Source organism: Heteronotia binoei, chromosome 9 (assembly GCF_032191835.1).
Source record: "Heteronotia binoei isolate CCM8104 ecotype False Entrance Well chromosome 9, APGP_CSIRO_Hbin_v1, whole genome shotgun sequence".
NCBI lineage: Eukaryota > Metazoa > Chordata > Lepidosauria > Squamata > Gekkonidae > Heteronotia > Heteronotia binoei.
In genome coordinates, this window is record NC_083231.1 from 83,579,313 (window position 1) to 83,859,217 (window position 279,905).

General features: G+C 42.2%; 1 protein-coding gene across 3 annotated transcripts; it reads left to right on the top strand.

The window, feature by feature from the left end:
* The first annotated feature begins 2,679 nt into the window (after window positions 1-2,679).
* LOC132577249 (bifunctional heparan sulfate N-deacetylase/N-sulfotransferase 4) lies at window positions 2,680-220,116 on the top strand. 3 transcript variants are annotated; one of them, XR_009555816.1, is made up of 15 exons: window positions 2,680-3,265; window positions 44,448-45,689; window positions 90,970-91,057; window positions 104,519-104,673; window positions 116,636-116,821; window positions 118,566-118,694; window positions 167,938-168,120; window positions 193,789-193,885; window positions 195,997-196,120; window positions 197,079-197,253; window positions 199,111-199,281; window positions 203,220-203,329; window positions 211,171-211,273; window positions 212,031-212,539; window positions 219,984-220,116. XR_009555816.1 is itself a non-coding variant. In XM_060246867.1 (14 exons), exons 2-14 carry the CDS (start codon window positions 44,709-44,711, stop codon window positions 212,148-212,150), a joined length of 2,622 nt encoding a protein of 873 aa, XP_060102850.1. In that variant the 5' UTR covers window positions 40,763-40,878; window positions 44,448-44,708; the 3' UTR covers window positions 212,151-213,157. The 3 variants fall into 3 exon arrangements, 1 of the variants encoding a protein (XP_060102850.1); XR_009555815.1 differs by lacking the exon at window positions 2,680-3,265 and adding an exon at window positions 40,763-40,878; XM_060246867.1 differs by lacking the exons at window positions 2,680-3,265; window positions 219,984-220,116 and adding an exon at window positions 40,763-40,878 and having other exon boundaries at window positions 212,031-213,157.
* Window positions 220,117-279,905: the final 59,789 nt, after the last annotated feature.

Sequence of the window (279,905 nt, forward strand, 5' to 3'; positions counted from 1 at the left end):
AATGTTCACAGAGGTAGAGTTCCATGGTGGAAGAATATACCTAAGTAGTAGAAGTTTTTTGGGGAAATGAATACAACAATCCAGTTTCTATCACTGTGGTGCTAGAAAGTGGAATTTAAATTTAATAAGTAAATAACCAATTCAGTAACCAATTCATGTGTAGAGGAGTTATGATGCTTCTTTAGTTGCTGTTGTACAACCATAAAGCAATATCATATTTCTACAGCCTGGCAAGTACTGTTCCTAAGAGCCCCTATTTCAGTATTATCCTGCTATACAAAGGGTGGTTTCACACAGGAGATTTGGCCTGAGCTAGCCCTGCCTCCCATTCGGATTAAAAACGCAGGATCACATGAGCACATCTTCCCTCCGAGCTGCACCTGTACTCACCCCATCTCCAGACACCTCCTATCCGCATCAAAAAGCTACCTAGATTTTCCCGGTAGCATCCGCCGAATCGGATGTAGGTCGCATAATCGGCTGCTGTCTGAATGCCCTGGTGCGACTCATAAGCAAAAGAGCTGTGTGATCATGTCAAGCTGTATCAGGCAAGGTTGGGTGGTTTTTTCCCCCTAACCCCTCTCTGAGGTGTGCTTGCGTGCTTCTCCGGTTGAGCATACACACGGAAGCCTTTTTTAAAAAGACAACCCTTTCCGCAGCGGTCTGTGGTTTAGCTGAGCTAGCAGTGTGAATGGGCAACCACTGACTGCTGCCGGGATCCTGTCACTTCAGCAGCAGCTGTCTGATAGCCCAGAAACAGTTCAAACTGAAGCAGATTTTTTCACAATGGGGTAAAATCATGTCAATTTCACAGTGTGAAATCAGCCATAGAGACTCAGCTGCTTTGACAGAGAAAATAGTTTGTTGATTTTTATTTGGCCCTACCACATGAATGGGCTCAGGGTAGAGTACAACAAGAATAAACAAAATCAATAAAAATAACAGTAAAACAATTAAAACCACTCAGTTTCAGACTGGAAGATAGAATTACAGACAATTTCAAGCTGAGACCAATAGCTCAATGACATCAACCATCAGTAGACTGAAGAAGGAATATTGTGGCAAGGGCAGAATAAAAATCAACTAAATAAATAAGTGAATATCCTCAGTCAAAGCAGCTGGGCATATGATCATGTTGGGTACACAGTGCCTTGGATGACTACTGCTACCCCAGTAAAAGGCATTGGATCAGGTCCACCTTTGGCACTTTTGGTCATGGTAGTTGAGCATAAATTCATATTGCATATCACAACATAAGACAGGACAGTTAAGCAGATTGTTGGCAAATATTAACATACACCTACAGAGTCGTGTTCAGAAGGACATACAACTCATCCCATTGAAAAACACAAGATTCTAGGCTTTAAGATTGGGAAGGCAGATTCTAGGTTTAAAGACTGAAAATGTGTGGACAATACCTGGTGAAGTTTCACAAGCTAAGGGAAGTAACAGTGAGGGCTGAACTGGGTTTTCAGAACTCCAGATGAAGACTTTTAATGCCTCTGACTAGCAGCAGCAGAATATCTGCAGATATTCAAGAAGATGTGAAAATCTGATCTGCTTTCTAGGATTTTAAATTCATGAAACCCCTGAGGAATAATCAGCTACCCTGTTGTACTTGGCGGGGGAGGGGGAGGGGGGAGAATGAAGAGAAAAGTGGCTCTAGTCTAGAACATTTTCTTCTTAGGACATTGTCACCTGTTCTTAGAACAGCTGTCACCTAAACAATGTCTGTAGAGTATATCTTACCACATACAGTTTTCTATATGTAAATAAAACAAAGCACCTGGGGCAGAAAAACAACCCCAGGAAACTAGGCATTTTGCCACTGGGATACTTTTTAAAAACCCCAGCCTATGTAATGTTCTGGGTTAGGAAAACTACTTATTGACCTTTTTTCATAACACTGTGGCCAAAAGTCCATCTAAGGTGCTTTAGAGATAGTCCTTCATGGCAAACTCATGACCTCCCCTGATAAATATTTACTTCAACAAAGATATGCTCTTGGGTTTGAAATATCTCCTGAGGTACAAAAACGTAATTTTTAATTTTATACATTATATATGAATTCAATAAATTCATGAAATTTTATGTTAGTTTTTTTTAATTTATTGGGTATAATAGGGTTTAAAAAAAATAACCAAAGTTTGGCTAGGGGCAGAAATATACCCTAAATGTAACTGTGCAATTTCTTACAGGGCTGTTTGATGTTAATGTTTAAGTTTTCATTATTCAATTGCATCAGTGGATGTACTATTTGCAGTGATTTTTGCCCCCCTGGGTTAAAACAGTCCTGGCAATGTTCTGAATTATAAACTAGAAAACGGAGTTCTTGCCTGTCTTAAAACAAGTAGTTTCCCTGTCCTGTTTTCTTCCCCTGCTTGGTGTCTTATCTTCTGGATAAAAAGAAAACTGCTCTCCAAACTTTTCATGTCTTCATGTTTTTATTTTTACAGCCTCAGCGTTAGATGTCAAAAAGCTTGCAAGTGGCATTTCCACCCCTGGATTGAGTACAGCCAGGTTAGCATGGAGGTTGGTGGTCCAAACTATACAATGACAGATTATGCAAATCCTCCCAGGAACGGCTAATCAATCACTGGGGTGTGAGTGGAATGCAGCTGATCTCTGAATTAGCTTCTGCTGGAATGTGTTCGTGTGTAACCCCACACTGTCTGAATGACATCACAACAGCTCCTAGTCCTTGAAAACCTTGAGGATGATTAGCTGAAGGAATTGGCTGCTTCTGCCAATCATAATCCTCCCAAGCCGCCTTTATAGTTCTGGAGACATGAGGGGGAAAGGGAGGGAGAGGGAAAAGAGGAGGACAGCCAGGCAAGAGGCACAGCCAGCCACAGCAGCGGCAGCAGCAGGAGCAGCTGGTATTCGGGTGATTAAGTAGTTCTCATCGCCTTTTTGCTGTTCTGTGACTGCTCCCTGGTGTAATTCCTATGTCCGAAAAGGAAGCTGCATTTAAACAGCGGACAGAACAGAGGTTTGAATCATTCCAGCTGGCTGCTTGTTTTGAATAGGGACTGTGTGAATAAATAAAAAATGTGACTGTTCCAGAGGAGTTCGGTGGATGAGAGATGGAGCGAGAGAAGCCTCCCTGGGATACTGTTCAAGCAGCAGGCACGAGATTGGCAAAGGGGGAAAGGGAACAATTCCTTGCACACTCCCGGGAACTAAACGAAGACACCTCAGGAGCTGTCTTCCCTATACCCTCATGCTTAGGAGGAACCCTTACTTGAAAAGGATCTCTCTTTGGGTAAGTTGTGCTTTAGTTTGCAGGGAGAGTAGCTTGGCATGAGTTGTGATGCTGTTTTGTGGATATTTGTATGGAATATGTCTAGTTATGAATAATGAATATAATATGGGGAGATATTACACCTATGTCAGGAAATGGTTAGGAAATGAAGCCCATTTACAAAGTATATTTTGGAGAACTGGGGTGGGAGGATTGAAGAAATCTGGTGTTTCTTACTAAAGTTTCAGGGCGGTACTATTTTATGTAGCTACACTGAGGGTAAATTCAAGAAATATCTGTCCATTGAATGATGAAAATGTGCCTGAAAACTGGAAAGCTATAGTAAGTTACAGAAAATTAGAGAACAAGGAGAAACCGGAATAATTCAGTTGATGCTTTTCCTCTGGAGTTATACTTTCTACTCCTTGTTTCTCACTTTCTGTGAGAAGATCCTGTGAAAAACTGAGCACACCAAAAGGCTATGATTACCATGGAGGATACTTAAATGGAACCATTTAATGCTCTTCTCTTGGCAATTAATTTGGAAGGAAGGTAGAAATGGGCAAATTGGTTCTGTTCTGCTGGTTTTGTAGTTAAACAACATCTGTCTGGGACATTTAAGAGAGACTGATTGTTCCATGGCCTGTGAGTACCAATTGATAGTTTGAGTGTGTGGGGCTATGAGAGAGATCTGAGGTGAAAAGTGCTTACTACTCCAGAGTTAGAGCAAGAAGACTCCCGGGCAGCTTTGTCTTCCAGCTTACTCTGTGGCCCCAAGTCATCACTGTTGGGAATAAGCATTTGAAACACATCTGTTCCTAGAAGTGAATCATACTTTCCATGCAAACAGTAAGTTAGTGTAACCTAAGAGAAGCAGGACTGACTGTTTCTAAAGTATATCATACCACCCCCACTGCCCCCAATCTAGCTTGCTGCTCATTAAGATAAACCACTTTCCACATTTAGGCACCAAGCTATGTAAACCTGGCCTAGAATTTTGTTGAAAACCCAGAGTCCCATGAAGGTTATGGTGCTGAGAGCACTTACATATAGGAAACTTTGAAATCACTGTGACTTGTGTCTAAGGAATGTGTTCTGAACCCACCCCTCTAGATCAGTCTTATTGGCATTAATGGAACGACAGTCTCTGGGGAGATAAAGTAACTCATTGGTAATGCTTGGCAAGCAGAGGGTTCTGAGTTCTATTTCTGGCATCTCTTATTTTAAAAATCACATTTAAAGTTGCAGGGAAATAGGCTTTCTTTGCCTGAGATTCTGGGGAGCAGTTGTCAGAGTAGACAACACTAAGTTAGATGGGCCCCAAAGCTAACTCAATATAAGCCAGTTTGCTCAACTGACTCACACAAGCTCATATCCTGCCACATTTTTTTAAGCCTTGAAGGCGCTACTGAACTCTTGCTCAGGTCAAAAAAAGTGTCTTTCAAATGTCTCTGGACTGTTCACAAGAGCAATCTATGTCAGATGATGGGAGTCTTTAAATAGCTTAGCTAGGTGCCGAAACATTGAAGATTATGTTTTAACATGTTGTACCTCTTCTTAAGCTTACAGCCCATCTCTGATCCCTGTTTAATGGTCTACTGAAAGCCAGACATTAGCAGTACAGTGCCAGCCTGGCACAGGTTGAGCTCTTTCTGTAATGCTGCTCAACAGTTCTCCTCTGCCTCATCAATTTGATGGAATAAAACAAAGCCTGGGAATTAGTTTTAAATATAAATAGCAATGGCTGAGTCATAGACCACTTGCCTGTCATTAACTCCACTCTTTCTATTAAGCAGTGCTCTAAGGGAAACCCATAACTTCAGCAACACTTATTATGACTTTGTGACTATCACAATTATAACTTCTAGGTTGCTTAGCAATGTGATCCTGACCATTCTCTGGTTTTGTTTCAAGGCATGTAAGGAAACATAAAATGGGATCTGTGCAGGAATTCAGCTCTCTATTAAAGTGAAGTCCATTTAGACACATGCCATACATTACAGCGGATCACTGCCACCACATCTTGATGGTAATGTGCAGAGAAATAAGGTCTCATCTTCACTTGGAAACACATTTAAAAATAAATCTTTTTACTTGCAAGGAAAGCCAGCTACAAAACTCAGAAATATCTGTTTTGTGCTATGTTTTATTTCATGGGGCTGTTTGTTTGCTTTTTGTTTTCAACAAAATATTTTTAATCTAGATAGGTAAAATATTATCAAATCCCATTGTGCAGTCTGTGAAAGATGGCTAGAGAAATATTCTAGGAAACTGTATGTTTCTTCTAGCTCACTTCCTTTACCTAAAAATTACTTCCATTCCAAAAATTACTTCCATTTGCATTCCAAAATTGTGAAAAGTTTCCTGAAGGAAATCAGAAATTTGACTCCATTTTTGCAAATGTTTTCAACATTCAAAACATGTTAAAGCCAATAAATTACTTTAGAATATGTGTATTGCCATTGAGACATGGAGAAATTATGGACCATTTTTTCATTAGCCTAGTATAAATGTTTAGCGAACAGCAAGTATTTATGCTGTCTCATGAAAAAATTGTTGAGCAGTCATTGGTTAAAATCCCATTTTAATTTTTGATTCATCAGGTGGTTCTGGGTAATCTGCTTTCTGTTTTCTCAGTCCCTTATCCCATTCTAACAGGTGAATAATAACAGCTTTCATTCCTGAGTTCCATATTGTGATGAAGCTATAGGGATTTACACTAAAGTAGTTCCATTGAAATGAATGAGATTATAGCAGTGTGAAAGATAAAAGAACAGCATGCACAATATTCAATGGGTATGTGGGAGGGGGAATCTTTCATTTATGCAGTACTTGAATTCCTGGGGTCAATTTACACATCTCTGTTTTTCTGGGGAAGATAATTTCTGTCAGAAGGAAATAAGAATTGACTATAGTGTATGGAGTGTCACACACATTTTTGTTTGTTTTTTGTATTTCAGAAATAAGGATCAGGCAGTCATGCATACAGCCACCTCCAATATTTCTCTATAGCAAAGAAAGTTAAAGGGATGAAGTCTGTAGTTTGCTGTGATGTAATGGAACCCTTTGCTCCCACTGGTATCTGTGGCAGAGCAGACTGTGGGATTCATAAGCAGCTCCTTGATACTGATGCAATCATATCCCTGTGTACAAACTCTGTAGAATGTCAGCAGACAAAATAGGAATGTTATTGGCTGGCCTGTAGCCAGACCAGACAAGTCTTGCTGTTGGTTTTGTGCTAAATTTCATTAAAACATGGGAAAGTATGCCATTTTGTACCTGAACCTTGTCTCTGAAGAGTTTTCATTTCATATTGGCAATCCTACCTTTTCTGCTAATGAGAAGCTAACGTGGCTGTACTTAATAATAAGTCCTCATTTCATACAGCATGCTGTCAAAAATACTCTCAACAGGGTTGGCCACAAAAAAAAAAGAAGAAGAGCAAATGTCCTTAATATTAAATTTCATAGGAGAATTGATTTTCACCTATAAAAATTGGCTGGAGGAAGAAAATGAATACCATGCATACTAAGCTAAAATATTTATTACTAGTAAGAGTAGTAAGAAAAGATGAGTTAGGTTCTACAACTAAGCCATAACCACAACTATCGTATATGGATGGTTTTTCATGCAATCCTAAACAGAGTGCTACCTTTTAAATCCCATTAACTTCAATGTATTTAAAAGGGTACAATTCTATTTCGAATTTCACTGTAAATTGCCAGAATATTAATCTGGAACCTAAAGTGTACAGTTTGTCATCTATTTTTTTTTTAAGAACAAATGTTTATGTAGACATATCCTTACAGGAATTTCTTGCCATCTTGGTTCATTTTTTACAGCAATAGACTCTAGTGGTTACAAGCAATGGTCATACCTTGTGAAAGTCTCAATTCAGTGAATCTTCTCAGTGGCCTTGAACAAACTTTACCTTTTCCAGTTTCATTTAACTTATCTCCAATCTGTTGTATGCAGGCTTGCCTGTAACATGGAGTAAATCATACTGACCTATCTTTTCATAAATATTACTGATATTTTCTATGCAAAGCATATAGCTTTTACATATTTCTAAGACATAAAAATAGGTAAAGTATTAAGGAGTATTTGCATATTACAATGATCTATATTACATATATACAGCTGCAAGATTCATGTCCATTAAGTGATGGATCAACCAGGGTCACAGATGGAGATGGTCCTCATCCCAAAATTGTCCCCTAGCATTGTACTTTACTTTTACCCAAGTATGGCAAACTTTTACCGGCATGGAATTTTGGAAAGAAGTGCACTTTGATGCACCACTGGGATAGGAGTTCTCTGCCCTTGGTGATGTACTTAGGGATGTGTGTTCAGATATTTATGGCCCAAATATATATAAACGGTTTTTGGTAAATTTTGGATATATTCAGGTATCGGGATGGTATATGGCATTTTTTAGGATACCAGCAAATGTGCCTCCAAACATTCGAGAAATTTGGGAATTATATGGGAATTTGAGTATGGCATTTAAGGCTTCCAGGATTGTGTTTCTTTGATTTTACACTCGGCCTGTGTCAGTGTCTTCTTGCCATGTCTTAGTACTGGCTAGTCAAGTTGATTTGGTGTTGATTTTCTGATTTGACATTGATTCTGTTGGACTTGCAACAGTGTCCTTTGCTTAAGATGATTGTCTGGTTTAACACTGGTTGTGTTGGGCTTGCCACATACATCTGTGGTTCTCTTGAGATTCTCTAGTTTGACATTTGTTCTGTTGGGCTTATTGCTCTTGCTTGTATACAAGTGACCATTATCATGGAGGAATGACTTTTATTGCCTGCATCTGATTAGTGAATTCTGTCTTTGTTTGGCTTCTCCTATCCTAGCCACACTAATCCATGCTTTCCTAATTTCCAGACTGGTAATTATGTAGCGCCTCCTAGTGTGAATGCTTTGAAAAGCAGAAAAACATCTCCTTTTGTGACTGTTTTGTTGCCAGGAGGACTGGTTTTATATGTCACTGCTAAAAAAAAAAGCCCCTGTTTTCTCCCTATTTTTTATAATATTTGTTTCATCTGAATAGCCAGAGGAACATTCAAAATACTGAGATCAATTTACAAAACACGTTGGCTTGGATCCTGCAATCAGGCTGAACTGATGGAAGGGATTTCTGTCAGCAGAGCAGGACTTCCTTGCCTTTTCCCTCTTTGTGCAGCCCAAAATGCTGCTCTTGGAGTCAGGGACCACTAGTAGCACCACAAGGGTATCAAAGATCTGCAGCAATAGGGAGAATTAGGTGACAATTGTCCCCCTCTATTAGTGTAATTTTTTTTCCATAGGATCAAAGCCTTTGAGATAGAACTGTTTGGTGAAATACAGTAAAGAATTTTGCCAAATAAACACAATAAAATGGACCACAGAAAACTGTAGGGCACTTGATGTGAGATCACACTCTCTGACTTTCTACCTTCGTTGCCATTGTTTGCTGTTGCTGCACACCACTGGAAAAGTCCCAAATCTAGAAGGTAGTAGAGGGATTCTGACTGGCAGCATTTCTGTATTTTTTTAATGGTCATGGCAATTATTGCCAACAATACACCGGGCATTCACATATTATGCTTTCCACTTAAATATGCTCCCCTACCAGCACTATGCAGAAGATCCATCTGTGTGAGAAGTGATCATAAACATGCTGGCCCTCATGAGCTCTGAGCCATTTGCATGGTAAGAATGTGCAGAGGAAGTGCCCACATGCATGCCCCTTCACTTTGATCAGCACTATTTGGAAAGCAGCATTGCCAATCACAGAATGTGTGTATAAAAATGGGTTCCATTGCACATTCACATCTGGCAGATATCTCTGTGGTTGTGCTGGGCCAGGTTATTTGTTCCTGTTCTCCTTCTCAATGTAGTGAATCACGGTGCAGATGGGTCAACTACATAGTGGTATCATGCATCTAGGTAGCAGAAGGAAGATGTTTCTTGTTATATGTAGGACCACAGTCTTGTCCTTTTAAATATCAAAATAAAACCAGACAGTCGTGACTGATCTTGAGGAACCTGTAGAGGTCTACAGGGATTTCACAGCAATCTTCTGCTTTTGATTTCAGACGTGAATGTTGTTGCTCTACTCTTATGGACAATGGTCTCAGATTTTTTAAAATCTGATTCTGTCCAATTTATTTTAAGATGGTGTTGGAGAATCAACAATTGGATTGGATGCACAAACTCTTATATAAATAAAGTGGACTGCCCATTCTGATGTGCTTTCTAGTTCACATTCCATTCCAAAACAAATCACCATGCATTTGTGAGCCCACTGATATCAAACAGTTTTATGTAACTGCTTTTGTTGGGGAAAGAAACCTTGCACACACAGCATTTGTTCAGGAAAATAAAGATAATCTGAAATCTTCCAGTGTTCCAATGCACATCCTGAAGGATATTAATGCAATGCAGAAAGCACCACTAAAACAGATTTTACACATCCCTAAAAATAAGAATTAAACTGTAGAGCTAGAATCAGAGAGTCATGTTCTAAGTCTTAATGTGTGCAATAGTTACCAGGTTTCTTCCTTTTTGCACCAACCTGTCTGTTAGCCCTTGAAATTCAGGAGCTAATGCAACATGAGAAGATGGCATCAGGGGAAAATCAGTTCTTCCATGCAATAACACACCTCTCAATCCCAGTCTAAGTCTTGATCCCAGCTGCCAAATTTATATGCAACATCTGTCTTCCCAGCTAGATTTCTGCCTTCTGGAGTTGTAATTGTAGAAACATGGCTTCAGGCCTTGCTCTTGCCATTAAGCAGGACTATGCAGCTTCACATATTCAGCTCCACATAGCCTGCAAAACAGAAATGTTTTGCCAGGCATACAGCTGAAGCAGTAAAGTTCCATCTAGACTAGCATCCCCTATTCACCTCACTGCCACCCACTCTGTCACTATACCAGTCTCCTCCAACACACAGGCTGCACAACCTCACTTTGATAAATTTGTTATTCGTGCCTAAGTTGCCATCTGATCTAAATTTGTGACTTGTTGCTATGTTAACTTGTTTTTAATTTATAACTAATAACTTTTTTTAACTTGTTACCTGCCCTGAGCCTTGCTCACAGGGAAGGGTGAACTAAAAGTCTAATAAAATAAATAAATATGCCCCTAACTGGCAGTCTTTAAGCAGCAGCTGGATAAACACTTTTTAGGGATTCTCTAGGCTGATCCTGCATTGAGCAGGCAGTTGGACTAGATGACCTGGATGTTCGCTTTCAATCCTGTGATTTTATGAAAAGCAATAACTGAAAATTGTGGACTTTTAATAAACTAACTGGAGTAGGAACACCCTATAAATTACATTCTTGTTAAGGGATTTATTGGTGGGGTCTTCCTTAATAAAGTATAAATCAGGCTTTAACATAAGAAAATTTTCTGGGTCCTTTAAAATAAGCTATGAGACTTTGCTTTATCAGTCTTTGATATGAAAAAAGATGTTAAGAGCTATCAACCCTACCATTTTGGGGGGATATTATTGAGTGGTGGCAGAACAGCTAGTTTTTCGGGGTAACACATCTGCCTTCGACCCATTTCAATTGGCCTTCAGAAGAAGAAGAAGAGATTGGATTTATACACTGCCTTTCACTACTTGAAGGAGTCTCAGAGAGGCTCTCCTTTCCCACCCTTTCCCACCCCGCAACAGACACCCTGTGAGGTAGGCAGAGCTGAGAGAACTCTAACAGAAACTGCTCTTGAGAGAAACAACTCTGCAAGAACTTGTGACTGACTCAAGATCACATCAGCAGGTGCATGCAGAGGAGTGGGGAATCAAACCCAGTTCTCCAGATAAGAGTCCATGCACTTAACCACTACACCAGACAGGCTCCCCAAGACTAGGCTTGGGGACCTATGTAGCAGCAGTTTCCATAATTGATTGATCAAGGTAATTCTTTCCTACTATTTTATTGTATTGAATCTGATTGTTGCTTTTGATACTATCCATCATGACATTTTGTTACACTATCTGGCAAGGAGGATGAGGGCAGGAGGTGTGAAGTACATATGTACTTCTTATGGAGCTGTTGCTAAGAGTGCCTTCCAGTTGTTTCATCCAGTGCATAAACTGATTTCCCTGTTGAACCCAACTGCTTAATCCATGCTATCAGGACTTTTTTGAGCAGGAACGCACAGGAACGCAGTTCTGGCTGGCTTGGTGTCAGGGAGTATGGCCTAATATGCAAGTTAGTCTTTTCTGGGCTTTTTCTACAAAAAAAGCCCTATGTAAAACAATGGTGATATCAGGGGGTGTGGCCTAAATTGCAAATTAGTTCCTGCTGGGCTTGTTCTGCAAACAAAGTCCTGCATGCTACTATAACCACTTTTGTGGAGTGCTTCCCCACTGCCAGTGAGCAGGCCGGTGGGAAGGAAATTCTACCTCCAACTGGCCCAAAAGGTGATGTGATGACAACACAAACCCTAAAGTTTTGCCCAAAAACTAGAGTGTAACCCCTCGATGTTGGCAATGTGATGTCATCACTTCTGGGTCCAGAAGTTCCTAGAAACGACCCAGGATCCCCCTGCTGACTGCAAGGTAGAACCTAGCAACTCTACCTTTATGTGTAGATGCCTTTAAAACTAATTGAGAAGCCTCAACTGGTTCAGACCACAGCAGCTTCTCTAGGGTTGTCAACCTACAAGGGGCACCCGGCAATCTCTTGGTTAGCACTCTTTTTGTAAGAGCTGCTCAAGACAATAATTGCTTTGGAAGATGAACTCTGTGGCATTACATCCTGCTATGATCCCTCCTGCACAACCTCACTTTGATAAATCCCTCCTGCCCCTCAAACTGCACCTTCACCAGGCTCCATCCCCAGAATCTCTAGATATTCCTCTACTCAGAACTGGGAACCCTACTTATGAAGACATGTTATTTTGACATATTAAACCTTTCTTGGAGCAAATCCAGGCTCGTTTAAGGTTATGGTGTTAAGTATTAATACTTAAATTCATGATGCTATGCTGTACCTCACATACCTGAAGTATCGGCTGTGCCTGTATACCTCTGTGAGCCTTTGTCCATAAAGGCAATGCCTTTTCTTTTTCCCCTCTTCCAGCATTTTTTAAATGCCTCTGTTGATGCTTCAGAACAAGCCCCACAAGAACTTAGAGCCATCCCAGTCTTCTTTTTGTAAAGCTTCTAATGAGGTACTCTTTAAAGAGCATTTGGATTCGTCCTGTAGGGACTGAATTAGTAGTGCTGGCTGAAGAATCAAAATCTACATAAAATATTTTATTGGTATTTCAGAACTCTTTATCAAGCAGATATTACAAAAATTTAAAATGCAGGGGGAAAGCTGATTTTCTAGGTCCAAATCTTAAGATCCTGTCATGTCAGCTATTGATGGTAGGTGCTGATAACATCACAGATTCTAGTCACTGGAGAGCCAGTTTGGTGTAGTGGTTAAATGTGCGGACTCTTATCTGGGAGAACCGGGTTTGATTCCCTACTCCTCCACTTGCACCTGCTAGCATGGCCTTGGGTCAGCCATAGCTCTGGCAGAGGTTGTCCTTGAAAGGGCAGCTGCTGTGAGAGCCCTCTCCAGCCCCACCCACCTCACAGGGTGTCTGTTGTGGGGGAGGAAGGTAAAGGAGATTGTGAGCCGCTCTGAGACTCTTCGGAGTGGAGGGCAGGATATAAATCCAATATCTTCTTCTTCTTCAATTGCTGAAGGTGTTAGATTACAACATTTGCATTTTAGAAAAAAGGAACAAACAAGGGAGGGTCATCTTGTTTTTTTTAAAAAAAGAAGAGTCCAGCAAGGTCCAAATGTCATCTAAAATTCTACACAAGAAGCACAGTTCTCTTTGCAAGCTGACAACAGGTGGACTCACTTGGAAGCCTTTGTTTTAACAACAGTTGAGATAAATTTATGATGGTTACAAGGTATATCAAATGGAAGTTAAATTAAACAGTCTTTTCCCCCATGTGTTTTCCATCCTGTTGACACACTCATTAATAAGGTATGGCTTGCTGATACGTTATCATCACTGTTTTGTGTTTTATACTGTTTGCACGTGGGAGTTTTATTGATTACATTATTTGCTCTGAACCTGCAGTTTTGCAGAGAAGATATTTTAATAAATAAACAGTACCTGCTGACAGGGGGCTTCTGAGGATGTAGCATGTTGGTGTTTCAAGAAATTATTTACACTTTTGCACAACCCACATATATTTATTAGAATATAAATATATTTCTAGAATATAAATATATAGAATATAAATTTGTATTTATAGAATATAAATATTCTCACTTTTCTCACTTTCACAGTGGCTTAAAGCAGCTGCTACAAAAACAGTGCTAACCAAGCATAAAAACACAAAAAAGCATATAAAATGTACTTAATGTGTTAATCTGTATTTGCGACTGCACTAGTTCGCCACTACTGTTCAAATTAATAGTCACTTTCACTATACAAAACACTCTCTCCTCCTTAGGAAGTCACTCTGCATCTCTTAGCCAAAAGGCAAATGACTTCTCACAAACATTGTCTTGAGGTATTTCAGTCAGTACTGAACCCGCAAGGATGGGAAATGTTACTAATATAAATAAGAGGGAATCCCATTTTTGAAAGGTTTTCTGCGGCTTCTCTGTCTTCATTTTGGTTTCAGAGGGGTAGCCATATTAGCCTGTTTCAGCAAAAATTAACATTGTGAAGGTATGTGAAAGAATAACAAAACTGTATTCCCACATAAGCTTTTGAGCCTAGATCCTTTCTCCAGATGTGATATAGAGGTGTTAGTTAACTTACTAAAATACTGAATGGTCTCTGTACTTTTCTTCATTAGATTTGACTTCTGTAATTGCATTTCATCTTGTGGTTCCAGCATTTCTTGGACCATTGACCTTTCAGAGGTTTAATACCTCTTATGCAAAAGGTCTGCCTATGAGGATCCATGATACTGCATCTAAAGAACTAAATTCTAGTCCACGAAAAGTTTATGCTGGAATGAAATTTTGTTATTTATTAAAAATGCCACAAAGTTGCTGTTTCATTCAGCTCATAACTACAGCAACAGCAGTAGACAAGCCACCAAATTCTAGAGGTCAACATAATTCCATAAGATGCTCCAAGACACATTTTGAGTGTCTAACACTACTACCTGATTCCATTCATATCCACCTCCTTATCAGAGTACAGAGGGGAAAAGACCACTTCTAGCTTGCTTGATAGTTATTGTTATCTTAAGAAATTCCATCCCTGTTCCATATATTTATACTTATTTTAATTGCATATAAGCCCAATATAAGAGTTTTTGAAATGACTACATATAAATAAAATTGCCAGAACAATCATATACAGAAGAGAAAACAAGTGCTGGGTACACATTCTGCAGTTTTTTTAAAGTTATTAGTATTATTGTACCATTGACATTTTCAGTTTCTTACAGTGCAGTCCTAAACCGAGTGCAACCCTTCTATGTCCTTTGACTTCAATGAACTTGCATTCTAAACTTATTTCAGATAGAGTTCTTCTACACAAATTATAGCAGAACCTTGGTGTTCCCCAGGCTGCACATTGGACCGTATACAAATTGGTCAGCTCGAAGAATGGAGAAGCAATAGTCTTCGAATATAGCAAACTGAAAACAGAACCTGGATCCTTTTCCTTTTGGTGGATATATTTAGCATTAGACATTGCCCTGACCAGGATAGCCCAGGCTAGCTTGATCCTGTCAGGGTTGGCCCTGGCCATTATTTGGTCAGGAGACCTCCAAGTAATACTAGGACTGTGGCCTGGAGGCAGGCAATGACAAACCACCTACGGGGTTGCCAAAAGTCAGTTGTGATTTGCCAGCAATTTCTACCATCACACCATCAGACATTAAAAATCTGGCCTTGGATCAAAAGAACCACATGGAACAAAATTTATGAAACAGATCATTTGCCAGTTTCTTTTTCTAAGTGCAGCTACCTCCATTCCCTGAAAAGCTGTTTCTGATTGTGGGAAAGTCCTTTAAATGTCTTCAAAATCTGAGGTGGTTGCTGTAGGAAGGAAGAATCAATGAAAATACACCCCTCCTTGTCTGAAACTTACTTGTGCAAGAGTTCACAGAAGTAAAAAAAAAGGATATTTTTTTGCTTCCAGTTTTTGGAATCTAAGCTCCTTTCTCTTACTAAGTATGTAATCAAACATTCTAAGATGCAACACCTGAATTCATTGGAAATACTCCACAGCTAAATAGTATGCAGGAATTTGGAAAACTTTCAGTCATAAAGTGAGATCTCTTTCCCACTTTAAAGGGGTTAGTGGGATTATTCATTCTGCCTACATTATATTTTAGTGCATTATGACATTTTATATTTTATATTAACAGGGCCCCACCCATTTAACAGACAACAATAACAATGTATACAGGAAACATTCAGTGTGGTAATACTATGAGTCTCGCACCCCACAAAAAAAAAAAAGATAGTAGGATAATGCACTGATTGAAAAGTACACACAAATTGTGGCATAAATTCTGAATACCTAAAAAAGATTAGCAATCTTTTAATTTAATTAATCTGCTTATTTAAAATATTTGTATTCTGCCTTATCTCTTTAGATGCATGTAAAGGCTGATTTCCTATTTGAGTGGTCTACCACATCAATATATTCCTGTTGCTCTTGTCCTTCTGTTACAAGCTTGTCTAAACTCAGCCCACTATGGCTGAGTTAACATTCTGTGAACCAGTTAACATTCTGTGAACTGCAAATGGGGTGCATGGAATTCAGCAAGGTAGATAGCATTTCTCTTTAGCTTGGAGAAACGTCGACTGCGGGGTGACATGATAGAGGTTTACAAGATAATGCATGGGATGGAGAAAGTAGAGAAAGAAATACTTTTCTCCCTTTCTCACAATACAAGAACTCGTGGGCATTCAATGAAATTGCTGAGCAGAAAGGTTAAAACAGATAAAAGGAAGTACTTCTTCACCCAAAGGGTGATTAACATGTGGAATTCACTGCCACAGGAGGTGGTGGCGGCCACAAGCATAGCCACCTTCAAGAGGAGGTTAGATAAAAATATGGAGCAGAGGTCCATCAGTGGCTATTAGCCACAGTGTGTGTGTGTGCGCGTAATATATATATATATATATATAATTTGGCCGCTGTGTGATACAGAATGTTGGACTGGATGGGCCATTGGCCTGATCTAACATGGCTTCTCTTATGTTCTTATAGCAAATATTTATTCATATACCATCACTGTGCTATTGCTTGTTTAGAATACTCCACATGCAGTAGGATTTCCAGTTGTGGGCTGGGAAATACGTGGAGATCTTGGGAATGGACCCTGAGGAAGGTAGGGTTTAGGGATGGGAAAAACCTCAGCAAGGTATAATGCCAAAGAGTCCATGCTCCAAATCTAGGCTTCCCAATCCCCAGGTCCCAGCGGGGGATCCCCCGTTTTTACAGGCTTCTCCCTGCCCCCAGCCAGCGGGGGAAGCCCCACTCCCCCACAATCACCATGTAGTTTTAGAGCTCCTGCAGGTCCGTTTTTAAAATATGTGCCTTTAAGGCTGAGCAGGAAGCAGGAAACAGGAAGGGCTTTGGAGCACCCTTTGTTTTGCTTTCGTTTTCAGATCAAGAAAAGTTCTGCAGGAACAAGACCTAGTAAGTATTTGTGTGTAAGAGAGAGGGAGGGAGCAGGGGATTCCCTGGTTTGGAGGCCCTCCTCCCACTTTAGAAAGCAGGGGGGGAGGGAAATGTCTACTGGGCACTCTATTATTCCCTATGGAGAATGATTTCCATAGGGAATAATGGGGAATTGATCCACGGGTATTGGGGGCTCTGGGAGGGCTATGTTTTGAAGTAGAGGCACCATATTTTTAGTATAGCATCTAGTGCCTCTCCCCAAAATACTCCCCAAGTTTCAAAACGATTGGACCAGGGGGTCCAATTCTATGAGCCCCAAGAGATGGTACCCCATCCTTCATTATTTCCTGTGGAAGAAAGACATTTTAAAAGGTGTGCTGTCCCTTTAAATGTGATGGCCAGAACTCCCTTGGAGTTCAATTATGCTTGTCACACCCTTGTTCCTGGCTCCATCCCCCAATTTCTCTCCTGACTCTGCCCCCAAAGTCCCCAGATATTTCTTGAATTGGACTTGGCAACCCTATCCAAAGCAGCCATTTTCTCCAGATCATGGTCATCTGGAGATCAACTGTAATAGTGGGAAATCTTCAGGTGCCAAATGGAGGTTGGCAGCCCTGAATACAGCTCCAAAGTTATACAAATAACTCTTCAAATGGGGCAATTTTGGCTAGGAAAAGGTGGGAACCCCTCTCCCCACAACATGAGACAAATCAGGCTCATGCAGAATTGAAAAATGATGTTTTCCAAACAGCTGTGTGGCTATGGTGAAAGAGAATTGGTCCAGGGAACCCAACTTGTTAAGGGGGGGCGGGGTCATTGTGTAGTTTGGCCCTAAATAGAGGTAGTGGATGGGTATCCCCACATCTTAGGTCTAAAGTTCAGAATCTGATTCTCTTCTTACTGTTTTTAATTTTTCACAGTATAAATCAGCATATTGGGGAGTAGTAAAGACAAAAAATTGGAGAACTGCCGCACAATCTGGTAGTGCAAACGGTATAAACAGAGTCATCATTCACATTGATAGTGCGCTTCCTGTTTTGCTTTTAGTTTACCATGGTTGTTCACTTGCCAGCTGTGTGCCATAAAACCCACTAAGTATGTGTGCAAATTAATGTTGCTGTTTGAGCCTTCACATTTGCAATGCGTGGCCTTTTTATTTTTTAACAGAGCAACCTTAATGTTGCATTAATGCAGGTCTCTTGGCTGAAAGCGGAAAGCAAATCATACCTCAGAAACTTGATTGTGTTGTTGGCAGCGGTACAAAAACAGCAGTAAATGTAATATATATGGACTTCACCAAAGCATTTGATAGTGCCTCGCAAAAAGTTACTTGCAAAATTCAATTAAGTCAAATTGGCTCCGAGCAATGAGTTGACACATGCTCCAAAAGGTAGCCAAAAACTATTCTCAAAACTCTATGATAAATTTTAATGTATTGAATTGCAATTCCTCAGGGCTTGTCTAGGTGATAGCCCCAGGTTTGTTTAGTTATTCATTCGGTGTCTTTATTACTGCTGTGGTGTGGATCAGAGCAGAAACATTAGATTTGCAGATTTTAGAAGTATGAGCAAGGACATAAAAAAGCAATCATGAGACTGGTCATTTTTATAATGAAAGACTCTGAGATAAAAGCAGGTAACTCTATGCCAGATTCAGCCATTGATCTCTTGCACCAAACCTTTTACCACCTCACTAAAGGTTTTACCACAACCCTTTTACCATCTCACTACCACTACCCACCATGAAAGCACAATTTTTTAAAAAATAGCAGTGTAGCTAAACCCATATGTCTTACAGTCCTATGTCCTAAGCAGCACTACATCCTTCCAAACCCATTGACTTCAGTGGATTTAGAAGTTTGATTAGTCATTTTAAAGGCATACTGAATAAAGATGAACTTCTAGGTTATATAGTTGTGCCTTATTAATTTCAGTGTTATTCAGGTATGCTCATCTTTTAGCTTTTCATCTGTGGAACTGCAAAGGAAATTCAAAGTAGCTTTACAATGTATGTTGGTATATAAGCAAGCCTTTATTTTATGGTGACCACAACAGTTGACAATTTGTACTATGTTTTCCAACATGTGTGAAGAAGCAGGGAAATTATGCAAAACAAACATATCCAGATTTGTTCAGATCATCTGAATGGCTTGCTGAATGATCTGTTCCCTGCTCATGACCAGCTACTAGCAGGATATGAGCCACACCAGCAGGTACTTGAACATCATTAATATGCATCTGCTTTGCAGAACAATAATCTTTATCACTAAATCATGTTTAGAAAAATATGCATCAAAATATAGTGATGAAAGGAACAATAAGTGTTTGCATAACATTTTGTGCTAACTGAACACAAGATCTTTATAGAAATGGAAAACCAGTTGTTGCTTTGATGCTACTGCTAAGGGAAACTTAATACTTGCATGGCATTGCCTTCAGAGATTGGATGTGTTTCTGTAATCATCAATTATTTATCAAGTTGTATCAAGGGTGTGTTTACCAAGTTATCAGTGGTGGCCCATCAAGGAAGGAGCAATCTATGCAGCCTTGAATTTATATGATCAAAGTCTGATTTTGGTGCAAGAGTTTGACCAGCACCAATGGAATTCAAAAAGAAAGGATCTGTCACATCATATCCAAGTAATCTGTCACTTACAACTGAGCCACAAATGAATTTGGCTTCTCCTTATACATTAAAAACAACTCCCCACCCTCAACAGGAGCTGGCTAAACAGCTCTAGCTCTACCAGATGGGGATTTTGGTATATATTTCTCTAGATTTGATGGGATGATTAAAAAATCTCACTTTGATGACAGTTACTCCTGCCTTGAGCTGCCTGAGCTCTGTGAAGGGAAGGTTTTGCAGTCTTCTTACCATACTTTCTGTGTTCTAGTAGTGGCCCCCTGCTGATACATTAATTCCTAGCTCTGCCCTGGACTTTTGGTAGCTGCTGCTAGGTTTGATCCATATTTGCTCAATACTTGGTCTGCCACTACATGCAAAGCTGTCAAACATGCCGAGTGAGAACAGTACAGGACAATTTCTTGGATGTATGAAGGATATTTTCCCTGTCAGGGATTCTGTAATTCTTGAAGGCATATTGCTTAATCAGTTCTACCATCTGAAAATCCCCATTAAATTTGATAAATGAACAGTGGTTGCTTTGTGTTTGGCTCTTGAAATATCATCAAAGTTTTAAGAGGCACAGGAAGTTTATAAATAGATGCTAGATCATATAGTTTACTGAAAATGGCCAAAACAGTTTCTTCATCTTGCCAGTGAAATCAGCATCTGGAGGAGAAATCTTTTATTTATAGAGATGAATATCTATTGTACCAGGGCCTTTTAATTTCCTACTGGGGATGGGTGAGAATCCTATCATTTTCACTGCTGTTCTTTACAGCTCTTGCATGAAGTTATTCAAGCTTAAGTGGGGTCTTGCATATTGTTGAGTGTCCATAGCAATGCCTACATAGGAAAGTGAATTTTAAGCCTCTTGTAAATTTCACCCTCCACACCCACCCACCCTGAAAGGACTTTGCTTGCCCTCCTGCAGAGGTAGAAAACTTGTCTATTCCATCACTGCTATTTGCAGAATCCATGGAGTCTGAAGCTCTGTTCACATGCTACAGTGAATGTACATATATCCTGCTTGTAGGTGAGTACATCTGTTAGTAAGAAAGAGCCAGCATACATTCACTTGACCAGGGGTAGCCAAACTTGCTTAATGTAAGAGCCACATAGAATGAATGTCAGATGTCTGAGAGCCACAAGACATGAATGTCAGGTGTTTGAGAGCTGGGAGGGAGGGAGGGACGGAGATGGGGAGTGAAAGGTGGAAAGAAAGCAACTTTAAACGCATTCTCCAAGCTGCTGGCCAATGGGGCGGAAAGGGCTTTGAGAGCCACACAATATGTGTGAAAGAGTCACATGTGGCTCTAGAGCCACAGTATGGCCACCCTGCACTTGATAAATGAAACAAGGGATCAGTACCTGGATAAATAAGGGGTTTGTATCATGCATTCAGCTGTACATGTGTTGCCCGTAACATTAACAATTACCCAACACACATACAAAGGACAATCAAGTGTACACTGTACATGGATAATATATGCATTCATAGTAACGTGAACAGAATTTAAATAATGCTCACTGATCTTTCTGGAATCCAGGGTAGATTTGCAGTCCATTGTGTAAGAAAGCATAGACCTGGGGTGTGTGGAGCTTACTGTGATTTGTGAAATGGTGCAAATATTCAACACAGTGTGAAAGGTTGTCCCCTCTTCCATGGGTATTGCAGGATAGAATAGCAGAAATTTTGGAACAATACAGAGAAATTCTTTACATCTCTAATGGTAATAGTAATAGTTCATTATTATTATGATCTGAGATCAGAGGTTTACTTTAAGCCAGACGCATATAGCATGGAACCAGGCATGTACTCAGTGCTGGCCCAAGAGCAAATAGCGCCCTAAGCAGGCTTCCTGCCCACTGCCCTCCGCCACTTCTCAGCCCTTGCAGCACTGCAACGTGGTGCTGCACTCCATCGCCCCCCCATGTGATGAGGCTCAGCTCCTCCCCTCCATGGCCCCCTGCCATGGCCTGCCTTCCCTCCTTCCCCGGCACTGCAATGCAGCCATGCTCCATCGCCCCTCCTCAGAATGCTCCGTGCCACACTGAAGCTGGGCCCTACCAGCTTTGATGGGGCTGGCATGCCATCTAATGCTTTGAAGCCTGCACGAGAACCGGAAGTGAGGGCTTCAAAGCATCAGATGGCACGCCAGCTGCATCGAAGCTGGTAGGAGCCAGCCTCGGCACAGTGCACTCTGATGGGGGAAGCGACAGAGCATAGCTGCATTGCAGCGCCGGGGAGGGAGGGAAGACAGGCATGGGGTACAGAGGGGGGGAGGCAGGCAGGCAAACTAGGCAGGTTGTCGTGGGCACTGGGAGTGGGGGCCCAATGTGGAATCCCCTCCTTCCATCACCCTAGGCAACCACCTAGTTTGCCTAGTGGGCAAGCTGGCCCTGCATGTACTTCTAGTGGAACCAACCCTGCTTCTAGGCTAAGCAGAGCATTGGGCACACAACAAAGTCTAAGGAATTTGGACTGGATTACTTCTAGTTTACATTAGTCATTGTAGAGACATGTCTGTGAACCATACGTGAGCTGTGGAACCATTTTGTACTAAAATAAAATGCATATGTTATGTCAGCCACCTTGTGTAAAGAAGAATCTTAACATTTCTGTAGCCATTCTTTGAGCAGATTCAGTGACATGGGAAAGCCGAGCTGTCCGTGAGCCAGAGGGTTGGAACTCTACACCTAAATATTTAAACACTTTAACTTGTTCAACCTAGGCTTCCCAACCCTCCCGCCCTGGCGGGGGCCCCCAGGATTTCCACCCTCTTCCCCCGCTCCCCAAAAAAATGGAAGTGGGGGAGAGGGGGGAAATGGCGCCGGGGAACATGGTGAGCCACCCCATCCTGGAGCGAGCAAGGCCGCCACACTGCTGCCTCCCCCTCCCCACCCACCGCAGCTGCTCCTCCGAGATGGGCCCAGGCTGAGCCCATCTCGGAGGAGCAGCCAAGAGGCGGCAGCAGTGCAGGGGAGGGCGAGACAGGCCAGGAGCATGGCGAGCCGCGAATCCGGGCCCTTCTAGGACCCGGACTCGCGGCTTGCCACGCCCCTGGCCCGCCTCCACCCCCCCTCCGATTCCACCCCAGAGGCAGAGCGGGCGAGGCCGCCGCGCTGCTGCTGCCTCTTCTCCGCTTGCCGTGGCTGCTCCTTCGAGATGGGCTCAGGCTGAGCCCATCTCGGAGGAGCAGCCACGGCAAGTGGAGAAGAGGCGGCAGCTGCGCAGTGGCGTCACCCGCTCCAAGACGGGGCAGCTCGCCACGCTCCCCGGCGCCGTTTTCCCCCCTCCCCCCTAGCTCCACCCCCAATGTCTCCTGGCTCCACCCCCAAAGTCCCCAGATATTTCTGGGGTTGGACTTGGCAACCCTAGTTCAACCTCATGGCCATCAATCTACCACTTTGTTTGATAAACTATGCAGAGACAACAAGAATTTTAGTATTTGAAGGACTGATAGTTAAATGTTCCTCTTTGCAGTAAGCCGTAAGTGCTTCTGAGCCCTACTTAACCACATCATTGCACATAATAATGTGTCATATTGGGTGGATGGAAGTCAAGGTTGGATAAGGTCTGCACCATGGAGTTTATATAGAAATTAAATAATAAGGGAGCAAAGATGCAACTTTGCTTCACAGCTCTCCTGACCAGAACCATGTGGGACACATGACCTTGTGAGTTACATAGCACTGACAAATGAGTTGTTCTCATGTAGTGTGTGTATAAGGACAAACAGTTTATGGTCTATTGTGAAAGCTTCTAATTTTAGCCATAATCTGTCACATGAGATGCTATCAAATGCCATTTTGATAATCAACAAAGTGTGTAAAATGCCCCATGTGGCCTGGTGGTATATTTCTTCACCAGATGGTGTAGAATGAAGCAATGGCCCATTATGGAGTGGCTGCTTCTGAAATGCTTGTTCCTTGGCTATGATGTTCTTCCTATCAAGCCAGTCCCAAAACTTCCAGCATAGGTGTCTGACATAAAGCTTACCCACCACACTAAGGACACAACTAAAAGGGTCTGATTTCACCCCTCTTTTATATATTGGGATGATGATGGCCAGACTCCAATCTCAATGTATGTGGGAAAAATGGTATGGACCAGTCTCTACTATTCAGTGTCCATTTTGATCACCTCTGGGGGATAAGATCACTCCCTGGGGCCTTCCCCAATCTTAGCTGGGTTACAAGCTTCTTGACTTCTGCAGCTGAGACTGGAGGCCCAGGTGAGAGGTTTTATGCATTCACAGGTGGAGGAGACATCTATATGGGCTCAGCAGCATAGAGTGCAGAAAATTGAGTCTCTCAGGTTTCTGTGGGTATCTCACTGGAGGGATTTGGGCCATCTAATTGGAATCCATTTGAAACAATTTTCAAAAAGAGTGGACTTGGCAGCCTGTGTAAGGTGGTGTTTTTCTCTTCTTCTGGTGCTTTTTAGTACTTCTCTCTCTTTTTTAAAAAATTCGTTTGTTGTATTGTTTTAAAACATGTGAGTCCACTGGAGTTATACAGATGGTCTTTGATTTATATTGAGTAAACTTGGCTATTCACTTTTTTCTTTTTCTTTTTTTGCTAGCAAACATAAATGATCAAACCATGGTTGTGTGGAGTGTCTTAATCTTGGGGGCTCTAGGGTTTGTGGATTTGTTTTCAGTAAACCATTCTTGCCATTCATTAGATATTTACAGATAACACTCTAAGATGGCTTCAGAGAGTGTGCCATGGATCATTTTGCTGTGGAGCTGGTGGGTCTTGTTGGAACTGAGGAAGTCCTTGGTTTGCTTAACTACATTTTTGAACCATTTGATTCTTTGATAACCAGAAACATAAGTTAGCCATGCATCAAATTTCTCAGTAAAGTGAACTATTAGATTTTGATTCCTTAATGCTAAGACAATTGGCAACTGGTTGCTATCTTGGTGGATCCTGACTCTTAAATAATCTATATAATCTAACAGTGTGCATAAAGCTAGGACAAAATCAATAGTACTAGCTCCTCTACTTGACCAGAATTTGTACTCACTGAGAATATTACCCTTGACTGAGCCACTCACAATAAATAAATCTAATCTGCTAGCTAACTGTGCTAAGCAGAACTCTTTCCAATTTGATTTAGCATCCTTTGATTGTATGGGGGGGGGGGGGGGGGGAGGGAAATGCTAATTCATCAGAGGGGGGAAGCATTCTTGCTTATGTACAACAACTCATGAGAGGAGCTGGCCCTGGCATTAAAATCACCAGCTAATAAAAGAAAAGCATCAGGGAAATTCAATAGGAGACTAGTTAAGTACTTTTCAAGATTGCTCCAGAGTTCCTATAGCCTAAGCTTATTATCTTGAGGGGCTATGTATTCATTAATAAATAAAAGGCAAAATCTATAGAATTGTACAGCTATGACCTGTGCATTTTGGGCATTTGGCCGTTATTCTTCTACTGTGGCCTGACATCTCACATCTCTAATATTAACAGAGTTCTTGTAATGACAACAATAAAGGTTTCTTTGATAAGAAACTGGTTGATACTTAGACTTGTACTGAGAGATTCCCTTCAAACAAGTAACCCCCTGTCCTAATTCTGGTTTTTTGTATGATGTTGCAGACCCTTGTCTATGAGAGGTAGAAGTACTTCTGTTTTCTACTTTGCAAAACATATACAGCTTTTTTTACTTTCTTAACTATGTACTTGATGTCCCATCCTTGGAGAAGAAATAATTTTGAATAGATGAACAGATGCCCAGAAAAAAAATCTCAGAATAAATTGATCTAATAGTTCATATTAAATTAAACAAACATAAACTAACCATCATCAGGCCCCAAATTGTGCTGCTTTTCATCTGCTAACGAACAATTCCATGATTTTGCATACTGTGTTTAAACCAATTTTATTCCAGTAACATATGATAACAATCATTTCTTGCATTATTAATTACTACTTTTTATCTATCCCATATATTACTCTTCTGACTACCCCACCCCCTATTACTTGACCCCCGCTGGTGTTGTATACTTAAAATACTAATATTTAAAGGTACCCTTAACTAATAAAACAAAAATTCTATTTTTCTTTCTTTTAAGACTTAATCATTATCAAAAATTGTCCAATGTCCTTTTATTTTCCATTCTTTTTCTATATAACTTCTAAACTTCTTCCACTCCATTTTAAAAGTTTCTAAATCATAGTCTCTTAAAATTCTAGTCAATTTGTCCATTTCACTCCATGTTATAACTTTTATAATCCAATCCCATTTCTCTGGTATTCTTTCTTGCTTCCACAACTGCGCATACAATGTCCTAGCAGCTGAGAGCAAGTACCAAATTATAATTCTATCTTTTTTTGGAATTTTTTCCATATATAATCCCAACAGAAAAGTCTCTGCAACTTTCTTGATTTCATATCCCAAGATCCTAGATATTTCTTGTTGGATCATCTGCCAATACTTTTTTGCCCTTTCACAAGTCCACCACATATGGCATCTTATTGTTCATCGCTGCCAACTTATTGTTCATCGCTGCCAACTTTTTAGGAGTTATATACCATCTATACATCATTTTAAAACAGTTCTCTTTAATACTATGACATGTTGAAATCTTTATAGAATTCTTCCAAAGATATTCCCAAGTTTCCATCTGTATTTCTTTATTTACATAATTGCCCACTTAATCATTTGAGATTTCACTACTTCATCTTCTGTAGACCATTTCAAAAGCAGTTTATGTAATTTTGAAATTAATTTTTCATTATCTCCAAGCAGAACTATTTCCATTTCTGTTTGTTCTTTTCTTATTCCTTCAGTTTTAATGTCTTTTTCCACAAAACTCTTTATTTGTTGCATTTGAAACCAGTCATATTTATTATTCAACTCTTTCGCAGTTTTCAGCTCTATTTTACCGCCTTGTATTTTTAATAGCTGAATATATGACAACCACTTTTCTTCACCCACTTCAGCCGTTATTTTTATCACTTCTGCTGGCACTATCCATAACGGTTTTCTCTCATCACCATGTTTCTTATATTTCATCCACGTATTCAACAAATTATTTCTTATTTAATGGTAAGAGAAAAAACCATCCATCTTTTTTTTCCATAGTACATATAGGTGTGACAGCCAAATTTATTTCCATGACCTTCCAACGCAAAAAGTTTTCTGTTTAATAGCAACACCCATTCTTTTATCCACACTAAGCAGACTGCTTCATGATATAGTTTTAAATCTGGTAAATGGAATCCTCCTCTCTCTTTTGCATCTGTTAAAATTTTCATTTTGATCCTTGGTTTCTTCCCAGCCCACACAAATTCTGAGATCTTCCTCTGCCATCTGTTAAACTGTTTGCTGTCCTTCACAATCAGAATAGTTTGAAATAAATACATTATTCTTGGTAAAATATTCATTTTAATTGCAGCTATTCTTCCCAGCAATGACAAATATAGTTTATTCCATTTTATCATGGCTTCATCAATTTTACGCCATAGCTTCTCATAATTATTTTTAAACAAATCAATATTCATCATTGTTATCTCCACACCCAAATATTTTACCTTCGAGGTAACTTCACAACCCGTTAGCTTTTGTAACTCCTTTTGTTTACTTACTTGCATATTCTTACATAAAATTTTTGATTTTTCTTTATTTCTATAAAAGCCCACCAGTTCTCCATATTCTTGAATTTTGGCTAACAGCAAGGGTGTTACTTGAGTGGGATTTTCATTTATAAACATTATATCATCTGCAAATGCTCTATATTTAGAAGTAAATCATTTTATTTTTAATCCTTCTAATTCTTTGTCTTCTTCAATTTGCATCAGCAAGATTTCAAGTGTCATTAAACAACAGTGGAGAGAGCGGACACCCTTGTCTTGTACCTTTACTAATTATTATATCTTCTGTAAGGTCTGCATTTATACATAGCCTTACATGTTGTTCAGTATATATTGCTTTTATCATCCTTATAAAGTCTTCTCGCAACTCTATTTTCTCCATAACTGCAAACATAAAGTCCCAGTTTAGATTATCAAATGCTTTCTCTGCATCCGCAAAGCATAATGCTACTTCCTTTTCTGGATGTCTTTTGTAATATTCTACAATATTTACCACAGTCCTAATATAGTCTCTTATCTGTCTTTTGGAGAGAAACCCTGCTTGATCTTCCTTTATAAAGTTTATCAAATATTGCTTAAGTTGTTCTGCCAGTATTCTTGTGTATATTTTATAGTCATTATTCATGACATGATCTCTATCTTCCTTTGGAATTAACAAAATCACTGCTTCCTTCCATGTATTTGGTATTTTACCTTTTAATCTTATCATGTCCATCAATTTTAGGAGTTTCGGTATTAATTCCTCTTTAAATGTTTTAAAAAACTTAGCTGTACATCCATCTGGCCCAGGTGCCTTTCCAATTTTCATTGCATTGATCGCTGCTTCAATCTCTATTCTTTCAATTGGCGCATTCAAAACTTTTTTCATATTTTCTGTTAAGGGTGCTATTTTAATATTTTGTAAATACAGTTCCATCTTTTTTTCTTTATTTGAACACCCCTAAATAGTTTAGCATAATATTTAAAAAATTCTCTTTTTATTCCTTCTCTCTTCCATCAACCACAATCTTACTAATAATTTTACTTTCTCTCTTTTTTTTTCAATTGCCAGACCAGGTACTTTCCAGGTTTATTTGTTCCCTCAAAAGACTTTTGCTGTAATTTTTTAAAATTCCATTCCAGTTCTTTATTTAACAAATGTCTCATTTGTGTTTCTAATATTGTAATCTCCCTCATAATTTTCTTTTCCCCTGGCCTTTTCCTTAATTCACTTTCTTTTTTCTTTATTTCATTTTGAATGTCCAACATCTGTTTATCTTTTGCCCTCTTATCTTTATTGTCCAATGTTATCAATATTCCTCTCATTATTGCCTTATAGGCATCCCACAGCGTCTGGAATTCCATATCTTCTCAGTCGTTTATTTGGAAGAAAGCTTTGGTCTCGTTTTCTAGAGATGTCACTATTTTTTTTATTCTGTAGTAAATTTTCATTTAATCTCCATCTTCTTGCTTTTTCAACGAATTTGTAATCCACATTATTGGGTTATGATCAGTTCCTATTTTAGGCAGAATCTCAATTTTCTTTGTTATAAGGCCCAAATCTTTAGTGCCCCACAACATATCAATTCTAGAAAAAGAATTGTGTCTTGCTGTAAAAAAGGTATAGTCCCATACATAAGGATTGATTTTCCTCCATTTATGTTCCAGATTTTCTTGTTTAACCAATTCAAAAAAAGATTTTGGCAATTTTCCTTTATTTTTTTTGTCCAGATCTAGCCAATGCATTCTGAATTGTTCCATTAAAGTCCCCCATTATCAAAACTTGATCATATGTCAATTCATCAAGTTGTTGTGTCATATCCTTAAAAATTACATCTTTCACTCCATTTGGCGCATACAATCCCAATAACAATGTTTTTTTCCCCATTCAAATTTATTTCTACTGCTACAAATCTTCTGGGGTAGGAAAATGCCGAGCTGAGCTGCTTCTCATAAAGGCAGCAGGCTGGAATTTCTGTTCGGGGTAGTGGAAGGCAAATTAATGCCTACCTACTTTTCTCAGTCAGAGATTAGTCCAAGATATGCACAGAAAACTTTGAGGAGATTTACCTTGGCTAAAAGGGAGTCCCGGGGGGGGGGCGCTCCTTTGAGGCTTTGAGGGGTTTCCGGAGAAGAATTGCATTTTCATCATCTGCATTTTCATCATCTCCAGAGTCATTTATTTGACATAAGCTCGACAGAATCCTAACCTTCTTGGACATTACTAAACATCTAAAGCTACACAAGACCGGTGTGGATCTGGATAATTGGCAAAAAAGGTACAGATTACTATCTTTCATTCCAGGACTATTTAAAGTTAAATAGAATAAATTCAGAAGGTGGGAAATGGAAATCTAGAAAGCTTGGAAGAAGAAGGGATGAAGAGGTGAAATTTGGACTTTTTAAATTTAAAGGACAGTGCTAAAAAGTGAGAAGGAATTTATTGTTTGGTCTAATTGTGGTTTTGAAAAAAAAAGAACACCATCATCACAGACCTGCAGCATACACAGTCAACACAGGAAGTACGTCAAGTATCATGAGATCTCTACCAGCGAAAACAGGATTTGGTGGCAAGTAAAGTAGGAAGCATTAGATGAAAAGCCTACTCTAGGACTATAATACCATAGAAAAACATCAGTGGCCATTGCAAGGAGGTCAAAATTAAAATAATAATTTTAAGGTGTTCGGGACATTAATAATTGTTGGAAACAATTGAGGTGGTGATGAAAGGATAAATACTATTGGACATTATTGTTAATATTGGATTTTAGAAGCTTTTAAAGGGAAAAAAAATTAAAGGAAAGTAGAAAGTTGCGACCCCCATTTTGGAAGAAATAAAAACTTTGAAAATTAATATCTCACCCTAGGAGGCTCTGAGGACGGTGAAATTAGGCTTGTTGGGAAAAGCAAGCTCTAACCTTTTGAATCTGACAGTTAAATTTTAAATTGGTGAGAACACAATTTTTGGTATTTTTAAATGTTGGAGCATAAGCAAACCCATACAAGGGCTACTACTCTGGAGAAAATGCAGGAACAATTAGAGGCAATGGAGGCTAGAATGATGAAAGGTATGAAAGAGACGATAACTGCCTCTAAGAAAGAAATTATAGAAGAGATTTTAAAAGATACTGAAGATCTCAGAAATGAGACTGAGGAAATATCTAAGAGAGTGCAGGAGGTAGAAGGGAGAATGAAAGTACATGATTCCACCTTGTTGAAAATACAAGAAAAAGTGGCAATCCATGACTGCAAATTGATGGGGACACAGATACGTCTGAGAGGAGTACCTGAAAAGGAAGAGAGTGACTTGAAAAAATATATAATAAAAATAATTGCAGAATTTTTGGAGGAAGATCCTGAAGAGACTAAAAATATGTATGACTATATGTATAGAGTGAATTCATTCTATGCCAAAAAAAAAAAAATCTACCAAGAGATGTGGTCATAAGATATATGACAAAGGAAATGGTGGGAAAGATCATGAACAAAAATTTTGAAAAGACATTGATAGTGGCAGGTAGTAGAGTAAGAATCATGAAGGAATTACCAAGGCAAGTGATAAATGACAGAAGAACATACAAAAAACTGACAGAGAAATTACAGGACAATGAAATGAGGTATAGATGGATAATACCTGAAGGTTTGTGCTTTGAACTTCAGGATAAAAGAATTACAATTACAAATGAACAGGAACTGCCTCGATTTTATGAAGAACATAAAGAATTTGTACCATGATGAATTACAAATTATTATCTTGTAATGTAAATGGGCTAAATTCACCACAAAAAAGGAGGGCAACATTTCATTGGATTAAAAAGCAAAATTGTAATATAGTTTGTCTACAAGAAGTACATATAAAACAGGATTATAAATTTTTATGGAATAAACAATTGGGATTAGAATTTTATTCCCTGGCTGAGCAGAAGAAAAGGGGAGTGATTTTTTATGTTAAAGAGGAATTGGATCTGAAATTAGTAATTAAAGATAAACATGATTTTGCATACTAATCCACTCTCTATATTTAGGACTGTTTACCATTCCATCCTAATGTCTGATGAAGTATGCTTCTAGCACATGAAAGCTTACATTCTGAATAAAACATTGTTGGTCTTAAAGGTGAAACTTGACTCCTACTTTGTCCTATTGTTTCAGACCAACACGGCTGCCCACTTGAATCTACCTAATAGTTCACAGTTTTAATTATTATATTTCTATAGGAAATTTCTTCTAAGCTCAGAGAAGCTCTCACTTCATTCCATCAGAAGTGAAAAATTGGAAGCTTTTAATAATAACAATAATAAATTTTTATTTATACCCCGCCCTCCTCGCTGAGGCAGGCTCAGGGCGGCTTACAGGACATGGTACATACCATGATACAACAACAATAAAATCAAACAATAATAATATAAAACTGTTCACACATTAATTAAATTACGTAAATAGTCTAAAATCCAGTAAAAACTTAACGGTGCGGGGGACTTCCGGAGTTGAAGCTTAGTGAGCTGCCCTGTTTCCTTGTGTGGGACAGACCAGGTTCTTTGTTTTTGGACAGAAAAGGTTTTATAAAGTCTACTGTCTACTTTTTCCAGTAAAGGAATTTGTCTTTGGCATGCATGTTTATTTAGAGAGGAGTTCACTTTGGCTGACGAACGACCCCAGAAGAGGTTTTTTTTCGGCTTTGAAGACTCCCCGATGAAGAATTGCATTCCACCGCCTACAAAGAATTCTTGGAGTCATTAAATTGACATAAACTCACTAAAGCTTCAACTTCCTATGGACTACAACAACATCTGAGATAAAGGGGACGGTAATGGAAAATTAGACATTGCTAACGAGGTACAGATCTTTATCTTTTATTCCGGGAGTAATGCAAGCTTGTTAAAAGGGAAGATCTGGGACCCAGAACTATTTTTCAAAGTGGAAAATTAAGGAGAAGTGGAAGGGGGTAGAAGTTGTTTTTTTGGACTTAAAAGAAAGCAGAAATATGCAGAAAAATACCTTTTGTTATTGATTTCTGTGGCTTTGGAAAAAACCCCAGCCATAACAAGCTGCTGACTCTCTCCTTAAAGCAGGAAGTGACGTTTTCTGTAACCATTGAGACACTTCAATCCCAGAGAGTAAGGAAGTAAGGGTGGAGTGAATAAGCATCCAAGCATCCGAACATTTGCAAGAGTCAGTAATCATAGAGAAACACTGGAGGCTAATTACAGAAAGGCCAAAAGATTTTTATTAAATAACCTGAAAGTGGACTATAAAAGGATTTAAAACATATATAAACAATCCCCTATGGGCTAAATAATTTGGATTATGTGCTTGAAAAGGGAAAATAAGTCCTAGAGGGCAAAAGGAAAACTTTTTAAAAAGTGAGGCTTGGAACTTTAAAAATCAATATCTTGTGCTAGGAAGCTCTGAGGACGGCATTCTTAGGCTTGTTGAAAAGGGCATGCTCTGCTCTGTTAAATGCAAATATCAGATTGGAGATTGAAGATACCAATTAAAAATCCACTATTTGCAATGGGCAGTCAGTAATGTCTGAAAAGAAGTTGGAACCAAGAGTTACAAGGTTAAGAGCTGCCTCACTGGGAGAGAGTAAAATGTCTAAACAAGTTCATGAACAACTGGAAGCTATGGAAGCAAGAATTTTGAAAGTAATGAGAGATTTAATAACTGGAAGTGAGAAAAAATTAACTATGGAAATAAACTCCAGCGCTGAAGAGATAAAGAAAGAATTTAAGAAGGAAATTGAGGACTTAAGGAAAGAGTCTCAAGCAACAGCTAAAAAGACTGATGAGATAGAAGTGAAAATTAAAGACCAAGATGCCACTATTAAGAAAATGCAAGACAAAGCAATACTACAAGACTGTAAGTTGATGGAGAACATGATTCGGCTAAGGGGAGTGCCTGAGAATGAACGGGAGGATGTAAAGACTAATATTGTCACAATTATGGCTGAATTTTTGGAAGAAGATGTGGAGGAGATGGAGCATCTATGTGACTATGCATATAGAGTTAATTCTGAATTTGCCAGGAAGCGTAAACTACCCAGGGATGTAGTAGTGAAGTTTACTAGGAGAGACGTGGTGGGAAGGATCTTAAGCAAGCAATTTGAAACCCCAATGGTGAGGGATGAAAGCAGAATATGAATAATGAAGGAGCTGCCAAAAAAGGTTATAAGTGACAGAAAACAATTTAAGAAATTGACGGACAAGCTAAGGGAGAAGAACATAAGGTACAGATGGATACTACCAGAAGGTCTTAGCTTTGAATATAAAAGACTGCGAAAAACAATAGTTGATACCCAAGGAATGAATGAATTTTTGGTGGACAATAAAGAATTTGAAGGTACAGAATAACTGAGAAAACATTATGGATTACAAATTAATTTCTTGGAACGTAAATGGACTTAATTCACCACAAAAAAGAAGGGCAATTTTTCATTGGATTAACAAGCAGAAATGTAATATAATTTGTCTACAAGAAGTGCATATTAAACAATTGGATTATAAATTTTTATGGAATAAGGCTTTGGGAGAACAATTTGTTTCATTAGCTAAAGAAAAAAAAGGGGGAGTGGTTTTTTACATTAAAAAAGAACTAGAACCCAAACTGGTCTTTAAAGACAATGATGGCAGATACATTGCAGTGGAGGTGTTGATAAATGGAAAAAAAACATTGTTGTTGGGTTTATACGCCCCTAACGGGGCGAAGGATGTTTTTTTTTAAGACATTTTGCAACAACTTAACCAAGTGACTCATGAACAGATTATGTTAATGGGAGATTTCAATGGAACCATTAACAACTCTCTGGATAGATCTGGAAACAAAAAGAAGAAAGATGGGAAGCTACCAAACTCCTTCTTTGACTTAATAGAGCAAGAAAGTCTGGAAGACATTTGGAGAAAGTTTAATCCTAATGTACGTGATTATACCTTTTTCTCAGCAAGGCATAACTCCTTCTCAAGAATTGATATGTTATGGTCCACGAAGGACCTGGGACTTATTACAAATAAGATGGAAATTCTTCCGAAAATAGGTGCAGACCACAATCCATTAATGTGGTCAGCGAAGGTTACGAGAAAGAGCAGAAGATGGAGAATAAATGAGGATTTGTTGCATAAAGTGGAAGTAGTGAAGTCTCTGGAAAAAGAAAGTAAAGCTTTCTTCCAAGCAAATGAAGACCAAGAGGTTAAAACACAGACCGTTTGGGATGCGTATAAAGCAGTGATGAGAGGATTACTAATCACATTGAACAACAAAGACAAAAGAGCTAAAGAAAGCAACTGAAAGATTTACAAGCAGAAATAAGCAAAAAAGAAAAAGATCTAAAAAAACGACCGGGGAAAAAGAAAATAATGTGAGAAATCACAATTTTGCAGAATCAGCTGAAACATTTATTGAACAAGGAGGTGGAATGGATGTTAAAAAGGTCGCAGCAAAAATCATTTGAAGGTGCTAATAAACCAGGGAAATATCTGGCTTGGCAACTTAAGAAAAAAAGGGAGAAAAAGTTTGTGAATAAAATTTGTGTGGAAGGGAAAGAAATTGTAGATCAAGCTGGAATCAAAAGGGAGTTTTTTAAATTCTATGCCAAATTATATAAAGGTCAACAGATAAAAAAAGAAAAAAATGATGCCTATCTGCAAAGAGTAAAAGTAAAGCCCTTGAATGATAATATCGAAAAAATCTTGAATAAGCCAATTGAGAAGGTTGAAATTGAAGCAGCGATTGGTTCAATGAAATTAGGCAAGGCTCCAGGTCCAGACGGCTTCTCAGCAAAATTTTACAGTCTTGGCGGATGTACTAGTACCCAAAATGCAAAAGTTGATGAATTGTATTAGAGAAGATGGGAAGGTACCAGATTCTTGGAAAGAAGCGGTTATTTCATTAATACCGAAAGAAGAAAGAGACTCCACAAATGTTAAAAATTATAGACCGATTTCACTACTGAATAATGATTACAAAATATTTGCTAGAATTTTAGCGGAAAGACTCAAACAGCATTTAAACATTTCTATTCAGGAAGAACAAGCAGGTTTTCTCCCCAGGAGGTAAATAAGGGACAACATCAGAAATGTAATAGACATTGTTGAATATTATGAAAAACACCCAGAAAAGGAGGTGGCCTTATTCTTTGCGGATGCGGAAAAAGCTTTTGACAATCTTAATTGGGACTTTATGTTTGCAGTTATGGAGAAAATGAATCTAGGAGATGATTTTATAAGGATGATTAAAGCAATATATACAGAACAACAGGCAAAACTTTGTGTGAATGCCGACTTAACTGAACAACTGAAGATTAGCAAAGGCACTAGACAAGGTTGCCCTCTATCTCCATTGCTGTTTATAATGACCCTAGAGGTCTTGTTGACTCAAATCGATGAAGATAGTGAAATAGAGGGTTTGAAGTTGAAAGGTTTTTCCTATAAATACAGAGCCTTTGCAGACGATGTGATGTTCGTCAATGAGAACCCAGTACAAGTGATGCCTTTGTTGTTAAAGAAAATTAAAGAGTATGGTGAGTTAGCTGGTTTTTATATCAATAAAGAAAAATCAAAAATCCTTACTAAGAATCTGACACTAAACAAACAGAAAGAATTACAAAATGCCACTGGATGTGAAGTTGCCTCCAAGGTAAAATATTTAGGTGTGGAGATGACGATGAAAAACATTGACTTATATAAGAATAATTATGAAAAGCTCTGGCATAAAATAGAAGGTGATATGTTAAAATGGAATAAACTAAACATATCCATGCTGGGGAGGATATCTGCAATTAAAATGAATGTTCTACCAAGGATGATGTTTTTATTTCAAACTATCCCAATAGTGAAAGATAAGAAACAATTTAATCTGTGGCAAAGAAAAATTTCAGAGTTTATTTGGGCGGCCAAGAAACCAAGAATTAAAATGAAAATCTTAACAGATGCGAAAGAAAGAGGCGGCTTCCAACTACCTGATTTAATGCTATACCATGATGCAGTCTGTTTGGTATGGATTAAGGAATGGATGACTTTGATCAACAAAAAATTATTGGCGCTAGAAGGACATGGAAATGTATTTGGTTGGCATGCGTATATGTACAACGGGAAAGAGAAGATGGATGGGTTTTTTTCACATCACTATATAAGGAGGAGTTTGCTGAATACTTGGAAAAAATATAGTAAATATGGAGATGAGAGGAAACCACTTTGGATTGTGCCAACTGAAGTAATAAGTATGCCGCAAAGTGTAAAGGAAGGGAAATGGGCATCATACGAACAACTGCTAAAGTTCAAGGGGGGCAAAGTTGAAATGAAATCGGTTGAAGAATTGCAGGACAAATTTGATTGGTTTCAGCTGTTACAGATTAAAAGCTTGATAGAGAAAGACATTAAAAGTACAGGTATAAGACGAGAGAAAACAGAAATGGAGAAAATGCTGCTGGGCGAGAATGAAAAATTGATTTCAAGGATGTACAAACTGTTATTGAAATGGTCTACAGAAGAAGAGGTGGTGAAGCCTCAAATGATTAAATGGGCGATTAATTTTAATAAAGAAATACAAATGGAGACGTGGGAACACCTATGGAAGAATTCAATGAAAATATCAACGTGTTATAACATAAAAGAGAACTGTTTCAAAATGCTGTACAGATGGTACATGACACCTAAAAAGTTAACAAAAATGAGTAATCAAGCCTCAGATAGGTGTTGGAAATGTAAAAAACATGAAGGTTCTTTTTACCACATATGGTGGACTTGTGAAAAGGTGAAACAATTTTGGTCAATGATTCAACAGGAGATCTTGAAAATCTTGGGTTATAATATTAAGAGAGCACCAGATGTCTTTCTGGTGGGATTACAAATGGAAAGCTTTCCGAAGCAAGACAGAACATTGTTGTGGTATTTGCTTTCAGCTGCGAGAACATTGTATGCGCAAATGTGGAAGCAAGACAGAATACCTGAAAAATGGGACTGGGTCTTAAAGGTTCTTAACTGGAGTGAAATGGACAAACTTACTAGAATCTTAAAAGACAACAATTTGGAGAAGTTTAAAGAAGACTGGAGTAAATTCCAAAGTTACGTGGAAATACAATGGAGGGTGAAGAGCCACTTAGTGGTTTATGACAACATTAACTGAACTTGAAATGATAAAGAAGAATTGTGATTATTGAATTAGTAGAATATAGTTACATGGTAATTATGTATATATGAGTTAAGATAAAATCAAGACAGTTGGAATTCCGGAGTTGGTTTTATAACTTTGGGTTTTGTGTTTAATAAGCACTAAGGGAATTATAGAGAAAGGGCTAGGGAAAGATAACTCTTTGTGTAAAGATTTTATAATGGTGAAAAGATATTTAGTAGTGCATGACAACATTAATTGAACTTTTAATGATAAAGAGGTACTGTGCTATTGTGATAAAAGTATTAGTAGAACATAGCTACGTAGTAAATATATATATATGAGAGTTAAGATAAGACTAAGATAGAGGAAGCCCTGGAACTGAATTAATAATTATGTGCGATGTGTTTAATAAGTGCTAAGTGATTATTAGTGAAAAGGTTAGTGAATGATACATATATATATATATATATATATATATATATATATATATATATATATATATATATATATATATTTCTCTCTTATTTCTTCACTAAGATTCTATAATTGTGAATTTACCTCTAATATGCTTTTAATCTGTTTTAAGTACCGGCGGAGGTCATGAATAAGAGGGGGGGGGGAAGGAAATATGTAATGTATTGGAGAAGTATATTTGAATCTGAATAGGTGAATGTACTTCAATATATTGCAAAATAAAAGTTTGGTCACACAAAAAAACTTAACGGTGCTACAAACTCAGTATATATAAAGATGGCTTGATGTTACTGCTAAGTTCAACTTAAAAGGCTAGTTGAAAGAGGGCAGTTTTACAAGCCCTACGGAACTGGTTAAAATCCCGCAGGGCCCGCACCTCCTCTGGCAGCTGGTTCCACCATTGGGGTGCCATTATCGAGAAGGCCTGCTCTAGTTGTTTATAATGTAGCTTCCTTTGGCCCAGGGATTTTCAGAAGATTTTGTGAACTAAATCTCCGTGCCCTCTGGAGAACATATGGAGAGAGACGGTCCCTAAGGTAGACAGGTCCTCGGCCATATAGGGCTTTAAAGGTAATAACCAGCACCTTGTAATGGACTCAGTACGCAATTGGCAGCCAGTGCAGTCCCCGCAGCCTAGGCCGTACATGTTCCCACCGAGGTAGTCCCATTAACAGTCTGGCTGCTGCATTCTGCACTAGCTGCAGTTTCCGAGTTCGGTACAGGGGCAGCCCCATGTAGAGGGCATTATAGTAGTCTAACCTTGAGGTGACCGTTGCGTGGATCGCTGTTGCCAGGTCGCCGTGTTCCAGGAAGGGAGCCAACTGCCTCCCCCGCCTAAGATGAAAAAAGGCAGATTTAGCAGTGGCTGCTATCTGGGCCTCCATTGTCAGGGAAGACTCCAGTAGCACTCCCAAGCTCCTGACCCTGCGCACTGGGACCAGTGGCACACCATCAAAAGCTGGCAGGGAGATCCCCCAGCCTGCCACGGCCTAGGCAAAGGACCTCTGTCTTCGCTGGGTTCAATTTCAGCCCACTCAGCCTGAGCCAATCTGCCACGGCTTGCAACGCCCAGTCCAGATTCTTAGGGATTTGTCAGTTCCGCCATCCATCAATAGATAGAGCTGTGTTCATCAGCATACTGGTGACAACCCAGCCCATATCTCCGGGCAATCTGGGCAAGGGGACGCATGTAGATGTTAAACAACATCGGGGAGAGAACAGCCCCCTGAGGCACCCCACAATTAAGTAGGTGTCTCTGGGAAAGTTCTCCCCTGATCGCCACCCTCTGTCCCCGACCCTTAAGGAAAGAGGAAAGCCACTGCAAGGCTGACCCCTGAATCCCTGCGTCGGCGAGGCGGCGGGTCAGTAGCCGATGATCGACCATATCAAACACTGCCACTAGGTCTAACAATAGCAACACTGCCATACCACCTCGATCCAGATGTCGCCGGAGATCATCCATGAGGGCAACCAACACTGTCTCTGCCCCATGGCCCGGGCAGAAACCGGACTGGAATGGATCTAAAGTGGAAGCGTCATCCAGAAAACTCTGCATCTGCAATGCCACAGCTCTCTCTATCACTTTGCCCAATAAGGGCAAATTTGAAACCGGCCGATAATGCACCAATACGGTCGAATCCGATGAAGTCTTTTTCAAGAGAGGGCAGACCACAGCCTCTTTCAGGGATGTTGGAAAAGACCCTCTGAAAGATCTATTTTTGATGTCCCGTATAGGACATCTTAACTCCTCCCGGCAAGCTTTAATTAGCCAGCAGGGGCATGGGTCCAGATCACAAGTTGTTGGGTATGCAGCAGAAAGGATTCTGTCAACTTCCTCCAAGCTGAGTGGGTCGAAACAATCCAGGATCAAACCAGAAGACAGACATGGGGCCTCGAGTTCACATACTGTATCCAATATGGCAGGGCAGTAGTATGGTCATGTGGGTTTTACATAATTAGGGCTATACTACACCCAGGACAACCCTGAATCAGATGTAGGCTGTGTAAGACTATTTAATCTTTCTCAAGGTGCTTCGGTGAGAATCTCAGAAACTGTATTTTATCTTTTAATATTTAGATAGGGTAAGAGATGGCATGTTTGCAGTTCTGCTTTTGATCTCTTTTAAATATGCAAGAATTCTTTCATATTTACTCATTTCAAGAATGATTAGATTGATTTTAAATAAAAATTTAAAAAGATAAGCATGAGTGATCTGTGGCTTGGATACAAGGTTTTTACTTGACATCTGGAATAAATAGTTTTCTGTTCAGTCAGAGGGCTGTAACCTATAGAGATTGAGTATCAAAGAGAATAGCCATCTCAATATAGCCCTGTGAATTAGTGGCTGATGCATTGCTTTGGAACAGACAAAGAGACACTTCATGTCTAGGTGTCTGGGGTTTTTTTAATATTACCCTTAAGTGCAGGGGGGAGATGTCACCCACTGGAGTGGAGGAGAGGGGAAACAAGATATCTGTGGCTAGTAAGCTTTGATGCAAACTGGGTTTATTTAAAAAAATAGATTAGAATCTCATAATACCAAACAGTTTGTTTGTTTGTATCTAAAGGATCCCTAGCAGGTATTAATGTTCTTTCTGCTCATAAAAGGCAAAAGGCTGTTTTGGATTGACTCCTTCATCCAGCTGCCATTCCCATGATCCATAAGGATAAGTTTTTTGGAGCTTTTTGCTTGGAACCTGCAGTTGGCAGGAGGATGCAGGTTCCAAGCAATCATGTTTTCAGCATTTATATTAGTTCTAATAAATCATGGATTCAGTCTAATCAAAGTAAAACAGTCTTAAATCCCACCAATTTTAATGAGTGAGATTTAAGCTAGTTCTTAATATGCTCGGTCATATAGCACATTAATACAAATGAGACTTAATTGATGAGCCATATCTTTATGTTGTTTTCAAACAGAGCCATGAGCCCCCAAAGGAATCTTGTTCTCTTAGTTTCTGAATTGCTTCACAGAGGGGGGCAGTTAAATAAACCTGCAGCCAAAGTCTGTTCAGACATTTCCCACATCTTGGGGATGATGTTTGCTCTATTAATATCCATAATTCAATTAGAGAACAGTGTTACATTCTCACCAAATATTATTTTCATAGCTTAGAATTATCCTGCCTGAGTCATCCAAAGGGAGCTGTGATAAAGATACCAAGAGATAAAACATCAGTCTTCAAATATCACAGAATTCACCTGTGCAAAAGGTCCAGAATAGGAAATTTGGTAAGTATTAAAAATATCACAATATTTAATTTATTAGCACTTAAATGCTACTGTTTTACCACTAGAGTGTACAAGAAGTGTTTTACCTGTTACTGTAGATTGCTGTGACCTCCTGGCTGATTGCAGATCCATTTGATTTGTGTGGTGCCCTGCTGGATAGACAGCTAATACCAATTCTTGTGTAGACAAAAAACAAGAATATATTGCCCTCTAGTGTTGAAAAAATATATTTGGCATGTAAACCAAATAGGATTTTCTTTTAAAATTCAGATTTTTTTACATTAGCAAAAATGCAGAGGGGTTTTTTTGCTTATAAGGGCCAAATATTGATTTATTTAGCAAGCGTGCATAGTTCAAATGAGACTGTAAATCCCACAAGGTATTTGGGATTTGATAAACTCCCTAAGTTAAGTTGCTGTGATTTATCAGTGTCACTGGAGCCCCTAAACTAAAAATACAACCTTACAGAGAGCCTCACTTAATCTGTTTTTATCTTTTGATATATTTTTATTAGAGCCTTATCCATTTGAGATGATACAAAAGGCATCTGAAATATTAAAATTTGATGAATTGCCAAGAATTATTGCCTTAGTTACTAACAGTGGGAGATTCCTACAGTACTAACACTGCATAGGTCAGTTCAGTTCTGCTATGTTTTTATTACAGCCCATAGGCTGTTCAGAAGCAGAAAAACAACACTTCTATAAAATTAATCGCCTGTATAAAATCTCAGTATACATCATTCCTCTTAACTAATAGTTTAAGGGTAAAAATCCAAGTTGATTATACACAGGACAATAACTTGCCCCGTCTTTTCATTACAGAGAGCAGAAACTTAGCCGCAGATACAGTAGTTCTTTGGTCAACCCCTTGTGGCAGGAGTTTGAGGGTCTTCTGCTCAGAGAAAAGTTGCTTTGGGGTGTTTTTTTTTTTTAAATCAACCAATGCATTACGTCCAAGTACATAAAATGTGCAGTGGAAAAACATGTGTTCCAGTGTTTCAACCAGGATAGCAAAACAAGGACAGAATTTAGTACTTCATAGCTGTCATCACAATTTGAGGGATGATATTAGTCAATGCATATTCCAACTTTAAATTCTGGGCAATATTTATATAGATAAATATCTATGTTTGAAATTTAAAAAAAATCTCAATGTCATCCTTAGTTCACCATCTCTAACATGAAAATAAAACAGCTGCTTAATATCAGAATGAGAATGAAAAAAGTCATGAACATAACAAATGTTTCATATCATAAATTCTAAAAAAGGTAATTAAATTAACCGTGAGTGTTTTCTGCATTTGGTGTGTCTATAAAGCAAGGGAGGTCTGGAGGTCTGATTCCCAACCCTACAGGTGGTTGTCCCCAATGGCTTTCTGTCTTGCCTTCCGCATGGCCTCAGAAACAAAGAGAGAAGGGTATTTGTCCTCCCACACCTTCTGTCATGTTCTCAGGGTACAGGCAGGCAGGAGTCCAAAGGCAGTCCAAGGTCAAAGTCCAGGAAGTCAAGCAGGAGCCAAGTTACCAATGCAGAATCACAAACCAGAATCAGAAGTCAATGTCCAAATGCCAAAAGATCAGGGTGCCAAGGAAATCAAGCAGGTAAGGATCAGGAAGGAGTGTGGATGCAAGCCAGAGAATGGACTTGTTGCTTCCACAAGGTTACCAGGTCCTGGGTGGGAGCTATATGGGAGTCTCAATCAGTCTGCCCCCTGGGTGTCTCTCTCTGCTAGAACTCAGGGCTGAGCATTGGTGTGCCTCATGTCTTCACTCTGAAAGTTCTTTCCGGAGCCTGCTTCGAACTTTTGAGATGGGAGGAGGAGAGCTTGGAGGAGATTGATCATCAACAGCTGACACTGGTGCCTGGAGAGTGATTGATGGGTCAGCTGCTGTTTGTTCAGCTGAGGAACTGGCTGGCAACTCTTCCAGGTCTGTTAACCCTTCCAGCTCCTCCTCGTCAGGGCTCATGACACCTTCCTCTTACAACTACCAAAGCACTTGAATTGGCTTCCTCCTCAGCCCATAGTCTGGTCCCTGATGAGGTTGGCACATTAATCTGCATCAGTTCTATTGGTTCCCCTGACCATATGTGAGGTGAATGAGTCCCATGAGGGGCTTGGTCAAAGGCAGCCATTTTAAGAGACAGCCAAGCATTAAAGGCCTAAGCTGGCACCACCGGGCCTTGAAAGGCTCAAACTGAAGCAGAGGTGTTAGAAGAGAGACTCTAGAAAGCTGTCATCATGGGGTCTTCTCCTTGGTGTGTCTGACTTGCTCCTTTGCTAGTTGGAGCTGGGGTCTGTTCCTCCTCTCAGAAAGTTCCATAGCTCAGACATCATGCTTGACCACATCAGTTCCATAATGCACTTGGAGAAATCAAAATGCAAATTTGGGGTACTATGAAATGTATTGCAATTACACTGATCAAAATCCAAACTTTATGCATGTGGAAGATAGAAAGCAGGTCTTTTTTTGTAGCAGGAACTCCTTTGTATATTGGGTCACACACACCTGATGTAGCCAATCATCAAAGAGCTTACAGAGCTCTTAGTACAGGGCCTACTGTAAGCTCCAGGAGGATTGGCTACATCAGGGGTGTGAGGCCTAACATGCAAAGGAGTTCCTGCTATGAAAAAGGCATGATAGAAAGTATTGGTTTTGTACATAGAAGCCTGGAAACTGCTATTGATGAAGAAAGCTTAAACAGTGGTACAAGTAGTGATATTGCAAGCTAAGTGAAAAATGATCTTCATTAACAATCCACAAATTGCTGACTTTTAAATTAAACAGACAGGTCCACTGTATGTGGTTTAGAGACTATTGCACTTCAGCAGCTTGGACCACAGGTTGAAATAAGCTAGTGAAAGAGATTACTACAATATATGCAAGGGAAAAGTAAATTTCCTGCCTCCCATCCACCAATACTGAAGGTGAGACAGCAATTTTTGAGGACCAAGCTGGTAATGCTAGTCTCCTACAGTGCCATCCTAGCAGATCTACCAGAATCTTACTATTTATTTGGCTAAATCCAGGGAAGTGCTTAGTTCACCTGGGCTGTGATGCTGATATCAAGAAATGTAAACTCCCCACCCCACAGTTTTCAAATACTTGATATTGAACTAAAAAAACTGATGCTGCCTTCTAAAAATCTGATTTTTTAATCTCCAAATCCTGCTTTTATGGAAGATTCTTTCTAGAAATAATAATAAAAATCCTGTCTTCACCTAAAAGTTGTATTTTTAAAATGTTCTCTTAAAGATTTCCCTTAGCCTATATTTTGCCTTTATTCTGTAGTCCTTAATCATAGCAAGGAACCTTTACTAACATGTTGAAAGTGTGTGAATGTGTAGTATTTTGGGGAAAATATTTTGGGAAACAACTTTAAATTATCAGTATTTCCCCGCTCATATAAATTATAGCAGGAAGGCATCCCACTGTCATCCTCCACACTGAAATCAATAGAACTTTTGTGCTTAAGATTTTTATAGAAGTGACTGGCTTATTTAATTAACACATTTTAATTGCTATATGGATTTTCTTAACCTACTCTAATTTCTCACTTTGTTTCAGATAATGTCAAGTGTCTCCTCCATTGATTATTGGCAACTGGTGTGCTCAAAGAAGACTGCTTCCAAAATAGATTTCCAGCTCTGTGGAATTCCAGCTCTAAGAGTTTCATAGCCTTGCCCACCCCCCTTGTAAATGTATTGCAATGGTCACATGAATGTTCCAGGTGTGGTATGGATCCCGTCTCTTGGTCTGTTTATAATGACACTTTAGAAGGAAAAAGCCAACTGTTTTTTAAAAAATAAAACTGAAGTGCTGCAAAAAATGAATTTGATTCTGAAACTTCGTAGAAGTTTCCGAACACTAGTAATCCTCCTGGGCACCTTTTGTTTGGTGAGCATAGTCATTTCTGCCTATTACTTGTATGCAGGTCACAAGCAAGAAATTACCCTAATTGATACCACAGGAGGAGCAGAGTGTGAGGACCTTAAGCTTTTACCATACAGATCCATGGAACTTAAAACTGCTAAGCCAATTGATCCATCTAGAACTGACCCTACAGTGCTGCTGTTTGTTGAAAGCCAGTACTCTCAGCTTGGCCAGGACATCATAGCCATTCTGGAGTCTAGTCGATTTCAGTATCAGATGGTGATTGCATCCGGAAAAGGGGACATGCCTCCTCTGGCCGATAATGGCAAAGGGAAATATATACTTGTAATATATGAAAATATTTTGAAGTACACATCCATGGATTCATGGAATAGAGAACTTCTGGAAAAATACTGTGTGGAATACAGTGTTAGCATAATTGGTTTTCATAAAGCCAATGAAAACAGCTTGTCAAGCACTAGACTCAAAGGATTTCCATTGCATCTTTACAATAACGTAGCTCTTCAAAACTGCTTAGTAAATCCCCAGTCTCCTCTACTGCACATTACCAAAGCCCCACGAGTTGAGAAAGGCCCATTACCCGGTGAAGACTGGACCGTTTTCCAATACAATCACTCCACTTACCAACCAGTGCTTTTAACAGAACTTCAGGCTTCCAAATTATTTCCAACATCACTGTCTAAGGTTTCTTTCTATGCTACAGTGATTCAGGACCTGGGCCTTCATGATGGGATTCAGAGAGTCCTTTTTGGAAACAACTTGAACTTTTGGTTGCATAAACTTATTTTTATAGATGCCATCTCCTTCTTGTCAGGGAAGATGCTCACACTGTCCCTGGACAGGTACATTCTTGTTGACATTGATGACATCTTTGTTGGGAAGGAAGGGACAAGGATGAATGTAAAAGATGTGAAGGTAAGATGAGAATTAATGATGAGATCTTGTCTCTAATGTGTGTTTTGGCAATACAAAGTATCAGAGGCATGCATATCTCATTGCACTGTATCATCCTACATATCAAAAGTATCCACCACAGATAAAATTGTTTAAGGATGGGGGTTAGGCTTCTAGAATCATATATATATATGCTTAAAGACCCAGTGATTCTGCTACATCCTGATCTCAAGTGGTTTAGATGTGTCCAAACAAATTTGAAAGTGCCCTGTTTGCACATTTACAGTCACATGTTGGAAAATGTAATGCTGCTTGCTTGCCAACTTCTGTATGGACTGCTTACCAAAGTCACCAATTTTTAAAAAAATGAAATAGCCACTATACACCATTTGTCACTAGTACACCATTACACTATTTCTACCCTTAGGCAATAATATGGTATGGCAATAAAATGGTATAAGAGAACTAGCTGGCATACTTCACTGAAAATATACAGTACTTTTTGTCACAATTGCACTTCACCTTGCTGCTTCCAGTTTTGAAAATTGCATAGTTAAAAGGAAACCATTCTGTTTGAATTTAGACTTATCATGTAGATATCTCTGTGTGCTTCTAGTCTTTACTTCCTAGGGACTTCCTGAAGGCAGCTGAGCCACTGTATGAACAGAACTCTGGACTAGATGGGCCTTTGGTCTGATCCAGCATGGCTCTTCTTATGTTCTTATACTTGCCTCTCTGGTTAGTGATGTCATGGAAGTATAACTCTAAAGATCTCTAGCACCTCTCCTCCAAGTTGAGCCAATTAGTACTATTACACTATGCCACCAAGATTATTGCCTAATGGTAGAGACCATGTAATAATAGCAGTTCTGAGCATTTTAAAAAAATGACATCCACACTGGAACATAATAACTGAAGAGACAATAACGTGTCCATGGCAAATAAGTAACTATTTCACAATGTCTGTTTGACATTAAATCCAACAAATTTTGTCAAGGAGATCTAGTCTGTTTGATGAAGCCAAGTAAGGTAAGTTCACCTGGTGGTCATGTCAGTGTCAAATTTTGCCGTATCCCTAACTGTATTAACTCCTTCCAGGAGTTTATAAGGTCTCAAACTTCAGCAAGCAAGCTTCCCTGTCTGCCACTTTTAAAACTTTACTTTCAATCTTCTCTCTCAACATTCTGTGCCTCCTGAGGCACAATCAGTCCTCATCATGCTCACTCTTTGGAGGATTCTTTCTCCTGTACTGTTTAATTTAGAATGCCCTATTTTTCTGCATACCTGGGGAAGTCAACTGATTCAATTTTTACCTTGTCTGTGGGTGGCCTGGTTTTGCTATTTTCATGATTAGCATGAGCCACCCACTTCGGTACTGGATGTGAAAATTTCTTTGTCCCGTTCTTTCTTCAAGTTTCCCAGCAGGATATGACACTTCCCATATTTTATCTTTGCAGATATCTTACAAAGCAGGTTAAAGGAATTCGATGTGATCATACAAATAACTACATCAAGATAAAATGCTATACAACTGAGTAATTCTGTCCCCCACTCTTCTGTAGGCCTCATAGACAAGCATGATCCCACATTTCCCTTCCATTCACTTTACAGTACTTACTTCCAATCTTTGTGTTTCTACTCAGATATAGATATGTGATTAATTTCCAAGTGACAGGGGTTTTTTAAAACACATATATAGCAGGGTAGTTGAGTGAGATAGGAGGAGCTGATAAAGAAACTACTGTGTTTGCTAGTATTGTGTGACTTCAGTAATGGTCCAGCCATCAGATTGGTAGATGGATGGTTTTGTAGCTCAGCATAGCATCAGAAGAGTGACAGACCACACATACAGAAAATCCACAAATACAGAAAATGCCATCCAAGTAACCATATTTACATGGAAATACGTCCAATTATTTCAGTGGAATTTGCTTCTAAGTAAGTTTACAGTTACAATCTTAAAATCCATCCCCACAAGTTAATATTCTACAATGGAAAGTAGGAAATAGACTTTGGGATTCCTTTTGCTTGAAGCTGGATGTAATCATGGTGCTGCAGCTCTTTGTCTCTTGATAAGAGAACATGGGAAGTATAGAGAAAATAAAAGTGCTTCCAAAAATTTGTCTTATTCAAATGGAGATGCCAGGAATTAAACGTAGGACCTTCAGCATGTCAAGCAGATGCTCTGTCACTGAGCCATAGTTCCTCCCTGTCTTTTGCTGGTTTAGGAATCTTTCAGTGTTGTGTGTTTTACTTTCTGAACAATACATGAACAATTTTTTACATTGTTCAGTTCTTTGTACTTCCCCCGCCCCCACACACAATGGATGTGTATTCAAAAATCACTAACTCAGTACAACAAAGGAATTTGATGTGATCATACAAATAACTGCATCGAGATAACATGCTTTACAAGAAGAGTACTGGTGCAAGCATCCCATCCCATCAAGAACAAAGCTTCCCCCCTTCATTCACATCAATATGTATGAGTGTATCAGTTGCCAGTAAACTGAAAGACCTGAAAACTGTATATACCTTAATTCACAAATCATTGTAGGAATGTCTTTAGTCAAAACCAGGAATTCAAAAGGTGTAGATTGCCTGATAGAACAAACCCACAGAACAATAAAAGAATGGAACTAGTGAAACTCATTCATCCCTAGAGGGTAAAGCTGAGTCCCCAAGTGCCCAATTATATTGCAGCTGAATTTTTTTTTAATCCAGTGGTTCTAAAGAACCTAGAACTACTGCATACCTTAGATAATTACTGGGGCAAAAGAGAATTTTATTTGACAAGCAAGGCTGAGCTGGATGACTTTGCCCTACTTGCCTGGGATAATATGGTACTTTTGCTGCTCCTGTACAAGTTTATCTTGGGTGTATTAAAGAACAACAGTATATATATTTCAGACATCATAGCCAACAGAATCCAAAGATGCTTTTTTCCATATTGTGCTGTGTACATTTTTTGATCTTCCAGACTAATTTCATTCAAGAAAAATGTTAGATGCCGCACTGCCTTTGGTGAAGATTATCTTTAATCAATCATATTGTTCAGAAGCTCTTACTGTTAAACATGATATGCATGTTAGGCTGGTTGACTGTGTATTATATATTAGGGAAAGAGCAGGTGACATGTTTTCATTTTGTGCCTGAGATTCAGATAGTAAAACAGATGCCTCCAATGCTGACTCTCATTCTTGGCATCAGTTATTTTGCAAAGTTCTTGCTTATGAAGGTGCCATCAGTGACAGCATTTGGGAATGTAACTCAGGCCAGTTTGTGGGTTCAGTGGGACTAATAAACCCTGTTGATTATACTTAACTGAATAAATATGTACAGAATCAAGTTTTCCATGTGCACTTATCTGAGAAGATGGTGGAATGAGATGAGATCTGTTGTTCCATGTCTGAAGTATCTATTACTATCAAAAGTTCAAAATCACCTGTGTCCCTGCTTACTTGACTGATATCACTATTATAATGATAGGGACTGATAGTGAGAATTAAAGTGTTCTATGACGTGTGCTGGCTGGCTGCACTGAAGGCTTGTTCCCAATGGCATTTCCAGGCCAGCCTGCTATGTCATTACTTCAGAGGTCGGAGCTGTGCTGGGAACAACAGTGGCATGGGCATTTTGGCAGGCCTTTAAACCTACATGGCTTCAGGCCTCTTCCTGTTTTGTGAATTTTCAGCTCTCCCACCCACCCTCCCTCTTCTGGCCATGGAACATTTTGCATTATTGTTTGATTTGTCAGAGCTTTGGCAGTTTGGGCATCAGGATGGATCCATTTGGGGGTGGGGCCTGCATGCTCACATCTTCCAATTGGGAACTCCCTTGATGAGTCCTGGGGGTGGAACCATTAGCAGATTGCCCAGCTCGGGGGCTGTTGTCTGGCTTCACAACCAGGAAGTGAGGGAACCTCTCAGCAGTTGGTGCCCACTTGGTCCCCACAACATTGCCACTCCTTGGTTCCTCCCAACAGACAGGCTGGTGGGAGTTGAGTTTCACTGAACAACAGTTGGATTGTTCAATGCTGGATCCATCCTCATGCTGTGCCAGTGCTCCTTGGTTTGTTCCCAATAAAGTTGTTGTCATTTTTCTTCCGCGAAAAATGTCTTGTGTTTTCTTCAGCGCATTCTCTCCTCAATAGGACATGGGCCTGCAAGCATTTCTAGGGGAAAAACAGTCAAAGAACAGAAACCTAAAGCATTAGACATTTTGGATACTGAACAAAATCACACAATTCAGCTAAAGATCTATTTGATGCAATTATGCAGTTGGAAAATGTAACTACTACTGTTTTCACCATGCTGAAAGATACAATTATCACAGGCACAGATAACACATTTTGGTGACCAATATCTTGGGGAGGGGGGAGAGATATTGGCCACAACTAAGAATGATGTTTTAATAAAAAATATTAGGTGGCTGCAGGAATTTTTAGGGGGTAGTTATTTGGGGTTTTGTTGTACTTAGTATATTTTTAAATTTGTATGTATAAGTGACTTTGAGCCACAAGGAAAGGTGAATTATAAACATTTTATTTAAGACAATTTAAAAGTTGCATATGGAACAGTAATCAGTATTTTGCACTTTTAGCAAAAGTGTGGGTTTTAGTATTTGATATGATGACAAATTTGTTTTTTTAGGTTAAGATTGGTTTCTTGAATTACTGCTTAATGAGTCCTTATTTATAAGCCACAGTATCTTAGAATCCATTCGTATCCAAGCCAGGTTCTTTGGTAATGAAGATATTACAATGAACACTGATGAGGTTACAGGAAGGGAAAACTACTGAGATATAGGAAAAGATCCGTCAGCACTAGCAGAATTAAAAGTGAGTATGTGACTTTCTCCAGTGAGTTAAAAACACCTTTTAAGTAAGAGAATGAAAAGGTCAGAAGGAGATAAGGGGAACAGATTTTTCTAAAGGATATTGTGGGTTGCGGTTTATGTATTTCAAGATGGCTAATGATTTCTAGATAGGAGTTTTCTGTTTTGCTGACATGCTCAGATGCAAGTATAACTTCTTTCTCCAAGAGAAAGCACAATTTTTCCTTTGGATTGCAGCCTTTTCTCATTTTGAAGATCACTAGTCTTTTACAGCTGCATAGGGTCTTCATTTGGATCAGGATTTCTTCATTGCATGCTGTTTCTTTGTAAAAAAAATAGAGATGTCTTCTGCCCCTCTTGTTTCTTTAGAGAGTTATAACAATGTGGATTGCCCAGTTTCAGTTTCTAAAACTATTGGGTTGGTATGGAGAGGTAGATTTCCCCTTCATCCTCATCACAAATGAACCAGGGCCCAAGACATCTGTTGTAAGAAAATCTAATCATGAATCTCCCGTGTCCTCTCTGTTTTAAACTAGAGTTACAACACATGGTAACAAAGACATGTAGTTACAACAGCATCAGAATACATCAGTCTGGTGGTATCACAAGGGCCCCCACTGCTGAAAATGTTTTAACGCCATTGCAACAGAATTCTTCCATGAGCTAAATTTTAAGTGCACTATACTCCTTGTTCTGCCATGGAGCGTTGAGGCTTGAAAAATGGATAGAATTGTTAGATAACTTCTGTAGGGGGGGGGGGGGGACCCTTTATGATCACATCAAGTTGTATAATGCTGAATCAGATTGGTCTGTCAAGGTCAAAACCAGGACTTTTTTTGAGCTGGAATGCATAGGAACACAATTCTGGCTGGCTTGGCATCAGGGTGTGTGGCCTAACATGCAAATGAGTTTCTGCTGGGCTTTTTCTACAAAAAAAGCCTTGGTCAGGATGGACTGCTCTGACCAGCAGCAGCTCTCTAGGGTCTCAGGCACAGGCTTCTTACACTGCCTACTAATTGAGACTTTTAACAGGGATGCTGAGGTTTGAACCTGGGGCTTTCACTGCTCCTCAGGAACCTCTACCATTGATTCTTATGAATTATCTTTCATCAGGTAGTCACATTCCATCATCCCTCATGGTTCTTTTGCATATTCCAGGTATAAATAGGCTTACTTTGATATCAAACAATACAGCATTCAATCCAGTATACATAAGGTGCAATCACAAAAGAGATTAGATCTGCCCTAGCCACTCCTCTCCTCTGGATTTAATGTGCACAATTACACATGCACATCTCCCCCCCAAGTCCTGCTCATTCTTACCTCATCCTAGGATGGGCTGGGACCAGAGTAAATAGCTACTGGATGCTTCCCAGCAGCAAACCTCTGAAGTGCATGCTTGGTGCATTTCGCAGCCGGGGCACAACGTGCAGGCATCCTGCAATTGCAGGAGCATCTGAATGCTCCTCTAAGTGCATGCATGGTCCATGCCTATCACGGGCACTGTGTTATTGCCACAGCATGCCTTTTTCTAAAGTGGCTGTTCCAAAGCCAAGAGACTGCCATGGCAAATTCTCAATGTGATCGCTCCCATAGTATTGCAATATCCCCCCTCACACACACACACACACACACTATACAGCAAACTGAGGGAATCTTTCTCATACCTACAATTTCTGAACAAATATAACTACATCATAAATTTGGGGTAACTATAAACTTGTTCCTTCTAGAAGTGTTCTTGTCCTTTACCATACAAAGTACTAAACAGTGACAGAGTGTAGTTGGGATGCCATGGCCCAAACCATTTTGTTCACATGATCTAGGCTTTAAACTCCTTCCCTTGGTTCATAAATTATATAAAAATGGCATCAGTGTTCAACACCTCCTTAGGGGTTATTTAAAAGCCTTTTTCTTGTGCTTACCTGATCCTTGTGCTTTAAAAAGCACCTTTAACTCTAAAAGGGTCTCTTATTTCTGTAATATAAAGACATATATATACAAGAATCAAGCAGATCTTTTGATTATAATGAATGAAATAGAACCACAACATCAGAAGACTACATCCTACATGTTTTACAGTAAAAGCGTTAGGTTTGGTAAACCTAATTATAAAGCTGTGATCCTCTGAAAGAATCTTTGATTTTATTTACAAAGGGGGATAGAAGAGAAAATGTGCATTAGTTCTCCATCACTGACAAACTTTTAGAGTAAGGTTAATAAGTGTCTTTCAGAGGAACTGTACAATCTTTCCATGTACTATTCCTCCCTCAAAAATATGTACCCAATTGCTCTAAAGAGACAACATCAATTGCATGCAAAGGTATGTTATTAAGCTCATTTTGGTGCAAGGAGTTAGTCTTGCAGAACATTAAGAACTTACCAAATGTTGGGCAAAATAGCGGCTCTCGGAAAATCCAGATTGCAAAAACTTCCAGGGACTAAAAAACCAAAAGTAACTTTTAGGGAATCATATCATAACTACATCTATCTCATTATGGTTTACTTGGACTGGCAGAAGCTCTCTTGGATCTTAGGCACAATATATGCTGCACCTCTGAACTTTACCCCCAAACTAAAGGAACACCCCCTATTCGTGAGGGTTTATTCACAATAGCTCTTTAACCTCATTAGTCTCTTACTATTGTCCAATCAAGTTACTATTGTTCAATAGCAACCAGACTAAAGATGATGTCGAATCCCTTACCATGCTGGGAAGGCCAAAGGTGCTACCATAACCCACTAAATACTAAATGCTGGTTTTGTTCATTGTCTTAATTAATGCTGGTTAGATATTGGTTTTGAGTAAGAATGTTCATCCATGTGATCCTAGCAATATGCTTTGCCTGAACATCATCCATCTTGAAGGAGGTATTTGCTCTTTTTGAACACCTGAAGGTATTTTCTGTGGCACTAGAAGGAACCCATCAATAAAGGAACCCTGCTTTCTCGCTCTGCTTTGTATATAAGAAATCCCTTCCAACATACACCATAATTTAAAAATAATGAACAAATTGTAAATTGCATGTATACTTCCAGGAACTGCAATTAACTCAAAGTGCTTATTTAGTACAGAAAATTAAAACTGTCATCTGACAAAAGCTGCATAGGCACTCTATTTGGGTTTGTAAAACAAGATGAAGTTTTTAAAAGACCATGATAAAATTTAAGTAGTTCATTATTGTTTTTCTTACAGTTGCCAGTGAAACTGAAATTCTGAAATTTTAATGAAACTAGTGATTTCTGCTTGGACTTTTGAGAGAAGGTAGATGAAATTCTAAAATATTTACTAGGCTTGTTTCCAATTTATAAGACAAAACTTTTCACTTAAACCTTTCCAGACATATCAGAAATGCCATATAAAAATGAGAGTCCAAAATCAAAAGCAAAACATGTCAGGGGCAAATGATACTAAAAAGAAAGTCCTCTGATCAAGATCTATCCCATACAGGTATCCCAAACACATACACGTCACCCAAGCAAAACCTAACCATCTCATGAAAACAAATTATGCGACTTTGTATTGTGACAAATAGGTATTAGCAACCTCTATGGGTTTTTTTTTCTGTTTCATTTCTCACATTATGTCCCTTTTCCAGGGAGCTCAGGGCAGGATACAAATATTAGGAACATGTACATAGTCCCTTCCCTGTATCCTTACAACAACCCCTTTTGTGATAGGCTAGGCTAACTGACTCAAAGTCGCATTTCCTTTTCCCATCTCTTTTAGTAAAAAGGCTGCTAATTTTATAGCTGTACAGTAGCAGTAGGTTGCATGCAGGCCAACCAGCCGCATGGAATATTGCTTCCTTGTCCCCCCCCCCCCCCACTCCACTCTTATGCCACGGTTCTGTCCTGTGCCGTGCAAAATCTCAAGAGTTAGCAGCAGTTCATGCATTGATTTTAATTCTGTTCATTACTAAATGAGTAATCAAGATGCAAAGTAGTAAAAAAGGGATTCCCCCCCCTCCTTCCTGGTAGTTTAGGAAAGTATTTTTTTTCACATTCTTGTTATACCCTAATCAGTATTCTGAACTTAGATTTTAATAGATGTTGTCTGGGAACATAGCCTGTACCACCATGGCACCTATAATCATCTTTGTGTTAGAATTAGAGACCCAGTGTAGTGTTATGGTTACAGTGTCAGACTAGGATCTGGGAGGCCCAAGTCTGAATCCCCACTCTGCTCTGGAAACTTGCTGACTGAATTTGGGCCAGTCACATACCCTCAGCCTAATATATCTGACAGGGTTATTGAGAGGCTAAAATGGAGGATAATGTGATGTAAGCTGCTTAAGGTTCCCACTGGGGAGAAAGGTGAAGTAAACAAACAAGTAATAAATGAATGAATTGTTTCATCCCCTACATGCTAACTCAACAGCGTTAATTAAATCCATCACTGCTAGTATTTTTGTTTGTTGATGAGATTCTTGCACTGTCTTCTATGAATAGGCCAGTTTGCCATTCAGTATACACATTTTATGTGAATCGTCCCAGTGTTACCAGTCATTATGGTTTGTGCTGCTCTACATTAACCTGTGTTTAAACAACAATGTATGTCACTCAACTGGGGGTGGGGGGGACCCAGTTGTGTCCTGTATTGGAAAATAACATGTTAAACAGTGATGGAGTGCCATGGCAGAAAGGCTAGCTAAACTAAGCTGAAAGAGCAGTCATAATTATTGTCTTAAAAGCACTTGATGTAGCAATAAACACTTCACAAAGAATGTCAGATGTAATGCACTTCCATTAGCAACAATGTTACTTACGTTTCTTTAAATATGTCTTTGTCATCCAAATGCATGGGGAAGAAATAGCTTTCAGGCCAACAGTACCACTTAGGATCATTAACATTATACAAGAAATTTCCAAGCAACCCAATTCAGACAAGGGTATTATTTATTCATTGGATTGCATGCAGACAGATAGATAGATGGTGTGGGGGAGAGGTTTGTAGAGCTAAACTCTTTACCTTTTACAGTCTGGGAATATCTTGTACAGAATGTTCTCTTATACAGAAACTGCAGTATTTATTTTCATTGTTTTAATTTAAAAATGTATCTTTTGCCTTCTTACTCAAGGCAGCTAACACAAAATCACAGAAAGGAAATTCAGCAAAATATTCAGACTGCACTGATAAGTCCAAGCCCTACTTTCAATGAGCATTCTCCATAGTTGATTAGAACATTCTCAAGAAAAATATTCACGGTATCAAGAGTTTGCTCTTCAACACAGACCTTTTGAAAAAAAAATAGGAGTTTTTAGGACCTCTTCAGCTCCTCTTCATAAATAAGTTTCAATAGCCCAATTTAAGGTTGCTAGCATCCTGGTGGAGCCTGACAGGGCAGCTGCTGTGAGAGCCCTCTCCAGCCCCACCCCACCCTGCTGTGAGAGCCCTCTCCAGCCCCACCCACCTCACAGGGTGTCTGTTGTGGAGGAGGAAGGTAAAGGAGATTGTGAGCCACTCTGAGACTCTTCAGAGTGGAGGGCGGGATATAAATCCAGTATCTTCTTCTTCCTCCTCCTCTTCTTTTTCTTCCCTCTCCAGGCTCTGCCCCCAAATCTCCAGGAATTTCCTAGCCTGGAGTTGGCACCCTACTGATGTTATTCCTGTTTAGTCATAAGTAAAGTCCACATAACTCTATGGGACTTGCTCCCAATTAAACATGCATAAATTTCAGGTTTATTTAACCTTTCTCTTCAATTGGAAGAATGGAAAAATAAAGACCTTTGAAGGCAGCAGAGCATAGTGAAATTGGGAGATTTTGAATAAATTAAGTTGAAGAGAGGTCAGAGAGAGGAGTCTGAGAAGAGAAGAGGGAGAGCCAATGAATGCTCCTGATTAGGGACTGCAGAAATAAGGAAAGATGTATCTCTGATTAGGACTTTATTTACATAAAATTTATATAAGATCTGGAATAAGCAGCCTAGTCTTGGGCTGCAGGCTTTTAATGTAGTGGTACTTAAATTATCTTGATACTTTTCCCTAAATAAACCAGAGAAAATGAAGGACTACACTGGTGGTAGTGTCAAACATGTGGCCTGTAGGCCAGATCAAGCCCCTGGAAGGCTCATATGAGGTGTATGAGCAACTCACTGTTGTCTATTTCCTTCTCTTTCTCTTGCTTTCTTCTGCATCATAGCTTGCTTTGCCAGGCATGCTCAATCAAACTACAGAGCAAAGCCTCTATTTTCTCACTTGGCTGACCAGCACATGAAGCAATTTATGTACAAAAGCTCATAATGCCAGCCATTTCATACTTTCCTATGGCTCTGACCATGAGATTTCTGTAATGAATGTCAGTAAATCAAAAGTAGCTTTGCAATTTACAGATTCACACCTGAACAACACCTGAACAGCATACTCAAGATTGCTACAGCATAGACATTGTCTCCAGATTTTGATGCAATAATTCAGAGCAAGAGGTGTCAGTTATCAGAGAATGTCAAATAAACAAAATATTGCAAGAGTGCTAACCTTTTAAGCATGTTTTAAGCTTTTTAAAAAATCTTTGTGTTTCTCTTTATAAAGTTTGTATCTCTGCTACCTGGGATTTTATTTTATGACACACATGGCCCAGCCCAACGAAGTCTCATTTATGTCAGATCCAGCCTTCATAACAAATGAGTTCAACACCCCTGGACTACAGTGTCTGAGGAAAGTTTCTGAAGCAGCAAGCTGCTTGGCAGTGTAGATGTTTAAACCAGCTTTGCAGTTTAGCAGAGCAAATAAGTTCTATAGGGAGAGGCCGTGGATCAGTGGTGGAGCATCTGCTTGGCATGCAGAAGGTCTTAGATTCAATCCCTGGTTTATCAAATTAAAAAGGATAGGCAGTAGGTGAAAAGAAGAACCAGGAATAAAAAGTGGAGGAAACTGAATTCTAGAGCAGGAAGCCTTTAATCAATGTACCAGGAAGCTTGCAGAAAAGCCCCTTTCCCCTTTTATATTGAGGAAAAGAAATAAAGATGTATGTTGGTGAATGGAGTGATGAGCAGAGAGTGGTTGTGCCTTAAGTGGAGACCAGCCCATGGGAAAGGGGTGGGGAGAATGACAACACAGACACATGTGCTGAGAAGAATTAGACACAACTTTATTGATTACAGGTTCCTCAGGCCTAAGTGCAGCACAGACTGGGGACAGTGGAGGGAGCCAGTTGACAGCCCAACAGCAGTCCACACCTTCTCCAGCCCACATGTTAGGGTAACTGAGGGCAGAGGGCTGGTATTAGGCCTGGAAGCAAGGGAAACTGCTATTCCTTCCCATCACCATCCTCTTGCAGGCATGGTCAACATGTCAGCCCCCAGGTTGACTTTAGTGTGCCCTGCTCCCCCAGAGCCCCCTTTGCCATGAGAGAGCTGCTGAATGCCAATAGGGTTGCCAAGTCCAATTTAAAAAATATCTGGGGACTTTGGGGGTGGAGCCAGGAGACTTTGGGGGTGGAGCCAAGATCAAGGCTGTGACAAGCATAATTGAACTCCAATGGGAGTTCTGGCCATCACATTTAAAGGGACTGCACACCTTTTCAATGCCTTCCTTCCATAGGAAATAATAAAGGATAAGAGCACCTTCTTTTGGGACTCATAGAATTGGACCCCCTGGTCCAATCGTTTTGAAACTTGGGGGATATTTTGGAAAGAGGTACTAGATGCTGTGCTGAAAATTTGGTGCCTCTACCTTAAAAAACAGCCCCCCCCCCAGAGCCCCAGATACCAGCAGATCAATTCTCCATTATTTTCTATGGGAATAAATCTTCACAGGGAATAAGAGTTCCCATCAGACATTTGCCTCCCCTCCTCCCGCTTTCTGACGACCCTGAAGCGGGGGGAGGGCCTCCAAACCGGGGGATCCCCTGCCCCCACCTGGGGATTGGCAACCCTAAATGCCAAGCACTTCTTCAGCCTGCTCATTTCAGTCTAAACTGTGTACCAGGGAGAAGCAAGCAGCTTTTAGGTCTGTGAATTCCACCCACTGCATGATGGGCTGACCTCTGGGCTGAACTACAATAAGCTGTTTGAAACCTGTCTGGCTGACAGCCAGTACTGGGCCCAGTTGCTCAAAGGCATCTTAGCACAAATGATGGCCCAGCTCATGCCTAGAGGTATAATGCTGCAGTATGGGAAGTAATTCGCTTTCTCAGTCTTCCTCCTGCATGATGCCTGTGAGATAAAATTCACACTCATTTGCCTGCATAATAGGAAGGTATAAAACAGCATTTCCTTCTGAGAAAGGCAACTGGCAGCCATGAAACTGGTTGGCTAAACCAAATGTTTCGAATTCTGTAGGTTGTCTTTCTGCTCCTTTTTGGTTAGGATTCAAACAACTGTGCAGTCACTTCTATGTTTTAGCCTTGTGCACCTTGAGTAGCAACCATCCTCTGTGCTTCACAGCAGATGGCTTATGAAACTGAAATCTGTCAGTCAACTGATTCAAATAATTCCACTTGTAATGTGGCTCAAACATCTTTTGATCAAAGAATCAATGTCAAAATCCCTTACAGCTTGTGTCAGTCCTAATTCTCAGTGTCTACCTTCTCAACTGCATACAGTTTTCCTTCATATCAAATGCTAAAGTCTCATGAACCTATCCTAGAAGGGTTTGCTAGGGTATGCTTTCATTTGTTGAATCATGACATGTTTTTTGGCTTCATATAAACAGGAATATGATAGATAAATGATTGAAAGAAGAAGAAGGTGGTGATGGTGATGGTAGATAGATGGATGATAGATGATAGGATGTTAGATGATGGATGGATGATAGATGATGGAGGATGGAGGATGGATAGACACACATATATGTTATGCCCAACATATTAATTTGCTCTCAAGCACATGCTGCTATCAACAGATGCTGCCATCAGATCTTTGTTTACATTACAGCTGTGTTCTAGGGTCAGTACCATGACACCAATATCAGATGTAGTTTAGCTTTCACTTCCTGTTTCTATGCCTTATATTTTATTCATGTGTTTAATAGCTCTGTTATCTACACATTCTTTGTACATATGCAGTTCCAGTACCATCACAGTGCACTTTTGAATTACTGTGTCTTTTAAGAATGACAAGTTTTGGGGTAGCATGAGATCAGCTTGCACAAAGAAAACTACATCTTTTTGAGAAAGGAAAACATAATTATCATATAAATCTTAGCACATCCTCAGCCACAGAGAGACTGTAGATATAAATGCTTGTCCTCCTAAATGACACCTAACCTGAATCTAATCTGAATTGCTTAATAGTTTATCCTGGGATTCTTGCAGCTCAGAAGCTAACCGTATATTATATGCTACCAAGGATGTATTTCCAACCTCTGAAAGAAAAACCTCTCTATCCAGAGGCAGAGGAGATGGTGGATTTGGAAAGTGTTACCGCTCCTGTTTCACTTTTCTGATCTAAAGCAATCTCCATTCTTCCTGACACAGTTTTTAAAAAAAGGAATCAGTATATATTTGCACATTGCATAATGCTTCATTTGCTTCTTCAAAAAGGAAAAAATAGAGCAGTAAAACTCAACACAAGGAATAGTAAACTGTAGGAGAATCTAAAAGGCTGAGAATTTCTGAAAACAGACTTTTGCATCCCTTTATTGTGATGGATACTTTAATTTAGAATGCAAAGTGATAATTTTCCACATGATAGCATTGGTTACATCTAGTTCTCACTTTAATTTTTGTTTGCATCCTGATGTGGCTCTTTGATTTAATTTTCACTTAGCCTCCTTTTCTTCTGAAAGTGTACTGCTGTGGTGAAACTTGATATTTGCCATGTCAACAAAAAATTTAGTTCACAGAGCAATTTCATAACATGGTAAATCCCAGACCTCACCAACAATGCTGTCCTAAGCAGAGTTACATCTTATCAGGCCATTGAAGTAAATGGGGTTAGAAGGGCATAATATGCTTAGGATGGCATTGTGAGTTAAGGTTCTTTCAATATTTTTATTGCATTAAAATGAGGGGGAGAAATCACCTTGTAACGACATTATTCTGCCAAAAGTGAGCATGAGAATGAACTCTAAGAAAATTTATTAAAAACTTAATATGTAAAGTATCTCGGAATGTTTCATGTAACATTATAGTGATCGGCTAAATCAGGAACAGGGGGAACAACAATTAGATGATGAAAACCAAAACACACTGTGCAAAGCAAAACAAACCACTATAACAATATGACTATGTTGTAATTTTTTAGATTTTTATAATTTTGTATATAATAACTATAACATAGAAAAATTATTTATCCTTTAAAAATAGCCCGAGAGTATAAAATTGCCTTTTTCAAAACCACACTGCTATTATGGACTGATTAGTAGAAACCTTCATGGCTTGCATTTCATACTCCAATGACGTGAAGAAACAATGGCACCTACTATAAAGATATATGGGAAACTGTCCAGGAGTACATTGAAGACATATTAATGAGCCATGGATAATCTGTTGGACTATTTTTTTTTTTATTTACCGGATTTCTGAGCAATATATGGTCTTTGTGTACCAGGACTGGGACAGTATGTGTCTTTAGATTTGGTTGGAGTCATGGTTGTATATCTCTTTAATAGCAGTGTGGTTTTGAAAAGGCAATTTGTATACTGTTGGGCTATTTTTGTAAGATAAACAACTTTTCTATGGTATAGTTGGAGGAGCCCCATGGCACAGAGTGGTAACGTTGCAGTACTGCAGTCCAAGCTCTCTGCTCACAACCTGAGTTTGATCCCGGTGGAAGCTGGGTTCAAGAAGCCTGCTCAAGGTTGACTCAGACTTCCATCCTTCCAAGGTTGGTAAAACGAGTACCCAGCTTGCTGGGGGAGAAGTGTAGATGACTGGGGAAGGCAATGGCAAACCACCCCATAAAAAGTCTGCCATGAAAATGTGATGCGATGCCATCCCAGAGTCAGAAATGACTGGTGCTTGCACAGGGGACTACCTTTACCTTTTTATGGTATAATTATATACAAAATTATAAAAATCTAAAAAATCACAACGTAGCCATATTGGTATAGTGGTTTGTTTTGCTTTGCATGGTGTGTTTTGGTTTTCTTCATCTCATGTAACATTATGTCAGTAATGCTTACAACTAGTGATGTCAGCAAATTTAAAAATATGGAATTTTGGAAATCCTAGACTATTATGGATCAGCTGGGTTCAAGCCTTCTCTAAAAGTTGAGCTAACTTTCAATGCATTAGCATATATCCTGGTGAGCATAAACTTCCTTTGGGTTTAGATCAGGTACAGCAGGCACCATTTTAGAAGAGGTATTATCTCCTGTGCATCAAAATTTATGAATGTTTGTGGTGGCTCTTCAGTCTGTGAACATTATTTCATGAAACACAGTATCAAGAACCACAGCTATTATTGTCTTGTTAAAACACACAGCTGTTGCTATGTCAAATACAGACATCCAGGTCAGGTTTGTGCCACACCCTTTCAGACCTGCCAGAAGGAGGGGAGAAAAGTAACTAAAAATAACTTTGGAAAACTATAAAACAATATTCTCATGGGTTCTTGTGGTCTAGTGGAATCCCTGGTCACATGTCTACAAATACAAAGTCAAATTATGGAAAAATATATACAAAGTTTATTTACAAAAAGGGAAGCATAAAAAGGGAGTTAAAAACCAAACAAAGATCTTACAGTATGCACAGAGGAACACAGAAATAAAAACCTATGGCAACCAGCCAACTTGCCTCCACACTACATTGTGCAGCATTCCTTGGCTACTTGCCTAAGCCTACTTACATGATGCTCTCACAGTCAGGCATACAACACAGGCAGATGTCTTGATGTCTCATCTTATCTTCAAAGTAACCTGTGTCCTTCATGAGTTGATCATGATTCTTCCTTGCTCATGCTTTAGTGTGGCTCTTAGCCAGCATATCCTGACTGACTGATTATCTAGCCAATTCTGACCATGATCTAATTAAGAGCTGTCATCTAACTCTGGTTTCTGATGGTAAACTGTCAGAGCTGGATCTAAAAGATCTATCTGTCAAATGGATCTGATTATGCAGGTGTGACCAATTACCTTAAAGTCTAAGTAGATAATTGCCTGCTAATACAGGCCATTTACTAGTACAAATCCTGACATTACTTTCATACAATGACATTGAGTAACACAAACACGTATACGCATAGTAAATTACAGGTCAGCTTCTTGACACACTGACCAGCCAAAATCCATGATAAATCTTAGTTCATCTGCTGATTAATGTCCATCCCTAGTTGTCAGGGATGGCAATGTCCAGGAACACTGGGAAGGGAAGAAACAATAGAAATCAGAGATGTTGTGAAGCTCTTCCCAGTGGTTTTTACAACAAAAATTTGAGAAATTCCTAAGAACCACAGAAATGTGGGAAATTCCTAGAACATTACATGGTGCTGTGATGTCACATCTAGGTATGCAACAGGAAATGATGTCATGGCATAGCATGGTGATCCCCCCTCCCGTAAGTTTTGTTCCTGCTGCTCGATTCAATGGACAGTGAGAGCATGAGAGTGGGCAACCTGGCATCATTACAAGGAGATGAGATGAGATTAGTTGGGATTCACCCAGTGTCTCAGAAGGTGTGGCTAAGGCTGCTGTAAATAGGTGTTGTGACACAAGAAACTAACTCACTCTCTAGGCAGCCAAAATGAAACTTAGAATCCAAACAAATAAAATTCCATCAAATCATCTGAATAAAACTCTTTCACAAGATGGAGCTGTTAGTTGGAATATCTGGAATCTGTTTAGCAAGATAATTTTTATTTATGGCTGTTCAACTGTAAACATCAGTGACTTTGCATTCTTTATTACAACTCTTTTATCCAGAAAGATATGAAAGACTCCTTTGGTTCCATAGTGTTACCACAACTGGCAGCCATACAGCATTGTTAACTTTAAATGTTGATTTTCCTTAGGACAACATGAGACTTCAAAAATGTTATAACGAGTAGTATCAATCACAGAATGCCTTTGAAAGTACTATGAATGTTTCAGTACACACCTGGGGGAGGAAATAATTCAAGAAAAATATTTTATACTTTAAAATGTTACTTTCAACATTTCCAAAAATCAAAAGCTTAATTTGTGTATAATGTATCCAAGTACAAGCTTAACATCCATATCATCCACCAGAACATTCTGGAATTTCTGTAGTAAGAAACTTTCTCTTTTTAGTTTGTTCTTGCTGGCATGCTGTAGAGATACCAATTCTTGCACTTTTATATTTGTTGCTTAGCAGTTTGGCATAACATTAAAAAAAATCTTCAGCATTTGCATCTGGGAGAAGCACACAAAAAAATTAGGCCATGTGTCTACTTCAACATCATTTACTCTGCAACTCATGTTTTTTGTTGTTGTTGTTATTGTTAAGATCTTTCAGTAAGAACATAAGAGAAGCCATGTTGGATCAGGCCAGTGGCCCATCCAGTCCAACACTCTGTGTCACACAGTCGCCAAAAAAATCCAAGTGCCATCAGGAGGTCCACCAGTGGGGTCAGAACTCCAGAAGCCCTCCCACTGTGCCCCCCTCCAGTCACCAAGAATACAGAGCATCACTGCCCCAGACAGAGAGTTCCCTGTGACTAAGAGCCACTGATGGACCTCTGCCCCATATGCTTATCCATTCCCCTCTTATAGCTGGGGAGGGATAGTGGCTCAGTGGTAGAGCATCTTCTTGGTATGCAGAAGGTCCCAGGTTCAATCCCTGGCATCTCCAACTAAAAAGGGTCCAGACAAATAGGCATGAAAAACTTCAGCTTGAGACCCTGGAGAGCCGCTGCCAGTCTGAGTAGACAATACTGACTTGGATGGACTGAGGGTCTGATTCATTATAAAGCAGCTTCATATGTTCATATGCTTGTATTCTCTATAAAAACTGCACTCCGAGGCATTGGATTCAAATCTTCTAATAACTCCTCGCCCAGTTGTTATATATATATATATATCAGTGCTTCATGGTATTTGGCTTTATGGATGATTTGAGTCTGTCCAGATTGCTGGCCAATACTTGTTAAAAACTTCTAAACACCAACTGGTCTGCAGGCTGCATATATCTCTTAAGTAGGGTTACCACCTTAATAGCTCTAAGGTACGTAAATAATATTTTGGATCTTAACTAGTTTGGAAGAAAGAGTTTGGGTAGGAGAGGGAGCTCAGTAGGGATGCAATGCCATACAGTCTGCCCTCTGAAGCTGCCATTTTCTTCAGGGGAACTAGCTCTGCAGTGTTGTGAATCCTCCTAATCACTACAGCTTGATCTCATGTGGACAAATGCCCAGTAATTGTGTTTAGAATTAATGTTAGTATTTGTGTACTGCTTTTTCAAAGTGCTTAGAGCACTTCATTAAGGGTACAATCCAGCCAAAGTTAAGCACTGTTAAGCATCATTGATTGGACTAAAAGAGATTTAAGCGCCTGCTTAACCCTTCCAATGCAATTGATGGAACATAAAATGATAATGTGTTTAACTTTGGCTGGACAGTGCCTTTAATATATACAAAGTGCTTTGAGCACTTAGAAAAAGCACTAAACATGTACCCTGGCCTGTGTTAATAATCCTTACTATAACTGTATAAGGTGCAGCAGTTTCATTATCTCCATTTTATAGAACAGTGATTTGCATAACGCAATATAATGAACTGGGCCCTTTTAATTTCTAACTTAGTATTGTACTATTCAAATCTGACCTTTTATCAGATTTGAATAGTACAATACTGAGAACATTTTTTCTGGGAGTAAACCACATTGAATAGATTAGAATAGGACTCTTTGTAGTCCTGCTTAGAATGGCCCTGGAAATCCAGCAATTTGTCTCATGTCAAAATTCAGGAATTTGCTGCAATGTGTGCTAAGGCAGTTTTGCAACAGTTTTCACCGCAGTTCAGCAAGATAAAGTAGTTGTAAGCAGATGTTAAATTTTGCACACTATATGAGCATAAGGAAGAATCATGTAGACTGGCTTAGACTCCTCCACATGTTCCACTCAACATCCATAATAAGTGTAAGCATCTTCCAAGTCTTTAATGAGATCCATTTTTGCAGCATTCCTGATTTATTCACATATATACACCATTGTGCAAATAGTCCAAAACATCATAAGTCCAGAAAAGCAGTGTAAAGCCCATTTCTGACTGCCAGGTCCTCCAGGAAACATCTTGCAAAACTTGCGGTATATGTGTAGAAAATATTCACAATGCTCAGTTCTTTCACAAATTCATACATAATCAGAATGCTGCTGCCTGCATCTGGTCAGGAAGTTAATTGCATCCAACGCAGCAGACTGAGCAATCAGTCAAAGAATCCTTAGACCTCCCCCTACTTCACTTCCTTTGTAAGCTCACCAACACACCAAAATGCATAGGTGGAGTGTCCCAGCAAGCAGAATTGGGTAACCCTTCTTTGGAGCGTAAAATTTGACAACTGGCCTTCAATTTGTACTTTAAAGTGCTCCATAGTAATTCTGGATACATATCTTTATTAAAATCAGATTTCCATAAATTCTTTGGTCCAAGATTTTTGACATAAAACTGTATCTTATCGAACTAAACCCTGATATCATTCAGGGCTCTGAAACTGCAGCTGTTAAGTCCTATATCAAGAGAAATATCCAAGAAAGTGATTACTTGAGTACATGGTCTCATGCCTGCAGGGTTTACTCTTCTGCATTTGTTGGTGTTCTTCCACCAAAATTGCTACCTTCCTATGCTTTTTATCTAACTATCCCAAATTACTCCAGAGCTTACTTATTTACTCAATTGAATGTGCAGCCCACTCCTGTAAGGAATGGAAGATTTAAGAATACTGCTTTTGTCCTCAGGGGAAAATTGGTACTTTAATTCATATTTTGTTGGACTGCCCTTTTTATATTAGTCTTAGCAATAGGCTTCCCAAACCACCCGCTCTGGCGGGAGACTTCTGGGTTCGCAGCCTCATCTCCCGCTCCTCAAAACTCTGGAAGCGGGGGTGGGGGTGGAGGGGGGGAGAACATACCTTTAGGCTTCATGTTGTAGAGCTCCTGAGCTGTTTGCAAAATGTCTGCCCCTTTAAGGATGGGCAGGAAGCAGAAAGGGCTTCTGAGAACGGCCCCTCCCTTTCTTTGCTTTCGTTTTCACAGGAAGTAGAGTTGTCCGGAGGAAGATCTGGTAAGTGTGTGTGTGTGAGAGAGGGAGGGGGCAGGGGATTCCCTAGTTTGGAGGCCCTCCCCCCCCCTTTAGAAAGCGTGGGGGGGAGGGAAATGTCTACTAGGCACTCTATTATTCCCTATGGAGAACGATTCCCATAGGGAATAATAGGAAATTGATCTGTGGGTATTGAGGGCTCGGAGGGGGCTATTTTTTGAGGTAGAGGCACCAAATTTTTAGTATAGCATCTAGTGCCTCTCCCCAAAATACCCCCCAAGTTTCAAAACGATTGGACCAGAGGGTCTAATTCTATGAGCCCCAAAATATGGTGCCCCTATCCTTAATTATTTCCTATGGAAGAAAGGCATTTTAAAAGGTGTGCTGTCTCTTTAAATGTGATGGCAAGAACTCCCTTGGAGTTCAATTATGCTTGTCACATCCTTGTTCTTGGCTCCACCCCCAATGTCTCCTGGCTCCACCCCCAAAGTCCCCAGATTTTTCTTTAATTGGACTTGGCAACCCTACTTAGCAATAGTTTTTTTAACATAGCACCTAGATAATTTTTCATCTTTGTCACATCACAAGCTAGTTTTACTCTTTTTATCTGATTGATTTCCAAACCTTACCCTAGCTATTGCAAGATTTTTCTATTGGCTTTGCAGGGGTGGAATTCTAGCAGGAGCTCCTTTGCATATTAGGCCACACCCTCTGATGTAGCCAATCCTCCAAGAGCTTACAAAAAAGAGCCTTGTAAGCTCTTGGAGGATTGGCTACATCAGGGGTATGTGGCCTAATATGCAAAGGAGTTCCTGCTAGTATTCCACCCCTAGTTTAGTGTTATATCCGGATGATGTTACTTAACAGATGGGTTTTTGACTGCTCAAGACTTTTGGTTAAGGAGCTTTAATCAGATAAAAGGAAAAGAAACATTGTGCCTGGCAACCCTATATGTTCCCTACCCAGTACTTTCAGGATATTAATCTGCTGACAACTGAAATAAAAATATAATATTTTTGCTGGTATATTTTATGGTGTTAAATAACTTTATTATAAACCATTATCTGCTTGTAGGTTGTTATTGTTTTTACTAATACACATAATTTATAATATTCTAAGCCTTAGCTCAAATCCTGGTGTCTGTTTTTTGCATTTTCAATTTTGGAGTGCAATGGAAATTAATATCACTATTACAAAACAGTTACAGTTGTAGCAGAAATATCCAAATGAGGATGACATGGCTATAACACATTATCTTTGATGTTAAGGTTGTATGTGTTTTTAAAGACATCTACTGATTTTGCTCTTTTCCAGTGAGTTTTTCTTAATATCATTGCAAATCTGAATGCACTGAATAAGATTACTAATAAATTTAAAATAGTGTGTTTTTCTTTTTAAAATAGTCATCCAACCATAGTGTGTGAGTTCATTAATATTATGGAGGCTCTGTGTATGTTTGCCTTGCAATTCATCCTGAGATTCAAGAGCACTATAAACACATGTCTATAGTATTATAAAGTGTAATTTCACTGTATTTGTTATTAGGAAAGGGAATAAGGTTTCCCATATGTTTTCATCATTATTTTTGCTGTAACTGGAAACTTGCTGCTAGTACATTATCTAGAAATAAAAGTAACCCAGAGGTACTGTAAGTAATTCTGGGAGGCCACTGTAGATTGGATATCCATTAACAGTTGGCAGAGGTTTCTTCTGAATGCTGCAAAGAAGCTTGAGAAAAAAAGTGGGGAAAAGCATGTAAATCCTGTGATTAATGAAATCCACCATGATATCTTTATGAGGTGTAGAAGATCATTTCCAATTCATGGTCTAAAAATTGGTTTCAAAGGTAAATGTTGATGCCCATGGAAAGTGTCCATGTTGCAAAGCTTATAGATAAGTTGCAGAAGGACTGTTTGGGGAGAATTACAAAATGGGGAGCAAAAGGAAAGAGAGTATCCTCTGGGTTCTGAATTTTGTGTATATATAAGGAAAATTATCCCATGCATTAAAGATAAAGTAAGAGAGGGATGGAAATGATCTGCTGACTGAAGATTTTAAATTGCAGTTCTGTTTTCAGAGGGTTTTTTTCTACCAGAGGAAAGAATGGGGAGATTTCCATCAGCTCTCTTCCCACCCAACCCTGCTGTTGTTTCTCTGCAGCAGGCAGGGGGAATGGGAACTGTTCCATTCATCTGCAGAAAACAACCTTTAGATCCATTCCAAAGTATTTTGGATGATGGTGCAAAAGAGTTGCCAGCTCTGGATGGGGAAATCCCTGGAGATTTTGGAGGTACGGCCTAAGGAGGGAGGATTGGGGAGGGCAGGGACTTCAATGGGGTATAAATGTCATAGGGCATTTTCGCACTGACCTTAATCGGCAGCGACGCCCCTCTTCACCGCGCAGGATCTGCGCGGATTTCGCACCAATTGCCACGGAACACCCGGAAGAGCCGCAAAGTCCCGTGGCTTTTGCGGCACAAATGGAAACTGGTTTCTGGCAGTTTCCATTTGCGCCGCAAAAGCTGCGGGACTTTGCGGCTCTTCCGGGTGCTCCGCGGCAATTGGTGCGACATCCGCGCAGATCCTGCACGGTGAAGAGGGGCGTCGCTGCCAATTAAGGTCAGTGCGAAAACGCCCATAGAGTTCATCTTCCCAAGTGGCTATTTTCTCCAGATTATTTGATCTCTGTTGACTGGAGCTGGGTGCAGAACTTTCAAGAGTCTACTTTGATCCATGCATAAGAAGGTGTTATCTGGGTTCCATTAGAAATTGTTTGTATGAGAGACAGAGCAGAAGAAGAGCTCCGAAACTGCCTTAAATCCTGGAAGAGGCAAGTTCTCTTTCTCTCTTCATGTGGACTGGTGTTGAAATTCCTCAAGGTGCACAACTCTGGATCAACATTGATTAAGACATTATTTTGGATACTGAAATTTACAAAGGAGTGTTAGAGCATGAGGTCTTAAGTAGATGTTGCCTGTACGAACCTTGGAGTGTGACTATTGTAATTGTTATGCAGTTATATGTGTTGATACATTGTAAAAGGACTTGACAAATACAGATTATACATTTTCAGTGCTTCAAGATAGCAAACTTGCATTCTCACTATATTTTTTCGGTGCATAGTCTGTTTCTGTATTAGTGCCTGAAGGTTGGCAACCCTATCTCAGAGATCACTCTGTGTTCTGAAGTTGCATTATTCAGCAGCTGAAACTAAATAGGTTAAGTCTGGTCAGTGTCTAAATGGGTGAAGTTCTGAGAACCCTAAACACACTTTTGAATTCTTTGGAAGAAACATGGGTATCAATATTATAGTAGTAGTAGTAGTAGCAGCAGCAGCCGTAGTATGTTTAGCTTATGTGAATTTTCTATGTAAAATACTTGGGGGGAGGGGAGCACAAACACTACCTGAGGAAGAGACTGTGTCTATGCCCTTATCTTAAGCTAGTATGTGTCTCTGTTATCTAAGTTTTTTGCATCTTTACTCAGTTATAAGACCTATAGGTTTTAATGAGGCTACCTCTTAAGTAAATGTACAGAGATGTTATGTTAATTTATCAGTTTAGCTCTGTAACACTGGCATTGTGTTGAATAATATGAGTCAGGTGAATTCACTTTTTATTCTGTAAACGGTCTCAGGTGATCAAAATAAAATTAAATGAGAGTGGAATTTGAAGTGCATAGAAAGACTGATAATACCACAGATTGTACAAGGGTCTTAGCTTTTCTGAGGCCCGGGGCAAAAGTCAAGGTAGGGACCCTCCACAACTCCTATATTGCCAAACAGTCCTTTCAGCAGAATGGATTGGCACAGCAACTCCATCTCAGAATCAAGACTCATAAAACACAGAGCAGTTTATAGTCTCATTTCCCTTCCTCTCCCCACAACAGACACCCTGTAAGGTAGGTGATGCTGAGAGTGGTTTCAGAGAACTGCCCTTGTGAGTACAGCTCTGTTTAGAACTTGTGGCTAACCCAAGGTCACATCAGCAGGTGCATGTGTAGAAGTGGGGAATCAAACTTGGTTCTCCCAGATTAGAGTCCATGCATTTGACCACTACATCACACTGGCTGTCAGTGTGAGGGGAGGAGAGATAGCCAGATAAATCTGAAAATGAGCAGTAGTTCACATTTGCTGCCTAGGAAACAGGGCACCAGTTAACCCATGCAGGAGAATGAGATGTAGAATGCTAAAAGGGCAGAATGAACTGCACCAGCAGACTACGGTGAGGTTTCAATGTGGAATGCTTTTTCATTGAAAAAAAATCAGGCAAACATAAAAGCACCACAGCAAGTTTCTATTCTCCTTTGCTGTGCCAGTTGTCTATTGCAAAGAGCTATTCAAGTGATGGAGCACTCACAACTGCAATCACAATAGCTGCTTTCACACATTGTTGGATAATGCAAGCTTTGTTGGATAATGCACTTTTACACACTGTTGAATAATGCACTCAATTGCTATAGTGCATTGAGAGTGCATTATCCAACAGCAAGTGAAAAAAAGTCTTAGTCAGTCCTGCACACTGATGAACTTAAGAGTAGCCATACTGGATCAGATCAATGGTCCATCGGCATCCTGTTTCCAAAAGCCATCTGAAACAAGGACGCCCACAAGCAGGAAAGCCCACAGACAACAGCCCTTACCAGAAGAAGACGACTGCAGATTTATACCCCGCCCTTCTCTCTGAATCAGAGACTCAGAGTGGCTTACAATCTCCTATATCTTCTCCCCCCCCCACAACAGACACCCTGTGAGGTGGGTGGGGCTGAGAGGGCTCTCACAGCAGCTGCCCTTTCAAGGACAACTCCTACAATAGCTATGGCTAACCCAAGGCCATTCCAGCAGCTGTAAGTGGAGGAGTAGGGAATCGAATCTGGTTCTCCCAGATAAGAGTCCACACACTTAACCACTACACCAAACTGGCACTGCTGACTGTCCTCTAGATCCAAACCTAGGGTTGCCAGTCTTTAGGTGGCGCCTGGAGATCTCACACTTTTACAACTTATCTCCAGCTGCAGAGATTAGCTCCCCTGGAGAAGATGGCTGATTTGAAGGGTAAACTCTGTGGCACTGTACCATGCTGAGGCCCGTCCCCTTCCCAAACCCTGTCCTCTCTTGGACCCACCCCCAAAGTCTCCAGGTATTTTCCAACACAGACCTGGCAACCCTACCAGACACTTAGAAAGTTTCTTGCTCTCAGCCTGAAAGCTCCATACAGTTTCATAGCTAGTAGCTAATGGTATTGTCATGTTGGGACTATGATTGCCAATCTCCAGGTGGAACTTGGAGATCTTCCAGAATTACAACTGATCTCTGGACCACAGGGATCAATTCATCTGGAGAAAATGGTTTCTCTGGGTGGACGCTATGAATTAGTCCCTCCCCTCCTCAAACTCTGCTCTTTCCGGGTTCTACTCCCAAATGTCAAGGAATTTCTCAACCAAAAGTTGGGAACCCTAATTGGGGTGGATTCTTAAGCTGACAAGGAGTCTGTCTCAGGCCCTGAGATCTCCAAGATGCAGGGCACTGAGCACTACCGCAGAAACAATTTTGGATCACCCCCCCCCTTGTGAGTCAACAGACCACACCAGTAACCACCTGGAAAGGCTTGCACCATGTTGGCATAATCTGATGATATGGAGCCACTGCAGGAGCCCTGCCAAGGCCCTGAACCCACAAGATTTCCCCCAGAACCTCAGGGTTAGGAATGAGAGAGCAAAAACACACATTGAGCAGTGCAGGTTCTTCAGGGGAAGGACAGTGGCCCAGTGGTAGAGCATCTGCTTGGTAAGCAGAAGGTCCCAGGTTCAATCCCCGGCATCTCCAACTAAAAAAAGTCCAGGCAAATAGGTGTGAAAAACCTCAGCTTGAGACCCTGGAGAGCCGCTGCCAGTCTGAGTAGACAATACTGACTTTGATGGACCGAAGGTCTGATTCAGTATAAGGCAGCTTCATATGTTCATCTCTCCAGTCTCTCTCAGGAAGGAGATGACAAGAGCTTGACAAGAACTGGGACTTTAACAAGGTCATTGGAAAGGACAGGGATCCCTAGTTTCCCACATAAGCCTGCAGAAGCTTGGACGTTTTGCTGGTTCAACAGTCTTGGCATCTGCTTGCTTGATCTCTGTTTAGCTTCATACCCTGCCTGTATTGTATTGTTCCTGCCTGCCTTGTTCCTGTCCTAACTCTTGGCAGCTTTCCTTGTCACCTACATTCTTCCAGCCTGCATGCTCACCTTGACTCCTGCTACCTGTCTGCCTGCCTTGACTCCTGTCTGCCTGCCAGCCTCAGGAGGACTGCTACCTGTCAGCTGCAAAACATGGAAGGTAGATCCATTCTCCATAAACATGTCCAACCCCTTTTAAATCCATCTAAACTAGTGGCCATCACATCATATTGTGGTTGTGGGTAGCACAAGTAAACTCCCTGTTGTGTGAATTGCTAATTCTCTTTGTCTTTCTTGAGTCTATTGACAATCACTTTCATAGGGTGATCAAAGTATTATAGGAGAAACAGCCCCCCAAACACAATTGATCATTTTGATTCCATGGTGATCTTTCTGGTTGCTCTTTTCTGTAGTTTTACAATATCCTTTTTTGAAATGCAGGAACCAGAACTCTACAGTATACTCCAAATGAGACTACATTATAAAATTATACAAGGGCATTACAATATTGGCCTCTTTATTCTCAGCCTTTCCTAATGATCTCTCGAAAGGACCACCACTGCTGCCATCACTGCTGCACATAAAGTTGATGTTATTTTTTCTTGGGTTAATCAGGCCTGGCAATTGTTGTGACAGAAGTTTTCATCACATGTTGGAAGAGATCAGTTGTTGTGACAGAATTTGAAAATGGAGCAGGGTTGATCATATGAACATATGAACATATGAAGCTGCCTTATACTGAATCAGACCCTCGGTCCATCAAAGTCAGTATTGTCTACTCAGACTGGCAGCAGCTCTCCAGGTTCTCAAGCTGAGGATTTTCACACCTATTTGCCTGGCCCCTTTTTTGGAGATGCTGAGGATTGAACCTGGGACCTTCTGCTTCCCAAGCAGATGCTCTACCACTGAGCCACCGTCCCTCCCCTAATAATAATCCATCTCCTTAAATTCCCAACAGAAACAACTTCTGTTTTACTCCGGAGAACAGATTTAATCTCATTCACACAAACAGCCCCCTACCTCTCCTAGACACACCTCATGTCTCCCTCCTGCCTCTACACAAACTACCCTCAGAAAACCCCCAGCCTTTTTTCCCCCAACCTTTGTGTGGGTTCTAAGGCAGCTGCCCCATAGCTAAGTCCACCCTTGAACTGTATATGATAGTGTCAAAACATAAAACCAGATCTGTTTGAGTTGAACTGCCTCCATTTTGTCCTTTTAGAAAGTTTCTGCTCTTGTGTATGTATTTAGAAACTGCTGAATACAATTGCTTAAAAATGTTTAACTCAAAGATTTGGTAGCTATGGGAGAATATTTGGCTGATTCAGGTGTTTTTGAGATGCTACTTTCAGCATTTGCTAGACAGAAATCATGTATTATGCCAGAGCAAGGAAATAAGTCTAGAAATGCACAGTTCACTGGGGGAAAAACATTTGTAAGGGATGAAAGGTACTTAGCCTGTGTATAAGGAAGAATATTCTGTGGTTTAGAAACTCCTCAGAGACAGATTGAAATTTCTGACATCAATCTATGTACAAATAATATTTCTACCCTGCATTTAACACCCCCCCCCCCAAAAAAAACCAACAACAACAGGGATTCTTGATGTCACTGATGGCTCACATGAAAAAAAACAGATAAGGTTCAGTATAATGTGAATGGTACTAACAGTGAACTATGGTACTGAAAGGGTTAAAATGCAGCCTTTGAAAACAAAAATCAATATAATCTTATAATCAAACCACACCAGTTCTCCACTTATGATATTAGTTGTGGGTATATTTGCTTGAAAAGCACCATTTTGCAAAGATGAAAAAATTAAAAAGAATCTGTCAAACGGTGCACAAACTTCAGTACTTTATCTAGGAATCGGATCAAAATGATATCCAATATTGCTTTGTCTGTCTTCTCTATTTCTCTTCTCCTATATATCTGAAGTTTATCTGTTACATAGTTACTTCCACCTGTGTAACTAAAAACAGGCACAAGAAAACCAACCATCTCTTTCTTGATTGTTTAAGATCAGTGCATTAACCACTAAACCACTAGGCTGTATGAAGAATGACCAGTCTCTCCAATGACCATTCAGTACAGGTATCAGTTTTCTGAACAGAAAGAGGTCAGGAGTTCATTTATTCCAGGTCTTGTTGAAAACCTCACATCCCATCCAATGATTATGGGATATTGTACTTAAGAATTTTATTTAAAATCACTCTAGTTGTGTGTAAAGTGCTGTCAAGTGCCTTCTGAATTTTGGTGACCCTATGAATGAATGACTCCCTAAACATCCTATCATTAACTATCTTACTCAGATCTTGAAAATTGAGGGCTATGGCTTCCTTGATTTAATCAGTCCATCTCATGTTGAGTCTTTCTGTTTCCCTGCTGCCTTCAGTTTTTCCTAACATTATTGTCTTTTTCAGTGACTCCTGTCTTCTCATAATGTAGCCTCAATTTAATCACTTGAGCTTCTAGGGAAATGTCAGGTTTTATTTGATTTAGAACCCACTTATTTGTTTCTTTTGGCAGTCCATGATATCTGTAAAACTATCTTCAAACACTTTAGTTACTCTGGAACAAATTAAACAAACTAGAATTACAATTATTCACAAAATATTATCATATGTAAATGAGATTATAAATAAACATTATCATATGTAAATGAGATTATAAATAAACATAAATAAAAATCATACATATCATCCCTTCTCCTACTTGGCCTGCCTTTAAAAATAAAATGCAGTTTCTAAAACTGTGGCCCTACGAGTATGGGGAGGTAACCAAGAGGGGAAAGGGGGACACAGAAGCACACTGACAGCCAGATGGTATAAAACACTACAGCTTTATTTATTGTAGCCAGTGGAGCACTGGCATAACATAGGACATATATCTGGGCATTGATAGAACTCTGCCCCAACCTGGAATGACAAGCTCATGAACCTACATGGGCACAAGGCTCTGTGTGGTTCCTATGCCATCTGGGAGTGAAACAGACAATAGCCCCTGAGCTGGGCATGCCAACTCCCAAGACCTCTTAAGGGAATCCCCGCCAAAAGGAGGTGAAAACACAGGCCTAAACTCCCCCCAAATAGATCTGGCCATACCTAAAACCACCATTAAAGCTGCACTCAGTTTACACCAAAATTTCTACAGCTGCAAGCAAGATAGAAGGGTGTTATGAATCCTGTGGAGCCACAGGTCCTATCCTCAGCATGACAGGTGTTCACTGCCCTGTACAGCGCATCCAGCCTGAAAGAAAAGTCCAAGTGGTGGGTGATGAAGCCATGAACCATCCCACTGTTCTGGTTGCTTTCTTCCTGGTTCTGAATACTGAAGAAGTAGGTTCCCACCAATCAGGGCCCTAAAGCAGTTTGGGCCAAAAAAAAAAAGCAAGCATGCATGAAAGGTGTGAATGAAGAGCCCACAGATCTGCTTCCATGGCTAAAGTGAAGTCAACCCCTTTTCATCCAGGCAGGTAATTTCCCCTAGCTGTATTATGATAGTATCAGGATGATCCAGCCAGGTGATAGCATGCTAGATAACCAGCTGAAAAGAGTCCCACAACATTCTTCCTTGCCTCATCCAGAAAATGCAGAGTTAGCCTTCCAGTTCAAAGTTTCTCAGCTGGATTCTGATATGTAACATCCATGACAGTGCATGATGTTGTAGCTGACAATCCAGACAGTGGCACCCTATATAGATTTTAAAAGAGGGAGTGTAAGTGAAGGAGCCTTCCTTGGGGCAGATGTAGGACTTGTAGGCAGTGCATTTTGGCATGATATATGAGAGAGGGATAGACCTATCTTAGAGGCCAATGTGGTGGCCCAAATCCTAAATTTCCCCAGAATGGAGGCTGAGGGCCACAACACCTACCCCATGACCCTGGCAAATTGGAATCTAGTAAGATAGGTGCAGTCTGCATGAATGAAGAGGAAGCAAGATTCATAGTTCATATGGACAGATATTCTTTGGAGCTGAGGCTGCCCAGAGGCATGTGGGCCCTGTGCCTCCTCTGATCTGTTTTGGGTCTCCTCAAGATGAGCTGCAGTATGGGCCTCTGGATGGTGACATCCTGCACACCCCAAGGGCCCAACCAGAGAGGTCATCCAAAGGTGGAGACCAGCTCACTGCACTTGAAAGCCCCCCAAAAGGCCAATGTTAAGTCAGCCCATAATAGGACAGTCTGTAAGTCAGACCAGCAGACCACGGGAACCTGTTGAAAAAGCACAGTCAGCACAGAGAAGCTGACTGGTGTTCAGGCATCAGGTATAGGGGGAGATATACTTTTCCAGTCCTTTATGGCCAATGGGCAGCAAAAGGGTAGCCCTAGGCCTTGTATAAAATGAGATTACTGCTAAGTGAATGGCCATGGTCTTTGATGTCAGGCCATGTTCCCTCATACAGGGAAGGTACTGGAGGCCCACGGCTTTGGATGCTGACCAAGCACCATGTTCCACAATGGTTGGGGAGAAAGCCAAGAAGAAAATAAAAGGGTTGCACTAATCGCAGAAGAATAAGGCCAAGGCCAATGGTGCAAAATCAGACAAATTAGGTAAAATTATAATATATAAAATATGTATAAAATCAAGTAAATTTATATTTTATTAGTTAGTCAAAATTCTGCCCAAATTCCTTACACGTTTCACCAATGGGCTTCATCAGAGGAATCTGTAATATATAATACAATCAGGGCTTTTTTTGAACAGGAATGCACAGGAATGCAGTTCCAGCTGTCTTGGTGTCAGGGGTGTGTGGCCTAATATGCAAATGAGTTCTTGCTGAGCTTTTTCTACAAATAAAATCCTGCATACAAGAACACCACTAAGTTTACATATTATTTATTGATATAATTTTAACTATGCAACTATTTATGTAAATTCAGTTGTGCAATTATATATATTATATATTACAGATTCTCCTGATGAAGCCTGTTGGCAAAACACATAGGGAATTTGGGGGGGATTTTGTACCATCAGCCTTGGACTTATTTTTTATTGCCTGTATAGAAAGCCAGGAAGGCAGCCACTGCCTGCAAATAAGAGCACTGTGTGGAGGGAGCAGTGGAATTAAATATTCCCTGCTTGATCAGCTACCGCAAAGGGCTCACAGGTCCTCCAGGAAGGGGTCCTCTAGACCGAGGACTCGGAGCTGCTGCCTTAGCTTCCATCTCTCCTCTCTTCTGCCCCTCACTGATAAAAGGGAACAACTGATAACTTCATCTATAGAGGCTGTCCCTGAAGTCTTGAACCCTATTCAAAGGAAATATTTGGCAATTACTTATTATTTCAATATTACTGAAGTTAAGTTGCTGGGGGGGGGGTTAAAATTCTGTTTCAAAAGGAAAAATCAAGGAAGAAAAAAAGCATCTCTTCTCATTGTTATGTTTATTATTTAGCACCAGGGCCAGAGCAGGCACTGACACATCCATATATTTTGCTACTTCCTTGTGGTCTTTCCCAGCTTAATGGCTTGAGAATCTCTTGATTTAAAAGGGAGGAAACACCTCTGGCGAGCTGTTAGCTAAATCTAGCCCAGAACAAACACACCCCTCATGAAAACTAAAGGACAGCTGGAGATTCAAAGAGGTCGTCTTTGCTCCAATCTCTTTTTCTTCTCTCTCTTTTTTAAAAGTAATAACTAAGAGTATGACATCAGGGAGGTGCTAAAAGTATTTAATGTTGCTACAGGACACACATCTCCTGCAGTGTCTGGTTCTTAAGCAGTAAATTTTAAGCACATATTTAAAATTTTTGAGTTCAGAAGTATTGGGATAAATAAAACAGTGAATGGGATGATTTTAAAGATGTTAAAAAAATCCAAATTTATTGGGATAATAAAAAATCCAGAGGAAAGCTCTGATTATATTTTACTGGATCTAAGAACAAGAATTCTGTTGGGTCCAGTAAACAACTGCCATGTTTTGTTTTGTTTTTTAAATTTATATGTAGAAACGGTAACTCACTGCCCTCTTTGCAATTTTCTTTAAAAACCAGAGGTTCAAGCATATGACAAACTAATAAAAACAAATGGCTCACAGATTGTTGCAAGGAATTTTTCCCACACTATGATCATTTACACATAATCCACAACCAATTCAGATTTGTAAATATAATAATGCTTTTAAAGTATAAAGAATATTTCACAATGATTTACATTAGCTTTTTTCCAACTTCTAACACTCAGAGTACAGTTGTGTTTACCTTAATAAAACTGGAGAGCCATTTATATTTTTATACTCCAAAAATACAAGGAAAAAGAATTCTGCATCAGCTGACAGAATGATCAACAAGCATTCTCTATGTTACTGTGGAGTTCTCTGGATAACATTACCTCTTGATGTTCCCTTTAGCCAGTCAAGTCAGGCTCAGGGATGGGACAGTTTCCTGGGCAATGTTGATGCTTCTGAATCCTCATGTACCTCTCAGTGGGCTGCATTAGGGAATAACTATCCTGCCTCTTGGAATACTGTTTCTGCTTTTATATTAGTGCAGAAAATGTGAATCAAGGCTGCACAGGGCTTCCTACCCCCAATGGACATAGAATGGTGAATACATTAGAGATGATCTGCTTTACTAAAAACACCCAAGCTAGTGACCTTTAAATTACTGAGTTGAGTATTAGGGATGGGCATGAACCACAAAAATGTGGTTCATGGATCATGGGCGAACCACCAACCAAATCATGAACCCAATTGGCTTACATACAAACCAAACTGTGTTTGTGTGGTATGTGCCTGAAACAGCTGAGCCTTAAGGCAGCCTGGTCCTATGGTTTAGTTGTTTGGAGTTCTAAACAGGTAAGCTATGGAAGCAAGGTGCCCCTCAGCTTAGCTGTTTCTGATCTGCTGAGCCCCAGAGGGCCCGCAGCTCAGCTGTTTAGATTGGAAACAGCAGAGCTGCAAGGACAGCCTGCTCTCACAGCTCAGCTATTTAAAGGGACTTTCTTGGGCATCCAGCACTGCCCAAGAAAGCCCCTTTAAACAGCTGAGCTGAGGGAGTAGGCTTAGCTGTTTTGAGCCTGAAAGAGCTGAGCTGCAGGAGCAGGCCTGCCCCTGCAGCTCAGCTATTTCCAGTCTTTGGCAGCTTTCATTGGGCTTTTTGCTCCCCATGAACCTCCACAATCTGCCTTAAAATGTCATGGAGGTTTATGGCCAAGCTTCAGTTTGTGAAAAACAGCCAAAATTCATCATGAATAAAGGTTCGTGGGCCAATTTGTACCCATCCCTATTGAATACTATTTTGATCTTGATCTTACAGTGCAATGCTAAGCAGAGCTACCCCCTTCTAAGCCAATGGAAGTCAGTGGGTTTTGAAAGGTGTAACTGCTCAGATGTCACTATTGGCCCTGTGATGGCTTCAAAAGATTTTGTTAGAGTATGGTGACCAGTCTTACCACTCAAAATTCTAGACTTCATCATAGACCTTTTTTTTCCTAATGTCCACAAAAGTAGGATGTGTGCACTGGAATTTTAAACACAGTTACTGTTAGAAGAGAAGGACTTGATGCTCCTAAGTCCACTGAAGGGCTTAAAAGAGTATTACTCTGTTTAGGATTGTACTGATAAACAGTTACCATGTCAGGAAGGGCATTCATCAAAAAGATGGCTCATAGTTATAACCATTCCCTTTTTGGGTGCTTTTCTTTCTCTCCTAGATGTTATGTCTAGTTTATAAAAAAAAATGGCAGAATTTGCTTGTAGCATTAACATTTTACTCCATTTATTGAAGAGAGTAAATCCTTTCAAGGTTGTCCTTGATTGGAATGGTGAAGCCTCAATTAAGATAAGCTTAGTGAACTACATAGTTATTGATGTAACTAGCTATTAAAGACCTAATTCCTTTCTTTTTTCAGATTAGAAAGCTTATTTTCATTTAATTTCAGTTTGGCATGAATTTCTGCTGGAATCTTTCCAAACTTGGGTTACATAAGCCTCTGCAGAAGAGAACTGATAATGGATGTGCTGCAAATCCTTTAACTGTACGATTGAGAGCAGAGTAGACCACTCCATCACTTTTGCTTGAGGACAATCCAATGCCAGTGACACTATCTGGCAGAAAGATTTGTGATCTAGGAGTATATCCTTCCAGATACATGATTGCAGCTCCTGTTACTGCCAATAACAGTAACCAATCTCAGGTAGGAAGAAAATATGGTGGACTGGATTTTCATCTCTGCTTCTGTGTCCTTCCATTTCTGTTCACTTCTGCTATGATAAATGGATGGCAATATATTCCGTCATGATTCAGCAGATTATGAAATAACAAGGAGTTAGCTCCTTTGTGTATATTGCCAACTGCCCCGTTTCTACAGTGCGCAGTGTAATGAACTTTGATCAAGAGTTACTAGATTCAGGCTTGGTTCTGTGCCTGTAAAATCATGTATTCAGCATAAAGCAGAACTGAAACAGCTAGACTATTAATCTTAACTGGAAACAAATTATTCCCCTTTAATGAAATAACCAAAACACTAATATATCTAAGCAATAAATTTGCCAAAATACAGCTGTTTCATTCCCCTTGTGGCATGGATTTCATTTGTTAAAGGGTTGTTCAAAGACATATGTATCTAAGTTTGAATATCTTGATAGAAAGCTTTCATCCGAATAAAAGACATTTGCAATATTAGGTTTCCCTCCCTAGTTTTTGTGGTAGTCACTTTCAATAAAATGGAGGAGACAAGAACAACAGAAGAAGAGAGTAACCCCCTTTCCTCATCAAGCTGCAATCAAAAAGTGACAGGTGCCACGCCCCCCCCCCCCAAATGAATACCAGATGTTTTCCTATGGGCACTGAGGCAGCTGTCCTGACGAGTGTCCTGTCCTCCTGATCCACCTGCAAATGAATGCGAGATGTTTCCTAATGTAGGGGTATTTGTGCATGTACAAAAGTTGTGCTGGGGGGGGGGGAATACTATGTTTTACAGGGAAAATATACATTTACTGTGGTCTCCTAATCCAGTCTACGTTTTACAGGGGTGGGGGGAAAGAGTTGTTCAACTTCAAGAAAGACTGCTTCTGCCCCCCATTCTAATATTTCTGCCCCATTAATTGTAAGCATCCAGCATTTCTTATGGCCTTTTCCACATTAAATCCTGACATTTTTCTAGCATCTTCAGTGTCTGTTCTCAGAGGATTAAGAAAGCATCCTTTTGTTCTTTGACAGTACTCACAGCAAGGTTGCCAATCTCCAGACAGGATTCTAAGGGCGTTTTCGCACTGACCTTAATCGGCAGCGACGTCCCTCTTCACCGCGCAGGATCTGCGCGGATTTCGCACCAATTGCTGCGGAGCACCCGGAAGAGCCGCAAAGTCCTGCGGCTTTTGCGGCGCAAATGGAAACCGCCAAAAAAACAGTTTCCATTTGCGCCGCAAAAGCCGCGGGACTTTGCGGCTCTACCGGGTGCTCCGCAGCAATTGGTGCAAAATCCGCGCAGATCCTGCGCGGTGAAGAGGGACTTCACTGCCGATTAAGGTCAGTGCGAAAACGCCCTAAGTTTCAAATTTACTATAAACAAACAAGCTAGAGGTTTTTAGCTTCCTTGTACATTTCAACGCAAAGAACATTTTTAAAATTTCCTGTTCTTTTGGTCTGTGATTTTTCAATGCATAGCTTTTCCTATTTAAAAGCAAACAGTTCTCTTCCCCTCTGACCTGCATTTTTCCCAGCCGAATTTCAGAAGCTTCTATGCAGAGCTGTATATGTTTTATCCATCCATGCTTTTTTTTTTTTTACTCTGCAGGTAAAATGGTTCTTTGGTGCAGAAATCTCAGTTTACATTTGTTCTAAAGCATTTTTCTAGCCCTTGTAATCACTGAGAAAAGCTGTTGGTTGTGTGCAGTACTTATTGAAGTCTTGGGGACCCAAGAGTGGTCAGGCAGGGCTTCTCAAAGACCTGGGGCAGGGGTAGATAGGAATACCCAACAGGCCTGTGAGAAGTCTTGAGACCTCTTGTTTTGACAGGCAGAGCTAAACAACCATAATTTTTGTTGATGAGAGTCTAACACATGGAGTGCCCCGGCAACATTTTGAAATATATTGTACAACAATATTTACAACTTCTCACCGTAAAAATCAATGACCTAGAGCCCCCTGACCTTTTTAGGATTGTTTGCAGGTCAAATGCTGCTTGTCTCACAAATAGCAATATATAAGATAGATCGATTTAGAAGGGAGTTATCAAAACAGCTTGAAATTGAAAACCTCTAGCTTGTTTGTTTTTAAATGGTGGGTGGGAGTAAGGCCTTGCAGAAATCTTTTTTCCCAGACATGGGCCTGGGAGAACTGTTTTTTTGCATCAAGATATTTGTTTTTAAATAGGAAAAGCTATGCATTGAAAAATCACAGACCAAAAGAACAGGAAATTTTTTAAATGTTCTTTGCGTTGAAATGTACAAGGAAGCTAAAAACCTCTAGCTTGTTTGTTTATAGTAAATTTGAAACTTAGAATCCTGTCTGAAGATTGGCAACCTTGCTGTGAGTACTGTCAAAGAACAAAAGGATGCTTTCTTAATCCTCTGAGAACAGACACTGAAGATGCTAGAAAAATGTCAGGATTTAATGTGGAAAAGGCCATAAGAAATGCTGGATGCTTACAATTAATGGGGCAGAAATATTAGAATGGGGGGTAGAAGCAGTCTTTCTTGAAGTTGAACAACTCTTTCCCCCCACCCCTGTAAAACGTAGACTGGATTAGGAGACCACAGTAAATGTATATTTTCCCTGTAAAACATAGTATTCCCCCCCCCCCAAGCACAACTTTTGTACATGCACAAATACCCCTACATTAGGAAACATCTCGCATTCATTTGCGAGATGTATATATGGTGGATCAGGAGGACAGGACACTCGTCAGAACAGCTGCCTCAGTGCCCATAGGAAAACATCTGGTATTCATTTGGGGGATGGGGCGTGGCTCCTGTCACTTTTTCATTGCAGCTTGATGAAGAAAGGGGGTCACTCTCTTCTTCTAACAACATAAGTGTCTTTGGTTTCTGATTGGGAACAAAAGGAGGATATAAATGTGAAGTAAATTAATTAATGAGCAAAAGCAGGAAAAATAGGCTCAGCAGTGGAGAGCTATCAGGTACGCTGATCATTAAAATATTATAGTTAATCAATGAACATTAATACTATGCCTTATTGTGTTTGTGGTGGGGTAGCACAGAGGGCATATGGTATTTATGTGTTACTTTACACTAATGTGGCTTTCTATAAGCCTCAAAGTGAGTACAACTGAGTTAGACTTCTCTGGGTGTAAAGGGATCTTACACTGCATGGGGAGCATGCATTACAAAATTCCCAAGATGAACATATACATGAAAATTGCTGTTTGGGTCATTAACATGATTTTGCAGAATGGTAACACAAATTCAGGATCCTTTGGCCATACAGAAAACACATCTTGTAAAATCTGAGCGCCCTTCTTCAACCTTGTTGCCCTTCAACAGTAAAATCAGTAAAATCAGCTTCTGTGACTTTTAAACAATGTTCTTTGAGCTGATATGTGACTGATCAAAGTGGTTAACTAGGCCTACCAGCTCTGAAGATTTTGGGGTGGAGCTTGAGGAGGGAGAGACTTAATAGTTTGATGAGGGGAGGGACTTAAATGGAGTACAATGCCATAGAATTCATGTTCCAGAGCAGCCATTTTCTCTAGGTGAACTGATATCTGTCTCCAAAGGACGTTTAGAGTACTAGTAAGGGGCCAAAAGTCAAAAACAGCAATAGTTAAAAACAAAAGTACGTGTTTATTACAAAAACATATACAAACCTCGTAAGGGTCCAAATTAAGCCTCATAAAATCATCGAAGTGACAAATGCACAAAATGTAACTATATATGACCTGACATGTTTCAGCCACAGTCAACAAATAAACAAACATATCATGCAGCCTAGCCTTTGAACTCCCTCATACCCCAGCACCCTGCCACCGTCTCCATCTCCTCTACTCTTCCAGTAACATAATTAATAATATAACAACAAAAAAACTAATTAAATCACCTCTCCTCTGGACACCCAGCATGAAGACATATCAATATATCAACAATGGCATGATTGATTAATCACATGAGATCACATAGACATGCATGCTCTATTTGTTTTAATGAATGAACTCTTTTCAAAGATTGGACAGATAGGGCAGGGAGAAAAGGTTTTCTTAAGCCTTCTTTACTTTACAAAAAGAAAAAATGGACCACAAGAAGGAAGGATGGCAAATATAGAGTTTTTGGCTGAAAGGTTAAAAATGTCAGTCACTGTAAGAATACCAAAACAAAACAAAAGACACAGAGGCTGATAACAGATGGGAAGTTTGGGGCAGATGGGAGGCATCCCAAATTGGACCAGTACAGAAAGAACCGTCCCGAAGCATCCACACGCTCCAATGCGAGGCACCCTTATCCCACCCATGCCCTGACTTGGCACAGTCAGATGGCTGTAGTGCATCATTCCCTTGAAATGGTTTGGTTTTCTTTTTACCTGCACATTTTAGTGGTCATGTGCATATGCACTCTGGACAGTTTCTTTTTCAAAAACTGAAAGTGGCTTGGGCAACTTGGCAGGTTCACATTGCCAAGGCGCCTCACTTGCACGCTCTCGTGTCCAGACAGTGAAGAGATGACTGGCGTGTGGCTCAAAAATTTGCTACCACTTTGAAAGTGATAGCTTTTTGAGCTGCTCTTTTTTTGAGCAGCAGATGTTACCGTTTGGAAGGATTTTTCATGTTGGTTTCTCAGTCAGCCCAAACTGCCTGCCTGTCTGTTATCAGCCAGAAAGGATTTTGTTTTTAATGGTGCCAATTTCCTCCTATAGGAATCAGTAGAAAAAAGCGCATCCGGGGTGAAAGTACCTGCTTTGGAGGTGTATAAAATCAACCCTCCCTATCCATTCTGTTTGAATCGAAGGGGTCTTTAGATTAGAGGGAGAACTATGTTATGTGTAAATCATTCTCTTTAAAAACAGCTGCCTTGGACCCTCAAACTGGTTTCCCATTGAAGATAATATTCTTGGGACACTGGGACATTGGGAAAAAACGTACACAGATTTGAATCTCAAACTGATATGTCTTAGCTGAACACCAGCAATCAGGATGAAGGTTTTTCCCCTGAATCTGAAATTATAATAAATTTTTCTTGCTGCATACCCCTGCATTGTCAAATATTACAGGAAACAGTTGAACAGTAACTCTTATATCAAGTTTCCAGTGCAGTGCTGAGCACAGTTACACCTTTCAAAGCCCATTATCTCCAATGAAGTTATAAGGATTACCTCTACTTAGGACTGTATTGTTCATCACTCACAGTTAACACCATATGACAGTTCTCAGATTCCTGCCTCTTAAATAACTAACTGTGTTCCTGGAATATTTCTGGCATATTGTCATCAAAACCATAACACACACAGCTTAACCAAATGAAGTGTTGTAGTACTAACAGTACTGATGGTCAATAACTCAAGAGTAATTGGTATATTTCTTGCTCTACTACACCATTCATCTCACTCAACTGAAATTGGTTACCAATAGAAGAATGGCTGCAGTTTTGTACACTGAATTATGGGTAATTTGATTCCAGACACTTTTCTGATTCTTCCAAGTTAGAAAAGAGCAGCATAAGAGGTTTTGCTGTTACTTCTCCTACTACTATTGATATGAAGCTCTTGGAAGAATGGTTGCCCTTTCCTACTATTTATTTCTTCACAATGCTTCCTTATTTTAAGTAGGTACATACTGATCTCTATCAAATCTTGACTGTATTAGAAATTAGTTTACATTTTAAAACACAGTTATACAGTAATACCATCTTGTTTCAGCCAGTACTAGTTTTGAGTTTTCCAATGAAGATCCAAGGAAAATTCCAACGTGGATATATACACAGTAAAGTTTGTGTTTTTAAAATATATTAAAGGTATTATAGTAATGTTATGATTTGTAGAATTTATACCAAGGGTGACTGAATTTTCCCATTCCATTATTTTATGGGTCCTGGGGTCCTTACATTCTGTAACTTGGGAATTTCAGTCAAACCAGGAGAAGTTCTGAAATTCATTCTGTAATTGGAAGCAAGTACAGGTTTCAGTTCATTTACATCACGTGCACCTCTCAACTGAATTATATCTATATCAGGGACCCAGCCAGATGCCAAACCCAGCTACAGTGTATTTTAACTTATTTGATTAGTCTTTTATCCATCACTCCCACATGTACTCATGCCTTATTCTATTTTTACAAGAGCTTTATGAGGAAAATTATGAGGAAAATTAAGCTTTATGAGGAAAATTAAATGACTAGTTTAAGAATACTCAGTTCATTTCACAACACAATGGGGATATGAATGTAGGCCTCACCATCTTGTTACACATGTACATACAGAGATCCTAGCCATCTCAGTCATTATGTAACACAAATACACTACACATGATTCTCCCAGTTCACTTGTTTCTTTTCCTGAAGCAAGGTATGCATTTTCTTCCTCAATTCATGTGTACCCAACACCATAAAAAAAATCCATGTTTTGCCCCTTTCAAAAGAAATGACAAACAAATGTATAAAGAAATGTCATTTACTTCTAGGCTACACTTTTAATACTTTGAGGTTTGGAGCTTGCAAAAACTCTACACTTGGTTTTAAAAGTGCCCCCCCCCCATTAGCAGAATACAGGTGAGAATTGAGAAGCTGATTGTTCCCAAGTATTGCCCATCCTGTCAACTGCTCCGACAAACACCCAGCAAGCAAAACTTCATAAATGCTAATGGCTCTCCCAGCAAAAGACAATTAAATGGCCCACTCATATTACAGCTAGAATCTGATACTTAGAAGGTGACAGACTCTTGGGATTCAGGAGACTAGACTTTATTTTCCTGGAGACTTCAGGAAGGAGTGGGCAGACAGAGGGGGGAACTTTCCTTGGCTCAGAGGGAACAGGGACTGTTTTGAATGTTTCCAACTGGGGATAGCTTGCAGGGAGGACCTATCATATCGGGATCCATCTTGTCATGTGGAGTAGATAAAGGGCTGGCAGCCTGGACAAAGCTTTTACAACACTATTACTTTTAAATTTAAAGAGCTTGTCTTAGAACAAGACCAGCTAGGACATGCATAGGCTGAGGAAGAAAGGACTGTGTGGTTGCACTTTTCTTTGCATTTCCTGCTCAAGCTATTCTTATGAAGAGTATATGCACTGACTTTCCTTTTTCCATAAATCCTTTTCTGTTTTAAATGCTTTACCACATAAACTTCCACAATTTAAGCATGCTATCTAAAATGGATGGCACAAGAAAGGAGGTGGTTGGTTGCTAAATTGCTATGTCCCCAGGAGTGTACAAGTGCAGCTAGTTGTCCTTGTGGTAAACAGTCACTGGGTAACAGGAGAGGCCTTTAAGCAAGACACAACAGAGGCTAGAGATGCTGGCCCTCTTGGTTGGAAATTCCATAGCTCACCAGCTGATGGCAGTATACCAAAATATAAACATGAGAAAACACTGGAGAGTTGTGAGGACTCAGAAGAGTGGTGCATCACTGCACAGAGACTCACTGTGCAGAGATTCACTGTACAGAGACTGTACAGTGCCTAGATACCTCAAAGAGCTAAAACGGGAGCTGTGATCAACAGGGCCATTTTGCAACAGTGTGTATCAGGAAGATCATATGTAGTGTGTTTTGTGTAGTGCGTAGTGCGACACAAAGGTCAAATGCACTAACTTTACAAGCCCATACTTATCTGCAAATGGCTGGCAATTCCATAGCTATGTGCATGGAACCCTGGAAAAAAAACAAATATTAATTTCATCATGTCCATGCATGATTCACTAAAACTGCTCTAGTTATTGATTATATTAGTCTCTCTTTTATCTCATAAGAAATATGAGATTAGTTTTTGTTGGCTCTATTAATCTGGCATCTGTCCTCTGCACTTTTATAAATGAGTCTTCATGCAAACAAGGGATCCAGCTCCCTCAAAGGTATTGATCCAAACAGACCTTTGGGTCTGGAATAAAACATCTTTAATTACTTTGGCTGACTTTCGTTTTTCACAATGTCTTGGGAACTCTAGCTACCACATTTTGGTGTTCTTATCGTTTAGCTTATATTTAGCACTTTCCCCCTCCAGAGTAATACTCCTTGCCTAGTCTGGTCTGTATCTTCTTGGCATAGAAATAAGGAAGAGAGAAAAAGCTATTCCTTCAGGTTCCCAAAGGATTTGATAACCTCTCCACTCTCCTTAGCTAGAGGTGTTTTGACCTTTAATTAAAAGGCAAATTTGTTGTCTTCCATTCAGAAGACAGCAAATAATGATCTCATTAAAATGAGGTTAGTGTTCAGGCCTTAGAGCAATAAGAACGGAAGTCTCATTAGTAGCTAACAATCCAGAACACAGCACATAAATAAAGCTAATATGGCACAGCAAAATGCCTTGGTGCATTAAATTTGAGTAGAATCAAATGTTTACAGTCAATGATGTCTGGGGCATGAAGTTTTAATGTACTTAATAAAGGAAAGCAAATTGCTTCCTATTAGCCATGAAATGTTCCGGGAAAAATAGCCCCCCAAAAAGTTTATTATGCAAATGAAGGAGATAGTTGTAATTAACAAGGACATTGTGGGAAAATATCAGCCCTCCTTAATAGATGCAGCAATTATGAAGAATAAAGACAAGTCAACTCAAACCTACACAGCATAATTGCATGGATGAAGCTGAAGTCCTGCTGAGCAGAAGCAAAGCATACATAAATAAAAAGACTTATCCCATACATGTTGAAGAGAAATTCATGTTCCTACCAACAAAGCAGGGAATCCATTAATATAATGAAACCAACAATTCTACAAAGATCCTAGATAATAGAAGTGCTTCCTCTGATTGCCTTTTGAATGCAAATAGATGAGCTCTGCATTCCGATAAGAGCCTTCCTGTTTACAAAGATGCCTGACAAGTCTTTCTTTCTGTAACTAGTATCTATTTCACCAGATCTGAAAGGTGCTACTCTTTTTTTTTAATGTAATAGTGTTGAGTTAATTGCTAAATGACATTCATTGCCTTTAGGGTTGTTGTTTTTTTAAAGCTACTAGTAAAGTATGAGTACCCAGCTTGCTGAGGGGAAAGTGTAGATGACTGGGGAAGGCAATGGCAAACCACCCTGTAAAAAGTCTGTCGTGAAAACATTGTGAAAGCAACGTCACCCCAGAGTCGGAAACAACTGATGCTTGCAGAGGGGACTACTTTTTTTTTTTTTTTTAGTAAGGTATATTTTTAAATATATATATATAGGTCACCACCTGTTGTCCTCTGGTGAAGGCACTGAATGCCTTTCTTCCTTCAGTGGCATTTACTATTGATAACTAGAGGTATCTCAAAGAACCATCATACAACCTGTGCCTGTTGCTCATCTGTGAACTGTGTGAAGCACATTGGTGTTTATCTCTCCAACTCCAGCTGAAAGAGAGTTGTCCTTGATACATGCTATCCATACATATATTTTCTTCTAAACATGGATTAAGTATGGAATAGAGGGTTAGGAGAGTAGTAAGAACATTGTGAAAGAACTGGTCTAACCCCTAGGATGTGTTTTGAAGGTAACTGTAATGGTATTGATGCAGTTGGACGGAGCAAGGTCTATTTGGATGGCAGATCACCTGGGAATCCTATGCAAACCATCCAGAGTTCCATGAGGAAAAACTATTAAATATGAATATAATAAAGTAAAATGGCTTTAGAGAAGAGGCTACAACCGATCATATTGTGAGAAGCTCAGAAAGAAGGAAAATAAATCCATATGGCAAGGGATTTTACATTTTGTGCACCAACCTGAGTTTGAAGGCAGTACTACTTTTGATATCGTTGGAGTTTTTGCTTATGATACAAAATTGCACTTATATAATAAAACTAATAACAAAATGTAGTTAATTATATGTTCTTTCTTTAACTCTGCAAATATTTATGATATAGATCAGGGGTGGCCAATGGTAGCTCTCCAGATGTTTTTGCCTACAACTCCCATCAGCCCCAGCCATTGGTCATGCTGGCTGGGGCTGATGGGAGTTGTAGGCAAAAAACATCTGGAGAGCTACCATTGGCCACCCCTGATATAGATTAAAATGATGGGAGGGGCTCATACATCTAAATGTGCTATGATTCTTAACTTTGAAGCTCAACCTCCATTTTGAAATGAGGCAATTTTTTTCCCTAAATGCACACTATCTCTTATTTGTTTCAGGCCTTACTAGAGACTCAAACTTTACTACGTACTCAGGTTGCAAATTTTACCTTCAACCTTGGATTTTCAGGAAAATTTTACCACACAGGTAAGAAGGAATCATGGAGTTTCAGGTAGCAGTTAAGTAGGTGGGAGAATTTTAAAGCAAATTCATCTCAGATGGTAGTGCTGAAGTTTATGCACATTGAAATGTGGGGAGGGGTTGCCCAAATTTCACTTTAGTGCAAGCTAGTTTATTAGCGTTCCCAGCAAATGATACTTTAAAATATCCAGTGATATTCCTGTCTCTCTTCAGAAACAAAGGTTTTTGCCATTTTTTACCCTTAAGACTGCCTTTTATATTTTTGTAATAGTATGCATTTATATACAAGTATATATTGCAAAAATATTTTGAAAACAGAGTGCATAACTTGTAAAATACCTATAAACACACACGATGTACATAACCAAATGCATTCTGCATGCACATCCACATGAATGAAGTTTACAAAATTTTACAATGGAGCATTGGCAGAATATTGACCAGAACACTTGATGCAGCAGTACTGCAAAACAAGTACATCATTAAATTAATGTCATTTATTCACTCTCACATAATGAGTGACACTTGGAGGAAACCTTCAAATGTTTCCTACAATTACAAAAAACAGAATTAAACAAAAAAACCTGGCTCATCAAAACTGAAATCTATCATTTTAATAAATAAAAAATATATATAGAAACCTTCAGATTTTAGCTATATATTTAATATTATTTAATAGTTCAGAATTTGATTCAAAATTTCCACATACATATTTGAGATGTGGGATTCCAGTCTTTCAAACTGTTTCACTTGAAAGGGCAATATGAATCTGAGGTATTGATTTTAAATGCATATAGTAAATGTGAAGGAGATATGTGAAAGAAGAGCTCCAGCACTTCCCCACATGCTGAAGAATGCACTTTCAACCCACATTCAGAGCACTTTAGCAATAACTGGCAAGTGGATCTTGCCATTTCACACTGTGAAATCCAGACTGAAAGTGTATTATTCAGTTTGTGTCGAAGTTGGTCATTTCCCTAAACAGATTATGTTAGGTTGGAGATTGTAAAAGAAACAGACATAAATGCCAGGTATTAGAAAGAGCAAAACTAGCACCATTTTTGGCTTTTCTTGTCCTATCAAGTTAAATAAAAGATAAAAATGTCAAAAACTGAGGTACATCTACTTATCCAACCCCACTAAACTGTAGTATTTCTGTATGAGGCATACCCTGCAGTGACTTCACTGGATTATAAATTGGGTTTTCAAAAATACTGTTGTCATATGAGAGAATGCATTGTAGAATGGTTTGATTTTAAAGCGTACTGTTATGCCCAGGGGAGAAAATATGTGGATTAAAAGGAATTAAATTAAATGAAAAGAGGATTACTTCACCGTTCCAGTTCTAAGTAATTAATTGATTCTGCCCACCCACCCACTGATTCTGCAGATTAGCATTCCTTGCTTCCTGTCACATTTTTTGCATTTCAAATCTGCCTGTGTTCTTCTTTTAAGCCTTGTTCTATGTTTGCTGTCCCTTCCCAGAGATGTTCCTTCTTTATTAAGAACCAGTTCTAAGTGAAGGCAGACATTTGCTGCTAGCCCTTATCAGTGGCAGCAAAATACTTCCTGCTGCATCCCTTCAGGCTGGTCCCATGCCACCCTTTCATGCTCCAACAGCTTCTAGTCCTGACTGATCAGCTAATACTGTAGAATTGCCGAAGGGAAAGTACAAATGATTCAGTTGAGTTTGCAGTCATTACACACAAGCACATAGGTGTGCTGACTCTTTGAAACTCTTAAATCAACCGGAGTAGAGAGCAGCTTTTCCATCAGCATAGTGTAATGTTTTGCCATCAGCAGTAGGAAAAAATGGGCATAAACTGGAAAGATACAGTTTATATCAGTTTGTGGTCCAGTTTGTGGTCCAGTTTATATCAGTTTGTGGTCCACTGCAGTCCCTTTAAATAGAGTTTGCAGAAAGCTTGAAAAACAGTTGAGCTGTGGAGAGAAAGCACTCTCACTGCTCAGCTAAGGGTTTGCACAAGCAAGTCCAAAACAGCTGAGTTGATGGGTTGCAAGCTGCTCCCTGCCTCTCAGCTGTTTTTCAGCTTTTGAGAGGTCTTGTTTTTTAGAGATCCAGAAGCTGCGAGGGAAATTGGAGGGAGCTGCAGGTCAAAATGCACCTGTGCAGCAACTGGTGGGAAATAGATTGCTTGAACCGGGGAAAGCAGAAGCCTGGGGACAGAGCAACTGCTAGCAAGGAATCGGCTCCAGTGTAGTCATTGAGACTAGATCCTGGAAGCTGTAATAATTCTGTTAAACAAACATGTACAAATGCTATTGTTTGTTTTGATGAATGTATTAATTACTGTATCCAAGAGTTTCATGAATATAGGCTTTGCATTTTTAGCATGCCTCCATTTTGCATTTCATTCCTTGGCGCCTTGAATCTAAAGAGAGAACAAGATCTTTGCCCAATCCATTAAACAATCAACAGCCAGAGTTGCTAATGTTAAGACTGTATATCCAGTGCTAAAGATCTCTAGAGGAATGAGCTTAGCTATTTAACTCTACTGCTATCAGCGTCTAAGCTAAGGCATCTTTTTATTGGAAAAAAATGTAAAGTTTGAGTAACACTTGGTGTTGATTTACCTTTGCCTGAATAAGCTGCTGGAAAAAGCCAGCTCATGTTGACTTTCTGCCAGTACTTTCCTGAACCAGTTATGTGTGCATGTGATGCTATGGTCTACAATCACCCCAGATTTGGCCTCTGGGCATAAAATTGCTAACCAATATTTATGGACATACGAAGTTGAGTTACACTGAATCAGATCATTGGTTCATCACAGTCAGTACTGTCTGCTCAAACTGGCAGTGGCTTTCCAGGGTCTTGGGTCTTTCACATCACCTACTGCCAGTCCCTTAACTGGAGATGCCAGGGACTGACACCAAGCAGATGTTCTACCACTGAACCATGACCATCTCCAGCAGGATTGATTGTATGTTTAAATGCAATGAGTTAAATGGGGCAGATTTCAACACAATGCTGGAAATATGCAAAAATGTGGCATTCTATGGACCTCTGCTGCAGAATATGCAGCATGAGCACTAATGCTGCACACAAAGGCAAGGGATCCCCATTTAAATTAACCTGCAGGCATATGAAATAGTTTTCATACATCCCCAGGGTCATGTTTAAATTAGAACTTACTCACAAGGATTGCAGACCTAAGGGTGGTTAGCTTTAGTATGATGAAAGGATAGCCTGACTCTCTCTCTCTCACACACACACACACACACACACACACACACACACACACACACTCTACCACAATTTGGATCATTGTAGTGAATAGCAGTCTATTTGTCCGTGGAAGACAAGGCTCCTAAGCAACTAGAAAGCACAAATGAAAGCAGCCAGTGCAGATAATTAAAAACAAAGATTATTCTCTTGGAAGCAGTGGCAGTATGGTATCTCCAGGGATGTATAGATGCTACAGGTGTCCGTTAAACTCAGACTTTACAAGGACAGCTAATAGTTGCTTCAGTGATGCCAACTCCAGGGCCCGGGAGAAATCCATGGAGATTGCTGTTAATCTTGCATGAAGGAACACTACAGGAATTAAGCTGATGGATAAAGCAAGGTTCCTGGGGAGTCATTTTTACAGACAAGATTCATTTAATAGTAGTTGGATTAGATTTGAGTTTATTTGTATAGGTCATTTCACCCAGATATAGCCTGGAAATATTTTCTCTCCTACATAGTTATGTGAACTAATAAGAAAATTGAGGGGAGAGTGCCCTACTGAGCTATATTACAGATGAGGAAATGGCATCATTAAAGATTGTGTCAATATTAAGCAGGTTTGTACCTTGGAACCTAAACAGAAGTCATTAATAGTGCTCCTTTTTAAACCTGAGTTCAGCTCCTTATAAGTATGGCAATGAGAGTAACTGTCCCAAGGCATTTGGTGCTGATTAATTGATTTTATGGAGCAGTAAGGACCACACATTACTTTTGCTGAAAGAAAATGTAGAAAATGTGCCACAGTTGTTTGCATTTATAAAGTGGGAGGCTCAGTATGTCTCAGCTCATACTGCCCAGCCCTCCAGTTAAGATCTGTTCTCTCTGTGCCCCTGATTTCTGAGGTGAGGCTGGTAGAGACACATTTTGGTGGGCAACTCACCTTTGGAATGCTCCCCCATTGTGGATTACCTTGTTGCTAGTCTATCCAGTATAGAGGGAGATTCTCCGTCACTACATTCTGGCCCCCACCACTGACTGAATGAGAGGCAGGAGGAAAACGAGAGGTAGGAGGTTTTACAATAGAGTTTGGTGAAATTCTTAGAGTGTTGTGATGTTGATCAACACATTCCCCCGCCTCTCATGCTCCAAGAGTTCCCGGCTGATGAGTATAGATGCCTACCAGACTGGCTTTTGGGTTACTCAAGCTTTTAACTGAAGAGGTATGTCTTTTTACCTGATTTATGGTTTGCTTCCGGTTTGTAGTCTGTTTTAAGGTGCCCCGTGGTTGTTTTATGTTATTTTATGCCCCTGGCTCGTTTAGTTTTTATACTTATCATGCATCATAATCCTCCACAAGCAGGATCCAAGAGAAGCGGTATATAATTTCCTTAAATAAGTAAACAATCAGTAAATAAATATGAAAATTCACATATGTGTTGGTACATGGATGGTATAAAAATCTCCAGGAGAAATGGCAGAAGCAAATCTCTATGTTTTGTGATTACATACTTTGGGATGTTTTCCTTATATACATTTTCATAACGAAAGCAAGAAAAAAGTAATGCTTAAAATAGCCCTAAAAGCTGTAGTACAGAGAGTAGATTTTACTCTTCAATTTATGTGGGCATGTACAGATATAGCTACCTCCTGAATTCATACTGAAGAGGCTTGTGAATGTTAAGGACAATCAACTACGTAAAGGCTCAACCTCATAGACCCCCTGTGTAAAACTGTATGTGACCCATACCACATTGATATTATTTCTTTATAATTATGAGGATGACTTTTTGCCACAAAAATAAGTTTCTGGAGCTAAGGCCTAGCTCAAAACATGATCATTGTCCTCACTTTTGTTGAAGAAATGTAATAATATGGAAATCATACTTCCAATGGATTGATGACTAGGTGGAACCTTCCATGTTCAAAGGCAGTGTACCGATTATCAAGCCAGTAGCATGGAATACTTTGGACTTGATACCCTGCCAAGAACATTTGCTCAGCCTCTGAAGAAAAAATAATGTTGGTCTTAGGCTCTGGATCAGATCATTATATGTTACAAGTTGGTGCCCATAATATTTGTGGGGTGATCTCTTCCCCCTCTTAACTTTAATCCCCCCATCGGTGCCAGTGAAGAGAGGGAAGGTATCCCTCCATGAATATTGTGGCTCATGCCCTCCACTGTTGCAGTCACTGCTGCTGGGCGATCGTGCTTCCTCCCAACTCACCCTCATCTACCAACATAAATACTGGTGCAGTTAATTAATTAAAGCCTAGTACAACTCCAGGCCTCCACTACCAGGCTTGCTGTACCTTCCAAAGCCCTCCAGCCCTAAGGCTTCCGCTACCAGATAGTCATGCTCCCCCCCTCCATGACATCTATGCCAGTGCCCCAGTGTGGCTCCAGGCCTCTACCTCTGAGCCCACTGTGGCTTCTGAAGTCCTCCAAAACTTCTGCTGCCAGGCCAGTGTGTCCCCACAATGTACTGCACCATGCATACATCAATGCCAGCAAACACAGCACAGCTCCAGGTCTCTGCTGCTGGCCCCCTGTGGTTCCCAATGCCGGCCCTCCAGCATTAAAACTTCTGCTGCTGGAATGCCATGCTCCCCCCGCCCCCCAACATCAATGTTGGCAAGTTCAGATCAGCTCCAGGCTTCACCAAGCATTGCTCCCTCACCCATCAACACTGCTGAGACTCTGGAAGATGAAGGTGCATTGTCTGCATATACACAGACAATACATTTATTTTTAGGGGATTTACACAGCCAGACAGAGTAATTTTTTCCCTCACTCAGTTTTTTCTGCAATCCTGGATATCCCCCCCCCAAAAAAACCAAAAAAAATGTAGAAAAACTTCCTTCATCTCAATATCATCCCAGTCTCTGGAGTTAGATCAGCATTAGGGCTGGTACTATTTAATTTATTCATAAATGATCTGGGACTAGGAGTGAGTGATGTAGTGGCCAAGTTTGCAGATAACACTAAATTATTCAGGCTGGTAAAAACCAAATCTGACTGTGAAGACCTTCAAGAGGACCTCCACAAACTGGGCGACTGGGTGACAATGTGGTAAATTAAGTTCAGTATTGGTAAATGTAAAATGATAAACATTACCCTCCTGCTTTGGTCCCCACTGTGGAGAAAGATTGTACTTTTCCTAGGTAGAAGCTGCAGAGCGGGGGAAGGATATGGAAAGCTGATGTCAGATCACTTCTCCTACAGAAAATGGCTGCCTTGAAGCATGTACTTTATGGTATACCATAACACAATCACGCCAGGTCAAAAAAGACAGATCACACAACAAGCACACGCTGGTGCTAAAAGCTGTAAGGCCAAATACGACAGGAAAAGGCAAGAACAATGCACTGGAGATGAACGGAATACTGAGCATCAGTGTCTGCATGATTGTCATCATGATATGATGCCACAGCAAAGTGATGCTGAGTGCCCAAGGCTAGGCACTCACTCAGAGCCTCTTTCTAGAGCCAGTTGTATTTATTCCCACAATAGGCCTTATTCCTAGTTGAGAATAAAACAGTTGATACTGTAATGACCTTCTATGGTGTGGCCTAATTTGGAATACTGGTAACAGTTCTTGTCACCATATCTTAAAAGGACATTGAAGAGCCAGGAAAAGTACAGAGCAGGGCAAATAAGTTGATTAGAGGGCTGGAGTACCTTTCTTCCTTATGAGAAAAGCCTGAAGAGTCTGGGACCTTTAAGCTTAGAAAAGGGCATGACAGAGATTTATAAAATTATGCATGGGATGGAGAGAGTTGACAAAGAGAAATTTTTCTTCCTCTCCTAAAATACTAAAACTTGACAGCATTCAGTTAAACTGATCAGAAGTAGGTTCAGGTTGGAGAAAAGGAAATGCCACTTTATACAAAGAGTGATTACAATGTGAAATTCATGCCAGAGGATGTAGTGATGGCCACAGTAATTAACAACTTTAAAACTGAATTAGATAGATTCATAGAGGATAAGTCTATCAATGGCTACCAGCCATGGTGATTGAGGGGAACATCCACATGCAGAGGCACTGAGCCTCTGAATCACAGAGCCAAGAGGCAACATCAGTCTGTTGTTGGCCATTCAGAGGACCTGGTTGGCCACTGTGTGAGAGAGACAGGATGCTGGACTAGATGGTCCATTGGTCTGATCCAGAAGGGCTCTTCTTGTGTTCCTATGTAAAGATTAAAAGAGATTTATTTGAGAAAGGGGTCTCAAAGGCTTAATTTGTTTTAAGTGCCTGGATCCAGGCTTAGAATAGGGGCAGTAATAACAGACAAAAACCTTTAACACAGTATTTCTCACCACAAGAGGAGAAGTGATCCCTCCCAACACACACATCCCTATATGTTGTTGGTCATGGTAATGGTTATCAGTATGTCTCATTTTAGATGCTAAGACATATCAGATGGAAGACACATAAAATCATAGATGAAGAAAAAAATCATTGACCTCCCTCGAGAAAAAAATAGCTACCTCAGAAATGAGTGCATTACGGGTAAAGCTTTACAAGATCATTCTTGAGATAAAATTGAATCCTTACTACAAGGTCAAACTCCGAGTACTCAGAAAATGGAAACATTTTGTGGCAATTTAAATGATGGGAGAAATATAATTTTAAATAATATAGAATGTTCTAATGATAAGGGCTTTGTCTACACTAAATAAATTCTTGTTTGTCTGTTTGATCACTCCTTTTCTTATTTCTCACTTTCTCCCCAAGTCCTGAGGGAATTCAGTGATAAAATTTGTATAACATACCAACTGTTCAAATTTTCTGTTTCCCAGCCAACTTCAATATTATCAATATTGAATTTGTGATTAGTGCCAGGATGGAAAATGTTAGCATGTGTGTGTGAATATGTATTCCCTGGTGAATTTTCTAAAAAGGCTGACTAAAATAGCACAAAACTACTTAATGAGTTGAGGCATGTGAGTGACTTCCATTAAGGGACCTGCTGCTCAGCCAGGCATCCAACTTTCAAAGTGAGCCCTACTTTTAAAGGTAGAATTGTTGTTTTGTCACTTCTGCTTAGAGGCAACATGTCAAAGTATTCTCCATGCAAACATACACTTTATTGACTCTCTATAAATAAAACATGGAGAGGTATTCTTTAATTACCGTAAATGTGACTTGTTTACCCACAGAGGCTTTTAATGTAAGATGCTCAACATGTTTTATTAGCACATTGAAGCTGCTGTGCATTACTGACGTTCTTCCTCAATGCACAAAGCTCTGTTTCATTCCTGAACTTAAGTTGAATCCAGGAAGCCAAAACAAAGAACTCTACCTGGCTTTCCAGCCATTAAGATCATTGCAATTAAATTGTTGAAATAAATGACAATGATAATATGTTCAATTTCATGGGGCATTTGGGCTTGCTTTGATTTATTTGTTTCTAGTTAATGCATGTTTTCTTGAATGATTTATACATAATTCTGTTTTTTCCCTTGTTTATTTATTTATTTTAGATTTTGTATGATACAATTTTATTCAGTTTTAATCCACTCTGAGGATTCATTACGTTAATCCTCCAGATAATTGACATCTATGAAGGCAAGCAAAATGGGCTTACATTTGTGGACAAATCAGGAGGAATTATGCAAGAACATGAAAGTTTATCCCAGGAGTTTTCATCTATCCGACTCTAGCATGATCAAGAAAAAGTGCTGACCTATGCAGTTTGCAATGGGATCACTTGTCAGTGGCTTCCATTTTGTTGCATGCAGCAACATAAATGGGCTGCAATACAGAGAACACTGAGTATAATATCCCCTTGAGTTTACACTCTCTAGAACTATGAAATCTCAGTTTCAAAGTAAAGTACATTGATAATACAGTGAAACCTAGAGGCCATCATAAGGAAAGTGAGATGTCTACATTTTCAAGAAATTCTTTTCAAATTATACACCAGTAGGATCTAGCCATGAGCTACTAGGACATACACTCAGCAATTGCCCCTGCAAGATTTCTGAAAGGAAATGGTGCTCTTTTCAAAAGGGGCTGACTAGGTTTTCCTGTTTTATTTTGTTATTGTTCCATAGGTTGTTTCCACCCTGAGTTCTCTTCCATCATCCATCCAAATTAACATCGAGAATTTCTAACATTAATTTCTAAAAGTAATGCATGAGAAGTAAGTTAATAAACCATAGAAGTAAGTTAATAAACTCACTTTTGAACAAGGATGAAAAGCCATCTAAAAAGGAAGCTTGATATAATTGTGTGTAACATCAAGATTCCTTTCTCTCTGTATTTCATCAATGTGTGCATCAGCAACCTATATTAAAGAAAGGTATGAATGAGCAGAACAAACTGACAGTTTTGGAGACCCATCTATGCATAGTATTTTGTACAAAATTTTACACAAAAAGTGGGCAATTAAATTCTGTAGAACAGTGAATTCCTGTTGCAAGTGTCAAACAAGACTACTTATGTTCACTATGGAATAGTGCCACACTAGGACTCGAGAGGCCTAGGTTCAAATCCCCACTCAGCCATAAATCACCATGATGCTTTTAGTCCAGCTGCTCTGGCTGCAGTTCTAAAGATGTTTTCTTGGGAGTAAACCCCACTGAATAACATGGGATTTAAATGCTTAGGGGACTGTTCTCTCCATCTCATAGCCTGGCCTACTTCCCAGTGTTATTGCAAGAATGAAATCGGATGGGAAGAAGAACCATGTATGGTACCCTGAGATCCTTGGAGGAAAAGTAGGATAAAATAATATAGTTAAAAGAGAAGACAATAGGAACCTTCAGGATCCTGGGAGAAACTGGACAGGGTGAATTTTGCAAACATCCCTACATGATTGTGAAGAAAAAAGGGTAGTGTTACAGCAATGGAGAACAAATACTTGCAGCCAGCACTGTGTAACTACGGTACATCTGTATCTGTACAGAGATAACATGAGGAACATATATATTGCCACTGAACTAGATAATGGCCAATAGGCTCAGGAAGAACATTGCTTTAACAGTTTTTTTTTAAAAAATTGACTGCTTTATTCAAGAAATTCAGTTCAGAAGTTACAAAGTATAACATATGCATATAATGTACTAATAACATATCATACTATTAAACAGTCTAAAGACAGACATGAAAAAAATAATAAATGATCATATTGTTTAATACTACTTTTTACTACTATAAAGCTTTAACAGGGTTTAATGGCTTCCTCACTACCGCATATCCTTGCAATGGTTATCTAGTAATGGAAATGAACTCCAAGGATACAATTTACACCTTAGCTGAAATTTAGGGACAGTTTAAAGAGGGTTGCCAATTTCAAGTAGGGAAATTTCTGGCATTTGGGGAGTGGCCCCTTGGGGGAATAGGCTTTGGGAAGTGGAGGGACTTTGGGGGGATATAATGCCATACAGTCCATCTTCCAAACCAATCATTTTCTCAAAGGGAACTGATCTCTTTAGTCTGGATATCAACTGTAATTCTGAGATATCTCCAGGCACCTGTAGGCTGGCAACTCTAAATGTTATACTGAATGAGTTGAGATCCAGGAGGATTGGCTACTTCAGGAGGGTGTAACCGAATATGCAAAGGAGTTCCTGCTACAAAAAAAGCCCTGCTCTGATACATGTAATACACAAACCCCATTTTTCCTGTAGTCCCATTAGGGCTACAGACCAGCTCTGGAGAAGTGCTGTATTTCAGAGATAACAATCGCTGGGCTAGAGCACTTCCATCTGGATGGCAGACTGTCAATATTCAGGGATGTAGACATCAGGAACATCTTGGTTTCATTTGTGATAGTGACACTCTGGAACAACATCATCCCTGTTTAGCCCCCCAGAAAAACATCCCCCATCAGTGTACATATGATGTTACATCAGACCAACAATCATCTCTTATTTATATTGGGAAATCTTGTCTATGTCTTCGCACGATGTGTCTAGCTATTACTATTAATAAAAACATAATTCAGCCTATGCTCCCTATGGTTAACAGGTGCTTCTGCAACGTGTCCACAATATCCGACTGTGACTTTAATTTCACTGTCCCAATCTGGACACGTCAAGAAATTGACCTATCCCCTTCCCTATACCGATCAGTGTCTCCCATTTTCCTAGGAATTGGACTGGAATTAATTCATAGCCTCCTCACACACCCTGAATTACAGCAGACTCTCCAAAAAAATAAAAGATTGTGGAGACACAGCTTCCCTTACAATTATGCACAATGGAGAGAGAATTGCCAGCCTTGCTGCAGAAATAAAAACTGCTGGAACCCACTCTTTTTGGGACTCCCTTTTTGGATTCTCCCCCAGTGCAATAGGATTTTTAAATATTATAATACATCTCATAGTAATAATCTTAGCCATACAAGCTGGCATGGTAGTCTTTTTTAATAATAATAATAACTTTTTATTTACAGTATTTTTTGCACCATAAGACTCACTTTCCCCCCCCAAAAAAGTGGAGGGAAAAGTGTGTGCGTCTTAAGGAGCGAATACTGCAAAAAATTCACACAAATGCCTCTAAATTCACACAAACAGCTCTAAAACCTAGGTGCGTCTTATGCTCAGGTGCGTCTTATGGAGCGAAAAATACGGTATATCCCACCCTCCCTGCCAAGGCAGGCTTAGGGCGGCTCACAACACATAAATACAATACACAGTAAAACCATACTACACAATAATTACACTTAGATAAAACCATCATTTAAATCAACTTATATTAAATTAACATCATGGTGCTATAACTCAGATCTTCTATAAAATTCAGTGGCTAAAAACATCTTCAGCGAATCTTAATTTATCTGGTAAGTTGGCTAAGGCATCAATTTAATAGATTGGAAGCCTTGGCAAACTCAATCAAATATAGTCACTCAGAAGAACAATGAATGCATTACAATTTCCACAGAAATATCTATATATGCATATATTTGTTTATATTTGTTTATTTGTTTATTTATATTTCAATTTATATCCTGCCCTTCCCACCAAAGTGGCTCAGGGCGGCTTACAACATATAAAATCTAACATAGGTTTAGCTTTAAAACATAATTTACAACAATTTAAAACAGTAAGATAATAAAACATATAAACCAGCGGTCTGTCGAAATGTACACTATAATGTACACTACAATATATGTAGGCATGTGTATATATATATATCTACATCTACCTTTCTATATGTATAAGAACAAACAGGTTTTTTTAAAAAAAATGCTGACCTCCAGGGCAAAACTAGAGACCTCCAGGGGATACCTGGAGACATGCAGATGAAGGCTGGATTTTATTTTTAATGATAGCAGCCAATGAAAGTATTCAAAATTCAAAAGAGGGAACCAAAAACAATTTGTCAAAAGAAAAACCAAACTTCTAGGAAAAAACTCAGCCTCCAGCCACTTACTGGCTGAGCATTTCCTTTAGCAGAGGATTGGCTATATGTGGAACTTTGGGTTGCTAGCTCCAGCCTGGAGGTTCCAGATATTTGGAGACTGCATTTGAAACCCATAACACATGGTGCCTTATCTTTCTTAGGTCTTTTTCCCCCAAAGAGGCACGATACTTAAGCTCCAGGCTTAATTTTGGGGGTAATCTCCATGTTCCAACTGGAGGCTGGCAACCTTACAAGGGTGGCCATGGTTATTCCCTTTTCAGAAATCCCACATGTTCCCCCCCTTCTCTACCACCTCTCCCTTGAATGCTTAGTAGTAACTAAAAGAGCCCTGTAAGCTCTTGCAGGACCGGCTACATCAGGGGGGGCATAGCCTAATATGCTCCTTTGAGTTCCTGCTACAAAAAGAGCCCTGCAGAGCACTATTTATTACATGTGCTCCATTTATTACACACAGTGTTACATTGAAGTTGCTTTGTTACCATTGTGGTACAACTGTTCATTTAATAGTCATAAAATAAACAAATAAGGATCTGTTGTTTTAAATTAGGAACAGGTGGTCACCCTAGCTAGGTTCTATGCAGTGGGATTCACATATTAATTGAGTAGTTGGTACATCAGCATAGGGGCCACAGATTTGTGACATAGTAAATTTATAGTTTTACGTGATAGCTGGGCAGTCTGTGTGTGATGGAATCTTGCATGTGCAGGTATAATTTAAATATAGATATAATTAAAATATTTTTCTTTTATTTGCCTTTTAGCATTATGTGATCTGTCATTAAAAATGTAGTTCAATGAGCATAATTCAAGCATAATTTTTATGTAGCAGTCACTCATATGCCAAAAATGTACAAAGTATTTCAGAATATTATTTGCAGCATAATATTCTTCCTTAACTTTGCAGGAACCATTGAAGAGGATGAAGGTGATGACCTATTGCTAAATTCTGTGGAAGAGTTTTGGTGGTTTCCACATATGTGGAGTCACATGCAACCTCATCTCTTCCATAATGAGTCATCACTGGTGGAGCAGATGATTCTTAACAAGGAGTTTGCACTAGTGAGTAATCTTGGAATATGCTTAGGAGCAAATCCACATTAAGGTGTTGGATTGTTGTTTTTAAAAAAATCATTCTTTGGGTAACAGAAAAGTGCTAAATGGATCAAAATCAGAATGCATAAACTAGATAGAAATGTAAATACCATCCCTAACAAGGCAACTGAACAAAGTTTGAAGCTAGTGGCCAATTTGAAGTCAGTTTGGTGTAGTGATTAAGTGTGCGGACTCTTATCTGGAAGAACCGGGTTTGATTCCCCACTCCTCCACTTGCACCTGCTGGAATGGCCTTGGGTCAGCCAGAGCTCTTGTAGGAGTTGACCTTGAAAGGGCAGCTGCTGCAAGAGCTCTCTCAGCCTCACCCACTTCATAGGGTGTCTGTTGTGGTGGGGAGGTAAAGGAGATTGTGACCACTCTGATACTCTGAGATTCAGAGTATAGGGTGAGATATAAATCCAGTATCATAATCGTCGTCGCTTTTAAGAGCAACAAAGTTTTATTTAAGGTATAAGCTTTTGTGTACATGTACACTTCTTCAGATATAATGAAACAGAAGTTATAATTCATACATAAAGGTAGAAGGCAGGCAGCAAATTAGCATAAAGCATAATGAAGATATTTAACAGATGCAAGGACCAAACACGAACAACATGCTTAGGTTACTGTTTATTTGGGTTTAATTCTGGAGGGTAACTTCCATTACAATGTATCTGAAGAAGTGTGCATGCACAGAAAAGCTCATACCTTGAATAAAACTTAGAGGTGCCAATGGACTCAAATATTGTTCTGCTGCTTCATATCCACACAGTTACCCATCTGAATGGATAATAAAATGTTATCTGTAATCACTTTTATTGGGTGTTGAGGACTCTTAAGAATCCTTCTGGATGAGAAGTCAGTTGATAAATGAGGATACAAACTATGACTTTATTTCTTGATAATACTTCAGTTTCTTAATACTAAACTCTGTAGTTGCATTGTTCCTTTATGAGCACTTTTTAAAAATAAAAAATGCTTCCTTATAAGAAATTTATCTTCATAACATACCAGCCTCCCTGATGTCTAATACTGAGCTGGCATCCATTAACTCAGAGTGATCTTGCATCTTCTCATGGTTTTCAGTTCCTAAAGCCCAGGTTGTGTTGCATTTTTACCCACTGTCTGCTAATTTGCTATCCTTCTGCATGCTTGTTTTAACAAAAGCAAAACTCTGATTTTCCAAACAGTATTGCCCTGCCTTTTCATAATATGAATCTAGCTTACCATTATAATTAAAAGAAGGTTGGATTCAGGCAGCCTTTTTGCTCAGTCTCACCTAACTGTCCTCCTTGCTACTGACACATCCCACATAAGTGTTGTCTATGTAGGAGCGGCAAGCTGCTGGGCAGTGGAGCGGAGGGGAGGATCGAACGGGCTGGTTCCAGCAAGAGAAGCTCAGTGCCATGGCTGTCCTGTGCCTGGAGGCTGGGGAATATGGCAGCTGAAGCTAAATGGATCTGATCCGATATATTAGAAAACTGCTTCCTACCCAGTATCCTACTACAGTTTCTAAGACTGACCAAATATACAATCTCACAATTCATATTTTCTTCATCCCTCGATATCGAAATAGCTTATGACCCTCATCCAGGGCACTAGGATTCTTGCGAAGGCTAAGAGCCAGGAATATTTAAGGAACTTGGTTAGAGGAAAAGGAACATGGATACCTGAGCTGGGCATATCAATGACAGGAGAAAATCTGCACTCTAATATTTTCACCTCCTCCTTCAATCTAACCTATTCTTTTCCTTTCATATAGTCATTTCTTGAGAGGTACCAAAGCTCAAGCCTGCATAGAAATTACAGTATCTGACTTGGGAATCTTTTATACAGTTGTGATCAATCTGTAGTGAAAATGTTCTATAAAGGGCTTTGTTGGGGGGGGGGGTTTAAAAAGCCCAGCAGGAACTCATTTGCATATTAGGTCACACCCCCTGACATCACCATTGTTTCACATAAAGCTTTTTTCGTAGAAAAGCCTCAGCAGAAACTCATTTGCACCAAGCCAGCCAGAACTGCATTCCTGTGCGATCCTGCTAAAAAAAAGGCCTTGTTTCCAGACATTCTGAGCCATGGGATTTTTAGTCATAAGACCATATCCTAGCAGCTTCTGGAAACTTATATTTTGTTTTCCAGCCCATACTATCCTTTCCTGCAGCATATTTTTGCTTGAGCCATGTATATTTGTGGGGTTCAACTTTTATTGTCCTAAAGCTACTCAAACCTTGGCTACTTTTATTGGATGTGACCCAACTCCATTAAAATCAACAAGCAGCTCCCTCCTCACTGACCTGGGAATTAGAATTCCAAGTATGAACCGGAATATGTTCATCGCTTTTCTGTTAGCCCATGTTATTCTAACAGGGTAACAGGAATATTTTGCTAAAGAGAATCTTGCCTCAGTGTAGAGATTAAAATATGTGACCTTCAACTTTTGCAGACAACTCAACAATTGGTCTTTGATACCTGAGGCACAACACAACAAGCAGAAGACAAAACTCCATAGCAGGAAAGAGATTTAATATCTTGCCCAAGACTAGAATCTGAAATTTTGTCTGTCTTTTTCAGGGTATGGAGGCTATTTGTGGACAGTATATATCTATTAGCCCATCAAGAAGACTGTGGTAAAATTATGATAATTGGCCTTACTCGTCCTAAATATTGAAATGGGCTTCAAATGGCTGCCAAATAAGTTGAATGGCAGGCTTCTAAAAAGCCTTCTATAAAAACACCATTTTTGAAAACAGTTGTCTAGTTCTGACACTAATGTGTCTACAAAAATGACTGTTAATGTTAGATGTAGAAAAGTTTTCCGATATGTACAGAATAATTGTAAAGCACCCACCCTGTTGAGGGGAAGGAAAAATAATAATTCACACTTGCATCACTGTCAGGAGCTTCTTTGACCTCAGCTATGGTTTCTCTTTCCTGTCAGGAGGTTGTCTTCTCAGTAACCTCTGCCTCTAAGGGATATATTGCCTGTTCCATAAGAAAACAGAACATTCAAAACCAATAACCCAGTTATATATATCAAACAAAAAAATATCCACAGATATCTGATAGCGCCCTTTTGAGCAAAGTCACAGCCTTCTAAAACCACTGATTTCAATAGATTTAGAAGGGTGTAAGTCTGCTGAGGATTGTGCTACAAGACAGTATCCACACAGAGAGCAATGTGAAGCCCTTGAGCATTGTACTCTAAGTCTTCGCACCTTGAATTAACAAACTGACCATGCCACACAAAGAAAGAATTGTAGTTTTACTGCACTGGATGAAATGAGAGCAGCCTTTCCAGACATTCCCGAATTCCATATTTTTCATTCAACACTACATTTTTTGCAGATGGTATAGAGAAAGTAGCCCATCCTCTTATAACTGGAAAAGGGGTGGAGTAAGAGGAAGTAACTTTGCTATGAAGAAATATATTCACTGGTTTTTTTATTTTGGTGTGGGAAGGGGAAAGAGTCCTGTCGGTGAGCATCAAGGATATATTATTTTAAATGCTGTCCCTTTAGTTCAAAGATCCTGGACATCTGTCAAAACCTCTTGTTATATATATTTATAGGCATTGTAGTATATGCTTATCGATTGGCTGTTTTAACCTCTCGTTTGTTTAGCTGTTGCTTTGTTTGCAACTTTTTCTCATGGCCAGTGGCTGAAAAAAAATTGAACTGAACTGAAAATCCTTTGGCACTTTTCCCAATCAATACACTGCACAATGCATCCTACTCACCCACCCCTGTTTTCTTCACTTTGGCTCTGTTTCCTTGACTTTGCGTAATGGGGCTGCTCTGGTCATACAATATTCCAACTTCTTCAAGGCAACTGCAATTAGTTAGTAACTGTTGCTAAACTGAAAGGTCCATTAGAACTGATAGCTGACTTTGGTAAATATTGAATGTGCTCACAGGTAATCTGAAATAGGCTGAATTAAGTTTAAAAGTACCAAAGCTTTTCTGAAACCAAATGTCAAAAAGAAAAAAAATATCATTTCAATTTTTTAAAAAATACTAGTTCTGCAGTACCCATGTTTCACTTTGAACTCTTCTTATAATTCTGAAAACTACAAAACAACTTCTCCTTTTTTTCTTTCCAAGGTATAAAGCTGCCTGAGGCCATACTTCTCTTTTAGTGTATTTATTTATTTAGATAACTATATCCTATTTTTTCCCCAATAAGGACCTAAAGCAGTTTACAACATTGTTCCTCCATTTTATCCTCAAACCAGTAAAGTTGATTAAGATGAGAGAGAGAGAGGCCCCAGCAATCCTTCCATGGCACAATTTTGACACAAGTTAGAACTCTGTTCTTGACAACACCACACCAGTCCACCCCAGAATTTTATAGAGTTTCTCGCAGTCTTGGAGCTTCTTCTTTTTAACTGAACCAAAATTTAAGGGATGAAGACACAAAGTTTCCCTCCAGGCCTCTTCTTGACCAATCACTTGAAAAGTCTTGTCCTCCATTCTTTAGGAACATTTCAGGGAGATTAATAATTCTGTCCCATTGACAAAAGTGCCTTCCATGAGTGGAAAAATTTAATCTAGCCTCAGTTCACAGTTTCACAAAGCAAAATCGAAACTGGGATATTTAAGTCAAACCAGCAAGCCTAAAAATTCAATAGGATCCTTCCCACATTCATAGTATCTCCCTAATGAGCTGCGCTCTTCTACTATGCAAACTAGGTGCTTGCCTAGGATGCCAGCCCTGGAGGCTCACCAAATTGGGCACCCCCACCTTTTGTTTTTAAAAAATCCTTTTCCTTCCTCCCCAAATCACTGCTGTCTTCTCCCTTGCCTTGTCACCACTTCTCCCTGTCTCCTTCCCCTCCCTCCCCACCCCAATCTCTGCTGTCTTTCCCCCTTTACCACCGCTTCTTCGCGCCTCTTTCCCCTCCCTCCCAGCCCCAATTGTTGCTTCTTCATCCCCCATTGCTGCCACTTCTCCTCAGCTCCCTCCCTGCCCCAATTGCTGCTTCTTTCCACAGTTGCCACCGCTTCTCCCCGCTTCCCTCCCTGCCCCAATCGCTGCTGTCTTCCCCCTGTTGCCACCGCTTCTCCCTGCCTCTCTCCCTCCCTGTCCCAATTGCCTTCCTCCCTGCCCCTATTGCTGCTTCTTCCTCCCATTGTCACCGCCTCTACCCACCTTCTTCCCTGCCCTGATTACGGCTTCTTCCCCCTATTGCTGCCACTTCTCCCTGCCTCCTTCCCTGCCCTGATTGCTGCTTCTCCCCACCTTCTTTCCCACTCTGATCACTGCTTCTTCCCTTTGTTGCCATCGCTTCTCACCACCTCCTTCCTCTCCCTAATCACTGCTGTCTTTGCCCCATTGCCTTGCTGCCACTTCTCCTCACCTCCTTTCCCACCTCCTTCCCCACCCCAATTGCTGCTGTCTTCCCCTTTGCCACTGCTTCTCCCCACCACTGGGCTGTGAAAGGATGGCAGGGAGAGTGGGGACAGGAGGGCAGTGGCGGGGGGGCAGCAGGCAGCAAGGCTGCCGGGGGCACTGCAGGTCCTAGGGCCAGCCTTGCCTAGGGGTGCCAATCGCCAATCCCCCCCCCCCTGCTTCAGGGTTATCAGAAAATGGGGGGGAGGGAAATTTCTACTGGGCACTCCATTATACCCTATGGAGACCAGTTCTCATATGATACAATGAAGAATCAATTTATGGGTATCTGAGGCTCTGGAGTGGCTTTTTTTTAGGTAGAGGCATCAGATTTTCAGCATAGCATCTGGTGCCTTTCCTCAAAACACCCCCCCCCCAAAGCACACACACACATTAAAAAAAATTGGACCAGGGGGTTCAATTCTATAAGCCCCCAAAGAAGGTGCCACTATTTCCAACAGAGAGAAGGCATTTAAAAAGTATGTGATCCCTTTAAATGTGACAGTCAGAACTCCCTTTGGAGTTCAATTGTGCTTGTCATAACCTTGCTCCTGGCTCCACCCCCAAAATCTCCTGGCTCCACCCACCCTAAAGTCCCCAGATATTTCTTGAATTGGACAAGAATGCCAAGGATAGAACTGGCAACTTGTACATGCAAATCATTCTTTATCAACAAATCATGACTCACACAACAGTTGTCCTTGGACTCCTGCTTTTAAAGTTATCCTGCTATTTTAAAAACAATTATTTGTCCTGCCCCAATATAGAACTGTGAACTGATATTGGTAGGAATAAAAAAAAAATCTCATTATATGTATTGACTTCTGCTGTATGATTCTAGGGCTCAAAGCCTAACCTTCCCTCTCTTTTTCAAAAGAGCCAGGCAAAATGCAATCAGCTCCATTAAAATTGGTTGAATTTTTTCTATTCCATCTAGTTGGAAATGGATTGGGCCCAGAATTCTGTTTTGCAATGCAAACATTAATTTATAAACATTAACAGTTATAGGGTAAAGCTGGAGTTTTAAGGCAGGATACATGTAATTCTTTAGAATGTTCAGAATTAACAACTAGAAAGATTGTAGGTACATTTACCAAAAAAAGAAAGTTTGTTTTAGAAAAAAAAAATAATGCAATAAGCTGATACAGTGAGAAATAATCTCCTAGGGGAAGTCTCAGTTTACCCGAACAATAATACTCGAAAAGCCATCCCAGCACTAAAAGTAGATAAGAGTTTATGTAAATCTTTTAATTCAGCAAGGTGACAGCTTAGAAAGTGCTGAGAGCCTCATATCACCTCTCTCCTTTTGACAACTCTGAAAGCAATTCAGCAGGGATCACTTCTTCACATTGCGGCCTTGTTGCACCAACAGAGGACGAAACCCATTTTATTTTTCACCCAGCTGAAAACAGGATTTGTCATGCTGAAGCAGGCAGTTGCTCCACTGACAGTTTGTCTTAAAACTTGTTCATATGCATGCTTGGAAGAAGGCCTGAATTAACAGAGTTGCCTTTTACTCTGATGTGGTGAACACATGCAGCTGCTTTATGTGGAGTCAGGCCATTGGTCTATCAAGGCTAGTATGGTCTATTCTAACTGAAAGCAGCTCTCCAGGCTTCCAGGTATTGGTCTTTCACATAGCATACTGCCTTTTAATTGGAGATGTTGTAGATTATAGCTGGCACTATCTGTAAGCAAAGCAGAAGCTGTACTACTGAGCCACAACCCCACTCCAAAATTAGGGGTGAAGATTTTATTACCTTTTTAATCTGTCCAGGACACAGGAGCTCAAAAAACTCACTTGTAGTGTGTTTCGTAGAAGATGCTCATTGCACTTTTAATGGATGCTCTCCTTCATTTATGTTTACCGGTGTTTTTTATTTTGCTAATCTGGCTAATAACATTTCTTTAAGCAAAGTAATGTGGGAGGGGCTTAAGGCTGCTACCTGTTTGAAGGGTACTTTCTTTTTAGATTTACTTGTAGGCATGCGAGGTAAGAATATTTACTGTGATTCAATAGATTCATCCATTGTTAAATCTAACAGAGGTCAAGTTGTTGTTATTGTTTCCTAGTCAGTTAGCAATCTTGTGAGCGAGGGAGCCATTTTAGGATTTTTGAAAATCTTTGTCTGTACCACAGATCAGCTGACAGATTCTGACAATTCCACTCATAACACACTGACTTTTAATCTAACTTTACATTGAACCACCATATTTTGCTCCTATCCTGGCCTAGCTCTATCTAAAACAAAATGGGTTAATATTTCTTTATCCAATCCTGAAGTGAGAGGGCTAATTGGAAATACTTGATGGTGATGGAACTGAAGGAACTCCATCTGCAGCAAGCTGCATATGCTTCAATTTTGGAACTGAAATGTAGTAGAAAGCAAATTATGTTACAATAATGAAGCCAAAAGGAGAATTTTCCATTCGTTTCTACTGCAAATGTACTGATGTTCAAACGATTCTACGCAACTACTACAAAGACTCAGTTTTTTTTCAGAGAAATTGTAGAGATCAGGTCTCACATATCAAATGATAGAGGCACAGTGCATCAGTTGCAGATTACACTTCCTATACAGTCTTGTATCTTTAAAAAAATGTCTTCCTGTTTATTACATATTGAATTTCATCTCCAGCGACAATAAAAAGAAGGATATTTAATTTCCTTTCAATAATATGATACCTTCTGACCACCCTTTTCGATCTTATCCATCTCGCTTATAAATCTAATGTATAAATGGAAGTGTTTTTGTTTGTTCAGTCAGTTATGGATGTTCTCCTATAAAATCTTGGTATCTGGCGAAGGGATACCTTTGACCCTTAAAATCTTCTTTCTCTTTAAGGTGCTACTGGACTTCCATCTAGCTGTTCTACTGCAGGCTCAACAAGCTGCCCTCTAAAATTACAAAATCTTGGTGGAGGTCACTAAAAACACTTGTGAATTTTACCCACTGAAAGAATCTGATGGCTAATTTAATTGTAACCTCCAGGGTTCTAATAATTAACAGCTGCAGTACCAGACATCTCTTTCCCTGCTTTTTGTCATAAGCATTTCTTCTTTGCATTTCCAGTAGGTAAAGAACACCCTAGTAAAGCATGTCCTTCTCTACTGTCAAATGATAGAAGCATAGTGCATCAGTCACAGATATGGAGTAGTTATGAGTTTTTCCTCTGGCACAGACTAGGTTTCTTGAACCCACAGGGTCCAAGTATCATATATACACTTTAACAGAGCCAAGAAACTCCAGTAATGCAAGTCCATTACTATGACAGGACACATTTAAGGTAGATCAAGATGGGTAGCCATGCCAGTCTGTCTGTAGTACTAGAAAAAAGCAAGAATTCAGTAGCAGTGATTCACAAAAGCTCATACCATACCTATCATAATTTTTTGTTATTTTTGTATTTTTATGTGTGCGTGTGCGCACGTGCACCTAGAAGTCATGGCAAATGTTGTAGGCAGCTGGATCAATGCTGTTGTTGTTGCTTGACCTCACAGCAACATTCAACATGGTCAGTGACTATCTTTTGGCCCACCGCCTCACTGATGTAGGAGTTTGAGGGACTGTCCTGAAGTGGCTCTCCTCGTTTCTCCAAAGTCAGGGACAGAGTTGGTGCTGGGAGAGAGGGTGTCCCCCAGTCACCCCCTGATATGTGATGTGCCTCAGGGAGCCATCCTCTCTCTGATGTTATTACCCAGCTAGTACAGAGCTTCAGGCTGGGTTGTCATCAATATGCTGATGACACCCAACTTTATCTGTTGGTTTGGCCAGATACTGTCCTAGAAAATTTGGCTGAGGGACTGGAGGTCATGGTGGGATGGCTACAGTAGAGCCTGTTGAGACTGAATCCTTCTAAGATGGAGTTTCTGTATCTGGGCCAGGGAGATGCTGGTGTGCAACCCCAACTCCCATCTCTGGACAGTGTGTCCTTGAAACAGACACCTACTGTCTGGAGTGCAGGGGTGATCCTGTATGCCTCACTGACTAGGGAGGCCCAGGTTTCCAACCATGCCAGGCTGGTGTTCTACCAAGTTCACCAAGTCAGGCAGATGCCCCCCTATTTGTCTCACTCTAACCAAACCACTGTAATCCATGCAGCACACATCTCTAGAATGGATTACTGTAACTCGCTCTACATGGGCCTACCCTTGAGGCATACCCAGAAACTCTAGCTGGTGCAGAATGCAGTGGCCTGGATCCATATAGGTACCCCACACACAGCTCACATCTCTCCTGTGCTATGGAAGTTGTATTTGCTTCAAGTGGAGTACCAGTTCAGGATCAAAGTCCTGGTGCTAACCTTTAATGGCCAGGGACCTTCATACCTTTGAGATAGCCTCTCCTTGTATACCCCCAAGAGAGCCTTGTGCTTCTTCTTTTTGTAATTAACTTTTTATTGAGAAATGATGTGTTTAATACAGAACCAAACTAAAATTGGTAGTAATGCATACAGTATTATATTTAGTACATAATAAACTGTGATTGAGAAAACTTCAAAATATACTGTGTATCTAGATGAGGCATAATATAACTAACAATATACAGAGATTGGTAATATTATAAAGAACCATACATTCAGAGTGTATGAGGGTAATAAGAAGGGCAAAGCTCAGCTGTGAATGGCAAGTGTAGTAAAATTCAGACCTTGACTAGCACATGTGGGATAGAGTAAGAGTAAAGGTAACAGAGAGAAAGAATTAAAGATATAGGAGTTTAAGATATTCCAGGTGTAAGGCTGTAGAACATGTGTGGAAACATAGTCAATGAATGGAAACCATTTCTCTGAAAATCTAGATTGCCTTGGATTAAATTCAGATTGCTGAATATGAGCAATCCCCATATGAGCACCCCCCTCCCCCCCCCTTGGTTCTGAGGTCAGCTGCACAACATCTTTGTGATCCCTGGTCCTAAGGATGCCTGACTGGCTTCAACAAGGACCAGGGCCTTTTCAGTCCGGGCCTCCACCTGGTGGAATGAGCTCCTGTTGGAGATCCAGGCCCTGGATATACTCCTGCTGCTTGTCCATATCCCTAGCAACTGCCATCAGCCACTAAAGGTGCCCAGTAGCCATCCCTGAGCTGCCATGACACTGTCTAAGCACTGCAGACCCAGAGCCATAGCATCCCTCCACTAGCACTTGGTTTTCAGTCACTCCATCTCATTGGTGATAGTGGAGATGTGGCCAGGGACCAATGGGTGCTGATTGTAGCATTCATCAGCACCTGTCATCCTTGGGAGTACCAGAGCATAGCAGTTGTGTGTAGGGACGGGGGTTGATTTTCTCAGACTCCATGAATGCAATTAATGTTGTGGGTGTAACTAGGAGTGGTGTTAGGATGTTTTGCAAGTTATAGTACAGCCCCCTCCCCCAAATCTATCTGAGAGAGAAAAAGAGTCCCTCAAGGCTTTTCACTAACAAAGCAGATGGTTTTATTAAGAACTAGGAATAAGGCTCGTTGAAGAGAAAATACAATGGGCTCTAAAAAGAGATTCTGGGCAAGTGTCCCTCTATCCTTGCTGTCTTCCCACCCACACAAATGAAGGCATTCATTTCCACACATCTCAAGGGGAGCTGATCTCTGCCATCTGGAGAGCAGTTGTAATTCTGAGTGATCTCCAGCCATCACCTGTAGATTGGCAACAGTGGTTTCCAAGGAGAAAATGGTTGGTTTGGAGGGTGGAGTGTATGGCATTGTATCTGAAGTTCCACCCCTCCCCAAACTTCACCATCTCCAGGCTCCACTCCTTAAATCTCCATTTCCTAATTTGGAGTTGGCAACCCTATCTCCTTCCCTTTATCTGCCCCTCTAACTTTACATTGCCTGCCCCTCTCCCTGCAGCCTCCACCTAGGGAAGAAACAGTCTCTCTCCACAGTGGTAGGGACCAAAGCAGTTTACATCATTCCTATTGAATAACATTGGACTTACTTCTAAGTAGATCTGTTTAGGATTGCCCCTTCAGTAACTCTTTCCCTGCTACTTTCAGACCATGTTGTTATTCCAGCATACCTTTGATTTGAATAGTCATTAATGATGATTAATTAATAATGAACTCGGAGCTGACATGACATCATGGGCAGAAATTTTTAGTATTTAACACTCTTAGGATACAGAAGATGTGTTAAAGGCCAATTCTGTCTGTAACTTCTTCTGTTACAGAATGCCATTTTAGTACAAAATGAATTTCTTCTTATTTACAGCTGTTTAAAATGATTGAGATGAGGGACAAAAATAACTAAGGCTGGAGATGGATTAATGATATTTTTTCAGAGAGATGAAAGGCACTTGTGAAAGAGGGATTGCTGCTCTTAGCATGCACACAGATTTCCTGCTCTGGTAAAGATGTTTGGTATGCATTTATAATACCTCTACAGCTAAAATATTTGTCTGTAGGTCAGCAATATGCACACACACACTACCGACAATCAACAGATAATCAATTCCAGCCAATTGCTCTCAGTATAGCTAAAGTTGTTGGTGTTCTCCGTTTTTTAATCTTATACAATACGTTGATTTCTTTGTTTCGTTTTCCCCAGGAGCATGGTATTCCAACTGACATGGGCTATGCAGTTGCTCCACACCATTCTGGTGTTTATCCAGTACATATCCAGCTTTATGAAGCCTGGAAGAAAGTGTGGGGTATTAAAGTTACCAGCACTGAAGAGTACCCTCATCTGAAACCTGCACGGTACAGACGGGGCTTCATCCACAATGGCATCATGGTACACTGCATTTCCATTACTTCATAATCGTATCTCTGTAGAAATGTCTAAAGGCAATGCTGTTTTCCATATTGCTTGGAGTTGTCAGAGTGGAATTTAAAATCTATTGATGGTAGAAAAAAATTAAGAAACTCTGCTTGAATAGGAGATTCAACCAGTCGAGGATCCAGTTCTCATCCAAAGTATAAACTGGAAGATGATTAGGCAATTGACATGAACGGGCTTGAAGTGTTTTATGCAAACATTTTCCATTATTTTGAATTGCTTTATGTAGGCCAAATAACAGGCAAAATGATGCATTCCTTTTGCAAATTTCATTCATATAGTCAGAAAATGCCTTATAAAGAACATGATCATTTAGACAATAACTGTAAGGGAACATAGCCTGCAGTCACTCCTATGGCTCCAGTGTCAGATTTCAGCATGCCTTATCCATGTTCCCAACAAACTCAGATGGGCACACATATTTCTCCTGCCAATGTGTTGTGACATGGTAAAAGAAGTAATCATCACAGTGAAGGAAGTGAAATTATTTCTAGCCAGTACAAAGAGAGGGCAGCTGTTCATATTTTCCACTAAATGTCATGGCACAAGGTCAAGGATGTTCATCCAAGGTCATCTCTCTGTAGAATTAACTTGGCCCATTGCTGATATAAAAAGCTGTAGCTGGTTGGCAGCTGTAACAGCCAAAGCAGCAACAGCAAACAGATTGGAGCAAAAAAAGCACAGATGTCTATTATGTCCAAGGGAAATGTCAAAGAAATTCTAGGCTGATGGGAATCAGAAACATTTACTAGAGGTCATCAATACTGTATACTGGTTCAAATTTTTTGAAAATATTTCTAAGTGTAGATTTTATTGGATCTGTATATAAAATAGATTCCATGTTCATACGCATTTATTTTGGGCCCATGAAATGAAGAAAGTTGAGGTTAAAAGATGTTTCCTTTAATATGTTGTTTAAGATAACGATATTTAGGTTCAAAGATGTGGTGTTGAGCTTTTCTGCAGATGTTTGGGGGGATTCTTTTCACATTATGTTGTATTGTGGATGCCTATGGAAGAGGTAAAGGCCAATTATAATAATTACAAATTTAATTCAAAAATAACTACAATCTGGAAATACAAAGAGCCACTTAGTAGGAAATTCAAAGCATCCATTCTAGAACATACCTAATTCTGTAGATTCAGCCCAAAGAACACCTGCTTGGTAATTCTTGCATCTACCTAGTTATCTGACATCTGTAGCAGCTGAGATGAAGCCAGCTTTACTACATACTTGTTACTATATAGCAGGGGTGGCCAACAGTAGCTCTCCAGATGTTTTTTACCTACAACTCCCATCAGCCCCAGCCAGCATGGCCAATGGCTGGGGCTGATGGAAGTTGTAGGCAAAAAATATCTGGAGAGCTACTGTTGGCCACCCCTGCTATATAGAAACAGAGTAGCAGTGATGTGGTCAAGCCACTGACACCAACCAAGTGGACATGTGGTGAAACCATAACTGCATACATATGCTGTGCAGTCTGAATCCAACAGAGGTGGGATAGGGAAAGAATTGGCCACACTTTTGTTTTTCCCCTCTGCAGCCATTTTTCTATGGTGAGTTCCCATATCTCTAATAGAAAGGGAGACAAGATTCTGAGCTGGCATTTGAATGTTGGGAGGGGAGCAGCAATTCACCTAAAAACTGAGACCACTTTAAAAAAAACCCTGTAGAACTTTACTTCTGCTTTATTCTCAGGTTCTCCCTCGGCAGACATGTGGACTTTTCACCCATACAATCTTTTACAAAGAATATCCTGGGGGCTCTCAAGAATTAGACAAAAGCATCCGAGGAGGTGAACTGTTTCTAACCATCCTTCTCAACCCTGTATGTACCTCCTTTTCTTATTTTACAACAGTAAAATTTTACATGATGCTGAAGGAGGAGGGTGACTTTCATTTTTGTCCAAATCACAAATAACATCTATTTGGTCAGAGATTAATATTGACTACCTTATAAGAAATAGTTGCATCCAGAAAATATTAGACATATAAACATGGTTTAATGGAGCTACATTTTTAAAGAAAAGGTGCCACCTGAGTCACTGAATGTACCTGAATATCATTGCTCCTTCTAAACATAAACTTGGTGGTTGTGTTCCTGTTGGTAGGCAGTGGAGAATTGTCCAAGTATGCAGAAAAAAATATTATTTTAAAGTTTTCTGTTTAAAAAATCCCCCCCAAACACAGATGATTACTAATCATGCTCAAGGAGGCATGACATATCCCCCCCCCCTCTGAAAGAGGCAGTGGTCCGCCCCCTCCTGAAAAAAGCTACATCAGACCAAATTGGCTCATTACTGGCCGGTCTCAAACTTGCCCTTTTTGGGCAAAGTCATAGAGAGGGCTATGATGTTGCAGCTACAGAGTTTCCTGGATGACACTTCCATCTTAGATCCATTCCAGTCCGGCTTCCGCCCTGGCCATGGGACAGAGACAGTATTGGTCGCCCTCATGGATGATCTCCGGTGACATCTGGACCGAGGTGGTGCGGCGGTATTGCTGTTGTTAGACCTTTCGACTGCGTTCGATATGGTCGACCACCCGCCACCTCGCCGACGCAGGGATTCAGGGGTTAGCCTTGCAGTGGCTTTCCTCTTTCCTGGAGGGCCGGGGACAAAGGGTGGCGATTGGGGGAGAGCTGTCCCGGAGACACCTACTTAATTGTGGGGTGCCTCAGGGAGCAGTTCTCTCCCCGATGTTATTTAACATCAACATGCGCCCCCTTGCCCAGATTGCCCAGAGATATGGGCTGGGTTGTCACCAGTATGCGGATGACACCCAGCTCTATCTACTGATGGGCGGCCAGGCTGCCGATGTCCCTATAAATTTGGACTGGGCGTTGCAAGCTGTGGCAGATTGGATTAGGTCGAGTGGGCTGAAATTGAATCCAGCGAAGACAGAGGTCCTTTGCCTAGGCCGCAGTGGTCCAGAGGGAAGGATCTCCCTTCCAGCTTTTGACGGTGCATCACTGGTACCAGTGTGCAGGGTCAGGAGCTTGGGAGTGCTACTGGAGTCTTCCTTGACAATGGAGGCCCAGATAGCAGCCACTGCCAAATCCGCCTTCTTTCATCTTAGGCAGGCGAGGCAGTTGGCTCCCTTCCTGGAACGCAATGACCTGGCAACAGTGATCCATGCAACGGTCACCTCGAGGCTAGACTACTGTAATGCCCTCCACATGGGGCTGCCCCTGTGCCGAACTCGGAAACTGCAGCTAGTGCAGAATGCGGCAGCCAGACTGCTATTGGGCCTACCCCAGTGGGAACATGTGCAGCCTAGGCTGCGGGAGCTGCATTGGCTGCCAATTGTATACCAAGTTCGTTACAAGGTGCTGGTTATTACCTTTAAAGCCCTATATGGCCGAGGACCTGCCTACCTTAGGGACCGCCTCTCTCCATATGTTCCCCAGAGAGCACTACGATCCAGTTCACAAAACCTTCTGGAAGTACCTGGGCCAAAGGAGGCCAAATTAAAAACAACTAGAGAACAGGCCTTCTCTATAAAGGCACCCCAATGGTGGAACCAGCTGCCGGAAGAGGTGCGGGCCCTACGGGATATTAGCCAATTCCGTAGGGCATGCAAAACCGCCCTCTTCCGGCTAGCCTTCTAAGATGGAACTTGGAATAAACATCACGCCATCATTATTATAACTGAGATAGTAGCACTATAAGATTATATTTTTAGATTGTTTTTAGATTATTTAAATATTTAATTGTTAATTGTATCGAATTGTATTATCTTGTTTTATTGTTTTAACATGGCTTTTGCCATGTCCTGTAAGCCGCCCTGAGCCTGTCTCGGCGGGGAGGGAGGGGAATAAATAAAAATTATTATTATTATTATTATTATTATTATTATTATTATTATACTGAGTGCAGTTGAGCATTACTTTAAGAGGGGAACAAAGATTCAAAGGAACTTGTTAATCACACCCCTCATTGCTTGAAATTTTGATTTATTTATTTAGAGAATTTTTGTATATGCATGTGTGTGTGTGTGCACATGCACACATGTGCATGTCTGCACCTGGAATTTATGTTGACCTCTGGTGACTGACCTCTGCTTGGGGTCTGGAGGATAGTCAGAGAGGTGACTGAATAGAGCCTGCTTCCTTCCTCCCGACTGCTGGTATTTCAAGGAGGTCTCTCATCAGAGTTCTTGCTGGAGTTGACTCTGCTTACTTCTGAGATCTGACAAGATCGGGCTTGCCTAGACTATTCAGGTCAGGACTACCACTACAGATTTAGAAACAATGAATCGGCTTTGTCTTGGATGAGTATTTTTTTCTAGATCAATCCTGTTTTATCCTTGTTAAAAGAATTTCTGTCCTGTATAGAGCGGTGAAGATAAATGAGCTCCATATAGTATTTATCTTCAGTTTTCTTCTTTATGCCATATTCTTTTTTTTAATGTTTTGTGTACACTTGCAGATTGTATTGTGCATCCCACAAGACAGCCCAGTTTCCACCACCCCAAACAGCATCCAGTAACTGTAAAATAGAGTACAAGAAACACCTATGGGATAGATTTTTTTTTTAATTATCTCCTCAGAAAAAGTGGATGGCTTTTATTTCCTAAATATGGATTAGGGAGTTGGTTTAGACACCCAGATATTAAAATGATGGCTTTTGGAACTCAGGAGTAAAGTACAATGACTTCAATATACCTTTAAATACATGGAGCCCTTTTATTAAAGATTTTTTAACTAAACTAAAATATGTCCTAAATTTCAGTGTAAAAAGGAACCAGACTTTGTTACTCAAGCTTTTATTATTTAGAAGATGTTTCTTGCTTTTTGCTATCTTTGTATTATAAGTAGAAAAAGTGTTTTATTTGAATCTATGGAGGCATAGGTCACCACCACTGCAAGGGCTGCCTTTTTCCATCTGAGGTGGACCTGGCAGTTGGTCCCCTACCTTACCTCCCATGATCTAGTCACAGTGATTCATGCAACGATCACCTCCAGATTAGACTATTGTAACTCTCTCTATGTGGAGCTTCCTTTGACCCTGCTCTGGATACTCCAGTGGGTACAGAACACAGCAGCCCTGTTGTTGGCATCGAGGCCCACATGGGTGTGGATGCATCTGGTGCTGCGTGAACTGCACTGGGTACCTCCCAAGTACTGGATCCGGTTCAAGGTGTTGGTCCTTACCTTTAAGGCCCTTTACAGCCAGGGGCCTGCATATCTTCAGGACCGACTCTCCCCATATGAAACCCCCCCCCCCCCCCCCCGAACTCTGAGGTCTTCTCATAGTCTCTGGTCCTAAGGATGCCCAGCTGGCTTCAACGAGGGCCAGGGCCTTTTCAGTCCAGGCCCCTACCTGGTGGAATGAGCTCTCGCTGGAGATCTGGGCCCTGTAGGACTTATCTAAGTTTCTCAGGGCCTGTAAAACAGAGCTCTTCTGCCAGCATTTTAATTAATCCAGCAGCGTCCTTTGAAAGTCATCACTTCCCCCAGCATTTCAGCATTATGGAATCACCTGATCAGGCTTCATAAGTCAATGAACATTAAAAAAAAAATAAAGCAAATTTTTAAATATAACAATTCAGTTTAAAACACATGAACACGGACTTAAATATGGTTCTTCCCTCCTTAATTAATCTTCATCATAACAGGGAACTAGATTGGGCTGGGATGCTCCAAGGTTTGTTTTGTGGATGGGTTTTTTAGGTCTCTGTTGTGTCCGGCGTTCATCTCAGAAAGTACAGAACAGCGCGCCTGTGGGCAGTGCATGGAAGGGACAAACGCAGCCCACCTATAGCAATCAGTGGTGGGAAGTTTAGCTGGCCAGGATTGGACCTGACCAGGAAGAAGGTTATTCTGGGAAATGTATATAACAGGGGACCCGGCCCCACTATGTTGTCTTTGTGATGTACTCACTAATAAAGCATGTTGCCATCTGAATGTCTCCAACCTCAATACATTACACTGGTAATGAGGATGGGATACCGATGAGCAGAGAGCAGCCGCCAGCCACCCGTAAGTCCTGTGCCCTGAGCTCTAGTGCTTCCGTGGCCAAGGCCATGGCTACTGCTCCCGGAGAAACCCTACCGGCATTTGACATCACCTGGCCCGACTTATGGGAATCATGGGTGGACCAGATCAACTACTACATAGAGCTGCACAAAATGGAAGCAGCAGCAGAGAGGAAGGCACTTCGCCTGAGTTCATGCAGGGTGGAGACCATCCAGTTGATGAAGCGACTCATCGTGCTGACCACCCTCATGAGGACCACTTACGACCAGCTGGCCAGGGCAATGATGAACCACATGGCGCCCCAGCCGTCCCGTCTCACACGCAGGCACACATTCTACATGAAACAGCAGGGACAAGCTGAGTCCGCCACTGAGTATCTTGTGGAGCTCCATGAATTAGCCCTGAGATGCGATTTCACGTGGGACCTAGAAAAGATCCTGCTGGACCGCTTCATGGTTGGCGTCAGGGAGGAGAAAATGCACCGAAAGTTGCTAGCATAAGAGGACAAAGACATCAACCTCATGAAAGCACTTCAACAGGCAACTGCCTTCAAACAGACTCGAATGGCTTTGACTGCCTCGATCTCGGATGGCTTTGACAAGGAAGGAGCACACCAGCTTTGCTGCCAGCCATGCAGCAAGCTGAAAACACCAAACAGACCATGGGCAAGCACCAAGTGCACCAGCTATGGGGATCCACACGAGTGCCAAGACTTCCCCTACTGCAATGCAGAATGCAGAAGCTGCAGGAAAGTGGGCCATGTCATCCGAGCTTGCATAGCCAGAACCAACAAGAGGCCTCAGTCCTCACATCACGACTCGACAGACACACACATGATGACCTCAAACAACATCCAGGTAATGACATTGCCCCTGGACACCCCTGGCAAGATCAACGTGCAAGTCTTGATTGAGGGGGGTTCCTGCCTGATGGAATTGGACACAGGATCCTCCATCTCCATAATTTCGGAGGAGACTGTCAGTAAACTCTGCCCCCACAACTGGCCGGCCCTGTGGCCTGCAGAGTTCATATTGCAGGACTTTCAAAAGAATCCAGTGCAGATCATGGGGTGGGCCAGAGTTAGGGTGGAGTTAAAAAAATTTAAAGGGGTCCTGGACATACTTGTGGTGAAGCACCAGTTCACCACCCTTTTGGGATTGGCTTGGTTTAAGCCCCTGGGCATCAAAATTGTTGGGGAGGACCACATGCAGGCCCACAATTTCGACCAAGTGTGCCGGGAGTTTCCGGAAATATTCGATGGGCCTCTGGGAACCTACAAGGGGCCACCTATCGCGCTGCAGCTGGACCCCACGGTTAGGCCCTTAAGGCTGAAGGCTTGGCGGGTTCCGTTTGCATTTAAGCTGAAAATCGAAGCTGAACTGGACCGCCTTATGGCCCAGGGGGTGCTACAGCCCGTCTCCCACGCCACTTTGGAGACCTCCATAGTTACCCCAGTCAAGCCGAATGCGGATGAGCGCATCTTTGCAGACTACAAATGCACAATAAATAAAGCACTACAGGACCATTCATACCCCGTCCCGGTGGTCAGCCATGTCCTCGCCTCTCTGGCTGGCTCTAAGATTTTCGGAAAGCTGGATTTGGCCCAAGCATACCAACAACTTCTGGTGAATGAGCAAACAGCTGAGGCACAGATCATAGTTATGCACCGGGGTGCTTTCAAGGTGCGGCGGCTACAATTTGGGGTCAGCATGACTCTGGGAATTTTCCAAAGCTTAATGGACTCTCTCCTGAAAGGTATTCTCGGAGTACAACCCTTTTTCGATGATGTTCTGATAGCGGCACCTGACGCCGACAAGTTCTGCTGCCGCCTTCGAGAGGTGCTCTGCCGTTTCCAGAATGCGGGTCTCAAGGTGAAGCGGGAGAAGTGCTCACTTGAGGTGCCAAGGGTGGAGTTCCTGGGGTTTGCGGTGGACGCTGCGAGAATTCACCCAACGGCCAATAAGACCAGGGCGATAGTCCAGGCCCCGGCCCCCACTTGCAAGGCAGACTGCAAAGATTTTTGTGGCTCCTGAACTTTTACCACTCATTCTTGCCCCACAAAGCAGCCCTGGCAAAACCCCAACACAGACTCCTAGACAAGGGTGGCCCATGGGTCTGGGAAAGAAAGCAGGCCATGGCCTTCCAGGTGATAAAGGACATCTTGCTTTCAAATGAGATACTCCACCATTTTGACGAGTCCCTCCCTATGATTTTAGCCTGTGATGCTTCCCCTTATGGAGTGGGCGCCGTCCTGGGCCACCAACTCCCGGAATGGCTTATTACTCTCGGACCTTGAACCAGGCTGAGCGCAACTATGCCCAAATAGATAAGGAGGCATTGGCAATCATGGCGGGAATATACAAATTCAACGACTACCTGTATGGTAGGCGCTTCACAATTGCTACAGACCACAAGCCATTGCTCGGCCTACTTGCCCCAGACTGCCAGACGCTGCAGATCCTGTCGCAGCAGGACCTGCGGTGGAACGAGTTCCTCAACTCATACACCTACAAGCTTGTGTACCGCCCTGGCAAGGCAATGGACTACGTAGACGTCCTCAGATGCCTTCCACTGTCAGAGATGGACCCTGATCCGGCCCGGGTCCACCACGTGATATTTCTGGAGTCTCTACCAGAGCGGCCCCTCCATGCAGCTGAGGTAGCCAGGTCCACGGGTAGAGACCACATACTTGCACGCGTTTCAGACTGGGTGGGAAGGGGTTGGCCCAAGGTCAAATTGGATGCTAAATTCAGACCATTTGTTTCCCGCCGGGAGGAACTCTCCTTGCAAAAAGGGTGTATTCTTTGGGGCAGCAGAGTGGTGGTCCCTCCCCCACTCCGGAAGCAAGTGCTCAAAGCCTTGCACAAGACATACCCAGGGATAGTGCATATGAAAGCTCTGGCGCGGAGCTATGTATGGTGGTCGGGTATGGATGAAGAGATAGAGGGGTGGGTTAGGAGGTGCCCGCCCTGCCATGAGTCCCGGCCAAATCTGCCCGGCACCCCCGTTCACCGCTGGGAATCCAATCGGGTGCTGTGGCCCTGGCTACACTTAGACTTTGCGGGGCCATACCAGGGGCAAATATTCTTTCTTTTGATGGATGCTTACAAGAAGTGGCTGGAGGTCATCCCAGTTGCTTCCACCTCCACCACAGCCACAGTCAGAGCCTTACGGAGGGTTTTTTGCACCCACGGAATCCCTGATAGACAACGGCACCGCTTTTACCTCCTGGGAGTTCCAGGAATTCCTGAATAGGTACCTCATCCATCACATTCGGTCTGCTCCTTTTCACCCTGCCACTAACGGCCAAGTGGAGTGCATGGTTCACACAACCAAGGAGGCCCTGGATCGCATAGTCCAAGGGGATTGGGACCACCGACTGGCCGCCTTCCTATTTAAGAACAGAATCAACCCTAATCCAGCTATGGGTGTAAGCCCTGCCAAGTTACTCATGGGCAGGAGATAAACCACGCTGCTCAATAGGCTACATCCCGACTGGGCTCCGGACCTCCGCGGTTCCCCAGAGACCAGGGAGGCCACTAGGGGGTTCTTTCTGGGGGATCGAGTCTATGCTAAGAACTTTGCGAGTTGGCCAGAGTGGATACCAGCTCGGGTGCTGCAGCTCACCTGTTCCCGCTTGTACGAGGTTGTCGGAAGGGGGGCAGCTCCTCCTCAGACACATAGACCAGCTTTGCCGCCGCACCCTGCCAGAGGAACCGGCAGGGCCAGGGGGAGTGGAGAACGGAGAGAGCTTGGGGCTACTGCAAGAAGCAACTCTGCTGGGCTCACCGGTTCACTGGTGGAGGAGCCTTACAGGGCGGGGGACATACCTTCACTGGCTCGAGACAATGCTCTGCCGACCGCAACCCAAAGCCCTCGCGGTTACAGAACCCCTGGCAGCGGTTTTAGTTAATAAATGGGTGTGGAGTGCAAAGGTTACAGAACCCCTGGCAGCAGCCCCAACTCCCCAGATCGAACCTCGGCAGTCACACAGAGAGTGGCAGCCGCCTGCTCATTTGAAAGACTATTTATCTTGAACTGGGGGGGGGGGGAGGCGTGTTGTGTCTGGCGTTCATCTCAGAAAGTACAGCACAGCACACCTGTGGGCGGTGCCTGGAAGGGACGAATGCAACCTGGCTATGGCAATCAGTGGCGGGAAGTTTAACTTGCCAGGATTGGAAGAAGGTTGTTCCGGGAAATGTATATAACAGGGGACCCGGCCCTAACATGTTGTCTTTGTGATGTACTTGCTAATAAAGCATGTTGCCATCTGAGCATCTCTGATCTCAGTACATTACAGTCTCATTACACAAGACATCTTGTGTAATGTGGATCAGGCTGGAAAACTTCAACTTGACTCGAGGCAGAAATGTGACCAAGAACTCACCTTTAAAAGTACTTTGTGCCCTAATTCTGCTCTGCAATCCAGCACAGCAGAAGGAATGGCTTTGGCCTTCTTTCCTTTCCACTCCACACCCATTTGTTAACTAAAAAATCTTTGGGGATACACCTGAGGGTCCCAATGAAGGTAAATAAATAAATTTCCTCGAGATCCATCAAGTGGGCTACTTGATAGAGCTAAGGCTCCATAACGTCCAAGCTAGAAGACCTGTGGATCCAAATCATGATTTTAGTTCCAGAGCTACCTGATCCGATGGATCATTGATCCTACAGAGAAAGTACCATAGGAAACTGGGTGGTATGAGGGATAGCAGATTAGGAAATATGATTGTTCTAGTCTTCTTCTACATGTGTAGTGCCTGCCATATATTTCTCTACCAAGGTTAATTTTAGAGGAAGGACACAGCAGGGTACTGTTCTTGAGAGGAGGTAACCCCTCCTTCCCTGCGCTGTTGTCCCAATCCAAATTTTCATCCCATGACTATTTTTTCTGCATCAATTACACATCAGTGATTCTGATCACAGAAACCTGCTGTCACATGTGATTTGGCTGTTACTTCATTTTTGCAGTGTGTACCTTTGCAGATGTTATTTTCACTATGCACTGTTGAAACTGTTGAAATCATAATGCAGATCTGTCCTGCATCCTTCAAGTAGCACAAGAAACCCTAGGCTACATTCTGTGACTCTTCTCTATACTGATACCATCTCTTCTGGAACTGGAAAATGCCTTTGTGGAACCATATATGTCTCCTACAATCCATGGCTTTTCACATTACCTTTGCGTATCAACCTAAATATACATGCCCAGACATAGAGATCCATGAATAGTGACTTTCTGCATAAATCATCCTTATCTGAGATGAAGCTTGGGTGGGCTTTTCTAACCACCATTTGGAATTTTCACCCCCAGAAGATAAGGCAGGCACCATTCCTATAGGCTTCAGTTGGGGTGGAGATATTTCTTTTTCAGAGGGCCTGTGGAGTAGAGTGATCTTGTGGATTATACAATTGTTGTTTCAAGCCAACGGTATTCAGCTACTTATTCCACGACTTGCAGATAGCCATATCAAGCAAAACAGTCACATTTACTTCCATCCCTGGCATGAGGCCTGCACCACAGGGAGGCTCACAGTTTTTCTGCTCTTCTGGTAGCACTGTTTCAAGATCAAGTTCACCAACCAACCACAAGCCCTACAGGGTAAGGACCTTTGTTTTAGAACCCAGCTTGTGGAACAGTGCTCAGAAGAGCCACATGTGGCTCCTGAGACAATGAGTAAGTATCATTGTTTTAAGCTTTTTTTTTTTGTTTCAGGCATGAAGAGATGCAGTTGCCTCTCTCCTTTTTTAATGTCAAACAACCATAGGTCCATCCTAAATTCCAGAGTTAGTGCAAAACTGGTCACTAATCTTTTTTGCTTATAGAAGCAGAACCACATGCACATCACCCCTTCCTCCTTGCAGGCAGAGCAGTGAAAGGAAGCCTTACAATGGCTCCCCACCTCTTAAAGCAAGCAGCTGACAGGTGGACCCACTCTGCTGGTGGCTGTAAGAGGCAGGGAGCCATTGCAAGCCTCCCTTTTGGTCCGTCCCACTTGCAGGCAGTGGGGAAGCAAAAGGAATTCCATTCCATCCTATTGGCCCACTGGATGCAATGGAGTCCATTCTGTCCAATGGGCTCATAGTATAGAATGGACTCCAATCTGTCCTATGGGCTGATAGGATAGAACTGAGTCCATTGTGTCCTATGGACCCATGGGACAGATTGAGTCCATTCTGAGCCCACCGTAGCCTAATTTGAATAGAAAGAGTGAAGAGTAATTGCAGGTGGAAAGGGGGCTTAATACATTCTATAGTATCAGTCTGTTTATCTGCTGCTGTTGAACTGGCTCCTCCCTGCTGTGAATGAACATTCCTCTTGTGTAAGTTGAAGAGAAGTAACTGCAACTGTTTGTCTCATGAACATCTCTCACAGTTTACTATTCACTTCACTGTTCGCTTTGTGGCAGTATTGTTTGTGGAGGGGGGGAGATGGACTGTCTCGGATTTCCTACAGTGAGCCCTGAGGAGAGGCAATAGTGATCAGTGAGCACCCAGGAGAACCTGTCAGCAGAGAACTGTCTCCCTCAGAGGTCAGTGGCTGTCTGGTGGGGTTTTCACCTGACAGGGCCAGTGGTTGGTGGGGGAGAGCAGAATCAGCTAATGGCATGCCAGAGACAGAGTGCGAGCCAATCCTGGATGGCCCACATCAAAACAATGAAAATCCTTAGATTTGCCACCACAGTAGGGCTTTTATTAACTAAAGGATGTTTTAAGTTGGAGAAATGTAAACACTTCAGGGATTCTGAAATATTTAGTTATGTGTAGCAAAATAATCTGAATGTGCTGAAGGATATAGAAAGCTATTTTTTGTACATGGAAATGCTGATTTATCCATATCTGCTTCTCTCTGGCCGTTTTCCCACTTACCTCTTCACCGACGTCCCTCTTCACCGTGCTGCATCTGCGCGGATTTCGCACAAACTGCTGCGCAGCTCCAGGAAGAGCCGTGTAGTCCCGGGGCTTTTGCGTCGCAAATGTAAACCGCCAAAAAGCAGGTTTACATTTGCGACGCAAAAGCCCCGGGACTACGCGGCTCTTCCTGGTGCTGCGCAGCAGTTTGTGCGAAATACGCGCAGACACAGCGCGGTGAAGAGGGACGTCGCTCCGGGGTAAGGTAAGTGGGAAAACGGCCTCTGTTTCTTGAATGAAGGAAGGTAGATAAGGTTCATTTGAGCTCAGTTAGACCTGTGTTACCTATAAAGGTATCTGATCTGTACTTGGAAGTGGGACATGCTTTAAGGTCTCTGTATATAATGCTGCAGGTTTTTCCTCTAATCATTGTGGTTCAGTTTATCTTACACGACAAAAGGGTAATGCATCTTAACAATTGTAGATGTTCCCTCAATGGACCTTTAAAGTGTCAGAACTTAGAGGAGCTAACCCCCTCCATTTTAAGAGGAGAGAATAAGTTAAGGCTCTCTTAGGAGGGAACATGCTTCCAAGTATACAAGCAAGCCACAATGAGGGGGTACTCTCCTCAATGTATGTTGCAGAGGGCTCTGTGGCAATGCCTAATGACATAATTAGCCTGCGTCTACAACTACAGCACCTTTTATAGGTGTAGGTTGGACCAACCCATCTTATTTTCAGGCTTGTGCTTTTGAAACATATAATTTGACAAATAATACTAAATACAGATTTCCCTCCATATTTCCTATATAGCCACTCAGAATGTCCTATGACATTGGTTGTTCTCCCGAAACAGGATCTTTCTAGTTGCTATGAAAGTATGAAATTATTGTAGCCTGTGAGTGTCTATTTTGTGTCAGTTAAAGAAAGCCACCAACAGAATCAATCACATTGGTACAAGGTTGTCGTTACCTCCAGGTTGTAGTTCTTCTAGGTTTCTATTGCCTGTTGGTAGAAGGATTTCTTCTCCTTCCTGTGTAGCACAGCAGATATTCCTTTTACTTGGGTTATTGGGGAGCTATGATTTTTAAGGAAGAATTAAGCTATTAATATAGGAAGTAGGCAAGAGCCAGCGAGGCTGGCTAATATATAAGTGGGATTCACATCAGTCTTTCATATGAGGTATGTATGCTTATCTCTCACCTAAAGTCCAGATATCAACCCCTGAGAGGCTCACCCACTGATATGCCTATTTCCAGTATTTCTGTTTCCTGCAGCAAAAATGAAAAGTCCTTTTGGCTGAGGAAAAATGTTATTGTGTTGGACTAAGGCAGATTAGAGATAAAGGAAGTTGAAGGAAGAGTGGGATGAAGGGCCAAAGAAGCCCAGGAGGTTCCATCCAGTGCTGTTTAAAACAACCTGGCCAAATATTTGTTACTGATTTGTAGTTGCATATTGAAATGTACTGTCCACATCAGCCATTCATTAATATACTTACATTATAAACACATAGATCTAGAGGCATATGCTGGTAGCTTTCAGCAGCAATTTAAAAATCATTTGACCTAGTGGATAGTAATATAATAAGTACAAAATGGGCATTTTGTTGACATCAAATAGCACCATAGTTATCCAGAGAAATAACAATGCAAAATGTATTAACTAAATAATAGTACATTGGGAGTGAAGGAGAAGGGGGAAAGCAGAATTACTATGCTCTGATAATGCCATACATTATTCCTAAGGGGCAGCATGCATGTAGATAATTTAACTGACTGAATTACCCTTGGCATGAATAGAGATCCTGAATTCCATTATCTGTCACTGGAGAATAGCATGTTCCACTGTTACAAAAGTATTGATCCAATAGATTTCCTTTCAAAGCACACATAATGCAACAGGTCACTGGGCAATTATGCTTAAGTAAGTTCATTGACTGAACCTGGGATAGCACCCAGTGGAGTTTTAAAAGTTGTGGTTCTGTTCAGTGAATAGACATACCTTTTGCATTCAATGCAGACTGGAAAATTACTGGGTTGAATGATTTAGAATATAGGTTTTCAAAGTAATGTTGTGATTTATAGTTGTGTCTGAAGGAAATTTTGAAGATTCAGCGGTGTGAAACAAAAGGAAAGGACCAAGTGAACTATCTTTTTTCTTCCCAAAACTACTATTACAGCCAGTTAAACTCTGCATGACATCTCCCAAATGGAGTGTAAATAAAAATGCTGTCTGTGTGAAAATCACTGCTTCTTTCAAATTTCCTCTCCATTATCCATTAGGAACACTGTAGTTAGATAACTTCACTATGTCTATCCTCTCAGTTTTCCCAGTTCTATGGATACTTGTATCTAAGCCACTTTTGCCCCCTCACCTGGCTTGCAGGTGATTTGGCCTTCATAGTTTTAAATATAAATAAAGATGACCAGTTATCCAAGGATAACTTTATTACTGTATGGATACAATTTGTGGGATTTGAACATTAATCCTAGCCCAAATGCCTGGCACTGTTTTAAGTAACTACTGATGTTATAAGTAAGACAAATGGAACAATTAATAATAGTTGGAAATATAACAAATCTTAGTATTCTCTGGGACCTGGTTTTCTGGTATAGGATTCATTAAGGTCAGGGGAACAGGAGGATGACTCAGCAGGTATGTAAATGACAAAGAACTTTACCAGTCGGCAGAGTTGCATGAAGATCTTGCCAGCAAAGTGAGTTGTGATGATAGGTCTCTTTCCAATGTGGTGTTTACACCAATTGCTTTGATGGCTCATTGATTTGGTTTAATTTGATAGAAGCAGCTGTCACTGCTGTGGTTCCCAATTACTTGCTTGCAGTTATTTTTGAGGCTGTGGAATAAGGGCAAACATTTTACTTTGCATAGGTAGATTACTGGTTACTTGTTCTCTAACATTTTGCAGAATTTAAGGTTAAAATTAATTGTGCCAATATCCCTCCCTTTGATTTTGAAGAAGCCTGCTATTGATTAGTTCATTCAGGTGCATCATTGTGGTTTCTTTCTTCTCTTTCCCTCATTTTTATCACTTCTTTCTTCTACTTATTTTAGCAGTATATATGTTTGGCTCTGATGAAGGGTTTTTTTTTCCTTTTTAACCCACTAAGCCATCAGAAAAAACAATCCCAGTTATTACAAGAGACAGGTTGCCAGTATGAACTATAAACAGAGAGTACAGCAGTCAATACTTTTTTTCTATTCTACTGCCAGAGTACAAGACAATTATGTTAAGAAACCATAGACGTGCAGGTGCAGACAGACACAACTTTGGAGTCTCCAGTCAGAAGTGATTATCACCTTCATTTTGCTGTATTGATTCTCTCTCAGTTTCTGTGAACTCTAGTCCCCATACATTTAGATTTTGCTCAATGCTAACATTGTAATTTCTTGCCATTTTAGTTTCAGCTGTAATGTTCCTCATATATTTTTTTACCTTGTGTTTCTTCCTTGTCTCTTCCCTGAAAACTTGAACATGAATATGGTTCATACCTTTCAGAGCAAGAGAACTGATTTATCATTCAACATATGAAGCTGCCTTATGCTCAGTCAGACCACTGGTCAGTCTAGCTCAATTCTTCCTGCTCTGACTGACAGTGGCTCTCCAGGTCCTAATGGGAGACACCTCATTTTAGAGAGCTTCTCTTCACCGCAGACCAGCTGCCAGTAGGGAAACCTCTTCCCTAAATAGAGATGTTGCTGTACATTGCCCCCTACACAATGATATCACCCAGAAGTGATGTCATTGTGTAGGGGACATCACACAGGGGGATGCTTTGGTTTTGGGGCAACCTCTATGGTTCAAGCCTGATTTAACCATAGAGTTTGCCCAGAAACCAGAGCATCTCCCACGTGATACCCTTGCTCACCCAGGAACACCCTCTAAATCCCCCCACCAGACTGGTGAGGGGACCTGGCAATCAGGCTGCATGGAGGAGGGATAGGGTTGCCAATCCCCAGGTGGGGGCAGGGATCCCCCGGTTTGGAGGCCCTCCCCCCACTTCAGGGTCATTAGAAAGCAGGGGGGGATGTCCGCTGGGCACTCCATTATTACCTGTGGAAACCAATTCCCATAGGGTATAATGGATAATTGATCTGCTGGTATCTGGAACTCAGGAGGGTGGGGTGCTGTTTTTGAGGTAGCAGCACCAAATTTTCAGCATAGTATCCAAAATACCTGTCAAGTTTCAAAAGGATTAGACCATGGGGTCCCATTCTGTGAGCCCCAAAAGAAAGTGTCCCTATCCTTTATTATTTCCAATGGAGGGAAGACATTTAAAAGGAGTGCAGTCCCTCTCAATGCGATGGCCAGAACACCCTTTGGAGTTCAATTATGCTTGTCACAACCTTGCTTCTGGCTCCACCCCCAATGTATCCTGGCTGTACAGCCAAAGTCTCCTGGCTCCACACCCAAAGTCCCCAGATATTTCTTGAATTGGACTTGGCAACCCTAAGGAGGGAAATCAACAAATTTACCTTCCTCCTTTTTGTGAGTGAAAAGTGCCTATGGCAAATGGAAAGGGAAATGGGATTGCAAGCCATTAAACCCTACAAACTCTGAGCACAAGGTGTTAACTGAAGCAATTTTTTCTTCCTCCAGTAGATCTCTAAGTTCTTCCCCAGAAAAGCCAATGCTGAGAGTGGGGAGACTACTAGAAAAACCACTACAGAGCAGCAAGGAGTGGGAAGAAAAGTATCCCAATAGAGACAGCTACAGGTGATCTGGAGCAGCTGTCCCAGGTCCCATGCTGGGGGAATGCACCGAGAGTTCTGACTGCTATAGCACTAACTGCCCCAGCCTCTGCCCCAAATCCCCCACAACCACCAGTGCAGAATTTTTGCTTATCCCCCATGCTGCCTGAGACTCAGATGGAGGATAATTAACTATTGGGTGGTCAGGTGCAGCTACTGTCCTAAGTCATGCTGCAGGTCTCCAGTGCTGAGTTTCAGAATCTGCAACCAACCAGCAGGGCAAAGCCAGGGAGGGCAAAGCACAGAACTCAGTATCAGATTACAGTCCAGAAATCAGAATGACCAGGAGACAGAGTCTGAATGAACAAAGCCAGATACAGGGAGTTCAGAAAGCAAGTTGTCAAGAAGCAGTCCAGGAGTCAAATTTACCAAGGAATCATCCAGTCAGTAGCAGTATTTCAGTGTTTAGGAAGACACTGAGTCCAAATCCAGGAGTTCCCCATATGAGTCTTTGTAGCCGCCAACATTGTGACTGTGATCACATGCACTAAATATTGCACTTTCAATCCACTATCAATGCACTTTCCAATTGGATTTTACTGTGTGAACTGTCAAAATCCAGTGGAAAGTGCTTTGAAAGTGGATTGAAAGTGTATTCTTTAGTGTGTGTGATCATAGCCTGCATGAAGCCACTTCCTGCAATGACTCATTGTCAGTGTCACCTGGCAGTTGGCATTAGGCTACAAGGTGTGCACTCTTATGCCTAGTCAGTAAACCCATCCCCCACAGCCTATGCTGTATTTTATCCTGATATGTTTGTTTGATTGTTGGGTTTTTAACCGCTTTATTGTGTTTGTAATCTGCCCTGAGCCGGTCATGGGAAAGCGCGGAATATAAATCTACTAAAATAAAATAAATAATATTCCTGTGATGCTCCAAGGGCTCTGATGACCCTGGAGAAGTGAGAGCAGCTGCTGGCCTTCTGCCGGATTAGAGCTGGAGGACTGAGACAGCTCTGTATCCACTCTAGGTTGCAGATCAGGGAACACATGCATCTTATCCCCCTGTTGGTCTACTACTGTTTGCTGTGAGCAAGCAAGCAACACTGGGAGTCTCCTGCTCCTCTCCCTTTGCTTTCACTAATCTCTGGCTGGTCCATGACAGCCACCATCCTACAGGTAACTGTCTTTCCCCCACCGGAGTGAATCTGTGGCCTCAAGTTTGACCTGGATCCCCAGAATGTCTAAGACTAACATAGCATCTCACTTACTTCTGCTGGTGGAGGCAAAGCAAGCTTTTCATTGGTATACAACACAAGAGTAGTGATTTTACCTCTCCCTGAAGTCTTCTATTATTTTGTCTGCAAACCTCCCCTACTCCCTTAGGTGGATCGAGGGCTAAGGAGATTGTCAGGTGAAGGGGAGAAAATGAGCCACCCACATTCATAGGATCTAGCTTCATGTTGATAGCAAATAATCATAAATTACAGAATTTGCTTTCCATTTTATAGTGATAATTGCAGAGATTTATGTATCTTTCTTAGCAATGGATTGGGTTGCTTTGCTGGTAGTATCTTGTATGATAATTCATAACTAACTGCAGAAACTGAAGGATTTATTATAATAAAAATACAAAATTCTATCCAAATGTATTTAAATATAATACAAAACCCTCTTTCTGTCAAATTGTAAGGAAGTTTCCAAGACTTCTACCCAAAGTATTGTAACCTTCATACTGTTCTACTAAAGGTTTTTGAGGTTTTTTTAAACCCTCCTGGTATTAATATACAAGGGAAATTGAATGAGAGATTGCAGCTGAATAGTTTGACCAAGAATATTCAAGGGCAATTTTCTATACTTCTTCAAATGCTAGGTTGAAAAGTGAGGGGAATTGCCCCATGCTCCTTGACCAGTGCTGTTCAACCAGTCAAGCAGAGAAGTGCTCTGGCATATTTAAAGCATCCTCAGAGACAGTGCTATATATCACATGTGCTCAGTGTCCACAAGGTCTTACAGTATCTGTTTTCCAGTTCATCTCCTTTACTCCCTTGCTCCACGGACTATAAAGAACAGACTCATAAATGTTTAACAGAGAAGATAAGCTAATAAATACACCTCTAAATATTATCCCCTTGCAACTAAGAGCAGGTGAGTTATTTGTCCTGAAATCATCCTTTAAGCCCATCAAGGCTAGCTTCTTAATAATCTAGAAAGATTAATCAGAGGCAATATTGTAAGGCCATATAACTGCCAAGCAACAAAGTGACTGCATTCACTTGGAGAAACGAATGACAAAACTATTATTTTAAAAAAATTAAAAATGTTGGTAGCCATCTAATCTTTGATCTATGACTAATTTGGGAGTGTCTCCCCACTCCATGTAAAACTTTATTAACCAAACCTTCATGGCCCTTCATGATGCTTCCACTACACCTATGTCCATAGCAAGCCTTTTTATTTTAATTAATATTTTCCTATTAATATTTTCACTCCAATAAACCAAGCAGCCTATGTAGAAGAAGATATTGCTTTCAGGAATTTAAATCATAAATGGCATTAGGTGTCCAAAATACAAATAGTTCCAGAAAGTGATTCCATATATTTGACCACTTCTCAGATTAGAATGAGTGTCATTTTACACGGGCCCAGGAGGAAAATGTGATGAGTAAATATTTTGATCAGGACTTTTTTTGTAACAGGAGCTCCTTTGCATATTAGGCCACACACCCCTGATGTGACCAGTCCTCCAAGAGCTTATAGCAGGCCTTGTAAGAAGAGCCCTGTAAACTCCGGGAGGATTGGCTACATCAGAGGTGGTTGGCCTAATATGCAAAAGAGTTCCTGCTACATAAAAAGTCCTGATTTTGATAGATAACATTTAATCAATAAAAATGCAGGGTCGGGGGGGAAGAATTCATATTAGGGTGAGAAGAGGCATTCGTGGCCATCAGAGCTTTCTGCATTTAAGTGGGATGGAATATGGACGTATTCAGGCTGCCTCCCTATCATCCTGCTGGGAAATATCTTCCAGCTAAATGGAGGCTTGTTGGAACCTTGTATCTTAATTTTACTGAAATAAAGAGGGTCTCTTATAGATGTCTATAGGCTCTGACATCAACATCATGGCCCCCATGTCCCTCCCCCAAATTCTTCACCGGTTTCCAGGCATTTCCTGGCAACACTTGTATTATCCGTGGTACTTTGTGGTATGTTAGTATGTCATAGAATATAGAGTTGGAAGGGACCTCTAGGGGCATCTAGTTCAACCCCCTGCGCAATGCAGGAAATTCACAAATACCTCCCCCTAAATTCACAGGATCTTCGTTGCTGTCAGATGGCCATCTAGCCTCTGTTTAAAAACCTCTAAGGAAGGAGAGCCCACCACCTCCCGAGGAAGCCTGTTCCACTGAGGAATCGCTCTAACGGTCAGGAAGTTCTTCCTAATGTTGAGCCAGAAACTGTTTTGATTTAATTTCAACCCATTGGTTCTGGTCCTACCTTCTGGGGCCACAGAAAAACAATTCCACACCATCCTCTATATGACAGCCCTTCAAGTACTTGAAGATGGTGATCATATCACCTCTCAGCCGCCTCCTCTCCAGGCTAAACGTGCCCAGCTTCTTCAACCTTTCTTCATAGGACTTGGTCTCCAGACCTCTCACCATCTTCGTCACCCTCATCTGGACCCGTTCCAGCTTGTCTATATCCTTCTTAAAATGTGGTCCCCAAAACTGAATGCAATACTCCAGGTGAGCTGTTACCAGAGCAGAGTGAAGCGATACCATCACTTCACGTAATCTGGACGCTATACTTCTGTTGATACAGCCCAAAATTGCATTTGCATTTGCATTTTTAGTCACCACATCACACTGTTGACTCATGTTCAGCGTATGATCCAATAAGACCCCTAGATCCTTTTTGCACATACTACTGCTAAGACAAGTCTTCCCCATCCTATCACCATGCATTGGATTTTTCCTACCTAAATGCAGAACTTTACATTTATCCCTGTTAAAATTCGTTTTGGCCCAGTTTTCCATTCGGTCAAGGTAATCCTGTATCCTGTTTCTGTCTTCTACTGTATTTGCAGAGACACATCTGTGATCATTTTTTAAAATGGATCACAGCACCATGCTAAAGCAGAGTTACACCCTTCTGAATCCATTGACTTCCATGGATTTAGTGATTTGCCCCAGTCCAGCTTCAAAAGAAGCTCGAGGCTGGGTTGGCTGGCTAGGAGCCATCCAATGGGAAGGAAGGCAGGTGATGTCTCAATGATTAGCTATGATAACATACCCTTAATACATGGAAGGATCTAGTTGACAGTCACTCCTATCTTAAATTTATTGTTTCCCCAGAATATTACCATCTGTTCACACTTGTTTCTTTGTTCACCCTAAAGACCAGCCAGTGACCAGCTAATTCCAGTCCCTTTAAGTCTTCAGTGTGTCACTTTTGCATCTAAAATTTTCCCGCCTGGCAGTTAGAATCAAATTGACCAATAACTTTTTGGCTCCAAGGCAATTCTGTCTTTGAAGTCTACTTGCTGCTCACATACAACATTTTTGCAGTATAAATATAGCCCCACAAATTCCAGAACTTTCAGTGGTCATTCCCCTGAACTGCCTTTCTACTGCCTCTTTGTTAAAAGGTAAATTAGGTGGATGGGAAAAACCTCTGAGAAAGAAATGTCCTCATTTTGGCCCAGGCTTGCTAGCAATAGAGTAATTAACAGATTCTGACATGTTACTGTTTTATTGGTTTCCCACACAAATGCTATCCAGACCAAATGTTCTTTCAATTGTTAATTTTACTATTTTGCCATTGGATTCTAACTTTGCATTCTAAATCACTGCCTACCAGCTATAAGCAGTTCTGTTCACTGTACCCCATTCCTTTGTCTGATGAAGTATGTATGCATATGAAAGCTTACATTCTGAATAAAACTTTGTTGGTCTTAAAGGCGCTACTGGACCCCTACTTTGTTCTATTACTTCAGACCAACATGGCTGCCCACCTGGATCTATCTACAATAGTTGACTATGTAAAATGTAATCATTTGGATGTGACATATACAGAGATGACATGGAAGGCATGCCCTGTATAGGTCAATGGTTGCTTTGGCATTTAAATTTTAAAGTATCACAGGAAGAATGGGAAGCTCTAGGGATGGTCAGAACTTCCCAGTTCTATTTGCAGAGTTTTAGTGGCAACTGGAATTATTGCCATCTGGTGTCTGCTCCATTGTTGTTGTTCAGTCGCACAGTTGAGTCCGACTCCTTGCGACCCCATGGACAAACTCACCCCAGGCCCTCCTGTCTTCCACCATCCTCCGAAGTCTGCTCAAATTTGTGTTTGTTACATCAGTAACTCTGTCTAGCCATCTCATCTTTTGCCACCCCTTCTTCTTTTGCCTTCTGTCTTTCCCAGCATCAGGATCTTCTCCAGTGAGTGCTCCCTTCTCATTTGGTGGCCAAAGTATTTGAGCTTCAGCTTCAGCATCTGACCTTCCAGGGAACAGTCAGGGCTGATTTGATCTTCTTGCAGTCCAAGGGACTCTCAAGATTCTTCTCCAGCACCACAGCTCGAAAGCATCTATTCTTCTGCGCTCGGCCTTCCTTATGGTCCAACTCTCACAGTCATACATTACTACTGGGAATACCATCGCTTTAACTGTACGGACTTTTGTTGGCAGGGTGATGTCTCTACTTTTTATTATATTTCCTAGGTTTGCCATAGCTGCTCTTCCAAGGAGCAAATGTCTTTTAATTTCATGGCTACAGTCACCATCTGCAGTGATCTTGGATCCAGAAATGTGAAGTCTGTCACTACTTCCATGTCTTCCCCTATTTACCAAGGTGTGATGGGACCGGATGCCATGATCTTAGGTTTTTTGATGTTGAGTTTCAAGCCTACGTTTGTGCTCTCCTCTTTCACCCTCAACAAGAGGTTCTTTAGATCCTCCTCACTTTCTGCCATTAGAGTGGTGTCATCTGCATATCTGAGGTTGTTGGTGTTTTTCCTGGCAATCTTAATTCTGGCTTCTGCTTCATCCAGGCCAGCATTCCTCATGATGTACTCTGCATATAAATTAAATAAGCAGGGTGACAATATACATCCTTGCTAAACCCCCTTTGCTATTCTGAACCAATCAGTTGCTCCATATCCCGTTCTGACAGTTGCTTCTTGACCCTTATATAGGTTTCTCAGGAGACATGTGAGGTGGGCTGGTACTCCCATCTCTTTAAGGACTTGCCACAGTTTGTTGTGATCCACACAATCAAAGGCTTTAGAATAGTCAATAAATCAGAAATAGACATTTATCTGATACTCCGGTGCTTTCTCCTTAATCCAGCGATGTTGGCAATTTGATCTCTAGTTTCTCTACCTCTCCAAAACCCAGCTTGAACTTCTGGTAGTTCCCGATCTACATACTGCTGAAGCCTAGCTTGTAAGATCTTTAACATGACCTTGCTGGCATGTGAAATGAGTGCAATGGTGCGATAGTTTGAACATTCCTTGGCATTGCCCTTCTTTGGGATTGGAATATAAACTGACCTTTTCCAATCCTGTGACCACTGTTGCATTTTCCAAATTTGCTGACATAATGTGTGCATCACTTTAACAGCATTGTCTTTTAGGACTTTGAATAGCTCAACTGGATACCGTCATCCCTGCTAGCTTTGATGTTAGTAATGCTTTCTAAGGCCCATTTGACTTCACACTCCAGAATGTCTGGCTCGAGGTTAGCAATTTCATTGTCATGGTTGTCAAGGACATTGAGATCCTTCTTCTGTGTATTCTTGCCACCTCTTCCTAATCTCTTCTGCTGCTCTTAGGTCCCCACCGTTTTTGTCCTTTATCATGGCCATCTTTGCACAAAACGTTCCCTTGATTTCTTCAATTTTCTTGAAGAGATCTCTTGTCTTTCCCATTCTATTATTTTCTTCTATTGCTTTGCATTGTTCCTTCTGCTCCATACCCCTTGACAAAAGATCTCCAGTCTAAGAAGAGATTTAAAATGCCCATCTCTGGACACATTTACCATGCCAGGTATGGAACTAATATAGTTTGAGGTCTCTATATCCAGCATGTGCCTAGAACCAGAAGTGTTCCCTAAACACATAATGGAAATGATTCCTCTAGAATCCTCTAGAATCCATAGTCCCATTCTAGATGTCCTAGTTGGGTCATATATCTGATACCTTAAAGAGCTGATTCCAGTCTTAGTACACACTACTGGACTAGATGGATTCAGTATGATCCAGCTTCATATGGTCAAACAACAAACAGAAATCACATATTTTTGGACAGAGGCTCTTGACTATGTGAAGACATTATCTAGGAAAGCAGAAATACCTGAAATTAGAGGTTCTGTAGATCCAGCCAGGTACTTCACTTTCAAAACATGGTATATAATAGTAAGTTGTTCATTAAACAACAATTATAAGAAAGAAAACATAAGCAACCAAATAAGTACACTGGTAGATATGCAACATAGAAGTAACCAAATAAGTACAGTGGTGGATATACCGCCCTGAGCCTGCTTTGGCAGGGAGGGTGGGATATAAATCTAATAAAATAAAATAAAAAATAAAATAAAATAAATTTTTGTGCTAGATACAAATTGAGCACTCACCAGCAACTGGTATAGCAACACAAAGATTAGGCTAGGCATAGAATTCAAGGACTTTCCATTCTCAGGGTTTATGGTTAACAAATAGTGTAACAATAATAATTTATTTATTTATTTTTATAATTTCTATCCCGCCCTTCCCAACAAGTGGCTCAGGGCGGCTCACAGCACAAAGTTCCACATAAATACAGTTTAAGCATAAAACAGTTAAAATAATTAATACATTTAAAATTTTAAAACATTTAAACCATTTACATATTTAAGACATTAGGGACAGTAACCTCTGTTATAGCTACACCTGATTTCTTGTTTCTTGAATCAGCTAGTTATAGGCCAGCCGGAAGAGGGTTGTCTTACAGGCCCTGCGGAACTGGGCAAGGTCCCGCAGGGCCCTCACCTCTTCCGGCAGCTGGTTCCACCAGGAGGGGGCCATGACAGAAAAGGCCCGGTCCCTGGTGGATTTTAAGCAGGCTTCTTTTGGCCCGGGGATAACTAGGAGATTTCGAGTTCCCGATCTCAGTACTCTCTGGGGAACGTGTGGGGAGAGACGGTCCTTCAGGTAGGCAGGTCCTAGGCCATATAGGGCTTTAAAGGTAATAACCAGAACCTTGTACCGGACTCGGTAAGCTATTGGCAGCCAGTGCAGATCCCGGAGCCCTGGCCGGATATGCTCCCGTCTTGGGAGTCTTAACAGCAGCCGGGCCACAGCATTCTGCACCAGCTGTAGCCTTCGGGTTTGGCACAAAGGCAGCCCCATGTAGAGAGCATTGCAGTAGTCCAACCTCGAGGTGACCGTAGCATGATCACTTACAATATTTTCAAGACACATCTGGTGGTAATTCCTGTACTAGCTCTGCCAAATATTATTATCCCCTAACTGCAAATGAGAAACTGAGGTACAGCAGCCTGCCTGAGGCCATGTGGTGGGAACATGATAGCTTTGAAGCTAAAGCTTAAGACAATCATAACTCCCAGATCATAACTTACAGTGCACCTTTCTTAGTCCATTGAAGTCAGCAGGCTTAGGAAGATGTCACTTTGCTGAGGATTACACTGTGATTCTCTGAACCACAATGCTTCAATAGCTTTATATTCATCCCCAGTACTCTGTCCTGTGAATCACCTGACAGTAAGGGCTGTAGTCACACACTGTGCTTGATCTTTATCATGCAATTTGTTTTTTTTCACTGCTCCCTGTCTAGCAGACTAAATGCATCTTCTCTTCAACAGAGGCAATTTAAAAAAAAAGGAGTTTCTAGGCCAAGCCACTGGTGACTATTAAGACACAGAACCAATTAGAAAACTTCTGAAGTGTGATTTAATTTTCAGTGCACCCCAGGGATCATCTTAGCTTATTTAAGTTAATGGAACTTTGGTTTCAATGAAATGGCTTTCCCCCTTTTACTTCATTGCAAAAACTGACTTTACCTCTAATGTTTGACCCAAATTTGCTGGACCTTTAAGATATTTTGAGACAAATGGTGGTCAATTATGTAACAGAATCATCGGTTTATATTTCAAAAACATAGCTGAAAATAAGGAAAGCGTAAAGTTGTTCAATTAAAAACTACATAGTACAGACAGACTAGATAGAGATCCATACAAAGATATTATTATTATTATTATTATTATTATTATTATTATTATTATTATTATTATTATTACTTGGAGAGGAATCTGATCTCTCATAGCCAATAGAGGCTAAGCTCTTTGTAGCTGCTGTGGGACATTTTTAATTTTCAAGGCCTCTTTAATATGTTTATACACTAAATGCCTCCATGTAACAAAAAGGTTATTGTTCATTTGGATTATTACTTTTGGATTACATAGTTCCCACATGTACTACATTCAGCTTGTCTTGTTTCCTAAGTCCTTCTCATCATTCAGGTAGAAGAGAATATGGCCACAGAATATTGAAAACAGATGCAGAGAGGGGCTGAGATGCTTTCCACAGAAGACAGGACTGTTGTTGTTTTTTGTTTTGTTTTTTTTTAAAAAAACCACCCTGAATGTTAATAAAAATGTTTCTTTTCTTTTCCTTATTTGCCTAGCTTATCTGAAGGTAGCTGTAGGAAAAATGCAGAAAAATAACCTTGAGCACAGTTGTTGTTGGGGTTTTTTTTGTTTTTTTAAAGAGTAAGCTCTAAAAGGAATTTATAATTCTGTTCTAACAAAAATTCAGTGAATAGAATAGTGTTCAGATGAAAAGGAAATGTGTTAGAAAAATGCTTTTTAAGGGTTCAGAAAGTTGAATTCTTCACATTGTTGGAAGACTTATGTCTGCATGAAGACATATGTCTCAAAAGTAGGAAGCTATCTGCTGTATTCACAGTTGCTAGAGAATATGTTGACATTCTCTTGACTACTCTGTGTTTTTCTCTCACTTTTCACCAGACCTGAAGATGAAGTAGCATCCCATATTCTTCCTGTGTCCCATATTCATCTATTTGGGCTGTGTCTGACGCATTGTTTGAAGATGAATGCTCTTAAATTCTTTATTCCTGTAGCTGTCTATTGGGCATGACAGAAATTTATCTAGATAGAGAGCTGATGTGGTGTAGTGTTAAAATGTCAAACTAATTCCAACAGACTTTGGTTCAAATTTCTACTCTTCTGTGGAAGCTCTCTTTGTGACCTGAGCCAGTCACTTGTTTTCAACCTAAACAATTACAGAAGGTGTTGTTGTGGGTATAAAATGAAAGAGGAGAGAATGAAGTTGTAAGTCATTTTGGGTCTCCATTGGGAGGGAGCAGAGTATAAATATCTATTTTTTACTTATTTTATATGGATGTAAATAAATAGGTTATAAAATAATGCTTGGTATGGAGATAATGGTTTCTCTAGTCCATAATATATACAGGGTTACCCAATAAAACTGATTCACGACAAACAAAAGAAAGTATTTTATTGCATAATCCATAAATAATTTCTGCTATATGCTAATTAAAGAAATGTTGATGACTTTTGTTGTTCAGTCACACAGTCGAGTCTGACTCTTTGAGACCCCATGGACAAAGTCACCCCAGGCCCTCCTGTCTTCTACCATCCCCAAATTCTGCTCAGATTTGTATTAGTTACATCAGTAACACTGTCCAGCCATCTCATCTTTTGCCGTCCCCTTCTTCTTTTGCCTTCTGTCTTTCCCAGCATCAGGTTTTCTCTAGTTAGTGCTCCCTTCTCATTTGGTGTCCAAAGTATTTGAGCTTCAGCTTCAGCATCTGACCTTCCAGGGAACAGTCAGGGTTGATTTAGGACTGACTGATTTGATCTTCTTGCAGTCCAAAGGACTCTCAAGATTCTTCTCCAGCACCACATCTCAAAAGCATCTATTCTTCTGCGCTCGACCTTCCTTATGATCCAGCTCTCATAGCCATACATTACTACTGGGAATACCATAGCTTTGACTATTCGGACTTTTGTTGACAGGGTGATGTCTCTACTTTTTATTATACTGCCTAGGTTTGCCATAGATGCCCTCCCAAGGAGCAAATGTATTTTAATTTAATGTTGATGACACAGATAGCTTTAAGAAGGGGCAAGAAAAAATATCATGGAAGATAGATCTATCAGTGACTATTAACCATGAAGACTAAGTGAAACCTCACATCCAGAGACAGTATATTATATGGATGAGCACAAACCACATTTTTGTGGCTTAGTTCGGTTCATGGTTCATGACTGAACCACAAAACAAACCACAAACCAAATTTGAACAGATATGCTGGTCCCAAACCAAATTGTTCATATAGGTTCATGGGTCATTTAAAGTTTAAAACCCTGTTTTCTGCTCCCTGTGAAAGTCAGGGGAGCACAAGGCAAGAATTTAAATGGCTCCAAGCCATTGAAATCCTCCAGTTCTGCTCCCTGCCACTTGAAAGCAGGGGAGAGCAAAACCAGAGGGTTAAATATTGGATAAAGTCCCTCCTGGGGGCATTTCTCCATACTCTTCTCCATGCCAGCCCAGCTGTCTGGGGCCCACTGGGGCCCATTTAAAGAGGCTGTGCCAGGCAGTCTCTCTGTGCCACTTCAGCTGCCTCAGGGAGCTTGGCACAGCCCCTTTAAATGAGCTGCACAAGTGGGCCTGAGACAGCTGGGCCAGCAAAGACAAGTCTCTCTGCACCAGCTCAGTTATCACTTTAGGGCTCCCTCATACATCCCATTTAAAGGGGCTGTGCCAGGAGCCCAAAGTGGCTCTGGCTTTCATCAGCAAGTTCATGCCCATCCCTAGTATGGTACTGTATAGCAGTTGCTAGGGTCTATTGTCATTTTGGGCTTCCAAGAGTATCTGTCCTGCCACAGTTGAAAACAGGATACTGGACAAGTTGGATCATTGAGTCCAATCTTCATGTTCTTAATTTTCAAATCTCCACTGAAGAAGCAACTTAGATGCACCTGGCAAAGCTTTCATTACTCTTTTCCTAATTTGCCTTTCAACAAAATGTCAATAGTGGTACATTTATACTGAAAGATAGAATGTTAACAGAGAACACTTGTCTTCTGTGCAATCATCCCCCTAAAATAAAGAGGTCTGTTAATGTTGATAACAAACTAGAAAAATTATGGCCAAACTAAAACTTGAGCCCACTTTTTATCATTCTGCTGATTAAATCAGCTCCTTCCCTTCTCATGGTTTTGGAACAATTTTTCTTTCTAAAACTCTTTCTTGTTCCCTGCTTTTCACACATCTCTGTTCAAGTGTCTTCATTCTTCTTCTTTCTACCTGGGGACATGTCACATAGTACAGTAGCTTAAACTGTTAGCACGATTTTTTGAAAAAAAAATTAAATAAAACCATGCTCAGAACAGATAGAACATTTTTAAAATTAATCAGTCATCTTTCCTTTATTCATTTAACCTACCCTGTCTTTCTTGCAAATTTATTTTCATAACATTTTCCTCTGAGGAAACCTAGTTCTGAGTTCTGCTTGATGGCACTTCATCAGAATTAGTCCTGAGTAACTTAGGCAGGGACAGATATCATAATAAATGGCCATTTGTCAGCTATAGGGTTGGAAAGGAAGGAAGGGGAAAAATCGTTTACCTCCAGCACTTTCCATGCAATCGTTTATTAAAGTGTCAAAAGCAAACTTAAAAGGTTAGAAAAAAGAAAGAGCTGATTCAAAATTTCCTGATTAACAAAAACGAAGGCTTAATGGAGAAGAAAAAAATTTGCTTCTTCTCCCCATTCAGTATTAATTGACAAACGGATCATTGGAGTAGTTTTGCTTGGAAAAAGGCACCAAACTGGATCAATTAATCATAATTCATAGACTCTATCTAACCGAAAGTAGGCAACTTTACATAAAACTGCAAGACTTGCAACCTGACAGTAAAATAATTATGAAAAAGGATGATGTGTCTTCTTTATCTCCAGTTTCCATCAGCTTAAGAACATAAGAGAAGCCATGTTGGATCAGGCCAATGACCCATCCAGTACAACACTCTGTGTCAAACAGTGGCCAATATATGTGTGTGTGTGTATATATATATACACACACACACACAAACTCATATACATACATACATATACACACAGAATGAGTAGGCACATTGATGAACACGAGTTATTGAGGAAGACTCAGCATGGGTTCTGTAAAAGAAGATCTTGCCTCACTAACCTGTTACATTTCTTTGAGGGGTTGAACAAACATGTAGACAAAGGAGACCCAATAGATATTGTTTACCTTGACTTCCAGAAAGCTTTTGATAAAGTTCCTCATCAAAGGCTCCTTAGTAAGCTTGAGAGTCATGGAGTAAAAGGACAGGTCCTCTTGTGGATCAAAAACTGGCTAATTAATAGGAAGCAGAGAGTGAGTATAAATGGGCAGTCTTTGCAGTGGAGGACGGTAAGCAGTGGAGTGCCGCAGGGCTCAGTACTGGGTTTCATTAGGGTTGCCAAGTCCAATTTAAAAAATATCTGGGGACTTTGGGGGTGGAGCCAGGAGACATTGGGGGTGGAGCCAGGGGCAAGGGTGTGACAAGAATAATTGAACTCCAAAGGGAGTTCTGGCCATCACATTTAAAGGGACGGCACACCTTTTCAATTCCTTCCTTCTATAGGAAATAATGAAGGATAGGGGCACCTTCTTTTGGAACTCATAGAATTGGACCCCCTGGTCCAATATTTTTGAAACTTGGGGGGTATTTTGGGGAGAGGCACTAGATGCTATACTGAAAATTTGGTGCCTCTACCCCAAAAAACAGCCCCCCTCCATACCCATGGATCAATTCTCCATGATTTTCTATGGGAATAAATCTCCATAGGGAATAACAGAGTTCCCAGAAAACATTTCCCTCCCCCCCACCCCCCGCTTTCTGATGACCCTGAAGTGGGGGGAGGGCCTCCAAACCGGGGGATCCCCTGCCCCCACCTGGGGATTGGCAACCCTACTCTGGCAATGCGATAGGGTTGCCAGCCCCTAGGTCCCAGCAGGGGATCCCCCAGTTTTGGGGGGTCCTCTCCACCATGGACCAGCTGGCCGGTACAGGAAACCCCTCCCCCAAATAGGGACATCCCTGTGCAACATCCCTGATGCAGTGACATCACATGGAAGTGATGCCATTGCATCAGGAAACTCTGGTATTTGAACAAACTATGGTTTTGAGGGCAAAAAACCCACAGAGCTTTGCACAAATACCAGAGTGTCCCCATATGACGTCCCCGTCCACCCCTGGAATGCCCCCCAGATTCCCCCACCAGATGGGTGAGGGGACCTGGCAATCCTACAACATGGCAACCATTTTCAGCAGGTGCCAGAAGTGACATCATCATGACATCGCAGCGACCCTCTGGTGATAGGGCAAAAAACCTCTATGATGAAAAATGGCTTCTACCATAGAATTTTTGCTGAGATAACAGACTGTCACTGTGGCTTCGCCAATATGATGACCTTACTTCTGGTACACACCCAAAGTGACATCACCATGTCACCCACACCTAGGGTTGCCAAGTCCAATTAAAGAAAAATCTGGGGACTTTGGGGGTGGAGCCAGGAGACTTTGGGGGTGGAGCCAGGAGACATTGGGGGTGGAGCCAAGAACAAGGATGTGACAAGCATAATTGAACTCCAAGGGAGTTCTGGCCATCACATTTAAAGGGACAGCACACCTTTTAAAATTCCTTTCTTCCATAGGAAATAATGAAGTATAGGGGCACCATCTTTTGGGGCTCATAGAATTGGACCCTCTGGTCCAATCGTTTTGAAACTTGGGGGGTATTTTGGGGAGAGGCACTAGATGTTATACTAAAAAGTTGGTGCCTCTACCTCAAAAAATACCCCCCAGAGCCCCCAATACCAACGGATGAATTCCCTATTATTCCCTATGGGAATCGTTCTCCATAGGGAATAATAGAATGCCCAGTAGACATTTCCCTCCCCCCCCACGCTTTCTAAAAGGGGGGAGGGCCTCCAAACCAGGGAATCCCCTGCCCCCTCCCTCACACACACACACACACACACTTACCAGATCTTCTTCCGGAGAACTCTTGCTGTGAAAGTGAAAGCAAAAGAAAGGGCGGGGCTGTTCTCCCAAGCCCTTCCTGCTCCCTGCCCAGCCTTAAAGCGGCAGACATTTTACAAACAGCTCAGGAGCTCTATAATGAAGCCTACAGGTATGTTCTCCACCCCCCACCCCCCGCTTCCCACTTCTTGAAGACCAGGAGATGAGGCTGCAAACCCAGGGGACTCCCGCCAGAGCGGGAGGGTTGGGAAGCCTAGGTTTCATGCTCTTTAACTTGTTCATAAATGATTTGGAGTTGAGAGTAAGCAGTGAAGTGGCCAAGTTTGCGGATGACACTAAATTGTTAAGGGTGGTAAGAACCAGAGAGGATTGTGAGGAACTCCAAAGGGATCTGTTGAGGCTGGGTGAGTGGGCGTCAACGTGGCAGATGAGGTTCAATGTGGCCAAGTGCAAAGTAATGCACATTGGGGCCAAGAATCCCAGCTGCAAATAAAAGTTGATGGGGTGTGAACTGGCAGAGACTGACCAAGAGAGAGATCTTGGGGTCGTGGTAGATAACTCACTGAAAATGTCAAGACAGTGTGCGATTGCAATAAAAAGGTCAACGCCATGCTGGGAATTATTAGGAAGGGAATTGAAAACAAATCAGCCAGTATCATAATGCCTCTGTATAAATCGATGGTGCGGTCTCATTTGGAATACTGTGTGCAATTCTGGTCACCGCACCTCAAAAAGGATATTATAGCCCTGGAAAAAGTGCAGAAAAGGGCAACAAGAATGATTATAGGTTTGGAACACTTTCCCTATGAGGAAAGGTTAAAACACTTGGGGCTCTTTAGCTTAGAGAAATGTCGACTGCGGGGTGACATGATAGAGGTTTACAAGATTATGCATGGGATGGAGAAGGTAGAGAAAGTAGTACTTTTCTCCCTTTTTCACAATACAAGAACTTGTAGGCATTCAATGAAATTGCTGAGCAGTCGGTTTAGAACGGATAAAAGGAAGTACTTCTTCACCCAAAGGGTGATTAACATGTGGAATTCACTTCCACAGGAGGTGGTGGTGGCTACAAGCATAGCCAGCTTCAAGAGGGGGTTAGATAAAAATATGGAGCAGAGGTCCATCAATGGCTATTAGCCACAGTGTTTATATATATACATGTGACACTCAGTGAAAAACACTGGAAAGCCCCCCACCCCCCTGCTGGCTTTCTACCTTCATGGTAGTTTTTAAAATATACAGTCTCCTTTTAAATCCTGTTTGTTTATGTGGCTCTCCTTCTGGAGAGTCTACTTACCTTACTGGGAACACAAGGAAAATAGGGATCTGCGTTCCTGGTCCTTACACAGCCCCCAGGCTAAGAGCCACAGGCCAAGAGCCCTTTAGGCAAGGTGCAGCTTAATAATGCAAAGAGGGTGGGGCCTCAGTCTGCCCCAGAACACAGTCACTCCTAATCAATCAACAACAATCACCTTCAGCCCACTCAAACCAAACAAACAGCAGTTCCCCAGCAACCACAAACTCAGAATTTTCAGCAATTAACACAGTCACACAAACTCGGAAATTCTCAGCAACCCCCCCAGCTGTTTAGAAAGCCAAACCTCACCCTTATGGCACTTCTTATCTGCTCTCTCTCAGAACTCTCTGAAATGTGCTCAGCCTCTGGCAAGGCGCAGCTTAATAACGCAGCTTACTTCTTGTTTCTTGTCCTTATGGCTTAAAAAACCCAACTTCAGTTAGAAGAGCTTAGTCCTATTTATAAAGCAATAGTCGATTAAAAGGTTTGCTTTGTTGCTCTCTAGATAGATAGATAAGTTTGCCAAGGCACACAAAACATATATGTTTAAATGAAGAATACAAAACTTCAAGCTGTGGGATACCTCTAGAATTGCCAAACTTTAAGTGGAATAATAGTACAGAGTACCAAAGAAAAAGATGAAATCACAACAAACAATAACTGTGGAAAAATAATGAACACACTAAGGAAATTATTTTCAACATCTTATGCTGTCTCTTAACATACTGAAGTTCAATTACCAAATCACATCAATAAATTCATAAAGAACTAAATGCAACACTATCAAATATTCAGTATTAATAGTGCTACATCGATTTGCATTCTAGGAAAGAGCCAGTTTGGTGTAGTGGCTAAGTGCGCAGACTCTTATCTTGAAGGACTGGGTTGGATTCTCCTCTCCTCCACTTGCAGCTGCTGGAATAGCCTTGGGTCAGTCATAGCTCTCATAGGAGTTGTCCTTGAAAGGACAGCTGCTGTAAGAGCTCTCTCAGCCCCACCTACCTCACAAGGTGTCTGTTGTGGCGGGGAAGGTAAAAGAAGATTGTGACTGCTCAGAGACTCTGAGATTCAGAGTACAGCATGGGATATAAATCCAATATCATCTTCTTCAAAGTCCATTCAGTACTTCTTCAAAGTTCATTCACAAAAAGTCCATATAAAATTTATGAAATTCCAGAAAGTGCTGATGTCATATCATCACTCAGAAGAACAGATTTAAAGTTCTTGTGCTAGGAGGAGGAAATGAAGACTGTCAGGGAAACTGTACCACTGTATTTTCTTTATTTATTTTAAGGAATGGGAACATCTCCAGGCTCCAAAGTCCCCAGATATTTTCTGAGTCAGACCTGACAGCCCTAGTATTCATTCCAGGAAAGTGTTGTTAGGGTCAGATGCTTTGCAAACCACATTCAGCCAACAGACTACCGGTAGTCAGTGTTCCCTCTAAGCTGAGTTAGTGTGAGCTAGCTCACCATTTTTTAGCCTCCAGTTCACACATTTTTGTCTTCGTTCCGGAAGGATGGCCCCAGAGCAAACTAATTTATGCAGTAGCTCACAACTTTAATGCCAGTAGCTCACAAAGTAGAATTTTTGCTCACAAGACTCCACAGCTTAGAGGAGGCATTGGTGGTAGTTATCTCTGCTCTAGGAATTTTGAGGCAAGACACATTTCCCCCATCATATCAAGAAGTCATTGAGGAGACTAGAAGCCCTGTGTTCAGATCAGTATGGCCATTCCATATGTTCGGTCACAGTTTATTGACCAGTTTTGCCCTCACTGGATAATTCTCTTCCTGTAGTAGCCATGAGTCAATCCGGAGCCAGTTTTTCTGTCCTGTTGCATCTAATAAACCAAATGGGTAGACAGCATTTCCCTGTCAGCAGGTACATTCACACACTTTGCAACTGGATTCGTACTGTATAAGAATGGCAAAATCCATTTGCAAACAGTCGCCGTGTGAAAGCACCCAACATTGTCCTTGCTAGCCATTTTATTTTCTATTTGGTTCATTCTTAAATGAAGCACAGTTCCATTGTCTCCATACATCTTTGATTGGCATCCACACTCATTCTTATGTAAAAATTATACGCAAAAAGCTACTCCTTGGCTTTAGCAAATATGCAGGAGTAGTTATTTACCATCATTTCCTTTGGGGTTTATACAACTTTAAGATTTAATATTGCTTGACACATAGATGTCATGTTTGGATTTCCTCAAAGTAATGAAAGACCAGGCTGTTGCCAGCAAAGTAAAACAAATGCTGGCTGGAGGAGTTCAACAACTATTTAAAAAATCAAATAAAAATGTTCCTCCAGCCTTAAGTCATTTGGGAAATTACTTTCATTTTCATGCTTGTGATATTTAATCAGCAGTTAAAACTGATCCTTGTTGGATGGTATTTCATATTTTCCATGCAGCTTAGATGTCTTAATTGCTTATCGGAATTCTGGTAGAGATTGTATAAAAATACAGACACTATATTTCAATGGTGTTGAAATGACATCTAAAATTTCAACTGTTTCGTGGTTGTGAATTTTTTTTTCTCTATGGTGCTACTCCAACAAGAGAGACTGCTTCCACCTGGGGATTAGTCCCTGCATGACTTTCATAGTTTACTATGACTCAGAGCCCCTAGTTGTCTTATTGTGGAGAAGTGTCCAATGTTATGTGACCACATAGAAAGATGGCAGCAGCAATATGTGAAAGTGGAAACTGTAATCAGTGCCCTGCTGAGATGTCATTTCAGGTTTCAGCAGAAAAGGATGAGATTTGCAGCAAGTTTCAGGGGTCTGCTCAAAGATATATTCCAGAGTTCAACAGTGATTTCAACAGTATAACCCTCCAATTAGGAACATCAGTCATCCCTAGAGCTTCTATGGAATAATCTGCATATTGTCTGAAACATTAAAAATCCTACTTCCCCACTTATTCTTTGCATCAGCTCCTGCCCCACATGGTTTTGTATGTGCAGGTCCCATGATCCCCAGTACAGTGGTCAAAGGAGATTCCCCTCCTTCTTTTCTTTACTTTTCTTCTTTTGGCCATCAAGTCCCAGCTGAATAGTGACCCTGTATTTTTCAAGGCAAGAGACAATCAGAGGTAATTTGCCATTGCCTGGTTCCATATTACAACCCTGGTATTCCTTGGTGATCTCCCATCCAAATTCTGACCAGAGCTAACCCTGTTTAGCTTCTGAGATCTGATGAGATCGGGCTAGCCTGGACTATCAAGCTGAGGGTTCCTTTTTTACTAGGGAAAAAACCTGGTTGAATGCAGCTTATTGCCATCTGCAGGATATTATAGAAGGAACAATAAATATCAATTCTAATGTATTTCCCAGACTAGAAGTAAATTCCATCATCCACTCTGAAACTCATATTTCTGTATCCTTTTATTATAAACTCTGATAGGTCATGCTTTATATATTTTGTGTTCTATTTGTGTCTGTTTTCAGTGCTGTTACTCCTCATGGGTCCCAGTAATAAAGCATATTATAAGTATAAACCCCTCAAACAAGACTGATAAGTTCTACTGAAGTTCTACCCAAGGCTAGAATAGTGTGAAGTTTACAGGGCTGAGACATATTGACAAAGCTACATTGGGAAATTAAAATGCCACCTCCTCGATCACAACCGTAGTCAGTGCAATAATTCTTTTTTTCTCCCATAGTCTGCTTCTGAAGCTGGTAATTTGGCTACAAAAGAAATGAATGCTCAGGGAACTTTGTTTGAAAGGTGTTGTGAATTTCACTGTGCAAACCTGAATTTATGTTTTCTTTCACAACAACAAATAATTGCATTATGTTCACAAATTTGAAAATCACAATGCATTTTTCATCTGCTTCCAGAGGAATTTACAGCATAATCCACAGAAATGTTCTGCAGTGCAGCTGAGATTTTTGTCATTGATGCACACCTAGAGGGAAGGTAATTTCTGCACCTAAGCCACAGACTGGCTTGGGTTCAGGAAAAAAAATTCCATCTGGTATGGCCAAGTGACCCTTGTAGAAAATACTGTGATTTACACAAGATAGAGAATGAACACCTAGTGCCAAAACTAAGCAAGAAGGAGACTTTGAAAATAATTCTTTTCACAAACCCTGGCCTTCTCTTTCCTTCATTTTCCTCTCTGCCTTTCACATCTTCTCTCTCCATCAGCATTTTGAGCATTCTGATTCATTATTTAAGTATTAAAAGGGTATATGCTCCCGTTATTTCCTCGAAGCCATCTATAATACATAAAGGGAAAGGAAAGGTCCCCTGTGCAAGCACCAGTCATTTCCGACTCTGGGGTGACATTGCTTTCACAACGTTTTCATGGCAGACTTTTTACGGGGTGGTTTTCCATTGCCTTCCCAAGTCATCTACACTTTCCCCCCAGCAAGTTGGGTACTAATTTTACTGACCTCAGAAGGATGGAAGGCTGAGTCAACCTTGAGCCAGCTACCTGAAAACCCAGCTTCTGCTGGGGATTGAACTCAGGTCATGAGTAGAGCTTAGGACTGCAGTACTGCAGCTTTAACACTCTGCGCCACGGGGTTCCTGACAACATAAAGACAGCAATATAAAACCATGCTGAATAGCAGCAGCATTAAAACAGCAACAATAAAAACTAAGCTCATAAAAACAGGGCTAAAATAGACAGAACTATAAATATCTAGTCCTGAGAAACAAAGACAGAACTTCTAAACAAAAACGAAGGGACAAATTGCAATTATTAGAACATAACATCAAGAATAAACAGAAGCATGAAAACTGGACTGCTTTCTCTGATAAACCATCCTTGAGCACTGATGGAGAAATACATGTGAATAGTTACTTCAGTAACAAACTGACTTTTAAGATTTTGATGCTATTTAAGTCAGTTGCTGACCCTGAGAAAGGAGCCAAAATGAGGAAGGCAAAGGACTACAGACCTATCTGTACAAAGAAATAGTAATGATTGTGTGTGTTGTGTGTGTTTCAAAGAGACTAAACAGGGGCGTAGCTAGTGCTTTGGGGGCCTGGGGCCCAAGATTTATGTGGGCCCCCCTATGTGTGTGCACGCCGCCAGAAACAGGATATGATGTCACTTCCGGTGATGTCACTTCCGCAGGATGGCCGCCACTTGCGAGGGCTCATAGAATTTGACCTCCTGGTCCAATCTTTTTGAAACTTGGAGCCTGTTTTGGGGAGAGGTATCAGATGCTATGCTGCTGCAAATTTGGTAACTCTACCTCAAAAAACAGAGCCCCCACCCCAGAGCCCCGCAGATCAATTCTCAATACACCCTATGGGAATCGGTCTCCATAGGGAATAATGGAGTGCCCAGCAGACATTTAACCCCCCCCCCAGGCTTTCTGGTGACCCTGAAGTGGTGGGAGAGCCTCCAAACCAGGGGATCCTCTACTTCCACCCGGGAGGGGAGTTCTAAATCCGGGAGCCCTCCAGGCCCCGCCTTGAGGTTGGCAGGCCTCTCGATCACAGCAGCTCCCTGGTCCTCCCAGCTCTCCAGAGCCCTTCCCAGGCGCCAGGCAGCCCAGCAGCCCGACGTGGTGACACCTGCGCACAAAGCAGTTCCTCCGGCGCTGCGGCGGCGAGGTGCAGTCTGGCCAGGCGCGGCGTGTGTGTCTGTCGCGCGATCAGGTGTGCCAGGCAGGCGTGCCCGCGCGAGCCAGCAGCACGGGGAAGACGACTCCGACGGACGGCCGCCGCGGGCTCGCCCAGCGCGGGGACTACAAGTCCCATGGTGCCCCGCCGCCACAGCCCCGCCGCCAGCCGCCGGGCGGGGGATCCCCCCTGTCCTGCCCTCGGTGCGCTCCGGGAGCAGGGCACGCCGCCTCCGCCTCGTCCCCCGCGCCGCCAGCTGCGGCGGCTCGGCAGGCCCGCGGCGCCCATGCTGCCCCTGGCCGCGGCGCCCTGACGACGGCCTCCCCGCCGCCTGCCTCCCTCCTCCGCGGCGCCGGGACCGGGAGGATGCTGGCCGTCTCCCCCGCCGCCAAGACCAGCAGCAGCACCGAGAGCTGCTTCCCGCTGCACGCCCTCGTCTGGCACGACTAGCCCGCCGTGCTGGAGCAGGCGCTCGCCTCCGCGCAGATGGGCTTCGGCGCTGGGGGAAGGAGAGGGGGCCCCCCTTGGCAATGCAGGGGCCCCCCAGACCCCCCAGACCTGGGGCGACCCGCCCTCCCCGCCCCCCCCCCCTCCCTACACCGCTGAGACTAAACTATATAGGATTTTTATTTTAAGAGTCCTGGCACTTTCACCAGTTGGGAGGAGTCCTTTGTATGTAGGGTTGACAACTCTCACTTGGGAAATTCCTGGAGATATGGGACAGTGCCTGGGGGGAATGGAGTCTAGGGAAAGGGGGGAAGCTTAGCAGAATATGATATCACAGAATCATACACCCTATGGAGCTGCTATTCCCCCCAAGGGAATTCATCTCTGTAATCTGAAGTTCCATTGTAATTCTGGGTGAACTCTAAGCCCCCACCTAGAGACTGGCAACACTATTTATATGGCTAAGAGGCATCTTATATGAATCCTCTTATTTTAACATAGTAAGACCATGCTCAAACCATGGTTTTCTATGTGTACCTATTGTCAACATGACTGAGATATCCATGCATCACTTCCTGAACCATTCCTGGAATGGGATGAGTGGTAGGCATCAGATCATGTGGTGTAATTGTTAGCTCTTTAAAAAGGTAAAGGTAGTCCCCTATGCAAACACCAGTCATTTCCAACTCTGGGGTGACATCGCATCACAATATTTTCACATCAGACTTTTACAAGGTGGATTGCCATTGCCTTCGCCAGTCATCTACACTTTACCACCAGCAAGTTGGGTACTCATTTTACCAACCTTGGAAGGATGGAAGGCTAAGTCAATCTTGAGCTGGCTACCTGAACTCAGCTTCCACCAGGATTGAACTCAAGTCATCAGCAGAGCTTGGACTGCAGTACTGCAGCTTACCACTCTGCGCAATGGGGCTCCTTTACCTAATATGTTACCTAGATGAGTATGGGATTTTGCTCTTTATGCCCAAACCTTCTAAAGATAAAATGTCTTGTTGATGGGAATGAAGACTGGAGACAAAACGAATACACAAAATGAAAAATATTCACAGACAGCTGATATGAAGACACTAATCACAATGTAAGGTAGCCAAGTACAATGCATTTTCCATGGTCACCACAAGTTGTAAGATCATTTCCAAAGTAGCGTGTTGGGTAACAGCTACTATCTCTTAGATATCCAAGCATAGTTTCTCATAACTCTAAATTTATAGGCAGGAAAGATGCTTTTTTGAAAAACAAAGAAAATTAGATCAGTGGTTATAAAATGCACTTAGCTGATAAATAATTTTTCTAAGACTCTGTGAGATAATAACCTAAATGGCCATATAGTACAGTGCATCTTAGTTCTGGTAATGGAATGTCTACAAAGAGGACCAAGTTGTGCATAATTGGCTGCGATCACACACTGTGTGAACTGGCAAAATTTAGTTGGAAAGTGCATTGAAAGTACATTATTTAGTGTATGTGATCATAGCCATTGTGTTTCTGTCCAGGGAATAATTTACATGTAGCATCTTTCTCCATGGTAGTCACCTCCCTATTTTTACTGAGAAGATGCTTCATTTTTAAATAGAGCTCCGGGAAGGCTTACCCTTCTGCCCATTCTCTTATCACTTCATCAGTGCAGTTTATGGCAAGTAATTCTAAAGCAAACCCAGTGAGCATCAAGCTGCTCACTGAAAAATATTGCAAAATATGGTAGGTGAACTTCAGAAGACAATAGTTACTGCGGAAAAAAATACTTCTGGTACCAGAAAATTAGGCCAGATGTGACAGAAAACAACTCTTGATCTTTCAGCAACATCTGGAATTCATACATCCAGACCTTTTTTTTGTTTTCATGCTTGATGCATCAAAGAATAGAGTACTAAAATGCATATAAGAAAATGACACAAAATATTACAGCATGAAAAACTTTTTATTTTGCTACAGTTTATTTAACAGGTGCAGGAAAAGAACAAAGGGTGTGGATAAGGAACAATCATTCTGAGAGAAATTGCAGATTACTTTTGTTAAATAGGCAAAGCCCACCAGGAAATTATAGCATGCCTCTGTGCGTGTCAGAAAGTTAATATAATTGGAGAAAACAAAGAGAAAAAGAGCAGTCATTACCAATTTAAAATTAGCAACATATCTTTCAGTCCATAAAACACTCTTCTTTACTGCTTTATTTCTTAAAGGAAACTGTCAGGAGAAAGAAGCCCAGACCAAGGTACCCCTCATAACCTCCACAGTCCACATTTCCATAGCTTCATTTTGGTTCCATGTCTTGGTCACCCTTGAGCATGACCATAATATGGAACCCAGAAATGGTCAACCAGCATAGCCCTGGTTTTCATCTGCATAGTTCCAATACCGATATGTCTTTGATTTATATATCCATGGGATGTGGAAAATCAGAGTCAAGATACTTTTTTAAAATAGATGCTCTCTGGTTGGCTCCCATCTCTAATAAGATATGCTTCCAGCCGTGTTTGACTACTGGAAGTCTGCATGCAGAAGTTAACTACTGGGATTAGATGTTCATTAGATCTTACTGGGAGAACTTCTCCTTCCAAATTATCAGTGCTTTAAGACTGCCATAAGGTTCAAAGTGCAACCAAGTACTGTCTCAATGTATTTGGCCTAGAATTAATTGCATTGTGTTTAACATCTATTGCTTTTTTAACAAATCAGGCCAGTGCTGGGGGAGGGGGGGGGGAGAGAAAAATGGTTTGTCAAGTGATAGCTGGTTGAAATATAGCAAGAACCTTCTGTTCTTTGTTCAAACAGCTGCCCTCATAGAGCTGCCTTAATGAAGTCACTGCCTGGGCTTTTTCCTTGGGAAGATCAGTGTTTACAAGCTCATCTATCTTAAGTCAAAACAGTTCCTATTTGTTAATAATTCACTAGCCAAATATTATGAATGAGACTCTGGGAAGAGGGTAAATAACCAGATGCAGGATGTAGTTTCTGGCACATTTAGTCAGCTAAAGGAAATGTTAACAAAGAAGTGGAAAGAATAATTTGCAGACCAAAAATACCACATTAAACGTTCAAGTGCCCTGAGAGCTCCAGACTGTGTGTGCCTGTGTGTATGATGCAAAAAAAAAAAAAAAAGTGAAGGCATCCAGATTGCTCTTGAATTCTTTGGGTTTTACTTCTAAGTAAAGATTGTATAATGCAGCTAGTAACCAGTAGCATGGTTCTAGTGCAGTGAGCTTTCTATTTTCAGAGGGCTTTTTCTGAGTCAATCTGAGCTGAGGAACCTTTGCACAGTGGCTAGGGAACCCCTGCGCAGTGCAGCAAGTCCTGGTGGATTCAGTTCATGGAGGGTGCTGACCAAGTGCGTTGGGCTCATGAGTGAACCAGAATGGCACCATAAATTATATCCAAAATTAGCCTAGTGCAGTCACATGAACATAACACAAGGAATCCCCATTACATGCAAAAATTATGAATCAAATCTCCTCCAACGAATTTCAAACCATGCAGCAAGCAGCAAGCTCACCAAGTTTTGCTCATAGGAGGCTCCGAGCAAGATGAAAACAGTCCGAATGACCTTTTGTGAAATAAAGAGGATACAGCACTAACACAGCTGTAGATGGGTCATGAGGGACACGGCCTCCTAAGCTCTATCCATCTTCACCGTATAGATGTACTAAAAGCTTTATAAATAATTTAGCGAACTAATGGACATGTTTTTAAACACTGTGAACCCACTGTTAAAGAAATGGCAGATCGGCAGAGCTGCAGGGGTGAAAATGGAAAGCAAATGGCTTCCATCTTGTGGTTATTCTAAAATGCAGAAGAGTAGTGTATGAGTGGTCTTGGCAGACTTTCAGGACTCTAGTTCAGCTACATACCAGACTGACATTTAGAATGGAGGTAAACATTCTATGAAGCAAACTGGGGTGCTGCTGAAAATAGCAGTCCCATCTCAGGTTCCTGCACCCTTCACTGCAACAGGCAGAAAAACAAGATCCAACATTGGGCACTGACTTCGGTAGCTTTAAAGGAGGAATAGGTACATTATGATGAAAAGATCTATTAGCACCTATTTGCTCAGAGGAGGAAGATCCCTTCACAGCCCATTCCACATCTGAGAATCCAAGTACCTGAGGCTCCCCAGAGGGAATCCTTGAGCTCACAATTCAATAGCAAGACACATCCAGGGAACTAGTAGACGTGGAGAACCTAGAACCCCCCACCCCCAGTTATGCCAACCCATGTCCAAAACCCCCAGAGTCATGAGTGAAGAAAGCAGAAGTCCCATATAACAGCCCAGACCAGGACCAAGATTAAAGGATTTGCATTTGGTTTAAAATGTGAATTCCAGAGTGAGAGTTGTTTCTTTCTGAAAACATTAACCAATGGGACACTCCTTCTGTTTGGAAAGCAGTGAATCATTATGAGCCAGTCCCAAATTTCATAAAGTTTGGGCTCAACTCATAATGGCTCATATTGTCACTCATATCAAATGCTAGTAGCACTCTTACTGCCTCCAGTCCCACATTTCCCCAGAATTTATCCTGGCGAACAGGGAGTGGCAGCATGAAGAGCTGGAGCAGATGGCTTCTCTAGCATAAGTATTTTCATCTTTAAGAACTGTATGCTCCTGCATTCTTCTGAGTGTGCTCAGAAGTATCAATGGCTTTCATAAAGTTTTGGAAATGTCTCTAATGTCTCCTTAGTTAATTAATTAAGCAGAAGCCCTGGAGCTCTGTTACTTGGACTCCGTATTGGACACTGATACTTCTGGGTATAACAAAAGAATCCTGGAATACCCAGGCCTCAAAACAACAGCTCTTGCTAACGCCTACCACCTCTCCCTACCACTGCTCTTCCTCTGTGTTAGTTTAGGGAAAGTTTATGTGTGTGGTTATGTCAGGGCAGGGCTGGTCTTGGTCTTTCTAAGTTCTTTTGGGAAAAGTTTAGAAAGATACTGAGCATTTTCCAGGAATTCTTTGAGAAAGATTGTACGCACTGACCTTATTACAAGGTGAGCCAGCAGGTCATCACTAGTTGTACTCTCACAGATGAAAAAGGGGGGGGGGCAGGTTAAGAAGAGCCACAGTCCTGTGATTTCCCTCCACCCCAGTTACTGCCTCTTGTGAGTTGTTACCTGTGGCAAAAACATTGTTGAGAGCCAGTTTGGTGTAGTGGTTAAGTGCGCAGATTCCTATCTGAGAGAACCAGGTTTGATTCCCTGCTCCTCCACATGCAACTGTTGATGTAACCTTGCGTAAGTCACAAGTTCTCTCAGAGGTGTTCTTTCAAAGGCAGTTTCTGTCAGAGCTCTCTCAGCCCCAACTACCTTACGGGGTATCTGTTGTAGGGAGGGGAAGGAGATTCTAAGGAAATGCTCTGAGAATCCAAGTGAAGAACAGGGTATAAATCCAATTTCTCCTCTTCTTCTTTGTCTCCTGAAATAATGTCTTCATTGGCTTCAAGACAAAGGGAATTTGTCATTGATTTCAAATGTCTAGTAAATATGGAGAAGTCTGGCTTTGTTCTTTTTTGTTTTCCACATTAAAATACTATTAGCAAGCTATAGCAGAATGCCACTCCAGGGAATCTATTAGTAAGGGATCTTTGTAAGACTTGAATATTGGGGAAAACAAATTTCTGCCAGTTTTTCTTCCTCATAGAATGATTCAAAGCACGCCTTAATTACTACAAAATACACTGCTTAGCATGTCTTGTCCTAATTGTAACTGTGGCATTAGTTGATTTGCATTTTCTCTGACAAAATGCATAGTTCTTGTTCACTTGAGACTGACTCTACTGGAAACAAAAGCAAAGTAATCAGTTAACACTCTTGTTATCTCTTGCTAAATGTGTAATTAACTCATTTTCCTTGTACATCCTATTTTTGGTTAATCCAGTTGGCAAGTAAGAAATCCTGAAATAGCTGAATATGCATAAAGCTCAGTGACATAAAACAATGACTTCATAGTAATGAAAGTTAATTTCCTATCTCAGTGTGAATTATATTTTACACTGTTCAGACTTAAAAGAGATGTCACTGTTTGAAGAACCATAATTGTGCCAAAGAGAAATCAAACGAGGAGGTTGAAAAGATAGGAAGAAAAATTATATTTCCTCCAAATAAAAAGTCCAACCTCTCAGTGCCCCTTTATATGAGCTGAACTTCATAATGTGCTGAAAGATGAAGATTCCAAGAGCAACGTGTGCGTATATGAATTCTTGTAAATCATTTTTTTAAAAAAAAAAATAGCTCAAACTTTATTAAACCAAGATTTCTGCCATTTTGGGAAACTGGCTTTTAATATTCAAAATCAATATACCACAAAAATCAGAAGTACCCATATTTGGTCTATGTGTCTGTCCAATCCTAAACTGGTTCTTACCTTTATCTATTACATTCAATTCATTCATTCATATATACATACATACATAGTCCCCCCCCCCCAATAATGAAACAAAAAATGGCTTACAACATCACTCTCCCCTTCCTTTTTTACCCTCATGACAATAGCCTGGTGAGGTACATTAGGCAGAGAGTGACTGGCTCAGGGTCACTTGGTGAATTTCCATGGTAAAGTCAATAATTACACCTAGTCTCCCAGATCCTAGTCTGAAACTCTAAGCACTACAGCACTCTGGCTTTCTTGGGGTGGCTACTGTTGAACAGTAGCTAGTCCCAAATGAGTCATGCAAATTTGTTTGTTTAAAGACATCTTTATTCTGCCTTTCTACCCTATCAGGGTTACCAAAGTGAAATACAAAAACATTAAAACCAACATTAAAATGATAAAATAATTCAATAAAAACACATCAAAACTGCACTAGAATCACAGGATGGCTGATAATAACCATTATTGTGGGGCATGCCAAATGAAACAAAAAGTTGTGTGATATCAACTCACCTGGTGGTTGCAGGTGTGGCCCTGATGAGTCATCCACCAAAGGTCAAAACATCTCTGGAAACATTCCCCACCTTTTCCTGACAAAAACCAAAAGCTGAAAGATGGCGATACTATTGAGGCTGCCTAACAACCCCACAAATGCCAATGAGATAGCATTTGTTTCTTAAAGCTATAGGCACAGCTTCTGTTGTTTCAGGGGAAGGGGTTAAACACCCATTTTTTTGGATTTCAGAATTTTTTGCAAACCTGGGGCTTTTCTTAGGTTTCTAGAAAGAGTTGTTTCTTTATGGCTCCACTCTCTGGATTTTAGTATCTACAGATTTGGCCATGTTGAGAATTCAACTAGAATACTTCCTTACTTACAACAGCTTCTTTTGTCCCATAAAAAGCGATTCTTAGGGAATGGGGTACCCTCCAGATAGATGGGAAATTGTACAGTATAGCCTATCTCATCAGATCTCAGAAGCTAAACAGGGGCCGTGGTCAGACGTGCATTTATATCCGACATAGCCATGGATGCCTGTTGGATTTAAAGTGCATATCCAGACAACAGCATCTGGGAATGGTCTGTGAGTCATGGGCACACTGTCCTCCTGCCCCAACTTAGTTCCAGACTTAAAGTGCATAAAGTCTGGTCCTAAACGCTTGCTGGTGAGCCATGAACAGATGTTTCCCTGTCCAATCACTCAAGCATCATCAAACCATTGCAATTTCCATCCCCATCCATCCTGATCTGGCACCATTTTAAAAAAAATCTTAGCAATATGCGCATAACCACATAATCGGCAAAAGGCAGCAGGAGCCCGGAAGTGCCTTAAGCATCGCAAGAGATGCATTCTGAGCAACTGCAAACACCTTTTCAAGTTGCTTTTTTTTAGATTGAGCTTGGTGAGCAACACAATCATTGTTTAGTCCACACTCCTAGAAAATAATCCCTACGTGAGTGAGCTAATCAGCAGCATTGTTTATGCATGTGTGCAAAGGCTGGGTTGTCTGATCAGTCAGTGATGGGACAGACACTCGGTGAGGTGGATTAAGGTCAGGATGTCTGATCAGGCAACTGCATTTCAAGTAAGGGCAGACAAAAATAGGAGCACCTTGTTGATGGGTTAAATGGTGCATCTGACCACAGTCAAAGTCAGCATATGGATGTGGGACAACCAAAGAAGATTACAGAGAAAGACAATGACAAACCATCTTTGCTTCTTACTTGCCTTGAAAGCTTCCAGATCAACATTAAATGCAACATGCAAGACTGGAGAACAAAGCTAGCCTGTGTGCACAGAAACACTTGAGGTGACTACATGGGGTTGTTTGGAAGGCAGACATATATGCGCTGCAGCATAGAAGAAACATGCATTCTAATTTACATGTAACTTTACGGCTGTGGTTTTTTTTTAACATGCTGGCATTACATTTATAATACTTTTTTTTTTTTTGCCAAAAAGTCACAACTGATTTATGATGACCCCATAAGGTTTTCAAGGCAAGAGATTTTCAGAGGTGGTTTGCTATTGCCTGCCTCTGAGTAACAACCCTGGGATTCCTTGGAGATTTCCCTGTCAAATACTAGCAGGGGTGATCCTGCTTAGCCTCCAAATATCTGATGAGACTGGCCCCCAAAAAACTCATTTCAAAATTATACAATCCACAGATTAAGTGCATCTCACTGAACTAAATTGAACATGAATATTTCCTCGAGTTCTCGGAATTGCACCCAAAGTCTATTAAAACACTATAAAAACCAATCTTACAAGGTGAGCTATTTTTTGTATATGCAAGCCACAGGTCCACAAGGAGTGCCAGTGTGGTGGTGGTGGTGGAGTGCAGGACTAGGATATGAGCAACTCCGGTTTAAACCCCCCTCTACCGTGGTGCAGAGTGTTAAAGCTGCAGTACTGCAGTCCTAAACTATGGTCACGACCTGAGTTCAATCCCCAGTAGAAGCTGAGTTTTCAGGTAGCCGGCTTGAGGTTTACTCAGCCTTCCATCCTTCCAAGGTCAGTAAAATGAGTACCCAGCTTGCTGGGCGGGGGTGGGGGGGAGTGTAGATGACTGGGGAAGGCAATGGCAATCAACTCCATAAAAAGTCTGCCATGAAAACGTTGTGAAAGCAATGTCACCCCAGAGTCGGAAACCACTGGTGCTTGCACAGGGGACCTTTCCTTTCCCTACCATGGAAGCTGAGTGATCTTTGATCATAAGAACGTAAGAGAAGCCATGTTGGATCAGGCCAATGGCCCATCCAGTCCAACACTCTGTGACACACAGTGGCCATAACAACCAGGTACTATTAAGAGGTCCATCAGTGGGGCCAGGACAATAGAAGCCCTTCCATTGTGCCCCCCAAGCACCAAGAATACAGAGCACCACTGCCCCAGACAGAGAGTTCCAACAATATGCTGTGGCTAATAGCCACTGATAGACCTCTGTTCCATATGTTTATCCAATCCCCTCTTGAAGCTGTCTATGCTTGCAGCCACTGCCACCTCCTGTGGCAGTGAATTCCATGTGTTAATCACCCTTTGGGTTAAGAAGTACTTCCTTTTATCTGTTCTAACCCGACTCCTCAGCAATTTCATTGAATGTCCATGAGTTCTCATATTGTCAGAAAGGAAGAAAATCCTCTGTTAAGTGAGGGGGAGAGTTACTTTTACCCAGCTGCCACTTTCCTGCTGCTGCCACCAGGACCTTACCACACACTGCTAGGAAGAGGCCTTGCTTTTCTTCCTTGGCCTTTTATTAGCCCATGTTTAAAAAATCTTCCCCAGAGAGGAGCATCCCTAAACTCCTTCTTTCCCCTTGCTCTGAAGGCTGAGCTTACCTGGCTGGCAGGACCTTGGGCCAATGGGGTTCCTGCCTGGTACTCTCCCTCCAGAGTCCCACTTCCCCCAGGGACCTTCAAGAGCCTGTACTTCAGGCCTGGCCAAGCCTAAAAGGGACAACTCTTCCCCTGCCTTCCCTTGTCTTTCCTCCCAGCATACCATGAGCTAGGAGGCTGGCTCACCAGCCACAGAGTCAGCACCCATTTTCCATTCCCTTCTGCTTTTCCTTATTCCTTGTTGGCCACCACTATCCCAGGCATGTCAGGCAGCCAAATCCTAGGCCGTGCCACTTTCAGCTGTCTTCCTGGCTGCTTCATTGCTTCCTGATGTCCTCCAGTCCTGGCTGCTATTCTGACAGTCCTGGTCAATTCTCCCCCAGTTCCTTGCTCTGCCATCATCCACTCATGACATGGTGAGTTGGGCAGGGGGAGCTGTCCTGGTTGAGTACTTAAATAAAGAGATCATCAAAGGTGGAAATATATGAAAAATCAAATTCCAAAGACAATGCGGAAAATGCTAAGAATGATTATCCTTGATAGTTTTACCCTGAAAAGGATGTATAAATGTAAATTCTCAGTTCCGTTCATCCTGAGGCAATAATGTATAGAGAGGGCTGTAGTAAATAAAATAGGGGTTGTAGATTGCTTAAAGTGTAGTGGAATGCTGACTTCTATTGGTTCAGAGAGAACAACTATCTGCAGGAAGAATTTTTTTTTTTTTGTCCAAATGTAGTGCACAGCATTCATTGTTGACACCTGAGCAATTAGAAATGAAATGCTTCTGTAGCCTGGTTTCATTTCCCAAAAGAACCATGCATGCCAATATAAAATTAATCCATATTGGCAAAGGGTACTACGTTGTACTTTTTAGGGTTGTAAATAAATTACAGGCATCTCTAATGCATTCTTCTAATGCTCTTTTCACACTACGGGGGAAAATCCTGTAGAAGATTAATGCATTATATCTGGCTCAGATACTGCTATTCCAGTTGCTCACTGTTCCATTAGCCAAGCAGTCTGCAGAGTAAAGTTCATTTGGTGGCAGATTCTGACAACTAGAGCCTGCATGTATGATATGGTAGACCAAACAAATTGAGAGCTATGAAATTCTGGCCCTTGTGCAAGCCAATAAATCCAAGAGGATGCCACATGTGAAAACTGTAAGCACTGTACAACATCTTGCTTTGGAAAGCAGGAATTATCTTTTCTCTTTTTTCAAGATTCTGACTACTCAGTCTATAAATTTACAGAAAATAATCCTGGTGTAGCAATAGAGGAGGATGAAGAGTGGTAGAATTAGGGTTAGAAATACAGTTGCTGCCATCTGCTGAGAGCCTCCTGCTACTACAACTAACAGAGCCTTTTATGCATTTTGCCTTCCAGATCAGTATCTTCATGACTCACTTGTCCAACTACGGGAATGACCGTTTGGGTTTGTACACCTTTGTCAATCTTGCCAGCTTTGTTCAAAGCTGGACCAACCTGAAACTCCAGACTCTGCGTCCAGTTCAGCTGGCTCACAAGTACTTTGATCTTTTCCCCGAGCAAAAAGACCCACTATGGCAGGTAACACCCAGCCGATAACAGCATGAGCCTAACATTTATTTGCGATATTGCTATGAGGAAGACTGCTGGGAAGAAATTAGGAAAGCAGTGTTACCAATTAAGATGTTTTAGCCTGTTTTTAAACGGCATGCTAGGTTTGTTCAGTTTGCATTTTAAAGTCAGCAATTTGGGGCCAGGAATACATTAACTTGCCAGATAAGGAACTGGCTGTCACATTACCTTCATTAACACCTGCCAAGAGCCAGGCTGTAAAATATCAGCTATTAGCTTGGCTGGTATTTATCTAAGAAGGAGTATGGCAGGGAGAGAGCCTTATCTCCTTCTTTTCCTGATGCATTGCCCTGCATTAACTTGTTGCAAGGCACAACTAATAAGATGGCATCAGTCAGATGAAGCAGCCAATCCATATTATAATATAGAATCACTGGAACCAAATAACCTCAAATTACCAAGAGGGCAGTGACCCTGGGATGGTAGCCTTTGCCAGTGGATGTTTGTAAGTAGGAAGAAAAGGTTTATCTATGGCTCTTTGACTCATAGGAATATTTTGCCTGTAACAGATTTTTTTTATCCAAAACTGGTCTTCAATCCTGGGGGCTGTAGCATCAATTATAGTAGGCAGCCAGAATTCATGATGTGATATTGTGCAAAGTAAAGAGCCAATGAAAACTCAAACATAGTTGCAGGCAGAGGGTTTCTTTCTTTCTTTCTTTCTTTCTTTCTTTCTTTCTTTCTTTCTTTCTTTCTTTCTTTCTTTCTTTCTTTCTTTCTTTCCTCCCTCCCCCCTCCCTCCCTTGGAAAGTCTCCCCTCAAATCCAATTAATTGTTTTCAACTGTTCATTTTACTTTTGTGTGTCTTCTGACTTTTCATTCAGAGGATGTTGCAGATTTCACAGTATGATACATTTAACATAATTTAGCCCACTTTGCTAAAACCACTTAGGGTGATTCACATCACAACATAGAGTCCCCAGCTTTGGGTTATAAAATACTTGGAGATTTTGGAAGTGGATTCTAGGGACATCAGAGGTTAGTGAGGGGGGATCTCAATAGGGTATAATGCCATAGAGTCCACAAGGGAAACTGATCTGGGTTATCTGGAGAATCACTGTAATAATGGGAGATCTCCAGGTGCCACCAGGAGGTTGGCAAGCCTATTACAACATGTTTCTATGCGCTTTCCCTAATCATGGTTCCTGGGAACTTCGTTACTGTGGATTGTTAAACATGCAACTATCTTTCACGTATCAAAGGGGAAAAAATGTTGGCAATGCAGGAATCTGTGCTTTTCTGTCATTTATCTGCTTTTAACAATGTATATCTCACCCTTCTTACATAAGATTCTACAAGCACATTTAAATCACAGTTAGTCATCCATTAGAGAACTTTGACAACCTACACTTAAATGGCCAAGCTTCCAGCTGTAGCCATATGATCAGACAGTCACCTGAATCAGGTGATACAAGATGCTGTAGCCACTGAGACACAGGTGTGTAGACATGTGTGAGTGTGTCTGGCAATCCTTCATGTCCATTTTGTCAAAACTTTATAATATTTAACTTCTCTTATAAAACAAAGCAATTAACCTATTCTGTACATATCATGTAATTATAGCTTCAATGTTGCGATTCCACCCCCCCCACACACACACACACTGTATGCTTTTTAAAACATTTTTTTTTGTTTGGAATCATGCAATTAAAGTGAGCAGGAAGGGAAAGAGAAGGGGCAACCAAAAAACAGCCATGCAGAAGAAAGATTCTAGCATTCCTTGCAGCTGAAGGATTCTAGAGCAGCACTATGCATGCACCATTTTCTTTATTTTAGAGGGGGAGTACAGAATCCTGACAGCATGACAAGAGCACCAGAGAGTGCAAAAGAGAAAATGTATAACAATGGGAGGAAGCCTTATTATCCTGTGCCTTGTGAAATCTTTCTTGTAAGCACTATATCAGTCCCAGCCAGGAGCCCTTTCTGGTACCCTTGGCACTTTGAAATAAAGAACACACCTGATTATCAGGTGCGCAGGATAGGAGGATTTTACTCAGCCAATCAGGGGGTCTCATGGAGATGGCTATTTAAAGCCAATGTGCTGATGCCTCTTTGCTGTAAGAGCTGCAGGACAGGAGGGAGCTTGTCTTGCAAAGTGTTTGTGTGTATGTGTTATGGCATGTGTGAAGAAGAGCATTTAGCTTCTTGGAAGCTCAGCTGCTTAGTGGTAAGGGGTTTCCCTTCCACAGCTGTCCTGCAGAAGCTGATTTGGTGTAAAGGAGGAAGCTGGAACATCTGCAGCCTTCTGTCTGTGAGGAAAAAGACAGGTTGCTTACCTGTAACTGTAGATCTTCGAGTGGTCATCTGTGCATTCACACTTATGGGATAGAGCGCCTGCGCCGATCCCCGATTGGTATCTAAAAATCCCGGGATTTTTCCACGCTCGGCGCCAATGGGCATGCACAGGCGCCCCAGTACGCATGCTCACCGGCGCCAGCGTGGGGATCCCACCAGTTCCTTCCTGACTGCTGGAAGCCCCTACTGCAGGGAGACCGTCAGCAGTGGGGAAGGAGGGCGGGTAGTGTGAATGCACAGATGACCACTCGAAGATCTACAGTTACAGGTAAGCAACCTGTCTATCTTCTTCGTGGTCTCTGTGCTTCACACTCATGGGAGATTAGCAAGCAAGACATACCTGGAGGCGGGAAGATGGTCAACCGGAAGAAACAGCTTGCAACACCGCAGTTCCCAACCGAGTCCTCTGCTGAGCATGCATGTCCAGCGCGTAGTGCTTCATGAAGGCATGCGGAGAAGACCAGGTGGCAGTCTTGCAGACATCAGTCAGGGACACGCCTCTCAAAAACGCCACTGACGTAGCCATTGCTCTTGTGGAGTGTCCATAAACAGGCCCAGGTAATGGCTTCTTTGCCAACAAATAACAGAGTTTAATAGTCTCAGTGAGCCATTTTGAGACGAAATCCTGGAGCCTAACTTAGGGGCAGCATATGAAACAAAAAGCTGCTTGTCCTTATGAGAACTCTGAACGGTTCAAATAAAACAACAAAGCACGCTTTACTTCCAAAGCATGCAACCTACGTTCCTCCTCCGAGGAAGGGGTAGGGTAAAAAGTGGGCAACCAAACTTCTAAGTTGAGGTGGAACTGAGAGACCACCTTTGGAAGAAAAGTAATGTCAGGAGCCAAAGAAACTCCAGCCTCCCGAAAAACAAGATAGGGAAAATCACAACGTATCGCCGTGAGCTCCCCTACACGACGTGCTGATGTGATAGCAACCAAAAATGCAGTTTTCCATGATAGCAGCTGCAAAGAGCACGTGGCCAATGGCTCAAAAGGGCGACGAGTTAGTTTGTCCAGCACTAAAGTCAAGTCCCACAACTGCGGAGGCGATCTTGATGGTGGATGCAGCCTAAACAAGCCCCTCAAAAACTTCTTGGAATGTGGGTGCGCAAAAACAGAATATCCCTCCACAGGATCATGAAAAGCAGATATTGCTGCCAAATACACCTTAATGGAGGAGAAAACAAGGCCAGCATCCACTAGGGACAACAAAAAGTCAAAAATTACCGACAACCCCACCCTGCTAGGTGAGACTGAAGGGTCGACTAAGAACTGAGTGAATTTCTGCCACTTCCTGTCATAGGAAGCGCGGGTAGATGGTTTCCTACTGTTCATGAGGACTTGCTGGACTCTGTCAGAGAACCCTACGGGTCGATGAGCCACGCTGTCAGCTTCAGGTGGAGCACGTTGTGATGGAATACGTGACCGTCCTGAGCTGACAGAAGGTCCGGTTCTGCCTGAAACTGGTAGAAGACCCCCCTCGACAGTTGGAGCAGGATCGAAAACCAGTTCTGGCGAGGCCACCAGGGAGTCACCAGGATGCAGCATGGTCTCTCTCTTGCTATCTTGTTGACCACCTTTGTCAACAACGGCAGAGGCAGAAACATGTAGAGGAACCGCCCCTCCCAAGGAAGCAGGAGACCGTCTCCCAGGGACGCTGGATCCGCTCCCCCTCTGGAACAGAACATGGGACATTTCTTGTTCTCAGCCGTGGCGAAGACATCCAGCTGCGGGTACCCCCAAAGCTGGAATACAGGCTTCAGAAAATGCCACTGCAGTTTCCACTTATGTGGGGAAGCCCCACCCCTGCTGAGGGAGTCTGCCTGCATGTTGAGGACCCCGGGAAGATGTGCAGCCTTCACAAAGATGTCGTATTGTAGACACTCCAACCAGAGATCCATCGCCAGTGCGCATAGCCAGCGAGAAACTGTCCCTCCCTGCCTGTTGATGTAGCACAGGGCAGTGGTATTGTCCGTAAGTAACATTACAATCTTCCCTGCCACCAAGGGGCGGAAAGAGCATAGGGCAAAATTAACCGCCAGCAGTTCTAGGTAATTTATGTGGCATTAAGTCAGTTTTGGCGGCCACGGGCCCCCCACACACAGACCTTCCATGTGGGCCCCCCAACCCCACAAGGAAGCATCTGTTGTGATAGTCACAGTGGGAGTCGGGAGATGAAAGGGAGCTCCCTGACAGATGTTGTTCTCTGACTCCCACCACTGTAGCGTCTGAAGAGTCACAGATGGGATGATGAACCTCTTTCGAGGTGAGTCTCTGAGCGAGCGAAACTGGCGCAGAAGCCACAACTGTAGGCCTCTCATCCTCAGTTTCGCAAAAAGTAGCACACTTGTCATCGCCGCCATCAGCCCCAGCATCCTCTGCAGCTGCTGCGCTGTGCCCCACTTTCGCCTCTGTAGAAGTCGTACCAGACAATGTCCCTCGCTCTCTGCGGAGGCAGGTATGCGCGATGCAGGTTCGTATCCAGCAATGGCCCTATGAACTGCACTGTCCTTGATGGAGTAAGGTGAGATTTCTCCAAATTGACCTGCAACCCCAAGGTGTCGAGAAGACGTAGAGTGATGGCAATGTACGTTGACAAACTTTCCCTCGACTTCGCCACAAGGAGCCAGTCGTCGATGTATGGAAAAACGACAACTCCCTGGAGACGGAGATGGGCAGCCACAACGCTCATCATCTTCGTAAACACCCGAGGTGCAGTAGACGGGCCGAACGGAAGAGCTTTGAACTGGAAGTGTTGAGAACCCACTGCAAACCGAAGGAAACGCCTGAATGCCAGATGGATGCTGACGTGGAAGTAGGCATCCTTGAGGTCCAGGGTCGCCATCCAGTCCCCTTGATTGATGAGGGGCAGGATTGTTTGCAGAGTGGACATTCTGAACTTCTGGTACAGAATAAATTTGTTCAGATTCCGAAGATCCATAATTGGTCTTAAACCCCCGTCCTGCTTGGGGACCAGAAAGTAACGAGAGTAAAAACCTCCCGTCCTGGCCTCCATCGGAACTCTCTCTATGGCTTGTTTCTGTAGGAGGTTGTTCACCTCTGCCAGCAGAGGTGGGGAAGGGGGAGTGGTGATTACCATGGATTGGTTCGGAATCTGAACAAACTCTATTTTGTAGCCCTCTTTTATGATGGACAGCGCCCACCTGTCTGTAGAGATCAACTCCCAGGCAGGTAGGAAAGGGCGGAGGTGGATAGATGTAAAACCAGTGGGGATGATGACGCGTGCCATGAGAAAGTCAAAGGCCCTGCTTTTGAGGGCGAGTGCCCTTGGATTTGCCAGTGGCCTGGGAGCCATAACAGTTCCTGTTGTTGCCTGAATATGGTGGCCTGCTGTCAGGTTGGGTCAAACGAGGTCGCCATTGTTGTTCGGGCAAGAACTTTTGATATGTCTTCTTGGCCCAGGGTTTGTGCCACTGCTTCGCCTTGGGAGCTCTGGAGGTGGCCTGCACATCCAAGTTCCTGGAGGTCTTCAGGCTCTTGTCTATTTCCTGCAGCGCACTGTCCGTGGTGGTGCTGAAAAGGCCATCCCCTTCAAAGGGTAAGTCCTCAACAAAGGCCTTAGTGTCTTGCTGCAGGGCTGTTGAGCTTAGCCATAAGTGTCGACGAAGGCACACAGCAGACGTAATGGTCTTCGCAGACACATCCACCATGTGCTTTGCTGCAGCCAACTGTTGCTTGGCCACAGCAAAGCCTTCTTTCTGCAACTTCCTGGCAGCAGCCTTTTTGTGTTCACTCAGGGAAGAGAGGAGAGGGGTAAGTTCTTCCCATACGGAGTATTGGTATCTAGCCATGCAAGCAGCATAGTTAGATACTTTTACTCCTAGGGCCCCTGCGGAGTAGACCTTTTTCCCATATTGTCCAGCTTCTTCCCTTCCTTGTCAGGTGGGGATGAGTGGACCTTACGCACCTTGGAGGAGGAAGAGACGACCACTGAGTTCGATTTCGGGTGGGCAAAAAGGAACTCGGCACCCGCCTCCTGGACCCTATACATGTGGTCCAGCCTTCTAGATGACACTGGCGTAGAAGATGGTTTCTTCCAGGGCTCCTTGACTGCCTGCAGAATCACTCTGGTGACCAGCAAAGCGATTGCTGTGGATGTGTCCCTTTGCATAATGTCAAAGACATTATCATCTACGACGGGTTGTGGTTGCATCACAGGCAGGGAGAGAGAGGTTGCCATCCTCTTCACCAGTTCGCCATATGACTTCAGATCTTCCGATGGTGAGATAGGAAGATCCTCGGCTGTATGGGACACTGGCGAAGGTTCCAAGGCTCTTTCCTAGTTGTCGGTACCGCTCTCAGAGTCCGACAAGGAAGACTCCCTCTGCATGGAGTGCTTGGAGAAGATCGGTGTCGATTCCCGAATGGGTGAACGGGTCGATGCCGATGCAAGCCGATGAGTCTCAGCTGTTGGGGCGGTACGCCTCTCCGGAAGGATCGATGCTGATGCCGAGGGCCTTCTGGAATGGTGTGAAAGCCTCGACATGTAGGATGCCTCCAATTGCTGATCCCACTCCGCAAACTCCTTCGGTGGAAACCATTGATACGGTGGATAAGTGTACGGATAGGTGGGCGGCCACTGTCGCTGCTCCCACGGTGGTAGCAGTGGGAAATGGCGTGGTGCCATGGAAGGTTCCAGATCTCATCTGCCTTTAGGTTCCATCGGTGTCGATGAGACCATCGGCACCAATGCCTCTACTTCAGAGATCAAACCACTTCTACGTCGCCTCGACCCAGAAGAAGAGGATCGCTGAGTGAGGTCGATCTCATGTTCGGACAGCGAGAGACGGGATTGATGAGCGCTGCCTCTCGATGCTGATGGGCTGTGGCACGGGGACGCCAGGATCTTCCTCAGTGGAGCAGAAGTCATCAGTGTTGAAACGTCATGAGAAGGCGATGGAGTGCGGGACCTCTTCCGCTTCTCTTTAGACTTCGCCTTCTTCCATATGGATGCTCGGGTCCCTGAGTCATCCCGATGCTTCTTGGCGGGCGTATCCACTGATCCTTCGTGGGATCGTTTTGTGGAGGGGCCTCGCTCGATTGGCATTTCGGTCAAGGCTGGAGCCACATCGGCCGATGTGACCATCAGGGCCGCAGTTTCTGCCATTGTCGATGCCGACGGGCCCGATGCCGATTTCTGAGGGCAAAGTGCCGACTCAGTTAAAGCAGCCGAAAGCTGTGCCGCCTGGTTCTTCCTTGTTTGCTTGGAGAAGCGGAGGCAGTGCGGGCAGGACTCCACGCGGTGCGCTTCACCCAAGCAGAGAAGACACAGGGAATGGCCATCTTCTTCCCACAAGAGTGGCAGCGTTTGAAAAAACCCCAACATCTTTCCATAGACGCCAATCACAAAAATACTCACTCAGAGTCCTCCGAGGAGAAAAAATGTTGGGGAAACAAACAGGGGAAAAGGCCCCGAGGGGCAAGTCCAACAATCAGAAACTTTTTTTTTTTTTTTACTAACTAACTATCTAATAACTATCTATCTACACTAAGAAAAACAACAAACGGGCTATATACAACGATAAGGGCAAAAACCAACTATCTCACTGACCAGGGACACGAAAGGTAGATCCTCTCCGCGCAGCGGTCAGAAAGGAACTGACGGGATCCCCGCACTGGCGCTGGTGAGCATGCGTACTGGGGTGCCTGCGTATGCCCATTGGCGCCGAGCGCAGAAAAACCCGGGCTTTTCAGATACCGATTCAGGGATCGGCGCAGGCGCTCTATCCCATGAGTGTGAAGCACAGAGACCACGAAGAAGATCATCTATACACAGTGATTTAATCCTTGTGGTTGATTGGCTTTAGTGCCTTGAGACGACCTCACAGAAAGTTGCTTCTGGGCAACTTCACCCAAACATTATTTAACAATATCTCCTCCATGCAGCTTCTTGTGCTCGCCCTGCCCTTTTATTAATAATGTAAGGGCATACATTTTTCCCTTCCTTTTTATCATGCCCCTCTTCCTGTGAGATTCAGTCACTTCAATTATAAGCTTTACAGGAATAGGTTTTTCCCTAGCAGGTTTTGCAGCCTCAAGGCTGTGAAACAGGGAGAAAAGACAGTTGTTTGCCTTGAAGGTAGATAAAATGGTTTCACTGCCTGCACATGTCCTCTTCCCAAGGTTTTCTTCTTTCTTGAAAATGGGCTGAGGGGAAGTGCCTTACTTTCTGGTTCATAAAGAGGCTGAAGCTGAGTTTGCCTTTCTGCCCCTTTTTGTCCTACACATTTTTCTGTTTATGCTGTTGTGTACTTTGTGTGTGTGGAGGGGTGGAGTTTACAGAGGATGGGGCTTGGATGGAGAAGGGTTGGGTAATAAACCATCCCCCCCCCCATTCTCTGTTATGAAGGTCTGTTTTTATTTGCAGTAAATTGGTCAACAATCATACCAGCATCATGATCTCCATGTAAGAGCACCCATTTTCTTGGGTGCTGCTTGTAAAGTGCCAAGTTACTTGGCCAACTGTAGCAGGTGGAAATTAACAAAAATGGATACGGCATAGTGGTGTGCACTAGATATATACAGAGCCAAATAAACACCCAAAAAATACCTTCTGAATTCATTCACTGAGTTGTGCCGCCATTGTGCTGTAACTCAGCAAGTAAACTCAGAAGGCAAACTTTAAACTCATGGAGAGACTCAGTAAGTGAACTCAGGAGACATTTAAAGTTTAAATGCCTTCTGAACTCTCCTAAGAGTCGTGCTGTTGCTGTGGCATCACACAGCAAGTGAAATAAATCCAGGTTTTCTAAATATGTACCCAAATCCTAAAACAATACCAATATTAGGATTCAGGGATATTTGGGCATACTGATATTTTTTGAGTCCAATAGACCCAAATTGGAAAAATACTGATTTTTTTTTTTGTATACTTCTAAGCTGGTTCAGGTAGCCAGCTCCAGGTTAACTCAGCCTTCTGTCCTTCTGAGATTGGTAAAATGAGTACCCAGCTTGCTGGGGGGAAAGTGTAGATGACTGGGGAAGGCAATGGCAAACACCCCATAAAAAGTCTGCCGTGAAAATGTTGTGAAAGCAACTCTTAAGAAAAGATCCCAGGTCCAGTCCCCTAGCATCTCCAGCAAGGTTTCTAAGTAGGGCTGGCCTGTGACCTGGAGAGCCACCACCATTCAGAATAAGTAGCTCTGGGCTAGATAGAAGAGTGGCTTGATTTTATATTGCTGTAAGAATGAGCCCCGTGGCACAGAGTGTTAGAGCTGCAGTACTGCAGTCGGAGTCCTCTGCTCACGACTTGAGTTTGATCCCCGGTGGAAGCTGGGTTTTCAGGTAGCCAGCTCGAGGTTGACTAAGCCTTCCAACCTTCCAAGGTCAGTAAAATGAGTACCCAGCTTGCTGGGGGGAAAGTGCCGATGACTGGGGAAGGCAATGGCAAACCACCCCGTAAAAAGTCTGCTGTGAAAACATGAAAGCAACGTCACCCCAGAGTCAGAAATGACTGGTGCTTGCACAGGGGACCTTTCCTTTCCAAGAATGCATAAACCCACATTCTTAAAGCCCCAATGCCTGTAATCTATAATAAAGCTGTTTAGATCAATATCATGTGGATATCTGGCAGGTTGTGTTTAGCATATCAAGATCCCATAAAATGTAACTCCAACATGATAATTCTTTTGAAGAGCCTCCCTTCATTTTCTTCTCACATTTTATTTCTCATTAACACATAGTTGAGAGATAAGGTGCTAAATAACCCACAGCAATGATATGTTCCTTTTTTGCATCTTCATGCCAATGTTAAACATTGTCAGACACTTTAATACTGGGATCTTATTTGCCACCACTCTTTGGAGTAGATAAATTTATTCCTCCATGACAACTCCATCAAGAACTTATTCTATAAATTCTCCTTTATCATCTTCTTAAGAAGAAATAAAATCAGGAAAATTCAAAATTTCTAAATATTAAATATCAGGACCAGTGACCTATAGTTTTAAGCACAAAAATTGCGTGCTTCATGTACGCAAAACAGCCATGTAAAACAGGAGACTAAAGACTGCCATCCTAAGAATGCTTTCCCGGGATTAAGCCTTATTAATTAAAATTTGATTTACTTTGAGTAAACCTTTTTAGGATTATTCATTAACAGTACCATCTTAAGTGGATGGACACAGAAAGGTATAACTTTGTTTAGGATAGCACTGCAATATCTTCACTAGTCAGAGGCTAATTGAAGATGGCTATTTTGCAGGGTTCCTTTTACATATTATGACAATGCTGTGGTATCAAAATCTTTTATTGGTTAATTGTCAGACTTTAGTTTCTGCAGTCTTGAGATGAGCTGGAGATTGACATTCCTAGGTACACCAGCCACAGTTCAGTTAAAGCACTCTACACCAAAGGATAGAGGGAGGGTGAACTGAGGCTATATTTATAGGACGAAATCTAATAGTACCTCAAATTCCGAATTTGGCCATTCAAAGGGAATACAGATTCATCCAGAATAGTCTGATTCTTCACTCTCTTGACTGCATGGCACAAGAGGAAAAGTTAAATATCTCCTCTCCATTGCTGTCAGGTCTACAACTATCTTCAATAATAACAACTCTCCATTTCATCAGGATTAGTATTTATTGTAAGACAGGATAGTTCCACTGGCAAAGCCAGTGAGGAAATTAAGGCAGGTTGCAAATATTATAATAATAATAATAAATTTTATTTGTATCCCGCCCTCCCCACCTCGGCAGGCTCAGGGCGGCTAACAACATTTCATAAAAACATACAATAATAGATAAAACCGTTAAATTTAACAATATAAAACATTAAACTTAACAACATTAAATCCAATATATACAATTAAATAACTTCGTCTGACAGTACTGATGGTGTTTGACGCTAGTTCTGCCAGTATATACACAGCGGTATAGGTCTTTAAACCGCATTGGCGGATCCTTAATTAACGGTCTTCTTTAGCAGTCCGAATGTGCAAGTTTAAAGAGGGTGGTCTTGCAGGCCCTGCGGAACTGATCAAGGTTCCGCAGGGCCCGCAACTCCTCGGGGAGTTGGTTCCATAGGGCAAGGGCCGCGATTGAAAAGGCCCGTGCTCTGGTATTCTGATATTTAATCTTTCAGCCCAGGGATAGTCATTAGATTTTTCCCGGCTGACCTCAGTGCTCTCTGGGGTTCATATGGGGAAAGACGGTCCCACAGGTAGGCGGGTCCTTGGCCATATAAGGCTTTAAAGGTAATGACCAACACTTTGTACTGGACCCGGTATATAATCGGCAGCCAGTGCAGTTCACGTAGCCCCGGCCGTATATGTTCCCATTTCGGGAGTCCCAACAACAGCCTGGCCACTGCGTTCTGCACTAGCTGCAGTTTCCAAGTCCGGCACAGAGGTAGCCCCAAGTAGAGGGTGTTACAGTAGTCCAATCTTGAGGTGACCATTGCGTGGATCACTGTTGCGAGGTCCCGGCGCTCAAGGAAAGGGGCCAACTGCCTTGCCCGCTTCAGATGGAAGAATGCTGACTTGGCAGTGGCTGCTATCTGGGCTTCCATCGATAATGAAGGCTCCAGTAAAACACCCAGGCTCTTTACCTGGCGCGCTGCTTTCAAAGGCGCGCCGTCGAAGGCCGGGAGAGCTATTTCCCTTCCCAGAGCGCCGCGACCCACACAAAGGACCTCTGTCTTCACTGGATTCAACTTCAGCTCACTCAGCCTAAGCCATGTTGCAACAGCCTGTAAAGCCCGGTCGAGATTCCCTGGGGCGGAGTCAGGCCGGCCGTCCATTAGTAGATAGAGCTGGGTATCATCTGCATATTGATGGCAACCCAGCCCAAACCACCAGGCAATCTGGGCAAGGGGGCACATATAGATTTTGAACAACATCGGGGAGAGAACTGCTCCCTGAGGCACCCCACAGTCCAGTGTGCGCCTCCGGGACCACTCACTCCCAATAGCCACCCTCTGTCCCCGACCCAGGAGAAAGGAGGAAAGCCATTGCAAGGCCGACCCCTCAACCCCAATGTCGGCGAGGTGGCGCGTCAGTAGCCGATGGTCGACTGTATCAAATGCAGCCGACAGATCTAACAGCATCAGCACCGCAACACCGCCTCAATCCAGTTGCCGCTGGAGGTCATCCACCAAGGCGACCAACACCGTCTCCGTCCCATGGCCCGGCCGGAAGCCAGACTGGCATGGGTCTAGGACAGAAGCGTCATCCAGAAACCTCTGTAGCTGCAACGCCACAGCCCTCTCAATAATTTTACCTAAAAACGGTAAATTGGACACCGGACGATAGTTCGCCAATTCGGCCGGGTCTGCTGTAGCTTTTTTCAAGAGAGGGAGGACCAAGGCCTCTTTCAGAGGTGTTGGAAAAAGCCCCTCTAAAAGGGATCTGTTTATGATGTCCCGTAAAGGACATCTAAGCTCCCTTTGGCAAGATTTAATCAGCCAAGAGGGGCAAGGGTCCAGATCACATGTTGTCGGGCGAGCAGTAGAGAGGATTCTGTCGACTTCCTCCAGGCTGAGTGGGTCGAAGTGGTCCAGCACTAAGCCCGAAGACAGGCACGGAGCCTCAATTTCACTCACTGTATCCAATGTGGTAGGCAGGTCTTGGCGGAGCAACGAGATTTTATCTGCAAAATATCTCGCAAATGCCTCACAGCCTATTTCTAATTCTCTAACATTTGGTTTGCCTTGTGGCAGTGTTATAAGATCCCCAATTATTCTAAATAATTGTGCTGGGCGCGAGTTTGCAGATGCAATCTTGGTTGCAAAGTAATCTTTCTTTGCGGCCTTGACTGCCATCTCATAAGACTTCATAAACGTTCTATAGGATGTTCTCATTGCTTCGTCCCGAGTATGCCTCCACTACCTCTCTAGTCGTCTGAGCCCTTGTTTCAGCTGGCGCAGCTCCAAGGTATACCATGGAGCCAGCTTCATACGAGGGCGCAGAGGGCGCCGGGGTGCAATTTCGTCGATAGCCCTGGACAGCTGGCCTTGCCAGATTTCCACCAGGTCATCGAGGGAATTGCCAGTGGGCCAGGGATCCCTCAGGGCCATTTGGAACCGTTCCGGGTCCATCAGGCCCCGAGGGCGAGCCAAAATAGGCTCTCCGCCCATACAGGGTTGGGGCGGCGCCCCCATACGGGCCTTAAGGGCTAGGTGATCCGACCATGGAACCGCTTCTACGGCGATATCGTTCACCAAAATCCCAGAAGCAAAGATCAGGTCTAATGTGTGCCCGGCCTGATGCGTGGGAGTCGTGACAAATTGAGAGAGTCCCAGTATCGCCATGGATGACACTAGGTCCATCGCCTGAGTGGAGGCCGTGTCGTCGGCATGGACGTTGAAGTCACCCAGGACCATAAGCCTCGGGTACTCCAATGCCCAGCCCGCCACTGCCTCCAATAGTGATGGTAAGGCGTTAGCTGGTGCGTTAGGCGGACGGTACACCAGCCAAACTGCCAACCCCTCTCCAACATCCCACGTCAGACCGGCGCATTCAATCCCATCAATCTTTGGGTCTGGGAGAGCCCGAAAGGAGTAATCCTCCCGTATGAGTAGCGCTACCCCTCCCCCCATCCGCTAATCCGTGATTGGTGAAAGACCGAGTATCCCGGGGGGGGACATCTGGGAGAGAGCTACTGTCTCCCCGTCCCTCACCCAGGTCTTGGTCACGCAAGCCAGGTCCGCGTTCTGCTGTAGCAGAAACTCCCTAAGGGTCGCGGTCTTGTTATTTATGGACCTGGCATTACATAACACCAATGACAGAGGCGAGCATTTCCTCTTGGTCCCACTACCTGCCACCATTGGGATGGGAAGTAGACTGGAAGGTGGCCGAGCACCATTTTGTCTCTGTCTCCTTCCATTGTATTTCTGTCTATTCCCACCGTCACTATATAAAGTGACTATATAAAGAAGCGGTTAGCCGTTACATGCTTGCCTAGCTTTCTGGCGCAAGATAAATTCAAAACATGAAATTGTTACAAAACAGATATTCTCACACTATGAAATTCATTAGCAAAACACTCCTAACAGATAGTCACGACCTTGGGAAGCAGACACTGTTAGGGACCCAAATACTTTGTTTTCCCAGCAACCTAGTAGATGTTTCAAAACAGAGCAGTGATAGAACAAAGTATTAACATGGCAAGGGATCGTGACAATTGCCACCATTCTAATCTAACATGGGCTGCAGTCAGATTGGCAGTTTGTATCGGCAACCTCTTGGTATAGGAAAAAACCAGCACAGTTTGAGGCACCCACGGGCTCCCAAACAGCACATGCCCAGCTACTGGAAGAGGGACCGGCTGTGCATGACTGGAGGAGTGGTCACAGTGCTTGTGTGGGCTTCCGTGGTGCTCCCCAGCCATTCAGACGGCCAGAAAAGATGACAGGAAAGCACTTCAGAGATTTGCCACCAGGTGGTGCCCAGTGGCTTTTTGAAGCAGCAATGAGGTGGCCAAAGATGGGGTGGGTAATTGCAGTTTGGGGCCCAGATGTGCACATGTAAATATGCCATTTTAATCTGGGTTTGGGGATGGCTGTATTTTCCCAAATCACCCATCTAAATTCAGCCATGATGTCTCAGCAGCAGCTTTTAATTATGAATAAAATTTTTCAGAAACTGGTTTGTTGATTCCCCATACCTATATGTTTTTTGTTCCTATGTATAGTTAACTTTCTCTGGCTTGCAGCTTTTTAAGTGCACACCTAAAAATGTAATCTGTGCATAACTACAAGCAAGTGTATCATAGACACACACAATCAGAGATCCAATTTATGGGCTACAGCAACCCAGTGGTAAACTCTGGTTTTATGCCATGTGTGACGGAAAGCTAGGGGTTAACTAGAAACTGAAGACGCACAGGGCCTGCGTCAGGTGACCTGAGGGTGGGGGCTAAAGTGCTGAAAGCTCTCAGGAAGAAAAAAAAAGTCTGTGAGAGACAGAAGCTGCTGAGGCAGTGATTCAGTCAGTTGGTGTCTGACAGAGTTGGTGCCTGTCAGAGAAGTCTGTCAGAGTTGGGGCCTGACAGAGACTGAGAGGGTCAGTTCGTGCCGGACAGAGGCTGAGGGGACAGCTGATCCTGTGAAGGAGCTTGAGACAGTGGCGGGAAAGACTTCCAGAGGCTGCAAGCTCGACAAAACCAGCCAAGAGGGCTGTGTGTGTGAGTCAGTCAAGACCTGAACGGTCACAGACACCTATAGACAACTCTGAAGATCTAGAGAGGTGGTTGAGGGAGTGGATGTGGGTCTGAGACACCAGAAGGGCTGAGAGAGGGACTCCAGTCGAGGGGTGAGACTTGGCACATCATTCCCAAGAGACCAGACCTTTGCTAGAGGTGGAGAGAACAAGTTATAGGGAAACTGTGAACTGTGTAACTGAGAAACTCAAAGGAAGAAAAACTTAATGTGAAGCCTGAAACAACTGAGCAACGTGTTAGCCTGTGTAAATATCTCCCATATCCCCAGTTTAAAGACTTTATGTTATAATAAATCTGTGGTTTGAGTTAAAGTTCTTGAGAGCCTATATTTTTGGGAAAACAAACAAAGCTGCTGTGGTCCCCTATTTCCATCAAATAACAAAGTAAAATACCCCGAAGAGACTGAGTTAAAGAGATCCAGTGAGGCCGTGAGGCGGGCGCTGCTATAATTTGGTTCCCATACCGGGAGTCGAACCCGGGCCGCCTGGGTGAAAACCAGGAATCCTAACCGCTAGACAGTTCACAGTTTCCCTATAACTTGCTCTCTCCACCTCTAGCCAAGGTCTGGCCTCTTGGGAATGATGTGCCAAGTCTCACCCCACGACTGGAGCCACTACTACCAGTCCTCCTGGTGTCTCAGACCCACATCCGCTCCCTCAACCACCTCCCTAGATCTTCAGAGTTGTCTATAGGTGTCTGTGACCGTTCAGGTCTTGACTGACTCACACACACAGCCCTCTTGGCTGGTTTTGTCGAGCTTGCAGCCTCTGGAAGTCTTTCCCGCCACTGTCTCAAGCTCCTTCACAGGATCAGCTGTCCCCTCAGCCTCTGTCAGGCACGAACTGACCCTCTCAGTCTCTGTCAGGCTCCAACACTGACCAACTGACTGAATCACTGCCTCAGCAGCTTCTGTCTCTCACAGACTTTTTTTTTCTTCCTGAGAGCTCTCAGCACTTTAGCCCCCACCCTCAGGTCACCTGACGCAGGCCCTGTGCGTCTTCAGTTTCTGGTTAACCCCTAGCTTTCCGTCATACCATGTAATGTGTGGTGTGACCCGGATAGCCCAGACAGATTTTGTCAGATCTTGGCAACTAGGCAAAGCTACCAAGGAATACCAGGATTACTATGCAGAGGCAGGCAGTGGCAAACCACAGCTGAACATCTCTTGTTGTGAAAACCCTACACGGTAACCATGTCAGTTGCAACTTGACAGCAAAAAAACAACTGCAGAATGGGTCCAATGATTAATTGTCTCTATTATAACTTATGTGTAAGCAACTTGAGTTGGATAAGAGCCAATACATGTAGTGTTTAATTGGTGCTTTAACTGGTAATTGGTGATAAGTGAAGCTGACAATTCTAAGTGTTGTAAGGAAAGGAAAGGAAAGGTCCCCTGTGCAAGCACCAGTCGTTTCCGACTCTGGGGTGACGCTGCTTTCACAACGTTTTCATAGCAGACCTTTTTACGGGGTAGTTTGCCATTGCCTTCCCCAGTCATTACACTTTCTCCCCAGCAAGCTGGGTACTCGTTTTACCGACCTCGGAAGGATGGAAGGCTGAGTCAACCTGGAGCTGGCTACCTGATGGTAAAACAATTTTATTAGTAACATATGGTAATAAATCTATATCTATCTATATCTTACTTCTTTAAAAATTTCTTTTATCTACCCCATATATTACTTTCTACCAACCCCTCCCCCCGTTACTTGACCCCCGCCAGTTTTATTTACTTAAAACTATATATTAAAGGTACCCTTAACTATTACCTGAACTACCTGAAGCTACCTGAACCAGCTTCTGCTGGAATCGAACTCAGGTCGTGAGCAGAAGGCTCCGACTGCAGTACTGCAGCTTTACTACTCACACTAAATTAGTTAATTCTGGCAGAGTCATAAGAATAATTATACTCGTAAAGTAAGAAAATGTGCATGTTCCCAATAACAACAATAATGATTCAGATCCCCCCCCCCCTATTTTAAGTAATGCACTGGTGTTAATGGGATGCACAGCCTTCCTAAACACTGCATTGCTTTGCTTTGGAGCTCAAAAGGGTTATATTCGCTTAAAGAATACAGTCCTTGTCCATAGTTTTAACTAGAAAATGCCATTTTGTTTTTCCTTTTTACTTGTGAAAGGGAAATCTATGAATCTTTATATTCATGCTTTCTTCTGTTTGCTCATAATACAAATGGAACTATGGAAAAATTCAAACTATTTCACAAGGGATTAATTTCAGTCTGCACTTGGTTTTTCTCAGCATTTTTTTCTGCTTTTGGGGCTCATAGACTTGGACCACCTGGTCCAATTGTTTTGAAACTTGGAGGACATTTTGGGGAGAGGCACTAGATGCTATACTAAAAATTTGGTGTCTTTACCTCAAAAAATAGCCCCCATCAGAGTCCCAAATACCCATGGCTCAATTCCCCATTATTCCCTATGGGAATTGTTTTCCATAGGGAATAATAGAGTGCCCAGTAATAATAATAATAATTTTTTATTTGTATCCCGCCCTCCCTGCCGAAGCAGGCTCAGTAGACATTTCCCTCCCCCCCCCCGCTTTCTAAAGCGGGGGGGAGGGCCTCCAAACCAGGGAATCCCCTGCCCCTCCCTCTGTCACACACACAAATACTTACTGGGTCTTGTTCCTGCAGAACTTTACTTGCTCTGAAAACGAAAGCAAAAGAAAAGGAGGGGCCGTTCTCCTATGAAACTGTTACTGACCCTTTCCCATGAAGCCCTTCCTGTTTCCTGCTTCCTCCTCAGCCTTAAAGGCACACATTTTAAAAACGTACCTGTTTGCAGGTTTCTAAACCTGCAAGAGCTCTAAAACTACATGATGACTGTGGGGGCGGGGCTTCCCCCACCAGCCAGCTGGCTGGGGGTGAGGAGAAGCCTGTAAAAACAGGGGATCCCCTGCTGGGACCTGGGGATTGGGAAGCCTAAGTGACACCATCATGATGGCAATTTCATGGCAATGCTCTGATATTCTGGTGAAAACTGTATGGCAGAAGCCAATTTTATCACAGAGTTTTTGACCAAATACCAGAGCATTGCTGTGATGTCACAACGTGATGACATCTATTCTGGTATTAACCAGAAGTGATGTCATTGCGGCAATGTAGCCTGGCCTCCATCCCACGTCTGGCAAGTCCACCCCCCACCCCCTGCAAGGAGGGACCAGTTCTTGATTTATTTCATTTATTTAAACAGGGGTGTCGAACTCATTTGATATGAGGGCTGGATTTGACATAAATGAGACCTTGTTGGGTCAGGCCATGTGTGTCATAAAATGTAATGCCAAGTAGCAGACATATAAACTTTATAAAGGGCACAAACACAGTTACATATATATTTGCTTAAAATAAAACATGCTTAAAACATTATCATACTTGCAATATTTTGTTTTACAGTCTCTGATAAATGTCACCTCTTTTTATGAACTGTTGCATCAAAAACTGCAGACAATGTACTGTACTAATCAAACATGCTGTTCAGGTGTTGTTCAGGTGTGCACATATGTAAGTTGCAAACCTACTTTTGATTTATTGACATTCATTACAGAGATCTCATGAACAATGCTTTGAGCCTAAGATCCAAAGGAAAACATGAAGCAGCTGGGCATTGTGAGTTTCTGTACAGAAGCTGCTTCATGTGCTAGTCAAGAACATGTGAAGGCACCATGGCACCGACTGAGGGCTATGTGCTTGTCTGCAAGTCTTCCCCAGAAAAATAACTCTCCTATGTGGCAGTGCAAGAACAGAGAGACAGCCATGTACAGTGCTCAGTATCAGCCTACTTACTATCTGGGAAGTCTAAGTTCAAGATCACCAATCGAAAGGAATATGTGAAAGAAAAATCAAGCAAAATTTGTTGAGTAAACCTGGGCTGCACACACACGCACACTCATCCTAATGCTGGCTTGTTATTGCTCTTCTAAATAGTTCATATGCTTTCTTATTGAGAAAGACTGAAGGCCATGAATACAGTGAAAAAGAGGAGGGGAACCCAGATGTGTACCCATAACAAGCCCAACAAAACTCACTCTGTGTGTGTGTGTGTAGCAAAGCAAAAAGCTCATACCTTCAATAAAATGTTGCTAGACTTAAAATTGGTTTCTTTGTTTCTCTCCTGATGGTGGGGACTGGGCAAATGAAGCTGGAGTTCTTTCCTTCCTTCCCCAGGGGACAAGGAGAGGGAGGAGTTTCAGCTACTAAAAGGAAGAGTGGCTCGGCTCAGTAGCTCTGCAGGGTGATTGATTGAGCCTGGCAAATTTAATCAACACAGCAGAGCTATTGAGCCAAGCTCCTTCATTGGCTGATGCTCCTCCTCCCTTTGGGAAAAGGCAGGGGAAAAACGGAAAGAGGCTGCTTTGCTGGCTGGCTTATCTGGGGAGAAACACAAAATGGTGACCGGGCAAAGCAGGCAAGGGAGAATTAAGCATACAACAGCCAGTTGCTGGAGGGCCTAATTGGAACCATCTGGGGGCCGGATGTGACCCACAAGCCATATGTTTTACACCCCTGATTTAAAACATTTATTAGCTGCCTTTCTACTTTACAGGAACTCATAGTAGTTCTCATTACATACCCCTGTTCTGTGAAAGAGAATGCACTGGAGCTAAGCCTAAGTAAACAAAATAAGAATTTCAGATTTAATACTTCACAGATTAATATGCAATGTCTAATTTAAAATGAATTGTTCAGTTGTGATTTGTCAGGAAAATTACATGGTAGTAGGATTTTTTCCCTACTCACTAACTGCATAGATCAACACACACATTTTAAATTTACTTCCAGTACAAGTTTTTCTCTTTGTGTGAATTTCCCCCCACATTTTTGCTTGCCTTGTTTTTGAGTAGGAGTGTGCAAAAAAAAAAATCTGAATTAATCGGATTCAGAAATATACGGGGTCTCTCACCCAGATGCCAGCTTCCCTGCCACAGAACACGCAAACTACAGATGCCAGCTCTCCAGCCCTGCCCCAAACAACACAACTCTCAAACAAGAGAAGCGGTGGACCACACCTAGCTCCACATCATTCCGTATCTGACAGAAAGCAAGAAGCATTTAGAGTTACTTTGAGTGATGGATGGTTGGCTGGTCCAGGCTCTTTTGCGTTACCCAGGGTGCACCACGAGGAGGCGAGCCAGAGTTGCACCCCAAATGAGGAAGATCACTGGGAGGGCCTCCGATTGTGTGAGAGGAAGGGAACCATTCTTTCTCTCTCAGCTCAGCAGCAACACACCAGCTATCACTGTCCCATTAGAGGGACCTCAGCATTGGTATGGCTGCTGGCTGCCTGTCATCATCACTGGCACCTCCCTCTTTCTTCCCCCTGAAAAAAACCCTGGGTTATCCTGGCTGGGCCTGTGGGTGCTGTTGGTTACAGTTGGGGGCTGCAATGGCCCTTTCAGTATTATTAGGCATGTGTGGATGGGGACTGGGGAAATTTGGATTGCTTTGCAGATTTTAAATCAGCATTCACTTTTGGTTTGGGGATGGATGAGGGGTGGGGGGGTGCCCTGCCAATCAATTTGTGAGCGAGTTTTTGGGCTGTCTTTGGACTCTAGTCTATGTTTAGTGGGAGAGCATTTTATAACCACCTTTCAAGTGTGGACCAAGAGAGGATGCAGGCACAAGTAGGTGCTCACTTCATTCACTCTCAAAGTCTACATTCGGGGAGCCGAACAAAGGCAAGTTGACCTCCAGGAAGACCAACTGCTCAACTGTCCAGGGTTGCAGGCGATTGCGATGTGGGCAAACCCCACTTTCAGTTCAGGTTGTGTGAGACTGGCCAAGGGTGACATGAGTGACAGGAAACAGAAGAGGGGCCCTGGGGACAAGGCCAAGGAGAAGACTAGAGCGGTGGAGGTTTCCCCCCCACCAGTGCATAGGGCCACTCCACAGCCGCCTTCCAGCACTCTGACCTCTGGCTGGAGTGTGATGAAGAAGGGCCCTTCATCGAGGCTGCTGCTGGGGTGCCCCTGAGATGTTTGGTGGGGGTGGCACCTGTGTGCCAATCAGGTACGACAGGAGGGTGATCACCTGGAACCTTGCCAGGTCGGTCACCCATGGGCTTCCATTTTTAGTGGTCAAGAATCCTGGGGTGCTAGGGTTGCTTGAGTACCTGGCACCCTGGTACAAAGTTTCTGCTAGAACCTCCATTAGCAGGACCATTGTGCCATCTGTTTTCAGGTCGACAAGATCTGTGGTGAAGGAGCATTTGTTCCATGCTGCCGGGGGGACTGTTCATTTCACCTCAGATATCTGGAGCTCCCAACATGTGTCCGAGGGGTATCTCTGCCTAACTGCGCATTGGTGGCAACCCAGTGAGCTGCAGGATGGGGGTGGCAGTAGCAGCAGGCAGGGTCAGGGCCGCCAGGCTGGCTATTGCTGGGCCTTGCTACATGCCAAAGCAGTCAATGCATCGCACACGGCAGACACTCTTGGAGCCATACTCTCACGGCAGTTAGAGGGCTGGGTAGGCAGGGATGTCGCCATGGGCTTCGTGGTGATTGACGGTGGCTCCAACATCAAGATGGCTGTCCAGCGTCAGGGCCTAAAATGTCTTCATGGCCCACCTTCTCCACCTCGTGGTTAAGGACTACACTGTACCCTGACTTCTTTTTAAAAACCCTCCCACCAAAACTTGTTTGTTTGTTTTTTTTGGTCCCTAACTTGTCCTTCTTTGGGTTGGGGTAGTAGTAGTCTGGTAAAGTTTAATTGAATTTTGAAAGAAGATAAAGCCCTAAACTGGATTGATTTTGTTTTAAATTTCAAAAAACATAATCCCTAAAAACACCCTTATTAGTAGGGCAGCCTATTTAGTGGCCCTAGCCAAACCAAAAGCACCTTCAGACTCCAAAAATAACTCTATAAAAACATGAAAGTGACCCACCCCACATAGCCCACACACCAACCCCCTCACACCAACCAAAGGTAATTTAAAAAAAAAACATGAGAGAAAGAAACTTAACTTGTAAACCCCCCACCCCGCCCCCAAAACCATAACCAGGAAAAGGGACAACAGGACAGGATGCAAAACCAGCAGCAACAGATTCAAACAAATCCAACTGAGAAAAGGCCAACAAACTCAACTGTTAAAAGATTGATCTTTTAAACAATAAAAAACCTCAGGCCAAATCAGTCAACACCCCCCGCCCCTAAAAAAAATCAGAACCAGGAAAAGGGACAACAGGACAGGATGCAAAACCAACAGAAACAGATCCAAATAAATCCAACTGAGAAAAGACCAACAAACTCAACTGTTAAAAAGCTGATGTTTTAACAATAAAAATTAAGCCAAACAGCACCCCCCCAAAGAACCAGAACCAGAAGAGAAAAGGAACAACAGCAGCACAACACAACAGCAACAAATCAAACACAGAATCCTTTTAAAACAGTAAAAAACCTTGACTTTTAACAATACAGGAACTTTACCAACCCCTCCCCCCAAAAAACCTTCACCCTAACTCCAAGAAATCCAAGCCACCCAAATCAGAAAAAGTAAAAGGACACTGCACTTTTAAAAGTCCTCTCACTAAGGTAAGATACAGGCAAATTGGCAACCTTCCCGCCCCAGGCCCTCAGCCCCAGCAGAACCCCCTAACCCTAAGTCCAAATAAGCTACCCACCCACCCAAATCTGGATAAGTCAATGGACTCTGAGTCTTAAAAAGTTCTTTTACTTTTATCCTAACTTAAATAAAAACAAGAATCCCAAGATTGTCTTACCTTAGATGTCTTCTCTTCTCCAGGCAGGTCAGGCAAGGCTGAGAGAGAGCAGCAGCAGCTGAGGCCAAAGGCCAGCACAGCACAGTCTCTTTCTCACATCAACACAGCAACAGCAATGGAATGGAGTCCAGCCAGGCAGACTCCTTTAGAAGGTTCTCTGGCCCTACACAGAGCAGTTTCAAAAAATACCACTGCTCTGTGATTGGCCAGAAAACAGTGTTTACTTGGATACCCAAGTAAACAAAAGAACAACAATGTTGCTGATGGCTGGGGGATTAGCCCAGCCATCAGATACACGCCCTGCAAAGGATGCATTTGCAATGCATGCTTTGGATTGGCTGCTGGGGCTCCTCTACCCCTCTCCTTCCCTCCCTGATCCCAGGGAGGCTATGGGAGAGGTGGGAAAAGGCTTCCAAAGGCAGGAAAGGAGGCAAGCAGCTTCCCTGAGGCTGCAGAAGCTCCTTTCCCATCTTTTACATTGAGTTCTGTATACTTTCGAATATTGATTCAGAAGTATACAGGGAGTCGTATACAGCTCCCGTATAATACCTTCCAATCGGATTCGGAAGTATACGACACCATATACTTCCGAATCAGGTGGTATTCAGCGGTCTATTTGGTTCAGCCGAACCGAATGCACACCCCTATTTTTGAATGCTTATTAATAAGCATATACACTTAAAATACCTAACTGCACTTTGCATCATCCTGAGAAAGGCAACATTTTGCTATTAAAAAAAAACTGTTAGAAAACAAAAATGTCAAAATCCAGTAAAAGATAAGCATTCAAAAATTTTACAGTATGCTGCATTGGTTTGAATAGGAGCTGTTTGTGTAATGATTGGAAGAGAGATCTGTTTATTTCAATGTAAAGTGATGTGCCAGAAAAGATTTAGAAGAGATCACAGAATTATTTCTATATAGTTGGTTTTTTAGAAAAAATGAACACTCAAAGTTAGTATAAGAATGGTAAGAAAATATCCTCAGTGACCAAGTTCATTGATTCAGTCAATTGAACTGATTACTGTTGCAGATGAAGCCTGGTCTTCAGTTGCAGCAAAATGAAATGACAGAGTGTCGAGATGGTACAATGGACCACACCACTTCAGGTGAGAGATTAGATGTTGCAAAGTTTCTCTACATCAATTACCCCTTAGAACTTTTAATAATAATTTTTATTTGCAGAAAATGCTTACATGATAAAGTATTAAAATATCATTGTTCCCCTTACAATGTAAAAAGGTACATCTCTTTCTACCCTCTCAAGATTCTGTCAACTCATTTTGCTACACGTCTAGGGCTGAACAGACCTAAATGAAAAAGTATCAATGACTGTTCATTACTCACCTTTGCAGCAATCCTTGTCCTGCCTCCTGACTAGGAGATACCATGGCAGGGTTGTTCTTAAGGATTCAGATCCTCATTTTTCAATTGCTTTAAAACACTTGATCCTCATTATGTTGTAGAGTTACTAATTGATTTAACTGTTGTTGTTTTTTAAATTCTGGTTATTATTGTCAAAGAATAGTGACATCTTGCCTATATCTTCACTTCCTCTTCTTTTCTGTTGCCAGTTGTAATAGCTAATAATATGTATAATTTATTTATTTACTTAAAATATTTGTATGCTAACTTTCCACCTAGTTTACAGTCCCCAAGAGCGCAAATGATCGACATAATGTTAAAATACTAATATGTGTCCAAAATATTTAAAGCAATTAATAAAATATGTGAACATACAAACACACAAGCATACACAGAGAAAGAGGGTCAATGAGTGAGAGAACATCAAACAAAACAACAAAGTCTTCCCCTACTGGCAGAAGGAGAACGGAGTTCCAGAGTTTGGGCACCATAACAGAGAAAGCTCTTTCTAGGATTACCAACGCTTCTAGACTCAATCTAGTGATTGAAATTATATGTGGCAACCAGGCCTTTTTTTGTAGCAGGAACTCCTTTGCATATTAGGCCACACACCCAATATAGCCAATCCTCACAGAGTTTACTGTAGGCCCTGCAAGAAGAGCCCTGTAAGCTCTTGGAGGATTGGCTACATCTTGGGTGTGTGGCCTAATATGCAAAGGAGTTCCTGCTTCAAAATAAATCCCTGGTAGTAACAGTTGTACCATAAAATTCCAAATTCACTTTTCTAATTATTGGGATACTTACCATTGTCCATGGGTTCCAAGACCAGCCCTGCTTATTGACAAGAGCTGGCAATTTCAATATATGAAGACCAGATTCATTAAGACTGCATATTATGATAGTTCCAGATTCCATGTAAATAAACAGTCAGAGAAGACGAGCACATATAGAATTCAGAGGGTTCTATTGCACAGGACTTTCTGATAAGCAAGAAGTCAGAGTATTAGAATGTTTTCCTGAACTGAGTCTTTTATTTTCTTTAGAATCCATGTGATGACAGACGCCATCGGGATATCTGGTCTAGAGATAAATCTTGTGAACACCTGCCTAAATTTCTTGTGATTGGTCCACAGAAAACAGGTAATTGAACAATATAATGTATAATACAAATAAATTGTTTCCAAATGGAAAAATAAATAATCTGTGGGATATGACTTGCTGGGTTTGCAGCATTTTTTAGAAGCATCTATATCTGTTTTTCTTTAGTCCTGAAACAGTGTTTTCATGTTCAATAGTTTAATAATCTATCAGCATAACCTATAACATGTCCAGATATAAATTACTGTGATTTCAGTAGACATGCTCAATCAAGTGGTCATAAAATTGCCCTAGTATGTATTCAGTCTACTTGATGTCTTGGTACTAGAGCCAAAGTAGTATAATAGTTTGAGTGTCAGACAAACTGGAAGACCCCAATTCCCACTTGGCCATGAAGCTCAATGGTGCCCTTGGGCTAATCACTTTGCGTCAGCTTGTGCTACTTCACAGGTTGTTCTAAGGACAAAATGAGAAGAAGGGAGGAAGAAGAGCAGAATACATATTAATAGGAAGATACTTGATCACTTGCCATTTTTTATTAAAGAGGTATTCACTGTTTTAGAACAGTCATTATTTAATTGTAGGTTTGGAAAGAACTATTTACTTTGCTGGTTTCTGAGCACTGTTATGTCTTATCTGGAGAATTTTAAGCATTCCTTTCATCTTTAGGATGGATATCTCTACACTGCTTCTTTGAATAATATTTTCCAAAGCTGATTATGTAAACACCCAAATGTTTAAAATAACAAAATAAAATATGATGTTATAAAATAAGAAGAAACCATCTAATGAGCTTTATCATAAAATCAAAGAAACCAGTCATCCAGAAACACAGCAACAACAGACTGTGCATGCACATGAAAGCTTACATTCTGAATAAAACTTTGTTGGTGTTAAAGGTGCTACAGGACCACTTTGTCATAAAATCACGTTATGTTGTTGTTGTTCTACTCCCCATGGTCAAATGTGCACTTAGAAGCAAACCCAACCAATATTTTAATAGGCCCTAAAAGAAGTGCTTTTGTTGAGGGGGGGAAACTATTATTCTCCTGCTGTGATTTAAATCTAGAGATTTCCACATTGCACCCTTAGACGTTAATGACTTTCCTAGGGTGCCAAGCAAATTGGTGATGAGCAACTGATGGACTCTCACTCTTGATAAGAAATCATCAGCTTTGAGTCATTGGTACCTTTCTTCCCACACAACATTAAATTACGTATTAAAAGAAACCCCACAGACATTCTAATCAGATAACCATGTTTGCTAACCATAGAGGAAGTAGTGAAAAAGATATCTATTTTTAATGATCTAAAGCTAATTAAGGAAAACTGATTTAATAGACCTGCTACTGTATGCTTGTTGGAAATCAAACATCATTTCATCTTCCATTGCCAAGTCATGAAATCTCTTACAGATTTCTATTCCAATCTGTTCAGTTCAATTTGAACATAGCAGTGCAATTCTGTGTGCAATTACTCCAGTCTAACTTCAGTGGACCCTGGATGGTTTATCTTTGCATAGGTCAAAGCAGAAAAAGATAGTAAAGAAAAGAAATATGGCCATAAAGAAAAGGATTGGGTTGACAAAAGGACAGGATTCTACTTACTTTTCATTTGAATTCAGTAGTGCCCTTGTAACTCAATTGATTTAGACTAGAATAACTCTGTGTAGGATTGCACTGTTCTCTGACCTGAAGCTTCCTGATGTGGCTTTCCTCACGGGATGCTCTTGCGAGTGAAGTGACTTATGCGTTTATTGATAGCCACTCTACACCCTTATGGAAAATATTGCAAATTAAGTTTCACTTTTTAAAGTGAATTTGCTTTGGTCAATGTTATTTTGGACAAAAGCTTAGATCATCTAACAGTCCAGATTGACAAATACATAGATCAAAGCAAGAAGAGGTATGAACTGCAGGGGTTCTTAAGTACATACTTCTCATTTCGATTCAGTAGAGGCCTTAATAACTCATTAGAGAATATAATTTAAGTTAAAAGCAATTTTTAAGGGGATCTAAAACTTACGTAATATTAACACTTTCCCCCTGTAACTGGGATTATCATCTGTGTATTTTGTGAAACACCATTATTTCAATGCTCATACCCTTTCCCAAAGTATCATATATCCCTGCCTTCTGTTTTTTTCCCTGTAGGAACAACAGCACTGTATTTATTTCTCCTTATGCATCCTTCCATCATTAGTAATCTCCCCAGTCCAAAAACCTTTGAAGAAGTTCAGTTCTTTAACGGAAACAACTACCACAAGGGAATCGACTGGTAAGAATAACAAAAAGCAAATGTCCATTGTTAGCATATGCCAGACCACAGAGGAGCAATTATCAAAGTATCTGTGACATCTACATAATTTCCAGATGCCTTCTTCATGCATGGTGCTTTGAGAATTAAAATTAGTTCATACTGATGAAAATATTTGCCAGAATATTTCTTTTTTCTCCCTTTCATATCACAATGCAAATATTTATGTTGCCCTGTGAATAAACATACCCAGAAGGATGGGGGCTTTATGTTTATTCCTTTTCTGCCTCTTTTAATTTGTTCTTAATTGGATGTTTTATACATGTTATAAATTATAGTCAATGATACAGTGTTTCAAGTGCCAGGAATAACTAAGAAAGGAAATTAAAATCAAAGGGAATACCAGGGAATACCTGATTTTTTGACTGCTGGCTGCCTTGCCAGAGCACCAACACCTCTCTCTGGCTGGGGCTGTAAATCCCATATTCTCATTCTCACCATTTTTTTTGGGGGGGGGGGCAGGTAGAGAAGAGTCAGATGGAGACTTGCTGTGAGTTTGTTGTATTTAGCCCACAGGGGGCTGTTCTACCACATCATGTGAGTCTTTTAGAATTGTGGTCAAGAGCTGTATGGGTTAAAGTCACAGTGAATGTTATCTGGAAGCAACAGAATAAAACACTTCAGTTCATACATGTACCTGGTCACGGTCAGCTAGAAGATGGAGAGAGGATTTAATTGGACATTGTAACGATAGCCTTATTATATACCTGCAGTGAGAGGTCAGACTATGGCCTATCGGGATTAACTTGTTTTCCCAATATTTATCTTGGATTTAAATTACATACTGCATTTGAATTAAATTACATTTGACACTTCCTGCCTTTTACAAGTGCTAAAATGGTTGCAATGGGGAAAAGAACTAATTTAATGTATGTCTGATTCCATATCTTGATTGCTTCTATTGTCTTTTTACTTGCAGGTATATGAATTTTTTCCCTACCCCTTCTAATACCACCACTGATATCGTATTTGAGAAAAGTGCCAACTACTTCCATTCAGAAGAAGCTCCCAGACGTACCGCCTCCCTCATTCCCAAGGCAAAACTCATCACCATTCTTATTGACCCATCGGACCGAGCATACTCCTGGTATCAGGTGAGGTTTCTGTAAAAAATATATATATTGGCAAAACAGCTACAGTATCATACACAACCCAACTATTAGGTAGCTGTGGCACAACAGGAGACATATTCCTCAACACACAATTAAATGAAAGAACTATATAGTTGAGACAGGTTACATGGTTTTTTTCCAATGTGAACATCAGTGCCTTGCCATCTTTGTAGAGATATGTGGAAAGAACAAACAAGCAAGTGACTTCCACAGCCTTGTAACGGAGTATGAATCACTCTGATTTGAACAAAATTAGGCTTCCATGTAGGCAGTGTATAGTACAACTGTACTATAAGAATGGCATATTTTTTCCACTGAGGAACAAACACCCAGGGGCATAATTAAACATTAGAGTTTCCCCAGATTGCCTCCAAGCCATGTGATCAAACTTGTTTTGATCATGTGTCATGCTGAGAACTTAATTAATGTCCCCTATTTTGTTTCTTTTTTTTACTGCTTTAATGGTTGTGTAATGTACATTTTAATGTTTATATGTTTTAATAACTTATTTAAACATTTGTTGTTTCCATGTTTTAATGTTTGGCACCTAAGGGATCCTATCAGGTGGAAAGGCAACACAGAAATATTTTCAATAACTAAATACTTCTATAATTTTTCAATAATTTGCCTTTTTTGTGTTTTTGTTGTTTAATTTTTTAATTTGGTTCCATTCAATACACATGCTGTACAGTTTTTATGCAGTATGTAATTTGTACATATAATGTAGAGAGCTGACTTTAAAAATACATACATGATGGGGAGCATTGTTCAAGGAATGTCCTGCTCTAGACTGAAGAACAGCTCTGCTTTAGATAGTGGTAATGTATTTTATCCTTCCTTCCTCCAAGAAATATGGGGCAGCTACACGGTTCTTCTCCAGGTTTTCACAACAATCCTGTGATGTAAGTTAGGCTGCTGGAAAGTAACTAACCTGCCATCATCTAGTGAGATTCATGGTTGAATGGGGATTTGAGCTTGAATCATCCCGGCTATGGAGATTTCAATCCAGGTGACCTTGACAGTGGAGATTACTTATCCTGATATAAGTCTCTGCTGTTAGAACCTAGGTTTTAGTGCTTGAAGATTTCAGTGCTTAAAACAAGGTTGTTTGGGGTTCTTTATACAAGTTTGTTCGTTTTTCTTCTTTTTTGATTAGTTATTGCACAGAGCCATGTGATTATTGCAGAATAGATGTCAGTGTTTATAGAAGAAGATGGTACATGTTAAAAGTTTTGTTTTCAGCATCCATTGCTTCAATTATATGATTTTGCTAAAGGAGCAGTTTCTGTATTCTGCAGTTAATCAACAACAGTTCTTCCTCCTGCCTGGTTATGAGCATAAAATTTTGTTATCCCTGTCCCCAAAGCTGGATTAAATAAGGTGGAATCAGATATATTCAGTATCTACACATTCAGGAGCAAAAGATGGGTGGTGATATATTTAACTAAGACCGATTTCCTATTAGCCTTACACCACTCTCACGCTCCTCAGTGGGGCTTCTGTCAGATTTCACACTATCTGCCCCAGGCCTGCAACTAGCTTCACCTTTTTTGCGCGGCAAACAGAAACTGGTTTTTAGAGATTTCTGTTTGCCACACAAAAAAGCCAAAGCTAGTTGCAACCCCGGGGCAGATAGTGTGAAATCTGACTGAAGCCCCGCTGAGAAGAGCAGCATAAGACGAGTGGGAAATTGGTCTAACATTTTAAAAACAAACTCAGTAACAGAAATTGTAGTGTCTATACTTTTACAAAAACCCACTAATGGAAGCTGTAGCAAACTCAAAGGTGAAGCAGATCAGTTTGTTTATGAGTTGTTCACTAACATCTGGTCTTCCCTAGCATCAGCGTTCTCACGAAGACTCTACTGCTTTGAAGTTCAATTTCTATGAAGTGATTACATCAGATGACTGGGCATCCCCTGAATTAAAGACTCTACAGAAACGCTGCTTGACTCCTGGATGGTATGCAGTGCATATTGAAAGATGGCTAACATACTTTCCCACTTCACAGGTAAGTCCTGTTCAACCCAACATTTTCCCATGATTAACTACCATCACAGATTGGTATGCTTAATATTGCAATGTGCTTAATAATGGATATTGTAATGTGTTTAATAATGAATTGATAAATCACAGGCATACTTCTTGTGTTCATCTCAAATGAAAAATTGTAGGCAGCTGAATATACATACATACATACATATACACACACACACACACACACACACACACTGTATACTGTACACACACAGAGATGTAAAACATGTCACCTGGGGGCCAAATCAGGCTGCTGGAGGACTCCTATCAGGCCCCTGAGGAACTGGCTATCATCTGCTTCCTTCTCCCCCTCTCTTGCTTCCTTCTGCATTACAGCTTGCTTTGCAAGGTTTCCTCAGTCTCACAGCAGCTACAGAGCAAAGCCTCTATTTTTCTCCAATGGCTGAGGCTCCTCCCTTGGGGAGGAAGGGAGGAGGAATAGCTTGCTTTGCCAGTCTCTCTCAATTGCACAGCAGAGCTACTGACCTAAGTCTCTCTTCATTCTATTGGCTGAGGCTCCTTCCTCTTCTTGTTTCCTAGGGAAGGAAGGAAAGAGAGCCTCTTTTGCCCAGTTCCCTGGATTGCGTGGGAAAGATACAAAGAAAGCACATTTAAGACCGATGAGTGCTAATGTTTTAAGCATGTTTTACACCAGGCCCCAACTCATGATTTTTTTAATCTGCTACAAAACATTTCCATGACTCTGCATACTAACTCACAGCCCACTTTCTCTATATTTAGGAATGCTTGCCATTTCTTACTATTGTCTGATGAAGTGTGCTTAGAGCACATGAAACCTTACATTCTGAATAAAACTTTGTTGGTCTTAAGGGTGTTACTTGATTCCTGCTTTGTTATACTGCTTCAGACCAACACAGCTGCCCATCTGGATCTATCTTTATAAAATTTATATCTCTGCTAAGTGACTAACATCATTCTCCACTCCTCCATTTTATTCTCTCAACAACTCTGTCCAGCAGTACCAGAGGCCACCCAGCCCGAACCTGCAAGGGAGGCCTCACCATTGACCCATGAAATAATCACAAGGCCTTCTCTGGGCAAGATGCCAACTTGGGTCCATAGGGGACATTCTCACTCTGCAGGAATAGTGACAGCCAGGGATCATTTTGCAGAAAAATAGGTGGTGGAGCTCATCCAGGGATTGTTATGCAGCTGCGCATACTATTCAATGGACAAGGAGGTGGAACTCTCAGAAAGGTTCAGAAGATGCACTCCTGAGCTCCCACTGAAAATGAGGCCTGGTGACAGCAGAAGGCCCAGGCCAAAGTGGCTCAAAGAAGGCAAAATGCTTGGCTGACTGCAAACAACCCCATCCAGGAGCCAGAGAGTGAGAACAATAATTCTTCACAGGATCCTGGCCAAAGCACAGTGCAGCCACAGGAGTTTAGCTACCCACCAGCAGGGCAGCTGAGCCTGATTACTTCCCAACCTGTTTAGACTAAGACTTGGGAAAGCTGCTTTGCAGGATCCGACTGTCCCCTAGGTGCAAGCCTGTTGCTATTTCCAGCTCCTGGCCATCAGCACTTGCTGATGCTCCCAAGCCTTGCTATCTGGACTTGATGGCACTGCTCCAGAGACTGGACTTGCCTGCAGAGGGCAAGATACTGCCAGTTGCAGCCTCCTGCTGGCAACCCTACTTATAAAATACCTGCCATCTACACACAATTAAAACCCTAGCAAATAAAACAGTCTGGAAAGACTGCCTTAAGATTTTTAGCAACAACTCCCTGTCTATAGTGCTTACGCTGCTGCCGAACTGCCGTTCATGACACCCAAATCAGATTGGCTGGCTGGCTCTTGCATTTTCTGACTTACTGCAGTACACTTGTTTGAAACAGTGTGCTTGAGTGAGTTTTTAAAATACTAAACTGACACATAATTCTGTTAGATTTAGTATCTTAAAGGCTAAAATGTATGTTGTTTTCATCTGTCTCTCATGACAGTTTTGTTTGGCCAACTCAGTCTCATGAGTAGGAAACATTTGGGAGTGGAATACAGCTTGACTTCTGGTTCCAAGGCTTAGATTAAAGAACTTCATTTGGACCTCAGGCTTCCTGCTTCTGTCATTCCCTTTCCCCAGCAAAACAGCCTGGAATGTGTGTTCAAAAACAATGTGGATTCAAAGTTTCTGGGTCTGGAATGGGACTATATTCTCTAACTCTTTTGTGCCATTGATGAAGAGGCAAGAGAAACAGAATTTAAACCTAGCCGTAGGAAATTGTTTCTTCAGCTGTTTGTGCCAAAGCCTGCTTCTCCTGCTCAGACAGAAACAACTTAGGCAATACCACCCTAAGCAGAGTTACACTCTCCTGAGTCCATTAAGTCAAAAAGCAGAGAAAGGTATAACTCTGCTTAGGAGGACACTGATGATATATCAGTCCATTATTAGGATCCAGTTTGATGTAGTAGTTAAGAGTGCAGATTCTAATCTGGGAGAACTGGATTGGATTCCCCACTCATCCATATGCAGTTGCTGGATGGTCTTGGGCAAGCCACAGTTCTCTTAGAGCTGTTCTCTCAAGAGCACTTCTTGAAAGAGCTCTCTCAGCCCCACCTACCTCACAGGGTGTCTGTTGTGGGGAAAGGAAGGGAAGAAGATTGTAAGCCACTATGAGACTCCCAAGTGAAGGGCAGGGTATAAATCCAATCCCTTCTTTTTCTTCTTCTGTTAGTTGTGTAACACTGAAAGCAAACCTTGATGTTTCAAACACCACGCAGGAAGCCCCTGAAACGATCTATGTGTGATGTCTGTGTCGTGAAGCAGCTCTAGCATTCAAAAGGACTTGCCACATGGATGATTGCATCACACAGAAAGTGGCACATGTCACTGCCCATCACAGCTGGGGGTAAAATACATTGGTCAGGTCTGATTTTATGAGAATGAATGTGGTGACCTTAGTCCTCTGCTCTCTTTCTTGTAAAACAAGCTTCTCTTAATGTTTGCTCAGCTGGTGGGACTAATTTTACAGGAGTGGCGACAGGAAGCACTTATCAAAGGCACTCTAGTGCACTCATTGTGCACGCAAAATTAATAATGGGCACTCAAAATTTCAATAATTCAAAATAAGCTTCCCAACAAATGGTATCCAACCAGGAAAACTTTAAAAGCCATGTACAGTTTCCAAAGCCACAGCAGGATCTATCAATCCATTTTTACATTTGCCATCTGCAGTCAGAGAAATCCAATAGTGCCAGAGTAGTTGCAATTGACTTTGCCTGATGTGTCTAGAATGGAGATGGAGAAGGTGGAACAGCTTGGTTCATGCCTGGAATATTATGAAGGTGCAATCCTATGATTGACAGACAGACAGGCAAGCGGACAGACAGACAGATCCCATATACATAATCAGGGCTGGCCCAAACCCTTTTTCTGTTCCAAGGGATTGTATCAAACAGTCATAGAGGTGACCCACAGAAAAGACTGGGGCACAAGATGTGGATTGCATGCAGCTGTGGACCACAGGAGTGTTGTTTCCCAGAATTTTTGCCATAGGAATCTCTGGGACATCACTAATATCTGTCTCTGTTACTGCTGTTTGGTTTGGAATCTTTAGAAAGGATCTGGTTTGTTTTCCTCTATGTGCTTGTGGTTTTATGATGACTTTCAGTTGTTCTTTGCATTCAGTATAAATGACCAAGCTGCTCAAGATGACTTCTCTCATTCAAGTGCCTATAGCATCCCACCAAATGGAGTTGCTGTCCTTCTTTAGTGGTTATTTTTGTTCTTTTATTTTGAGAGATTATATTTTTACAGTAGGCATGGATTGCTAACACATCTAAAACGTTTCTAATACCAAGTTTTTTTGTCTCAATATCTCATAAAGCACACTAAGGTATCTCAGTCTTCATCTGAACTATGTGTTTAAATAGATAATATATCTTTCCATGTAGTTGCTCATCGTTGATGGACAGCAGCTCAGAAGTGATCCGGCTACTGTAATGGATGAAGTGCAGAAGTTTCTGGGAGTTTCTCCTCATTATAATTATTCAGAAGCCCTAACGTGAGTCCCTTTTTATCATTTTGTTGTCCTTTGTAATTATCCTGGCTGTGCACAGGTCATGAATTATATTAATACCAGGTGAACATTCATAAAAGAAGTCAAAGGGGAAGATCTTTGTAGCCTGGATATGTTTGGGGGTGACATGACATGTTTACCAGAAACCTATAATCGTCTTTGGCTGTTCTCACACATTGACTTCAATGCCCTTAGGGTAATAGCATATAACCAAAGGTTGTTTAGGAGCGATTCAATACATCAGGACAGTTTTAGGAATTACATTTGGATTCAATAAGAACTCCAGAACATAAGGAGAGCCTTGTTGGATGAAATTAGTGGTTCATTTGGTCCAGATCATATATCCCACAATAACCGTTGGCCAACCAGTTACTATTGGTGGCCAACAATAGAATGAATACATTACAATAAAAAAAAAAGCATGTGCCCAAGTTCCCACAGTAAATAATATTTCCTCAAATATTACATGCAGGTAGGAGTGGGTTAGTAGACAGAAAGAGCTTATTAGTGTCAAGATACACAAGTAACAGAGCCATCTGTCCCCGATGTTATTTAACATCTATATGCGCCCCCTTGCCCAGATTGTCAGAAGGTATGGGCTGGGATGTCACCAATATGCAGATGACACCCAGCTCTATCTACTGATGGGTGGTCACTCTGACTGTACCCCGGAAAATCTAGACCTGGCTCTTCAAGCTGTAGCCTCTTGGCTCAGGCTGAGTCGGTTGAAGTTGAATCCGATGAAGACGGAGGTTCTCTATCTGAGTCAGGGTGGTCCGGGGGGGGGGGGAGATCGCTCTGTCAGCCCTTGATGGGGTGTCTCTAATCCCGGCCCCCAAGGTCAAGAGCTTGGGTGTGCTCCTGGAGTCCTCTCTTACAATGGAGGCCCAGGTAGCAGCCACTACTAGATCCGCCTTTTTTCATCTTCAGCGGGTATGGCAGTTCGCCCCCTTCCTGGAGCAAAACGACTTAGCACTGGTGATCCATGCTACAGTCACCTCAAGAATAGATCACTGTAATGCTCTCTACATGGGGTTACCCTTGGCGCTGACCCGGAAACTACAGCTAGTGCAGAACGCTGCAGCGCGGCTGCTAATGGGGCTCCCCCGGTGGGAGCACATTCAGCCAGCGCTGAGAGCTGCACTGGCTACCTATTGTGTTCCGAGTTCATTTCAAGGTGTTGGTATTGACCTTTAAAGCCCTCTATGGTCAGGGGCCTGTCTATTTGCGGGACCGCCTTTCCCCACACGTTCCCCGGAGAGCACTGCGTTGAGGGACAAAAAATCTGTTATCCATCCCTGGACCAAGGGAGGCTAGGTTGCGGCAGACGTGAGCTAGGGCCTTCTCAGTGGCAGCGCCAGAATTGTGGAATACTCTCCCAGAGGCCATAAGGGCCCTGCGGGATCTTTCTACTTTCCTCAGGGCCTGTAAGACCAAACTGTTTCGACAGGCCTTTGAGATCTAACCTAATTTGGGAGAGAGCTGCCACTCTACACCATTAAAGAGTACCATGATCATTACATTTATATTTATGTTAAATTATATCATAGTGATACAGCACCAAAAATGCAATTGAATGTTTTAATGTTTAAGTGTTCTAAATAATTTTAAATTGTAGTTTTATTGGTTAAATTGTAAAAATGTAGATGCTGTAGATGTTGTTAGCCACCCTGAGTCCGCTTGCGGAGAGGGCGGGATAGAAATTTAAAGTAATAAATAAATAATAAACACAGTCAAGATTGGAGCAACACATTTGCTAGGACATGCAAATTGCAGTAAATTGACGTTCAGATAATAAAGGAGTTAAAAACATGTGTGAGAACCAGGTTTGAGTCCAGTGATCCCTTTAAGACCAACAAAGTTAAAATTCCATGTATAAGCAAGAACTGAGTGACTTAGCTTATATAATGAGATGAGATCCAATATCTCTGTTGGACCCTGGGGGCTCCATTGCCCTGAGTTTTGTAATGATTGTAATTCAGCAATCTCTTGTCCAGTCTGTTTCGGAAATGATTTTGCAGTAAAACGGATTGCTCACCTTTGTGAATCTTGATTTCAGATTTGTGTCCATTCATTTTTTGGTATATCCAGGGCACAAGCACACTGGGTTCAGCTGCTGGGCAGCAGTTCGGAGGCTTGTGCCACTGGGTTGGTCACTATTAGATTGGCACAGAGATTCTCTATGAGAATCTGACTGCTGCCTGTGTTCACAAGTTTTTCCCATCATCCCAGCAATAGGGAAGGGGGCAACCATTTTGGGCTCCCATAGAATGGGAATCCCTTTTTGTAACTTGGAGGTTTCTTGTGGGAGAAATTTCTGCGGCTACACAGCAAATTTGGTGCCTCTCCCTCAAACCCCCTGCCCCCAGTCACCATTCATTATACCCTATGTTTTGCCATTGCCATTGGCTTCAATAGCCCTTAGAGAACAATGGTGGGATGGGGTACCCTCTTTAGGTGCCCCCTAGAATTGGACCCCCGTCTTTTTGCAACTTGGAAGTTCTGTGGGAGAGAGGCTCCTGCAGCTACAGTGAATTTGGTGCCTCGTCCTCAAACCCCCTCCCCTCCCAGATTAAACCCTATGAGATTCTGCCATGAATTTCAGTGGCCTATAGGATATAATGGTGCCAAATAGCTGGATTTTGTAGCTATTCAGGACAGAACTGCTGTATTTGGCAGTCAAATCAGATCAGAGAATCTGATTTGGCTGCAAATAGCACCAAATGCAGCCAAATCAGCTGTTCTTTGGGGTTGTATTCAGTTCGGTCGAACTGAATGCACGCCCCTAATTATCAGTGCAATCTTTTTCAAAATTACTTAAGTCTAAGCTATTGAAATCAATGGTCTGAGATTGGAGTAACTCTGCGTAGGATTGTACTGTATGTGCAATTGCTTAAAACAGTGGTGGCTACCAAATTAATAAGGATAATATAGTGGATCTCTCTGAGACTGTAAAGGTATTAGTGATATGTTAGCACCATCTACTGGACAGGAGAGGAAGCACCAGATGAAGAAATTTCATTTGGTCAAGAGCCAATGAGCAACAGAAGGCAATGTCCCACCCCAGCCTCCAGGGGGATAAAAATTCAGACTTGAAAGGTTAGAAGACTTGGGCCATGGAGACAATGGAACAGTTCTGTCAAAGGAGCACTTCAAAGTAGTAATGGCATTGGCCAAGAAGCACTTCTGCCAAGAAATCACATCTGCCACAACAACCTCAGATATGCAGATGACACCACTCTAATGGCAGAAAGTGAGGAGGACCTAAAGAACCTCTTGTTGAGGGCGAAAGAGGAGAGGAGAAAAGTAGGCTTGAACCTCAACATCAAAAAAACTGAGATTATGGCATCCAGCCCCATCACACCTTGGCAAATAGAAGGGGAAGACATGGAAGTAGTGACAGACTTCACATTTCTGGGATCCAAGATCACTGCAGATGGTGACTTTAGCCATGAAATTAAAAGACGTTTGCTCCTTGGGAGGACAGCTATGGTGAACCTGGGCAGTATAATAAAAAGTAGAGACATCACCTTACCAACAAAAGTCTGAATAGTCAAAGAGATGGTATTCCTAGTAGTAATGTATGGCTATGAGAGCTGGACCATAAGGAAGACCGAGCGCAGAAGAATAGATGCTTTTGAGATGTGGTGCTGGAGAAGAATCTTGAGAGTCCCTTGGACTGAAAGAAGATCAAATCAATCAGTCCTAAGGGAAATCAACCAAGACTGTTCCCTGGAAGGTCAGATGCTGAAGCTGAACCTCAAATACTTTGGCCACCAAATGAGAAGGAAGCACTCACTGGAAAAGATTCTGATGCTAGGAAAGACAGAAGGCAAAAGAAGAAGGGGACGGCAAAAGATGAGATGGTTGGACAGTGTTACTGATGTAACAAACACAAATTTGAGCAGACTTCAGAGGATGGTGGAAGACAGAAGGGCCTGGCGTGACTATGTCCATGGGGTCACAAAGAGTTGGACTCAACTGTGCGACTGAACAACAACAAAAAATATCACCAAGAGATAATGTTCAACCACAAAAAACTCTTCAACAAAACCATGTGGGGCACCAGAGCCCCTTGTTATTTCTGTAGATTGCAGTCAAGTTCTCTCAGAACTATGTCTTGCTTTTCTTTAAACTCAAAATTATTGTGTGTGGTACTAAATTTCCTACCTTAACTAACCTAGGATTTCAGATTTACATATTTTGTCCCTCTTTTGTAAGTCCAACAAACCGGCCTAAAATTGGAGTAACCTGTATTCCTTAAGAAGCTGCTATCTGTACTGAAACTGTGGCTGTCTGAGAACTCACCTTAGTGGAGTTTACTTGGAAGTAAAGCTCATTTTATTTGGTGGGCTTACTCCCAGGACAGTTTTAGGATTGCCGATACAGATACTTCAGTCCATAATAATCTTATTTAATTGTTTTTGTTAATGAAAACAAGTAGTAGAATCTAATTTCTGATATTATGTTAGTAAACACATGCTTTTATGTATCTGCATTAGAAGTCTGATGATATTCATGCTACTTTGCGATTAAACACATTTGCTTAAATAAACATTTGATTATTTAAAATACTAAACTGCATAGAAGTCTCCATACATAACTAAAAAGCATACACCTGGTTTCCCAAAATTTAATTTGTTGGAATTAGCATCCAGTCAGATGCAGTTCAATCTATACAAGACTCCATACATGCTTCTAGGGAGTGATTTAACCCTTGCCTACTGTCCTCTTCCTGCTCCAAATTGCCCCACTCTTCTTTGGCTTTTCTCCCTGATTTCATAATGCAAGGAATGCACATTTGGAATTTGGGTGTTTTGGAGATGCAAAACAATGGCTACAGAGGAGATAGGGTACCTATTTCCACTGCTTCTCTGATCCAAACACCCCTCTGGAAGAAGCTATTCCATTTTAAAAAGGAATGATAGAGTAGTGTTACTGATCTACATTTAAGATCTATTCTGGAACATGAAAACAGAGTGGAAAACAAGGACTATATGGCTTAAATGTCATTGGCTTTAATGGGGTTGTTCCAGGGATCCATTTCTTTCCCTACGACTACAGAATGGTATTTTGATACAGTGCATAAATCTTGGGCACAATCCAACAAAAAGTTAGGCACTTTCAAGTCCCACATATTGTAAAATTGACATATGTGTTGAAGAAGAAGACGAGGAAGAGGAAGAAGAAGACAACATTGCATTCATATTTCGCCCTCCACTCTGAAACTCAGGGTGGGTCATAATCTCCTTTATCGTCCTCCCCCATAACAAACACCCTATGAGGTAGGTGGGGCTGAGAGGGCTCTCACAGAAGCTGCCCTTTCAAGGACAAGCTCTGTGAGAGCTCTGTCTTACCCCAGGCCATCCCAGCAGCTCTCCCAGATGAGAGTCCACGCACTTAACCACTACACCAAACCACTACACCAGACATCTTTGCATTTGACGGAATTGGGGTTTTTTTCTCCCTTTTCCCAGACTGGGTAGAAATGTCTGTGGACTGATAGATTGTATCGACCATTATTCAGAACTATGATCTCGCTATGTAATTATCATAATTTATATTTTTATTAATGATATAGGCCAGAATCCAGTCAAAAGATAGCTCCAGTTTCTGTGGGAGAGTTCAGCCTAATGAAATGAACAGCACACCAAAGTGTTTAATTTTGGCTGGATCTGCAGTATACCACCGGTCCCTGACATCTGATTACTGGGATTATATAAATGCCCAACTCACAAGGCTGATAGTTTCACCTAATATGCACTAGGTGCCACCATTGTCACTTTTGGAATAGTCTTGTAACTTTCACTTCTGCAACACAATTACCAATACCTTCTACTGTTTATTTAATAAAAAAACAATGGGTGCCATACAGCAGCCACGGAGATTGACCACACCCCATTTCCTCAAATGAAACCACAAGGGGTTGAATGAGCCTATTCAGATACGGCGCGGGAGATCTAGCCAATCCGGGAGGTGACTGGCTGGCCAGATAGAGCGGCAAACGCCATTACCAGACAGTCTCTCCTGAAGCAAGCTTCCCACCCACCCACCCTCTTGGTAAGACCATGTGAGATTAGCTAGTCGCCAGTTATGGGGCTGAGCAGGAATTTTTGGGCCTCTCTCTGATTGGCCATAGAGGGGACCTTTTTTTGCCTGCTCCACATGGTCAAAGGGGTGAGGCATAAATAGGCCTGGTGTCACTGGTTAGGCCCTGACTGGGAAGGCAGGAAAAGCATGGATTTGGAACCAGCAAACACCCCGAGATGTCAGCTATGGAGGGGGTCCTCAGTTGGGCTACCTAGAGGCTTGGCAGTCCGGGTGGCTTAGTTGGGGACCTCTTTGGGGTTGGGGGAGCATACGACTGGCCCTGAGGCTTCGCAGTCATGGACTGGGGGTATGTGCGCCCATCCCCTCTACGCACTGGTGTGAGGCCGTGATGGGTAGGGTCTGGAAGTGGTGGATTTGCCCTGTCAGAAAGCTTGCTTTGCAAGCTCAAGGCAACCCATGCTTTATGATGTATGCAATGGTGCAGATCAGCTTTTGTGTAAATAAAGTCCCAGTTTAACCCATAACTTGTGTGGTGTTTCATTTGAGGGGTGGGTGGGCAAGATCTGTTTCTCTTTAAAAACTCTCGAAGCATTCATAATGTGTTAAGGCACTAAGAGTAGAAGTTGTATAAATTGGATCATTACACAGTTTTAAAATCCAACAACTAGATGTTCAATACATAGTTAACAATAAACCTTTTAAGGTACCCAAGTACCCAAATACTTGGTATACCTCTCTGTTTCTCTCTGAGTGTGTGTTCCAACTGCCTCTTATCAATTGTCATTTACCTTCCAATTGGAAATACAACTCCTCCCAGTTCTTCATCGGACACTCCATTTCATCCAATCAACATGAAAGTCTTTTCAATCCTTTCTTTGACTTCATTTCCTCATTGATCTTTTTGTGCTCCTTTCTCGTTCTTATGCATGTTTCTAACGATACTACATCCATTTTCAAACCCAACAATATTATCCTTGCCAAAAGATCAGGGTTATATTCTGTAACCATGCAACTGATTTTCTGTTTATTTGTTTGTTTCTTTTAAAGGTTTCCAAATTAGCACTTCTCCTTGGCAAAGTTAAATACATTTCCCTGAAAGCAAATATATTATGAGGATTATAGTTCTGCAGTTTATTTCTTTTTCTTGTGCACAGCACACTATGTTGCTTCTTCTCTGGGGAAATTACTGAACGCCAGCAAAAGTAATTTACTATGCAAAAAGGAGATTGAGAAATCCAAGCTAGAAATAAATCTACTCTCAATATATCCATTTAATCAATGATTTATTTAATTTTAATTGGTACCATGATTAAGGACAGTTTTGGCTCTGAGGATTATATTGTAATAGGCTGTGCTTGGGGGGGGTCCCCTTTTGTCTAAAATGAACTCATATGCATGTACATACAGGTGCAATGCTATTATAAGTACAGGCCCAAGGCAAGACAATATTTGGCAGCTAATTATCTTTACATCCCAACCAATTATGCTTCAGCTAACTAAAACATCTGTCAAATGGTAGGAGAAAATGTGGATCTTTTCAATGTTTTATAAATCCCATGGCAACAGATTAAAAACTAAATGTTTGTCTCATTCCTTAGTGAGTTTTTAAATTGCTTCAAAATGGCTCCATCTTTGATCACAGACAATAGATCTTTGCCAGATTACAGATGCAGATAAAGTTGATTTTGTAGTTGTTAGATGAACAGAGAAATCCTATATAGAGTTATGACCATCCATCTGTAGACCCACCATAAATCTAAACAAACTCTTCATAGGTTTGACCCTCAGAAAGGCTTTTGGTGTCAGCTGCTGGAGGGAGGAAAGACAAAATGCCTGGGGAAAAGCAAAGGCCGAAAGTATCCACCAATGGATCAAGAGGTACCATTTTATTCATACACCTGACTTAACAATTATATTGGGCATAGTCCAAGAAACTCACTGAAGCAAAGGTAATTAATGAATGATCACTGGAATTGCGTCTTTATATGGATCTAATACCAGCATTCATTTTCAATACCTAATTGTTTATCAGAAGTTTAATCTATGTACAAACTATTAGTCTACTCTGAGCTAATGGCCTTGCAGCTCTGTGTTCTTGGATTGCATGGGCTGTAATGGAAGGAGCCCAAACTACAGGCTGGGGGTTAACCTTCACTTAAGCGTCAATACAGCAAGCACTTTTTGTTCTTCTGCAATTAAACTTTTATCCTGTGCTACTATATTGCATAGAAAGACCATGGGATGACTCCTGCCAGCTTGCCCACCATCCATAGGCATTTCCAGAGTTGAATAGTTGCTACAGAGGGAGATTATCTCCCACAAGGATTGGGATTTCCTCCACATTCTGTCTCAGGTTTATACTTCAAGTGGAGTCATATTAGATTGGACGGCTCAGTAGTTACCGTCCTGTTTGACCCTATGTAGGGTAGAAAGGTAGCAAAAAGTATTTTAAATGAAATAAAGTTAAAATACACCATGCATTTAAAAGATTAAAATAATGTGTGAATGCATGACCACTACAGCATCACTTTTGAATCCTTTCTATAACTAAGATTTTCCTGCTATGGAATACTGGTGCCTAGATTGTTGTTATTCTTTCCTGACAGTACTTTTTCTTTGTTTTCCTTGTTGTCAGTCCAGGGCATTCCTTTCAAACTACTACAGAGATCGCAATGTAGAACTCTCCAAACTGCTGCACAGACTAGGACACCCATTACCATCCTGGCTAAGACAAGAACTTCAGAAAGTGAGATAGCACTGAAGCTGGGAGGAGCCAAAACTCACGTGGCCTGTTTTCTTTGCTCAGACACCCTGCACTTTCCCAGTCCTCTTCCAGTTGTCAGTCCAGGATCCCGTGAATAATTCTTTCTGAAAAGAAAAGGGGGAGGGGGAAAAGCTCCCTAAGAGGGAAAATGTTATATATGCACGCACTGACTGTTATTAGTATCAGCCTTTTGGTCATCTTCTGGGAAAAGATACTGAGCTATGGCAATATTCTTTATCAAGTCTGGGGCTCATGCATACTCTGTTTACCAGAATGTCCCAGAAACTGAATGTATGATCGATAGTCTTCATCATATGTGACAAATTACAGACTGTCAAGACACAAGCAAAGGATGGAATCATCTCTCAGTGGATTGTGAGGTTTGTAATTTCCTTGGCAACTGCAATTTTAGTCAGTTTTCTTATCTACTTTTCCTTTTGTTATTTGGGGGCTCATTTTACAGACAGCTGAATATCATCACTCAAATGGGGGATTACATTCTCCAAGGGTCTGTCTTTTGTAGGTATGTTTGCTTGTTGCTCATTTTATTCTTCTATTTTAATAATGTACTTTGGTTGGAAAAGAACAATACATGGAGGTTCTCGTAGCCCCTTCAGGCAACTCTTTGTGGCCTGATCACAGTTTTCAATGTTATTTTTAAAGAAGTTACATAATTACAAGAAGAAGCTTGAGATTGTTAGCAGGTTCCCTTAAGTGATCATTACTAGCTAGCATGTTATTGCCACTAGATGGAAGTCAGTTAAAATTGTTCCACATGGGTGACTGTTATTTCGGGATGGATGGTTCATGTATATACTTAGTGTATGGACCATGTGATTATCACCACAATACCACCTTTTTCTCATTGTTTTTAGTAAAAATTGTCTAGTCCATTATATGGCAAGCAGCTCACTAAGTGGTAGGAATCATTCATGACATCCATCTATGCATCACAGTTCAACATTCATAACATTACCAGCATAGTCCCTTTTCTACTAACCCTCATCCCTCTCCCCACATCATTAGAGCTTTGTTCCAGTTAATCTTTGTTCCTCTTTTTGTAGTGGATTGCGAGGTTGATTGTGATTTTTTTTCAAAAAATTAATAGTGTACCTGTCAGCTTGTTTACAAGTCCTCACCAAGAGACATTTCATGGTACCAGCACCTCTGCTGCCCAAATGAAGAGATATATGAGTTAAACTAGGCTTTATTAAATGGCTGATCTGTATCATCAAACTATTCACTCAAAAAACGGCAGGCTGCAAGTAAGGAAGCACTCATTTTGGGCCAATCCTCCCTGGTTTTGGAATTGGCCAACATTACTATCAGCCTTATTTATTCCTGCCTTTACATAAAACAGTGCCAAAGGGTGCCAACCCCCCTCCCCAACATGCTGCTCAAGCAACTAGGGTTTATTTGATGCTGTTCAGGACTGAGTTCCTTCACTAGTCCACCCACCACTCCAGTGCATGATAGGCTGTTTTAGGAATAGCCTTTCAGATACCTCAAGGTGCTTATTAATTATACTAGAATAAATGTTTTTAGTTTGTAAAGGTGTCAATGGACTTCTGTTTTGTTTTTCACTACTCCTGTCATCTTTACTTATGGCCTAACCAGTTATATCGCTGGGCCTGTTGATGACATTGCATTCTAGAATCAACAAGCAGGTGAAAAAGACCCCTTCTAGTACCAGTTGGAGGAGATCCCTAAAAATCCATGCTTGACCCCTAAAACTAATCCCATTACATTCAAAATAAGAAGGGTGAGTGAGTTAGCACCATATGGGAACTGCATATGTAGGAAGGGGTGAAGCCTGCTTGTATAATTCTTCTTTGGTCCTCCCCCAGCACCACCAACCCAATTCAGCCAACAATGCTTTGTGCTGCATTTGAGGTAGAAAAACTGGCACAACATCTCTGGTCCCAGCAGAGCTATTTATGAATTTATTTCAGTAGTTCTGATCTTCCACAATCTCAGGCTATTTAGCAGTTGCGTAGATAACTTCCTACTTCTTGTTCCCAATCTATTTCCTGTTTTCTATAGGAAGAAGATAAGTTTGATCTGTACCAGTGGATCTTAATTTGTTTCTCATTCATATGATTTTGTCTTTGGAAGATGAAGATGCTAATGCGAAACATAGGTGTTTCCTTGCAACTTGTAATTCTACTGACTGAAAACTTCATCTGTTTTACCCAAGTTATTGACTGTTTTGTCATTGATCACTTTGCCTTATAAGATACTGATGTTCACCATAGTTTGGGGAGGGTAATTTCCAGTACCAGATTAAACCCTGTGGAGGCCACTAGGCACTCTAAATCTCAGGAGCCCCCTCACAAATTATCTTCTAATATATTTTTAATTTTAACAACCAACTATTTTAATAAACCAGTTTTATTACACAAAACAAACATTAGCAATTATTAATGTTATTTGAAAATTAACACATTATGTTATAAACAAGAATTATTAAATATTATTTGCCAACACCTGCAGCTTTCCCTTCCTCATTTCAAGTGCCCCCCACCACATTATCTCTTGCTACGTTAAAGGATTCCAGCCACTCTCTGCTTAACTACCAGATTACTGTGAACCCCAAAAGGAGTGTTAAATAAGAAATCTATATACCATATCTGAATGGATTATAATGGCTGATGAAGACTGGGGACTTCTCACATACCCTCCCACCAACACTCCCAGGGCATTGTGTGTGTATATGCATGTGTGTATGAGTGGTGGTGGAAACTGCTGCCATGAAACCTTGTTGGTTACCTATGGCCACCCTGTGCCTCACAGGGTTTGTGGGAAGATAAAATGGAGGTGATAATTTTGGGAGCCACTTGGGATCTTCATTGGGGGGAAAAGTGGAACATAAATGAAGTTAATAAATTATATTGAGAGCAAAGCTCCAAGTGCCTGACCTGGATAGTCCAGACTAGCCTGATCTTCTCAGCCCTTGAAAATTAAGCAGGGTCATCAAGGCCGATCCTATCCTATCTGATAACCTAGACAAGGCTAACTTCTGGCACCACCACCCCTTACCAGTTTCTGAAGAAAAGATGAATTATCACCATGACTAGATGCACGCGCGCACACACACAAGAAATATCAAATTAACCAACTTGAAATTGCTTTTTAAAAAATATATTGTGAGAAAAAATAATACAACAATCCTTCATTTTCTTTCTAAACATAATATAGAGATAATATAATATATAGAGAGATATAATACTAGAATCCAGCTCTTCTACAGCTGACCAACACACGTAAGAGGCAGATTCCCTAAGAACACAAGAGAAGCAGTGTTGGATCAGGCCAGTGGCCTGTCCAGTCCAACACTATATCACACATTGACAAAAAAAAAAAGGTGCCATCAGGATAGGGTTGCCAAGTCCAATTTAAGAAATATCTGGGAACTTTGGGGGTGGAGGCAGGAGACTTTGGGGGTGGAGCCAGGAGACATTAGGGGTGGAGCCAAGGTCAAGGCTGTGACAAGCATAATTGTACTTCAAAGGGAGTGCTGGCCATCACATTTAAAGGGATGGCACACCTTTTCAATGTCTTCCTTCCATAGGAAATTATAAAGGATAGGGGCATCTTCTTTTGGGGCTCATGGAATTGGACCCCCTGGTCCAATTTTTTTGAAACTTGGAGGGTATTTTGGGGAGAGGCACTAGATGAAATACTGAAAATTTGGTGCCTCTACCTCAAAAAACAGCCCCCCTAGAGCCCCAGATACCCGCGGATCAATTCTCCATTATTTTCTATGGGAATGAATCTCCCTAGGGAATAACAGAGTTCCCAGCAGACATTTTCCTCCCCTCCCCCCGCTTTCTGACAACCCTGAAGCGGGGGGAGGGCCTCCAAACTGGGGGATCCCCTGCCCCCACCTGGGGATTGGCAACCCTACATCAGGAGGTCCACCAGTGGGGCAATAGAAGCCTTCCCACTGTTGCTCCCTCCCCCAAGCACCATAACATGTTGCAATTGAACATACAGAAGCACTGAGATACTGAATCCAAAAGCTATGAAACAGCTATAAATGCTGCAAGACTGAAGACTAGAGTTGCTGTATTTTTCTACTGAAACACACACAATATCTTAGGAAGAACAGAAATGCAAACTATGTGGTTCTATGAATTGCTCCTGGATTTGAATCCAGCTCTTCTACAGCTGACCAACACACATAAGAGGCAGATGATTAAAGAGCATTAAAGCTTACATTTTGAATAAAACTTTGCTGGTCTTAAAGGTGCCACTGGACTCCTAATTTATTCACACTGGTCTTCTCACCTGTTCTGCAAGTCAAAATTGCCTGCTTGGAATGCTCTGGAATCAGGGTCTGCTACCTATGACTCCAGATTTAGTACAGAGTCAAATAAAAATCATGTTCAAACAGCCTAAAAGCCCTATGGTACCTGAAGGAGATATCAAAATATAACATTTAAAAAGAGAGAACATTCACAAGCAGGCTACAAATCATCCAGAGAGTTGTTCAGCTCCCCCCTTCCCAAGGCAAAAAGAATGACTGTGACAAAGGAGAAATAATATAGAATAAACTTCTGAGAATAGCTCTAGGAATTAAGACACACTCACAGAGTAGCCAAAAGAAGCACAGCACACACACAGGAGAGCTGTTGAATGCAACCAAGTTCTCCAGACCAACACAGGGAAACCAAAGGTTCTAGCTTACTCTTGTCTCTCTACTTTACTGTGCAACGAGTTCTAACTAAAGGGAATGCAAGAACAAACACAGGGATTGGGCTAGTTTCTTACTCACAGCACTGGGAACAGCCACTGTTCCCTGCTCATTCAGACTGGCTCCTAAAGAGTTAAAGCCTCAGCCTGGAAAGGCTGCACATGGAGGCTGTTAGGGCTGGGGCTTCTCTCTGTTGGCAGGCTGGCGGAGAGAAGGAGCCTGCAAAACTAAGACCTGGGGTCCTGGCAAGCCTAAGAGGCAGGCAGGAGTCTTTCTAAGTGCCTGCTTGCTTTCTCCAAGCTAAATGACTGGTGAAAGCAGGCTTGGAGAGGCAGGCACTGGTCAGTATTTGGATGGGAGAACACAAAGGAAGCTTAGCTGCTACAATACAAAAGAGGAAGAATCCGGTAGCACCTTAAAACCTGACCAAAAAAGAAAAGCAAACCTCAACCCCTGCTTCTCTTCGGCAATACTGCCGCAGATGACCCTTCCCTTCTTTGAGGCAAGGGCGTGGCGCGGGGCCATTTAAGGTATCGGGGCCTCTAGGCCGGTGCCTAGTCGGCCTATTTATTAATCCAACTCTAGTAGTTTATCTGCAGTAGAAGAGCTAGAGTCGAGTGTAGTAGCGCCTTAGAGTCCAAGAAGATTGGGGGGGAGGGCTATAAGCTTTTGAGAACCATAGCTCCCTTTATCAAATATTCAGCATATTCATCTTTTATCTACAGAGTTTGTACTGGTGTTTGTAGAGGAGAAATCTCATTCAACTATTTGTTATGGTGTCTCATGCAGATCTCATAAAAGTATAAGCCAACAAGCTTGAGTATGCCCAGACCTTTAGCCTAGCTTAATTCTGACAATTTTAGAATATTACATTTTTATTCTGCTTAAAATTTTCAGAGCTTAAATTCATTTGATCCTGTGGACAGGTATTCATTTTATGATTATAAACATCACTGAAAAGCTTTCATAGACTTTGCAGATCAAGTCAAGACAAGCGATAATCCACTGCAAAAAGAATGCCAACCCTGCATGGTCGTGGCAGACAAAATGGGCAAATAAATTTGAAATATTCAACCAGACACTTCCCTATCGTCCGCTACCTTTTCCACCATTTCATGCAGGCCGATTTTGCACTAGGGCTTGTTTTCATGTAATGTTTATTTTGCCTCACATGATGTATCAGTAATTATTTAATCCCAAACAGAGTTATTAAGAAGCCATCTTTGTTCTAGGAGTGTAATTGATTTGATTGACAATTATTCTATTAGGCTTTTTTACATTGCTGATTATTAGTCCTGAATAAAATGATTTCTCTCCTCTCCCTACACCCTTATTTCAATGATATCCTTTTCAGGTGTTATATTTCTGGCATTCTAATCTCACATCCCAGGAGAGCTCATTATGCATGATAAACTCAAGACATGCAACTCAGACATACATTTTACAGCTTCAGTACATGCAAAAACATACATTCCAAATGCTGTTTCTGAGTAGCATGTTTTGAAACTGCAAAATATATACATTGCCCTTTTCAGATAGGGTTGCTAAATCCTACCTTGCAGCTGGCAGGGGGGATTCTTCATCCTGTCCAGGAGCGTCACCCAGAAGTGATGTCATCACATCACCCACATCAGAGGTGACGCTCCAGCTTTCGGACAAAACTGGTTTGTAGCCAATTCTACTATAGAGTTTGCCCAAAAAACTAGATAATCACCATGCAAAGTCAGTAATGTGATGATGTCATTTTGGGGTGATGTCATCACACTGCCTTTCAAGACAATTGAGGGCAGGATTTCCCACTGCCAGCCAGTTAGCCAGTGGTGGGGAAGCAACTGCCCCCAGTGGGAGTCTGGCAACCCTATTTTCTGACAAAATAGTAATTGCACATATTGAGATGACTGTGTATAGCATGCATTCCCAGCTCCACAGAATTAGATTCAGAGTACCAGGGGAACAACAACAAAAACCATTACTGCCTGAAAAAGAGTTTCTGTGCTTCTAGAAGTGATGCAGTCATTGCTCCAACCTTAGACATGCATATAATACAATAAAACCTACCTGTTCTTTTTAAGCTTTCCCAAAGGCTTTCACAGTTTCACAGCTTCTTGTATGGTTTCTTAAGCTTCCTATTGTTTTTTTCCTTAACATTTATCACCATTTTAGCACATTTGCTATTCAATCCTGAACTGAGTTCAATGGATTTAAAAAGATAATTCTGTTTTGGGATTGTACTGGTAATTACCTACGTAATTACCTATGTTGTAAAAGAGCTACAGAGAACTTTTGTCCTGGGGGTATAGCAATGCCACAGATCCTTTTCTCCAGGGAACTCTTGCAAGGAAGGGGGGGTGGGGCAGAAAAAAATCTCTGAGAATTTAAAATAGTGGGATAGGAGACCAGAACGAACAAGTGAAATGTCATCTCTGGAAGGCCACATGTCCTTTTGTTTTCAGATTGTAACAGAGCATAAAACACATGCACACAAATTTCCTAATCTGGTTTAGAGGCAAGTATATGACACATTAAATCTGAATACCAATTAAGGCAAATAAAACTTTAAATGCACAATGGACATAAATTTGCATGTTTCATTTGGCAGGATTGATTTGTGTATCTTTCTAGCTGTCTTGACTACAATTTTACAGGATAGGGTGCACCCCGTCCATTTCTAAACTCCCTGCCTTCCAATTTTTGGCAGAAAATATATGTGATGTAAACTGAAAACATCATGAAGGTTAGGTTAGAATCAGATTTATAAGCACAAATATTATTTTATCTATGTAGATCTGATATGGCTTATGCTTGCCAACCCCCAACAGGGGGAGGGGGGATTTGTGCTTGCATTTTTCTTGATTCTAGACTATTATGTTACGTGAAAACAAATTGCCAGAAATAAAAGTTTTCTGTCTTCCTGCTCTGCCACAACACCATATTCTACTCTTTGGTGATGACACGACAGTTAAACTAGTTGAAGCACACCACCAGATGTAGGTATTCCGTGAAAAGAAATAATGATCTACTAACAATTTCTTGGTGTCTTATCTTCTACTACTACTAGTCTACTAATTACTAATGAAGTGATCTACTAATAAAGTCTTGTTTTTTTTTATTTTGTTTCTTGCTTCTAGTGCATCCTTTCAATGCAATTTCTGAATTGTGAACCCACGAATTGGATGCCCCCTGTCACTACTGCATCTGCAACAATGAATAAAGAGTCACAGGTGACCCAGGATCTTGCATTTATAGCGTTCCAAGGACTGGATTTTTATATATATATATATATACATATATACATAGAAAAACCAACCACAAATCCCCAACTGCAGAGTACTTCAATATAGACATGGATGCTAACTTCCTTGAGAAAGGATTGTTTCCTATTTGACCATTGGATATCCTGTTTGTCTGGTCATATACTTGATGCTGGAACTAAAGGGGACACAACTTTCAATCTCTTTGAAGTATTTTTAGTTTTTTGTTTGATTGGGAAACAAAATATATACCTTAATTTTCTTCTCACTTCTACTGAATAAATACTTCTGCTGCTATATTACACATATGGTCTCCTGTTGTTTTCATAGGACCTCTAGGTTTCTCACATGGGCCAGGAATTTTTTCCCCCAAAATTCTCTTTTATATTTCTGCCTTTCTATCTTGTCTGTTATATCTCTTTACCAGGCCTCTTAGTACTCCATGTTAAACTCTGTGTGAGACAGGAAGATTCATGCTCAATGAGGAGACTTCAATGTGATCTATAATCCATTCTCTGCCTCACTCTTTGTCATCTGGCCATTGTGCAGAGAATATTAATGTTAGCAATATTGCAGTATCTTAGGGTTTTATCTTGATGATTGGTTTAGAGGGTGAATATTTTGGGCCTTGGGGAACTAACACAGTCAAATCTAATCAATGTCATAACAGGCAATGCAGAAAGAATGAGTGGATTTAGCCTTGTAGGGGCTGGGGGAACAAGGGATAACTCATTTACCATTTTTGCACACAGCTTACCACGCAGTCATGTTCCTGTTCTCTCCACAGCGTCCGTCAGATTTCCCACTATCTGCGCCGAAGTTACAGGAAGTGCCGCGGCTTTTGCATAGCAAACGTAAACCGCTGAAACCCAGTTTACGTTTGCTACACAAAAGCCACGGCACTTCCTGTAACTCCAGCGCAGATAGTGGGAAATCCAACGGATGCTGCAGAGAGAACAGGAATGTGACGCATGGTAAGCTGTGTGCAAAAACAGTAATTGTCTTTGTTTTAAAGACTAGACAATGTAGGTTCCAGCATGTGAGAAGAGGAGCACGTAGCCTGAATCTACCAGGATTGAAACAGGAATTGCAATTGATGAATCACAGATTAAAGTCTGGGCAAAAAAACTTTTTCAGCTTCACCTTTTGAGACAGGCCAGAACTAGATATCACAAAAGCATGGAAGGATGCCAACTCCATTTCTCCATTGACTCCCTTCCTGGCAAAATATGCCTATGTATTTATCCACATCTGTGACCAGAAAACATGCACAGCACCGAGATCACACATTCCACACTCCTGTCTCTTGAAGACAGGGCAATTGAAATTATCTTTTCCCCCATGGATGACAGGATATTGTATATCGTTTGTCCCTAACTTTCAACTTGGTGTATGTTACTTTAGCCTGGTGCATCAGGGCCATAAAAGCCCTGGGCGTAGACGGCATGACCGGTCATCTTCACTCAAAAAACTGACTCTGTTAAAAAGGTTCACAGAGTGCTTGCACAACCATAGTTGAACTTTGTGTATATTACTGGCCTGTTCACATTCCCATATACAAAAGAATTATTCCCTGCCTTTATGTGTAAATGCCCTGACCTGGATAGCCCAGGCTAGCCCAGTTTCACTGGATCTTGGAAACTGATCAGAGAAGGCCCTGCTAAGTATTTGAATGAGAGACCACCAAGGAAGTCCAGGGTTGTGAAGCAGAGGCAGGCAATGGCAAACCACCTCTAAGTGTCTCTTGCCTTGAAAACTCTATGGGCTTGCCGAGAGTTGGCTGTGAATTGGTGGCAAAACAAAAATCTTTGATGAGACCATGGATAAAAGAAACAAGAAACTATTCTCACAGCTTGGATTTCTAGAGAGGCAATCAATTTTGTCACTGTCTTAAACAGGCATTTTATGAAGGCATGGAAAGAACCTTTTGGGATGTCATTCTCATAATATAGTCCTCTCTCACTAAAGAGAGTGCAGGCATGAAACTGTGGAAATGGAGGCACAGTGTCAGGGCCTGCAGCATTTTGACACAGCCTCTTTCTCATCAATATTGGAACAGTGTTAACGGTAACTTTCCTTGCAGCTTTCTGTCTCTCTGTTTCTCCCCATGAACTTGTGGAAATGTCAAAAGCACACAGAGTAAATCTGCCACCACTGAAGAGTCATTCTTTGTGTTCCTGTGACCTTTTTCTCTTCTTATATAAAAGATTCTATATAGTCACATAAAGTATTATTGCTATTATTAGCCATGACAAATGGAACGTTGACCATTTGCACTTCAGCTTATCCTCTTGCTTAAGGCTGCTCACATGCTGGGTCATTCAGGAAGCCGCAATCAGTTGGGCACACAGCTGCTATTTTTACTGTGTGCTTAGAAGTGAAACAGCAAGGCACTAACAAGTGGAAACAACTTCAGTTATTCTGGTAAGCCTGTAACTATGTCTGCTTGACAGTTATTGTTGCTCTAAGGTAGGAGGAGAGATATTGTATGTCTAGCCTTTGATGATAAGATGTTAAGAACTGCATGAACAGTCAAAAACTCAGTCATATCAGCTTGGCCCACTGAAGAAAGACTGACCATACTACAAACCATAGAGGTTCAGAAAAGTGTTTAGCCTCTAGAGACCAGCCATCACGACTTCTTTCAGCAGTTGGCTGACTAAGGCCCTGTTCAGACACACAGTATAATCAGATGTTGCTGCTGTTTCCTTCCAGATGTAAAGTGGCTGATCAGAGAGCATCATCTGCCTATTAACTAGTGGTAGCGTCCCCCAATCCTTCTCGGCACCGGATTATTTTGTTACCTGCTCCTTTGCAGTGTTTTTTGAGTTCTCCAGTTTCATTTCGTAGTTTTCTCCATCTGGATAGTTCTGCTGCAATATTAACCAACTTCCGGATGTCTGAAGACTGTCTCAGAACAAAAGGAGCCTCAGATATCTGGTTTATTTTTTTACTACTTGGCGATATGCGCATAACTGCATAACCACATAATGTTTTAACCTATGCACATGTGTGTTCCTTTTGCTTCGGGTCCCCCCATGATTTTGCATGCATTTTGTTCCCTCTAGTGGGCAATTTGCTATTACGTTGCTTTATGTTTGGTATAAAATTCTTCCAAAAATAGACTGTCTTGGACTGCATTGAATCATAAATGGATAGATGCTGCATTCACATTACTTTGCCAAAATCATCTGGAAAGTCAGTTCCATTTAACTTCAGCATGTGAAGATATGTAATAGAAGTTAGGATGAGTATATAACTGAATTAAGCTTTGTGAACAAAGCGGCCATTTTTTTGTTCAGAAGGTAGCAATATCCACATCAAAATCCACCATGCCAACCATCACTGCTAGGTTCACTTGTAGAATTAAGAATCTGTTGGATTTTGTTGGATTTACTTTAATCAAACATCAGAAATTTTAAGATAGATTTTTTTTTGTCTGTTCTAGGGTTTCAAATGTGTGTTGATATGCATTCTGTATTCCTGATCATAACTCCAAACGAAATGCTGGTTGTTTGTGACACTATGAATCATCACAGCTTTGAGACAAATATGATGTCTGTATGATGTCACAATGATTAAATCAGCAATATTGTTTTTGGTGTATTTTCCTTGCTTTAATAAAATCAGAAAGGGTTAGAAAATACGGTAATCCTGTTTTTCAAAAGTTACCCTGACCCATTGATTCGCTGTAGAGTAGAGTTGTTTATACTCACATCCATTGCTGCCCAATTCCATGATGCCATTCATAAGGTCACTGCCCACATGTGAGCCAAAAGATCACACCTGGTGTTTTGGATCAGAAAGTTTGTTGCTGGCAGGAGATTATTCTAATAATGAAAAACAGTTGTTCTGTTTCATCATTCTCACAGCTAATAATTAACAGGTAATAACTTGGCAGCTAATAATGCAACCCAGAAGGACCATTTTAAAAGCAAAATAAATACATAAAGCATATGCATAAAGTTTCTCTCTTCTTCAGTTGAAGTTGCTTGAAGCATGGCAGCTCAACCAGATACCACTTTCTAAAATGAATAACAAACTTTTAAAACAGGGTTGGGGAACCTTTTTTTCTGTAAAGGGCCATATGGATATTTAGAACATCATTCGCGGGCCATGAAAAATTATCAACTTAAAAAACACTGCTCCACCAAGGGAGAATGATTCAGGCCAGCAAAATCATGTGGGGAGAGCCTAATCTGGCACACACACACGGCCTTCCGCCCTAGGCATAGGTCCAGGACTTTTTTGTAGAAAAAGCCCAGCAGGAACTCAGTAGCATATTAGACCACATCCCCTAATATTAGCATATTAGGTCACACACTCATTAGCATATTAGGCCACACCATCTGGGATAATCAAGTGCAAACTGAACTATGACAGTAACTTTTCCAGACCCCGCAGCAATTCTAGCCGACAAGCCAGGCCCCGGGGAGGCTGCCGCACAGTACATCTGGGCCCTGTGATCCCTGCCTGGCCCTGGGGAGGCTGCTGCATAGCATGGCTGGTTCTCACGATCCTCACTGGCCAGCCAGGCCCCAGGGAAGCTGCCACATGACTCGGTTTGGCCCAGCAATCCCCGAGGGCCACACCAAGTGAGAATCTATTCTTATCTGTTTATTTTGATTTTTATACTCCACTGTTCTCCTCAGTGGGGACCCATTCTCCACTGACAAGATCATTCTCCGCTTTTCCATTTTATACTGACAATAGCCAACCCATGAGGTAGATTAATCTGGGAGAAAGTGACTGGCTGAAAGTCTTCCAGTGAGTTTCCATGCCACAATTCTCCCAGATTTCAGCCTGGCACTTTAACCACTGCAGCACACTGGCTCTGTTTAAAGTGATACTTATATAAATGCACCTATATGTGTATTAATCTGCGCAGAAGATAGTTTAGCAATATGTTTTGCTTCTGCTACTTCAGCTAGCATTGATTTTGTGAAGAAGTGAGATGCTCAGTCCTTCCTTGGTGGATTTACAACCTAAGGCTAGTTTTAGATACTGTGCAACAAGATGGAAAATCAGTGACTCTTCCATTGATTTGTGTCTGCTCTTAGATCACCAGACTGCCAAACAGGTTGTACTTAGTAAACTTTTAGTACTGTGAAAATAAAATGTTGCAGGGAAGGAATTTGTTACATCTTTATCCTATCTTTGTTTCAATGAGTTGAGGATGGTGTACATCATTTCCCACAATTCTTTTATCCTCACAATTACCTTATGAAGTTGGTTGATATGAGAGAATAGGTAACCAAAGCCTCCCCCTCCAAAGTGAATTTCTATTTCTTTATTTATTCAGAATGATTATATACCTCACCATTCTTTTGACACAGTTAGGACTTGAGGTAGGGGACAACATGGATATCATACAAAATTATTATTTATGAGATGATTATTGAAATAAATGAAATTTATATTCCATCAATAATGGGGTAAACCAGGGGTCATTTTGTAGAAAAAAAGGTGCAGGAGCTCAGTAGCATTTCTCATTTGCATACGCCCCAGAATCTGTGTGCAGTGGGGAGAGAACTCCCCACTGCATGCAGACCCTGGATGGAGGTTCAGGAGCTGTGCTCCTGTGAGCGTCTGCTGAATTGAAGCCCTGGGGTAAACTATTCAGTTGTGGGGTCAACTATGTCAATGCAGACATCTTACCATCTAACATCCCCTCCACCTTATCTTTATTCATGTTCTGTTTTTTTCTTCTTTATTCATTTTTCTTTTTTTTTTCTTGACTATCATATTCAAGCACTTGCTCAACACAGAGATGGAAGCTCCTGACAATTTAGATCCTGACAATGCATGCTATCTGCATACTGATGACCCTGATTCCCAAATCTATATATAATTTCGCTCAAGGGTCTAACATAAATGGTGATCATGAGGACCAAAGGCAAAGTTTGTGACCCTCCCACTGTATAATCACCTGATAATATCATCAATCAAAGGTTTATTATGATCAAAGATCAGTCACATGTCAAAAATTCTTAGCTAAAATACATTAGAATTAAAACTGGAGCTAAATACAATAACTGATAATATTAGAAGTACCATGAATGAGTTATGGCCTGAATGTTTAACCACTGGAATTCTATGTCTAAGTAGAAGGAAGAATGACAAGACCAGAGACCATGAAAAAAATCCAAAAAAGAACCCAGATGACTGAAAAGTAGAGATGGACATGAACCAGCTCATGAACTGATCATTTTGGCCAGTTAGTGGTTCACAAACTGAAGTTCACAGCAAGAACTTTCTATGAACTTTCAAGCCATTTGTGGAGATTAGTATTGTTTTGTGAATGGCTATATTTCCAGATGGACTGTCTGCACTCAAACAAAGGCCCTTTTCACATTACCATTCTAAACCAGATGTTGAACATATGAAGCTGCCTTATACTGAATCAGACCCTCAGTCCATCAAAGTCAGTATTGTCTACTCAAACTGGAAGCGGCTCTCCAGGGTCTCAAGCTGAGGTTTTTCACATGTATTTGCCTGGGACCTTCTGCTTACCAAGCAGATGTTCTACCACTGAGCCACCATCCCTCCCCTATGGGCCAACAATGTTATTCCTTGTTGGCTCAATATGGAGTAAAGTGATACAGGGATGGGGGTTTCATACAGCAATTTTTTTCCCATTTCATACAGTGAATTTTCTTTCATCTCTGAAGCGCTATAATCATTTCAAACAGTACTGCTTCCCCCCACCACCACCATGTATTGCAGTGCAATTTTCCTCAGGCTTTTAAAAAAACTGTTCTAAGGTGAGCACTATAGCACTAAACCAATATAGCACATTAGCGCTATAGCTGCACCATTGAGATGCATTGACTCAAACCACAAACCATAACATGAACTGCATTTTCCTGATTCATGCCCATCCTTACTGAAGAGAAAAGAGTGGAGATAATAATAGGTGTCTCCAGAGAAGTCTGAGGAAAACAACTGTAAAATGAGGAATATTACTCTAGTGTGGCACATAGTAAAAAGACCAGATTGTAGGATGGGGAAAGGCTGAGTCTGCACCCCCAGATGTTAACATGGGTATGCCAGATAACAATAGGATCCCTCAATAGCCAGTGTCTCTCCCCAGGAGATTATAGAATAAATGGGAAGGGTGATTTATTCATAAAGTACAAAGCAGTTGCATTTGCAAGGATGATCAAAGTAATCTTTTATCAAGAAAAAGTGCTGCTTTGGGAGGGGGGGGGGATCTGTCAGCTAACAACAATTGCTGTGCTCAGGAATGAGGCCTAGTACAGGCCAGGAATCAGGCCTAGTACATCTGTTTTCACTAGTGCTATGAATGTACAATGCCAGAGGTTAGACTACACATACCATATCAGATTGTGGATTGAATCCAAACAAATTTTGTCAGTGAATAGGGAGAGTGGAATCCCTTTAGCCCCTAAAAGGATATTCTGGGTCATTGTGTTCTTCCATAATTACAACTGATCTTCAAACTGCAGAAGTCAGTTCCTGTGAAGAAAATATTTGCATTGGCTAATGACTGTGGCATTATACCCTGCTGAGGTCCCACCTCTCCCCAGATCCTGCCTTCTCCAGGTTGCATCCCCAAATCTTCAGGAATTTCCCAACTTTGAAGTTGGCAAGCCTATGAGACCTACATAGACAAAAGCCATATGAGTTGAGAGTGGTATGGTAAAGGAGGGAATAGCTGAGACTGAGTGAAAACACTAGCTGGTCCCATCCCTGAATCTGTAATTCCAGATCCAGGAATGTGCATGCATAACCCTGCTTCTCCACATATATGCCTATGGCCAGACATAGGTGTTCATTTGCAATTGAATGAACTGCTTTTTACAGCATAGCACTGTGACAACATATAGGAATTTATTATTAGACAAAGGGAGATTGCAATATAAAATACAGAATAAGCCTATATGTTTATTCTATTTTATCTGAAGGAACTGCTCGATTTAACATTGATTGTGAATACAGTGAAAGCTATAATAGTGCTATCCTTTCCCCACCAGGTACCACAAATGGTGTGTCATGCTGTAGCAGCATGCAAGCCTGAAAACCCTTCCTATTCCTGCCGCATGAGAATATCTGAAATTACAATTTTAAGAACCAAAAGCCCAGTCGGAATGTATGTGTAACAGGTTTTTTTGTTTTTTTTAAGGATAGCTTTATTTAGGACAGACCTCCTGGGAATCTTAGCTCACCATCAAGCAATACCGATGGAATTGTTTTTGTCAGATTTCACTAGATTAGAACAAAAAATTTACCCAACAGTCCCCTGAGGCTCTAGTTTTAGAGGTTAAAAATAAGATTCACTAGATGCAAAATTCTCTCGTGTGTCAACCTTAATTTCACCATCTTAGTTGCACTGCCTGCATTTTTAATTAAGCAGAAGGCATGGGTGGAAAATGGAATGCAAGAAACAGGGAGGAAAAGTATTTTTATAATCCAGTTGAGACTAATTAAATGCAGAAATCAAAGGCTCCTTATGGTACCAAGCCTATTACAGGCTTGAAGTAAAGATCTGTGCTCAAATCTCTACTATACCTGCTTTATAACTTTTTTTTGGGGGGGGGGGGTCTGTTTGTAATAACAAAGCAGAAAAAATGGCTGCTGATCATTTTCAGTCAAAATAATTCAAAAGACGCAGCACACCTATATATCTATACGACAACAAAATCTCCCTCTAGTGACCCTCTTTGTTCCTTATATGTATTTTTGTTTTCCTTTTCAAATGCGGATTTTCAATTGTTTTAATTCATAGAGTGCCATTATTTGTATTCTACTGCAATGATAGCTAGGGGTGATTGGAAGAGGCCCTCATGTTTATATCAGAATGGGCATCTCCCAAATGGGTTAATCAGGACTGAATTTGCTTTCCTGAGTTGAAGATACTCAATCCCACCCTTGGGAGGCTTCTGTTCCCAAATGTATCCAGTAGCCATATGGTTGCTAGCAGATTGTTTCTGTTCCCCACTGCTGCTATGAGCTGCAGCAGCTTGGCCTGGCAACTGTAAAAGCAGTGGGAAAATATAACAATAGGCTGATTCCCCACTAGCCTTGCTGTGGTCTCACACTCCTTTTTCCCGCGGTGCTCCTGCCTGATTTTGCACACACTGCTGTGAAGCTGTGACTTGCCCCACCTCTTTCCCAAGTTCTCTCCGTGGCTTCAAAATCCAGTTTTCAAAGAATCCTACAGCCGCTGAGAGAACTTGTGAAAGAGGTGATGTAAGTCACAGTTTCACAGCAGCTTGTGCAAAGTTGGACAAAAGCACTGTTGGAAAAAGAAGTGTGAGACCGCAGCAAGGCTAGTGGGGAATTGGCCTAGGTCTTTCTTGAGAAACTATATTAGACCCTACAGCAGCAGCATCTTGAGCATTAAGTTCTTTGGAAGAAGTATTTCCCATGAAGCCTTAATCTTTGTGGGATGCTGCAATAACAGTACTGAAGGTCTGGAGGCTTCAAAGTAAGATTTCCCCATGTTAAATGTGAATCAGAAAGATTAGGTAGACCGTTTTCGCACACAGCTTACCACGGGGTCACATTCCCATTCTCTCCACAGCGCCCGTCGGATTTCCCATTATCTGCGCCGAAGTTACAGGAAGTGCCGTGGCTTTTGCGTAGCAAACATAAACTGCTAAAACCCAGTTTATGTTTGCTGCGCAAAAGCCGCGGCACTTCCTGTAACTCCGGCGCAGATAATGGGAAATCTGACAGACACTGCAGAGAGAACAGGAATGTGACCATGTGTTAAGCTGTGTGCGAAAATGGTCGTAGTTTCATCAGGGATATCTGGTACTGGACTGGTACTGGACCAAACTTGTTATAAGCTGTACTTCTTCTTTCATACTGCCTACATCATTATTTGGGTTGATTTCTGAGAAGGACATGGCAGTCAGTCTGTACTGAGGAAGATGCTACTGGGATGATTTATGCTAGTTAAATAAATGGAATTCCTTCAGCAAATCTGGCAATAAACATTAAAGCCTGGTTTGGATCCAGCTGGTTTCTTGCTTAATTTTGGCCAATTCTCCTCCTGATTATCATCCCCATTTCACTTGTATTTTGTCTGTGCAGGTCCCATCATTCCCAGCACAACTGCTTTTAAAATGTGACACTGCAGAAAGGCTTAGTGTGGAATGGTTGCTTATAGTTCAGCTGATTTTACATCCTTAGACCACCAACCCTAAAGAGAAAGGAAAGGAGGGTGTTAGCAGCAGAGATAACATTTAATTAAATTTAATGAGAGGGAAGAGGGACCTAGAAAGTTTCAAAAAAAATTGTGTATGTCACTGTTATTTTCTCAGCTTTATATGCTAGTCTGAGAACAACCTTTCCAAAGACTGACCCAGGCATGTTGTTCTTTCCAGTGGTTTCTATTGGCACATTTCTGTAGACCCTTCCAGGAAAAGTAACTCTTCTGAAGTAGCAGAAAATCACACACTATGCTAGTAAAGCTATGAAATGGTGATGCAGTGGGACAGATGGGTATGTTTTAGCTAGTGGTGAGCTGTAATTTAGAAAGAAGCAACATCTCTTATCAGTATAGTTGGCAAATGGTAGCAATGCTTATGACAAAATACATTTGTGCATGAAGACACCAAAGAACAGAAAGAGGGATAATGTACAAATCTGTAATGATAGCAAAATAACAGTTGAGTAACAGGCTTTCTGTTTTATTGGGAAAGGATTGGCAAGGAGTTATCTAAAGGAAAATGAAAAAGGAAAGGCCCCCTGTGCAAGTCCTAGTGTCCCCTCCCAGTAAGGGCTGTGAGCAATCATGTCCTCCTCAAGCACAGGGCCTAGTTGCCCTTCTGTTAGGACCATCCCTGTTTGATATATGAATTCTTCCAATTGGATTTTAATAGAGGGAAGAAATATAACACTAGAGCTGTAAAATATTTGTTATGAGTGGAATTTATAGGTGGTACTAGCAAGGATGTGGACTTTTAAAATCCTGCATTTTTAGTATTTGTTGTGGCCAGGTTTTCAAAACAGCATGAAATAATCTCACACACACACTGGTTATTGTAAAAACTCTCCAAAATGCTGGCTTAAAGCTCCATAAAAGAATAGTTTGAAAGGGTAATGTAGCAGTGCCAATTCCTGATGAGATCACATCATCACAAGAGAACAACACATAGTTATCTTACATTCCAGTTGGATTGTTTGAATGATACCTTTTTTAAAAAAAATGTTCTTTACATGATGATGCAATGGAAAAAAAATGAGAGATTTTCTTTAAATGCTTATGGCGGATTCCCTATAGGAGGGGAAAAAGGTGAACCTAGAAACACAGCCAAATGTTTAGCAGTTCTTTTGTTCTTCACTAAAGCACATTTTTTTCCACTTCACTGCCACATATGAAAAGTTGCTGCTTGGGTTGATCTAGATTTATTTACAAATCCTGAGAGTCTCTGAACTCCTTTATCAATATCAGAATCAAGCCATGGAGCAGATACATAAAATCAAGCTAAAATAAGCAACAGGCCAGGGTGATGCTGAAGGAATAAAGAGGTATCCTTTTAAAAAAAAAGAACCACCTTGTACAGTACTAAAACAAAAGATAACAAAAGTGACTGAAAAGGCTTAGGGATAGCAATTTTTAAACACATGGCTCATCTCTGGTGCATATGCCCTCTGTCTAAAGGTATGCAATGAGTTTAATTCCCATCTTTCTAAATATACATATTCGTTTCAGAAATAAGGCAACCAAACTCTAGAGCAATGCTGGTAGTATTGTGACAAATATATATATGTGTATATATTTAAAAATTGAAAGTCAAACGAAACAGAGATCTGTGAATAGATTTCCCACAGATAAATTTTATAAACCATTCTGAAAGTAGGAAACAGATTTAGTGGCTTCAGTTTGGACTAGCACTTTAGTGAGAGAAAAAGGGGATCACAATGGAATTTCCTTACGTCAGATATCTTGTTGCTTGCCCCATTTTGAGGGAGGGGGGTCATAAGGTATAGTGCTTGTCTATTTCCCTCACTGCATAAAAATTGCATGAAAGGAAGGGATTTTAAAGGGGGCCATAGCTACTATTTATTCTTTTTAAAAATGCAGGATATCTATTTATGAACCACTAAGGGTAGGGGGGTAGCTCCCTGTTGTGAAACTCCTGGGAGTTGGAGCCAGGAGAGAAAGGGACCTCAGTGGAGAAGAGTGCCATAGAGTCCACCCTCCAAAGAGTCCATTTTCTTCAGGGGAACTGATCTATTTTAGTCTGAAGATTGACTGTAATTCCACCTGGAAGGTGGCATCCCTGAGGGTGTCCCCTAAAAACTTTTACCTCATGGTGGGTGGGACCTCCACAGAGTCACATGCCTGCTTAGACCGCCTTCCAAGCATAGATCTTTTAGGAACTAGAATATTTATCTGCTTCTGCTCAATAACCTGCCTGAAGTGCTTCCACACGGGGTGAGTTAAGCCCATGTCAGAAAAACATTCTCAAGTAAAATATTTATCCAGAATCATGTAGAAATATAAATAGCAATCATACAAGTGAGAAAAGGGAAATGGGAAACTACAAGCAAGAACCTATGAGAAACTTGCAGGGAAATTCCTATACTGCAGCGGTGGCCAATGGTAGCTCTCCAGATGTTTTTTGCCTACAACTCCCATCAGCCCCAGCCATCAGTAAGGAAAGAGCAGGGCACCAAGAAGAGGCAAGAGCTGAGTTACTGGGGTGTTCAGACTCAGATGGACCCATGCACATTGCTGTAAGAGCTGCAAGAGGAATCAGTGTCTGCTTTTCCTGGCTACCTTCTTCTTTCTCTACTGACAGCAAGCAGGAGCTAGAGGGAGGACAGTAGGACAGGGCAGCAGCCCTCCCTGAAGTACTTCCTGTTAGAAGAACAGAATGGTGATGTCTCTTGCTAAGTCCTCCAATATTACAAACACCATAGAGCAAGATAGCTAAGTTCATATCAATCTCCTTCCTGTCTGGCTCTGCTTTCACTCAGCTTTCTAACCAATAGAGCATAACTCAGAGAACTTTCTTCGTATTTGTTCTCCTCCTCTTCCTTCTTCTTTCCTGCATGCATCAGGAGGAACAGCATGGTGTCTTTCCTCCTGATTTGAACTAAGCAGATAGCCTACTATAATCCAAAGCCATTCAGTTATTTAGAACAGTTTAGTCACTCTTTCTCTCCACTACACTAATATGTTGTGTTTCTTTTAAATAAATCCACCCGTATTGGTTTCTTAACTAAAGCAAAGGCTCTCTGTACAGTTTGTGAGATAGTGTGGTAACCACTAGACAGCAGCTGCACTGAAGCTCAAAAAGAGAACTCTGCTAAGTGAATGCAAGGATGGCTGGCAGTCCAGCCATCCTAGACCAGACCAAACACTCTCCCCCCCCCCTTCCCAAAGTATCTCATACCATTGTGAGATCTCATTATTTTAAAGTTTCCAGATTCTTAAATTATAAATCCCTAGCATTTCATTTTTAAAACAAACAAACGTGGTGTTCTCCCTGTTTGGAAAAATATTCCTTCTATCTGAACATGGCCTTACTTCATGGATTTTTAAAAATCTGTATGCTAAAACCATTGTTAAAGATCAGATGACATTTTTAAACACTTTCCATGGTTTAAATTCAAGCATGCCCAATATATCAGCTACTGAACAGAAACAAAGTACCAAAGCATCAGCTAGCTTCTAGCTATACATGCAATATTTGTTTCATTTCTACAACCTTTTTCCTGCATTTGCAAATTGCTTCACCCACATTCACTCCTCAGCCTAATTGCCGTTTCCTGCATGGCACTTGAATCTTGTTGACTTAGGAAGATACAAATAATGTAAATAATAATTCTAATCACTGAAAGTTAACATTTTGCATCTGCATTCTGAATTCCTACAGTACAATGCCACATGTTTTTTTCCAGAAAGGGTAAACAGTGAAATTGCCAAGATTTCCTCAGTGGGCTGAGTTATAGGAGGCTCAATGTCCAAGGCCTCAAACATCATCCAAATGGAGCAGAGGTCTAGCAGATCCTGGCCATCTGCTGTGGTAATTCTTGCCCATCTAATACATGGTACAAGACACCTACAAGGGCTTCATTTTCTTCCTCTCATTAGGGAACTATCCTATTTGTATATTTTTTCCTCTATAAAGTTCAGTAGCAATACCCAAGTATTTCTTATGTTTGTTTTAGAGGGATGAGAGAGGAATAGCTAGTGAAAGGGAATGGATGCTTGCACGCATAAATGAAGGAGAAGTCCACGTGCCTACAGAGAGAGCAATCAGTGGTGACTGAACCACCGTGATTTTCCAGTCTTCATAATTGAGCAGAATTTCCACCTACATGGACAGGCACTAATGACTTGGCCTTCTACAGAGTCTAATGACATTTTGATAGACTGCCTTCCTACAGTTAGAGAGCTATCATGAGATTGGATTGCATAACTGACAGGGCCCACAAAGGATTGCCTCACAATTATTTAAACACTGACACCCTTGTCTTGCAAGACAGTGATTAATTGGAAACCCGTCCACATAGACTCAGGACCTGTTGATAGAGCAGGCAGTCTGGGACCGATGACACAGCACATTGCTCACTGTCACAACCTAATAGCAAGGTTATTTATGCTGATTCATCCTTCATCTTCTCAGAAATGGAAATAATATGCCAAGATTTCAAGGGAGGGGGCGGTAATGAGGGGAATAGTTGAAGGTGTTAATAATGTCAAATAATAAGAAATTTTAAAAAGAAAGTGCTTTTCAGAGGTAAAGAACATTGTTACACTTGAGCAAAAAAAAGAATGACAGTATTATGAGGAGTGTTGCCTGTGACACAGAAAGTACTTCCTAATACCTGCAATATATCGTGCTCAAGTGACATTGTCATTTTGGCCATTTTCAGTGCTTGAAAAAGACCATTCTAAAATTAACACTGCAATCCTATGCATGTTTATTTAGAAGTAAGACCCATTGTATTCAAGGGAGCTTACTCTCAGGTATATGTTTTTAAGACTGTAGCCTAAATGAGCTATAGTACCATCCCATGCAGAGCTATTCTAGTCAAAGCATAGTAATGTCAGTGAGTTTATACTAAATTAACTCTGGGCAGAGTGGCATGGATAGTGTCCTAAAAAGGGAGCACCTCTTATGCCTTTTCCTAGTTGCCATCAGATGATACTGTTGCTCCACAGGTCTCCAAATGCCATGTACCTAATTCTGCATCTAAAGGACCTATTGAAGTCTGGGCTGGGATGGAAAGTCCATGGATAGGTGAGTCTGCCTAGGAGCCATTGCTTGGTGCCTCGTGATTATAGGCTCTGGTTGCTTTCAAATAACCATCAGTATCAAAATTTAATGTATGGTTTTATTTGTAATTGCCTAACACAACTGTTGAGAAATGTGGTTCACTAAGTATGAAACTACAGACTGTCATAAAAATCATTATAGGTCTGAGAATGAAGAAGATATTAGAAGAAGAAGTTATTGGATTTCTATCCCGCCCTTCACTCAGAAGAGTCTCAGAGCGGCTCACAATCTCCTTTACCTTCCTCCCCCAAAACAGACACTCTGTGAGGTGGGTGGGGCTGGAGAGGGCTCTCATAGCAGCTGCCCTTTCAAGGACAACCTCTGCCAGAGCTATGGCGGACCCAAGGCCATGCTAGCTGGTGCAAGTGTAGGAGTGGGGAATCAAACCCGGTTCTCCCAGATAAGAGTCCACACACTTAACCATTACACCAAATTGGCTCCGAATGAAATTGGAGCTTTTCACACTCATAGCTGCAGAAGTGTGCAACTGGAAATGGAAAGAATTCACTTGCTATCAGTTTGAAAATAAATCAGTTGCTTCGTTGAAACGTCGACTGCAGGGTGACATGATAGAGGTTTACAAGATTATGCAAGGGATGGAGAAGGTAGAGAAAGAAGTACTTTTCTCCCTTTCTCACAATACAAGAACTCATGGGCATTTGATGAAATTGCTGAGCAGTCGGGTTAGAATGGATAAAAGGAGGTACTTCTTCACCCAAAGGGTGATTAACATGTGGAATTCACTGTCACAGGAGGTGGTAGCAGCTACAAGCATTGCCAGCTTCAAGAGAGGGTTTGATAAAATTATGGAGCAGAGGTCCATCAGTGGCTTTTAGCCACAGTGTGTATATAGGTGTGAGTGTGTGTGTATGTATATATATATTTATATATATAAATTTTTGGCCACTGTGTGACACAGAGTGTTGGACTGTATGGGCCATTGGCCTGATCCAACATGGCTCCTCTTATGTTCTTGTGTCATAGTTCATTTGGGAAGTTGAGGTAGTCCATAGTAGCAAAGTAAGACAGGAATCTAATGTCACTTTAAGGACTAACAACATTTACCATAAGTGTTAGAGCTCACTTTCTAAAGACGTATGAAGTATTCATCCATGAGGCAGATGCATTTATACTAAACGCTGTAAACAACAAAAAGGTGAGGAATCTATCTGATGAATATACACATTGTGCTTCTGAAGAACAGAGCTGTGACTTACAAAAGCTTGTTTGGGAACAGTAGGGGTCTTGTGGTACGTGCCTCTGGCATTGCTGAAATGTACTACAGTGCTTCAGCTTCTGATTAATGAGATAGTAGAGCCAAGTATTTCCAGGCATTTCCAAAAGTTCCATGTAATCTGAGATAACAAAGCTGTTTCTGCTGCTCTATTTCTAGAGTGAAAGTTCCACTTAGTATTTCTGTGTTGAAGGGTCTTCTGCAACAGTTAACATGGAGATCACACACTGGTTTAAATAAAGCCCTTAAAGTTCAGTCTCTGACATCATGTTGATTTTAATGACAGCTATTTTTTTTTTCTCCACAGAACCACTCTTCAACATCAAAATGACTCATATTCATTCTGGACCATGATGAACCTAGCCATAATCTAACATGCTTCCAATGTGTCCTTGTGCATTTTCTGTCACGGATAAAGTTGCTAATTCACTGATGGGTTTTATAGAGACAGACTGCAGTGCTAATTACAGTGACATGAATGGGCAGTGAATAATCACTGAATTCTGTGGTATGAGAATAGCTTGTGCTTATCTCTATTCTGAAGAGATTTGAACAATATAAAGAATGAGTAATGTCTTTTTAATCAAAAATTAAAATAACTGATAAGAAATCTATTATAAATAATTCTCCTGACCATCCTGATTCTTTGGGGCTAAATGGGACTGTACGGCACAAGCCTTTGGCCCATCAAACTATCAATCAAGAGTACTTGTATGCCATTGGTTGAGTCCATTCCTCTCCTGCTCAAGTGGCTGTTGCCAACCAGCAAAACTGATTCTGTCAGTAAAACACAACCAATCTTAGTTCTGGCAGATACTGTGGGAACACACTATTGACCCATCACATGTTAATCACCATCTCTGCCTTCCCATTGGCTGACTCCCTTGCTCATGCCTCACAGGGCTGTTGTTCAGGGAAGCCTCACAGGGCTGTTGTTCAGATCAGAAGAGGGGTTGGTGGGAAATTCCTAAGGTATCACTACAGTTTGAAAATAGATCAGTTGCACTTCCTCAGAGGCCATTCCTCCTGGAGAACTACTGTTGCCAATCTCCAGGTGAGGGCTGGAGATCACTCAGAATCACAACTGTTCTCCAGTTGGCAAAGGTCAGCTCCACTTGAGGCGGGGGAGTGAAAGCCTTTACTTGGGTGGGTGGGAAGACAGCAAGGGGGGCACTCACCCAAAGGCCTTTAGTGATAAATCCCTGGAGATTCTGTGATGGAGTTTAAGGAGGGCATAGGAATTAGGGTTTCAGAGTGGGGTCTGCCAGACCTGGGTTCTTGCTATGGAAGCTGATTGGGTGATTTTGGACCAGTCACAGACTTCCAGCCTAACCTGCCTCACAGGGTTGTTGTTCAGATCACATGGGGGGAGAGGAGAATGATGTATGCTTTGGTTCCCCCACACACTTTGAAGAAAGACTGTCATTTTCCTATGTAGAGATTGCAGGAAGGGGGAAGGCAATGGAAACCTGAAGTCAGAGAAAAAGGAGATAGGGTTGCCAACTCCAGGCTAGGAAATTTCTGGAGATTTAAGAGGTGGGGCCTGGAGAGGGTGGGGTTTGAGGAGGGATAGTACCTCAGACAGGTACAATGCCATTTCCTCCTGGGGAACCACTGGAAATCATTCAAATTTACAATTGTTCTCTAAATGGCAGGGATCAGCTCCCCTTGAGGTGGTGGGGAGTCAATGCCTTCACTTGGGTGGGTGGGTGCGAAGACAGCAAAAGTGGCGGGTACTCACCCAGAGCCTCTTTCTAGAGCTCATTGTATTTTTCTTCACAACAAGACTTACTCTTAATAATAAATAATAACAATTTTTGTCTGGTGTGGTGGCTTATAATACTCTTTCCTTTACACAATAAATAGGACATCCTATTGGCCTTTGAAAAGATGTATGTTATTGTCTTTTTTCTGAAATGAAAAGCCAGCAAAAGACAACTTGGGTTTTATCAAGTTATAATTTATGCAAGGTTTCAAGCTCTGTTTGTAACACTACCTTTCAAATATGCAGCTTGGAGTAAAAACAAAAATGGAATGCAGTTGTTTCACCAGCTTCTAAAATAAAGCAAACTGGTAGACAAGTTGTGTTAATTGTACCTCAGGCAATAGCATTGTCCTCTTAGAAACTCCAAGTAATGCTATCTCAACTGACAAGGTGTGAGGTGAAGTCACATTCCACACATTTTTTTTTTCATCTCAGTAGCTTCAGTCTTACCTTTGATGCGGTACTTCCTTGTATCCAAGTTTTACCCCTTAAAAATTGATTTTTTTCTCTCAAACAGGGTCAAAGACAACTGGAACTAGGGTGACCATGATGTCTGAAGGCCAGCCAGGGACACGTTGGGGGGGGGAAGGTAGGGGTGTGCGCGCGCGAAGCGCGCGTCGCCGGAAACAGGAAGTGACGCCACTTCTGGTGACGTCACGCAACCACAGGAAACAGGAAGTGACATCACTTCCTGTGACATCATTTCCCCCAAATGACATCATTTCCCCCAAATGCCACTGCCGGAAACAGGAAGTGACTTCACAGCACTTCCTGTGACATCCCCAAAAATCCCCCAAATATCACTGCCGGAAACAATTTTGTTCTGAAATCCTGTATATACTTCATCAGTATATGGGATAAGGCACTTTCTCAACTGTGCTGCATAATGCAGCCTATTTATTTTGTCCTGTTTGCTCTGTTGGCTCTATCTGCGCCACCTTCATCACTTTCGGGGTGTGGATCCCCCAGTGGGGTGGTCTCCCGACTCCCTCCGCCGGCTGTTTCTGATAGCCCTGCGCCCCCTCTTTCATTTGATATGTGTCCCGTGCGGGTGCCACCCTCCCGCCGGGAGATGCCACAAAATGAGCCCCCTTGAGGCTTATGGCGGCAGGGCTCAGGGGAAGCGAGCTAGACTGCTGTTCTTTTGAGGGGTTATAGAGTGTTTCGAGCCCGTCCCTGTGGCATCGGTCCCATCGTTGTGGGGCCCAGGGGGCCGGCGCAGCGGCACGCCGAAGCAGTCTGTCACTAATAACACAGGTCGAGATGCAGGACAGGAACCCGGAAGTGACCGACAGGCGCAGACAGAGCCAACAGCAGACAGAAGGTGGCGCAGACAGAGCCAACAGAGCCAACAGGACAAAATAAATAGGCTGCATTATGCAGCACAGTTGAGAAAGTGCCTTATCCCATATACTGATGAAGTAAATACAGGATCTGAGAACAAAATTGCACCAGAAGACACAAACACAAAGCTCCCTTACACTGAATCAGTGCTTGGGTCCACCAAAGTCAGTATTATCTACTCCAGTCACAAACACAAAGCTCCCTTACACTGAATCAGTGCTTGGGTCCACCAAAGTCAGTATTGTCACATAAGAACATAAGAGAAGCCCTGTTGGATCAGGCCAATGGCCCATCCAGTCCAACACTCTGTGTCACATAGGAACATAAGAGAAGCCCTGTTGGATCAGGCCAGTGGCCCCTCCAGTCCAACACTCTGTGTCACATAAGAACATAAGAGAAGCCCTGTTGGATCAGGCCAATGGCCCACCCAGTCCAACACTCTGTGTCACATAAGAATATAAGAGAAGCCCTGTTGGATCAGGCTAGTGGCCCATCCAGTCCAACACTCTGTGTCACATAAGAACATAAGAGAAGCCATTTTGGATCAGGCCAGTGGCCCACCCAGTCCAACACTCTGTGTCTCATAAGAACATAAGAGAAGCCCTGTTGGATCAGGCCAGTGGCCCATCCAGTTCAACACTCTGTGTCACACAGTGGCCAAAAAAACCCAGGTGCCATCAGGAGGTCCATCAGTGGGGCCAGACACTAGAAGCTCTCCCACTGTGCCCCCCCACACCAAGAATACAGAGCATCACTTGCCCCAGACAGAGTTCCAACAATACGCTGTGGCTAATAGCATCTAAGAAACTCACAAATTAAATATACACGTATATTCACGTGCACTAGTAAAGCCATCCATTTTAAATCCACACTATAAACAACCTAAGTGTTACAGCTGCTAATTAGGGTTAACAAGTTAGTGCAGTGAATGACGTTAAAATAACAAGGAAAATGTTCATATTATTTCCACAAGCATATTTTAACTTAAACGGGTGAGGATTATATTCTCTATATGATAAAGTATATGTAAAACAACAGAATGAACCTTGTTACAGAATTAATAAAAAGAGATGGAAAATAAAGGGAGGGAGGGAGTAATAAACTTTCATAATTCATTAAAATATATATCCAAATCCCAATTCCACATTATCTAAAGACGTTGAATTACAGAAGACTGCTAAACTATATAAAATCTGCCTCAGAATACAAGCAATCATGTTGTTTAACACAGTTGCCAGCCTCCAGGTGAGGCCTGGAGACACCACCACCACCCCCAAATTATAGCTGATCATCAGAGTACAGAGAGGGGAAGGGGGAATGACTGCTTTGGAGGGCAGGCTCTATGGTATTATACTCCACTGAGCTCTCTCCCCCAGGCTCCAACCCCCACCTCCAAATGTCCAGGAATTTGCAACCCAGGAGCTGGTAACCCTACAGCTTGATAGCAGGATTTTTGAGGCAGACTTAAAATGACCAGGAATTCAGCCACAGTTTCATACACTGAATTTTTCTTGTTGTTAAAGACACTGACTTTTCCCTCCCCACCCCCAAATCCCCCTCATTTATATAGTGAATGTAAGAGCATAAGAAAAGTCCTGCTAGGTCAGACCAGTGGTCCATCTAGTCCAACATCCAGTCTCACACAGTGGCCAAACATTCCTCTAGAAGTCCAACAACAGGGCAGAGAGGCCGAGGCCTTCCCCTGAGGTTGCCTCCTGGCTCTGGGATCTAGAGGATTAGTGCCTCTGAATGTGGAGGTCCCCCCCCCCCAGTCCCAATGGCTAGTAGCCATCGACAGTCTGATCCTCCATGAATCTATCTAGTCCACTATGAAAGCTGCTTTTTTCTCTGGCCATCCCTCCATCCTCTGGCAGCAAATTCCATCCTCCCCACCATGCCCTACTTGCAAGTAAACCTTCTCAGGATCTTTCCAAAGGCTTTTCCTTGCTGTTGTGAATCTGTAGCAATTCAGAAATTTTTCTCCCTGCCCCCCCCCCTCTTTCTCGGCCTCTCTAGCAAATGCTTTTGTCCCTTTAACTCTTTCAGTGCTAGCGAAATTAAATTAAAATGTTTCCCATGCTGTTTCCAGCTCCCAGACCCAGAGGGACCGACCGGACTTCAAGCAGGCTGCCCATGCCCTCTGCGGCTCGGTGGGGCTTCTCGGGAGGAATCCCGGAGTGCCCCCTTGCTGCTCAGAGATAGATCCAGGTGGGCAGTCAGTCATATTGGTCTGAAGCAGTCGAACAAAGCAAGAGTCTAGTGGCCCCTTTAAGACCAACAAAGTTTGATGCAGAATGTAAGCTTCCGTGCGCTAGAAGCACACTTCATTCCATCCTATTGTCTGAGTAACTCCATTCCATCCTATTGTCGGAGTAAGTGTGCTTCTAGCACATGGAAGCTTACATTCAGCATAAACATTTCTTGGTCTTAAAGGTGATACTTGACTCTTGCTTTGTTCCCTTGCTGCTCAGACACTGGGAAACACCAGTTCCGACGGAGGGCGAGGGGGAGATGAAAATTAATTAAGGGGAACTAAAGGAAAGTCATCGGAAGCAGCAGGCCTACCTTTAGTCCTCCTCCTCTTGAACTCTCATTGCAACTGTCCCAGGAGCCATGCAAGCAGCAGCCTTAGAAACGGAACACGTGTTTCTGCAAGGGCCAGAGCAGGAAATTGATCCTCCCCTCCCCAATCATCTGCCTCTCTAGGATTCTCGGCTCTCTCACTTTAACCCTCAAGGGAGCTGCAAAGAAAGAGGCTCTGAGGCTGCCAACTCCAGATCGGGATGATCCTGGAGATTTGGGAAGAGATCCTGTTGGCTGGGAGGGAGGGGAGGCAGGCAGGAGGCAGCAGCACCTAGCGGGGCAGGGGCGGTGGCGGCCCAAGGCAGCTGGGGGGGGGCGGAGAGAACCGGCTCCACTGGTTCCTGTGGGGGGGGGAGGCAAAGGAGGCGGGCAGAGGCCCGGCCGAGGGGCGAGAGAGAGAGACGGGGGGGCGCTGCCCTCCCTCCCTCCCTCTCTCCAGCAACAAGTCCCGCCGTGGCGCACCTACCTGGCTGCCTGGCTGGCTGGCTCAGGGGCGCGCGCCCTGCTGCGGCTGCCCCGCCGAGGGAGGAGGGGGTCTGAGGAAGGAGGGAGGGAGGAAGGAGGGAGGGAGGGAAGGAGAGAAGGGAGGGAGGAAGGAGAGAGGGAGGGAAGAAGGAAGGAAGGCCGGCCGCCCCCTCCCGCCAGCCGCCCCCCCCCCCCGCTTTTGGCCCCCTCCCTTGGCTTACCGTCTCGCAGGGCGGTGGGCGGCCCCTTCTCGCGCGACGAGCGGCGGCTGCTGCTGGTGCTCGGACCCCCTCCCCCCTCGGCGGGGCAGCTGCAGCCAGGCCGCCGGGCCTGCAGGGAGGGCGGGGCGCCTCAGCCTCCGAGCCTGAGCCGGCAGTCTGGATGCGGCTGCCCCGCCGAGGGGGGAGGGGGTCCGAGCGGCGGGCCAGCAGCGCCGCCACCAGCAGCAGCCGCCGCATCGCGAGACGGTAAGGAAGGAGGGAAGGGAGGAAGGAGGGAGGGAGGGAAGGGAGGAAGGAAGGCCGCAGTGAGCTCCCGCATGCGCAGAGCTCGCTCGCTCACTCGCTGCCTTCCCCGCCCGCCGCGCAGGGACACTGGCTGCCTCACTTCCCGCCTTCCCGGCCCGCGCCCGTGGCCCGCCGGCTCCCCGCTGGCTATACCGGGACTTTCTAATGGTCCCGGTATAGGCAGCCCGGGAGCCGGGAATTGGTGGCCAGAACCGGGGAAGTCCCGGGAGACCGGGACGGTCTGGCCACCCTAACTGGAACATACATTTTTGTAAAATCACCAGTATGAAAATAGGAATCAGAGTTGGGTTTTGTCTTTTTGTACTAAAGAGTACTTGGAAGTTGGGAATTTCCATGAGGTCATATGGCTGCTCATAAACTGAAGGCAGAAGTTAAAAATAGACATTTGTTTGTAGGGCTGCTAGGTCTGGGTTGGAAAATACCTGGAGACTTTGGGGATGGGTCTGGGAGAGGGGAAGGTTTGGGGAGGGGAGGGGCCTCAGCATGGTATAATGCCATAGAGTCCATCCTTCAAAACAGCCATTGTCTCAAGGAGAGATGATCTCTGCCAGCTGGAGATCAGCTGTAAAGTGGGAGATCTCCAGGACCCACCTGAGGACTGGCAACCCTGCTTGTTTGAGACCTTCCATTGTGAGGGGAGAGTGGAACCTAAGAACCTAGAAAGGCCCCTTATGCACTGTGCTAATTCATGTGTAATTAGGGTTGCCAAGTCCAATTCAAGAAATATCTGGGGGCTTTGGGGGTGGAGCCAGGAGACTTTGGGGGTGGAGCCAGGAGACATTGGGGGCGGAGCCAGGAACAAGGGTATGACAAGCATAATTGAACTCCAAGAGAGTTCTGGCCATCACATTTAAAGGGACAGCACACCTTTTTAAATGTCTTCCTTCCATAGGAAATAATGAAGGATAGGGACACCTTCTTTTGTGGCTCATAGAATTGGACCCCCTGGTCCAATCATTTTGAAACTTGGGGGGTACTTTGGGGGGAGGCACTAGATACTATACTGAAAATCTGGTGCCTCTACCTCAAAAAACAGCTCCCCCAGAGCCCCCGAAACCTCTAGATCAATTCCCCATTATACCCTATGAGAAGCGATCTCCACATAGGGAATAATGAAGACGTTTCCCTCTCCTTCCCCCCCCCCCACCCGCCCGGTTTCTGGCGAATCTGGCCTCTCTACTCACAAGTTGCTGCCAGCTTCTTTACCACAACACAGACACACCAGAGTTGAAGCCTTTCAATCGGAGACTGAAGCCTCTGGAGGTAGAAAGGCACATGATCCTCTGGGGGCGGGGCTTCCCCCTCTGGCCAGCTGACTGGGCGTGAGAAGCAGCCTCGGAAAGCAGAAGAACCTAACTGGGAAACTCAATGGGGAAGAGTGGAACTAAAATTGGCGCCGTTTCCCCTACCCCGCCTCCCCGCTTCTGGATTTTTGGAGAGCGGGGGAGGAGGCTGCAAATTCGGGGGTCCCCCGCCAGGGCGGGGGGGTTGGGAAGCCTATGTGTAATTCATTCACTATCACTAATGAAAATGTTAGCAGAACTCAAGAACTTGGAATTATCTCTCAGGTTAGAAGCACCCTGTGAATCCAACCAGTTTCTAAAATTCCAGTCTAATGTTTCCAAAAGTTCCAGATAACAGCAGCTCTCATGAGGCAATGGAGCTCTGCTGAGGCTTGCCAATTACCACCTGCCATTTTCTTTGCTGAAGTGGGAAGTGTAATGAAATGAAATTGATTGGTGGTGCATTCACACTACACTAATACATTTTACATTCGAATTTGCATTGTGTAAGAATAGCAAAAATCTCTATGTAAAATACATTATTTAGTGTAGTGTGAACACACCATCAGTGTGTGTATGTGTCAGAGAGAAGGGATGTCAATAGAGACATAGTACTGCTTTGCCAGTGGGGGTGGACATTAAACCTACTATAGTTTCACATTACCTTATTCTTGTATTATTTATTGATGGAATGCATAAGATGTTCACTCTAAAAATCTAAGCCCTCTCTTGGCAAGCAAGATGGGACTTTCTAATTCTTCTAAGGCCCTTTGTCTTTTGAATGATTTCTCTTCTGATGTAATTGAGAAAGTGGCATTTTTTTTATTTTGCGATGTACCATAAGGCTGTGCCATTATAAATGATGTAATTGAGAAAGTGGCATTTTTTTATTTTGCAATGTACCATAAGGCTGTGCCATTATAAATGATAGAAATAATCTGTTGATATATTTTAACTGTATTCTAATAATCATTCTAATAATCATTCACTTTTAAAATATTATTGTATTTTGTTCTACCTATTTTATATGCCAATAAAGGCTGCTTGAACCTGAATACAGAAGTCACCTTTTGACAAGATAGTCAAGGTTGTGTATGATTCTAAATTTTAAAAGACAAAATAGTAACAGTTTTCATATGAATGGGATTATCTTCTCCCTTGCCCAGGTCTCCCCCTCCCCCCACAAACAGGGCCAGCCCTAGAATGTCTGGCACCCTAGGCAAGGCTAACTTCTGGTGCCCCCCTGTGCACTAACATCACTGAGTGCCCAAATTGGTGCCCCTGGAAAGCCAGAACCCTAGGCAACCATCTAGTTTGCCTAGCAGCAGGGCCGGCCCTGTTCCTCGCTCCCCCCATGCACAGGGTTTTTTTTAGTATCCTAGGCAAAGAGAGAGAAGGGCTGTCTGAAATAGTTCTTCTCAGGTCCTTGGTGATTCCTTCAGGAATTGATGGCATGACCTTCCTGGCCAAGACTACTCTTATTTTGTTGCTCCTTCAGGAAACTAACTAGGCAACCAAGAAAGCTATGCTCTGCCTTGAATTTGTTGTCTTATGAAAGAGAAAAATGAAGTTCTGGTGGCTGCTGAAGAGAGCTTTCAATCATATATGCTTGGCAGATCTTCAAGTAAAAAAAATCCAGTATCTGGGTAGGATCCAGGACAGGGCTGAAGATCAGGTCTTGCACATGCCCAGTGGGCAGATAGTGTATTGCTGGGAGCAGAAAACTCCGTTCATCTCAGAGGGGCAGGTTCCACATTATACCCCAAACAAATGATAGCATGTTTGGATAGCTCAGAAATAGATATCAGTCTTTCTCCAAAGGTCTCAGATGCGGCATGATTTTATAGTCTCTTACCACACAAAAAGTTACACAGCAAATGCATTAGTGATAGAGGCATAATTTATGACAGTGTATCATAAACATCAGTCCCTGGGCAGATGAAGATCAATATACTTAAAGAAGTGTTTCTTATCGATCTGCAGTGTACCTTTTGCTGTGGCATCAACACTGTAGGCATAGTTCCAGAGCAATGTATATGGGGTGAGGAATGAGAAAAGCAGTTAGTTTTGCTATATTGATTAAGTAGATAAAAGGTCATTTTGGAAGATTTATTTCCAGATCTTCCAGAAGTCTGCAGCTCAACAGTTTGCCAAGATAACCTATATATAGGTTTGGTATTTTAGTGAGGAAGACAAAGTGTGGGAATAAATATCCCAACTTAATATAGCAGGATGAATGTCAGCATGGCTGTTTTTGTTTTCTAAAGGTTTCTCGGTTTTTTTATTTCAGATGAGCAATCTGGCACATTTAGTTCTGAAATAAATTTTCTACTCCACAAAAAACAAAATAGTGATAGCTCAGCACTGAAGCACTAGACTGGGCTTCATGAATACTGTAATGTTCATGAATACTGTGGTGGTGGATTTGCCATTTAATTTACATGGAAAGTAATGGGGAGGAGGAGTTCTCCCAAACAACATCTTCCTCATAATAATACACCTACCTCATGGAACAACATTCACCTCAGCTAGCATCTATCTCACAACTGCCTGAACAAGCAAGCTCCTGTTTAACTATCCCTTTCCATTGGATGTGTTCAATTCAGTCACAACAGGTGATCTCTTATCTGTATAATGTGTTCTGCTAATGAAGAATAACCACTAATTTCACCTGGGGTGGGTTGTGATCAAAGGATCTATGTGTTTGGGCCTGAGGGGGCCAGGGAGCACTTCCCTTCCTTGTGGTGTATGGCTGGGGTGCCTGCCACATTGCTTTGGGGTTATTTTGGGGAGCCCCCATTGAAAGTCTGGGGATGTTTGTAGAAATTCGCTTTTAAGACTAGAGCTTAATGAAAATTTCAGTCCTTTCACCCACATTTTCCCATTGCTCCATTCTTACCTTATGTCCAAAACATTTTAGCATGGATTCTTTCTCTTGTTTTTGCTGTGTCTCAAATTTCAGCAGAAGTTTATACATTTTAATAAGAACATATTTATTATTTATATACAGTTCTATTTCAAATTCAGTCTTAGTTTCTTCAAAGCCATAATGTCTACTTTAAACCTTTCTAATAATTGTTCACTGGAAAAACCATTGGCAAGTATATCCTTCTCTTATCAAATCTTTTCTTGATTTTATTTTACATTCCCTTTGAAAAAATTCTAGCATATATAAAATTTTAACTTTATGCTCACTTGTCATTTCTTGTCTATAATGTGCTTCTGCTGAGAGTCATAAAGGTGTTTTGGGACACAATCTAGGTTTGTATTTATTTCATATTCTCAAAATGGCACACCTAACATAAACTCTTCATTAACCTTGGCTTTGTCATACCACAAAATCCATGCCACCCAAATCTCAGATTGTGATCTTCCAACTCCAATAAACTTCTATTTCTCAGCAACATTCACTCTTTCATCCAAGCAAAACAATAAGAGGCAAGGTATAATTTCAAGTCAGGTAACCCCAATCCTCCTCTTTCCTTTGCATCTTGTAATACTTTATATTTAATTTGTGGTCCCCCCCCCCCTGCCATGCAGATTTAGATATATCTTTCTGTCATTGTCTAAATGGCACTTCAGTTGTCAAAACAGGTATTGTCTGAAATGAAAAAAAAATTACATTCTGGATAACCCATTCATCTTAATCACATATATTCTTCCCCAACAATGACAATTGTAGTTTATCCCATTTTAGCATATCTTGATTTCATTCCAAGTCTTAACGTAGCTGTTTTGAAAAAGCATACAGTTCATATACGTCAAGGTGATACCCAAATATTTTAACTTCTTTTCAATCTTAAAACCTGTCTTGTTCATCAGCTCTGTTTGTTCTTGTATTTTCATATTTTTGTTAACATCTTTGTCTTCTGTTTATGAACCCTTGAAGCCCACTAATGCACCAAATTCCTTCCATTTGGCCATCAGTAATTCAATTCCTTTTAAATGATCTTCCAAAATCAACACCAAATCAACTGGAAAAGCTCTTAACTTATAAGATTCTTTTTTTTATCTTTAAACACCCAATCCTTTCATCCCATGTCTCTATTCAATATTTCAAGAACAAAAATAAACAAATAAACAAGAGAGGCAATCTTGTCTTGTTCCTTTTTGTATCTCACATGATTTGGACAAATCTCCATCAACAATTATTTGTGCTGTTGGTGAAGTATAAATTGATTTTACCCGTTTTATCAAATTCTCTCCAGAATCCATGTCTTCCAAAACAAAACAAAAAAGTCCAATTCAGGTTATGAAAAGCCTTCTCTGCATCTAGGAAGATCAGTGTGGCTTGTTTTTCATTATGTTTTTTCCAGATATTCCAAAATTTCTAATATAGTTCTAACATTATCCTTCAACTGTCTTTCAGGTAAGAATCTTCATTGATCTTCATGAATAAATTCTTGTAACATTATTTTAAGTCTTTTAGCTAATATAATTGCAAACAACATAATCATTATTGAATAATGAAATTGGTCTGTAATTTTTCATCAAACTGAGGTCTTGTCCATCTTTGGGTATTAATGCTATGTTAACCTCTTTCCATGTCTCAGGCATCTTTCCTTCTGGTAGAACAGAAGTCATCATATTTTGTAAAGGTTGTAAAAGTTCATCCTCAAAGCACTTTTAATATAAACCAGGAAGGCCATCTAGTCCAGGAGACTTTCCTGGTTAAATCTTTTTAATAGTTTCCACAACTTCCTTTATTGTTATAGGACCATTCATTATTTGTAATCCTGGGTAAGTGTTGTTTCCTCATATATTCATCTGTTTTCACCAATCAAAGATCATGTCCTTTATATAAGTTAGAATAATACTGATGAAATATTTTTGGATAGCCACATTGTCCATTATTGCAGAATCTCCTCTTGTAATTTCAATATCATTTTTTTTCTCTTTCTTTTCACAGTTCATAAGCCAAAGATTTCTGTGGTTGCAAATTCAAAATTTCTTTGTTTTACATAATTCAATTTTATTTCCATTTCTCCTATTGTTAATATAGATAACTGTTGCTGTAAAATCCTAGTTTGTTGAGAAATACCCTGGAAAAAAATTTTAATTCTGTAGAAATATATCAAGATCTTGCCACCAAATTACACATGTTTGTTCTCACCCATAACTACTTCAGGTTTGGTGAGTACTTATACCTCCAAATCAATGGCACAATCGTGGGTACCCACATGGCTCCAAAGTATGCCATGATGGATATTATTTTCATGATGGATATAGAACAGTGTTTTCTGAATTTCTATCCTTTGGCACCTTTTCTTTACTTAAGATTAATTGATGATATTTATATTGTCTGTTCCAATGGCAAAGAAGCCCTTCAGTGATTGTACCAGGTTTTCCAAAACTTCCACCCACCATCAATCAAGTATTCTACACAAGAAATAAACTTCCTGGACACCACAGGACGGATACACAAGGAACACATAAGTGCCACATTATACTGGAAACCAACATTTACATGCCTCCAGCTACCATCCCAACCACATCAAACAATACACTGTGTATAGCCAAGCCCTACACTATAGTTGCATCTGCTCCAACCCCTCAGACAGATACTCACTTGAAGGATCTGCTACAGGCATTTTTGCAACTACAATATCCACCTGCTATGGTGAGAAAGAGCCAGAAAAGCCAGAATGATACTCAGGGACAGGGACAGCTTGCTACAAAACAAGCCCTAAGAATATAACACCACTACTGGTGATCACTTACAGCTCACAACTCAAGCCAGTTCAACTCATAATTAATGACCTACAACCCATGCCTGATGGTGGCACTTCCCACACACAGGCACAAAGGGAGAGGGGCAATATTTTCTTGCTTACAGAAAGCCTGCTAACCTAAAACAGCTTCTCACCCACAATGATAAACTACATGACAATAACATGGACTCTGGTATCAAGGCCTAACAACAAACCAAGATGCCAACTTTGCTTTCATATTGATCCTAGCCACACCATCACTGGACCCATCAACATCAGCTATACCATCTGAGTTTCCTATTTCTGCTTATCCTCTAATGCAGGGGAGTTGAACTCATTTGTTATGAGTGCCGGATCTGACATAAATGAGACCTTGTTGGGCCAAGCTTGCCACGTTGGACCAGATGATGTTGGGCTGGGCCATGTCAGGCCAGGCCATGTGTGTACCTATTTATGATTAGGTAGCAGAGATATAAACTTTATAAAGAACACAGACAAACACAATTAAAGATTTTTAAAAAAATAAAATAAAATATACTTAAACCATTAACGCTTGTTTGTCTTAAAGGTGCTTTCTTTGTATTTCTCCCATGGGATTCAGGGAACTGGACAAAGGAAGCTCTAGTTCTTCCCTTCCTTCCCCAGGAGACCAGGAGTGGAAAGAGCCTCAGCCAATAGAAGGAAGAGAGGCTTGGTTCAGTAACTCTGCTGTGCGATTGAGAGAGCCTGGCAAAGCAAGCTATTCCTCCCCTACTGGAGAGGAGCCTCAGCCAATGGAGAAAATAGAGGCTTTGCTCTGTAGCTCTTGTGCAATTGAGCAAGCCTGGCAAAGCAAGCTGTTATGCAGAAGGAAGCTGGAATGACATCACTTAAAGGGACAATCTGAAATGACCTCAGTCTGCTCTAGAAATCTCTGGAAACTCTATGGGAAGTTATGTCACACCATCACAAAATGGTGTTTTTTTAAAAAAAACCTGCAGGAGTGGTGGCAGGAAACAGGAGCTGAGAGTGGGGGTGTGACGGAATTGGAAGGGTTAATAGAAAAGCTAAGGACTCAGGGAGTCTGAGTCATGTGATCTGAGGGTGGGGCCAGAGTGCTTGGAACTCTCAGGATGAGTGAGTGACAGATAACAGCTGGAGAGTCAACTGTCAGCAACTGTCAGAGGGAGACAGTTGAGGTGAGCAGTAGATGGTCAGCAGGAGAGCTGAGGAGAGAGCTGATACAGAGAGCTGTGAAGAGACTTCTGGTGAAGTGAAGCTCGCTGTTAGCTCTGTGGAGACAGCCAGGTGGCTGAGAGTGACAATTGAGTGTCACAGTGAAAGACCTGAGTGGTCACAGAAATATTTACACTACTCTTAAGAACTAACAAGGTTGCTGAGGGAGAGATGTGGGTCTGAGGGAGTCAGGAGGGCTGGGAGCAGACACACCAGTCGACTCAAGAGACCAGACACATAAAGCCCAAGAGGCCAACCTAATTAGAGTTTGGAGAGTGAAGAATATAAGAACTGTGGACCCTGAGATACCTCAGTGAACCTTTGTATTGTAAAGCCTGAACTGTTTAGCAACTGTTATTCATCCAAGATACAAAATAGCCTATGTAAATACATCCCCCCTCCCCCCCGGCTGGAGACTGTTTGTAAATAAAAATCTGTGGTTAACTGTTAAGTTCTCTGATGCCTGAGTATTTGGAATCAGCAGCAAATCAGCAGTGGTCCCCAACATACATAGTTATCCATCAATCTGAAAATAAAAGAAAACCCCGAAGAGACTAGAAATCCTTATTATACCTACCCCCTTTACTCAGTAGTCATGAGGTAACACTAGAAGGAAGAAACAAAGGCTGAAAGAGGGGCTGGGGTCGCCATAAGTCGCCTGAGTGGTGCAGGGCGGTCATAGGGGGGATCCCACTCCCAATGGAAAACTGGCAAGCCTGGTCAAATACTAAGTTTATTTTGCTTTTGTTTTTGCAAAGCAGATACAACTCTGAGAAACCAACAGTAATTCCACATCCACTGAAGCTTGTGCAATAAATGTGGTTTACATCACCAGCCTTAGCATTGCAAATCTCAAAGGCTATACAGCCTTTGACACAGGGGTCTGCTCTATAATGAGCATGACTGCTTACCCACCTACCCCTGACTGCTGCCTCCACCCAGGATCCAGAGGACGTCCTCATCTTTGCTTCCTAAGGCCTCTTTAAAAGCAACACATCAAGACACACATGCCAGTTCTGGCAGGGGCCAGTGCAGGGGCCAGTGCAGAGCTGTAAAAACAAGTGAGATAGTGCTTTAAACACTGACAGTGATCTCCAAATTCTGTGTTGTTATCATTCTACTTGTCATGGATTGAAATGGGCAGTATTAGATTAGTAGCAATAAAGCAAGAGACAGAATGAACATTGAATCTGGTGAGGGAGAATCAGGCAATCGATCACCTTGGACTAATTACACTTGACTTGTACAATAGGCCTTGTTTTGAGAATCACAAGGGGTTTTTTTTCCAACTTCTCATACACTTGACTTGTACAATAGGCCTTGTTTTGAGAACCACAAGGGGTTTTTTTTCAGCTTCTCATAGTCGAGGACCTGCCTATCTATGGGACCGCCTTTCTCTGCATGTTCCCAAGAAAGCACTGCATTCAGGGACACAAAACATACTGTCTATCCCTGGACCAAAGAAGGCCAGGCTATGTTCCATATGGGCTAGGGCCTTCTCAGTGGCAGCACCAGAAATGTGCAATGCCCTCCCAGAGGCCATAAGGGCCCTGTGGGATCTCTCTACTTTCCGTAGGGCCTGCAAAACTGAAATGTTCTGACAGACTTTCAACATCTAAACCAGAAGAGGACTGCCCCCCCCCCCCCCCCGCCACATTGCTAAAGAGCTACAGTTACTATACGATCACTGTCAGGAAAGAAGAGACCACCTATATCAAAGTTGTACAGCATCATGGAATGTTTTAATTGTAGTTGTATTTTATTGGTTTTAAACTGTAAATATAAACATCTCAACTGACTGTTAACCACCCTGAGTCTGCTTGTGGAAAGGGCGGGATAGAAATTTAAAGTAATAAATAAATAATAAACAATCAAGGCCTTTATCAAGACCGTTATCAAGACTAAGCAGTACAAGGCAATGCAGACAGCGCACATCTCTACAGAATCAGGCAAGCTCTCCCATCTGCCTACTGTTGACCTAGATGGTCTTCTGGTCTATCAGAATGGCTGTCTATACACAGAGATGAATGAGTCAATCCCAGCATTTTCATCTAAGGTTGGTCTGCATGGCCCTATTCAATTTAGTCTGCATGGCCCTATTCAATTTACTGTCATGAATCTGCAGTTCCAAAACAACTCCTCATTTAGGTCTCAATGGAAGAAAACATTCAAGACACTCTGAGTTACTGCCCAGATTACAAGAGCTGGGTCATGGCTCAGTATGTTAGAACATCTGTCTGCTTCATATGAAGCTGGTTTCTGGCATCATTCGTTAAAAGTATCTGAATATCTGAAGAAGTGTGCATGCACACAAAAACTTATAGCCAGAATTAAACATTCTTGGTCTTAAAGGTGGCACTGGACTTGAACTTTGTTATACCTTAACAACAACAACCCCATGGGGTTGACAGATGGTGACTGCCCTGAGGTCCCTCAGCAAGTTTCCATGGCAGAGTGGGGATTCAACTCAGGATCTCTCAGACACTCTAACCACTAAATAATCCCATCTCTCCAGTTAAGTAAAAATCCAAGCAGAGAGTTGTATACAAATACAATAATTTCATTTTCAAAGAATAAACTGAGTAGTCAATGGAACAAAGGTATGATGAACAAAGGGTTAGTTACCTTTGATGTGGATATCCTGTTGGATTTGCTTGGTTGTTCCTAGCACTTCCTTGGCTTGTATGGCAGATTGTTAACCGTATAGCTGACAAAAACTTACAGGAGGATCTTCAAGTTTCTCCTTCCTGTCTAGATGCAAGCAGGAGGGGAGAGAGATTCTGAATAATGCATCAATGTGTGTTTTGCACGGAAACAAACACAAAGAGCAATGCAAAGCATCCAGCCCATTTTCCATTACAATGCCTGTGCCATGTTTTCTTTATCTTACAGCAGCCGGCTTCCCAGACATTTCAGAGTCTTTTTGTTCTGACAGTGCAGAGGCAGGAGAAGGAGTCAACAAGTGGAAACAAGCAGCTACACAGGGGGATGGTGAGAGACAAGATAGTCCTGCTATATCTATATTTTCTCTCTAAAGCAATAGACAGTGGATCAAATTTATTTATTTACAACATTTATATCCTTCATTTCTGCCCTTACAAGGGCAGCCAATGTGGCTAATAATTTAAAACATACAAGATAAAATTACATTATAAAACCATTAATATTACTCCCTGACATCCATCATTAAAACAACATTAAAATAATGTTTAAAAGAGTTAGAATACATACAAAGCATACAAGTATTGGTTAGAAAAGAGAGATCATTGAAGGAATGCCAAATGAAACAAAAAAAATCTCCCCCCACTGGTGGAAGACAGCAACAGAAGAGGAAAGATAAATCTCCCTGGGGAGATAGTTCCAGAACTTTGGTGCCATGACCAAGAAGACCCTCACCTAAGTTGCCACTCACCTGATCACAGAAAGCAGGGGCATCTGAAGCAGGGCCACCAAACATGGATGTAATGGTCATCTTCAAATTCTATTGAAGATGGACAGGAGGTTAGCAAACATTACCAAGACTGCAATCCCATGGTGAACATATGTATAATAAACAAGCATAGGATTCAGTGGTAATCAAGTCCTTTCCATTGAATTCCATGGCTCTGAGAAGCGTTCCAAGGATCTTGCATTTTTGAATTCCATGACTCTTGCGTTTTTGTGCAAGTTTCTACAAAAGACCAGCATGCATGAAGTTTCCTTCTTAGTTAGTCTATTGGTCTATTAAGATCAGTATTGTGTATGTGATTGGAAATGGCTCTCCAGGGTCTGAGGTGGTCTTTAATATCTCCTGCTTTCAGGCCTTTTTAATTGTACGCACCAGGGACTGAACCTGGAACCTTCTGCATACCAACCAGATGCTATTCCACTGAGCCAAAGTTTCCACTGTAGAACTACAGCCCATTTTCTGACAGGAAAAGAACCCATAAGGTTCTTTTCAATGGATGGATGGAGACAGGCTAGAGAACTCTGGCTTCCAGAGGAAAAGGACCAGAGAGAACAATAGCTTAAAATTCAAATTGTTTATTAATTCTTTAAAACCATACACAAATAATATTCAAAATTCAATAGTATATAAAACTCTCAATACCTGATACAGTGTACACTCTTAGAAAGCATAAGGAATGTTCCTGGACTGTAGAGTCAAGACCTTTACACACAGTGGTGGGGCATTGAGCAAACAGCCCAGAACAAAGCTGAAAGCCACATTTTTATTTATTTATTTTTTTATTTATTCTATAACTTATATCCCGCCCTTCCCACAAAGATACTCCTTCCATTCGATAGGAACCAATGTAGGCATCAATCCAGAATGTACTAGGCCAGCCCACTATGATGATAACATAAACTTGTACTAGGGTGAACGTTTGCCTAGTTATATTTTATTAACTGCAATATCAGCAAGATTCAGATAGCTATGACATCTCCATAGCAGCAAATGTTTAGGCTTCAATGCCTGCAGAGCCGGATTAACAATTAGGCCAAGTAGGCACTGGCCTATGGGCCCCCATGCCTTTAGGGGCTCTGACCCAGCTTTTCCTCCCTATTTTTCCCCCTGCTTGTAGCCCTCCTAGCCTGCACATACAGCCAGAAACATACAGCTTTTTGCCCAACTTGCCTGGTATGGCTGCTGCTGGTGTTGTCACCAAGTTTGCCTCTCTCTGCCTCTCCCCTGCAGCTCAGTAAAAGAAGGTGCCTGTAGGCTGCAGCAGGGGCCATGGGCAGCGAGGTGAGTGCTCAGACTCTGAGATAATTTCCAAGGGGGCCCCCAAGATTTCGACTGCCTAGGGGCCTCCACAGGGTTTAATCCAGCACTGAATGCCTGGCACTTGGAGAATGGGGAATGTCAAACATGAATTCAAGAAAGAGCACATTTACAGGGTAAGCAAGGCCTTTGATTTTATACCTAGGCTGCCAGCAAAGTAGCAAAGACTTATGGGATGCCAGAACCAAGAAACCAAAGTCGGTGATAGAAAAAGCTACACAGCATAGAAGAACAGAAAAGCCCAGGCTCATGTAACCCCAAATTCTGCCATGCCAGAGCAGATCAAGAAATTGAAGTCTCATTCTGGTATGTTCCAACAGACTCAAGAAGCTGTCATGGTCTTTCTCAGGCAACTCCCTTGGTGAAATCTAGGAGGAGCATAAAAATCACTTTCTGCTAATCCTCCTCTCCCTGCACTGGTCTACCACCCTAGGATTTTGTAGCCTTTGCCATAGACCGTTGCTGTGGAATTCACTGTCACAGGAGGTGGTGGCAGCAACAAGCATAGGCAGCTTCAAGAGGGGATTGGATAAACATAAGGAGCAGAAGTCCATCAGTAACTATCAGCCACAAGGTATAGATCACTTGTCTCTGTCTGGGACAAGTGATATTCTGTATTCTTGGTGCTTGCGCGCGGGGGGGGGGGGGAACAGTGGTGGGGCTTCTAGTGTCCAGGCCCCACTGGTGGACCTCCTGATGGCACCTGGTTTTTTGGCCACTATGTGACAGAATGTTGGACTGCATGGGCCATTGGCCTGATCCAATATGGCTTCTCTTATGTTTTATATGAGCTGCTAACCATTCATATAGTTTTCATGCCCTTCTGTAGTATCCATCCTTATTTAGATGATGGACTTCTTTCCTTTATTTATTTGTTTATTTGGCCACATCTTGGGATAGGATATGAGAATGATGTAGACTGGTACTAATGTGTTCTGAACATTTTGGACCAGGAAAGCTGGACAGAAATTGCTTTCACATTCCATGTATGTGAGGCCAAAGTTCCCTTGACTGAGGACTCCATTCCATTTACCCCCTCCACTCATACAATGCATCACTTTTTGCTTGTTTGAGCCACAACTTCCATGCTTGAGAACACGACACAGTGGGCCACAAGAAAGGATCTGTGCATATACATTAACTATAATCAACTTGCTCCTTCCCCAGTCATGTGTTTTGGAAGAAGGTGAAAGACAGTTTGGAGTTCAGTCTTCACTCCCTATGCAGGTGATTGATGCTGTCAAAACTGGCAATGCTTCCATGGACTCAGGACAACCTGGATTACTGTGCACAGATCCATGTTTTGGATACAGAGTTTTTTATTACACACAGTAGACATTGGACATGATTCATCAAGAGGATTTTTACCTGAAAACTCATTCCTGGAAATAGATTATTTAAAATATATATATACTGTGATGTAGATATGAATTCAAAATGTGGAATCTCTGGTAAAGTTCTTAGTTTAGAAAAATGCAAGTGGTAGACTCATATCTGCTTTTTCTGTCACTGCAGACACATGCACTTTGAGTCACTTTCTGACCACCTGCTTGCTTTTATTTTGTGTAAAGTACAAGTGACAAACTGTACCATCGATGATTGCATGTCTTTCATTTCCCATTTGAAATCCTTGACTAAGTAGAGATAAATATATGTATATGCAGACTGCATTGTGCAGATTTAGAGGAAATGATAAATTACACTGTGGCTTTGCTAGGAGATTGTAAAGAGGTTGTAGATTAACTCTGACTTCAAGCCTGAAATATCTGGAGCGGCTCCCTTTATGCCAGTCACACTCTGGGGTGCTAATGCTGTTCCACAACAGTTTAGCACCTTTTGTCAACACGGTATGTCTCCTGGAGTTTGGTCTAAAAATCAGAGGTGTTATTTTGATCTCTCACACAAATGGCAGTCCATTTATTTTCCTTTGAACAAATTTTGAATCTCCCTGAGGAGGAAGAAATGGCAACAGTGAGCCGTCTCTATAAATTATTTAACAATCCTTACAAAAATAAATTAAACCCAGAGGGTAAACATTCTTTGGTGAAATTTTGTTGTACGTAAAGACATAAAATAATAATGCTTAGCATTTAAAGACATTTACAGCATCAAAGGGGCAATGCAAATATTAACTATTCAGTTCCCCCACTGGGTTTTATAGAAGCTTTTTAAGATTCTCTGATACTTAAGTATGTTTTCTGAACTGGGGGAATGAAATTCTGACTCCAGATCACACCAAAAATCATTCCACGGTTTAGAGGTTTGAAGAGCTTTATAGCTATGTCTCCTTAATTCTCAGGACAACCTTGTCAGGTAAGTAATTGTTGTTCTTATTCTATATGTAGACCTGTAAGACCAACCAAGTTTTATTGAGAGCGTAAGCACATGAAAGCTTACGTTCTCAATAAAACTTGGTTGGTCTTAAAGGTGCAACTTGACTCCTACTTTGTTCAACTGCTTCAGACCAACATGGCTACCCTCTTGGATCTATCTATATGTAGACCTGTGGTTGAAAGTTGGTGACTGAAGTACAGCTGCAGAATGACTGAATTGACCTAAGGCAGGACAGTAAGTCTGCACTACAACACAGGCTTTTTATTCATAAGGTCCCACAATCAACTATTCCATATCTTCAGCTCATAGTTCTCAAGCAACAGCACACTGCCAGGCAAAAGATAATAATGTACTTAAGAGTCAAGTCAACCTTAACAAATTCTGGCTTCAAATTTTGTACTCAAACCTAAAGTCATTTGGGACTGTAACAGAAGATAGTTAATTTTCCCCAACCAGCTTTGAGTGGTAACCTGTCCCCAGTGCAACTGATTATTTTTTAAAAATTAAGTGTTGGGGTGGGTGTTCCCTATCTGCAGTTTCCTCTGCTGCTTTTGGGTGCTCTGCACTTACTCTGCCTTGATTGTTTATGTTGTTTATGTTTATTGGATTTATATCTCACCCTCACTGCCGGAGCAGGCTTAGGGCGGCTCACAACACGTAAAAACAGAACAGTTCACATTACATTATTAAAACAAGTAAAACAGTTACACCAGTCCGGTGCTAATATCAGCTGACAATATTACACTTCAGATGGTGTTCAGGATATAAAATGTGATTCCCTACTCCCACATCAGTCATTCCGGATTAAAGGCCAGCCAGAATAATGTCATTTTACAGGCCTTGCAGAACTGGGCGAGGTCCCGCAATTTCTTCCAGCAACTGATTCCACCAGAAGGGAGCAGCAATCGAGAAGGCCCAAATGATTACTATTATCACAGTATTAAGTGTCTTTTTGAGAGATAAAAGAGAGTCCTTTGTGGTAATATCAAGGGCCATCCTCCCAAGGGGCAGCAAGGTGTAGACGGTGTTCCTCCTATTATTTCCTACTATCCTTTTTACTCCCCCTGCTTACTGAGATACTATAACATGGATTCAAATTTTAGAAACCATAGTTGGTTAAAGTTGCTCATTCATTCTTTCCCATTCTCCATGCAAGCTGTTCTAGCCCGACTAGGTCTAACTCCATACCAGAAGCAGGGCTAGATGAAACTATCCATGTGAAACCAAGTGAAAATAAGATCCCACCCTCATCCCCCACCCCCACAAGTGAACATCCCCTGCATGTATTATGGCAGAAGCGCCCCCCCCCCAAGTTTCTTAGCCTGTGAAAACCTTTGGAATTTTGGCACAACATGGCGGCCACAGCCACAAAATAGCTGCCACAATCTACCTTCAGTCACACAGTGAAGGTATCTGTGCAGTGGCAGTTGTTGTCATAGCAACGTTTTAGAAGTCTGCACAGCCAATCAAAACTCCAGTGGCCAATGAGAAGCTGTGCTAGGCACTACTCACTTTCTAAAGGTACTGGGTGGGCACCAGGAAATATGTTGGCAGGCACCATAGTGCCCATAGGTGCCATGTTGGGGACCCCTGTTTTGGGAGTACTGATCTTCACTGCTACATGATCTTGAACAGGAAAAAGAAATTAGTTTGTGGGATCCAGACTAGACAGCCACAATCATAGAATATAACCATGTCCCTTAACCAATCACAAGAGGGAAAGTTCTGCAAGTTTCTTATCTGTAGATTTACTGATCCTGACATCAGCTGGTTCACCTTGCCGTATGAAGGGCATAACTAGAGAAGACCCTGAAAGAGTCATGATTGGATCTTTCCAATGTTATTAAGCTATAGCCATGCAGGTCCTGATTCATACCAGGGATTTGTGGAAAGGAGATTGGTATGGCTGAGTGCTATTGCTGCTTAGATAAATACATCAGCTGTTATTTTGGTATGACAAACTGACATGTGTTGGGGATAATATAAACTCATCCCAAATGAAGGTCTGAGTTCAAACAAAGGTTGCTGTGGACAAGTACCTGGTTTGCAGGGCTGTAAATTCAGAAAACTGTACATGATCTCATTTGTACATGAAAATTGTGCCTGAAAAAAACCCTGTTTGTACAGGGTGGCCAGACCATCCCGGTCTCCCGGGACATTCCCGGTTCTGGCCACCCAATCCCGGCTCCCGGGCTGCCTATACCGGGACCATTAAAGGTCCCGGTTTAGCCAGCCCCGGAGGCGGTGGGCCGCGGGCGCCGGCGGGGAAGGCGGCGAGTGAGGGAGGGAGCGTCCCTGCGCCTGCGCAGGGCCCCTGCGCACGCGCAGGGACGCTCCCTCCCTCACTCGCCGCCTTCCCCGCCCGCGCGCGGGGCCCGGCGGCAGTGGTGGAGGCCTCTCCGTGGCCTCCGCTGGTCGCTGGAAGCCCTCCAGAGACTCTGGAGGGCCTCCAGCGACCAGCGGAGGCCGCGGAGAGGCCGCGGAGCACCCGGCGCTGGTCCCGGAAGGCCTTCCAGAGCCTCTGGAAGGCCTTCCGGGACCAGCGCCGGCCAGCGAAGGCTTCCCCGCGGCCTCTGCTGGTCCCTGGAGGCCCTCCAGAGTCTCTGGAGGTCTTCCAGGGACCAGCGGAGGCCGCGGGGCACCCGGCGCTGGTCCCGGAAGGCCTTCCAGAGGCTCTGGAAGGCCTTCCAGGACCAGCGCCGGCCAGCGAAGGCTTCCCCGCGGCCTCCGCTGGTCCCTGGAGGCCCTCCAGAGTCTCTGGAGGGCATCCAGGGACCAGCGGAGGCCGCGGGGCACCCGGCGCTGGTCCCGGAAGGCCTTCCAGAGGCTCTGGAAGGCCTTCCGGGACCAGCGCCGGCCAGCGAAGGCTTCCCCGCGGCCTCCGCTGGTCCCTGGAGGCCCTCCAGAGTCTCTTGAGGGCCTCCAGGGACCAGCGGAGGCCGCGGGGAGTCCGCGGGGCACCCGGCGCTGGTCCCGGAAGGCCTTCCAGAGGCTCTGGAAGGCCTTCCGGGACCAGCGCCGGCCAGCGAAGGCTTCCCCGCGGCCTCCGCTGGTCCCTGAAGGCCCTCCAGAGTCTCTGGAGGGCCTCCAGGGACCAGCGGAGGCCGCGGGGAGTCCGCGTGGCACCCGGCGCTGGTCCCGGAAGGCCTTCCAGAGGCTCTGGAAGGCCTTCCGGGACCAGCGCCGGCCAGCGAAGGCTTCCCCACGGCCTCCGCTGGTCCCTGGAGGCCCTCCAGAGTCTCTGGAGGGCCTCCAGGGACCAGCGGAGGCCGCGGGGAAGCCGCGGAGCACCCGGCGCTGGTCCTGGAAGGCCTTCCAGAGCCTCTGGAAGGCCTTCCGGGACCAGCGCCGGCCAGCGAAGGCCTCCCCGCAGCCTCCGCTGGTCCCTGGAGGGCCTCCAGGGACCAGCGGAGGCCGCGGGGAAGCCGCGGAGCAGCCGGCGCTGGTCCCTGGAGGCCTCCAGAGGCCAGCGCCGGCAGCTCCCTCCCTCCCTCGCCGCGAGGCCGCCGCAGGACTCCCCGCCGCCGCCGCCGTTGGACTCCGCCGCCCTGGAATAAGGTAAGGGGGCCGAAAGCGGGGGGGGCGGGGGGCGGCCTTCCTTTCTTCCCTCCCTCCTCCCTCCCTCCCTTCCTTCCTTTCTTCCTTCCTTCCTTCCTTCCTTCCTTCCTTCCTTCCTTCCCTCACTCCCTTCCCTTCCTTCCTTCCCTCCCTCCTCCCTTCCTTCCCTCCCTTCCTTCCCTCACTCCCTTCCCTTCCTTCCTTCCCTCCCTCCTCCCTTCCTTCCTTTCTTCCTTCCTTCCTTCCTTCCTTCCTTCCCTCCCTCCCTCCCCCCTTCCTTCCTTCCTTCCTTCCTTCCCTCCCTCCCTCCCTCCCCCTTCCTTCCTTCCTTCCTTCCTTCCTTCCTTCCTTCCTTCCTTCCTTCCTTCCTTCCTTCCTTCCCTCCTTCCTTCCTTCCTTCCTTCCTTCCTTCCTTCCTTCCTTCCTTCCTTCCTTCCTTCCTTCCTTCCTTCCTTCCTTCCTCCCTTCCCTTCCCTTCCCTTCCCTTCCCTTCCCTTCCCTTCCCTTCCCTTCCCTCCCTCCTTATGTTTTTATGTGACACAGAGTGTTGGACTGGAGGGGCCACTGGCCTGATCCAACAGGGCTTCTCTTATGTTCTTATGTTACACAGAGTGTTGGACTGGAGGGGCCACTGGCCTGATCTAACAGGGCTTCTCTTATGTTCTTATGTGACCAGAGTGGTGGAGTGGATGAGCCATTGGTCTGATGCAACAGGGCTTCTCTTATATTTTTATGTGGCACAGAGTGTTGGACTGGAGGGGCCATTGGTCTGATGCAACAGGGCTTCTCTTATATTTTTATGTGGCACAGAGTGTTGGACTGGAGGGGCCACTGGCCTGATGCAACAGGGCTTCTCTTATATTTTTATGTGGCACAGAGTGTTGGACTGGAGGGGCCACTGGCCTGATGCAACAGGGCTTCTCTTATGTTCTTATGTGACGCAGAGTGTTGGACTGGATGGGCCACTGGCCTGATCCAACAGGGCTTCTCTTATGTTCTTATGTGACAATACTGACTTTGGTGGACCCAAGCACTGATTCAGTGTAAGGGAGCTTTGTGTTTGTGACTGGAGTAGATAATACTGACTTTGGTGGACCCAAGCACTGATTCAGTGTAAGGGAGCTTTGTGTTTGTGTCTTCTGGTGCAATTTTGTTCTCAGATCCTGTATTTACTTCATCAGTATATGGGATAATCCCTAGGCTTCCCAATCCCCCCGCTTTTCCGGGAGGCTCCTGGGTTCCCAGCTTCATCCCCCGGTCTCCAGAAATCAGGAAGCGGGGGGGGGGGGTGGGGGGGGGAGGGGGGGGGGAGAACATACCTGAAGCGTTCATGTTGGTGTAGAGCTCCTGAGTCCTGAGCAGTTTGTAAAATTTCTGCCCCTTTAAGGCTGGGCAGGAAGGAGGAAACAGGACGGGCTTCGGAGAACGGCCCCGCCCTTTCTTTGCTTTCGTTTTCAGAGCAGGCAGAGGGAAGAAGACCAAGTGCGGTAAGTGTTTGTTTGTGTGTGTGAGAGAGGGAGGGGGCAGGGAGGGGGGAATTCCCTGGTATGGAGGCCCTCCCCCTTCCTTTAGAAAGCGTGGGGGGGGAGGGAAATGTCTACTAGGCACTCTATTATTCCCTATGGAGAACAATTCCCATAGGGAATAATAGGGAATTGATCCGTGGGTATTGAGGGCTCTGGGGGGGGCTATTTTTTGAGGTAGAGGCACCAAATTTTTAGTATAGCATCTAGTGCCTCTCCCCAAAATACCCCCCAAGTTTCAAAACGATTGGACCAGAGGGTCCAATTCTATGAGCCCCAAAAGATGGTGCCCCTATCCTTAATTATTTCCTATGGAAGAAAGGCATTTAAAAAGGTGAGCTGTCCCTTTAAATGTGATGGCCAGAACTCCCTTGGAGTTCAATTATGCTTGTCACATCCTTGTTCCTGGCTCCACCCCCAAGGTCTCCTGGCTCCACCCCCAAAGTCTCCTGGCTCCGCCCCCAAAGTCCCCAGATTTTTCTTTAATTGGACTTGGCAACCCTACTTATCCCATATACTGATGAAGTATATACAGGATTTCAGAACAAAATTGTTTCCGGCGGTGATATTTGGGGGATTTTTGGGGATGTCACAGGAAGTGCTGTGAAGTCACTTCCTGTTTCCGGCAGTGGCATTTGGGGGAAATGATATCATTTGGGGGAAATGATGTCACAGGAAGTGATGTCACTTCCCATTTCCGGCAGGTGACGCGGGGGAAATGATGTCACAGGAAGTGATGTCACTTCCTGTTTCCTGTGGTGGCATGACGTCACCGGAAGTGACGTCACTTCCTGTTTCCGGCGGCGCGCGCACCCCTACCTCCCCCCCCCCAACGTGTCCCTGGCTGGCCTTCAGACATTATGGTCACCCTATACATCATTGTGAAGCAGCTAACCTAATTGTGACAGAAATGGCTACTAGCCATTTAGGTTCTATTAAGTATATTTCCAAAGGCATTTCATTAATTGCAGAAGGCATTTGATTAACTGCAGGTTAGTGCAGTATAATGAATTTTTACCTCCACATGTGATAAACAAGGTCTTTGTAAAAAGCAACACTGTTAAGGAAATATATGCTGAAACACAAAGACCACATGAGAACCTTGGATTGTGAATTACACTCTGTGCCAAAGTCAAATCTCTTTCTCAATATTTGACATTGAAAATTAATTTTCCAACAAGGAGCCAGATAGCTTGACGGTTAATGTTCCTAATTCATTATCTCATGTTTACTAAGTCAGTAGCATCCCACTGGTAGTTAAGTCAGTGGCATCCCACTGGGATCACACAGAGATCTCAAATGGTAGTTTGGTATGGTATGGTAGACACTGTAGATGGTATGGTAGATAGTATGGTAGACTTATAGGCCAGCGGTGGCCAAACTTGCTTAACGTAAGAGTCACATAGAAAAAAAATCAGATGGTTTAGAGCACAAGACATGAATGTCAGATGTTTGAGAGAAGGAAGGAAGGAAAATATATGGGGGAAGAAGAGGTAAAAAGAAAGCAACTTTAACTTTAAATGCATTCTCCAAGCAGTTTACCCCACATCCTTCAATATTAGAAAAGGTCACACATGTATATAACCCTAGTGGCCGCATCTTGTAGGAAATTAAGAAAGCCCAGAGCCTCCCTCCCTCTTTTAAGGAACACAGCCCATACCCACTTTCTGATAGCCCTGATATGGGGGGAGGGCTTCCAAACCACAGGATTAGGGTTGTCAGGTCCAACTCAGGAAATACCTGAGGACTTTGGGGGTGCAGCCAGGAGACTTTCCCATTCCTAAAATAAATAAAAATACAGCAGTCTACTATCCCTGAATACAGTCTTCATTTCATACCCCAGCTGCTGCACTTCCAATAAATGAAAGTAAACACACACACACACATGCACACAAAGCAGCCAAATAAATAGTTTGCAAGCATACACTTTTGTGATCTCACTGGGGCAATTTACTCCCAGGAGTTGTTGAATGTAACCATCTGCTGTATTTCAACTAGACTAACAGAAAAACAAAAGGAGAGCAACCTACAGAGTTGAGTTTCCTCCATCCAATAATCAGGCTCTAGTTAACTCCATTTTACTATACACACAACTTCTGAAACCAATGCAAAACAAACAGAGGGACTGTACTGGCTTTGCTTCATTTCTCACATAGTTCACACACTCACCAGGAAGAGCCACAGGGCTCTGCTTGCTGGCCCCACCCATGCAGCTTTCCTCCTGCTGAGATTTAAAGGCACACACACAGTCCCAAATACAAGCAGTTTGCAAGGTTCTTCTAAGTCTGCCGAGGTTTAAAGGCACACTGTGGCTGTTGGGATGGGGCTTCCCCTCCAGCCAGCTGGCGGGTGGTGGGGAAAAGCCTGCAAAACCGGGGATCCTCTTTCGGGACCTGGGGGCTGGCAAGTTTAGTTTCTCAGCTGCATAGAAGCAGAGGGATGGTACATAAGTTTGAGGACTTCCAACCGATTCCCTTCACAAGCTGTTCACGGCAATTGAATTCAGAAAGCATATGTAGTTGAGCTTGAAAAATACATCTAAAATAAAACTGAAGGCAAATTACATTGTTGCTGTAAATTCTAATTATTAACTGGCCCAAAAAACATCCACTTAGCCTTGACCAGGGCCTTTTCTGCCCTGGCCCAGCCTGGTGGAATGCACTCCCAACTGAAATCAAGACTTCTTACAGTTCTGCAGGGCCTGTAAAATGAACCTGTTCTGCCAGGCCTTCAGTTGAGGTGGCCATTTTTTCATCAAAACATGTCTCTTAGTGTTTTCTTCTGTTGCTTTACCCCCTTTATTGGCCCTGAGCCCACAAATTGGTTCATTGTGTTGACTGGGGTTTTCTGAATCTCACCTATTTTAGCAGTTCATTTCCAGTCTGATATCCAGAAAGATTTTAAGCTATTAGTTTTTATCTATTAAGCTGTAAAGAATTTGAGATCAGGATATCTAACTGAACTACATCTCTCTCATGATCTTCTGATGCCCTGCCATGAGGCTTCCTGAGATTAGGTGGAGGGTGAGCAGAGTCAAGGCATTCTCTTTGTTGATGCTCCATTTGAGGAACACCTTCTACAGAAAGACTGAAGAACCACCTAATCTGCTTTCCTGTACACGCCCTGACAAGGCTAGCCACCTGAAACTATTATGTTCAAAGGCATTTGAGGTTCAATATGGCTTTTTAATAACCCTTGCTTATTTACTATCCCTGTCTTTTGACTTCTTTTTACTGTGTATGTTAATTTTAAGCTCAATAATGGTTTTATTCCCCCCCACACTGTTAGCTGCTTTTTAAAATGCAAAGTTCATTAAAGAAATACCTTAAACAAATAAATAAAATGTTGGAATCTCTCTTTCTTGGCAACCAATATAGCAGCCATTTAAAAACTAGTTAGATGGTTTCAGCATTTAAAACAAAAATGAAACAAAAACACTTATTAAGTGCAAGGCATGTGTTTTCAAATCAAGCTCAGGAGCCTCTAAGAAGAGCAATTGTTTATGAAATGAACAGTTGGGGGGTTATACTAATGCATTGTTCATTCCTTATGAAATTCCCAATGCATGAGAGGCATAAAACGGGGAACATATTTTAATAGTGTAGAAAATATTAATGATCTTCTCTTAACTGGCAAACTACAAGTTTTCAAAAGAACCCTAACAGACTTCTGGAGGGCAACAAATTTATCTAAGTGCTCATTAACCATAAACAAATAAAATGAGAAGAGCTTACTTTGTAATTATTGCCATGGCATTTGACATTATTAGTGCGTCCCTACTGTTTGCAAGAAAAACAAAACTCGGGGAGGTTATTGAAACAAATATATTTATGCTGGAAAATTCTGCCTAGGGAATTCTATGCCATTGAGCTAAAATGAAATTCTATTTATTATTGAAAATAAAGCTTTACATCCCAACTTCCTAATGATTTTCATTAATACAAAGTTGATACGTTTGACATTAGGTTTTTGTAAGCATCACAATGAAAACTACTGTTATCTATATGTATTGCAACATCATTTAAACACTAGCAACAATAAATCAAACACATTTCTAAAAACATCAACATTGTGATCTGCTTCACCAGTCCAATTCACTTCTTCCCTTAACAGCTGTTTGATCTTCTAAAAATCCCCACAAGAGATCTAATTGGAGATCTGTTTGCATTCTGTCTGGTTTAGCTGAAGGCATAATTTGATATTTTGAAATCTGTATGGTCCACATCTCCCCAATACATTTTCTCAGTACCAGCATTTTCACACTGCGTGTTCAAGTATGTTCAGTACTTCCCTGCCCTCTACTGACCAGGGCAAGGTAATTCTGAACATAACTTCATATCATGTCTTGTGAGGAAGGTATGAGTAATCTGCAACCTTAAGCCACCTTTTAGGGGTGTGCATTCGGTTCAGCCAAACCAAATACAAACCCAAAAACATCTGATCCGGCTGTATTTGGGCCATATTCTAATTTTGAAAAGTAATTTGTTATTGCGAACCCTGAGCTGGGGGAAATTGCATTCTATTTCTTCTTCTATCCCTGGGAAGTTGGTCCCTTCCGTTGATTCAGCTGATCTTGTCACATAGATCCATGCTAAATGCATCTAGAACCATAGCAGCACTTTCTTTCAAAGGATAATAACATTCATGAGGTTAAGACTCAGCACGTGAACCCACAGGCCCATTGCCTTAATATGGGATGTTCCTTGTATGCAGGGGTTGCTTTGCAGAAAAATAGGTGGTGGAGCTCATCCAGGGATTGTTATGCAGCTGCATTTACTATTCAATGGACAAGGTGGGAAGGAGGAGGTGGAACTCTCAGAAAGGTTCAGGAGCTGCACTTCTGTGAACTCCTGCTGAATCCGAGGCCTGCTTGTATGTGTGCTTACCTCCTGTCAAAAGCAGGGTACGGGAGCCTAACTCTCATTTAGTACCATCCTGAAGTTCAAGTTATCCTTGGTTTTCAGAAGCAGTCTGATAAAAAAGATCAGGTGGAGCCACTGTTTTTCCCAGCAGCTATGGAATTGTCAGTTCTGCTTCTTTCCTTTTTGACAATTATCAGGTAGAAATTCAAAAGTGACTCTTAGAACAAAGTCAGACTTTTGACACATGTCGAGAGAGTGTTATTACAGTTTTGATCCTGAAAGCACACTGGATAAAAGGAGAGGTTCCTTCAGCCCATACAATGGCTTGCAATTTGAGACATCATGGCCTGTAATAATGCCCCTCTGTTTTGCCATGTTGAATTCTAATTTTCTGTACTAATTCCATCCATAGCAATGGACCTCACAATACTGATAAAAGAAAGGATTATGATGGTTAAAAAAAACCCTTTCCTCTTTCCCTGGTACAGCCTACACAAATTCTCATTTCATGCTGTTCAGGTTGCAAAAAATCCTCATTCTCTTTCTAGAAGAAAATTAGCATGACCACATGTTATTTGATATATGGAGAAAAGAAGCTAAAATGGGCATCATTCTAGAGGATGGTAGCACCATGGACACAACAATGAAAAGTCAGAATGGTCGAGTTTCACCATGGAGCTTTACCTTAGGCTCTTATTTATTTTAGAACACATATGCCATTTTTCCAAAGCTCAGAGCTGTGCACAAAATCCATAAAGGTTTCTGCAATTTTTTTTAACCCACTAAATATAGGACACAGTAGAGTGGTAAAGCTGCAGTATTGCAGTCCGAGTTCTCTGCTCACAACCTGAGTTTGATCCCGGCGGAAGCTGGGTTCAGGCAGCCAGCTCAAGGTTGACTCAGCCTTCCATTCTTCCAAGGTCGGTAAAATGAGTATCCAGCTTGCTGGGGGGAAAGTGTAGATGACTAGGGAAGCCAATGGCAAACCACGCCATAAAAAGTCTGCCATGAAAATGTTGTCATGTGACATCACCCCAGTCAGAAATGACTGGTGCTTTCACAGGGGACTACCTTTACTTTACAATCAATGCAGGTTTGACTCCCCTCTCCCTCCACAAAGCACAGCAGCCATGATAGTCAAATGCTAAGAGAATATCTGACACTTCCTTGTGGAAGTCTTGGAGGGACAAAGGTTTTGTCAAAGTGTGCATGCACAAGAAAGCTCACACCCTGAATAGAACTTTGTTGGTCTTAAAGGTGCCATTCAACTCTAACTTTGTTCCATTGCTTCAGATCAACACAGCTATGCACCTGGTTCCCAAACATCTTTGGGAAAAATGGTTCCAAATCAGGGAGTGATACTGCCAGTGAAAGGATATAGGTTTTGGCACCACAACTCTCACCTTCTGGCACAGTGGTGCCACCAATAAGACTTGTCCTCCAGATTTTAATTGTGCTTGTACATTGAAAGGTAGTTTTTCAAGTATAGCATTGAAAGACTACTATCCTATAGATTATTCTATAGAATTCACTAGTGAAAAGAACCAAAAAGTATGTGATACCTTAGCTAGGCCTAGTACATAATGCCTACTTTAGAAATGTGGCCTTCTCTAGTTGCCTTGAGATGTTAAAAAAGTCACTAATATTTTGGATGTTGGCTGTCCATCTAAATATATATATATCCTTTGTTAGGTCAGATAAGATCACACTGAAGAATATTGTTTTCTTATGTGAATTTTGTTTTTTCAGTTATCCTGCAAATACACTGAAACCTCCAAGTTGCTAGCATTTTACTATAGAAGACATCTATTCTACACGGCTATGTTTGTGAGGAACATCAAGGTATTGAGGTGATTTAGCTATTATAGTTGGAATTCTTAAGTGAATGGAATCCAAAACATTTGTTGGTAGAAAGTGCATTGTTTTTGTGTGAATTGTCATTGAGAAAACAAAGCAGTCATCTTCTTGTGCATGGTGTTCGCATTCAGAATGTCATTCACAATGCAGTTTTGTCAAATGGAATTTACTGTACAGTTTTAATGGTTACTTAGCTGTAGTCAGCTTTATCACTGAAAAACATTCTGAAAGGGTTTCATTATGTCATCCAAGAGAATTGATAAAACAATATATTAGAGAGTGAAAGCTGCCAGCAACAGACCATCAGCTCAGGCATTCTCTCACTTCTGTTATTTGGGCAAATTGAAAAGAGCACAAGTGGAGGTGGATTACTCTAGGACACTGCTGAGACTTGTCAGACCAGATAACTGAGCACACCCATGATTGGCCCTGAAAAAAACATCTTTTCTTGATTCCAAAAAATATAATACAAAAAATGATATATCCCAACCAGTAGGCTATTTTTTCCTTCAGCACATTTTCTCCTTCCATTGTGCTTTATTTGACAGAAAAGCAGTATAAAATATGTAAAAAAAAATATATGAGTAATATTTCCCAGGATTCCTATCCAGGAAACTTACATGTTCCAAATAGTATTTAATATTTATTAGTATTATTGGCTGGATCCAGACTACCATGGTACAATTAGAATGTCACTTCTAACTGCAGAGAAGGTAGGTGGTTTTCACTGATTCTGCCCCCCTTCCCTTGGCAGTCCCTTCTCTGACCTTGCCCTAACTCAACTAGGATGGAAAACTTCTCAGAGGGGGAGGAGACTTTTCAAGCACTGTGAAGTCCCCTCCTCCATGGTCACTATACTTGAGGCTGTCTATACCCTACTCCCATGGGAAGATATCTGACTTGTCTTCCACAGCAAGCTTCTGTTCAAGAGCCAATGGAACAAGAAGACCAGGAACCTCCTCATGAATCTTTCCACCACTGCTGCTAGTGGGAACACCAAGAACAAAGATGGTAGCAAAACAAGGCCAAAGCCTGAGCCAGGTGAAGGAAGAAACACCTGGCAGTCCAAGGCATTCTGCAGTCCAGTGACATGGAGGAGAAAAGCATCATGCTCTAAAAAGGCCTAAAAAACCTGTAGTGGGCATCAAAGGGGTGAGAAGTCCTGATAGTCTGACAAGGGATAAACTTTGGTTTTCCTTTGGAGCTGCTATTCTCCTCAGCACGTTCAGTGTGATTGTGCAGAATTGTCTAGCACCTTGCCCTCTCTCTCTCTGCTGGTTCTTGGGTTTTGTCTTCAAATGGCCTGAAATTAATTTTCTTGCCTGCATATAACTGGCAGAAAGGTCAAACTCAGGAAATATCTGGGGACCTTGGGGGTGGAACCAGGAGACTCTGGGTGTAAGAAGCACAACTGAACTCTGAGGGGAGTTCTGGTCATCACATTTAAAGGGACTGTGTTCCTTTTAAATGCTTTTCTTCCATTGGAAATAATGAAGGATGGGGAACCATCTTTGGGGGCTTATAGAATTAGATGCCCTGGTCCAATATTTTTGAAACTTGGATGGTTTTTTTAGTAGAGGCACCGGATGCTATTCTGAACATTTGGTGCCACTACCTCAAAAAATGCCCCCCAGGCACCCATAGATCAGTTCTCCATTGTATCATATGGGGACTATTTTCCCTAGCCTAGGGTATAATGAAGTACTCAGCAAACATTTCTCCTCCTCCCCACACTTTCTAAGAACCCTGACATGAGAGGAGGGCCTCCAAACCAGGGGATCCCATGTCCCCAGCTGGGGATTGGCAACTAGGGTTCCCAAGTCCATCCCCAGAAATATCTGGGAACTTTGGGGGTGGAGCCAGGAGACTTTGGGGGTGGAGTCAGGAGACACTGGGGTGGAGCTAGGGGGGAGGGGGGAAACGGCAAGCCCCGGCCGGCCTCCACGTCCCCAGCCCGCCCCCACCCCACCCTCCGCTTCTACCCCAGAAGCAGAGCGGGCGCAGCGGCAGCAGCGCGGCGGCCTTTTCTCTGCTCGCCGTGGCTGCTTCTCGCGCACGTCGAGGCCTTGGGGGCGCAGCTGGGGCTCCAGCGCCTCCAGGGCCAGGCTCAGGGCGGGTTGGACGCACGGCCAGGCCCAGGGGTAGCCAAGGTTGCGCTCCGGCAGCAGCACCCCTACTGTCACCTCCACTGACGGGGCGGCGCTGGCTTTGGTGGCCACGGAGGAGGGCACCCCCAGCAGGGTTACCAGCAGGGCCCCGAGGAGCAGCGGTCTCCGCGGCGCCATGGACAGGGCGGGCGAGGAGCTCTCGGAGACAGCAGCTGCAGAAGCCAGAGAGAGCTCGTCTGTGGGGGAAAGGCGCCCCCCTCCCCCCGGATGTCTGGGCAGGGGCGGGGCGAAGTTGGATGTGGCCACCCCTCTGCGCACTCGGGCGCAGCCATCCCAGACCCAGGACTGGCTGAGGCAGGCAGGAACCAGAGCTGAAGGCCGAGCAGCGCTCAGCCTTCTTAGCCCCCCCCCCTTGCCCACTGAGCTGTCGAGGATTGTTAATAGATCCGCCCAGGGTAGCAGCCACGGCGAGTGGAGAAGAGGCCGCCGTGCTGCTGCCGCCTCGCCCGCTCCGCTTCTGGGGTGGAAGCGAAGGGGGGGTGGAGGTGGGCCGGGGGCATGGGGAGCCACGAGTCCGGGTCCTAGAAGGGCCCGGATTCACGGCTCGCCATGCTCCTGGCCTGCCTCGCCCTCCCCTGCGCTTCTGCCGCCTCTTGGCTGCTCCTCTGAGATGGGCTCAGCCTGGGCTCATCTCGGCGGAGCAGCTGCAGTGGGAGGGGAGGGGGCAGCAGCGGCGCGGCGGCCTCGCCGGCTCCGGGATGCGGTGGCTTGCCATGCTCCCCAGTGCTGTTTCCACCCCCTCCCCCTGCTTCCATTTTTTGGGGGAGCGGGGGAAGAGGGTGGAAATCCTGGGGTCCCCCGCCAGGGCGGGAGGGTTGGGAAGCCTATTGGCAACCCTAAGGAGATGGTCACAGCACAAAGGGAAGGGAAAAGGAAGAGCCAAAACTGGATGCATGACGGCAATAACTTGTTTAAGACCACTTTGAGTGATAGTTTAGGAGCACCAGAATCAAGATAATCCATATCATGGTCTTCTTTGCCCAAATTATGCTTTCAGTGAATAATAGAATTTATCTAATCTAAGACAAAAGAATGAATATTGCATCTTCATCTCTGGTTGCTGAGAGGAACTAATAGGAAAAAGATAATTGTGCATACTAATTGTGTAGTACATGAACACTTTGATCCAGGCCTTGAATTCAGCAGGAGCTCACAGAAGTACAGTTCCTGAACCTTTCTGACGCTCCCCCTCCTCACTTACCTACCTTGTCCATTGAATAGTAGGTACAGATGCATAACAATCCCTGGATTAGGAGAGTGGGCAGCCAGTCAGCCACCAGGAGCTTTGCCACACCCCCAACAGCCTTCATTAACCCCTGGAGAAGCCCATGCCACCCTTTCTTCACTTCCTATGTGATTTTGGGTGTCAGGTGGCTTGCTAGCCTTTTGACTGGGGGGGGGGGGCGTGGCCAAGGAGAGCCTCAGGTGAGCGAGGCATGCTTGAGCTAGCTGGATCTCTAGCCAGACCAAGTAGGCCTCGCCAGAGGCTCTCCTTTCTTGCGTTGGGTTGCTTTTGGCTGGTGGAGGGGGTGACATACGCTAATGAGTTGTGCTAATGAGCTCTGCCATCTATTTTTCCTCAAAGTGACCCCTGCTTTGATCAGTGTAACTCACCTTTTAATTTTTTAAATTTTGATACTTTCTATGTAATGACTCGGTGCTTGCACAGGGGACTACCTTTACTTTTTTGTGTGTCTGTAATAGAGGCAACTGGCCCCTGTGCATGTTGCAATTTGTAGCATTTAGTGTGAGGAATTTACTAAGAGTTATGGAATTGAATGACAGCTAATGTTACAGCGTGGTCTATCTTGTTTTCCCCAACAAGGCAGCATCTGTGTGAGATGAAATCTATCTGATGACTTTTGTTTTAATTTAGAAGATTTCATTAATCCATAGTCAATGGGCTTTGCTTGGCAGCATCCCTGTTTTATCTCCAGGATGTGAAAGGCACACCATGTAAATGATGACATTACTAAAAACATCTGATTGTTTGGAACAGTTGTGTATCTCCCTCTTCTGGTCTTCTTTCTTGTGACTGTCAATAGATTCACTTTCTTAAGCGTAACAAGATACAATTTTTCTCAGTCCTCTTCACTCCAGTGCTGTTTTTGAGGACTTCATTAAAATGGAAAACTGACAAAAATTACTAATGAGGCCTCAATGAAATGAGGGATTTATATTCTAAAACAAAAACCCAACAAGCTTTTGGACACTTGAATTAATTGGATAAATATATATATATATATTGCAGCCAGCTAGATTATGCTGCAGTGTAGAATTCCAAATGTAAAAATCAAATTATTTACAATGTAGGGGTGATGAGAATAGTCCAGCTGAGAATGCATAGTGAAATCCTTGTGTTTCACACAGTTGTGATTAAAAAAAAAAAAAGCTGACATGTTCATAGCATTCAGCTCTCATTAGGTGCAGATATGAAACCTGAAATCCCTAGAAACCCCAGTATGAAACTGATATACTTCCACGAATGTATATATAAGGGAATTCCACCCCACCTGGAGCACTATTTTTTCTCCACCTAATGAAACACCCTTTCTTTTTTTCTTAAAGGTTTTTTTTTACTTTTTGAGATAAAACTTTCTATTTAAAGCATAGGAGTGTGCTTTTCACAGTAGAATCAATTGCGGGGGAATATTCCCCTTTGCAGCTACTATAACTGTAAGCATGGTCTAGTGCTTAAAGGGATAACTGGAATCTGGAATGGTGAACATTTACAGTTGGGTCTGTAAAGGATAAAGAATGTTATACATATGAATTTTGGTTGTGGCAGCAGATGCAAGCCTTCTAAGATCCCTCCTCTTTGGACCTGCAGTGGGTTAAGTTAGTTTGAATCTTTACCCTTGCAGGATAGAGCTGGCAGCTGTAGTGAATTAGGCCTCAGGTAGCTTAACAGGCAGGTTTTGAGCTGGAGAAGGAGCACTCAGAATCGGAGTAGAATTTGAGGGAGAGAAGACAACACTTTTAGTTGCAGCTGGTAGCTGTGAGATATCTCGACTTTATCTTATCTTGACTGTTGGAAAACATTCTCCCCAGAAGTCGGAGCGACGAATTTGCTTGAAGACTTTTAACTGTTATTGTGGTAACTGCCATGAAGTTTAAATGGTCTAAGTATGGTTATTTTGACTTCTTGCTTGGCAAAGGGTGGGTTTTCCCCCAATTTCAGGGGCCCCAACCTGCTGCCAAAGAGCTGGCCACTGAGGGAGCCCCACCCCCCAAAAGCACCAATGCACTGTGATATGCCCAGCATGGTGACATTTCCTGGAAGTGACATTGTTGCACAGGGGGGATGCTGTATCACTTAGGAAAAAACTTTATGATAGTCACAAATACCTTCCCTACACACATGCATCCCCAGTGACCTCCAGGATCCCTTACCAAACTGGCCTGCAGAAAAATTGCTGACTGACTCCAAAGTGTCAATCAGCATTTCTCTGGGCATATAAGAAAGAACCACAAGAATGAAGCATTGATGCAACTCTTCCTGCCCTCCTTCTCAGGATTGTTTTGGGAGAAGGTAGATGGAACCATAACAAAATGGTTGCCACAAAGGCTGAGGCAATCACAAAATGATTGCCACAGGGGCAGGGATAATCCTAAAATGTTGGGAAGTTCCAAGACAAGATTCCTCCTATAATGCAGGCAGCTATTTCTGAATGAGTGTTCCTTGGAGATGCAAAGGTAATGCCTCCTGGGCTCTTATGGATCACTACCTTTACTATGGAGGTAGAAGAAAGCTGGGATCAGAGAAAAGATGTTTGGGTTCTGTTTCCAAAGAAAGACTTTGCTCCCTGCAGAGTCACAAGGATCTTTATGCTTCTTAGAAACATAATGAAGTCTATGTCTATGCCCAAACTGAAGGTGCATAGATGTGGCATTCTTGACCGGGTTGAGTAGAATCAAGAGAAAGACATTTACTTTTCTCCACAGACATTGATGGCTTTCATTGACAAAGTGAAAGATATGACAATTTGGAAGTGTACTGAGGTAGTGACAAACTTTGCTCCCAGCTCAAGAATTTAGTCCCAGGGAAAGGTGGCCAGCAATTATCCCACTCTGACTCTTACAGTTCCTTCCAGAGCCAATTTGGTGTAGTGGTTAAGAGCAGCGGACTCAAATCTGGAAACTGGGTTTGAACACATTCAGCTCTCATTAAGTGCAGATATGAACCTCATATCTGCATTCCCCACTCCTCCACATGCAGCCAGCTGGGTGACCTTGGGTCAGTCACAGTTCTCTCAGAGCTCTCTCAGCCTCACCTACCTCACAGGGTGCTTGTAGAGGGAAGAGGAAGGGAAGGAGATGGCAAACTGCTCTGAGACTCCAAGTGATGGGCAGGGTATAAATCCAATTCCTCTTCCTCCTCCTTCTCCTCCTCTTCTTCTTCATATTAAATGCATCCCACCACATTGACTAGCTAATAAAAGTTATTCAAACATTTCAGATTATTCACAACATCTAAATCACCGCTGGAGGTGAAAAGCTGTTGTAGTATTAAGCAACACAAGCGTTCCCATGTTGAGCAAGATCAATCGGCTCTACTAATCGAAATTAAGATTATAGGTTTGCTGGACCCACTGAAGATTTGAAATGTGTCTTGCACCACAGGAAACTAGCAACTTGCTAACACAGAATGATTGCAACAGTCTAATTGCAGATACACTTTAGAATTCAATGAGTACTTTGACATTATCAAGATTATACCTGTGCTGTGATTCCAATTATCACTGACCCTGCTCAAGTGAAACTGGAACTTCTATTAATCATCCCTGATAATCCACACACTCTTACTGGCTCTGGTTCCTATATAAAAACATCTGAAACCAAAGCAAGCAGAGGGACAATGCTCTCTCTCTCTCTCTCTCTCTCACACACACACACGGCTCTGCTCCTCCACTTACAGCTGCTGGAATGGCCTTGGGTCAGCCATAGCTCTCATAGAGTTGTCCTTGAAAGGGCAGCTTCTGTGAGAGCTCTCTCAGCCCCACCTACCTCACAGGTTGTTTGTTGTGGGGGAGGAAGATAAAGGAGATTGTAAACTGCTCTGAAACTCTGAGATTTGGAATGGAGAGCGGGATATAAATCCAATATCATCCTCCTCCTCCTCCTTCTTCTCTCCCCCCCCCCTCTCTCCCTCTCTGTCTCTCTCATCTCAAAACTGATAAAACTGATCTGTTAAGTCAATGATGTCTACAATTAGAGATGGCAAAGTGTTCTTTTACATTCAGCCACTAAACCATAACAAGCTAAGGGCAACTATCAACAATTGTGCAGAGGATGGTAACAACCACAGGTATCTTTTGTTACTAACCACATAGTAAGGAGAACTGGCTGAGGTGGGATATAATAATAATAATAAGTTTTATTTATATCCTGCTCTCCCCGCCGAGGCAGGCTCAGGGCAGCTAACAAGTCATGGTGTGTACCATGATTATAATACAATTCATATGATAAAATGCAGTTAATAAACACAGTTAAAACAGTTACATAAAATTTTAAAACCACAATAAATTAGGGGTGCTACATTTCAGTGAGATATATATCCCGATGGCTAGATGTCACTTTCAGGGTTCAACCTTATAGGCTTGTTGCAAGAGGGTAGTTTTGCAAGCCCTGCAGAACTGGTTAAAGTCCCGCAGGACTCGCACTTCCTCCGGTAGCTGATTCCACCAGTGGGGAGCCATTATTGAGAAGGCCTGCTCCTTTGTTACTTTCAGTTTGGCCTCCTTTGGTCCAGGGATTTTTAGGAAACTTTGGGAGCTGGATCTCAGTGCTCTCTGGGGAACATATGGAGAGAGACGGTCCCTAAGGTAGGCAGGTCCTCGGCCATATAGGGCTTTAAAGGTAATAACCAGCACCTTGTAGCGAACTCAGAATACAATTGGAAGCCAGTGCAGCTCCCTCAGCCCAGGCCACACGTGTTCCCACCGAGGTAGTCCCACTAGCAGCCTGGCTAGTGCATTCTGCACTAGCTGCAGTTTCTGAGTTCGGCACAGGAGCAGCCCCATGTGGAGGGCATTACGGTAGTCTAATGTCGAGGTGACCGTTGCATGGATCACTGTTGCTAGGTCGCTACGTTTTAGGAAGGGGGCCAGCTGCCTCGCCCTTCTAAGATGGAAGAAGGCGGATTTAGCAGTGGCTGCTATCTGTGCCTCCATTGTCAGGGAGGGCTCCAGTAGCACTCCCAGGCTCTTGACCCTGCGCACTGGTATCAGTGATGCACCATCAAAGACTGGTAGGGAGATCACCCCTCCTAGCTTGCTGCGACCCACGCAAAGGACCTCTGTCTTCTCTGGGTTCAGCTTCAGCCCATTCAGCTTAATCCAGCCCGCCACAGCTTACAACGCCCGGTCCAAATTTATAGGGGTGTTGGCGGTCCGGCCGCCCATCAATAGATAGAGCTGAGTGTCATCAGCATACTGATGGCAACCCAGCCCATGTCTCCGGGCGATCTGGGCAAGGGGGCGCATAAAGATATTAAACAGCATCGGGGAGAGAACTGCCCCTTGAGGCACCCCACAGTTAAGTAGGTGTCTCTGGGACATCTCTCCTCCAACCATCACCCTTTGTCCCCGGCCTTCAAGGAAGGAGGAAAGCCACTGTAAGGCTAGCCCCCGAATTCCTGCATCAGCGAGGCGGCGGGTCAGCAGCCAATGATCGACCACATCGAACGCAGCCGATAGGTCTAGCAACAGCAATACCACCAAGCCGCCTCAATCCAGATGTCGCCGGAGGTCATCCATGAGGGTGACCAACACCATCTCCACCCCGTGGCCCGGACGGAAGCCGGACTGGTATGGATCCAAGGTGGAAGCGTCATCCAAGAAGCCCTGTAACTGCAACGCCACAGCCCTCTCAATAATTTTGCCCAAAAAGGGCAAGTTTGAGACTTCTGTGTTGAAAGAAATCCAACAGCTGCCCCTCTGTTTCTAGACAAAATTCCAAGTTTGATGAGATCAAACTTCATCAAATTCAAAGTTTGATGAGATCAGTGTTAAACTGTGAAACATTTTGTGCTCTTTTGGGGGCAAAGGGCTGTGGTTCAGTGGTAGTAGAGCATCTACTGGCATTTCCAGTTTAAAACAGGAACAGGTGGTATGCAATGAGAAAGACCTATGCCTGAAACACTAGAAAGCTGCTTCCAGTCTAGAAAGATAATACTGACTTTGATTGGCCAAGGGTCAGATTTAGCATAAGGCAGCTTCAGGTGTTCATGTGTATTCTCTGGCTCATTGTTAGCTTTTGACAACTGTTATAGGATTCCCCCCCCCCCCCATTTTTCTTACCTTTTACTTTGTAAGCCACCTTGAGCACATTCTCTGGA

Bases quoted from the DNA above. Each gene is read 5' to 3' on its own strand.
- LOC132577249 (XM_060246867.1), top strand. From the start codon at position 44,709: ATGAATTTGATTCTGAAACTTCGTAGAAGTTTCCGAACACTAGTAATC. The intron at 168,121-193,788 runs GTAACACCCAGC...TATTTTCTTTAG, and splicing joins AAAAAGACCCACTATGGCAG to AATCCATGTGATGACAGACG. The intron at 203,330-211,170 runs GTGAGTCCCTTT...AACTCTTCATAG, and splicing joins AATTATTCAGAAGCCCTAAC to GTTTGACCCTCAGAAAGGCT.